General features: G+C 28.6%; 53 protein-coding genes across 53 annotated transcripts; 27 read left to right on the top strand and 26 right to left on the bottom strand.

Annotated features, from left to right (window-relative positions):
• Nucleotides 1–295: 295 nt before the first annotated feature.
• GO595_004090 (GATA zinc finger domain-containing protein 7) lies at nt 296–2,164 on the bottom strand (the record flags this gene model as incomplete). The annotated part of the gene is made up of 1 exon (XM_067917183.1): nt 296–2,164. The coding sequence occupies one exon, from the start codon at nt 2,162–2,164 to the stop codon at nt 296–298; it is 1,869 nt and encodes a 622-aa protein (XP_067775628.1).
• A 7,502-nt stretch (nt 2,165–9,666) lies between these two features.
• On the bottom strand, nt 9,667–10,803 carry GO595_004091 (SET domain containing protein; the record flags this gene model as incomplete). Its single annotated transcript, XM_067917184.1, has 1 exon — nt 9,667–10,803. The coding sequence occupies one exon, from the start codon at nt 10,801–10,803 to the stop codon at nt 9,667–9,669; it is 1,137 nt and encodes a 378-aa protein (XP_067775629.1).
• Nucleotides 10,804–11,492: 689 nt separating this feature from the next.
• Nucleotides 11,493–12,065, top strand: GO595_004092 (40S ribosomal protein S9-1; the record flags this gene model as incomplete). Its single annotated transcript, XM_067917185.1, has 1 exon — nt 11,493–12,065. One exon carries the CDS (start codon nt 11,493–11,495, stop codon nt 12,063–12,065), a length of 573 nt encoding a protein of 190 aa, XP_067775630.1.
• A 284-nt stretch (nt 12,066–12,349) lies between these two features.
• On the top strand, nt 12,350–14,809 carry GO595_004093 (subtilisin-like serine peptidase; the record flags this gene model as incomplete). Its single annotated transcript, XM_067917186.1, has 1 exon — nt 12,350–14,809. One exon carries the CDS (start codon nt 12,350–12,352, stop codon nt 14,807–14,809), a length of 2,460 nt encoding a protein of 819 aa, XP_067775631.1.
• A 276-nt stretch (nt 14,810–15,085) lies between these two features.
• On the top strand, nt 15,086–16,021 carry GO595_004094 (hydrogenosomal membrane protein 31 precursor; the record flags this gene model as incomplete). Its single annotated transcript, XM_067917187.1, has 1 exon — nt 15,086–16,021. One exon carries the CDS (start codon nt 15,086–15,088, stop codon nt 16,019–16,021), a length of 936 nt encoding a protein of 311 aa, XP_067775632.1.
• Nucleotides 16,022–21,395: 5,374 nt separating this feature from the next.
• On the bottom strand, nt 21,396–22,814 carry GO595_004095 (Katanin p60 ATPase-containing subunit A-like 2; the record flags this gene model as incomplete). Its single annotated transcript, XM_067917188.1, has 1 exon — nt 21,396–22,814. One exon carries the CDS (start codon nt 22,812–22,814, stop codon nt 21,396–21,398), a length of 1,419 nt encoding a protein of 472 aa, XP_067775633.1.
• Nucleotides 22,815–29,357: 6,543 nt separating this feature from the next.
• Nucleotides 29,358–30,083, bottom strand: GO595_004096 (14-3-3 protein; the record flags this gene model as incomplete). Its single annotated transcript, XM_067917191.1, has 1 exon — nt 29,358–30,083. The coding sequence occupies one exon, from the start codon at nt 30,081–30,083 to the stop codon at nt 29,358–29,360; it is 726 nt and encodes a 241-aa protein (XP_067775634.1).
• A 116-nt stretch (nt 30,084–30,199) lies between these two features.
• Nucleotides 30,200–31,378, top strand: GO595_004097 (uncharacterized protein; the record flags this gene model as incomplete). Its single annotated transcript, XM_067917192.1, has 1 exon — nt 30,200–31,378. The coding sequence occupies one exon, from the start codon at nt 30,200–30,202 to the stop codon at nt 31,376–31,378; it is 1,179 nt and encodes a 392-aa protein (XP_067775635.1).
• Nucleotides 31,379–31,687: 309 nt separating this feature from the next.
• On the top strand, nt 31,688–32,599 carry GO595_004098 (Ser/Thr protein phosphatase; the record flags this gene model as incomplete). The annotated part of the gene is made up of 1 exon (XM_067917193.1): nt 31,688–32,599. One exon carries the CDS (start codon nt 31,688–31,690, stop codon nt 32,597–32,599), a length of 912 nt encoding a protein of 303 aa, XP_067775636.1.
• Nucleotides 32,600–33,427: 828 nt separating this feature from the next.
• Nucleotides 33,428–34,330, top strand: GO595_004099 (CMGC family protein kinase; the record flags this gene model as incomplete). Its single annotated transcript, XM_067917194.1, has 1 exon — nt 33,428–34,330. The coding sequence occupies one exon, from the start codon at nt 33,428–33,430 to the stop codon at nt 34,328–34,330; it is 903 nt and encodes a 300-aa protein (XP_067775637.1).
• A 1,285-nt stretch (nt 34,331–35,615) lies between these two features.
• GO595_004100 (uncharacterized protein) lies at nt 35,616–36,125 on the bottom strand (the record flags this gene model as incomplete). The annotated part of the gene is made up of 1 exon (XM_067917195.1): nt 35,616–36,125. The coding sequence occupies one exon, from the start codon at nt 36,123–36,125 to the stop codon at nt 35,616–35,618; it is 510 nt and encodes a 169-aa protein (XP_067775638.1).
• Nucleotides 36,126–40,096: 3,971 nt separating this feature from the next.
• On the top strand, nt 40,097–43,207 carry GO595_004101 (dnaK protein; the record flags this gene model as incomplete). Its single annotated transcript, XM_067917196.1, has 2 exons — nt 40,097–41,738; nt 42,813–43,207. 2 exons carry the CDS (start codon nt 40,097–40,099, stop codon nt 43,205–43,207), a joined length of 2,037 nt encoding a protein of 678 aa, XP_067775639.1.
• Nucleotides 43,208–52,387: 9,180 nt separating this feature from the next.
• Nucleotides 52,388–53,440, top strand: GO595_004102 (uncharacterized protein; the record flags this gene model as incomplete). Its single annotated transcript, XM_067917197.1, has 1 exon — nt 52,388–53,440. One exon carries the CDS (start codon nt 52,388–52,390, stop codon nt 53,438–53,440), a length of 1,053 nt encoding a protein of 350 aa, XP_067775640.1.
• Nucleotides 53,441–61,529: 8,089 nt separating this feature from the next.
• GO595_004103 (ankyrin repeat protein) lies at nt 61,530–65,255 on the bottom strand (the record flags this gene model as incomplete). Its single annotated transcript, XM_067917198.1, has 1 exon — nt 61,530–65,255. One exon carries the CDS (start codon nt 65,253–65,255, stop codon nt 61,530–61,532), a length of 3,726 nt encoding a protein of 1,241 aa, XP_067775641.1.
• Nucleotides 65,256–65,442: 187 nt separating this feature from the next.
• Nucleotides 65,443–66,741, bottom strand: GO595_004104 (cell division cycle protein 48; the record flags this gene model as incomplete). Its single annotated transcript, XM_067917199.1, has 1 exon — nt 65,443–66,741. The coding sequence occupies one exon, from the start codon at nt 66,739–66,741 to the stop codon at nt 65,443–65,445; it is 1,299 nt and encodes a 432-aa protein (XP_067775642.1).
• Nucleotides 66,742–68,670: 1,929 nt separating this feature from the next.
• GO595_004105 (leucine-rich repeat domain-containing protein) lies at nt 68,671–70,233 on the top strand (the record flags this gene model as incomplete). The annotated part of the gene is made up of 1 exon (XM_067917200.1): nt 68,671–70,233. The coding sequence occupies one exon, from the start codon at nt 68,671–68,673 to the stop codon at nt 70,231–70,233; it is 1,563 nt and encodes a 520-aa protein (XP_067775643.1).
• A 4,296-nt stretch (nt 70,234–74,529) lies between these two features.
• Nucleotides 74,530–75,360, bottom strand: GO595_004106 (zinc finger protein, C2H2 type family protein; the record flags this gene model as incomplete). The annotated part of the gene is made up of 1 exon (XM_067917202.1): nt 74,530–75,360. The coding sequence occupies one exon, from the start codon at nt 75,358–75,360 to the stop codon at nt 74,530–74,532; it is 831 nt and encodes a 276-aa protein (XP_067775644.1).
• A 377-nt stretch (nt 75,361–75,737) lies between these two features.
• Nucleotides 75,738–76,859, top strand: GO595_004107 (BTB/POZ domain containing protein; the record flags this gene model as incomplete). Its single annotated transcript, XM_067917203.1, has 1 exon — nt 75,738–76,859. One exon carries the CDS (start codon nt 75,738–75,740, stop codon nt 76,857–76,859), a length of 1,122 nt encoding a protein of 373 aa, XP_067775645.1.
• Nucleotides 76,860–80,943: 4,084 nt separating this feature from the next.
• Nucleotides 80,944–81,486, top strand: GO595_004108 (actin-related protein 2/3 complex subunit 3-like; the record flags this gene model as incomplete). Its single annotated transcript, XM_067917204.1, has 1 exon — nt 80,944–81,486. The coding sequence occupies one exon, from the start codon at nt 80,944–80,946 to the stop codon at nt 81,484–81,486; it is 543 nt and encodes a 180-aa protein (XP_067775646.1).
• A 3,923-nt stretch (nt 81,487–85,409) lies between these two features.
• GO595_004109 (Clan SC, family S9, unassigned serine peptidase) lies at nt 85,410–87,338 on the bottom strand (the record flags this gene model as incomplete). Its single annotated transcript, XM_067917205.1, has 1 exon — nt 85,410–87,338. The coding sequence occupies one exon, from the start codon at nt 87,336–87,338 to the stop codon at nt 85,410–85,412; it is 1,929 nt and encodes a 642-aa protein (XP_067775647.1).
• A 2,410-nt stretch (nt 87,339–89,748) lies between these two features.
• Nucleotides 89,749–91,606, bottom strand: GO595_004110 (cytoplasmic heat shock protein 70; the record flags this gene model as incomplete). Its single annotated transcript, XM_067917206.1, has 2 exons — nt 89,749–91,314; nt 91,388–91,606. The coding sequence occupies 2 exons, from the start codon at nt 91,604–91,606 to the stop codon at nt 89,749–89,751; spliced, it is 1,785 nt and encodes a 594-aa protein (XP_067775648.1).
• A 924-nt stretch (nt 91,607–92,530) lies between these two features.
• Nucleotides 92,531–93,589, top strand: GO595_004111 (Eukaryotic translation initiation factor 3 subunit I; the record flags this gene model as incomplete). The annotated part of the gene is made up of 1 exon (XM_067917207.1): nt 92,531–93,589. The coding sequence occupies one exon, from the start codon at nt 92,531–92,533 to the stop codon at nt 93,587–93,589; it is 1,059 nt and encodes a 352-aa protein (XP_067775649.1).
• A 3,716-nt stretch (nt 93,590–97,305) lies between these two features.
• On the top strand, nt 97,306–97,533 carry GO595_004112 (ubiquitin-like protein; the record flags this gene model as incomplete). Its single annotated transcript, XM_067917208.1, has 1 exon — nt 97,306–97,533. One exon carries the CDS (start codon nt 97,306–97,308, stop codon nt 97,531–97,533), a length of 228 nt encoding a protein of 75 aa, XP_067775650.1.
• A 5,692-nt stretch (nt 97,534–103,225) lies between these two features.
• GO595_004113 (vacuolar protein sorting-associated protein 13) lies at nt 103,226–103,831 on the top strand (the record flags this gene model as incomplete). The annotated part of the gene is made up of 1 exon (XM_067917209.1): nt 103,226–103,831. The coding sequence occupies one exon, from the start codon at nt 103,226–103,228 to the stop codon at nt 103,829–103,831; it is 606 nt and encodes a 201-aa protein (XP_067775651.1).
• Nucleotides 103,832–106,663: 2,832 nt separating this feature from the next.
• On the bottom strand, nt 106,664–107,764 carry GO595_004114 (Eukaryotic translation initiation factor 3 subunit I; the record flags this gene model as incomplete). The annotated part of the gene is made up of 1 exon (XM_067917210.1): nt 106,664–107,764. The coding sequence occupies one exon, from the start codon at nt 107,762–107,764 to the stop codon at nt 106,664–106,666; it is 1,101 nt and encodes a 366-aa protein (XP_067775652.1).
• An 838-nt stretch (nt 107,765–108,602) lies between these two features.
• GO595_004115 (cytoplasmic heat shock protein 70) lies at nt 108,603–109,352 on the top strand (the record flags this gene model as incomplete). Its single annotated transcript, XM_067917211.1, has 1 exon — nt 108,603–109,352. The coding sequence occupies one exon, from the start codon at nt 108,603–108,605 to the stop codon at nt 109,350–109,352; it is 750 nt and encodes a 249-aa protein (XP_067775653.1).
• Nucleotides 109,353–109,476: 124 nt separating this feature from the next.
• On the top strand, nt 109,477–110,547 carry GO595_004116 (cytoplasmic heat shock protein 70; the record flags this gene model as incomplete). The annotated part of the gene is made up of 1 exon (XM_067917213.1): nt 109,477–110,547. The coding sequence occupies one exon, from the start codon at nt 109,477–109,479 to the stop codon at nt 110,545–110,547; it is 1,071 nt and encodes a 356-aa protein (XP_067775654.1).
• A 2,139-nt stretch (nt 110,548–112,686) lies between these two features.
• GO595_004117 (uncharacterized protein) lies at nt 112,687–114,051 on the top strand (the record flags this gene model as incomplete). Its single annotated transcript, XM_067917214.1, has 1 exon — nt 112,687–114,051. The coding sequence occupies one exon, from the start codon at nt 112,687–112,689 to the stop codon at nt 114,049–114,051; it is 1,365 nt and encodes a 454-aa protein (XP_067775655.1).
• Nucleotides 114,052–114,480: 429 nt separating this feature from the next.
• On the bottom strand, nt 114,481–115,701 carry GO595_004118 (putative beta-amylase; the record flags this gene model as incomplete). The annotated part of the gene is made up of 1 exon (XM_067917215.1): nt 114,481–115,701. The coding sequence occupies one exon, from the start codon at nt 115,699–115,701 to the stop codon at nt 114,481–114,483; it is 1,221 nt and encodes a 406-aa protein (XP_067775656.1).
• A 6,935-nt stretch (nt 115,702–122,636) lies between these two features.
• On the bottom strand, nt 122,637–124,730 carry GO595_004119 (F5/8 type C domain containing protein; the record flags this gene model as incomplete). The annotated part of the gene is made up of 1 exon (XM_067917216.1): nt 122,637–124,730. The coding sequence occupies one exon, from the start codon at nt 124,728–124,730 to the stop codon at nt 122,637–122,639; it is 2,094 nt and encodes a 697-aa protein (XP_067775657.1).
• A 10,481-nt stretch (nt 124,731–135,211) lies between these two features.
• On the top strand, nt 135,212–135,961 carry GO595_004120 (Clan CD, family C14, metacaspase-like cysteine peptidase; the record flags this gene model as incomplete). Its single annotated transcript, XM_067917217.1, has 1 exon — nt 135,212–135,961. One exon carries the CDS (start codon nt 135,212–135,214, stop codon nt 135,959–135,961), a length of 750 nt encoding a protein of 249 aa, XP_067775658.1.
• A 5,007-nt stretch (nt 135,962–140,968) lies between these two features.
• Nucleotides 140,969–141,691, bottom strand: GO595_004121 (WH2 motif family protein; the record flags this gene model as incomplete). The annotated part of the gene is made up of 1 exon (XM_067917218.1): nt 140,969–141,691. The coding sequence occupies one exon, from the start codon at nt 141,689–141,691 to the stop codon at nt 140,969–140,971; it is 723 nt and encodes a 240-aa protein (XP_067775659.1).
• Nucleotides 141,692–143,024: 1,333 nt separating this feature from the next.
• On the top strand, nt 143,025–143,612 carry GO595_004122 (E3 SUMO-protein ligase RanBP2; the record flags this gene model as incomplete). Its single annotated transcript, XM_067917219.1, has 1 exon — nt 143,025–143,612. The coding sequence occupies one exon, from the start codon at nt 143,025–143,027 to the stop codon at nt 143,610–143,612; it is 588 nt and encodes a 195-aa protein (XP_067775660.1).
• Nucleotides 143,613–143,629: 17 nt separating this feature from the next.
• Nucleotides 143,630–144,004, bottom strand: GO595_004123 (uncharacterized protein; the record flags this gene model as incomplete). Its single annotated transcript, XM_067917220.1, has 1 exon — nt 143,630–144,004. The coding sequence occupies one exon, from the start codon at nt 144,002–144,004 to the stop codon at nt 143,630–143,632; it is 375 nt and encodes a 124-aa protein (XP_067775661.1).
• A 761-nt stretch (nt 144,005–144,765) lies between these two features.
• On the top strand, nt 144,766–145,278 carry GO595_004124 (leucine-rich repeat domain-containing protein; the record flags this gene model as incomplete). Its single annotated transcript, XM_067917221.1, has 1 exon — nt 144,766–145,278. One exon carries the CDS (start codon nt 144,766–144,768, stop codon nt 145,276–145,278), a length of 513 nt encoding a protein of 170 aa, XP_067775662.1.
• Nucleotides 145,279–150,886: 5,608 nt separating this feature from the next.
• Nucleotides 150,887–151,537, top strand: GO595_004125 (40S ribosomal protein S6; the record flags this gene model as incomplete). The annotated part of the gene is made up of 1 exon (XM_067917222.1): nt 150,887–151,537. The coding sequence occupies one exon, from the start codon at nt 150,887–150,889 to the stop codon at nt 151,535–151,537; it is 651 nt and encodes a 216-aa protein (XP_067775663.1).
• Nucleotides 151,538–151,717: 180 nt separating this feature from the next.
• GO595_004126 (conserved oligomeric Golgi complex subunit 4) lies at nt 151,718–153,682 on the bottom strand (the record flags this gene model as incomplete). Its single annotated transcript, XM_067917224.1, has 1 exon — nt 151,718–153,682. The coding sequence occupies one exon, from the start codon at nt 153,680–153,682 to the stop codon at nt 151,718–151,720; it is 1,965 nt and encodes a 654-aa protein (XP_067775664.1).
• A 17,975-nt stretch (nt 153,683–171,657) lies between these two features.
• Nucleotides 171,658–172,485, bottom strand: GO595_004127 (Myb-like DNA-binding domain containing protein; the record flags this gene model as incomplete). The annotated part of the gene is made up of 1 exon (XM_067917225.1): nt 171,658–172,485. One exon carries the CDS (start codon nt 172,483–172,485, stop codon nt 171,658–171,660), a length of 828 nt encoding a protein of 275 aa, XP_067775665.1.
• A 2,203-nt stretch (nt 172,486–174,688) lies between these two features.
• On the bottom strand, nt 174,689–176,263 carry GO595_004128 (radial spoke head protein 4-like A; the record flags this gene model as incomplete). The annotated part of the gene is made up of 1 exon (XM_067917226.1): nt 174,689–176,263. The coding sequence occupies one exon, from the start codon at nt 176,261–176,263 to the stop codon at nt 174,689–174,691; it is 1,575 nt and encodes a 524-aa protein (XP_067775666.1).
• Nucleotides 176,264–176,362: 99 nt separating this feature from the next.
• Nucleotides 176,363–176,806, top strand: GO595_004129 (Sm-like ribonucleoprotein; the record flags this gene model as incomplete). Its single annotated transcript, XM_067917227.1, has 1 exon — nt 176,363–176,806. The coding sequence occupies one exon, from the start codon at nt 176,363–176,365 to the stop codon at nt 176,804–176,806; it is 444 nt and encodes a 147-aa protein (XP_067775667.1).
• Nucleotides 176,807–176,987: 181 nt separating this feature from the next.
• GO595_004130 (DJ-1 family protein) lies at nt 176,988–177,551 on the bottom strand (the record flags this gene model as incomplete). The annotated part of the gene is made up of 1 exon (XM_067917228.1): nt 176,988–177,551. One exon carries the CDS (start codon nt 177,549–177,551, stop codon nt 176,988–176,990), a length of 564 nt encoding a protein of 187 aa, XP_067775668.1.
• A 2,178-nt stretch (nt 177,552–179,729) lies between these two features.
• On the bottom strand, nt 179,730–180,086 carry GO595_004131 (tctex1 domain-containing protein 2; the record flags this gene model as incomplete). The annotated part of the gene is made up of 1 exon (XM_067917229.1): nt 179,730–180,086. The coding sequence occupies one exon, from the start codon at nt 180,084–180,086 to the stop codon at nt 179,730–179,732; it is 357 nt and encodes a 118-aa protein (XP_067775669.1).
• Nucleotides 180,087–180,460: 374 nt separating this feature from the next.
• Nucleotides 180,461–181,069, top strand: GO595_004132 (Tetraspanin family protein; the record flags this gene model as incomplete). The annotated part of the gene is made up of 1 exon (XM_067917230.1): nt 180,461–181,069. The coding sequence occupies one exon, from the start codon at nt 180,461–180,463 to the stop codon at nt 181,067–181,069; it is 609 nt and encodes a 202-aa protein (XP_067775670.1).
• Nucleotides 181,070–182,560: 1,491 nt separating this feature from the next.
• GO595_004133 (heat shock 70 kDa protein) lies at nt 182,561–184,129 on the bottom strand (the record flags this gene model as incomplete). Its single annotated transcript, XM_067917231.1, has 1 exon — nt 182,561–184,129. The coding sequence occupies one exon, from the start codon at nt 184,127–184,129 to the stop codon at nt 182,561–182,563; it is 1,569 nt and encodes a 522-aa protein (XP_067775671.1).
• Nucleotides 184,130–184,910: 781 nt separating this feature from the next.
• Nucleotides 184,911–185,633, top strand: GO595_004134 (14-3-3 protein; the record flags this gene model as incomplete). The annotated part of the gene is made up of 1 exon (XM_067917232.1): nt 184,911–185,633. The coding sequence occupies one exon, from the start codon at nt 184,911–184,913 to the stop codon at nt 185,631–185,633; it is 723 nt and encodes a 240-aa protein (XP_067775672.1).
• Nucleotides 185,634–189,141: 3,508 nt separating this feature from the next.
• Nucleotides 189,142–190,356, top strand: GO595_004135 (AP-3 complex subunit mu-2; the record flags this gene model as incomplete). Its single annotated transcript, XM_067917233.1, has 1 exon — nt 189,142–190,356. One exon carries the CDS (start codon nt 189,142–189,144, stop codon nt 190,354–190,356), a length of 1,215 nt encoding a protein of 404 aa, XP_067775673.1.
• A 736-nt stretch (nt 190,357–191,092) lies between these two features.
• Nucleotides 191,093–193,576, bottom strand: GO595_004136 (Carbohydrate binding domain-containing protein; the record flags this gene model as incomplete). Its single annotated transcript, XM_067917235.1, has 1 exon — nt 191,093–193,576. One exon carries the CDS (start codon nt 193,574–193,576, stop codon nt 191,093–191,095), a length of 2,484 nt encoding a protein of 827 aa, XP_067775674.1.
• Nucleotides 193,577–193,970: 394 nt separating this feature from the next.
• Nucleotides 193,971–194,864, top strand: GO595_004137 (Clan SC, family S33, methylesterase-like serine peptidase; the record flags this gene model as incomplete). Its single annotated transcript, XM_067917236.1, has 1 exon — nt 193,971–194,864. One exon carries the CDS (start codon nt 193,971–193,973, stop codon nt 194,862–194,864), a length of 894 nt encoding a protein of 297 aa, XP_067775675.1.
• Nucleotides 194,865–195,087: 223 nt separating this feature from the next.
• On the bottom strand, nt 195,088–195,363 carry GO595_004138 (uncharacterized protein; the record flags this gene model as incomplete). The annotated part of the gene is made up of 1 exon (XM_067917237.1): nt 195,088–195,363. One exon carries the CDS (start codon nt 195,361–195,363, stop codon nt 195,088–195,090), a length of 276 nt encoding a protein of 91 aa, XP_067775676.1.
• Nucleotides 195,364–197,093: 1,730 nt separating this feature from the next.
• GO595_004139 (uncharacterized protein) lies at nt 197,094–201,413 on the bottom strand (the record flags this gene model as incomplete). The annotated part of the gene is made up of 2 exons (XM_067917238.1): nt 197,094–197,920; nt 199,103–201,413. The coding sequence occupies 2 exons, from the start codon at nt 201,411–201,413 to the stop codon at nt 197,094–197,096; spliced, it is 3,138 nt and encodes a 1,045-aa protein (XP_067775677.1).
• Nucleotides 201,414–204,407: 2,994 nt separating this feature from the next.
• Nucleotides 204,408–205,616, bottom strand: GO595_004140 (Ser/Thr protein phosphatase; the record flags this gene model as incomplete). The annotated part of the gene is made up of 1 exon (XM_067917239.1): nt 204,408–205,616. One exon carries the CDS (start codon nt 205,614–205,616, stop codon nt 204,408–204,410), a length of 1,209 nt encoding a protein of 402 aa, XP_067775678.1.
• An 8,245-nt stretch (nt 205,617–213,861) lies between these two features.
• GO595_004141 (uncharacterized protein) lies at nt 213,862–214,278 on the top strand (the record flags this gene model as incomplete). The annotated part of the gene is made up of 1 exon (XM_067917240.1): nt 213,862–214,278. One exon carries the CDS (start codon nt 213,862–213,864, stop codon nt 214,276–214,278), a length of 417 nt encoding a protein of 138 aa, XP_067775679.1.
• Nucleotides 214,279–223,630: 9,352 nt separating this feature from the next.
• On the bottom strand, nt 223,631–225,673 carry GO595_004142 (progesterone-induced-blocking factor 1; the record flags this gene model as incomplete). Its single annotated transcript, XM_067917241.1, has 1 exon — nt 223,631–225,673. One exon carries the CDS (start codon nt 225,671–225,673, stop codon nt 223,631–223,633), a length of 2,043 nt encoding a protein of 680 aa, XP_067775680.1.
• Nucleotides 225,674–227,997: the final 2,324 nt, after the last annotated feature.

A 227,997-nucleotide genomic window follows, 5' to 3' on the forward strand; every position in this document is an offset into this window, starting at 1 on the left:
GCTTGTTTTCCGTTTGCTAACTTTGGTTTTGAATTTGATTCACATAAAAAAAATCATTTCAAAACGGGCGTTTCATTTAATTATAAAGATGTTGACATTATATTAAGTACCAAAGACATTTCTTTGTTCCGTCTCTCTGCCTCTGTTTCACTGGGAGACAACACTTTCACATCTGGCATTCAGTACGATAGAAACGGTTCACAAAAGCCACTTTTTGAGTTCTCAGCTTTACTCACGAACCCAAACTGAATTAAACATATGTCGGAAACATGTTTTAGTAAAACTATTTAATTCATTAAATGTTTACACGATTATCTTCCATGAAATCATCCGCAAATGGGTCATCTAAAATATGATTCATTTTTGTTGCAGTGTAATCATTAGTTGTTTCCATTTCTATTCCATATTCAACGTCAACACTTTCAGCCTTTTCTGTTTGCTTTAATTTATTTCTTTGATGACGAATATATAAACCAACAACTAAACATATGATCACAATAACTACAACTATACATACGACTACGATTACTATTGTAGTTGTATTATTATTATTTTCATATGTATTGTCGTCTATTGGCATAATCATATAATATTGTGAATATATTGGATAATACGTTGGATATTTGACAATTGTATATTGATAAACAATGAGTAATGTGTTGGTATATGAATAAGTTGAATTATAATTCATTAATGTAAATGTATCAGATAATATCTTTGTCATACTATGAGTCTCTTCAAATGCAATAGAATATGTTAAAGTTATGGAATAAGTATATTGTTCATTAAACTTTAATGATTCTGTGAATGAATTCGATTTAGTAAATGAATTTGAACCTGAAAATGAATTTGAATTTGAAAATGTGTTCGACTTAGTAAATGAATTTGATCTAGTAAATGTATCCGAATATGTGTTTGATCCTGTGAATGTGTTTGACAATGTAAATGTGTTAGAAAATGAATTCGATTGTGTGAACGTGTTTGACAATGTAAATGTATTAGAAAATGAATTCGATTCAGTGAATGTATTTGACTGCGTAAATGTATTTGAATTTGAAAATGAATTTGAATTTGAAAATGTATTTGATTGTGTAAAAATATATGAATTTGAAAATGTATTAGATTGCGTAAATGTATTTGAATTTGAAAATGTGTTTGATTGTGTATATGTATTAGATTGTGTAAAAGTGTTTGATTGTGTAAATATATTTGATTCAGTAAATGTATTCGAAAATGTATTGGATGATGTAAATGTATTCGAAAAAGTATTTGACTGAGTAAAAGTTAAAGTTATTAAATCCATAGTAATATCACAATCATATATATATCCAGAATCTAAAGAAGCAATTTGAATTACTTCATCTACAGATTGTCCATTTCGAACAACAGATAACGTAATTCCATTTATTAATGTTTGTGGAAATAATATCATTTTACATGCAATGGTTTGAGAAGCTGTATTAGCTGTGCAAATATTTGTAATGTCCCAATCATTAACTATAGCTGCATCTGAATTAGCAGCCGCTCTTCCATCAGTGTAATAATTTCCATCATGTTTTATGCCATTAATATATAAAGTATACTCTGAAAGAGTCTGTGATGTAATTTGTGTTGTGCCAAAATGAATTGTTAAATACAAACGAGCCATTTTTCTAGAAAGTGATACAGTTACTGTATCAGTATTGGATCGAATAGTGCTTGATTGACCAAACATGAAATCCAAAGCTTTCATTGTTACTTCGCCATTTTGCTTACGTGTGTCAGTTATTAATGCATTCGGGTAGAAGCAAGTTATGGTAAAATATGTTCCTCCAGAAGCAGACACTGATCCTCCTGAAAACATACCTTGTTTAAACAACCCACTTGAAGAAGATGTGGTCCATACAAAATTAGTCATGGACATACCATCGCCTACAAGATCTACTCGCATTTGATCATTTGCTTCCCATGAACTGTCTGTTGCAAGAAGTTTTCTTAAATGATTATTTGTGTTTTCATGTTCATTACTTAACTTATAAAATGCATTGCTGAGCTTAGATGATTTGATACTGTTACTACCAAGTTCTAACCAGCTTACATCAAATCGTGCAGTTAAACCTTGGATTTGTGACCTTTGATAAGATGATTGAGAATGTGCTGGTGCTAAAAACAGAAGAATCAACATTTTGATTTGGGTTAAGATTTGGAAAAAGTTATTTGTGACAAATAATACAAAAGCTGTTGATAAATTTTGAGTTCAGAATTGAAATTTACATGAGGGACCATGCAGCTTTCTTTGAATTAAATTTGACCGAACTTATGACATTGGTCACACATTCCTAAATAATCACAGATTTTTGAAAAATGTTTGAAACGGTTTGAGTTGAAAATACACGTGAAAAAACATAATTGAAAAAGCTATTTACAACAATTCAATTTTGTCCTGTTTGCAATTTTTTTGTGAGTTTGGTTCCAATTTGAATCATGACTTTTCTGCAGGTTTTGCGGTTTTATCGTTTTTTATCGATTCAAAAAAAAGTAAAGTTTTCTATTTATCAATGCATTGAATTCAATTCAAAATCAATTAATGAATTGATTTCGTTATAAAAAATAACGCCAAAAAGATAACCAAAGCAATATAATATGATCAAATGATATCAGCTTAATTTGTTAATGGTTCGACTATAAATTATTTCAATAAAAACGGTGAATATATTGGACCAATATATCAATTATCTTTATTTTAATTTAACAATGTATCATAATTATATTATTAATATAATATCAATCTGAATAAGAACTAGAATCATCAAAAATTGGTGCAGTAAAACTTGATTTTAAGTTTTTGTTACGTGATATTGGAGTTGGTCTCCTACCAATTACTTTTGAACTTCTCGATCCAAAACTATGAATATCACTGCTTTCATTCGTTTGTTTACGATTTGAAGATACAGAAAGTTTATCAATTTCATCTTTTTCATTTATAGAATGATTACTTTGTTTATTGGAAATTGAAAACATGTCCTTTGACTTTGTGGATTTGATTTTCTTTGCTGAATTATTCGAATCATCAGATGAATCCAAAAAAGTAATTTTAGAATTAGTAGCACTTGTTTGTTTTGCTTGAGAGTTTGTTGGATGTTTATTTGATTTGGATACAGACGTTTCATGTTTTGATACTTCAGAGATTCCTTCGAAATTAAGATCAATTGAATAAGAAGAAAGCTCATTTTTGGTTTTGGATTTTGAGTTAATTTCTTTATGTTTTTCTGTGTTCTTGCGTTCAGAATTGTCATCGATTCCAAAATCAATTACTATGGAACTTGATTTCGTATTTTTGGTGTTTTTCATTGATTTAGATTTATGAGATGATATTTCCGAAATATCATCGAATTTTTTATTCGCAAATGAACTACTTGAAAGAATATTATTATCTTTCTTTGATTTTGATGAATTACTTTGATGAGAAATTTTGCTTTTGCTTTTATCACTTTCGAAACTGTCATCTAAATCAATGATATCAACTGATTTCATATTAATAGATTTCTTTGATTTTGATGAATTACTTTGATGAGAAATTTTGCTTTTGCTTTTATCACTTTCGAAACTATCATTTAATTCAGCATTTGATCTCATGTTTTTCTTAGATTTATTTGAAATACTTTGATGAGAAACTTTACTTTTATTTTTAATGCTATCAAAAGAGTCATCTAAATCGATAATATCAACTGATTTCATATTCTTCGATTTCGATGATTTACTTTGATGAGAAATTTTGCTTTTCTTACTTTCAAATGAGTCATCTAAATCAATGATATCGACAGAGTTCGTTTTCATAGATTTCTTTGATTTAGATGAATTACTTTGTTGAGAAATAACACTTTTATTTTTAACACTATCATAAGAGTCATCCAAATCAATGATATCAACTGATTGTATATTTTTAGATTTCGATGATTTACTTTGATGAGAAATTTTGCTTTTGTTTTTATCACTTTCGAAACTATCATCTAAATCAATGATATCAACTGATTTCATGTTAATAGATTTCTTTGCTTGAGATGAATTACTTTGATGAGATATTTTGCTTTTGTCTTTATCACTTCCGAAAGAGTCATCTAAATCAATTATATCAATTTTTGAACTTTTATTTGTTTTCTTTGATTTAGATGAATTACTTTGACTTAAATTATCTGTTTTATGTTTAGATCGATCTGAATTAATCTTCAAATCAGAATCCATAAATGAGCTACTTGAAAGTAATTCCAAATCTTTGTTTTTGTTTGATTTGGAAGAATTACTTTGATGTAAGTTTGTAACTTTGCTTTGAATATTTTCAAATGTATCATCTAAATCAAGATCAACTTCTGAACTCATTATTTTGTTTGATTTATTTGACTTCGATGAGTTACTTTGCTGTGAAATTTTGTTTTTATTTTTACCACTTCCGAAACTATCATCTAATTCAATAATATCAACGTCTGAACTCAAATCTTTATTAGATTTCTTTGATTGAGAATGGCTATGTTGAGATGTTCCTTTTTTACTTTTATTGTTATCAAAAGAGTTATCCAAATCAATAATATCAACATCTGAACTCAAATCTTTATTAGATTTCTTTGATTGAGAATGGCTATGTTGAGATGTTCCTTTTTTACTTTTATTGTTATCAAAAGAGTTATCCAAATCAATAATATCAACATCTGAACTCATTCTTTTGTTTGATTTCTTTGATTTAGATGAATTACCTTGTTGAGAGATTTTGTTTGTATTTTTACCACTTTCAGAATTATCATCTATGTTTATGCTTTTATTAAATTTCTTTGATTTAGATGAGTTACTTTGACTTAAATTATCTATTTGATGCTTAGATTTTTCGGGAATAATCTCTAAATCTGAATCCATAAATGAACTGCTTGAAAGTAATTCCAAATCTTTGCTTTTATTTGTTTTTGAGGAACTATTTTGGGATAAGAAGATATCATTATTACTTGAAAGTGATTCATCAGAAATCAAGTCAATAAAAGAAGAATTATTTTTATTTTTAATTTTGTTTGAATTTGACTTTTGAGATTTTTCATTAATATTTGAGTTTTTTGATTTTGATGAATTTTTTTCTAAATTTTGAAATGAGCTATTTGATTTATTTTGATTTAAATTATGTTTTGATGATTGCGGAGTATTATGATCACTTAAATTATTATTATTTTTAGATTTAGATGAATTATCTTGTTTTCTTGAATAACTACTTTGACTTAAAATACTAAATTCATCAGAACTTGATTTTGAATTTTTAATTTGTGCTTTTTCATTTGATTTTTTAGAATTACTAGAAATGCTTATATCTTCAAATCCTTCTGTAGATAATAAGTTACTACTTCCTGATTTAGAATATTTACTTGTCTTTTTGAATTTGTTTTCAGAAGTTTTTGAAAAGCTTTTTGAAGATGAAGTATTTTCTGATAAATAAACAGCATATTTTTCATTAGATTTTGTTTTCCCTGTTACATTTGATGTAAGAATTGAAGATGAATTCTCGGATAAAAGAGAAATAGAATTTTTATTAAGCAATTGATTAATTGTTACTTTTTTATTTAGAGAATCTAATATCTCAAGAATTATTGGATAAAATAATGGACTTGCTTCTTCTTTTTGGAAAGGAAGAACTTTTAATATTTTAATAAACTCATCAAAATGTTTAAGAATAACTTTTTTGATGAATTTTGTTGATGATTTATGTTTCATTTTTGGAATTTGGATTTCAATTGATTGTATCATTTGTAACACATCATTTGTTCTTTTATTAAATTCTTCATTAGATAAAAAGTTTATTGTAGTTTCTAAAACTTCTTCAAGAATTAAAGATTGCTCAGTATTATTAAGACAAAAATTCATTAAAATTGATTTCAATAGAAAAATCCAAATAAATTCATTTAATTCACCTCTGTCTATATAAATAAAAATTTTCAAAATAATTTGTAGAAGAGACATTGAATAAATATTCATTTTGTTGAAGTTTTTTGTCGTTTTCCCCATTTTTCCATTGATACATGAATCAAATGATTCTTTAGCCCATTGCGGATCAATAAGTGATATAAATCTTCCGAGAAGTTCTGGCCATTTATATGTTTTTTTGGTATAAAGAAATTGACAAATTTTGGAACGTATATATAAAGATAAAAAATTATAATTAAAAAGAAAAGAAAAAAGTTGTTGTGCTTCAGATTGAGTTAATGTTGGAATTGAAAGAAATATGTCTATTAATGAAAGATCATTTTGACTAATTAGTGGATGATCATCTATTGCATTAAATAGGTATTTAGCTCTTGCTTCATCGGAAATTTTTTCCGTTTCGAATTTGGAAAATTTCAAAGTGCCATAACCGTCAATTTGAATTGGTGAATTGAAATTGAATACGTTAAATTCAATGGGTTGGAAAACAATTGTTTGTGAATCATTAACTAATGTAAGTATTCTATCATTTGATAACTGTACATTATACTTAACATCTTTTCCTTTTGTTGTGATGGTTGCATGACATTTTTGTAATGGATATTCGATTTTTTGATTATTGAATAGTGATTTGTTTTCATTTAATGATGATGGATCAATTGCATATGCTAATTGCCACATGAAATCACGCTTTTTTATTCCTGTCTTTTTAGCTTTTTGAAGTTGTTCTTTAAAATTTAATAATAATTTTTCAAAATTTTTGGATTTTGTATTAATTACTTTACCTGCATTTATAATCGATTCTTCTTCATCAGGAATTTTTATTATTATGTCATTGAGAAATTCTTTTGGGCATTCAAAAGATATAGGAATATCTTTTTTGATTAAATTCTTGTCTTCATTTGATGAAATTGATTTGGTGTTCGTTATATTTACATCAGTTTGTGTTTCTTTATTTATATATTTATGTAAAATGTTTAATGAGGTTTCTTCCATTTTTGGGTTTATTTATAACGTCTTATTTTCGGTAACTTTTTCTGGCTAATGTAAAATTTTCAATTCCAAATGTCGACAAAGGAAAAGTTTCAAGCTCTGAACAAAAAGTATGAACGGAAGAGCTTAAAATATAGTTTTAGTTCTCCTCAACTTGTTGATACGCTTCCTCGATTTACAAGAGAAATTCATTTACAATATCTATCAAATCTTCTTTTTCTCAATTTAACACAATATCAAAGTTCATTAAAGCAAATCCCAGAAGACAGAGTTGTTGCTCCAATAATTATTCAATTAAAAGATGAAAACTTTAATAACATGCTTGTAAATAATATCAAAGAAATCTTTTTCACATTTGGAACTGACGAAAGCTGTATAACATTTTCAAACATTGATAATTTCTTTACCAACTATGAAGATTATTACAATTATTTCCTTCATGTAGGTTTTTGTAATATTTTTTGTGGGTTTTCCACAGATGAATATAACGAACTAGCCGAACAATTTCTTATTTCTTATTATCCTGCTGATAGGAATCATGTACATTCCTTAGGTTTATTTTCATCATTTTTATATCAATGCATTCCATTCCAACAAAGCTTCCACGACGCATTTCTGTCGCGTATATTACAACGTACATTTTGTAGTGATCATGCAGATGCACGCGAACTCATCAAAGTTGTAAAGGAATCATTTCAGCATTCAATTTCCACTTTTTCAGTGCACCACTTAAACGTTCTCCAATTTTTATTCGACAAAAACAAACAACAATTTCGTAAAGTAATTTTAGAAGGCTTAATTATTCCAATCATTCAATTGTGGATGTTTTCACCACATTTATCATCCAACATCATTATATCACATCCATTTCCTAAAGCACCAGAAGCAAGTTCCAGCAGAAAGAAAACGAATTTTTATCAATATAATGAAATCACTTATTTATCATTATTAATTGAAGGCTTAATTAAAATGACAGAAGAAGAATTCAACGACTTATTTGTTGAACCATTACTTAAAGAAATTCAAAAAACTGAATCGAAACGTTACGTTACATTTTCTCGGCATTTATATTTAGGCGAAATGCAAACGCTATTAACAAATTCTGATATCTTTATCATAAATGAGCTTTCTAAAACGCATAACAAACTTAAAGATGTACCATTATTAATGCAAGAGCCAAAACTTCGAGAGTTCAATGATTCGATGGTTGCGTATTGTTTTCATATGCCGAATCAAACGTTTTTGTTACCTGAAGTAAAGAAACAAAACAATTTATATGAAAACGTTGAGCTGAATCGAAAATGGGAAAAGATTCGATTTGAAAGTCTTCGCATTGGAATTGATCCAATTTCCACATTAAAGAATGAGAAAGACGAAAAGTTGATCGAATATGCGTATGAATATGAAATTGAAGAATTGCGCATTGTGAAACGAATCCAAAATTACATTTGCGACAACATGAACGTCATTACTAAAATTAAAGAAAACATAAACGAGATAAAACGTGTTCAAGAAATGAACTGTTTACAAGTCGCGCTACATTTCCCCGTTAAATTCGAGATGAGGAAGAAGAAAACTGTTTGGGAATCGTTTGCGATTCATTTTAACAATTTAATTGTCGATTACATTACACGAGTTGGACTAACGATTTTACAGAATAAGATTTTCCCCATCAATCAAAAGCATTCAAATGATATTAAAATCCCAGAAATAGAATTCAAAAAACAAATCTTAGAGGCCGCCAGCAAAAAGAATGTCATCGATTTGTTCATTTCGATTGTTAACGATTTCCTTAACAAGTTTAACGTCAAATTAAACAAAAAAGAAATTGAAAGCATAAAAGTCACTTTTGAACGCATTCAAATCTTTGGGCAAGGTTACGTTTTGTATACGGCAACCGTCATCCCATACAATTCAAAAATAAACCAGTCAATTCCGGAGGTTAAATATGACCCAAAGCTAAACTTGGACGAATTTAAAGAAGCGTTAATAATCCCATTAAGATTAATCATGTGGGCATGCGATAAGATGCAATTGGTAAAAGAAAAGAATTTGTACTTGGGTCAATACTTATTAAGTTTCGTGCTGATCTCAAATATTATCGAAAAAATTGCTGAAACTTTGGAATTAAGGCCAAAGGATATATTGGCGGCGATCTTACATAAATTGGAATTAAAGAAAAATGAGGTGTCAAATATATTTTATTTGCTCGTCGAAAGAGCAAAGAAATTCATATCAGAATATGGGGGCTTGTTGGGAATACCAAAGACAATAACAATTCCAATAGATAAATTGTACAACTGTTTTCAGTAAATAAGTTCTAATTATATTATTTTTGTTTAATTAATAAAATGTCTGAATTTGATGAATTGTCACTATTCAACAATTGTTGAATTAAAAATTGATTCTATTTTCAACAAATATTATACTTTAACATTGATATCAATTCCTTTTTGTTTAAGAAATAATTAAACTATTTCTGTTTCACCATTTTTAGATGTAATCGTAAGAGCTGTACGATATATATTGATTGATTTTTAAATATTATTTTGAAATCCAACATTATGTTTTAATACATGATCATATCAAATATATGTAATGAAAATATTAAAAAATAAAAAATAAAATATTATATTTTTTAAATTTATCTTATTTACTGATTTTTGTTTCATATTAATTATTAACAAATTTGTAGTCATCTTCCTGTTAACAAAAAAGAAATTATATTTCTAACAAATATTTTTATTCATTTTCATTTTCATTTACGCTTTCTTCGCTTTCTGATAGTAGTGATGGATCAAATTCACCGCCGCCGAATGTGAAATGCATTTGCACTGGCATTACATTCCTTAAGAAGTTATCGTAAAGTTTTGCGACTGGAATTTCTTTCGATTTTTCTTCTTCTTTTTTCAACTTTTTATTATTTGCATTTTTCGTATTTTTTGCGTTCTTTTTCGGAACTTCGTTTTCTTTAGGCTCGGGCGAGTTAGCGACTCTCTTAGTCCGTCCTCTTTGCTTTTGCGCTTTGTTTTCAGTTTCGTTTTCTTTTGACTTTTTCACTTTTTCTTTTTTCGTTTGATTTGGATTTTTCACTTTTTCTTTTTCACGTGTTTCTGCTTCATTTTCCGTTTTCCTTTTTCTAGATTTTTCTGTTTCTTGTGCTTTTGTTTCTTTCTTTTGTTTTTCCGACGTTTTCTTTTTATCCTTTTCTTTGTTATTCGGTTCAACGGATTCGGACTTCTTTTTACTGTTATGCGCGTTTTTCCCCGTTTTTTTAGTTTGCGGAGTTTGTTGTTCATTTCTTTCGGAATGTTCTTCTTCCTCTTGATCATCTATGTCGCTGATCATTAAGTAATCTTGAAGTAAGTCTTGATCCATTTTAATGCTCGGACAAAGTTGGTGGATGGAGCTAAAAAGAAGTCGTGCTTCTTTTGGCCGTTGGATTACGTCATGCGGCTCTTTCTTTCGTTGCTTTTGTCGACCGGATTTTTTAACGAATTCGTAATTATTGATATATTTGCGACAATTAGAAGAGCCGCAATTACAAGGAATAGCATCAGATTTGTTACAGGGAGGAAGTTTATAGTCAATACAAAGTTCTTCGGAAGGACGAATATATTGTCTCGAATAAAGATATACTGCTTGCCTCCCGGAAATATTGACAATCTTTAAAATACAATTGGGATTGCAACTATGATTGACATATCGAGCAAGACTTCCCGAACCTGTTGGGTCAAAATAGTTTTTTTCATCAATCTTGTAGCTTTTCGTGCCTGGACTGTTGGTGATTTTCCCATGAAATTCTATTATTGGTTCACCATTATTAAAGGGAGCTGCTGAGAAAATCCCCCATTGATGTATTTTACTTTTGTTAAACATGACTTTTTCACTGCCTGGAGAGGGAAAATTGAAATTTTGTCTTTCACCTTGAGTACGTATCTTGTAATTTACAAAAGATGTGTTGCCTTGCATATCAGCAAAAATTCTGGAATAATAAGCAGCAGAAGAAAAAATAAACTGTTCATTAGATTTTTGGGTCTGTAGCTTATTGTCATGTCCCGAGCTTTGCGTTTTTGTTTTATCTTTTTTCATTTACAAGTACGAATTTAAATTGAAATAAGCCATTATGGGAAATTCAATATATAACTGGTCAATGGGGAAAATATAAAAAAAACAATAATTAGAACATATCTATAATATTTAAACATTATAAATTTTCATTAATAAATTCAGATGCATTTGTACGTGTGGTTATCTTAGAATTTTATCAAAATGATCGAAATTTTGTATATTTCAATAAGATAAAAATGATGAAAAACCTCAATAAACATCATTACAAGCAAACTTTGATCAAAGTTTAACCAAATTGTAAAATCAGCAATTTACAAAAGATATTTAATATCAAAAAATGTTTCATCAACAATTTTACACAGTATTTTTAAGCTCAACACAAAGTTATATCACTACACGTAGTAATAGCATACAACTTAAAGTATACATTTAGAAAAGCATCGCATGAAAATAACGAACGTTATGATCTAAGCGGTTATGGTCGGCCTTTCCAGCTAATGACAAGCCACAATTTTGGCCGTACTTTCAAGAAGCCTATGCGTCCTTACGAAAAGGAACGCATCCACCGTGAACTTAAGGTTGTCGGTGAATATGGTTTAAAGAACAAACGTGAACTTTGGAGGGTAAATTACACTCTTGCCAAGATCCGTAAGGCTGCTCGTAACCTTCTCATGCTTCCAGAAAATGACACAAAGCGTATCTTCGAAGGTGCTGCTCTCCTTCGTCGTCTTACACGTCTCGGTGTTCTTGATGAAACAAAGCAAAAACTCGATTATGTACTTTCACTTACACCAAATGATCTTCTTGATCGCCGTCTCCAAACTCAAGTTCATAAAGCAGCTCTTGCTAAGTCAATCCATCATGCTCGCACACTCATCAACCACCGTCATATCGCAGTTGAAAATCAACTTGTCAACCAACCACAATTCCTCGTTTGGAAGGAATCTGAGCGTAACATTCGTTATGCTGATAACTCTGTTATGACAACTGAAAAGGCCGGACGTAAGAGGAGAATGAGGGCTAAGGATGCCGCAAAGAAACAAGGAAAGGGTGATGATTTCTCTGAGTAAAAAGCTTATCAACTCATAGAAGTGAGTTTTTGGTTACCTAGGCTAATTAATTTAACGGCTCCTAAGTATCGGCACACAACTTTTTGAATGTATTGTTATCGTTCCATTTTTGCTCACTTTTTCAGTTACTTATGATCGTATATTTTGACTTTATCACTTTTTGATAACCATCAGCTGCTGACAAAAGTGAGGTGTGATTTTATTTGGAGGTTTATAACACCATATTCAAAAAGTAAATAATTTTTTTGAGAATTTTACAATTTTTGAACGGTTTGCTTAAACGAATGGTGTTTTTCGTTCTGGCGTTTTCTTTCGTAACTTATCAATATAATCTCAATATCAAGAAATTATGCGAAGAAATACCTTTTGTTCCTTCAAACAAAGTTTTAAATGAAGTTGACTCGCGATGGTGTTATCTCACCATCATTGATAAATCTTTTTTCAATGATAATATAATAAAGTTTGAGTCAAACCAACAAGTTTCCAAAGATACTTATATATCATTTTTGTCATCAACTCAAATTTCATCGATCCAATCTTCGAAAAAAGCCATCGTTTATTCTATTCCAAAGGATCTCAAAGCTAAATCAGATATTTATACTCTCAGATATTCCAGTAAGCTCTTTGTTATTGCAGATCCATCATTTTCAAGAACTAATTTTAAAATCTTCCAAACACTTCGACCGGATACATTTATTGTCGATACTACTAACAGCCAAACTATTGATGAACTTCTTGATTCGAATCTTGTTCTTTCAGTCGGAATAGTTCCAGAAATCGAATTACAAAATAATTATGGCGTTGGCTTTGTCCAAACAGGATCATTCGAAACCACAACAAAAGGCTCTGTTCAGTTTATTCCCAGACCACTACATGACAAAGGTATTACTGGTGAAGGCCAAACAATAACAATTATTGACAGTGGCCTAAATGTTCATTCAAAATATTTTGTTGATGAAAACGTGGAAGTTCCTTTTGATAACATTTCACAGTTACACCGTAAAATCAAAAGTTATTATGTATCAGGTGATCGAGAAGATGGAAGTGGTCACGGAACGCATTGCGCTGGAACAGCCGCAGGCAAAGCCATTGGAGTTGAAGGAGGCGATCCGTATGATGGCGCTGCTCCTGATGCAAAAATCTCATTTTACGATATTGGAATCAATAAGTCGATCAAGATACCATCTGCTCTTTACACGGATATAATCAAGAACATGACTGACAATAACTCTTATTTGAGCTCAAATTCGTATTCAATTAGCCCGATATCAAGTAGCACAAATGTTTTTCGAAATCGTTTCGACGAAAATTTATATAACAACAATGGGTTCTTGTTTGTGTTTGCCGCAGGAAATCACCCATTCTTGAACGACGTAAGGCCGCCAGGTAATGGAAAGAATGTATTAACGGTCGGCGCGATGAAAGCCATTAAGAACATGAATCGCTCTATAGCTACATTCTCAGGAAGAGGGCCAACAACATTCGGTCAAGTCAAGCCAGAAGTTGTTGTACCTGGACAATATGTATTAAGTGCAAGTCATACAAATAATACTTCTGTAAGACAATTGTCTGGCACATCTATGGCAACCCCACTTGTAGCAGGTACAATGGTCTTATTAAGGCAATATTTAATTCAACATTTTAATAACAAGAAACCTTCCGGTCCTTTATTGAGAGCATTAGCAATTGCATCTGCTGATAAAGAAGACCCTGAGACACCTAACCCAACTTGGGGTTTTGGATCTCTAAATATGGCTAACATAGTCGAAGGAGTTGGAAGCATTTCAAATTCAGTACTTTACGATGAAATTTCCACTTTTTCAGATAACGAATCCGTTTATTCTGTTGAAGTTAAAAAAGGAAGTGATTTAAGAATTGTAATTTCTTATAATGACATACCATTAGCTCCTGAATCAGAAATATCATTATCTCATGACATAGATCTATTTGTTGTTGGGCCAGATTCAAAAATTTATCATCCATTATTTGGCGATAGTGAAGATTGTTTCTCAACCAATGAAAGAATATATATTCGTAACAATAACATAGTTGAAGGCAAATACTTTATTTATCTTAAAAGTACCAAATGTATATCAGTAACATGTGAATCATATCTATCATTAGTTGTTGTCGGACAAGTTTCAAACCTTACTAAAGTTAACAACCAAATTGATTGGTCAAAACTTTGCACAGCTAACAACACTTTAGACACTAAAAATGGTTGTATCTGCAAAGAAGAATTTGCTGGTCTGTTTTGCCAACATAATATCATAACACTAACACCTAATATTGCGTATAATTTCACATTTTCACCATACCAAACCAAATTCTTTAGGATATCAATTGCCAATAAAAAATCATTCACATTCAATCTGACTCAAGTTGGAGCTGTAACAAAAGAAATTAACGCATCTCTGATATACAGTTTAGAAGGCGGTCAAACGGAAATTACAAAATATTTAAATAATTCAATAGCGATAATAAATGAACAAACAAGATTTTTCGATGGTGCTTCATATGTTTATGTAAACTTTACATGCTTGTCTCAAACAACAGCAAATGCTAAAATTGTAGCAACTGTTGAAGAAAGTTCGAACAACAAATGGATCACAATTGGATTAATTATCGGAAGTGCTTTGTTGGCAATAGCAGGAATCATATTGGCTGTATTATTTGTAAGACTGAAAAAGAAGAAGGAAAATGATGTAAGTACAAACAACGGATTCACGGAATTCAAAAATTAATAAATTTGTTAAACCCGATTACTACTGGAATTCAACTTGTGAAACTGAGTGTGGTTTAATTCGGATTCTCACGTGTATAAAATCCCAACATAATTTTACGCTCAAATTATTGTTGCTAGCGCTTCAGAAATTTTTCGGTTGTCAACGGCTTTTCTAACAATTTTCAGTTCGTAATGACGGTTAATTTTTGACGTTGTGAATCATCGTTTTATTTTTTGATTGTATTTTAAGTGGTTTACAATTTGGCGGCTAAAAGTCGATGAGATAATTCACTCTATGGAAGCAGACCAAATTCTTGTTGCTACATCCCCAGCACCAAAGGTTGAACTTGGAAAAATCGAAAAACTTTCTGTTGGATTCATCGCTGGAACACTGTCAAGAACAATAACATCTCCTCTTGATGTTGTGAAAATGCTTATGCAAGTTTCTTCAAAGGGAGGAAATGTAAAAGACATCCTCGCTAAACTTTGGCAAGAAGATGGAATTGCTGGGTTCTGGAGAGGAAATACTGCAGCTTGCATTCGCCTTGGACCACAATCTGCAATTAAATTCTATGCCTTTGAAGAAATCGAAAAGAGGTTAGGCAAAGGAAAGCCACTCACAGGAATCCAAAGAACAGTTGCTGGAGCAGCAGCAGGAACTATCAGTCAAGTTCTTACATATCCACTTGATGTTGCCCGTACCCGTATTACTGTTGATCCTAAGAAGTACAACGGTATCTTCAGTACCCTTGCCACAATTGTAAAGGAAGAAGGAGTCACATCACTTTATTCAGGTATCTTACCAACAATCATGGGTGTTATCCCATACGAAGGTGCACAATTCTATGCCTACGGTGGTCTCAAGAACTTGTACTCCACCAAAATAGCACCAGGAAAGCCAATCAGCCCATTCACAAATTGCCTCATCGGTGCAACAGCTGGAATGTTCTCACAAACATTCTCATATCCATTCGATGTTGTTCGCAAGCGTTTAATGCTCCGTGATGCTAACAATAAGCCAATCTATAATGGAACTATTGATGCATTCGCAAAGATTCTTAAAGAAGAAGGTCCACTTGGACTCTACCGTGGAGTTGGTCTTAACCTTGTTAAGGTTGTTCCATTTGCTGCTCTTCAATTTACGCTTGTTGATGAGGTAAGAAAGACCCTATATCGCTTTGAGCAACGAAGAGAAGCCCAAAAGGCACCTCAAAAGAAGCCAAGAAAATAAAGAGCACATCAAGTTATGTTTTTTTATACGAATTCATTTTTAAGCAAAAAGTCTTTTTTGATTACTATTAGTGTGCATATTTTATCAAACATTAACATTTTTTTCTATCAATGATGTTGTGCAAATGTTGACTCACTCCTGTGAAAAAATTATAGAAGAGATATATTTTTGTTTTTCATTTTATGATTCTTCTTACCACTACTTGTGCCAGATGCACTCATTATTTTAATGAGAGATGAAAATGATTCTTTGATGTTAACGTTAACTATTACTTTTCCAGATGTTTCAAAAAATGCGATGCAAGCTGTTTCCCTTCGAACTGGCTGACTTGACGGGCGCCCTTAAGATCACATTTTTTCCCACAAAGAACAATTGGGACTTTACTTCTTTGTTTTTCTCTGGTAATCTTTCGAATGAAAAATTTTCAGATTGTCGGAAATTTAAATTATAATATTCTAAAATACTTCATGTGGAAATTTAAATTTTCTAGCAAATAATCGACTTTCAAGATAATAACAACTTGATTTTTTGTTTCTTAAAAAACACTAAAATATATTTATAACAATTTTTATTCAGCAAGTTCCATTTTTCTTTCTTTCATCTATTAATTCGGTACATTTATTTAAAAAGTCAAAATATTTTTCTTCATTTTCATTTGATTCCGCTAATTCTAACGCGTCTTCAGTAAGTAATTCATATTCGATCAAAACCATTTGGAACTCCTTATTTTTCACATGGTTAAACACGGTAATAAACAAATTTAAAATTGCAAATTTTTCTTTAATTTCCAAATTTTCGTTATACAAGTTAAAAACGAATGCGAAAAAATGATTTTCAATATAGTACGCAAGTATATCATTTGATTTTACCAAATTCATTAAGACATTACAAATCGGCGCACAATAAATTTCTGCATTTTCATGAATTTTTTGCTCAACGATTTTAATTATATTAAACGAATAAAAAAACTCAAATTTTTGTTTTGTATAAAAAGTTAATAAAAACAAAAAATCAAAAATATATAAATTTGTTTCATGAAAATTTGTGTTTTTAAAGACAAGGAACTCTATTAAATATGAAATATATTTACGTTTCGTTAATAAACAATTAGTTAATATAATGTTTCGTTTTTCTAATGACTCGATTAATGAAATAAGTGATTCATTAACTACTTGGATACAGTGCGATTCTAATGTAGTAAACATATGATCAATAAATAGACTATGAACATCCGAAAGATTTAACGAAAAACAAAATTTCATAAGAATTAAAATTCGAATTGTTAACTTATGATAAATATAAAGATAAGAATTAATGGGAATTGAATCAAGCGTGTAAAAGCCATCGGTTTCAAATGTTCGAATGTTTTGTTGTGTTGTTTGAAAATGTTCAACTATTGAATAATATATGGAATCAATAAAATTAATGTTTTGAATTCCATGTTCAAAAGCGATGATGACTGTCTTATAGAGCTTGGATATAAGCTGTGGAGAATCTGCTGATTGAATCGCATGTGTAAGATAATCAAAAAAATTATCGTTAAAAACTTTTTGGAGCATTAAAGAATTAGAATTTGCTGTGTAGCTCACAATCTTAAGGATTGGGATACAGAATTGTAATTGATATTTCATTAAAAAAGATAAAATTGACTCGTTGAAAATAAAATTAATTGTTTGAAAGTTGAAACAATCTACATCAAGCAACTGGATGAGTTCATGAATTCCATTAGGAATGTTCTCCTCATTTTGAAAAGATTGTCGAATTGAGCTAAAATGTTCGAGTAATTCCTTTGCTTGATTTTCATCGAGTTCAACACTTGCTTGGGAATGTTTTAGCATCTCAAGTCTATATTGACTTTTTTGCTTGTTTCCTTTTTTATAATTGGAATTTATTATGTTTTTGGGCTTATTAACGTTCTCTCTTCTGTTCAGGCAAAAATTTAAATTTCAAGTAAAAAAATCATAAATGGTAAAAAATCATACAGGTATAACTTAAATTTCACTATTTTTTTTATGAGATGGTGTAATCTCAAAATCAACAAGTAATTTTTTTCGAATCTTTAACAATTTATTATTTTACGAATATATATCTTAAATAATGCATTACAAAATAGATTAGTACAAACTGCATGGTAAATATGTTTATTATTTTTTCATACTTGTAATTTAAATTTTTGTTTTTTGTTTGATCCTCAATCATTATTATAAATAATCTAGCATAGAGCATTACAAAATTATGGAAGTAATTTTTACAAAATGAAAAATTTTTTTGATTGAAAACCATTTTCTTTGTTAAGCATCATCTTGTTCTGCAATTTCTTGCGTTTTATTTTTAATTCTATTACGGATTAATATTGTAGCTACTGTTATTGCGACGACAGCTGCAATGCCACCACAAACTGCACCTACAATTATCCATTTATTGAAATTATTATTTTCTTTTTCAATTAATTCGTTTGATACATTTGAAGATTCATTTGTAAAATCAAATGTATTTGTTTGTGTATATGAATTTGTTTGTGTTTTTGTATTTTGTTCAGTATGTGTAATCGTATTCGAAAATGTATTTGTTTGTATTTGGGATTTTGATTCACTTATCGTGTTTGAAATAGTTTTTGTATTTATTGGTGAATTTGTTTTTGTATTTGATATCGTTTGTGTTTTTACGATTGGAATACATCCGTCAGCACCTTCTGTCGAAGCAGTGAGTGCACCAAAACTTGTTCCTTTATAACTTGAATCAGTCATAACATGTCTTGCAGCTATATCATAAAATGCACTTTGATCAATGTTTGGCTCTGATTCACCATAAAAATAAATACATTTAAGTTTGTGACAATGATTAAATGAGTTTTGGCCAATGTTTCTTATTCCTGTTCCAAGAATAAGTTTTTCCAACTTTGTACAATTTATAAATGCATATACTCCAATTGTTTCTACTGAATTTGGTATTGTTAATTCAGTAATTGAACAAAAGCTAAACGAAGTTCCAATTGTTTTTATCCCTTCATCAAGAACAATTGTAGTTAGTTGAATACATGATATAAACGAAGCTCCTATTGTTTTAACTGTTCCTGTAATTCTTACATAATTAAGCGCAGGCCATTCTTGAAATGATTTATCTGGGATTTCTTGGATGCCTTGTCCAATGATTAAAACTTTTGTTGTGTCTTTATATTTTTGAATTTCTTGATTTGTAAAATCACCTAGTTGATTTATAGTTAGAGTTTCATCTTTTGCTGCATACTGAAATGAATTTTTTACAAATATAATTAAAATTAACAAGTTTAACATCATCTTCGTAAGAATGTGATATGTAAAAAATGAAGAGTTCTTATTAAATATATAAATTTTTTCTTCAGCGTCAAAGGGAATTTTCCTAATATGAATGTCCTTAATGTCAATCAAATTATTTACAGTTTGATATACAACAAATTGAATCAATGCTTAGAACATGTTATAACTCATAGAAAAAATAATCTAACCACATTGTTTAAAAAATAACCATTAGCGGCTTTTTGTCCAGATTTCACACACAAAAAGGTTTAAACCCGTTGTGAAAAAATCATAAAAATCGATGAATAATTATATAGTAAGATAAATTAGTAGTAACACGAATTTTATTTTGAGTTAACTTATCATAAAATCAGAAATAAAATATAAGTAAAACAAAATGCTATCAAACGACTTTATAAAATCACAATTGACGAAGAATGAATATTTTTGATATCCAAAAATGAAATAAATTATATTTAAATAAATTTTTTATTACTCATGTTCAGGAATATTTCTTAAATAAAATCATATTACGTAACAAGTAATATAAATTACTATACAGATTTTTAAACCAAAGGTTTATCTTCATTATATTCATCCGATGCGTGTTCTTGCGTCGGATTTTGTTTTTTCTTCCTTTTATATATGACAACTCCAACTACAACCGCAATAACAATTACTACAACACCACAGCAAACAGATATAATAATTATTAACGTGTTATCATTTTCTGTATTATCTTTAATCAACTCATTAGATACAGAATTAAGTGAATTTGTAATAACATTTGTTGGCGTATAAATATTTGATTCGATATATGTTGAATGAGAAAATGTATTTGGAGTAAATGTATCAGGTGTTAATGTGTTTGATTCTATTGTGCTTGGTTTTGTATTTGATTGCGTAAATGTTACAACTGAAATGCATTCATTTATAACACTTCCGACTGATACATTTAAATGACCAAATTTTGTACCTTTATAAAATGAATATGTCATAACTATTGCAGTAACATTAAAAAATGCATAGTCCCCAAATGTTGGCTCATTTTCACCATAGAAATAAATACATACAAGGTTACTGCATCGATCAAATGCTTGTTGTTCAATGTTCTTTATTCCAGAACCAAGAATTAACGTTTCTAACTTAGAAGAAAAAAATGAAAAAAATCCAATTGTTTCAACAGAATTCGGAATTCTTAAATTCCTAACCGAACATAATGCAAATGATGAGCCTATTGTTTTTATGTTTTCACCAAGAAAAATGGTTTCTAAGTTTCCGCACAGATAAAAACAATTGTCACCTATAATTTTAACTGAATTACTAAAATTAATTTGAGAAAGTAAAGGCCAATAAGAGAATGTTCCATCTTGAACCATTTCAATGCCATCGCCAATAATTAAGGATGTCGTGTTATTTTGATACACATTGATATTTTGAAAATCATTTGTATCATTTATGAAAAGCGTTCCATTATCATAACTTATTGCATTCGATTTAATAAGAAATGTACAAATAAAGTAAATCGAATAAGATAATACAAAGTGTTTCATGAAGGAGTTAAAAAAAAGAATATGAAATGGTGAAGAGAACGAAAGAACAGAAATCAAGACTTTTTCTTCAGCGTCAACCGTGTTTTTTTCTGTTGTTTACGATTTAAATCCATAGAAAAAACATGCCAACAAATCACTTCAATTCACATTCTTAGCGTCAGATTCACAACGCTGCGCGATTCATAACAAATTGTATTCTCAAAATAAACAGTTTGAATAAAATTCGATGCGCCCATTTCCTAAAGATGTTTTTTATTATGATATCTTACATTGGGCTATTTCCTATAAATATTTTTATGTTAATAGTTCGTTAAACATTTATCTATCAATGTTATGAGAAATAATTTAAAATCTAAAATTACAAAAACATTGATTTAATTTAATGTATATACATAACCATGTTTTTAGTAAAGAACGCATAACCATATTTTTATTAGTCTTTTATTCCAATTTTCATAATATGTTGGAGTAATAGTTTTTATTATTACATTTCTAAAAACGGAATCTCAATAGAATATAATTTAAATAAACAAACAATTTTATATTTTATACAACACCGAATCTTTTTTGCCATTCCTCATACTTCTTGACATCGTACATATCGCTTGCGCCAGTTCTTTCCAAAGCTATTTCCAAATCCTTCTTCTCTATCAGTCCGAGTTTCATATCATTTATATTTACTTCGTCCAAGTAATCATCACCGTATTCACTTTGTAACTTTTCCATCAATCTTCTTAATGGTTCCATAGCAGCTTCTTTACAAACTAATCGAATATCGCTGCCGCTATAACCATTTGTTTTCTTCGCGAGCTCATTAAAATCAATATCGTCTTTAATAATTCCGCCACTTAAAAACGATTTGAACATTTGCTCACGTTCAAATTCATTTGGTAATGGAACTAAAACTCTTTTTTCAAGTCTTCTCAACAATGCAGGATCTAAATCAAAAGGGAAATTGGATGCAGCTAATACAAAAACTAACGCATCGCTTTGAAATAGTCCGTCCATTTGTATCAAAAACTCAGTTTTCATACGACGTGATGCTTCGTGCTCATCACTTGATGAACGCTTAGACATCACAGCATCAATCTCATCAATAAAGATAGTGGATGGCGCATGATAACGCGCAAGTTCAAATAATACTCGAATGAGTTTCTCAGAGTCACCTCGCCACTTAGAGATGATTGATGAAATGGAAATGTTAAAAAAAGTGGTCCCTTCACCAGCAACAGCTTTAGCAAGCATGGTCTTGCCGGTCCCTGGAGGGCCATGGAGAAGCACACCACGCCATGGCGTTAAAAGTTTATTAGATGAAAAAAGTTGTGGAAATTTAAGTGGAAGAACAACAGCCTCACGAAGTACACGTTTGGTGTCTTGTAAGCCAATGATGTCATTCCATTTGACACCAGTACTATCAAGAAAAATATCTCGAGCGATAATACTCGTTAAGTCACCATACTCAGATCGAAGTTGGATTGGAATTGGTTTAAGAAGTTTAACTTCGGTAGAAATATCAGGCGTTCGTTTGGTGTTGGTAACATCGGAAGAAGTTGGGTTGTTGGTAGGTGATTGAAGATCTTCAAGATTTTGATCAGATTTGGTTTTGACTTTAGTCGGTCGAATATATTGTGGTCGCTCTTTGGATTTATCACCAAGAGGTGGAAGATTGGGTTTTTTGATGTTGGGAGGCGTTGATGATTTTTTTGAAAGTTTAGATATTTTAGGCTTTTGACCATATTTTAATTCTTGGAAAGATTCAAAATCTGTTAGTATTTGTAGTAAATTTATGTTATCACATAGTTCATATTTATCTGTGGTGATTCCTGATTCTTGAGAGATTTTTTCAGCTGAATCAATGTATCCAAGAGAAATCATATGCTGTATACAAAGAACAATTGAATCACGAATTTTCCTTTTTTTTTCGGCTTCATCAGAATCTTTTGATTGCTGCCTTACTCTCCTCATTTCCAAAGTCGACATCGCATATTATTCAATAGTTTATCAAAAAAGTAAAAACAATTTCACTTCGCAAGCATTTTACACCTTGAAGATAATATCTTTTAATGTAGCAACATTAAAGAACTACCTAAAAATATATTTGAATTTTTTGTTTTAAAATATTTTGTAAATTGATGATAATTAAATTTTGATTAATCAAAATTTAGAATAAAAAATATTTCCAACTAATTATAAATGTTTATTCTAACAAAGTCAATTTTGGTTCCTTATATGGTTCAATTAACCAAACAATTTTTTTTCTTTTTGGCGTTTGCTTAGATGTTTTATAGAAGAAGTATCTCATCTGCGTTATGAAGAGCATTATTATTCCCGTTTCCATAGTTAACACTCTCCAAAAACACCAAAATCGAAATGCTAATGCAATCACATTCATTATGAACAAAACGAAAACAGCCAAAAGAGTCATATTCATAAAGGATGTTATTTTAAACAGTCTATACCGCTGCGAATTTTCGTGCGATTTCTTCCAAAGTTTTTTGATATTTAAATATGTATTTCGGACTTTGAGCACAATGATGAGCAAAGCTAAAAATGAAAAGTTTAAAAATGATGGATAGTAATTAGAAAGAGCATTAGACCCAAAAAATATAAATGGACAAATTGAATATATTAATATGTCAATTATTCGAAGATGTTCAGAATACGTACTAAGCCCGGAGAATGAAAGGCCTATGGTAGTAAATAGTAACGAATAGAAAACTACTGAGAAAACTAATGGAATTGAGACATCGAAAAATGAATTTTGTATATATATTTGAGATTCGAGTAATAGGGAAATACATTTAAATAACGGGAGAAATGTCATGACGCGATGGATCCAGACATGAAATTGTGGATAAAAATGGGAATTAATTAGCCATAATATGAATATGATGAAATACAAAAATGCTATAAAGATAAGAAGTGGAAATACACCAAACTCACGATAATCACCTTTGGAATCTGGATTTGAATATTGAAGGGAAACAGTGATTTCTTGATGATTTCGATCACAATCAATTATATAAGTAGAATATACATTATGAGCTTTAATTGTACCATTCCATTTGTATCTCGGAATTATTTTGTTCTTACATATCTTCCGAGCCGATATTTTAAATGAAGATTTTTCAATTAAGTAGAGAATATTCCCCATATTTTCCCCTATAATTTGAGCACTGTAAGTTCCACCTGTTTCAAACCCGTATGATGGAAGATGAGTTATATATGAATTTGCAGGAATTTTAATATTGTAATTATTATGTTTTTGTCTGTATTCGCAAAAGAACAACCACTCAGCGGGGTCAAATATATTGGTATTTGTCCACTTGTGAAATTCAGCAACGAGAAAAAGTATATTCAAGATTCAGTTTTATGGAGACTTAAAACGATCATTTTCCACACATTTCAAAAATCACAATTTTGCAATAAAATTCTTAATTTGCGAAATAAAACTCTCAATTTTTGAAAAATTCAACTATGAAAATTACGGTTATTAATTCAAATAAAATCTCAACGATGAGAATTTGTGATGGTAATGCTAAAGCTGACAATACTTATTTGCTGTAATCTTTTTCTTATAAAGAAGAAATATAAATAACTATTGGACATAAAACATATATATTTGATAGATTGTGCCAATATGTTTGTTTTGTTCTAAAAACAATGTGGAAATTGGTGTATTTACACACGATTTTTAATAATTTGCAAAACAATTTTCTGCTAATTGTCAAATGATATAAAGTTAAAGTGAAGTCATCATAAAGAACAATGTTTTAAATTTTTTGAAAGGATCATTTTTGATCAAACTTCAAAAACATTCACTCATTTAGTCTGTGTCAATAAGGTTTTTTCACTATAAAAAATATAAGTTCAAATAAAAATGAATTATTACATTATAATAATTTATTTACTAAATCTATTTTTAGTAAAAATTCACAAAATCAAATTCTGAAACCATTAAACTGTATTTATTCGAATTATTTAAATAGATGTTTTTTTGTTTGTCTTGATATCAATGTTAAAAGGTATCTAAATTGAATTCATTTTTCCTGAAACAAAACAGTTATTTAAATACATTACAAAAAAGTTGAAACATGCTTTTTCTATCGGTGCATTTTGATAAGTTTACGCTTGTCACTTTCCAATTGTTATTGATATTTCATTCATTAACATTTCCAATATAATTTTTGCTTGATTTTTAATTTTATCTCTATCATCATTTATTAAATTTATAATTTTTGGTGTGATATTATATAAATGCCATGAGTTACATTGTTTTTGATTTCCAATAGTTTTTTTTGGTACTTTAGCCGAAGTCAAAAACTTTAAAATTTCGAAAAGTTTTTCTTCGTCTTTAATATAAATATTCAACAATTCCATAATTTTATCCAAAACCATTTCGAAGCAATTCTTATACACGAAATCATTAAATTTCTCAGAGAAAGGATCACAATAAATGTTCCAAATCTCCATTAAAACTTTTGAATTTTGGAAACATTTATTTATAAAAACATTTAAATTTTCGACTTTTAAATTTGGCAAAAAAGAAATTATTTTCATTGCGATATTATCATCCAAATTTTTATTTTTCACATAAATATCCATAAAACAATCGAAAATAACATCGAAATTATCGACAAAATCATAATTAATAAAACTTTGTATTAACGAAGTTGTTTCAGCACAACTAAAAATTGGTTTCGTTAACACCAAAAAATGAATTTTATCCACATAATCGAAGTTATAAATTTGATTTAAACATTTTGTAACATATTCTTTCACGCATTTTATCTCACAATTAATTATTATCTCAATTAATCCCTTATAAATCAACTCAGTAAACTCAATATTTAAAGGGAACAAATCCATTAAACCATTTAAAGTTTTTTGTGTTGAAAAATTAATATAAATATTACATGGAAGATATATACAAACCTTAGAAATGATCAAAATCCAAACGTTTAAATCGTCGACATCCAAATAATTTTTTTGTGTCAATAAAATTCGAGGCAAAATTCGACCGAAAGAAGTTAATACTAAAGATTTAGGAGGTTCATTGATTATGAAGTTTATAATAATTCTTGAAAATGAATTCAACAAATATTTATGTATTTGTTTTGTATATAAGTTCATATTGGAGAAAAGTTCTTCATAAAAAGTAAATGAATTAATATTAATGTCTTGATTCGTACAATTCTTTAAGAACAATTCTTGTTTATCAATTAACAAATACCAAAACGACGAATTAAAATTCGAAATATTTTCGAAGTAATTATAAAACGATGTAATACAATGACATATTTCTAATATTGCTAAGTTTTGTACGTCCCAAGTTTTATTATTAATTTCATTCATTGTCGTTAAATATTGGATGAAACAATTATTAATTAAATCGTTTTTGATTTCATTTGATAGTTGAGAAATATGTGAATTAATTAAAGTGAAAAATGTTCGAATTGCACAAGTCGAAACATCATTTCTTAAATCATTAAATAATATAATAATTTTATTCGAAATTAATTTCCAATTATTAAACTTATTAATTATTTCAAATGGTATATTCCATAATAATCCTAAAGAAGATAATGAAATATTTATATCGTTTAATTGTGACGCGTATTCGAATATTAAATTTATTAAATTACCAGTACATTCTTCATTTAATACTTGTATATAATCATTACAAATCGATGTAATAATGATGAAAACTTCAGATAAAACTGATTGTGTAATATGTTGGAAATTTTCGATTTTTAATGAATTTAATATTAAGTTCCAATTATTTACTTTTAATGATTTTGTATTACTTTGGATTAAATATTTGATTTGCCCAATTGTAATTTTGATGATTTCTTCATTAACATCATTTAGTTTTAATATTTCACAAAAGATTTCTAATATTTCTTTATACGTTTGTTCGGAATTATATTTATTCGTTGATATTTCAATGATCATTTTGTTGATTATTCGTTGGAATTCTTTTTCATTGATTTTGGTAATGATAAATTCTTTGATTATTGGAATGATTTGATTAATTCGTTGATTATTATTTTCTATAATTGGTAATATAAATGAAACACAAAAATTATTTCCTTTTATTAACTCATTACAAAATTCATATAATTCATTGTCATTAAGTCTTTGTGTAAATGTAATATCAATTCGTATGGAATCAATTGTAGAAAATATTGAAAAAAGTTCTAAATAAAAACTTTTAAATATTTTTGGTGTTATATTTAATAAATGTTGTAAAAGTTTAATTGCATAATTTTTCTTTTGTTTGTAATTATATAAATCAAGTTCTTTGGTACATATTTCAAATAAATATTTAATTAAATATTCTTTACCACTTTTGGTTTCATATTTAATAAATAATAATAAAAGAAGTTCATAAATGTTAAATGTGGTTTGAATAGAGTCATCATCCGAATATTTAATCGCTTTTATTAAGATAAATACTAATTTCTTCCAGATACGATGAAGAAATTTGGAGCGTGGTAAAATAGAAATTGTATTTATTGATGAAAATCGTCTCGACTTTTTGTTAGGTTTATCTTTTTGTGACAAATTTTCTGACGATAGAGAATTTGAATGGTTTATGTAAAATTCCTTGTTTTGTTTATTGTTTGTTTTGATGATTTTTGGTGTTTGTGTTTTGTTTAATAATTTTTCGGTGCTTTTCATTTCATTATCTAATGATAATATGATTTGGAAACAGATTTCAATTGGAACAGTTTGGAAAAATCGTTCTTTTTCATATATAGTTTGGATGTTTTTTGTCGATATTTTTATTGATTGAAATTTTTGATTGTTTATAGTAATTACTCTTAAGCTTTCAATAAAAGTATCAATTAAAATACCTTTTCGATCACATGAATCAAGAAAAGAAGTTAAGAAAAAATTATTTTTAAAAAACAATTCATAAAAAAACATCAATGATTGGTGTTGTGAAGAGGTTCCGTTTAAATTACAAAGAAAATATGAAAAAATGGAAATTGATGTGTCTGGAAATATGTCACAATAATAAACTAAAAAGGAAATAAGGAAGTTAACTTCGGAAATATCAATAATTGGAATAACAACTGAGTTTTCAATGATTTCTAATAATGATGGCTCATTTAAAATAATGGAATGATGCGATATGGCTAGGTTTTCCCACAGTTTAAAGAGTGTGTCTTTTGGAATATTTGGAATATCAAGCCAAATTAATGGTTTCGATAATATTATGGATGAAATATCATAAAAAATGGCATAAACAACAGCAAAAAGAGGTTTGCTAAATTTATGCTTACATATTTGTATGAGATTTTCAATTTCATTATCAGATATTTGTGGATTTTCAGTGTGGATAAAATTAATAAACAATGAGATCATTTGTAAAGAGGATGCATATGACGTTGAAGAAACAATTTGACTTGGTCTAATTATTAAAGAAATTGACATTGAAAATAATAATTGAAGAATCTTAATATCTGTAATATAAACTGGCAGCAAAGTAGCATAAAATTGCAGTAACTTTAAAACTTGCTCTGTTTCTGCATTATTTGAATAAATTTGAATTCCATGTAATAATTTTTGGATTGATAAAGAAGGGAAAAATTTTGATAATATTAAAACACAAACTTTATTCACAAGGCTTGATGCTTGCTTTGAATATTTTTTATTTTCAAGAATCATTGATATTGCTTTGATCAAATTTGAATCATCTGATACATCCTGTTTTTTAGAAGATAAAACTTCTTGGATAATACTTTTTGCTTTTTCTGAAATATTTAGATGAGAAAATTTTGCAATTTCATTAAGTAATTGCACGAAATTTTCTTTTTCCATCTTAAAAATTGTAAAGCTTTCAAAAATATGTTTTTTTGCCTCAAAAACAGGGGTGCCCCAAAATTAATTACGCTTACGAATCGAAGCTGTCCAATCATAGAAAGTATGATTTAACTAGCTCAAACCAAAAATAATTTCATCAACAGATTCTAAATCTTGCATAAACTTGGGTAAAGAATAATTTTTAATCAATGTTTTTGTTTTAGCGTTACTTGTCTTATTGTTCATTAATGAGTTTTATAATTTTATCCAGAATATTAATATGGCGCCATTTTTGACGGTTGTGGTAACCGTTTTTTATCATAATGCTAAATTAAACATAAATACCATTTATTTTAAGCCTAGAAGATTGCTGAAACTCTGTTTTTGAGATTGACTATATATGTATAATATATATTTAAATTGGTTAGGTTCGCAAAAAAATATCTTCAAATTGATAAGCTTTTAACTTGAGATGAATTCACTGAGAATATCTTAAAATTCTCCCACAAAAGTATGTTGAGTTTTTTTTTATTAAAGTTTTAACCTTTGACAATTAATGTCAAAAAAATATTTTTCCATCAAACTAAGAAAAACAATTCTTTACTAAAAGATATTTATTTTAGCTAATATATATTAAAAATATTTACATATTATTTTAAAACTATTTTCTTCATTCAAAACACTTTTCTTTTAAAATCATTTATCTTCTTCATTTAATTCTGACCAAATAGAAAGGTTTTGCTTCATGAGCCCTAATGTTGCCATTGCTTCTTTTTGTTCTATTTCGTTAAGATTTTGGAGAATTTGTTCGGAGTTATTAACTTCATTCTCTAACATTTCAGTTGCTGCTTCATAATTTTTACGGATCTCATATTTAAAAACAGCAGCATTTAAAACAAGTGTTAAACGAACAAGATCAAAGAATGGTAAATTGGAATCGCTGACATTGAATGCTTCACTATATGCTTCTTCACCCATATTAGCAGCAGAAACAGATTCTGTTTCATCAGAATACTCTGCAACATATCTGTAAAAGTCTCCTTTTAACTTTAAGAAATATACTGACATTTGAGGATCTTGCGCATTTGGTAAAAGAATATTGTCGATAAGACCAATAGCTTCTTTACATAGAGGGATTAACCTGTCACACATTTCCTCTTTTTTCTTAAGAAGAAATGAAGCCATTTCTGTGTGATTCATCTCTTGTTCAATTTCATAATATGAATTAATAATACCTAAAGAGCTTCTTAAATTATCGATAATTTGTTTATAAACAACTTGGAAATAGCCTCTAGTTTTAATATCTAAAACAGGATTTAAATTAATAAGTTCTTTAATAGATTCAATAGCACTTGAGTTTCTTCCTTGGGAAAGATACATTGAAGAGAAGAACATTAAATCTTCTTGCTGTTGATCTATCATTGCGAATAAAATGATTTTTGATGGCTGGAAAGTCGTTTATATTTTCCGTTAATAAAGAAGCCGTTTATTAAATTCCTATCGGAATATTAAACGGTTTCGCAACTTTTTTTAACTGGATGAATGAAGAAACTAAAAAGGACATAATTGAAACAAAACTCTCAGATCGGTTAATTGGTGTACAGGAAAATAACATTAAACCAGTTCAGCTCCCTGATGGAAAAGAAATTTTTTTAAGAAGAATTGAAGATCCACCAGTAGATTTAGAGCAAAGTTCATCTGATTACTCCGAAGAAGAGGAAGAAGAAGTTAATGAGATAAGCAATATTACTGAAAATCCTGTTGAAGGAATCCCGCCTGATATTATTGCTGATGATGAAATTACTAATGATTTACAAAAATTTAATACACAGGATACTCCTTTTGATATGGAGACAGAGCAGCCACAAGAAGAATTGGATTTATTTGAAAAAAACGATATTTTAGATCAAGATTCATCTCAAAATTCATCACAAATGAAATCTCCATTACCTAACTATCATCTTAGTCCTCGGAGTTTATCATGTCCTACAAAAGGGTTTGTTCCACCAAATTTGCCCTCATCTCACTCGACACAGAAATCGCCTCTATCGGCGGATGAAAAAATGACACCTTTCTCAACAAACCGTCACAAACCTCCCGGTAAAACCGTTAACCGTCAGTTTTGTTCTGGTTTCATTATTCTTATTATTGCTATTTTTATTGGTATCTTTTCCTTTACCAAACTCAAACAAAACACTGAAATATTTGTTGACACGAATAATTTTGAAGAACTTGAATCACAACTTATTTTCCAATTAAATGATTGCATTTCACCAATAGAAAGCATCCCAATTACATCTGAGTTTAATGATGACTTCATTAAATATATTGCATTTGATTCTAATCACGTACAGATTTCGAATTCTTCTTTTGTCATTTCCCAACCGAGCAGGACACTTTTTTGTAAAGTAGTCGATTTTTGTGATTTGCATTCAGATCTTTGTGGCTTAACAATTGTTTGGCTGATTGTGTTTTTCCTTTATATTTATTATTTATTTGCGAATTATCAAACAAATAAAATTTATCCAATAATTGTAAATCTTCTGAAAAGTAAAGATGGTCAAATGTCTTACATTGATGACGTAAGAAGAAATGTTGAATCACAAGGAAATAATGTATCATGGACATGGGGATTCATCAAAAGAAAAGTTGAGAAAAATGGAAACATAAAAACAGTTCGAATGGCGGGCGAACGACCTTTTTGGTCATTAAAGTAATGTGAATTTATTACTTGATTTATGATATATATATATTTGTAAATAAAAATTGGTCATGTTATTAAATGTGCAAACTTTTAAAATCACAAAGACTGTTTCAAGGAAATGTAAAAGATATAATAAGCTGTTAAGTTTCCAATGACATGTTTTTATAACTAATAATATATCATACATAGTAACATTTATTTAATTTTCTTTGTCGAATCAGTGCGGTTCTGAATTCAAATTCAATGCATTTTGAATGACATGACACTTTTCCCAAAAGTGAGTAAAACAACAAATATAACGGCTAACACGTGCTCGAGCAAGATGGACGATTCAAAGCTAGACGTAATCATGCGGAATATTATATCAACAGGAGTTATCAAAATGGATGCAGAGGAAGCCATCTTACTATGTAAAACTGTTAGTACAATCTTATTGAATGAACCAACAGTACTTGATTTAAGCCCACCAATAAATATTTGCGGTGATATTCATGGTCAGCTCTATGACCTAATAGCAGTTTTCCAATCAGGTGGTTTTGATCCATCTGTCAAATACTTATTCTTAGGTGATTATGTTGATAGAGGACCTAACAGTGTTGAAGTCATATGCTTACTCTTTGCTATGAAAGTGCGTTTCCCATCCAACATATTTTTATTGAGGGGTAATCATGAAAGCCCTGAGATGACAGAATACTTTGGATTTGCTAATGAATGTTGCACCAAATTAAGCAACGAAGCTTTATCATATTTTTACGGAGCCTTTTGTTGTCTTCCAATATCAGCCATCATTGGTGGTAAGATATTTTGCGTTCATGGAGGGTTATCACCCGATCTTCAATCAATAGACCAGATCCAAGCAATCAAACGGCCAACTCCAATACCTGAAGAAGGTCTCCTTGCAGATCTTCTCTGGTCCGATCCATCAAGATATGTTACTGAATGGGGTCCAAATGAACGAGGCTCAACATATACATTTGGACCTAGCGTCGTGCAGTCGTTCTTAGAGAAGAATGGCTTCATTATGCTCATCAGAGGCCACCAAATGGCGCAAAAAGGAGTTGATTTCCCATTCGCACCGTTAAAAACCGTCGCGACCGTTTTCACTGCATCATGTTATGCTGGACAAAATACAAATAAAGCAGCATATATGTCCTTCGACCAAGCGCTTAACTTCAATATCTTCGTGTTGCATCAAAGCGCTGATATTAATGAAGAAGAAGCCGAAAATGAATAAGGAAAAGTTTTTTGAATAAATCTTTATTTTGCTCAACGCAATGACAGCGAGTTTTTATGTTGTTTCGTTTGATAATTTGGTTTTTTGATCAAAAACTTCTGAACTTGTCCAAGCATTTATGAATATTATGACAGCAAAAGTGACAAAATCAAAATGTTTCTTTCATTTTACCCAAAAGATATATTATATTTCTTATAATCAAAACATTTTATAGTCTTATGTGGAATGAAATCATAAATGTCATAATTAATTATCCAATATAAAGCAATTCTTAAACATTTTTTCTTTCTCAACCGAAGCAAAAACATTATTAATCTTCTAATATTTTGTGTTAAATAGGTTTGGCTTGTTTTTCATAGTAAGGGTAAAACAAGTAACTCTAATTTTTCATCAAAAACACGAATTCGCAACATAACAACCGTTGAAGAAATTTTATCAACAGTGTTTTAGAGAGGAATTTTATCCACCCTCTGAATTTTTCAAAGGACTTTTTCATTGTCAAATTGGAATATTGAGGCGAAAATAATCAGCTAAGGAACGAAAGAGTTAACCAAAATGAGCACAAGGATAGACGCACTCAAAGAATACACCATTATTTCCAAGATAGGTGAAGGAAACTTCAGTTCTGTATACCATGTACAACACAAAGTTACTCAAACACCTTATGCTCTAAAAGTATTTAAAAGAAAATTCCAAAAAATTGAAGAAATTGAACAAATCGAAGAGATAAATATCATGCGTAGGATCAAAGATTCTAAAAATGTTATAAAGCTACACGAAGTAATATTTGAACCAAAAAAGTTTCGGCTGTCATTGGTAATCGATTTAATGGATAAAGATGCCTTTGCTTATATGAGGGAAATTCGTGGACCGTTTCCAGTTAATCATGCTCTTTTACTTGTATATCAACTCTTGACTGCTTTAGATGATATTCATTCCAAAAACATAATACACCGAGATGTCAAACCAGAAAATTGTTTTATTAACCCACGTAAAATGGAGCTTAAGCTTGGTGATTTTGGGTCTTCTAAAGATCTTTCTTCCAATACTCCATTAACTGAATATATATGTACACGTTGGTATCGTCCACCCGAGCTTCTTCTTTCCTGTGGCACCTATGGTCCTGGCATCGACATATGGGCAGTTGGCTGTATTCTTTATGAATTCTTAACGGGCTTTCCATTATTTGCAGGAAAAACTACAATTGACCAAATAAATCGAATTCACCGAATCCTCGGGACACCATCGCATACTGTACTTGCCGAAATGTGCCCACCTGATAAACTTCATACATTTGAATTTGTCCAATATCCACCACAAAAGCTTTCACGGCTTTTACCGAAAGTCAGCCCATCCATAATTGACCTCCTTTCCAAACTTCTTGCATATCGGCCAAAAGATCGTATCACTGCAAAAGCATCTCTTTCACATCCCGCGTTCAAAGAAGGCCAAAAGCCGAACTTCTTTAGGCATCCGAACTTAAGCACTTCATCTGCGCCTGGAATAGATTATATTGCAATTGCAAATGCGATTAAGCAAGACGATCAGTTAAGCCCGAAAATTAAAGATGACGCTACTGTGGTTAAGAAGGATATAACAAAAAGGGCAAACTCTGTCGTTGTAGTACCAAGACCTCCAGGCGGATTCGAAATTCCGAAATCGCAAAAAAAGAAAGTTGTTATTTCAACACCTCCATCATTTTCAATGCAGAAAAACGAAGAATTTTTCTGAATAAATATGTTTTTGATTGAATAAATTTGATGTTTTAAATTACAAAAATTATTTCATAATAAAAACAAAAAATCAATTGTGAAAGTTTATTCATTCTTGAAGTCATTCGGCAATTTTAATTATAATTGTCAAATAGATTTCATAAGTTGATATAAAACTGACATGTTTGACGGTTGAAAAAATTATTGAAAAGTTTACTTAGCTGATGGTAGGTTGTAAAAAATGAATGTAATTTAGCATTGCGCATAAACTTTAGGGAAAATCATAAAGTCCTAAGTATATAGTGTGATTGAAATAAAATATTTATTTAATATTGTCTTTTTCTGATTAAATATTCTTTCACTTGAATTACTGTAGGTGGACTCAAATAGGCAACATTGAGTAGGCCATTTTCAATCTTGATATCTGGCTGATTATCTAAAATAATTTTTGTTAAATCATGAACTTCATTCTCTGTGCAATCGGCCAACTCTTTTTCTAGGTTAATATAATCATTAGAATCTAGGAAATAAATTTGAGGCTTTTGTTCAATTGGTTTTATGTGTGAAAATTTCTTGATTTTATCAGTTTGTTTTGAAAAAGCACCACATAACTTGTTTCTAAGTTCTCCCATCATTCTACCCCATTCTACATTTGATAAAAAATATTTTTTTTTCTGTTTTTCGATAATTTTTCGAATTTCATTTGAAGCTATTTCATAAAAACCTTGATACTGTTCCATAATAGAAATTTTTTGCTCCATTTCATTAAGTATATCACTTATTTTTATATAATGATTATTTTCAATTCTTGTACGAATAGCATTAAAAGTATAATAATCGCTAGGATCATCCGGATTTTCATTGAACGAAGATGAAATTGGGTGAGAAGATACAGCTTTTATAAATTTAATTGCCTTTTTTTGTGTTTCTTTGTTCATTTCCCATCAATTTTTTAACGGATTCAGCTTAATTGGTCATATTTTATACTTGCCATTTTACTACTACTGAATTTATATGAACAATGTTTTGACCAAATAATGATTCAATTTAAGTTAGCATGTTTGCAATGTTTCTATCTTGAAATTGATTATAATAAACAAAAAATTAAATCACGGAAATATCTTACTAAAACATTATGTTAAATTCAAAAATCAGGTTGGAGGTGAAATAATTTTTATTTGGTGATCCGAAATGTAATTCGAAATTTAACAAAATGGTTACATGGTATGAAAAAAGTAACAAGAGATGGCTTTTGCATGTGCTGCATATTTGAAATTAAAAAATAGCAATAATTAAAATTGTTGTTAAAATATGTCAATCAATGGATCGTAGTCTGATCTGCTCTGTGGAATAGTTGGAGGTTTGTTAATATTACCATTGCTTGAAGAATTTCCTGTTGAATTTCTTTGTGGGAAATCAACCAATTCCCAAAGATCAGTTGACTCTCTGTTTGTTCTTGTTATCTTGAATTGCTTTTTAGCACGAGGCATTGGGTTTTTTAATGAAAGAATGCTCGGGTCTTCACCGGAGCTGCTGTTTCCATAAAGATATGACTCTGTTGGGTTTACACTTTCACATCCTTTTGGTTGAACGGAAATTGTGAAGACCTTTCTAGTTCTTGAAGGTATAGGATTTCTGATTTCAGACGATGGAAGCTTTGGAGGCTGAGCTTGAACACCTGCTGGGTCTATGGAGTGACGTGAGACAACGAATCTATTCTTCTGAAAGGACTGACTTCGTGGTTTGACGAGGCTGTCCATCTTGTGCTGGAGTGGTCCTCTCAATTCTCGACAATTTTTCTTTTTTGTGAGCATCGGTTTGGTTTTATTTGGTTTATTCACTTAAATTAACGGTTTCCATCTAAATGACGTTCTCAATAAAATTTAATCGTTTTGACCTGAAAAAAAACAGTTTTATAAAAAAATTTGAGGGAGACGTTAGGGAAAATTTTATCATACTTTTTGAATTAAAAAAACCTAAGAATAACCGTAAGTCCTTGAGGCATTTAAAGCGATTCTTTCACATTCTGATCAAAGGAATTGCTATACTCATTAAAAATGAAAGTACGCTTTGTGCTTTTTACATATAAAGTTTAATATAAAATTTTTTGTTAAGAAGTAAATCATGAAAAAATACAACATTATAAATATCGCCAAATTCATACAATAAGTAATGGACGATATGCCTTCTCATATGTCTTGAGAGGTATACCTTTCAAACGTATAAATGTTAATACATTTTCTCAACTTATTATTTGCTAATCCCAAATTTGAAATTTGCAGTGTCTTATTTGCACTTTAAAGAATAGGCAAATTAAATTTAAATATTTTTCAATCATTGTCAAATACTATTTCAAATTAAAAATTTAAGTAACTACCCCTACAAATAAATATTTATGCATAATCATTTGCTGTTGGTTTAAAAGATACTTTCCTTTCATTTTGATGAAGAAACATTGTGGAATTAATTCCGCAAATTGGGAAACAGTTTATTGAAATTTCAATAAAAACAGTTTTATTCGTAGAAAAAGTTCGAGATGGCCGTTAATTATCAGTCAATTTGTTTTTTGGAGATCTTCGTTTTGGGATGTTTCATTTCTCTGATTTTTATCAGAGTTTCTTCGTTCCCACTGCCTTAACATAAGTTGCCACCTGTTTCTGATATTGTTGTCCGATCTATTTACAAAAAATTTTGATATTTTATTCCACCTTGGACCAAACTCTGAATACTTTTGCACAAGCAACTTGTCTTCTTCGAGAGTCCAAGGATCATTTCGAAGAACAGGATCAAGATAATTTTTCCATCTTTCTCTACATTGGCGAAGATTACGAGTTCCCATCAAATTTGAAATTAATTTCCATGAGGATGTTCCATGAGCTTGAACCAATTCTCTGAGTTTTTGATCTTCTTCTGGAGTAAACTTGCATTTTACGTTTTTTCCAAGTGACTCATTGGCGTCATGTGTTTGTTGTGCAATTTGCTGTTTTTGCGTTTCATTGACTAAAATTTGTGGGTTAATTGGTTGGGGCACATTGCAAATGAATGAAAACATGAATTTGTAAAATCTATGTGAAAACAATCGAAAACGGTTTTTATGGTTTCCATGCAAATTTGAATACGTTATCTGTCAAGTTGAGTCAGAAAATTTTTTTATTTAGTTTTTATAAAAAATAGAAGATATATATCTTTCACGTTTAAAATCAAGAAATTGGTTCAACATAACAGATTTTTTAATGTATAAGTAATATGTTTAACAATTACTCAATATTTTATTAAATGTAATTGGAATCATTTGCTTAAAAAATTACATATTACATTTTTGTGATATACGAAATATCAAACTCTCAAATCAATTATATTAATCGAAATTGAATAAATAAATCTTTATGCACCAATGCATGTGATTTGGCTTAAAGGTTTTTTAAAATTTAAAAAATTTAATTTGTATTTTTTATTTATTTTTTATATGAAGCTTTTTCGATTTATCTTTTATAAAATGCACAACATTAACTGTGGAACTATCGACAGCATGACACATTTTCCCAAATGCTTTGGAAATTGCATGAGTTGAATGCAAGTGACTTACTTTATCAGTGCATTTGGAAGAAACATTGTCTGCAAACTTAAATGCTTTTGTGAAACCTTTTTTGATTGATTTTTTCATGTTTTTATCATTTTTATTTTGTGATATATTTTCCGTATCACTTGCTTCACTTGTATTTATTGAGTCTGTACTTTGATCACTTTGATTCTGTGAATCATCAAACGAAATTAAATTTGTTTCGTCTTGTTGATTTTCGCTTGCTTGAAAAGGATTCATGTCATCATAATTAATGAACCCATATGGGTTAGAATAATCTGTTTCTTGTAATGACATCAAAACAAAATATGAAGTTATCTCACCGATTTTTTCGCTGTTTGAAAACTTCACCGAATTACCGTTAATTTAAAGGCCGGTATCAATAGAAAAAGTGGAACATTGAATAGGGTGCCCTATTTTGGACGATAGACTTCTGAATGAATATGATCACGTTGGTGATGATGAAAAGAACTAAGCATGACAAGAAACTTCCACCATTTATTTGCAAAGCTTGTTGAATACGCCGCTGGCTATTACTCATATAAATGGGTAGATGTACTTGATGCAGAAATATTTACGAAATTCAAAAAAGAAGGGATACTAAATGGGGAATTGGGTAATGAGTTCAGGGGGGTTTGTCAAAGGCTAGTGAACCAGTGAATGTACTGTTTAGAGATCCATCGCCTCCAAAAGCACTTTATCTGCTTAGTTAGCACCAACACTGCTTCTAAGCAGATTAAAGTAAATAAAATTTATATGTGATAACGTGTTTGAATAAGATAATTATTAATGTTTAATGAGGAAATGCTTAATTTGTTTAGGTGTGGGTGGTATTTGGGTGACAACTAGTAATGGGTTTACATAGATTATAAAAGATTATTGGGAAAATGAGTTGTATTCTTTCTGAGAAGTTATTGTTTTCATTTAAGTTGTCACTTTTGATAGGAAAAAGTGCAAATTTTTGGTTTTTTATTAATGTTGAATGACATTACAAATATTTACAACAAATTACTAACTCCACTTGAACATATCGTGTTTGATTTAACTGAAGAAAATTTTGATTTTTCAATAGTGAATATTTGTCATTTGTTAATTTCTTGGCTTTCATTTCTTGAAAATTATTTAAACATTTCAACATTGGAAATAAAAAAACATAATATGTCAATTAAACATGCATATAACTAAAATTGAATTTCTTTTTCAAAAGATATAAATCATGAAAAACTTCTTATAAAAGCATATGATTCACAACCTTTAATGCAACAACAAATACGAGAAATCTAGCAGACCATTATATCATATCCAAAATCCAATTCATTTCCAACTTTGACCAAGTAAATTTACTTATCTCGATATAAAATATTTTATTATTGATTCATCGAATTATTTTTTGCTAAAGATATTCAAAAAAATGAACAACATATTGAATATATATTAAAAGAAACTAATGATTCGACATATAAACAAATTGCCATGAAAATAATTTCGAATTATAACACATTTTCTGTTCATCCAATTCGATCAATGATAAATTAACAATACAAGAAGAAAAGGATATATTTGTCGGTCAATGTGAAATATGCGTGAAAATTTGTTTAAATGGTCCAATGGAATTACTGAAGGATTTCTTCTTAAATTACAAAATTATATTTCAACTGATAATTTTGATATTCCAAAACATTTTGATTGCCTTTTTACTTCATTGATATCTTCGATCTCTTTTATTTATAGATATGAATTCTTAAATAGAAAGGTTTCCATTATTAATACATTCATTGATATGTTACCAATGTTAAAAAAATAATTTGGAATATTTCGATATTTTAATCGACGAATATAACAAAGATAAAGATGATGAAGAAATAGTAATAAAATAGCCTCTAAACTTCAAATAATTTCATATATGAATTTGTTAAATAATTTGTTTTTAGTTGTTTGACATATTATTAATCATTTAAAATTTTAAGTAAATTTTTTGAGAACTATTTATGTGACCATAATGATATTTTTTTAAACATCTTTACTTTAAGTATAAAAGTTGCAGTAAAGACTTTGTATCTATGTTGTAAGCTTGCAAATTTAGCTCCATTGCAAAAGTGTCATAGAAAACGATAAGATTTTCTACGGAAATTAATTCGTTTTTTGGAGGGTTTTAAATCAACAAAAAGTTATGTACAATGGCATTTTTTGAAACCAATTTTCCTCATGACGAGGGTAATACCAACTTTAGGGATTGATCTTGGAAACAAAAGAATTGTAGGTAGCATACTTTCAGAAATAAATACAAATATAGGAGTTAGAGCCGCAATTATGACAGATTCAATGTCGTGCCGATTTACTCCTTCATTTGTTTCTTTTACACCAACGGTTCGATACTCTGGCGACACAGCTGCTTCTAACAATTTGGTACCTAATGTAATAACTATTTATGATTTAAATAAATTAGTTGGGTTAAAGTTCAATAGTAATGAACGTATTGAATTGCAAAAGCAGTTTGTATTTGATCTTTGCGAGCTAGATGATAAATTTACAGGTATTGTTATTAATAATGGGAAAAAAGAATTCCAAATCAAACCTGAACAATGCATTGCTTACTTACTCAAAACAATTTTTTCTTATGTCCAATACCAAGAAGATTCATTTTCAACAACGAACTTTACACGTTGTGTAATCACTGTTCCACCTTGGTTTAATATTCAACAAAGACAAGCAATTTTTGATGCTGCCTCAATTGCTGGCGTTGACTGCATATGTACAATTAACTCCACAACAGCAGCTGCAGTTAAGTATGCAGTTGATAATTATTCTAAATTTAAAGATAATAATATATATGTCATTTTTATTGACATTGGTGACACATCTATGAATGTTGCAGTTGTATCTATTTGTTATACTAAACTAAAAGGGAAAAAGCCAATTAATGTTCAAGTTTTGAGTTCAATAAGCGATAGACGTTTTGGAGGCTCGAATGTAACAAAAATAGTTCAACAACTTTTCGTAAATAAAATTAAAGAGAAATATCCAAGAATCCAACTATCCAAAATACATTTATTAAATATTTATTATGCTGCAAACACAGCTAAAGAAAAGTTATATATTAACAAAAAAATCAAAATGAACATAAACGTTGGATGTAAAGAATTGCCCAATGGATTCGAATTTGACTTTGAAAGTTCCGAATTCGAAAAAAGTATTGAGGAACTTGCCAAACAAATCAAGGATCCTATTCTCGAAGCATATCAAGATGCTCATATAAAGAGATATAATGATTTGGTGATTATCGGCGGCGGATCTCGCGTTAACCCATTTTTACGCAATATTTCTCGCTTATTTCAATCACAAGAAGTTAAGCCAAATCCTATTCAAGACGAATATATTGCACAAGGAACAGCTTATGTAGCAGGTGTATTAGAACCAAACTCTTATTTAAACAAACGAGTACAAATTGATGACATATATCAACAAAATCAATATGGCGATAATAATAAGATAGACATATATGCAGAATATGGAAACTTTACAAAGGTTTTGTTTACAAGAAATTCCAAAATTCCAAATGAAAAAACAATTAATGTTCCACCAAAAACAAAAAACTTAGATATTAAAACAAAACAAATGAAAATTGGAGAAATTAAAACAAATGGATCAAATAATATTCGTATTGGAATGAATCTTTCACAATTAATTGAAGTCATGCAACAAAATGGTATAACTTATACGCCAAATATTGGGATAAAAGAAATTCAAAAATTTAAAGAAAAAGAAAAAGAAATGCAAAAAAGAGATGATGATTATCAATACCTTGAAGAGCTACAAAATACATTACAAGCAAATATTTATACAGCACGTAGACTTAAAGATTTTTTAGATCCACAGGAATTAGAAAATATTGTAAATGAAAATAATTCAAAAAATATTGATATTTCAGAACAAATAACAAATATTAAAAATTTAATAGAACATGCAAATTCTAGAAAAAAAGTTTATGGTTATATGAATCAATTTAAAACAAAAAATAATGAAGCTTTAAAATTAGTGAAACAATCAAATACAAACGAATCAAATTTTTTATACCAAAGTTTCATAAATAAATATGAAGTGTTATCTAAATGGTTCGAACAAGAGAAACATTATGAAGATCCACAAATTCAAGAATGGGAAAACAATAATATTGTAAAATGTGCTGGAAACTTACTAAATGAAATAGATAATGTAATTCAAACAGCTAAAAATGAATTAAATGAAAAAACAGAAAATATTAAGAAAGAAAATCAAAGTACAGAAAAATTACCTCAAAAAAAATTAAAAACGTTTATTGGTAATTTAGTGAATGAATATATGAAGAAAGAAAAAACAGAATTAAAACAATACATAAACGAAGAAATAACAAGAAATCAAAATAGTTTCATTAAAGAAACCCAGAAATTAAATGAATTATATGAAAATATAAAAAATGAAAAGCAAGAAATATCAAAAATAAAACAAAAAATAATTGACGAAGTAACAAAACAATATCAAACATCTTTCCAATATCAAATTACAAAATCAAATAAATTAGATGAAAATGAATTAAATGAATTAAAGCAGAGCATAATTAAGAATGTATCAGAACAAATGCAAAATAATTTAAGTGAAGAAATAAATGAACTTAATACATTAAAGGAAAATGTAAAAAGCAAAATTAAAGAAATAGCTCAACTAAAAGATAACTTATCGAAGCTAATACAATATGAAATTAACAAAGCAAAAGATGATTTAAAGGAATATACTGAATCAAATTTAAAGCAATTAAAAATATATTTTGATCATGATCTTGTAGAAGCGCAAAAAAAATCCTCAGATATATCAGATGAACAATTAATAACTATAATAGATGAACGATTAGCAAATATAATAGATGAAAGATTGGCAACTATAATAGATGAACGATTAACGAATATGATGGATGAAATATTAACAAATAAATTAAATGAGAAACTAAAGGAAATGATGCATTCAATATTATCAAGCTTAATGCAAAACTTTGATAAAATTGTAACAACACCACTAACAAAATCATCATCAACACCACTTGCGAAACCTTCATCAACCGAGCAAACACCAATGAAACGGACGAATTCATCAATAACACCACTATCAAAATCATTATCAGAGCAGTCATCAATACCACCATCATCGCCACATCAGCGACAAAAGACATTCCAACCAAAACAATCACCACCATCATCATCACGAACACAAAGAACAGGAAATCAGACAAAATCCCAACAAACAAATAGATTTGTGTATGGTAATTTTAAGGGATACTTGAAATAAAAGTAAAGAAGACCTTCATGATCTCATCTCTTTGTTGAAACCAAAAAATTGTCAATAAAAATATCATAACTATATTAGTATGGGCTTTTTTCTAAACACTTTCATAGACATATCAAATTCGGAAATATAGAAAAAATGTGTCCAAAACGATATTAACAATGAATAATAATAAGCTCAAAGCATTGAGTGTTCAGTTAAGCCTAATATAAGATTGAACCTCAGTCTGGTTTCTGTGTTTGCTGTGTGCTCCTGTTGGTGTGAGGAGGATTATCTATCGTTATTGTTTGAATAATTTACTTAGGCCCGACCAATCACAAAAAGTTGATACATTGGCGGTTTATAACCGTTGAAGAAATGGTTAGTGAACATGGAGCTTCAGCAATTTGAAGCTCTTTTACAAGGGACCATAAGTGAGTCAAATGAAGACCGGAATGCAGCAGAATCTATTATAATCCAAATGAAATTGCAAAACTATAATTTATTCATCTCAACTCTTTTTACTTTTTGTTTAAATAATCAAAATCCAATTACATTACGTATTGCGGTAATCCTTCTTTATCGAGAGACCCAAGCAAGTAATTTATTAATCGAAGATCAAGAGTTATTTACAATTTTCTGGACCAATTTCACCAATTTATTTCAACAAATTCTCTTGTTGAATATAAATGATGAAATATTGCTCAACATTTTCCAGCAAATATTTGTTGTTATTTCAACAATTCATCCAGAAGTACATCCAATTGATTTTTTACTTCAACAATTGCAACAATTTCCGCAAACTAACATAAGTTTTATAGTTGACACAATATCAAACATCATAATGAGTTCAGATCAAAGCATTTATCCCATTCATGAAATTTTAATACTTCTTCAAATGGAAAACATATTCTACAACACGAAATTCCATTTATTAATTTCGATAATACCATATCAACAAAACATCGAAATATTACACAACATATTTACAAATTTACTTCATTCGATACCCACTGAATCCATTTCGTTTGTTTTAAAAGAATTAATCGAAAACTTTAATAAAATAATTCGATTTATAGCATTACATATTAATGAACTCTTTGAATTCATTACATTAATTATTGGAAATGAAGAATTTATATATTTGTCATTAATATTACTAACAGTTTTAGGTAAAAACTTTAAAGATGATGAAGAATTAATATATTCGATCGTATTAATATTTTTCCGTCTAATTTCACAACAAAACAAATTCAGTGAATTCGCATTACAATGTTTTTCAGTAATATGTAATAAAACGTCATCAGATATAATCATTAACACAATAAAAAGAATTTATTCAATTGATCAAACAAACATTTCGACGTTTTTACTAATGACTTCTGTATTTAATGGCGAAATTACATTTGTTTTAATAAATCATATTAAAGAAATCACCGAAAACATTATCGTTTATATAAATAATGATAATGCTCAAGTTCGTTATAGTGCAATTAAAGCGATTTCACATTTATGTAATGTGTTATCACCATTTATACAAGACGAATGTTTTTATGTAATATTTCCAATTATATTTAATAATATTATTCATGAAACTAATGAACAAATACAAATCGAATTATTAAAATGTTTAATTCATTTGTTTAATAAATATAATATAAAAGAAGAAAACGAAATATTTCAACAATTATATAATGTAATAATTCATATTTTATTAAATACAAATTCGGAAATTATTCGTTTGTTATCATTAAAATTATTAAAGAAATTCATTAAATCAATGAAATTATTATTTATAAAATTCGTTCCTTCTTTAATGTCAACAATTTCACAGTTCTTAAACACAAATATTTATTTATCGATGATACAAATTGCTGAAATTTGTTGTAAAGAATTTAAGGAAATTTTAGTTAATAATAAAGAAATGTTTTTACCATTTTTAGAAGTTTCGATTTCGAAACGAAATTTCTCAAATGAAAATGATTTAATCATTTGTAATAAATGTATTATTACATTTATAAAATATTTTGGAAAATTAATTTCCAATTTATTAACACCTTTTATAACACATTTAATAAAAACTTCTTTTAATGATATCGAAATCACAAAATTTAATCAAAACGATGGAATTATAACAATTCCAAGTTTTGAACAAATTCCTTCAAAGGATAACAATTTTGTATATTTCGGTAATGTTTTAAGTATAAATGAAATTAAATATAATATAATTTTACTTAAAATAATATTTGAGTCAATTCAAGAAAATTATTTCGTGTTCATTGAGGATACTATTAAATTATGTCATTATTGGATAACTTCGATTTATTATTTCGATGGGATTGCTTTGAATTGTTGGGATTTTTTGGATATAATAATCAAAAGTATAAACGATCCGAATTTAATGAAATTTTTAACTAATGAAATAATATTTTGCTTTATTAATTCATTTTGTTTTTTGGATATAAATAACTCCGATAAAATTTGTAGCGTTTTATTACATGCTTTAATATTAGGAAAAGATTTTATTGAAGAAAATGTTTTGGTGAAATTAATGGAATTATTTGTTGAATTTATTAAACAAAAATGTGATTTAAAGAATAAAATTCATGAATTTATATTCGAAAAATTGTTTTTTATATATTGTTTTAAGAATTTTAATAATTTTTCGATTCCGATTTTTCAAAATAATATTCTATCTTTAGTCGTTATAATGATTGATCAAAAATATTTGCAAATTTTTCCTTTTACAATTTTGCCTTATTATTACATATATTCAAATGATTTTTCGACATTTGAAATATTATTAAATTCTCTTTTGGATTCGATTACGAATAATTTCGAGCAAATTAATGCCGTCTATGCTATAAAAGCAATTTGTTTCATATGTGAAAAAATTAATATAAATCAAAACGTTTTAAATGTGATTTTGGATAAAATTGTTAACGTTTTGTTACATAAAAATGACTTCGAAAATGATTCTTTGATATTTTTCGATTTATCTTTATATGCTTTCGTGAGAATAATCAAAAAATACGCTTTGTTATCAGAAAATAATATAAAATTATTATTCGACTCTTTACCTTTTTCGTCAGCTTCAAATGAATGTTTATTAGTGATGAATTTTATTGTTGAATTAATTAAAAATAAATACAAGGAATTAACCGCATGTATCGGGAATGTAAAGCTCTTAAAAATTCTATTGTTCCACATCAATACAAAGTTCGTATCGAATGACGATAATATCGTTTTGATTGAATTTGTGAAGGCACTTTTAAAAAGTTTCCCGGAAATACAAAATCAATTGACCCAACAAGAAAAAATCAAAATCGGTAGTTTAAACCTAAATTAATAATTAGTAAATGTATTTGGATCAATTACACAACCGCAGACCAAACCTCCAAATCCTCTCAATCGATTTTTAAAGGGTAAATTTAGAACGATAGGAAACGATCCCGCTTTTTCAAAGAAATTATCATTCTTTCAATTTGATTTTCAATAAAAATATAATTGACACGTGTTTTAAATGAAAATAGAAAATGGAAAACGGTTTGACAAAATATAATCCGATTAAAAAACATTTAAAAAGTGATATATGTCATAATAATTTATTGAATACTTTATGATATCAACTTTTTGAATAAGTTGTTTTACACAAGTGTGCTTGTTTGTGATGTATGGCTACCATTCTAACTTTTAAGATACATATGCATAAATCAAGCTATATTTTGAATACTTAAAAGATCAAGAAAAATATGGTTGACAATAATGAAAAACAAATCATGAATAAAAATTGGAACATGAATAAACAAATCATGAAAAAAAATTGGAATATGAATTAAAACAAATCATGAAAAAAAATTGGAATATGAATTAAAACAAATCATGAAAAAAAATGAAATATGAATAAAAAATGAAATATGAATAAAAAATGTAATATGAATAATAATTGGAATATGAATTAAAACAAATCATTAAAAAAATTAAAATATGAATAAAAAATGAAATATGAATAAAAACAAAGAATAAATAAACAATAAAGCACAATTAAAACGAAATATAAATAAAAGTAAAGCATGCTTCATCAAAAAATAAAACTCATAATAACAATAAAAATTATAAAAAAAAATCTAAATAAAAATTGATTTTTTATTCATATTGAATATCTTTAAGTGCTATTACAAAAGCATTCCACAAATTTTCTTTGTTTTGTCTTCTCCAAATAAATCTAAATAAATGCCCTTTAATATATTTTTGATTTTTATGAACTGAACACAGTCTACACTTGATACCATTCCATGTTGCCTCAATGGTATTGGTATGTATTCCTTCATCTAATTTAAATCCTTCGGAATGGTTCACTTGTTTGAGTGTGTAATTACAATTTAGATTTTTGTTTGAATATTCGATTGCTGGCATGTATGCACTCCAACAATCTGTATATATTATTGATCCTTTTTCTACATTAAAAAAAATTATATTAGATAAGGTTTCAATGTTTCTACTGTTTACCTTTTGTGCGAAAAGTTTCTTATCTGGAGTTCTCTCAACTCCTCCCACTACCCATGATCCTTCTACTGGATGTCCTCTATGGTGCTTTCATCTATTTCGACGATAATGTTTTCACCACCAATTTTCTGTGAATTATCCTTTATTTGAAATGAAATTAATCGATCAAACTCATGATAATAATTACAAATTGTTGTAAAATAATGTCCTATTTGATTCTGTACAGAAGTTACATTGATTTTATTTATCCAATTATATAAAAGACGCATTATTTCGTTAATTGGCAAATGACAATTGTAAAGAAAAGTATTATTTGTAATAAAATATGTTTTTCGACATCTAGGATTTGTACATCTAAAAATTTTGAAATGCCTGGTGCAAGTGCCTTTGCAAAAATCGCATGTATATGTAACAGGTAAAACATTGTAAAATTGAAGATATCTTCATCATGATTGCAATTTCTTCATTTTCAAAAATTTTACAAATTTCATCATAAAAGGGAATGGATTTTTGCCTTGATTGATGTTGTTGTGGTTGTTCTTGTGTATAATCATGCCGTCCTTCCATTGTTTTTTAAGTTTTATCCAAAAATATACACATTCTCATAAAGTATTCAATAAATTATTATGACATATATCACTTTTTAAATGTTTTTTAATCGGATTATATTTTGTCAAACCGTTTTCCATTTTCTATTTTCATTTAAAACACGTGTCAATTATATTTTTATTGAAAATCAAATTGAAAGAATGATAATTTCTTTGAAAAAGCGGGATCGTTTCCTATCGTTCTAAATTTACCCTTTAAAAATCGATTGAGAGGATTTGGAGGTTTGGTCTGCGGTTGTGTAATTGATCCTAAATCTCTTTAGCATTAATATCAATTCCTTCTTGTTCAAGAAGTAATTTAACTATTTCTGTATAACCTTTTGAAGATGCTTTCATAAGTGCTGTATCAAATAATTTAAATAATTTCCAAAAAATACTTTGAAATATAAAATTATTAAAATAAATTTCAAATAAAACAAATAAATATTTTTAGCATTAATATCAATTCCTTCTTGTTCAAGAAGTAATTTAACTATTTCTGTATGACCATTTGAAGATGCTATGATAAGGACTGTATCAAATATTTAAAATAATTTCCGAAAATTATTTTGAAATAGAAAATCATTGAAATAAATATTAAACAAAATAAAATAAAGTTTTTTTCATTAACATCAATTTTTTCTTGTTTAAGAAGTAATTTAACTATTTCAGTGTGATCATTTTTAGATGCATTCATTAATGCTGACCAATAATATTTAAAAAAATATTAAAAATTATTTTTAAACAAAAAATTACTAAAACAATTTTTAAACGCACCAAAAAAAATATTCTTCTCACTGATATCAATTCCTTCTTGTTCAAGAAGTAATTTAACTATTTCTGTATTGCCATATTTAGATGCTAAAATAAGTGCTGTATCAAATAACATGAAAAATTTCCAAATATTATTTTGAAACAGAAAATTATTTAGACAAGTATTAAACAAAATATATAAATATCTTTAACATGAATATCAATTCCATTTATTTTAATAAGTATTTCAACCATTTCATTGAAACCATATTTACATGCAAGCAAAAATGATGTACAATATAACATGAGCAAATTCCAATTGTTAATATGAAATATCAATTTGCAAAAATAAACTTTAAATGAAACAATTAAAACATTCTTCGTGCTGACATCGATTTCATTTTGTTCCAAAATATATTTAACAAGTTCAATGTTTCTTGTTTCTGATGAAATAAGTAATATATTATTTGGAAGGCGTGGATATTCTTTATGAAAGTATTTGACAAGATATAAATTTCCATTTCGTGTTGCTTCATTAATAATATCATCGTTGATTTTCATTCCATTTTCCAGTAAAAATGTAAAAATCTCATAATTATGATATAAAAATACATTCTTTTCCTAAATCAGTTAAGTTTTTAAACCTTTTATTATTATTTTCATATAAATATTTAAATATATCATTTTTATGGAATTTAATTGCTATTTTAATTGATCCTTGAAATGATATATGATTTTGCTTACATAAATGAATAATTTCTTCATTTCCTCCTGCTACAGAAAAATTTGCCTGTGTCTTTTAAATCTGCGCCATTTACAAGTAAATATTTAAAACATTTAATTGATCCGAAAAATGCTGCATAATCAATTAATCTAACAATTTTATAATTTTCATTTATAATTGAACATCTTTCATAAAGTGATTTTGGAATTATTTGATTAAAATTAAAATCATTTTGTGATGATATTTCTTGGAGTTTTTCTATTTCATCATTTCGAATTATTTTTGATATTTCATTTGGATTATGTCCTTCTTTAATTAATTGTTTATGAAGTTCCCAATCATTCTTTGATAGTTCTTCATAATTATCTAGGATTTGATCCTTAAAATCGGAATATTTAAGTTTTTTTATTTCTCTTTTTGACATATAATGTGCAAAATATGGATTCTTTACGGTTTGAATGAAGTTTGGTTGAATAAAATTATGTTCAACCAAATTTTCAAGAAGATAAAATGATTCTTGTGTATTCTTTTTAATAAGAATATCTGTGAATATTTCGAAAAAGCTTGGGTTGACTTTTTTACTCGCTTCAAGTGCTTCAATTTCCTTTAAAAAATTTAAACACATATCAAAATCATAAATATTTGTAGCACACAAAGTATATAAAATTTGAGAAATAATTATGTTGCAAGATATTGGATGAATATTATCAAAATTGTTAATTATTGAATTTGTTGATTTCATAAGATTTTTTCCATTCAAATCAAAAAACATCTTCTCGATTAATGTGAGTGTTTCCCATTCACTTTGAATTTGATTTTTCATTTTTTTTGGTGCTTTTAACAGGGATTTGCTCAGGATTTGTACTGAACGATATGTATTGAATTCGTGTCACTTTTCAAATTGGGTGTAAATAATGATGTTTGGTACCCTCAACTTTCCACTGTGAAGAATTTCTAATGTAATTCTTGTTGAGACGTTGATTACGCTACTCATATTATGCATAAAAATTTTCGATAAATCTACCGATTTTGTAGTAAACAATTATAGAAATCGAAAATCACTCCAGAAATGTATCCAATTCATGAAGCAAGTTTATACCTGAGCAATTCTACTTCTTTAACCTTTCCCCCACTAATTTGGTAAAAATTTTAACAATCGTATTTCCAATCACATGAATTTCTTTAGAAACAAGAACCTCAAGAAAAAGAACGATATTAATATCATGATTTCCTAACCCCTTTTGAATAAAAATTTGTTATAAAAATCATTTTCCCAATAATATTAAACTGGTGATAATCATCAAGAAATCTTGAAAATAAGGAATAAAATTACTTTTATTTCGAATGATTCATTGAATTGAATTGGTTTTTAAAAACAAAAAACAAAAAAAAAAAAAAAAATAAAAAAAATGAAAAGTCATTTATTCAAATGTTTTTATTGCTTGCTTCCCGTAGCAACAATACATAACACATGTATTTTATGTTTTATTTTTAATTAGTGTATATAAAAAAATATATTTTTGTTTTATGAAATTAAAATTTAATTTCTAAATAGTAGATCTTATTCAAGTATGTAATAATGCATGTGCTTTGGAAACAAGGTTATCTGACTTCGGAACAATAAAGAAATTTTGAAGTATTAATCAGTGTATTGATTTTTTAATTATATTTTTTTTAATAGGACTTTTTAAGAACTGATTTAACTAATTATCATAGAGTATTTTATAATTGTTCTAAAATATATTTGATAATTCCCATGTGATATTTTAAAATCTCAATTTTTTTTATATTTTAATAGGTGTCAGAGATGTAAGTCAAACCCTGTGTGGTATAATAAAATATCATAATGTTTAATATTTGTTTTTCATCATCCAATCCATATTTTTTCATATCACATTTCGTATGAATGAGACTGGACTGGCACAATCAATGCAGCCAACCATGTCTTCAGATTTATTTTCTCAAGCAAAATGTAACAAACATTGGATACGAAATTGCTTTAAATTGTTTCCATCTACACCAAGCTTTTTGAACAAAAATAAAATTACATATGTTTTTGAAGTTTCACCAATAAAAGCAAAGCCACCATTAGAAAGTCCTAACAAAAATTCCAAAGTTCCAAGGTGTATTAAATGTCATGCATTTCCTTCTCATTTTTGTGACTTTTCAGCAAATCATTGGGAATGTGGTGTTTGTAAAACTAAAAATGCAATCAAACCACAAACGTTTTTACCACAAAGCGAAATATATGACATAATTCTCAGTCAAAATGAAAAGCCTTTATATTTATTTATTTTTCATAATCAATTTTTTTTCATCAATGAAACCAGTAAAACTATACTTGGGAGCTTACTTGATGATTGGTCACATTCTGTTGACGCTGATGTATCACTTATTAAAATTGGACCAAAAATCACATACTATGATTTACAAAAACCTCGCTCTTTCACATATTTTGACATCAACTACCCACCTCTAATCATATGCAACTCAAAAGAAGCGCATTTTTTACCTTCCTTTGCATCAATGAATTCATCAGATAAATCTACAATAACCGGTTCGGACTTTTTCAACCATCTTTCTGCACTTCTAAAGAATCTCAAGCACGCGCACATATGTCTCTGCGCATTCTCGATGGATTTACAGAGCCCGTTCGAGCTCGACGCGTCTTTAAAAGAAGTTCTTGCATCAAAAAGAGTTTCCATACATTTGTTTACTTCGAAAAACGCAGACTGTAGTAGCTTTGCAAAGTACTGTGATAGGGTTCATCTTTTTGAGCTTGGATCAAATGATCTTGTTGCGCCAGAGTTGTATCAATTCCTTAAATCTGATTCACTGTTTGGAGCAAGAGTAAAAGTTTTGACTCCTAACTGCTTTGAGGTTCTGCAGTTGAGCTCTAGAAGAAATATAACGGGCCCTGAGACATTGTTGACTATGCTTGATGGTCAATCTTCGATATTTGTTGATGCAAAAATGACTAGACCAAGTAATTCACAATCACTCGTGTTTCAGATCGTTGTAACTGGAATAAGGTCTGACGGCAAGAAAATACTTCGAGTTTTAGGATTTGAAGCAAGATCAACATCTAATGTTGAGAGCTTTGATGGTGTTTTATATGGTTGTTATTTGGCTAGACAGTGTGCTGTTGATTCGTATTATATTAGTTATGAAGAATCTTATAGAGAGCATCGAGAAAGATGCATTCAACTCGTTTCAGCGTGGTCATCCGACGGTTATTACAAACGGTCGATTTTACCACTTTTCCGAGATGTTCCACTTTTTATGTATTCCATTCAAATTTCAGACATGTACAAAAGTTCTGCCACGGCTATTGAAAAAGTGGCTACTGTACTCAATTTGATGAATTCAACAGTTGATATAATGAGAAGAATTTTATACCCAATTTTATTGTTACCACCTCTTTCATTTCCTCATAGGTTGCAACGTTCATCAATCGGAGCTTTTAAGTTTATAGTTTTTATTCGTGATTTTGATGGAATTGCAGTTATACTTGATGACCTAAATCATGATGAGGAAATTCAAGAGATCTCAGATAAGTATGAAGTTCCAATAACGAAATGTTCGAATGGAGAAATATTAACAAATTTTTTTATTGAAGAACAAAATCCGACTTTTGCAAGGTTTACAGAAAAGCTCGAAGTTGAAGTTAATGGAAAGCGATTTTGATATTGTTTTTGTTTGTGTTTGTATAAATAAAATATTCTAAATTTGTTGTTTTTGATTATAAAAGAAATGTTAAATTATACAATATTTTCTTGAATTTGAATACAAAATAAAGAACTTAATTGAATGTTGTTTAAAAAAGTCAAATCTATTGATTGTATTTTACTTGAAATAAATTTGTTTGTAATTATTATTTCTTGAATTAAAATATGGATTTTGTTATAAACATTTCTTGGATACTAAAATATTAGAAATAATTTTTAAATGTTATTTTTAAACTTTAAATTATTTATATAAATTTCAAATAAAACAAATTGATATTTTTATCATTAATTTCGATTCCTTTTTGTTCAAGAAGTAAATTAACTATTTCTGTGTGACCTTCTTTTGTTGCATAATAAAGTGCTGTTTGAAATAATTTTTATAATTTCCAAATATTATTTTCGGATATAAAATTAATATAACAAATCCAAAGTTGAACATATAAACATTTTTAGCATTAATATCTATACCTTTTTTTTCGAGAAGTAATTTAACGATATCGATATGATTATTTTCTGCTGCAATAATAAGAGCAGTCCAATGTCATATAAATAAATTCCAAAAATTATTTATAAACAGCAAATTTAAAAAATAAACTCTAATTAAACCAATGAAATTCCTTTAGAATTTACATCAATATCTTTTTGTTGAAGAAGTAATTTCACAATATCTGTATGTCCGTTTTCAGATGCATAAATTAAAGCAGTTTCAAATAACAAAAAAGAAATCCAAATATTATTTTGAAATAAAGAATACAAAGATTAATCTTTAACTAATATAAATAAATAGCCTTTATATTTACATCGATTCCTTCTTGTTCAAGAAGTAATTTAACAGCCTGAACCTTTCCATTTAAAGATGCAATCATAAGTGCTGTTTGAAATACTTTGAAAAAATTCCATATATTATTATAAAACATAAAAATATCAAAATATAAATTATTACATGCATTAACATCAAATCCTTTTTTACTTATAAAATATTTAACAAGTTCAATATTTCCTGAATATGTTGTTGCAATTAAAATATTTTTCGGATATTGATTTGTTTTAAGAAAATGTTTTATAAGTAATAAATTACCATTTTCAGCTGTTGTATATATAATAGAGTCAAATATTTTCACTTCTTTTTCTTCTAAATATGATAAAATTTCATATGAATCATATAAAACACATTTTTCTACTGAATCATTTAATTCTTTTGATTCAATATATGAATTTTCATATAGATATTTAAAGATATCATTTTGATGATATTCAATTGCTATTTTATATGCGTTTCTAAATGGTAAATGATTTTGTTCACATAAATGAATAATTTCAATGTTTCCACCTGCAATTGCATATAAACTTGTTTTGGTAACTAAAACAGAACCATTCATAAGTAAAAATTTAAAACATTTAATCGCAGAAAAAAATGCTGCATAATCAATTAATGTAACATAATTGTTGTTAATAAGTGAACATCTTTCATAGAGCGATGGTTCAATTCTTTGATTAAAATCAAAATTTGGTTGTGATGATATTTCTTGAAGTTTTTCAATTTCATCATTTCGAATTATTTTTAAAAGTGTATTTGGATTAACTCCTTCTTTTAATAATTTTTTATGAAGTTTCCAATCGTCTTTCGAAAGTTCGTCATAATTTTGAATAAATTCATTATGAAAATTATAATATTGATATCGATTCCGGTCTTCTTCCATGTAATGTGCAAAATGTAATAATTTATATTTAATGATTTCGGGATCAATCAAATTGTTTTCAGCCATTTGTGCTAAAAGATAATATGATTCTTGAGTATTTTTACTAAAAATAGATTTACTAAATAAATTAAATATTTCATTTTTGTTTGAGTTTTCATATTTTTGATTAATTAACTTAAGAAAATCAAAACAAATGTTAGAATCTTTTCGTCTTGAAACAAAAGATGAATAAACAAGTCTACAAACAATATATTTATATGAATATGAATACTTATTATCAAACAAATTAATTACTGATTGAACCGTTTCTTGAACATTATTATTGTCTAAATTTAAGATAATTTGCTCTAAACGCATTAACGTTATGAGATATTCTTTGTTTGTATGGAGATTATCAGCATTGCTTGCTGAAGAAATCATTTTGAGCAAAAGTTAAAGTAATGAAAGAAGATGTCACTTTTACGGTTAGGAAATTATTATGAAAATAATATGATACAGCACATTCGTTCTTTCTATAATGGTCTTATTGAAATATTTAAAATACTTCTTGAACAAAAAGGAATTGATATTAATGCTAAAGATTTTTGTTTATTTTGTTTAATGTTTATTTTCCAAAAGTAACAAAAATAGTTGCATTGTTTCTTGAACAAGAATGGGGTAATTTGATATCAATGCTTAGAATTTCTGTGTTTTATCTAAAATTAGGCAGAATGGCCAAAGCGATTTTTATTGCTTTGTAAAAAAAAATATCAAAGCTTAAAAAAATGCTAATAATAAAATCGTACATGTTATATTTACGATTTAATTTGTGATCATTTGGTTTGTCTGTATCATTAACAGTACTGATAGCTTTCTGATGTTGGAACATCAGTATTTACTTAAATCATACTTGCATCTTATACAAACTTAATGAAAAATGAATAAATAAACAGTTTATTAATATTGAATTGAAAGTAATTGTTTGATTTTTTTTTCTAATTCTGGATTTTTACAATTTTGTAAGAACAGAGCCAATCTGAGTTTTACTTCATTCCAAGAATTCGGTCTCATTCTTAGAATACTTTTCATCAGACTTGCTACTCTAATGCTTGATGGGTTTAAGCCCACAAACTTATAAATCATTTTCTCCAACATTATTAATACCTTATCATAAGTTTCATGCGTACAACTCAACAAAGCTTTCCCTAAATCATTATTTTCATTTCTTATATAAAACTCAGTTATATAAAAAATAACATTAAAAGCCTTATCCACGTCAACAGTTCTAGCTTCAGGGTCAGCTAGAGAGCATATTATCAAAGAAGTATTTATGAAATTTATATCAATTTGTACAACGTATTCAATGAACCTTTCGTATAAACAATTCAAAAAATTCAATAAAACCGAAGTTGCTTTTTGATAATGTGACAGCTCGAGGAAGTTCACTTTGTTTGTGTACTGTAAAAAAACCGCAAATAAATTTTTCAAAATTGGGTCGTCGTAAACTTCCAATGCGCCTATATAAGAATCGTTATTCATTAACATTAATTCCATTAATTGCATGACATAAGTAATATCTTTAAAAGAGCTATGAATAGTTTCAGGTAAAGTTGGTATTAATTTTAATAAAGATTCAGCAATTGTTTTAAACAATTTTAATCCTTTTGCAGAATGTGGTTCATATCTAATTCTCGATTCAGTATTCGAAGAGATTTCGATCAAAAGTTTTAAATATGAATGAATTAAGTTGTTAAAATTTAAGACAATCCCTTCAAGAACATTTAATTTAGGGAAAATCCATTCCATTAGAAACTGATAATGAAAAGAAGTCGTTGCGCCCATAAACAAGCCTCGAATATCAAGTAATATCAAATATCCTTGGACTTGATCAGGCATGTTCATAAATTTAACGATTCGTTGATCGATTTCATCGAAGACATACTTAAAACGTAATGGCGTTTCATCTTGAATTATTAATTGGAAAATGATTTTAAAGAACATTAAGCGACTATATTTATTTGAAGGGTTTGCCAAAAATGTTAATTGTTGAATATTATTTATATCCAATAACTCTTGTGTTAAAAATTGCCGTGTTAGATTGGAATAAAAGGAATTCTTTTGTTGGTTATTAATTGAATAATATATTGTTGATATCGCAGATGATATTAATTGACTATTATTCGGAAAGATTTTGATTGTGACTAAAAGTCGTTCGTATAACATTATAAGAACATCATCAATAGTTTTGAACTCTGTGTTTAGTTCGATTTCTTTAGGAATTGTCGAGTTAACTATCGATATGTGAATTAATGAAGACTTTTGTAATTGATCAATTAAATATATTACAACTCGTTCTATTAACTCACAATTAACGCCAGATATGTTTATATCTTTCGTGGACTTAAACAAATTAAATAATAACATACAACAAAAAGATTGAACTTCTTCGATTTGTAACTTAATACAAATCGGTGATGCAACTATTAATGATAATAAACTTAAATTCATTTCATATATTTTAATTGTCGGTGTTGTTACGAAATTCGATAAAAATTGATTAAATAGTTCAAAGATATAATCATAAAATTTGTTCTTAAGTATTCTTCCAACATGAGTAAACTCTTGTATTAATGGATTAAAATGTGAAAAATCGGAGAATAATAATTCATAAGCAAATTCATTATTTTCATTATTGATGAGTTGTAATAATAAATTTAAATATTGTTGACATGTTTCACTTATGAATTGCAAGAAATCATTAAGAAACGCATTATTCTCATCAATACATATTATAAAATCAACAATTTTCCCCCAAATCTTTAATATGTTCACAATTGATTCTGTCGAATGTACTATGAAATCGACATTTAATACTTGCGTTGATAATTGATGAAGACATTTAATATAAAGTGGAAATGAATTAAGTTGTTTTATGGTATCAAAATCTAAGGAAACATTAAAGCGAACAAGAATATTTAATAAAAAATGTACATTTGTATATTTGTCATTTTCATTTAAATGTATTTGAGACTCAATAACTTCACATACACAACAAATAATAGTGTCGAAATATACAAGTTGATCTTCGGGCATAGTAGTCCGAGATTTGGTGGTAATCGATATGATACGAAATATTAACTCAAGTGTTTGACGTTGGATTTCTTCGTTGGTCCAAATTTTATAGATTTCAAAACATAGTCGGATCACATCAATGAAATTAATACAATGCCATGCTTCAGGTAAAGAAATTGAGAGTTTTTCGATGTCAGTGGACATTTTATGTTGTGTTGAAAATATTTCAAATGAAAGACATGAGGTGGTAAATATTAATGTATTTTTCATGAGATAAAAAAAATCAGGAGATGGAGTGTTGTAAATGCGACTCATGGCTTGAATGGCATATTGGAAACTTTCTAACATTGTTGTTTCTTTGAAATTATCTAATTGATATGTTTCAAGATTATGGATAACTGTCATTTTTTCGACAAAATACCCACATAATATGAACGCAGCTGTACAATGTTTTATGTTGCCCTGGAAAAGCTTCTTTAAATTTTCAAAAAATTGATGAAAATCTGATGATACATGCCACCCATATTTTATAATAGTAGCATACATGGAACAAAATGCTGTGGGAATTATGTCGCTGGAAAAAAATTTGTCTATCTGATTATATATCATTTCAAGACACCAATTTGATAGATTTAAAAAATGCTCAACATTCCATGTCGGATAAAGGATTCCTATGAGTTTTTCTAATGAAACTATTGCAAAGTGTATAAAATATGGACTGAATTGAGTACTTTCAATGACTTTTTGAGCAATTGGGAAATAGTTTACATCTTTTTGCCAAGCTTCAATAATAGGTTGTATATCTTGAGATTGTCCTTCTTTATAGTATTTCTGTATTATGATATCAATTTGCATTAGTTGGTTTTCATCAATCATAATTTTGCCGCCTATAAAAAAGTGCACTTTTACGTTGGCAAGGAATAAAATGAGAAAAGTAATAAAAAAACACATGTGAATCAAATATCTTTATGCCTTTGAAATGCAAAAAGGATTATATCTATAGAGATACACTCGTTAATCAAAATTCCTCCTATATCAAAACATTATTATTCAAAATAATTTTGTTTTAAAAACATATGTTTTCGAAAATTTTGGAATTTTACTTCCAACCTCCTTCCAATTTCCAATAGTCATCCATGAATTGACACCCTACACGACATGATACATTACTCAAACTATCAGAATCACCGCATATGCAGCTTTTAATTCCCTTTTTTTGATCATAACGCAGACAAGTATAAGCGCACGTAAAGTAATATGACCAAAAACCATAATTCTGATAACAATTATTATAGCATTTATATTCTACATCAAGCCTAGTTAGTTTGTCGTCATTATCCAAAAGAGGAGGTGATATTATTTTCTTATTTATAACTTTAGGTGCAACTTGAAGGCATCCAGCAAAGCATGCTTTTGTTTCATTGGATGTTTTGAACTTATGTGAGCAGAAACTGGCGCATTTGGCTCTTTTTGGAACCATTTTCTTGATACATAAAAACAGAACGACAAGCAGCATTTGATTTTTTGTTCACAGAATTTTTTTGTGTGAAAATTGTTTTAATATTTTGTGATAAACTTAAGCTCGAAGTGGGCAGAAATCCTTAGTTTGAACTAGCGAAATGATTTTGATTGAATTATTCTGAGTCGATTCAATGGGTGTATAGCTTCAATAATGTTATAATTGAGGAAGAACAAATATTTTGACTCTAAAAGGCTCGCTCTGGTTTTGCAAATAGATATTTGAAACTAATGTAATTAAAATTCATTTTATTATGGCAAATATTAAATTTTATTATGAAGAAACAAATGTTATAATTTCTCAAAAAATAACAAATTTCTATTTTATTATACAAAAATTATTGGATTTTATCCATCACCAACGAAGCTATTTCCGATATTTCGTTGTTGTCAGACAGTTGGTACCTTACAATTTCGTCTTGATAATCCGCAATCACATTTTTTATTTGGTTTAAAACATTTTCCTGAAACGGCAAAAACAGTAATTCGCAAACGCAACGTAAACACTTTTGACCAATTTGTGTATCTTCGATGTAATGTAACAACAAAAACAAGAAATCGATTTTAAATTCATTTATATTCCTAAAGTAATTAATAACAATTTGCGCGCATTGTTTCCCAATCAGATATGAAACGTTTTGAATATTAATTGAAGTAAAAATGAAATCGAAAATTTGCGAAGAAAATTTTTGGAATTTTTCGAAATTTTCGTTAAATATCTTTAAACATTTTCTTTGTAATTTAATATCATTAAACTTTAACATAAGTTTTAAAACTGTTAATATATATATCTTCTCATCTAAATTAACGTGTTTCGCAATGTTTAATATTTTGTTTGCAATTTTTGGATCATTTAATGTGACCGTTTCAGTAAATATGTATTCAATGATAAATGGACTTATTCCTTTGTAGTTTTGGACTGGAATTTTGCTGAAAATCGGAAGAATTTCATTGACAATTTCGAAATTATTTGTTTGCAATAATTGAAGAATTATATTCGAACATATAATCGTATGTTCTTCGGGGAGATTGGGTGGTGAAATTAAACACGCTGCGATAAATCGTGCTGTTGATAATGATATATTAAGAAAATTAAAAATATTGTTTTGTAATATATATTGTCGAACATCAACACGTTTGGAGATAATTGAACTAAAGATATTAATGATATGTGGGGAATATTTAGGCCCATTTGCAACTAATAGATTGAGAAAAAAATTGATTACTTCTATATTTGAAAATCTATGAACTGGAAAAAATTTGGAACTTGAGCAAATAGAAAAGGATTTTAAAGAATAAATTCGAATTTCAGGTGTTTCACCTTCTGAAATTTGTTGGAAAAAATATGGATATGGATAAATTTGACAAAATTCATTAAATAATTTTGAATTAGATTTAATTGATTTTGTTCGTTCACATATTAGACGTAACTTTATTGCTTTTTTTGATGGATCTGAATTTAAATCTTGAAGAGTCGATTTGCATTGCTTAAGATATGCTTTTTGAGCTTTAATTTTTGTTAAGTACATTGGGTTTATAGAAGAAGAAGAATTTGGCTTTTGAGGTAAAATAAATTTTTTATTTATTATTTCATGTTCTCTTCTTTGCATTAGAATGTCATTTTTTATTTGTGAACAAATAAAATGACAACTGTTGTAAGCAACTTTTTCTATATAAAACGATTAAAAAGATTTTTTGCTTCATCTTTAATAAATGCATAAAATTACAAATAGTTTTCCTTAATCTAAAAGATATTTATCGGCTCAATTTATTATTTAATCAAAGAAGGTTCACATCAGACAAAATGTCGGTGTCTTGACCTTGTGGTGGACAATGTGTTTGGAACCAAAAGCTTACTAATGGCTCTGTACCGCCCATTGGGTTTGGTATTGTTTCTATTGGTGTTCCTAATTGTTCCAATTTTTCCAATATTTTCTTCTTTGCTTCTTCTTTATCTGCGCAATGAACCATGAACAATTTTGAGTGCACGCAATGAGTTTCTTTACCAGCCCAAGAAACGTAACAAATTTCCTTACCATTTACAGTTGACATTTCTGATTCATCGATTTTTGAAAGTTTTGCCACGTTATTTTTCCACTGAGTTTTTTCGAAGTCTGCAGTTGAGTTCTTAGGAGGTTCAATTTTTAATACGAATTGACCTATTGGCGTCCATATTTGGAACGTATCAGGCCCCAAACTTTTTGAGAAGTCCCACAAAATTTCAGAGGAGTGACATGAAAACTTGATTTTGAATAGTTCTTCGTTTTTCTGTAAACCAAACAAAGCTATCTTACTGAACAGAAAAATTCCAATTTTCTGTGACTTCATAAACGACTTCAAACTTTTTCCGAACGTTGTATAATATTGCACGTTAATTTTTCCTGATTGAATTTGGTTTGTTTTCAGACCCCATTCATAAGATTCGGAGACTTTTGTACCTTCCGGAGGTAATTGTGGTGATTTCTTTTCGAATAATCCATGATAAAGCAACACATCATTTGGATTATATTGACTCATCTTATCGTTAACCGTTGATTTCAATGTTATTGTTTTCAGTTTTTCTCTACTTTCCGCAATTAACATTCTTTCGTTTGAAGCTCTTCCTAAGTTATTATATTTTAGATGCGCTCGTTGTAATTGTGCTATATCCGGATGGTCGGGAGGTGTAGCCTTAATTATCGCTCTAATTAATTCATGATATCTCGTGAATTGTTGTACAGGTACAATCAAAGTGTCGGCCAAGTTATAGTTATTAAATCCAACGCTTTCAGTTAATATTTGCGCTAGCTCTGGAATTTGTTGTATTTCGCTTAACGCCGTATGATATACAGTTGGTATATTTAATAATGGGATAAATGCATCGACAAAATACATAAAGAAGTTACCAAACTCTGCAGATGGTTTCATATTATGTGATATCTTTCGAAGGCGATCTACAAACAATGATAACAATCGATGCATTTTCGAGACTTCATCCATATAAAAGCGAATTGTTAAATCTTCGTTCGGCCGATTAAATCGATTCTTAAACTTCAATATCGCAGCCATTGTATCCACGGCATTAATTTGCGTCTGTAAAAATTCGTCGACTGCTGATGCTCTTTTTTCTGGTTGCTTTATCAAGTCGAGCATTTCAGGCGTTCCATTCTCTTCAGCATATACACGTATGATAGGTCCTATGATGAATGATGAGCCTTCATCGATTAATATCTTCGCTAACTCATTGTTCTTTAATGCTATAGCATGATGTAATGGTGTTAATTCTTCTGTGTCTTGACTAGAAGGATCAGCGCCGAATAATAATAAGTTTTGGACATAGCCTACAATAGAATCCTTATTTTCACAATTGTCCATTACATATGTAATTAATGGTGTTCCTTTCATGTTTTTAACATTCGGCGATAAGTTCTTTTGTGCAAACTCTTGAAATGTTTCATCAGTAATAGGACCATCGAATATTTTAAGTTGCCATTTCTTGTTCATTGCAAAAGCACTCTTTAAATCAGATAAATGTTTCGATGCAACTTCTAATGGTATTCTTTCATCATTATTTTGTTGTTGTATCATTTCATTGATATCATTTTCACTTAGAATTGGTTCATTAACATTTTCTAATCCTAATAATATACTTAACGCATCTTTGTTATTATTTTCGGCAGCGAAATGTAATATATTATTACCTGAATTATCAAGTTGTTTAATATTTGCACCTTTTTCAACTAAATATTTATAATTGTTCTCAAAGTTGTTTGATAAATCATGCATTAACTTATGTAATGGTGTTTCTCCTTGATTATTAATAATGTTAACATCAATTTTCATCACTTCAATTGCATATTTAATACATTCTAAATTACCTAAATAAGCAGCTCGATGTAAAAATGTATTACCTTTAGTATCTATTTGAGTTTTAATTGTTTGATTTGATGTAAATAATACTTTTAATATGTCCATCGACTTATTAATTGTATAAAATATTAATGGTAATCCTTGATGCATTATTAATGGATTTACATTTAATTGTAATGGATTTGTAGAACTTAATAATGATATAACTATATCTGGTTGATCATTCTTAACAGCTGTGATGATTGCATCATCTGCTTCAAGTTCTGTTAACGCGCCATTATTTAATAAAACTTCAACAAATTTCGATTTCCCGGTTTCAATTCCATACATTATTAATGACTTTTCATGTTCATCAACAGATTTAGCTGGTAAACCTTTCGATATTAATATTTTTGTTACTTCTGCTAATGTTGAATCATTTTCTATCGATAATAATGCTTTAATTATTTGATCAAAAGGTCCATCAATATTTGGCGCTGCTAAAACGATCTCATTAATAGTTGTGATATCTTTGGATAATATTGAACATAATATTAAATTTCGTCCTTTCTTATCTAAGTATGAGAAATTCGGTGCAAACTTCTTCTTAAATTCAAGAATTGCTACTGCATTACCTTTTAACGCTGCTAAATGATATGCATTTGTTAAATTGGATTTAGACTTTGTCGATGGAAAATTGGGATCTGCGCCTTGTTTAAGTAATGCAGAAATTGCAGTCGGATCTTTAAAGTATTCAACTGCATACATTAATGGAGAATATGAAAAACAATCAATGATATCGACTTTCTTGGAATTAAGTGATAAAATACCTTGCGCATTACCTTCCATGGCAAACTTATGTAACTCACATGGAGTAAAACATTCGCCTGTGGACTGCCAATTACTTTCTTTCGTAATGCTTTCGATGATCGGAGGAAGTTTTTTGTTGTTTTGGACTTTTGGAATGTTGGCGCCTTTAATATACAATAGAACTGCGGACTTTTCTTTGGTGGCACATTCGATTGGTGTAGAGCCGGATTTGTTGGGAAGATTTATGTCAACTTTAAGATCTAATAATGCCCGAAGAAACTTTTTGGATTTACTTTGGGCAGCATAATGTATAAGAGCATTGCCATCTTCATTGAGTTCGTTGAGTTTGGCTTCAGGAACACTTCGAATGATTGTTTTGAAACATTCTATGGAATTATTATCGATACATAAACAAGCATTGCTGGTAAAATTGGACTTAAGATAACGCATACCAGTGGGTGTGCTAAGAAAGACTTCAAGACCATCTTTAAAATCACTTTTACAAGCAAGTTGAAAAGGATTAACACCATGCTCATCTTCATTGGTCATAGAAGCACCAGCAGCTACAAGCGCTCGAATGGCTTTGATATTTCGTTTGGAAACTGCAATATGAAGTGGTGTATGTTGGTTTGCATCTGGTGAATTTACATAAACAAAGCATCTAAGTATTGTGTCCCAATATTCAAATTGTAGATTTCCCGCTAGAATATGAAGAAGTGTTTGCTTTTGATCATCAAGACAAAAATCAAGACCAAAGCCTTGTCCAAAATTGTTGTTAACATACTGTTCAAGATGATCAAGATCTGAGTTTAAACAAATTTCTACCATTGCATGAACATTTGCTTCAACGAAAGAGTGCTGTGACATTTTAATATTTTAAAAAGTGACTTGAAAACGGTTATATTGAGTTGTTTATAATTGAAAAGTGACAATATATCCTAAAAAAATATGTTTTTAATCGGGAATAAAAAAAATTATTAGAAGCTAAACAATAACGGTGTAATAAGAAAAAATAAATCAAACAGCATTTATAAACAAATTATAATTTTTGGAATTATGCAAATGGATTTTTCCATCCACGTTGCATAAATTGACTATGTTCGCCTGTTTCTTGCCTTCCACTATTAGCAAAAGGATTAGGTTTTCTCTGTTCTTCAGGTTCTTCTCCATATGTATTTCTTGCAAATGGGTTCTTAATCTTTTGTGGTGATTGATTTCCTTCAATAAAGGCATTGATTGTGTCTACTTGATCATTAAATGATTCACGTCTTGGAATGTTACGCTCAATGAAGTGATTTAGATTAAGTTTTGTTGTAGTAGAAAACGCAATTAAGTTGTTTGGAACATCACTAACAACTAAAGGATTCATCGGATTGATCATTTTTGCAATTGCATTCATACAAAATTTTTCAACATCAGATCTTGTAAAACCTTCAGTATAATTTGCAGCCAAAGAACTAATATCAAGAGAAGGATTACTTAAACCTCGAGTGTTGAGACGTATTATTTCTTCTTTCTCTGTGATTGTTACATCGTCAAGATCAATTTCATAACCAAATCGACCAATACGAATTAATGAATTATCAATGCTACCTTTCGAAGATGAAGAAGCTATGATTGAGAATTTTGGATTCTTCATTGCTTTATCTAACAATGAGATAAATTGTGCAGTTCTTTCTCTTTCTTCAGAGTACTTACATTTACTAATATCATTTGCAATATAGTCAATATCATCGAAAACTAGAAGACATTTATTTTGAGAATAAGCAAATTCAAAAACTTTTCTAATTTGTGCTATCGCATTTTTGGAGTGCCCCAAATTTTTACAATAAACGTATCTCGTGGGAACGTTTAAAATTTTAGCAACCGCCGATAAAAAAGCGGTTTTTCCATTTCCTTTCTTACTATAAACTATTAAGCCACTAGATGTATCAATATCAAGGATATCATATAACTGAGGTCTATTCATTGGAAGCCAAACAGCATTTCGAACAAGCTCAATAATAGTTTTTTCAAATGCAATATCTGAAAAACTATATGGAATAATTGGATAATCAGTTACCACATACTTTGTTTTGTCAAAAAATACTTTTGTGTCCCCTGTTGTAATACATCTTTCTTTTGGTAAACATTGCGTGATTTGAAAAAATCGAGGAATTTCATCAATTAGAAGCATGAAAATAGAACACCTTGAAACTGTTCGTGCAGTAGATGTGAAATATTGTGAAACTCGAGAAGAATAATTTACATCTTTATCATTAAATAAAGGCGCAATATTTAATGCACTACATTGACTTTCACTTTCATATGATAAGATTGGAACCGATTCTCCTATATTTGCATTTAATGACATTTGAACAGTTCGTGGAATTTTCACTTCAGATTGAGGACATCCAGAATCTTCAAACACATGGACAAATGCTATGTTGCCAGAAGTGCTTTTAATTAAGGCAGTGTTTGATTCTGATATTTTTAATTTTTTTATCATTATAGGATTAAGAAGAACAGCAAAATTTAATGGTAATGAAACAACTGAAACATCAAATAAATAGGCTTTTTGTTGTTTGCTTTTCTCTGGTTTTGATGAAGACATTTAAAATTTATTGCAGATAATTAACGGCCGCTCGTTTGGCACTTTTGAGCCATTCCACTTTTTGTAAGAGAGTTAACCGACATTAAAAATGAATTCGACAGATAATTGGGACAAAGAATTTGTATGCAAAAATGTATTACCTGGGTTTGGATGTAATATTCCGGAAAGCATTTTTTTAGGTATCCTTTTTTATGGTGGATCTTTAGTCAGCATTATCTTTTTAATAATGAATATCAAAAATTCCAAATCTAAAAAATCTATAATTGACCAAACTTCAGTATTCTGGGTATTTTTAGCTATTTTTCAGTTATACAGAGGAACTATAGCACTTGTTCCTTTCCATTGGGAACCAAGAACTTTCAAAATATTTTTTGTTGCTTTAGACCGCATATTATTATTCACTTCTATGTGCCTTGTAATTCTTATTCTTTTTGATTTATTATTTACATATCGTAGCCCAGGAACTCGTTCAACAAAATTCTTCAGATATCTTTTCATACTTTTTCTTGTTACATTTGTAGCCCTTGGCATTTTCCTTAGCTTTTATGATCTCCATGACTCTGTTGACCCTGATATCTCACTTTCTCTTTGGGGTGCATGCACAGATTTAATCATTGCAATTTTCTTTACTCTACCTGCTTTTTCACTTCTTGAAGCCGTAACTTATCCGATGGTTCAGCCTGAGGACGTCTGTTGTGTTAATTTCTGTAAAGTTGGAATCATCGCATTTGTTGTCATATTTCTGCTTAGAATGCTCTACAATGGCACGCAATACTTTAGCATCAATCCCCTGCAAAATTATGTCTCGAGTCAGCTTGAAAAAAGTGGCGAAATGCCAAATGCAAATGCAAGGATTATATCATTTTTCTATTATTTCTTGTTTGATTTTGTCCCTTCATTACTCGGACAGATATCTGTGTACTTGTTTAAAAAACATGATATCATGTTCAATGAAAATCCATACTATACAAGACAGAGTGATTGAAATGCGGTAAATACAAATATGATTTTTAATAAAAGTAACTAATAAGATACCTTTTGTTTTCGGAATGAAATATATCATTTATAAATGTGCGCAACTCATTAACTCAAACATGAATGGTAAGAACATTTCTTTCCTTCTAATTAGAAAAATATCAAATATAGAAAATATTTTGAACACATTATCTCATTTTTTATAAATGAAATATTTGTATACAATTTATATTCATGAATTGGCCAATTTAAAGCTTTAAACGGTTTCCCAACGATAAAGCTAAATGAATAAAAAATCATCGTTATTTTATAACCATAAAAACTGGAAGGTTGATGTTCCGAAAAATTTTTGTAATGACGTTATGTTTTTCTGATGAAGACAGTTCCCGTTATTGAATTCATCAGTGATAACGTATTTTAATATGAAATCAATTGAATTTATTAACCACAAAAACGTTTGAAAAAATATTTTTTAATAAACTCAAAAAGTGCTTTGTGACCAGCATGTTTGTGTGCTTCTGTTTCCTTGTTATATCCAAACTAAATGATACTGAATTGACAATTGAATATGACGGGACCAATACTGTTAGTTTCAAAGATGTGTTATATAAAGGAATAAAAAGATCCGAAATAACAAAAATTATTATATCAGATAATTTTAAATCAATAGCAGAAGATGCTTTTCAATCATGCACTAGCCTACAATCGATTGAAATGACAGATTCTATTGAAAGTATTGGAAATAAATGCTTTTTCGACTTAAATGCCCTTCAATCAATTAAAATTTCTTCACAAATCAAAGAAATACCTATTTCCGCCTTTGAAAACTGTTACGCCCTGAGCTCAATTACATTGCCTGATAGTCTTGAAATTATCAATTCTTTTGCATTCAGAAATTGCATATCACTAACCGAGATTGATATACCAGAAAAAGTGCATAATATTTATGCAAACGCTTTTTCTGGATGTACAGGCATTAAACGTATTGGAAACAAAAGTCCAAACTTTAAATTAATCAAATCAATTTTATATCAAAATAATTCCCTCTGGATTTCGCCTAAAGTGATAAGCGAACCAATTGAAATTGATGAAGATACTGAAGTCATAGCTCAGTACTCATTTTCGTCATCTAATATTACAACAATACACATTCCGTCGAAAGTTAGAATTATTGACACCTACGCGTTCGCGCTTACCACTCTTTCAAATATTGCCTTTTCTGAAGGATCTGATTTGACAATAAATCCATATGCTTTTACTAGATCTAGACTCACAGAATTTCATATTCCTAGAAGGATAATTACACTCATGGATGGTTTCTTAGTTCAAGGCAATGAATTGTATAGATTTGTTGTTGATGAACAAAGTATTCATTATTCGGAAATAAATGGTACAATTTACAGTAAGAACAAAACCCATCTCGTCCGTTGCCCTCCTGGTTACAGAGATAACAAATTTTTAGTTCCAGCTAGTATTTCATCGATTGCGCAATATGCGTTTGGAGCGTGTATAAATATTCGAACCATTGAATTTGAAAATAGCATCATCACAGAAATCCCTGGTTATTGTTTTGCCTTCTGTTATTCCCTTAGAGATTTCGATATTCCTTTTTCTGTCAATACGCTTCGTAATTGTTCTTTTATGAATTGCACCTCCTTAACGTATCTCCGAATTCACTACAACATAACCGACATTTTGGGTAACCCCGTTATAGGGTGCACCAATTTAACCGATATTGATGTTGATGAAAACAGCACAAGTTTTAATTATAATTCTGATTTTGGATATGTTTTAGACAAAAGCAATACGACTGTATACTTTGGTTGTCCAGTGTGTGATGCTGCAAGCTTTGGTTTATCAGTTAAGAAAGTTATGCCATTTGCATTTTATAGGTATGAACAATTATCCATTGTTTTCCTTAATGATGATGCTGAATACATTGGCGATTATGCTTTTTATGCTCCCAATGTTAATTATGTTATTTTTTGTGGGGATAGTATTGGTGAAATTGGGGAAAACGCATTTGGAAATCATGAAATTTTTGTACGACAAAATAACTTCGTCTTGAGTTATGGGAATTATACAACATCGAGAAGCATGGACACTAAATGTATAAATGTGTTAAGCTCTGTGTTTACTCCACGTCTCTCTGCTCTACAAACGGGACTTAATGTGGTTCTCGTTTATAGCATAGCTGTTGGCGCTGGGATACTGGCAACAACAATTTTCTACTGTTTCTGGGTAAAAAATGGCTGTAAAGCGAAATGCTTAAATTAATTTGAATAAATAAACGCGCAAATATTTTAACAAAATCATTTATAAGAAGTGGACGTGTCACTTAATTTCTCATGAATTTTTTGGTCAGATTTGAAGACATTATACGCACATGTGAGCCTCACGAAGTTTACATGTAGGAATAAAAGTTTGTGTGTAAAAGCTTTCTGATTTTTATTCAGTATGTTAAAGAAGATGTAGGTACACAATCATTTCAATTAAGGTAATTATTTAAATCTTCAGCTAAACAATTCCTCAAGCTATTCCTTCCAAAAATCAAAATCTAATTTTTGATGATAATTCGATAGAAACTCAATTAGCAACATTAATTATCCATACTACAAATGAGATCTTGCTCCTCTTGGTTAGAGTAATTTTTGGCATTTTTCAAATTATGAATATGAATCATCCAAATTTGGCACACTCCAACATATGCTTGTTCAAATCCTTCTTTTTCTTGACATTGCTAATGTTCAAATACCCGAATTTGACATCAATCATTTTATTACATCCATATCTAATATTCTCTAATATTATCTCAATCTCACCAACAAAAATCTTTTTCATCTTCAACAAAATCTCCTTGAGCCATCACTTCTATTATTTCAAATTCTTAACACTATTTAACAAACAACATTTTAAAGAAAAAAAAATTATATGTATAGTAATCAGTAAAAAAAAAAAAAAATGTTTTATTTTTGTTTAATAAATTATTAATAGAAATTCAAGAACAAAAACGATTTATAATGTTTTCTGCAATCATAGATGCTGTCATAAATAATAAGAATAATTTCCAAATGTTATTTTGAACCATCAAAATATTATGATATATATTGATTAAAAAATTTGAATATTTTTAGCATTAATATCAATTTCTTCTTGTTCTTGAAGAAATTTAATTACTTCATCATGAAACCCATAAGACGCTTTCATAAGAGCTGTCCAAAATATGTAAAATAATTTCCAAATGTTGTCTTGAAATATAAAATTGTTAAAATAAATTTCAATTAAAACCTACAAATATCTTTAGCATTAATATCAATTCCTTGATTAAGAAGTAATTTAACAATTTCAATATGACCATTTCTAGATGCTTCAATAAATGCTGTTGAAAATGATTTAAATAATTTCCATGTGTTATTTACAAATGTTAGTTTTTTATAACAAACATTAAAAAAAATTAACAAATATCTTTAGCATTAACATCAATTTTTTCTTGTTCAAGAAGTAATTTAACTATTTCAGTGTCACCTCTTTCAGATGCATAAATAAGTGCTGTCATAAATAATTTGAATAATTTCCAAATGTTATTTTGAAACAACAAATGATAAAAATAAAAATTAAATTAGGTAAATAAATAGTTTTTGCATTAATATCTATTCCATGCTCGAGAAGTAATTTAAATATTTCCATATTACTTTTTCTGTATGCTTCTATAGAATTTGGCATAAATTTATCTGATAGACCAATTGAATACATAAGTGCTGTATTAAATAAGTATAATAATTTCCAAATACTAGAATGAAATTTCAATTTTTCACAATAAATATTAAATAAAATAAATAAATATCTTTAGCATTAACATCAATTCCTTTTATTTCAAGCAGTAATTTAAAAAATTCATTTTTATATTTTTCAATTGAATACATAAGAGCTGTAACAAATAAATCAAATAATTCCCAAAAATTATTTTAAAATTATAAAAACATAAAATTAGCATTAAACTAAATTATTAAATATTTTTAGCATTTATATCAATTCCTTTTTGTTTTAGAAGTAATTTAAGAAACATAGGGTTATGTTTTTCTATTGAATACATAAGTGCTGTATTAAATAAGTTGAATATTTTCCAAATATTATTTTAAAATAATAAAAATTTAAAATAAATATTAAAATAAATTATTAAATATTTTTAGCATTAATATCAGTTCCTTCTTGCTCGAGAAGTAATTGAAATATCTCCAAATTACTTTTTTTAACTGCATATAGAAGTGCTGTGTCAAATAAATAAAACAATTTCCAAATATTATATTAAAATTTTAAGTATTTAAAATAAATTTCGAATAAAGTTATTAAATATTTTTAACGTTAATATCAAATTTTTTTTGTTTGAGAAAATATTCAACAAGTTCAATGTTTCCTGATCCCGATGCATAAACTATAATATCTTTTGGAAGCTGGTTTTCCTTGAAAAAATAATTAATAAAAACAATATTTCCTGTTTTGCTGCTTTATTGATGATATCATCATTAATTTTCATTCCTTGTTTGAGCAAAAACGTAAAAACTTCATAATTATGATGTAAAATACATTTTATCCCTAATTTCTCCAAATTATAATTTTCTACAATTTTATTTTCAAAAAGATAGTTAAAGACATCATTTCGATGAAATTTTATTGAAGTTTCATATACATCTTCAAATGTAGAATGATTTTGTTGACATAAATGAATGATTTCTTTGTTTCCACCTGCAATTGCATATTTTAATGTATTTCGTACTTTAGCACCATTCATAAGTAAATATTTGAAAGTTTTAACAGATCCAAAAAATGCAGCATAATCTATTAATGAAACAAAATTGTTAATAAATGTACATCTTTCATAAAGTGATGGTTCAATTTCTTGGTTAAAATTAAAATTATTTATTGATGCTATTTCTTGAAGTTTTTCTGTTTCGTCATTTCGAATTATTTGCGCAATTTCATTTGGATTAACTCCATCTTCAAATAGTTGCTTATGAAGTTTCCAATCATTTTTCCTTAGCTCATCAATGTTTTCAAAGAGTAGTAAAGTTGGGATATCATGCCAGCAATATCTACTCAATTCATTGATTTCTTCATCAGACATTAAATATGGAAAATATGCATTCTTTATATTATAAACATTTTTAGAATCAATAAAACCACGATTAACCATCTTTCTAAGCAGATAATATGATTCATCGGATGCTACATCGAGAAGAAAATTTGTAAACACATTAAAAATCGTTGATTTTCTTTTGGTATTTTTTTCAAATGTTGCTATTTCATTAATGAAATTTAAATATACATCACAATAATCAATTTTTATCAAAAAAGAGGAATAAATTATTTGGCAAACAAGCAAATAAAAAGATATTGTATAATTCTCATCAAATTTATTAACTAATAAATGTGCTGATTGCAATACATCTTCTTTGTTCATATTGAAAATTATTTGTTTAATCGATAAAATTGTTGTTAATTCGTTTTCATTGTCTTGATTTATATTTTTCATTGATTTTATTGGAAAATGAAACGGTTAAAATACGTTAAATCGGTTTACACTTTTCAAGATTAAGCTTTTGTAAACTTGGGCACTGTTTTCACTTCCATGTGTTTGCAATACATTGTTTTTTAGAATCATGGGTGGCAATGAAATTCCAAATAACAAATCATATGGAGAAATCTGACCGTTAGCTAATTATAAAGTTGACTCAGCTGAAGGTTATACGTTACCTTCGTTGATTTTAAAGATAATCCTTTCCAATGACTGCAAAAGTTGTATAGTCAAAAAATAAAAAACAAATGAGAAAAGAAAACAAGTTATATATGAAGTGCTGTTTCAAATTATTAAAACATATTTTAAATTATTAAAACATATTCCAAATTATTAAAATGAATAGTTTTTGCATTAACATCAATTCCTTCTTTATCTAAAAGTAATTTTACTATTTCTATATTATTATTTTTAACTGCTATATGAAGTGCTGTTTCAAATTATTAAAACATATTCTAAATTATTAAAACATATTCCAAATTATCTTTCTAAGTCTCTCTAAATAGAGCATAATATCTCAACTACCAAATAACAGATTCTTTTATCGAAATGGTTATCCTTCAACTAAGTTAAGATTATTAGAAACATCTAAACAAGGTCAATCAATTAGATTCTTCATTGACGGAAAGCATTCGAATATTTAGGTGAAGCTGATGGATGTATTTATAACTGGATAAAATTAATAGGTTATCATGCAGTTAACTGTTAAATAATATGATTGAAAGATATGAAAAGAAAATGTAATAGACAGATTTTTCAACTTTTTAACCCAAAGTGAAACCGATTATCTATCATAAAAAAGGGATCCCATATATGAATATTTACTTATGAATAATTCAAATCGTGTTCAATGAAGCAAAGAAACCAAAAAATTAAAATGAATGATTATGCATGAAATTTACTTATTTGACATATTACATAATTTACAAAAAATATTTTTAAATAAAAAAAAAAAATTAATTTTAAAATGTATTTATGCAAATAAGAATAATTTTAATGTTTTATGTTGCGTTACCACGGTGAATATCTGAGAATGGATGATATGTTTTCGATACCAGCCTTCTCTCTCTCTTGGATATGTATTTCTGGTGGTAGTATTCTCTCTTTCTGAGGATTGGATCGTTTTGTTCGGTGATTGATTCACGCGGTTTCTTGGGACCTTCGATTGGAAGTCTTCTGCCCTTCATAATCTCTTCAACCGGACGAATGTTTTGTTTGTAATATCGTTGATATTTCTTATGGCCAATAATTTTTCCATTTGGCAAATGCATTTCATCATTTTCATCAATGTAGTAGTTGCATTCACAAATGCCAGTTTCTGGTGCATAGTAGTCTTCTAATTCCTCGTCAAAAGAAATTGCACAATGTGATTTGCCGCGCATATGATCACGAACGGCAGAAAGTGACTTAAATTGACGAGAACAATAGACACAACAATTACCAACGCCAACTTTCTCACCAAGATATTCCATAAGCCCTTTTCTGTCTTTAAGTTTTTCTGGATATGGGAACCTAAATCCATGTGAACTCATATGCTCAAGAGCAATATCTTCGTTTTCAAATGTTTGACCGCAAAATAGACATTCAGTAGCAGGAATATCACGACATTGAGACTCATCAAATTCTCCATCATCTTCTTCCTCTTCGACAATTTCTTTATGTTTGTGTTCAGCGGCTTCTTTTTTAGCGTTTTCTTCTGCTTGTTCTGCTTTTTTGGCTAAAAATTGTTCAAGAGTTAATATTGGTTGATGATTTGAAAAAAGAACAAGATTAGTTTTATGAAATTCGCTTCTATAATGTTCGGAAAGTTCAGCGCGGGTATTAAAACGCATATGGCACGTGTTACAAGGGAGTCCGCTCATTAAAATTTTTGGAATCTGTGGTCGAGTTCCACTTTTTCAAAAGTTTCAAATTTGGAAACCGTTAACTTTGGAATCATTAAAACATGTTTTTGAACTTTGTTTTTTTTTGGCTTCTATACTTAAAAAATAGCTGATTACCTTATGACATGACACATTTTCTCATAGCTCTTTCTTGTTATTTATATTTTGAAAAAATCAATGATTTAATAATTTGAAATTAACTTATTATTTAAACGTGTCTATTTCTTATCAAATTAATATTAAATTGGTGTTTAGTTTAGTTAGATTTTCCCTTTTGTTTGGAAAGAATTTTTCTGATTTTTTATTTGGCCGTATAACGGATCAAAATGCTTGAGCACCAATTCCACGTTCCGATTACTTTTGATTTTAATAAAAGTGATCTATTTACTGATTGTACACTAAACTTCGGAAAAGAGTCTCTTCGTTCTCATCGAATTCTTTTAACTGGATGTTCAAAGAAATTTTCCGAATTTTTTTCTTCAGATGAAATAACCACAGCCGATCTTTCTCAGTACTCTATAGAATCTTTTCGCACCTTCTTGGTATTTCTTTATACCGGAAATATATCCTTAAACTATCAAAATCTCCAAGGAATTGTCAAAATTGCATGCGATTTTGACATTAATTCATTAATAACTACGTGTTCTGAATTTATTGATCAAATATGTACAACTCGTTCATGTCTTCAACTTCTAACCGAAATCAAATTTGCACTTTCTAAATTTCCAAATTTTCTCAAATATGCTGCTACTCTTATCGAAAAGCTTTCTACAGAAACTGATTTCAGTTTTATGACTCCGAAAGAATTCAAACTTTTAATATCATATTCCAGATTTTCCAATAATTATACGCGTGATGACATTATTAAGCGATATCTAACAGCTACTAATCTTACTTCTGTTAATATTGATGACTATACCACATTACAAAGTGATTCTGATGATTCACTCCAACGCACATCATATTCTGCAGTTGCAATATGTTCACCACCAAATGATGGCCTTACACAACTACTTCGAAATCAGATCAAAGTTTATTCCTCTGGCATGTTTAATGGAAGAGATCCAACATCTATCGTTCAAAGTCAACCTAAGCAACATTGGTTTACTGAAAGCGATGGTAACGCATGGGTTTTAATTGACTTTGAACCACTTTATGTGCAACCTACTGATTATGCGATCTGGTCGCATGGCGGTTATTCGACGTTAAGGAACTTCACCTTCCAAGCATCAAACGATAGGAAAAATTGGGTTGTTTTATCTGTGCATAGGGATGAGAAAGCTATAAAAGAACCATTTTCTACTTGTACATGGCCAGTAAATACAAATGGATTCTTCAGATACTTCAGAATTGTCCAAACTGGAAATAATTGGTCTGGGAATAGATGGATGTATCTGATGAAGTTGGAAATTTGGGGTGTTGCATGTACAATACAAAAGGATGATTGATTAATTTCAATTGTCTGAATTTGATGATTATTAAATTAAATAAGAAATTTTAATGTGTTAAAATCCTGTTTTTAGAAATAAGTAATTTATCTGCTTTGTTCAAATTGAATAAAATTATGATTATTCTATATTAGGAATCTTTAAATCTCTTTTCTTAAGAAATAATAAATTATGAAAATTTACTTTTTTTTTTTAATATAGAAAGAAGTTATCAAAGAAGTTTTCGAAGATTTCAGATATTTTAAACGTGGAGAATAATAAATTTTAATTTGCTGACAAATTTATGTTCACTTTTATATTTTATCATAATTTTTTTTTTTTTAAACGAAGCTTAGTGTTTTTAAACACCTAAACATGATGGAAACCGGAAATAAGAGTTCTCTATTGCACTCTTATTAATAGCTCTAATTTTTAACAGAGATTCAAAAATGGGTTTATTTTTATATGAAAAATGTTTATTCCATCGGAGAAATTTAATTCCAATTTATAAATTGAATAGATTATAAAAATAAATGAGCAATGGATAACTTTTCGAAAAGTTTACAAATTCTGTGAAAAAAATAGTCAAAATTTTAGCGTTTTTTTAAAGTTGTATTCCAAAAATTACACATGGGGAAAATTTAAGCTCAATTTAGGAAACAAAATCAAATGCAATTAAATTAAGAGATCGGAAATTCATCAAAAAGGCGACCATAATTAATATATATAAGAGAAGAAACTTAATTAAAATATGAGATTATATGGGGTGCCCTGTTATATTCAGAATCATGACACTTTTCAGTTCACATTCGCATTGGTTAACGAGGTTTCCCTTGCTGTTCAAGCAGTACTTTCTAGCACCAACGAAGAAGAAAGAAAGAATGCTGATACATGGTTATGTAATTGGGAAAGAAACCCAGAATCAATAGGGACAGCAATTGAAATCATCGAAACTTCATTTGACCAAAATGTTCTCTTTTTTGGTGGAAAATGCATTGAATTTCTTTTGACACATTTTCATGACAAATTTAATGAAATGACAATTGAACAAGTATTTAGGTCATTACAAAGAAGAATTAATAATTCTTTTGCACCTGGGCTTTCCGAAATGTGTACTTATAAGTTTCTAGATTGCATAACCATAATAGCCACTATTTTTCCAAATTATATTGACACATTTCAAGAGTTTCCACTAAATCTTTTACCACATTTCTTCAAAAACTTACTTGAGAATTTTCCAAATGGAAGCCAGCAGTTCATAGAAAAGATTAAATCATTTTTCAATAACATATTTTTCATCCTCGAAAAAGCAGACATATCCATAGATTGGATTCTTTTGCTTGTTTGGGCAATAAAAATTATATACTTTGATTCATATGTACATTTTTATCCGTTTATGCCCAAAATTGAAATGATTCCATATAACTCAGATTATTATCCAGCTTTCATAGATCTGCTTACCACGATCACAGGAGATGAAAATTACACCGAAGATCAAGGAAACATCGCATTTATCCAACGAATATTTGAAATTGGTATTGGAATTTGTGATATTCTTACTCATCCACCTTATGATGATGTTTCCATTCAACTTGCCTCATACATATGGAGCGAAATTATTGATTATGATTCACAATTTTTGTCTAATTGTGTATCATCATTTTCACTTGTAGCTTTTGAACATTTTTGTGCTTCTCTCCCATCATTTGCTGAACTTCCTCATGAGTTAATTGAACTATTTTTATTAACAGGTGAACAATTTAATAACCTATCTCAAGAACCTTCATTTATCCATTTTTTGCCATTTGTTCCACGATTCTTGGACTTTATGATTATGCAAATAGATCAACACGTCGACATTTATTGCGTAAATCGAGTTGCCAAAGGCTTCTATGCATTCAGTGATATTCCACTGTATTTGAATACTTTACTCGACTTTTTCGGTGCAAAAATCCAGCAAGGGATAACACCAGGGTTAATATATGCTATTACCTCATCATCTCCATTAGTTCATACCAAATTTCTCCCAACCTTGTCAGAGGCTTTAGTTAAATCACCATTATCTCCGATTGCTTTACATTTTATTCGGATATGTTGTGAGCATCTTCCACAGGAAGTCAACTCTCAAGCTATTATCTTGATCTATAATGAATTTGGAAATAATTTAAATTCGCCATCCGCCATTTTTTATGCTAAAACAATTAAATCCTTAATCAAACATTTTTATAACCCATTTTTAGAGAACGAAGAAAGCCTTATCTTACCACTACTTAATTGGCTTCAAAACTCACCTCCTGAATTAGTCATTCCGATCAATCAGATCTTATTAAATCTCATTTATCGAGTACCAGTAGAACAATCGGAAGCATATCATATTCCGCAAATAGTAGAAGCCATAGTTAATTCCTACACCAATTTATTTACCCAATTATTCCAAACATCAGATTCCAATTATTTTATCTATTTGAACAAGTTTGCCAAATGTTCCCAATCGATGTCAAAGTTAGAATACTGGGGTCCCAACAATGTAGCCTGTAATACATTTAAGATTATTTATCAACAAATCTTCACACTGATGTCATCGTTATGGAACAATCCACAACAAGAAGTAGTTGTTGAGTCATTTTGTGATTTTTTGCTTCAATGTATGGAATCTAAGATCATCACCAATCAAATTGACGTTATCCAATTCATAATAATTACGATACGACAAACCCCAGTCAAATTGCATTTTGATTTATTAAAGAAGCTAACCAACTATTTACCTATTGATGACATAATGATTTTTTTACAAAACATAAATCAGGTTAATGATGAACAAGTTATATATTATGGCCTCTGTTTCATCAAAGATTTGTTAGACATCAAATGGAGTTTGTTCTTTCTATACTTCAAGATCGATTACATATTACAATTTCTAAGTCTTAATGACCAAAGAATTATATACATAATTATATATATGATAGATTATATGTTAGAAAACGCTTCGCAAGTAGTCATTGAGTCTTTGAACATTGTAATGGTTTCGTTGTTGGGCGGAATATTTACAAATTTCGACGACGGTAATATACATTACGCATTAAATTTCATTATTAAGTTGGTACAGAACGGAGTGTGCCAGCCAAATAATGTGCTGCAGACGGTGTTGGACAATATGAAGCTGTCGCAGCATGAAGTGAACGAACTACAAAACGTACTGCTGATGCAGCGCTTGAATGAAAACGCTCTGTTTATGGTGGTAAAAAGAATTATAATAAATCGAAAGGAAACTTAAGAAATAAATAAATAAATAAAAAATTATTATCATGAAACGTGTTTTGGATTTTGGAATTCGGCGTTTGCTTCTGTTTAGAGAACATTGTTTAAGTGATCAAATTAAAGTGTATAATGTTTCGAATATAAATAAAGTTAAATAACAAAGATTTATGTTTATTTGACTGACTTTTTGTTGAAAAATGTAATTTGTTGATAAATAATATCAATAACAGAATTAATATGAACTCAGTTGAGTACTTGATATCACAGTTCAATTTAGTAAAAATTTAAAATTTAATGTTTATACATCGTATTATTTTTTTTAAACATAATCCTAAAAATGAACCTGAAATAAATAGTAATATTTGAAACATAAACAAAATATCATAAAAGTACCTCAGCGAATTATGAAAGTAGTTGAGTATAATAGAAAGAATTTTTAAAATTCTGTGATGGATAATTTTATTTGTTCATTTTTTTTAAGTTGTATAATACTTCATTATAATAATTGGATGAATTTAAAAATTACAAAAAGTTCTTATGGACACATCAAGATCTAAGTAACTTCATCATAAGATTCATTTAAAAGCAAAAATCAAAAAATAAGGCAATTTATTAACCCTTTGATAGCATTCAATTACAATATTCTCAAACATTAATTTTCATATATATTAACGAAATCATAAATTATTAAAAATTGTTTTGTGCTACTTTTTTTATTTTAGTGATTACTGTATATTGAAAATTCAGAATGATATAACTTTTTTGTTTACTTTACGTTTCGCCCGTTTGTGGACAATTCTGTTTGGTAAGCTGAAAATTTGATTCAAAACCAAAAAAGTGACATTAAATGTCCAAGCTTCCTACTGAACCAGCTGCAGACTCAAAGAACTCTGTTTTCATAAACACTGGTGCCCCAGTTATTGCTGGCATTCCAATTCTTCCAATCCGTGACACTTCCAAGAGACAAACAACACCAGCTTTTGATATTGTTGATGAAGCACTTTACCACTTCCGTACAAACATTTTCATGCGTGATTTCAAGATCAAGAATGATGCTGATCGTCTTCTTATTTACATTACTTTCTTTGCAATGAAATGCCTCAAATTCTTCGCAAAGAATCCAAAGGATAAGGCTAAGTGCCAAAAGGAAATTCAATCCTGGAGCATGAATGCATTCCCAATTCCAGGAGAAGGTGGATTCATTCTTGCATCTCTTGTTACAGCACCAAAGAGCAATGCTGAAAAGGCAGACCTTCTTGCTTTCTTTAAGACTGTTCGTAACGAAACAGCTAACCGTCTTTTGGACATCGTTTTCAAAGATGGAACAGCCGATAAATGGTGGATTTGCTTTGCTCCTCGTAAGTTCATGGATAAGGAAATGGCCAATTAAGTCAACTAAAAAGAGCATTGGTTTTTATTCTCATTTTTATTTTTTATTTTTTTTGGTGAACAAAAAATTGAACAAAAAAATTGTCACTTTTCCGTTTTTTTGAATTTGAATGTTTGGATATGAAACAACACAAAACTTCATAAATTTTTCTAATAATATGTTTGGTACAGAAGATGTGATAATACCACTTTCACAGTATTCTTCAATTTTGTCGGTGGATCCAGAAAAAAATAAATTTCAAAAATTTCATCCAAAAGATGAAGAGTTTGATTTGTTTAACTTTAGCATGATCGAAAGCAATTCGCATTCAATACATAGTGAACCAACTAAATGTGTTATTGTAAATTTGGCTCATCTTGATCAATTTCCTCAACCATCATCTGATTATTCAGCTTCATTCCCTTGTATATATACATGGTCAGACATAAATCATGCATTTCCTTCAGAATTTCAACAAACTATTAATCATTATTTTAAAAATTTATATTCATTTTTTGGTGCATCACTTAATTTGCAAATCATAACTTCACCATCAAGAGAAAAATTAGAATCACTAACAGCAGTGAAAGCAAACTTTCCAACTTCCAGACTTTTATTTCATTATATTGGATATGGATTTCCAACAATTCAACCCAATTGTATCTGGTGCAGTGAAAAACGAAGCACCAACTTTGAGAGCTTTGATTTAAAGGATTTATTCATTCGTATTTCAACTCCTTCATTATATATTTTTGATTGTTCTAATGCAGGAGTTGTCCTTCAAACTTTTACACAACTAACAAATGAACTAAAACAACAACAACCTAATCATAACTGGGATGATTGGCTTTGTATGTGTGGAACTAGTGAAGGCGAATTTCTTCCGAATGATCCACATTTACCAAAAGATTTTTTAACATCAACAATCTTAACGCCGATCAAAACCGCCGTTGTATGTCACATTTTACAATATTTTAGATTATCACTTGTTGGTGATCAATTTCCAATAGATTCACCATATTCTAATTTATGGAACTTAAAAACTCCTCTTGGTAGTAGACTATCATTATCACTTGAAGCTATTACAGATTCAATCGCAGGGAACGCCCTTCCAGAAGAAAAATATAACAAGATATTCCGATCTGAAAGGTTTTCATCTATTCTTTTTCGTCATTTTCTTTTAGCTCAATATCTTCTTAATCCATATCGTGCTCATCCAGTTTCACACCCATCACTTCCAGACTTAAGTCATCATCCTCTCTGGAAGCAATGGTCTATCATCCTTGATAGTGCCATTTGTTCGATTACATCATCATCATCTTTATCCAATTCAATAAACATCTTTCAGCGAAATGCCACATCATTCAAAGTCTTCCTTCAAAATGACCATTTTGATCTAATACAATCATACCATTTCACATTTCTTTACCATATGATTTTTTCAGAATCATCAAATGAAAGGCCAATTCTTCTCCTTGCCGAATACGCAGCCAATAAGCAATGCTGCTCATCAAAGATGTTATCTAATTCTTCTGTTTTCTATTCATTATTTCTAAAACTTTTATCTAAAGATAACAAATCAGAACTTTTCCAACCACTTTGTTATCTAATCCTTAAACTCCTTTACATTCATCCATATTTTGCAGGTGAAATAAGTCAATGTTCGAATTGCATTAATTTTTTATCAAATATTTTTTGTAATGATCTAAATGAAAATTTAAAAATAATGTGTTTTGCAATTATTGCAAATATAGTAATATCACATAATCAAATTCAACAACGTTGTATATCCCAACCATTTATAGACAAATATTGCGAAGTTTTAAAGACTTCTTCTGATTACGAAACAATTTTATGGGTTTTGATGATTATTAAACGTACATTTAGCACTTTTTCGCCGTCGTTGACCGTTTACAAAAATAACGGTCTCCACGTCATAATATCAAAATTTTTGTTTGATAAAAATCCATTAATACGATCAGCTTCAATATCAACATTAATAACATTTATTCAACCATATGAATCAAAGATTAATAGTCAATTAATAATGTTAGTTTTACCCTTGATTCAAGATGCATCATATTTGGTCCGATTTCAATTATTATTATTCATCAAAAAAATTTTAATGTCATTTAACTTTGGAAATAATTTTGAGCTTAAAGAAGATAATAATTATAATACATATTCATCTTTTGTAACAAATGTTTATCATATTAATGAAATAAATATTAAAAATTTATTTGAAGCAATTGATGAATTATGTAAAGACAAAAAATTTGTTAATAATTCGTATGTATATTCTTATCTCATATTAAACATATTATCAAGTGATCCGCATCCAATTATTAAATCGATTTCGAATAATTTGATGAATTTCATTAATAACAAAAAAAATTGTTTTGTGTCATTTAATGTGTTTGGTAAAGAACAAATGGAAATTAATAACCTTGATCAATGCCAAATAATTCATAGAATTGCACTAAGATCACTTCTAGAAAAAGGACAATGGCAATCAAAGGAATTTATGGAAAATAATTTACAAAACAAAAAAATCAAAAAATTTAAAACTTCTGAAATTAACCGCTTTTCGGAATTCAAATTTTCAGAAGAGCCGATAAAGTTTGTCACTTTTGCGAAAGATTCAATTTTTGTTGCAACAAATTCCAAATTATGTTATATGAAAGAAGATAAAAATATTATAAGTTTTGATTTGAAAAATGCTATAAAATCTGGTTTTATAATCAATGGAAAAATTATTGTTTATTGTACAAATGAAATTGTTCATGTTTTAAATCCAAAAAATAAAAACGATTCAATGATATTTAAACCAATTATAGGTAAAATAAATGCGTTATATATTGGCCATTGGAAAAAACAAAAAATTTATACAATTGTAAATAATTCGATTATTTCAAAATGGAATTTAAAACATGAAAAATTAATTAATGAATTTATTACAGACTCTAAAATCAAAAGCTTTGAATCAGTTGATAATGATTTGTTTTTATTATTAGAAAATGGTAATTTAATTTGTTACAATTTACAAAATAATTCAATGAAAAACGTTTTAAACGATCAGAAAATTGAATGTTTTACACTCGGTGTAAATAATTCAATTTTATTTGTGAAGAATTCTGTGATTTACGTGTATCGGGATAATGAAATTAAAATTTTATATAAGTCCAAAAATAAAATCAAAAATATTATTGCACATAAAATTTTGAAAATGTTATTTGTTTTTTTAGATGTTGATAATGAAACACATTTGTTCGCTATAGAAAGTAACTGCCTTAAGTCGTTGTGGTGTTCTAAAAATGTTTCCACTGCTTCATTTCATGATAAATTACCTTTAGCGCTAATTGCAGACGAATTTGGTAAAGTGATGCAAATTAATATGGATAAAGAAAAGTGATTTGTTTGTATATAAAAATTATTATACGTTTTATTTTTATGTGTTAATGGGTTTGTTGTTTGCATTGTTTATTTCATTATTACTTTGAAGTATTTCCCAATTAAATGAAAAGAGAAGTAGTTGTGGCATTACTTCCAATGACACTTTTATCGCCAGCTGTTATGAATGAAGATCTCAATCAATTGATTATATAAATAAAAACTATCATGAAATTTTCATAAATAATAAGTTTTTATTGATAACTTCCAAAATATAAACTTAAGCGAACAAATTTATTAAAACAAATTTGATTAATTTCGAATGAATAATTTTTCTTTTCATTGTTTTCTTCTCGGGGGAAAAGTTTTTTATCGTCTTACATTTTTGAAAAGTTTATTAAAATTAGATTGGTCGATACAAGCTAAAATGTTTATGAACTGTAGGGGCATCCCATTTTGTGATCGTTTACTAAAATCGCAACATAACAAAAAAAATAATGCCGTAAACTTTATTAAACAGACAAAAAAACATATGAAAAAACAATTTTGTTATCTCAATTGAGTATATTCTTTTGTTGTGGTATCAATGGTGGCGGTTTCAGTTGACTAAGAGGAGACTTTGAGAATGACATTAATGGAAGAGGCACTGGCATCAGCGTGACATTTGACAGAAGGGAATTATCACCCATTGTAATTGCTTCAGGCGTTTGCATTCCGCCCGCTTCTTTAGTTTGATGCTGTTTTGAATGGTTTACTTTTTTTGATGCGCGTTGATGCTTTGAATGAATTTGCGTTTCCTCGATACCAATGCGCGTTTCAGAAGTTTGCGCTTCTTTAGGTGATTGCTGATCTGATTCTGAATTATGCTCTTCAGGAGGAGGAGCTAAAATTTTTTCATTTGGAATTTGATTGTGCTCAATTTCAGACTTCGAATTTGACGAAGAAGTTGCTTCTTGAGTCGCTGTGTGATCCAATGGTTCATTTGGTTTGGGAATAGGGATTTGGATTTCTTCTGTCGATGAAAAGTTTGCTTCTGATTTGTTTTGATTTTCTTCTGCTGAAAGTTCTGTTTGTGATTCTTCGATATCATTTGGCGTCAGAGGCGATGTTTCATTGGTTTGATTTGTTTCTTCTTCTTCTGCTTCCTTTGGCACAAGAGGCGATACGCTCAAATCATTCGAATTATTGTTCTGATTTGTGCTTTCTATTGTTTCAGGAGGAACAAGACGCGAATCAGTTTCGTTTGGAACTAAAGGTGATAAATCATCTGATTGATCATTTTGTTGTGATGTATCATTTTCTCTTGGAACTGATCCTTCTTCAGTTTTGCTTTCATTGCACTGAATAGGTTGTGGTGAACTATCGTGAACCAGATTCATATTAATCATTGATGCTCGGGAATTATGTCTCTTTCTCCTTCTCTTTATTATAGTCTTGGACCTTGTTGCCTTTGGACTCCTCACTGAGTGTGAGTGTGTCCTCTTCTTTTTGGAATGAGGCGGAGGCGTTGGTGGAATTTCAGAAGCTTCGTTCGGATTTTCGGGGTGGCCCGAATTTTGATGTTGTTCGATTTGGTACTGACGAAGAATCGTGTTATCGTTGACCTCAGGAGCAAGTTGAACCATTGCGTCAAATGAAGAAAAGTGGAATGTGCTTTGTTGGAGTTTGCGACATTCTGAAATTACCACATTATCTGATGGAATTCCAAGTTGCTCAAAAGCAAAAAGAACGCCAAGTGTAATCCACGCAGATCTACGTCGACTATTATGTCCTCCAGGAAGTTGCATTATATATTTGAATTTACTATTATAGCTTGAATACAATGCCTTACATTGTTCATATGGGATAAATTGATCATTTTCTGCATGTCCAAATACTACCGGAACTTGGTTGGGGCTTTTAGAGGCAATAAGAGGTGAAACCTCATCAATATTGAAATTAGCAACAGATACAACTTTCTTTCGGAGATACCAAATAGCCATAGAAACAAAGACTGAAGGAAATTTCATTGATGTGGCAATAGCTGTGCACATATCTTGAATAGATGTAAAAGAAGAGTCTGATACTTTTCCTAGAACAAGCGGATTTTGAACTAGAAGAGCTGTAGATGCTCCCATCGAACGCCCCCAAAGAACGAATGGACCTAACTTAAAAGTCTTGTTTAAAACGTCGATAAGAAATTCTGTATCTTGTTGTTCATAATAGCCAAGCGAAACATATTCTCCATCACTACAACCGCATCCAGCAAAATCAAAACAAAAAACAAAAATTCCATATGGACAAAAATTAGGAACTAGAAATTGGCCTTCGAGTTGAGATGAAGCATTTCCATGAAGATATATAATACAGGGACCTCCATTTAAGGGAGAGAATTTTGCTGAGTGATAAATTGATCCGACTAATTTTTGTCCACGTAAATTTGTAAAAGTAACAGGATGTCGAAGAAAATTTGAACCGCCTTCAACTGTAAGGCAAAGAGACATTTCGGTATAATCGTATTTTGCTCTGGGAGGTCGAATTAATGCGTTGAGCGCTCTTTGCGCCATTTTATTACAGTTCCAACAGAACTATAAAAAAGTGCGCTGGTTATTGCAATTGAAAATGACAGACTCTGAAAAAGTGGATGGTGTGGGTGAATCCGTTTATTTTTAAGCGATATTCATCTACAAAAAAAAACATTCTGCAAAGTACCAATAAATTTTAGTTGAAATATTTTTAATTTCTTATCCAAAAACATTTATTAATGTATTTTATAAGTTTTTGTTATCATTTGAATATGTGAAGAAAAAAAGAACTTATTTTCTCTCTCATCCCTATAAAGAAATTTATTTTTAATCATAAAGATATGCAGTTTTAGACAATTTGAATAATTTCCAAATATTATATTGAAATACTAAATAAAATCTTTGAATATTTATTTTATTTTGTTTAAGAAGCAATTTAACAAATACTAAGTATTGTTAACATTAACTTTCTTCATGATGATGTTTCGTTAAACATCCTTTTGAATTTGTTTTACTTTATTTAAAAAATATTTTGTAAGAAAAATATTATCAACACGGATTGATAAATGGATAAGTGAATCACTAATTTTCATACCTTCGCCAATTAGAAATGATAAAATTTCATAGTTATGATAATAAACACATTCCTTTCCCAATTCTTCTAAATATATTTTATGAATCTTTTTTTCATAAACATAATGAAAGATGTCGTTGCGATGAAATCTAATTGCTATTTCATAAGATCCATATGGAAGTGATGAATTACTTTGTTCACATAAATGAAAAATTTCAAGATTCCCACCTGCAATTGCATAATTACCTGTAATATATAAATTAGCATTATTTAATAATAAATATTTAAAACATTTTATTGAGCCAAAAAATGCTGAATAATCAATCAATGATACATATTCTTCATTAATAAATGAACATCTTTCATAAATTGAGGGTTCAATTATTTGATTGAAATTAAAATTATTTTGTGATGATATTTCTTGGAGTTTTTCGATTTCATCATTTCGAATAATTTTAGCAATTTCATTTGGATTAACTCCTTCTTTAATTAATTGTTTATGAAGTGCCCAATCATTCTTTGATAGTTCACCATAATTTTTGATGATTGGTTTTATAATATTGAAATATTTTTCATCTCTTATTTCTTCATCTGATATATATTGAACAAAATATGGAACTTTTGGCGTTTTACATATTTTTGGATTGAATAAATTTTGTTCAATCATTTTTTCAAGAAGATAATATGATTCTTGTGCTTTTTCTTGATAGAAGAATCTCTATAAAAACTTCAAAAATATCGGATTCGCTTTGATGAAATTTTTCATAAGCTTCAATTTCTTTCAATAAACTTAGTTATGTATTTAATTTATTATTTTGTATTATAAATGATAAATATATAATTTGACTAATAATTTTATTAAAAAAGAATGATTGTTTAATATTTATCTTATCAATTAAAGATTCTATAGATTGTGAAATATTTTCACTATTTAGATTAAAAATTATCTCTTCAATTTTTTGGAGTGTTTCCCACTCATTCTGTGGTTCATTAGATTCCATTTTATTTTTATAAATAATATTTTGTTGTTAAAATTTACTAAAAAGTGCACTTCATGTGGGTTTAAGGGGTTCTGAATCGTAAAATATTTTTTTCTGTTCATTTTAATCATTATATTACTGAATTTCATTAATAAAATATGAAATCCAATAAATCGATTGATAAAATAATTCCTCGTGAACTTGAAAACATAATCTTCTGGTTAAATGAAGCAAATCTCGAGAATCAGGTACAAGCAAAGATTGATTGATTTATTTGATAAAAAAATTCCATATTCTTTTGAGTTACTTGTTTGCAAATTAATATATTCCGCTTTTTAAATCTAGAGAAGAACCAAAGATTTAATATAAAAAATAATTAATAGAAATAAACCATGTGCGCTTTAAAATTTTAATTTTTTTACATATTTATTTTATTTCAAAAGGATGGAAATTCCTATTGGTTGCATTTCTAAAAAATTTCAATTTGTTTCAAAAACAATATGCTAATGTCTTCACGCATATTTTGTTGAATTATTAGGTTTCAAATAAATGGCATAATTTTAATTATACTTAAGCTTTATCAAAATATGAAAGGTTAAAATGATAATGATATTTTTGTAAAGTAACAAATAATATAACGAATTAATATTTTAAGTTAAAGTTTATCACAATTTCCATGATATGCTTTTAATACATCAGAGATAATTTTTCAATTCCAAATTATTAAATACTGTGTAACATTTTCATAAAACAATTGCAATGCTAAAATTTAAAATGAATATTTATTAAAATAAACATAGAAAATTATTCATTGTATTACATTTTATTCATTCATTTAATCAACTTCTTCAACACGTGGTCCTGATGAATGTCCACTATTTGCTGATGATCCACTTCCTCCTTGCATGTTCGCGCCTGGCATTCCGCCTTGTGCGCCCCCTGCTGCATGTTGATAAGCTGATTGCATAATTGGCATCAGTTTGCCTTCAAGTTCCTTCTGCTTAGCTTCGATTGTAGCGACATCTGCGTCTTGGTTAGACTCGATCCATGCGAGCGTGTCATTGATTTCCTTGTTGATTGTGTCCTTATCTGATTGTGACAATGCGTTAGCGAACTGTTCTTGATTTAATGAGTTGCGTACGCCGAAGCAGTATCCTTCGAGTGCATTCTTAGCTTCCACCTTCTTACGTACTTCTTCATCTTGTGCTTTGTACTTCTCTGCGTCTGCAACCATTTTGTCGATATCTGCTTGTGAAAGACGTCCTTTCTCATTCTTAATCGTAATCTTCTTCACGTTACCTGTCGACTTATCTTGTGCCGAAACATTCATAATACCATCAGCGTTAACATCGAATGTAACTTCAATCTGTGGTACGCCGCGTGGTGCTGGCGGAATACCTGTTAAATCAAATGTGCCAAGTAAGTTGTTGTCGCATGTTCGAGAACGTTCTCCTTCATAAACTTTGATTGTAACTGCTGGTTGGTTATCTGAGAACGTCGTGAAGACATTTGACTTCTTCGCTGGAATTGTCGTGTTACGTGGAATCAGAACTGTCATCATTCCGCCAGCTGTTTCGATACCTAATGAAAGTGGTGCAACATCTAACAATAAAATATCTTTCACTGTATCTGATGTATCACCTTTGATAATTGCTGCTTGCACTGCTGCGCCATATGCAACTGCTTCATCTGGATCAACACCACGGCATGGCTGCTTACCATTGAAGAAGTCTTGTAACAATTGTTGAACACGTGGAATACGTGACGAACCTCCAACTAAAACTATATCGGTGACATCTGACTTCGACATGTTCGCATCCCTTAATACTTGTGCAACTGGTGTCATCGTCGATCTAAATAATTCATCATTTAAGTTCTCAAACATTGCACGTGAAATGTTATCCATGAAATCATGGCCTTCATATAATGAATCACAAACAATGGATGCGGATGTGGCTGTGGATAATGTTCGCTTAGCTCGTTCGCATGCTGTTCGTAATGTACGTAATGCACGTGGCGATTGTCTTAAATCACATTTGAATTTCTTTTGGAATCGATCTGCAAAGTAATTAACCATACGATTATCAAAGTCTTCTCCGCCAAGATGTGTATCGCCTGCTGTGGCACGAACTTCAAACATACCGCCATCAATATCAAGTAATGAAACATCAAATGTACCGCCACCAAGATCAAAGATAAGAACATGACGCTCTTTATCGGATTTCTCATTAAGACCAAATGCAATTGCAGCCGCTGTTGGCTCATTAATAATACGTAATACATTTAATCCGGCAATAACACCGGCATCTTTTGTGGCTTGACGTTGACCATCATTGAAATATGCTGGAACTGTAATAACTGCATCTTTGACTTTTTTCTGTAAGTTGACTTTCTGCAATCTCTTTCATTTTACCTAATACCATAGCTGAGATTTCTTCCGGATAAAATTGTTTCGTTTCGCCTTTCCATTGAACTTGAATCCTTGGACGATCTGATTCACCACGAACAACTTTAAATGGCCAATGTTGCATATCTTTTTGGACAACTGGATCACTAAACTTACGTCCTATCATACGTTTGGCATCAAATACTGTGTTTGTTGGATTCATGGCTGCTTGGTTCTTTGCGGCATCACCAACAAGTCGTTCATCTTCTGTAAATGCAACATAAGACGGTGTTGTACGATTACCCATATCATTCGCTATAATATCAACACGATTGTGTCTGAAAAACACCAACACAACTGTATGTTGTGCCTAAATCAATACCTATAGCTGACATAATAAAAAAATGATGTTATAAAGGAATATTTTGGTTGAGCATTTATCAATTCAATTTAAATATTCGACCATTTAAAGTATTGAAATTAAACAGTTATTGAAATTGACGATTATTTTTGTTACAAAAAGTGTTAACGAATAAATGAATCGATATGATGAAACAATGAAGCAATCTGAACTTGATGATTTTATTAAAAGTCTTGGTGTTGATAGATTTACACACAAAGATGTTACAAGGTGTTATTCAATATATATGAAAAATAATTTTTTTGAAAATTTTGATAAAATCAAAAATTCAAATAACAACAAATGGACAGATATTGAAATTAATACACTTAAAGAAGGAGTTTTTGAATTAGGTGATAATAATTTTAAAGAAATTTTAAAAAAATATTCTGAAGTATTTGGACCACGAGGAAGAACTTCAAAAGATTTAAAGACAAAATGGGATGAAATCAAAAATATTTACTAAAAGCATTGAGTTTTGATGATATTAAATTTAATTGAAAAAAAATCGGAAATTTAAATTTTTAACAAATCTCTCAACTTATTAAGAACATTTGTTATTAAATGAAAAAGGAACAAAATATTGAATTTTTTTCAATCTTTTTGAATAATTTTATTTCTTAAAGTTTAAATGACAGATATTTTCTTTTGTTATCACAAAGTATTATATAGTACTTGTATAAATTTAATAAATATATAATGAATAAATGTTTCATTAAAATCTCTTTTTTTTTTTTTTTACGAAAAATAAGAACCGTTATTGATCCACCACTTTTCCATAAAGTAAGCAATACATTTTCTAAGTAAAGTAGCGAAAAGATTGGCCAAAATATGAATCCAATCAGCGAATTCCGTGGTCCTATTACAAGTGCCACTATTTTTCAACCAAGTGATAAAGCATGTAATCGATGTGTTATTAATAAAGAAGGAGATCTTTTATTTGTAGCATCAGCCAACGTTGTTTATGGTTATAATCTTATGACAGAAGTATGTTTCAAACGATATGAAGGACATGATGGTGTTATTGAAGACATTGATATTAATGAAACATCCACACGATTAATTTCAGTTGGAGCAGACCAACGAGTTTTAATTCATTCTATTGAAACGGGGAATGTAATTCTTGAAATGGATAGTAAGACACTTCTTCAATGTTGTTGTTTTGCGCCAGGTAAAATTAATCAAGCAGTTATTGTATCTTCAAGTCAAATGAAACAAGTACCAACACTTCGTTTATTTCATCTTAAGACACAAACAGATGCAGCTCATCCATTTGATGAGAAATTTAAACATGAATTTAGTGATGGAGTTAATAGTGTTGTTTGGCCCAACGACAACACTATCATTGTAGGCGATGTCAAAGGGCGATTAATGTTATTTAGCAAGAAAGATTCCACTGAATTTAAATTAATTCGTACAGTTGATGCACATCGCGGAAGTATTAATTCCATCTCAGTTTCGTTTGACAAGAAGTTTATTTCCACCGCATCAGCGGACACCACCGCGTGCACATGGACATTAGAATTAGAGAAAGTTGGTATGTTTCCACATTCATTTTTAGTTTCTTCTACATCATTTTCACCGAATGGCAAACACATTGTTCTTGCATCGTCAGCAGATAAGAAGAACGTTGCGACGACAAACTTCGGAAGCACAGACTTTACTATTAACTTCTTCCACATTGTTTTCCAAGAAGAATTTGCATCGATTAAAGTTCATAAGTCACCAGTTAACGATGTTAAGTTTACACCCGACGGAATGACAGTCGTCACCACGAGTCAGGAGGGGACAGTTATGGTTATCCGACTTGGCGAAGACTATCAACGAATGGTCGAAACACATGATGAAGAACTTGAAAAAATTAAACAAGAAATTAATAATAAAAAATGAATAAATATTCAGTAAAATTCTTTGCTTTTTGTTTTGTTTGAAGTTGATTTATTATTTTTATATCATTTCATTGGTGATCACTCACTGGCTGTTGTGGAAGATGACCTCTTATATAACTTATAATAATATAGTGCATTCTCAACATAGAAACAGTTGTCTTTGGAAGATGATGGTCCAAAATGAAAATTGAATTCATAAACTATTGAACCAATTGAATGAACGTCGTTAACTTAAAAGCGATTTCGAAAACATCGAACAGACAATAGATTTCTCTTCCTCATCAATAGTTGATATATACGTTTTCTTGGATTTTCTTTATTTTAAGGATAGCGCATGACGGTGATAAAAAATTAATAGAAATCAAAAATGTTTTTTAATTTTTTGCAACAAATTAAATGTTTATTATTCAGCTATCGATTCGAATTTTAACAATATAACATCAATACATTCGAAAGATAAAATCAGTGGTTTACTCCTTTCACATTTTTGTTCAAACTTTTTGATTCTTTACACAGAAATTTAAAATTATTTTATTCCATAAACATAATGATTTTAATGTTTTCTGTTTTAAGTTTCATAAGAAAATATTTTCTAGCTAAATTTTAATATAAGTGAACTTCATATAAAAGGAAAAATGAATATTAAATTTATATTAATTCCATTTGTTTACTTTTTTTTACATTCGATGCAAACTTTTAATGAAGAAACATTCACATTAACTATAATTGATTCAAGTGAATTTACAAATGATCATCAAAGCAATACAAAGCATCTTGTCATTTCAAATGGAATAACTGAAATTCCAGAGAAAGCTTTTTTTCAATGGATGTCATTGACTACTGCTTTGATTGCTGACTCAGTCACTATAATTGAATCATATGCATTTCAATATTGTTATAGTTTAGAAGAAGTTTCATTTGGAGAAGGTATAACAAATATTGGATCATATGCATTTGGATATTGTACTTCACTAAAAAATTTAACAATTAAATGTCTTACAACAGTTGAGTCAAATGTATTCATTGGTTGTGCTGGTCTTGAAACTGTAACTTTTGATGAAGGTGTTCAAGCGATTGGATCGATGATGTTTCAAAATTGTGGCAAACTTAAATATGTTACAATTCCAAGTACAGTTTCTTCAATATCAACAAATCCATTTATATACTGCAGTAGTAACTTCAATTGAATCACATGCATTTTCTTCATGCACTAATTTGTTAACAATTTCATTTGGAAATAATGTAAATATAATAAATACTTACATGCATTCTCTAACTGTGCATTTGCAAGTTTCACAATTCCAAACTCTGTTACTGATATTCAAGCAGCGGCTTTTTCTTATTGTACTCAACTAGAAACAGTTGTCATCGGATAAAGGCTGTCCACTCAAATGCATTTTTTTTTATGGCAAAACATCTTTAATATTAGAAGGTGACCCTTTTAATGGTGCCACAATATCAACTGTTATGGTAAGTGAAACATATCAAAATGAAACATTTGGTAAATTAAATATAACCAAAGAAACATTAGATGAATGTCTACCTCCAACATTAACATTTACCAAATCAAATACGTTTTCTAAATCAAATGTATTCACACAAAGTAATTCATTCACTAAATCAAATGCTTTCACACAATCAAATACATTTTCAAAATCGAATGCCTTCACTAGATCAAATTCATTAAATCAAATACATTTACTAAATCAAATTCATTTACCAAATCAAATACATTTTCAAAATCGAATGGCTTCACTAGATCAAATGCATTCACACAATCAAGTACATTTACTAATTCTAATTCATTTATACAATCAAATATGTTTATTAAATCTAATTCATTTCCGCAAACGAAAATTTATATAAGTTCAAATTCATTTCTTTTACCCGTTACGCAAACGATTTCGGTATTTAATATGACTACAACATATTCATTTACCATTTCACGACTTGATTCGACATTTACATATTCCATTACAGCATTTATTTATTATGAATATATTAATATTTTTTATTCATCTTATTATGAATTTTATAATAATTTTTATACATTAACGAATATTAACAATAATTCTAATGAAAGTCAACAAATATCAATGAAAGTTCTGATTTGTATTATTTGTTTTTCAGTTTTTATAATTCTAATTGTTATTGGAATAATAATTTTCATGATGAAACGGAAACGTGCGAAATCGACGAAATCAACGCCAAGTGTGACGACGAAACAAGAAAACGAAGGGAACGAAGGAACGGAAATCATCAACAACGAACTTCACGAGTACGCAATGAATGAATATGATCAATGGATTTCATTTTATATAACTTGAAACTATTTGTTGATTTTTATTTCTCTTTAGGAGAAATAATTTATATTGACAATATAATAAACTAATAATCATGGTTATTTAGTAATATTAAAAGTGATAATATTACAAATTTTTCACATTGTTTATCATAAATTATGTAAAAACACTGCAAACACAATAATAAAATAAAATATTGACTGTGAATACAATGCTTCAACATTTTGTTTTAAAAACAATAAACAGTAAGCGATTTAGAGTAACATTTCCATATATATTTGATTATTTCATTGTTTTAAGAATAGCAATAGCTTCTTCTTCATTGTTATTCGTATATGATAAGACTTGAATTATTTCAAAAATATTTAATATTCCATAAAATTCATTTTGAATTTTATCACTGATTTGAATATCATTTGTATCTATTGATTTTTCCATTTTTTTAAAATTCATTCTAATGAGTATATCAGCAGCTTTATTAAGATCATGATTTGTTTTTTTGAGAGCTTTTTTACAATCTTCATCAGTTGCATCTTCAATAACAAATTTTAATCTTTTAATCTGTTCTTTTTCATTATACCATAAGTTACATCTTATTTGCTTATTTTTTGTTAGTTTTTGTATTTTTTCTTGATATTTTGTTGAGATCATTAAATAAAAAAATGATAAATAAAAAATGCTTTCAAAGCATCGATCGTGATATATAATTATTGAATACATATTTTGACAGTTAAATTGAATTTATAAATTTTGCCGAACTGAGTGTTTTTATTTGAATCAACTGTTTATGATCATATTCAATTCAATGTATTATGCTAATGAAAATATCAATAATTTGTGCCATATGTATACATAGTTTTACTAAACATACATTTTAAATAATAATGGAATATTTCTTAATTGTTTGAGTTTAGTTTTATAAATCCTATTTATTAAATCACAAATATACATTCAGGCTTACTTAACACTATTATCAACTTAATTTAATATACTGAAAGAAACACAGAAAGCATTAGCTTATATGTTATTACTTATATTTTACTGCAGTATGAAGGAACAGGGAAATGTCGAGATTCTGATCAGTATTACCACATGTACATGTACCTACTTCATCGATTCGAGAAGTCGAATGCGTCAAAATATTGTATAGTTATTATTAACGTTTTCCATCGTGTTTTTAACTCTGACAAATAATTATTAAACTTTCGTCGTATAGGTGTTTTTCCACAAACATAGAAAAATTCGATACTTTACGAATCAGTTCAATGTCTTCAATCAAAAAGCCAAAATTAACAACTCATAACCGCTTAACATGTCACATCTAAACTAAAAGTGCTTTTTCACACGGCTCTGTCAGAATTTTCACAAGTCGGACGCCGTTTGAAATTTGCAGTTGGTCACATCATTTATTAGCATGCAAATCACCGTCCTCAGCCCAACTGGTCGTTCCATCAGCATCACAGTTGAACCCAATAACACAATCCGTGAAATCAAGCAAATCCTCCAAACTCACTTAGCTATTGATCCTTCTCAAGTTAACCTTTTATTCCATGGACAGATGCTTCGTAACGAAGAAACAGCTGAATCAGCTCAAATTGAACCAGGATCAACAATCAGCATTGCTATTAACCTTACTGCATAAACAAAACGAATAATTTTTTTTTATCTTTTTTCTCAAGAAGAATTTCTTAAATAAAGACTTAAACCCATCACGCTCCTAAGCTTTTTTGCAATTCTTTTCGCACATAGATGCTCTTTCTTTCGCCAGCTAAGTTTGCCACTTTCTGTGCAATAAGTGACCGTTAAAAATGATTGTTATAAAAATTTTGATCAACCAGTAAATGAAGTATATTCCAATTAAAAAAAACAACGAATATAACCACAAAATGATTTTCAGTGAGAAAATTATAAAAGAAAATTAATTAATATTAAATTATCAAAACGTATCTTTCAATTCCCATGTAACTTGATATTCTATTACCAAAAATGTGATAAATGTACATACATTTTGAATAGCATTCGTTCTGATAAGAAAAAATTTAGGCGATATTTAGATTTGTAAGAATCTTATCATGTATCAAGGTGGCATTCCTCTGATAATTGTTTTTATTAGTAAAGAGCCCCCTTTGGTGTATGTGTCAATCCGAATGGAAAGTCACATACGGAGGTGTTCGAAACAATGAAAGAAATAAAATTTATGAATTGAAATTTGAATAAATAAAACCGTTTTACAAAAAATTGGAATTTTTTTTCTGATGAAAAGAATTATCCAGAACTTTATTAATGCTGCACTTTCTGCACACATGACAAGCGTTGATAAAAAATCAGTAGGAATGCAGATATTTAAAAATAAGCTTACAATATCTGATCTTCAATTATACAAATTTGCATTATACCAACATGGATTCCCAATCAAAGTAAAACATGGGCTTCTCAAGAACATCGAACTTAGGATTCCATGGAGTTCTTTACAAACTGAACCAGTTCAAGTTATTGTATCGAAATGTTATATGATAATTGAATTGCCAGGAAGTGATCCTGCTGATTTCATTAGTGATGCAGATATATATAATATTCGAGAGCATCAATTATCATCACATGAGTTATTTAAAAAACGCTTTTTTAAATTATTAAAAGCAGTTCCACGCCAAACCATAGAACTTGTAACAAAAAGAGTTCTTTACAGTCTGCATCTTATCGTTGAGAAGGTTCACATAGTTTTTGAGTTTCCAGAAAATGATAAAATATGTCATAAACTCGGAATCATGATTGACAAAATCGAAACCAGTACAATCAATGCGAAGGAAGGTGTTCCCCCTGAGTATGACAAAGATCTACGAATCGAGAATCTTTTAATGTATTTTGATCCCAATCAACCAAATATTACATTTCAAGACAACGAAACGTTTTTACAATATTTTGACACCACTCTTATGAAAGAAAAACATGATTTCATATTTAATGAAGAATTAATTACGGCCACAATCCACAACAAGAAAGACATCGAAGGCGTTGATTTAGATCTTTTACTTGATACACCCGAAATATCACTTAACCAAATGCATATTCCGATCATATTAAATGGTATTAAGAACATAAATAAATTTGTTAATTATATGAAATATGGCAAAAACAAAAATCCGAATTGGAATTATATCCATGAAATGGCCATAAAGAAAACTACACCACTTTTAAAGCAATTTTTGGAAAAGACTACTTATGCATATAAATATTTAAAGAATTGGAAAGACAAAGATACAAGAAACAACGAAATCATTGAACTTGATCATATACTTGATTATCGGACGATTATCTATTTAAGATATTTATCAGAAGAAAGGATGAAACACAAAGGAAAAATCAGTCAAAAAGAGATAAATTATTATATATCAATTGATCCATTAATTTTAATTGGTTCAGTTGTTAATAAGTTTAATATTAATTTCGAAATTGATGTATTAACATGTAAATGTTTAAATGCATTAACTAACTTCTCATGGAAGTTTGCAATATATAAACCATTTTTAAAAAGAACTAAAGAATTAATAACAGTCGGAATCCATGCATTCGATATGGATGTTAGAGAAGATGGAATTCAATTTTGTGTTTGTAAAGGCCTTTGCACAGGTTTAAACACATTAAAAATCGATATTAATACTATTGATAATATAATTAATATTACAAGTGATCCAACTTCATTTTATTTTGACGTTCCAAGGATTTTAAAGATTATTTCTGTTATCGATTTTAAAATATTTAAATATTTTTCAAATTTAAGAATTTCGATACCTAAGAAAACATTTTTAATTAATGCTAATTTAGATCAAACTTTATTTTTAATAACTTTTACTCAAAATAATATAATTTCTTTTGAATGTGATAACTTTAAAATTATAAATTTGTTAAAAGTTATTGTTAGTTCATTTAAATTATCATTTGAATCACCAAAAATTCATAATGTTATAGAGAAAACAAATATTGAAATAGATATTGAAGATGAAAATATAAAAATTAACTTAAAACAATTAAATATTAATTTCCTTAAAGAAGAAATGAACACAATTTTAGAAATAATTAATATCGTTAAACCTTATTCAAGAATTTTTAAAGGAATTAATATAAGTAATAATAAAAACAACAAATTTAAATGTATTAATTTTGATTTAAATCAATTAAAATTTACAACAGATATATTTAATAAAGAAATTATTATTAATAAAATTAATTTTATGAATGATTTTAATATAAAACAATTACAATTTTCATTTGAGAAATTATTTATTGATAATTTTCTAACATTAAATAATTTTAGTTTTATTAAAAATGATAATATAAATCAACAAAACATATTAATAAATGAAATATTAATATCTTTACAAAACAATTTAACAAAAACAATTCCAAAATTACCAAAAATTGATTCGGAAATTTTAACGAAAATAATTTTTGGAATTGAAAATAATTTTACTATTAATATACAAAAAATCGATTTTAATTATTATTCTAAATTTCATATTCCAATCAATAATTTTTGTTTTGATTTAACATATAAAGATAAAAATATGAAACAATCGAATCTTAATTTAGAATTTTCATTATTATATTATGTTACACCATTATATTATACATCGATTATAAATAATACAACATTAACATCATATTTAACATATACTAAAAAAGAATTTAATATTGATGTTAACATTTCACCACAAATTTCATTGGTACTTAATCCAAATATACTTAAGAAAGTTGATTATTCGAATTATTTTTGGATTGTTAATGAAGTTAATTATCCATTAATAGTTAATATTGATTCTAAAGAATTAAATGTTCCAATATTAAGTTCATCATTTATTACACATTTTCCTGAGAATTCATTAATATCATTAAAGATATTTGATGAAATATTAACAATTGATTTATTATTATTTAAAGATGAATATCCAATTCCATTTAAATTTAATAATGATAAATCGATTATTTTAGTACAATTAAAACCAAATTCATTAATATTTTCATCAATTCTTTCGATTACTAATAAAACTCCTTATTTATTAAAATTATTTGATACAATCGATATTGAAACAGAAGATACATATTATTTTCCACCTGATTTATCAATGACTAAAAAAATCGTTTTAGGAATTGAAGGAGAAATTGAAAGTTGTGAAATTAAATTACAAAATAATTCATCGAAACAAATTAAAATTCGAAATCATTATTTAATATTACAACAATATCGTGATAAATTTACATTTGTAAGTCAAATAATAATTTCTACTCCAATTATAATACAATCATTTTTCCCTTATACATTACATTTAGAATTTCAACAATTTGTAATTGATTTAAATAAAGATCAACAAAAACATATTGATAATTTTGATAGTAAAACTACTAAAATTACATTTAAAATATCGGATAAATATATAATTAAAGAATCAGAAGTTACAATTAACTTTACTAAAAAATTTTGTACTTTATCAGTAACTAATAAAAATGATGATCCAATGAATTATATAAAATGTGAAATATTAACAGAAAATTTAGTTTCAACAATTCGAATTTCACCTCCAATTTTAATGTATAATCAAATTGGGATTCCAATTGGTATGCAATTAGAAGATGATGTTGATCTTTTACCTAATGATCTTGAATCTAAAAGTTTAGAATTATTTAAACCATTAAAAGAATTACCTAAATTATCCGAAATGTATCCATTTCCTTATTTAGGATTTGATCAAGATGAATTTTCAGTATATATTACATGTCCAATATCAAAAAAATTCACTAATCGGAAATGTGGTGTCTCACCAATTGATTCGAATGAATTGATATTAATTCCTATATCACAAAGTAATGACAATGTAATGCCAGTCTTATTTGTAGTTAAACATAAAATTAATTCATTTCCTAACACAGTATTAATATATTTTAAACCCTATGCTATAATATATAATGATTTAGATGATGATATATTTATTAATGGTTATTCATTACAAACGAAATCTTATGTAATTATTAAATCAATTGATCCAGAATTAAATGCTAATATAACAATTAATGAATTTATTATTATGATTAATATTGAAAACATTTCAACATTTGAAATAATTCATCCGAAAACTTATGAATTATATCGATTTGAAATAAGTTATAAAGATAAAACTAAAGTTATTTCGATTAAGAATTTATATCAAGAAAAAATGTATGTCTTTATTAATGATACATCGAACACTTATACTTTTCAACAAAAGAATCATTCAGAACTTATAATCGAATCATTACCTTATTCATCAATTTATTTTAATATTCCAGATTCAAGAGATGAATGTGTCATTGAAATTAAAGATAAAAATGATAATAAAAATATTTTTTGTTTACAAATTGATATATTTCAAGAACATGTTTATTCCGATGAGAATTTAATATATCAATCAGTATATATATTACCTAATGAAAAGTATGCAATACATTTACAAGAAACAAGTGATCATTCTAATCAACAAATATCTTATAAATTATTAATAAGAATTCCTTTAATAACAATAAAGATATATGAACGTAATAATTTGGAATTACTTGCAATTATTATTAATGAAATTTCATTTGGATTTTATACACAAAACCAAAAGAAACGATTTGAAACATCAATTAAATTTATCCAAATCGATGATATGAATCCAACGTCATCAATTCCAGTTGTGTTTCAATCGATTATTAATGACAACTCGACATTTCTGAATTTTATCTTACAAATGTTCGATAAAACTAATCATATTGAATATATTATTGGAAGTATTTCACCGATTAAATCGAACATTGACTTATCATTAGTTGCGGAATTATTTATAATATTTCAAGAAATTTTTGACATTAATAATATCTTTCAAGATAAAGATAATAATTCATCAATAATTATATATTTACAAGTATTAAAATTATTACAAAGTAATTTAAATATTTCATTTTATCCAAACACTTCAAGACGTAGTTTTGTTACATATCAATTACCACATTTTATATATGTAATTCCACCATTTGAAGAAATTAATTTAGATTTAAAGTCACTTGAAGCACAACAATTAAAATGTACACCGAAACAATTATTAAACATTATCATTGATCATTATATTACTACAATATCAACGCAATGGTTACGTGTAATTGGGTCAGTTGCAATTATTGGTAATCCTCAACGACTTATTAATAATTTTACGAATGTATATCATCAAAACAAAAGTTTAATCTCAGTACCTAAAGAACTTGTTGGCGGAACTATTAATTCATTATTAGGCTCAAGTGCATCCACATTAAAAATGGTTTCAGGTTTAATGAAACAAATTACATCTGATAATAATAACATTAATGATAACCAAACAGCTTCAGGCGCAATTTCATGGGGCATTAAATCATTTGCTTCAGGTTTAGCGAACGCTGCTGCAGGTATAATTAAGAAGCCTATAATTCGTGGTAAAGAAGAAGGAATTATCGGAGTGATGAAAGGTACAGGCGAAGGAATGTTGGGCTTATTCACGAATTCTTTAAGCGGAGCTTTGGATTTAAGCGCTGGAATGATAAATGGAGTGAGAAGAGGAATTTTCGGGAACGAGAAAATGAAAAGAATCGAAGAGCCAATGAAAATTAGAGGAAATTTGGACGATTTATTGTTCTTCGAAGTTGTGAATAATGATAAAATTATAGAAGTGCATGAACAAAATATTATTTGGAATAAGAAAATTATTCAAATTAGAAACGTTTTGAATGTTGAAGTCGATAATGAAAATAAGAAAATTATTTTAGTTGAAGTAATGGAAAGAAAAAATAAAATAATCAAAATCGAATTGGAATTCGTTGAGGAAGTAGAAGCAAGAAAGTTTTGTAACGCAATAAGACGTCAAAAGTTTGTAATGGATTTTGATGAAAATCTTACAAAATAAATATGTGTTTATTCTATTTTTCGATTTTGGGAATTGTTTAACAAAGAAATAAATGAAATCGTTCAGCATTTTGAATATAAGTGCGATTAACTCGAATTAAAAAGATTAAGTAGAGATTTTGGCAGCAGAAATCCTTTGAGCGTCAAAATGGACATTTCATGAAAATATGATCTCAGTTTTAAGGTAATTTTTGTTTCAACAAAAGTTAATATATATACAAAGTCAGTGAATAAAACGTATATAATAATTTATATATATATATATATATTAGATCAAATCCATTGATCATATTCATTCATTGCGTACTTGTGAAGTTCGTTGTTGATGATTTCCGTTCCTTCGTTCCCTTCGTTTTCTTGTTTCGTCGTCACACTTGGCGTTGATTTCGTCGATTTCGCACGTTTCCGTTTCATCATGAAAATTATTATTCCAATAACAATTAGAATTATAAAAACTGAAAAACAAATAATACAAATCAGAACTTTCATTGATATTTGTTGACTTTCATTAGAATTATTGTTAATATTCGTTAATGTATAAAAATTATTATAAAATTCATAATAAGATGAATAAAAAATATTAATATATTCATAATAAATAAATGCTGTAATGGAATATGTAAATGTCGAATCAAGTCGTGAAATGGTAAATGAATATGTTGTAGTCATATTAAATACCGAAATCGTTTGCGTAACGGGTAAAAGAAATGAATTTGAACTTATATAAATTTTCGTTTGCGGAAATGAATTAGATTTAATAAACATATTTGATTGTATAAATGAATTAGAATTAGTAAATGTACTTGATTGTGTGAATGCATTTGATCTAGTGAAGCCATTCGATTTTGAAAATGTATTTGATTGTGTGAAAGCATTTGATTTAGTGAATGAATTACTTTGTGTGAATACATTTGATTTAGAAAATGTATTTGATTTGGTAAATGTATTTGATTGTGTGAAAGCATTTGATTTAGTGAATGAATTACTTTGTGTGAATACATTTGATTTAGAAAATGTATTTGATTTGGTAAATGTTAATGTTGGAGGTAGACATTCATCTAATGTTTCTTTGGTTATATTTAATTTACCAAATGTTTCATTTTGATATGTTTCACTTACCATAACAATTATCTCATTATTATCAAAAGAATGACTTCGAAGTCATGTTGGAGATGTTTCTCCATAGAAATATATGCATTTGAGTGAACAGCCAGAAAATGTGTATTCACCGATAATTTTCACATTTTCTCCGATGACAACTGTTTCTAGTTGAGTACAATAAGAAAAAGCCGATGTTTGAATATCAGTAACAGAGTTTGGAATTGTGAAACTTGTGAATGCACAGTTAGAGAATGCACTATCTTTTATTATATTTACATTATTTCCAAATGAAATTGTTAACAAATTAGTGCATGAATCAAATCCATGTGATTCAATTGAAGTTACTGAATTTGGAACTTTGAATGTTTCACTGGAATTTCCATTTGGATAGACAATGAGTTTTGTAATTTCTTTATCATACAAAACCCCATCATTTTCATAATTGGAGAAATGTGAACTTTCATTGGAAACTTTTATAAATTGAAGATTGCTGCAACGAAGAAATGGATTTGTTGATATTGAAGAAACTGTACTTGGAATTGTAACATATTTAAGTTTGCCGCAATTTTGAAACATCAGCGATCCAATCGCTTGAACACCTTCATCGAAAGTTACAGTTTCAAGACCAGCACAACCAATGAATACATTTGACTCAACTGTTGTAAGACATTTAATTGTTAAATTTTTTAGTGAAGTACAATATCCAAATGCATATGATCCAATATTTGTTATGCCTTCTCCAAATGAAACTTCTTCTAAACTATAACAATATTGAAATGCATATGATTCAATTATAGTGACTGAGTCAGCAATCAAAGCAGTAGTCAATGACATCCATTGAAAAAAAGCTTTCTCTGGAATTTCAGTTATTCCATTTGAAATGACAAGATGCTTTGTATTGCTTTGATGATCATTTGTAAATTCACTTGAATCAATTATAGTTAATATGAATGTTTCTTCATTAAATGTTTGCATCGAATGTAAAAAAAAGTAAACAAATGGAATTAATATAAATTTAATATTCATTTTTCCTTTTATATGAAGTTCACTTATATTAAAATTTAGCTAGAAAATATTTTCTTATGAAACTTAAAACAGAAAACATTAAAATCATTATGTTTATGGAATAAAATAATTTTAAATTTCTGTGTAAAGAATCAAAAAGTTTGAACAAAAATGTGAAAGGAGTAAAACCACTGATTTTATCTTTCGAATGTATTGATGTTATATTGTTAAAATTCGAATCGATAGCTGAATAATAAACATTTAATTTGTTGCAAAAAATAGGATTATTTTTAATCTTTGAAGAAAAATTAAAAAAACCATGTAAAAAAGTATTACTGTGATCATGATTTTTTTGAAAAATGATATTTTTGTCGAGTTGATATTCATAAATGTAAAAAACATTTTTGATTTCTATTAATTTTTTATCACCGTCATGCGCTATCCTTAAAATAAAGAAAATCCAAGAAAACGTATATATCAACTATTGATGAGGAAGAGAAATCTATTGTCTATTCGATGTTTTCGAAATCGCTTTTAAGTTAACGACGTTCATTCAATTGGTTCAATAGTTTATGAATTCAATTTTCATTTTGGACCATCATCTTCCAAAGACAACTGTTTCTATGTTGAGAATGCACTATATTATTATAAGTTATATAAGAGGTCATCTTCCACAACAGCCAGTGAGTGATCACCAATGAAATGATATAAAAATAATAAATCAACTTCAAACAAAACAAAAAGCAAAGAATTTTATTGAATATTTATTCATTTTTTTATTATTAATTTCTTGTTTAATTTTTTCAAGTTCTTCATCATGTGTTTCGACCATTCGTTGATAGTCTTCGCCAAGTCGGATAACCATAACTGTCCCCTCCTGACTCGTGGTGACGACTGTCATTCCGTCGGGTGTAAACTTAACATCGTTAACTGGTGACTTATGAACTTTAATCGATGCAAATTCTTCTTGGAAAACAATGTGGAAGAAGTTAATAGTAAAGTCTGTGCTTCCGAAGTTTGTCGTCGCAACATTCTTCTTATCTGCTGACGATGCAAGAACAATGTGTTTGCCATTCGGTGAAAATGATGTAGAAGAAACTAAAAATGAATGTGGAAACATACCAACTTTCTCTAATTCTAATGTCCATGTGCACGCGGTGGTGTCCGCTGATGCGGTGGAAATAAACTTCTTGTCAAACGAAACTGAGATGGAATTAATACTTCCGCGATGTGCATCAACTGTACGAATTAATTTAAATTCAGTGGAATCTTTCTTGCTAAATAACATTAATCGCCCTTTGACATCGACAACAATGATAGTGTTGTCGTTGGGCCAAACAACACTATTAACTCCATCACTAAATTCATGTTTAAATTTCTCATCAAATGGATGAGCTGCATCTGTTTGTGTCTTAAGATGAAATAAACGAAGTGTTGGTACTTGTTTCATTTGACTTGAAGACAACATAACTGCTTGATTAATTTTACCTGGCGCAAAACAACAACATTGAAGAAGTGTCTTACTATCCATTTCAAGAATTACATTCCCCGTTTCAATAGAATGAATTAAAACTCGTTGGTCTGCTCCAACTGAAATTAATCGTGTGGATGTTTCATTAATATCAATGTCTTCAATAACACCATCATGTCCTTCATATCGTTTGAAACATACTTCTGTCATAAGATTATAACCATAAACAACGTTGGCTGATGCTACAAATAAAAGATCTCCTTCTTTATTAATAACACATCGATTACATGCTTTATCACTTGGTTGAAAAATAGTGGCACTTGTAATAGGACCACGGAATTCGCTGATTGGATTCATATTTTGGCCAATCTTTTCGCTACTTTACTTAGAAAATGTATTGCTTACTTTATGGAAAAGTGGTGGATCAATAACGGTTCTTATTTTTCGTTATTTTAAAAAAAAAGAGATTTTAATGAAACATTTATTCATTATATATTTATTAAATTTATACAAGTACTATATAATACTTTGTGATAACAAAAGAAAATATCTGTCATTTAAACTTTAAGAAATAAAATTATTCAAAAAGATTGAAAAAAATTCAATATTTTGTTCCTTTTTCATTTAATAACAAATGTTCTTAATAAGTTGAGAGATTTGTTAAAAATTTAAATTTCCGATTTTTTTTTTTTTTTTTTTAATATCATCAAAACTCAATGCTTTTAGTAAATATTTTTGATTTCATCCCATTTTGTCTTTAAATCTTTTGAAGTTCTTCCTCGTGGTCCAAATACTTCAGAATATTTTTTTAAAATTTCTTTAAAATTATTATCACCTAATTCAAAAACTCCTTCTTTAAGTGTATTAATTTCAATATCTGTCCATTTGTTGTTATTTGAATTTTTGATTTTATCAAAATTTTCAAAAAAAATTATTTTTTCATATATATTGAATAACACCTTGTAACATCTTTGTGTGTAAATCTATCAACACCAAGACTTTTAATAAAATCATCAAGTTCAGATTGCTTCATTGTTTCATCATATCGATTCATTTATTCGTTAACACTTTTTGTAACAAAAATAATCGTCAATTTCAATAACTGTTTAATTTCAATACTTTAAATGGTCGAATATTTAAATTGAATTGATAAATGCTCAACCAAAATATTCCTTTATAACATCATTTTTTTATTATGTCAGCTATAGGTATTGATTTAGGCACAACATACAGTTGTGTTGGTGTTTTCAGACACAATCGTGTTGATATTATAGCGAATGATATGGGTAATCGTACAACACCGTCTTATGTTGCATTTACAGAAGATGAACGACTTGTTGGTGATGCCGCAAAGAACCAAGCAGCCATGAATCCAACAAACACAGTATTTGATGCCAAACGTATGATAGGACGTAAGTTTAGTGATCCAGTTGTCCAAAAAGATATGCAACATTGGCCATTTAAAGTTGTTCGTGGTGAATCAGATCGTCCAAGGATTCAAGTTCAATGGAAAGGCGAAACGAAACAATTTTATCCGGAAGAAATCTCAGCTATGGTATTAGGTAAAATGAAAGAGATTGCAGAAAGTCAACTTACAGAAAAAGTCAAAGATGCAGTTATTACAGTTCCAGCATATTTCAATGATGGTCAACGTCAAGCCACAAAAGATGCCGGTGTTATTGCCGGATTAAATGTATTACGTATTATTAATGAGCCAACAGCGGCTGCAATTGCATTTGGTCTTAATGAGAAATCCGATAAAGAGCGTCATGTTCTTATCTTTGATCTTGGTGGCGGTACATTTGATGTTTCATTACTTGATATTGATGGCGGTATGTTTGAAGTTCGTGCCACAGCAGGCGATACACATCTTGGCGGAGAAGACTTTGATAATCGTATGGTTAATTACTTTGCAGATCGATTCCAAAAAGAAATTCAAATGTGATTTAAGACAATCGCCACGTGCATTACGTACATTACGAACAGCATGCGAACGAGCTAAGCGAACATTATCCACAGCCACATCCGCATCCATTGTTTGTGATTCATTATATGAAGGCCATGATTTCATGGATAACATTTCACGTGCAATGTTTGAGAACTTAAATGATGAATTATTTAGATCGACGATGACACCAGTTGCACAAGTATTAAGGGATGCGAACATGTCGAAGTCAGATGTCACCGATATAGTTTTAGTTGGAGGTTCGTCACGTATTCCACGTGTTCAACAATTGTTACAAGACTTCTTCAATGGTAAGCAGCCATGCCGTGGTGTTGATCCAGATGAAGCAGTTGCATATGGCGCAGCAGTACAAGCAGCAATTATCAAAGGTGATACATCAGATACAGTGAAAGATATTTTATTGTTAGATGTTGCACCACTTTCATTAGGTATCGAGACAGCTGGCGGAATGATGACAGTTCTGATTCCACGTAACACGACAATTCCAGCGAAGAAGTCAAATGTCTTCACGACGTTCTCAGATAACCAACCGGCAGTTACAATCAAAGTTTATGAAGGAGAACGTTCTCGAACATGCGACAACAACTTACTTGGCACATTTGATTTAACAGGTATTCCGCCAGCACCACGCGGCGTACCACAGATTGAAGTTACATTCGATGTTAACGCTGATGGTATTATGAATGTTTCGGCACAAGATAAGTCGACAGGTAACGTGAAGAAGATTACGATTAAGAATGAGAAAGGACGTCTTTCACAAGCAGATATCGACAAAATGGTTGCAGACGCAGAGAAGTACAAAGCACAAGATGAAGAAGTACGTAAGAAGGTGGAAGCTAAGAATGCACTCGAAGGATACTGCTTCGGCGTACGCAACTCATTAAATCAAGAACAGTTCGCTAACGCATTGTCACAATCAGATAAGGACACAATCAACAAGGAAATCAATGACACGCTCGCATGGATCGAGTCTAACCAAGACGCAGATGTCGCTACAATCGAAGCTAAGCAGAAGGAACTTGAAGGCAAACTGATGCCAATTATGCAATCAGCTTATCAACATGCAGCAGGGGGCGCACAAGGCGGAATGCCAGGCGCGAACATGCAAGGAGGAAGTGGATCATCAGCAAATAGTGGACATTCATCAGGACCACGTGTTGAAGAAGTTGATTAAATGAATGAATAAAATGTAATACAATGAATAATTTTATATGTTTATTTTAATAAATATTCATTTTAAATTTTAGTATTGCAATTGTTTTATGAAAATGTTACACAGTATTTAATAATTTGGAATTGAAAAATTATCTCTGATGTATTAAAAGCATATCATGGAAATTATGATAAACTTTAACTTAAAATATTAATTCGTTATATTATTTGTTACTTTACAAAAATATCATTATCATTTTAACCTTTCATATTTTGATAAAGCTTAAGTATAATTAAAATTATGCCATTTATTTGAAACCTAATAATTCAACAAAATATGCGTGAAGACATTAGCATATTGTTTTTGAAACAAATTGAAATTTTTTAGAAATGCAACCAATAGGAATTTCCATCCTTTTGAAATAAAATAAATATGTAAAAAAATTAAAATTTTAAAGCGCACATGGTTTATTTCTATTAATTATTTTTATATTAAATCTTTGGTTCTTCTCTAGATTTAAAAGCGGAATATATTAATTTGCAAACAAGTAACTCAAAAGAATATGGAATTTTTTTATCAAATAAATCAATCAATCTTTGCTTGTACCTGATTCTCGAGATTTGCTTCATTTAACCAGAAGATTATGTTTTCAAGTTCACGAGGAATTATTTTATCAATCGATTTATTGGATTTCATATTTTATTAATGAAATTCAGTAATATAATGATTAAAATGAACAGAAAAAAATATTTTACGATTCAGAACCCCCCAAACCCACATGAAGTGCACTTTTTAGTAAATTTTAACAACAAAATATTATTTATAAAAATAAAATGGAATCTAATGAACCACAGAATGAGTGGGAAACACTCCAAAAAATTGAAGAGATAATTTTTAATCTAAATAGTGAAAATATTTCATAATCTATAGAATCTTTAATTGATAAGATAAATATTAAACAATCATTCTTTTTAATAAAATTATTAGTCAAATTATATATTTATCATTTATAATACAAAATAATAAATTAAATACATAACTAAGTTTATTGAAAGAAATTGAAGCTTATGAAAAATTTCATCAAAGCGAATCCGATATTTTTGAAGTTTTTATAGAGATTCTTCTATCAAGAAAAGCACAAGAATCATATTATCTTCTTGAAAAAATGATTGAACAAAATTTATTCAATCCAAAAATATGTAAAACGCCAAAAGTTCCATATTTTGTTCAATATATATCAGATGAAGAAATAAGAGATGAAAAATATTTCAATATTATAAAACCAATCATCAAAAATTATGGTGGACTATCAAAGAATGATGGGCACTTCATAAACTATTAATTAAAGAAGGAGTTAATCCAAATGAAATTGCTAAAATTATTCGAGATGATGAAATCGAAAAACTTCAAGAAATATCATCACAAAATAATTTTAATTTCAATCAAATAATTGAACCCTCAATTTATGAAAGATGTTCATTTATTAATGAAGAATATGTATCATTGATTGATTATTCAGCATTTTTTGGCTCAATAAAATGTTTTAAATATTTATTATTAAATAATTCTAATTTATATAGTACAGGTAATTATGCAATTGCAGGTGGGAATCTCGAAATTTTTCATTTATGTGAACAAAGTAATTCATCACTTCCATATGGATCTTATGAAATAGCAATTAGATTTCATCGCAACGACATCTTTCATTATATTTATGAAAAAAAGATTCATAAAATATATTTAGAAGAATTGGGAAAGGAATGTGTTTATTATCATAACTATGAAATTTTATCATTTCTAATTGGCGAAGGTATGAAAATTAGTGATTCACTTATCCATTTATCAATCCGTGTTGATAATATTTTTCTTACAAAATATTTTTTAAATAAAGTAAAACAAATTCAAAAGGATGCTTAACGAAACATCATCATGAAGAAAGTGAATGTTAACAATACTTAGTATTTGTTAAATTGCTTCTTAAACAAAATAAAATAAATATTTAAAGATTTTATTTAGTATTTCAATATAATATTTGGAAATTATTCAAATTGTCTAAATACAACACCAGAAAGAAACTTTTTAAATAGTTTACCTGAAATATATTTCTATAAGAATTGATCGTTTAACAGCTTTTTCGAAATATTTTAATCGTCTAACTTGATGAAGGCTCCCATTGTTTTCCAAGACAAAGCGGAGTCACTTCACAAGCTGGTAACAATTACCATTGATATAGTCATTATCCTTTCTATTGTTCTTAATATTTTAATATTTTTCAGATCAAAGGTTAAAATATCGAATAATATAATTCCAAAAAATAAATATTCTCAAGTTGACAATCGTTTGCCACCTGAACCTTCACCATTTCCATATACACAACAAGAACTTGATGAAGCAATCAAAGGGTTGCATCTTCCAACATGGTCTCGATCATACGTTCCATGTACCTCACCAAAGAGCGAAGTTACATGCCCTCAAATCATAGAAGCTTGGCGTACCATTAAGCGTTGGATAACATACATGGATAATACCACAATTGAAAATAGAGAATATATCAAGATCAATCATGTAACAAATGGTGTAGGTAATCGAATTAGCATGGATATTACTATGTTTTTACTATCTCTTATGACAAATCGTACGATGGTTATTCAAGGTAATTTTGTTCAACAAGGTCATATTGTAAGTCAAAGTGGTAATGCATATAAATATCGCAAGCACATTTATGACATGAACAATACATTTTCACAAATCCTTTCCAAACGTCCACAAAAAGAGATCGACACATTTTCAGGCTGGTATAGTTCCGATTTCTATTCACAGGGTGGCAAAACCCTTTGTCTTAACCTTCTTATCTTCTCCTCGATGATATATGTTCAACATCAACTTTCTGCATTTGCATATTCACATTTCGGCATGCACGCCATTTATTTTCTAAGTAATTTTCTCATTGAAATTCCAAATGAGAACTTGGAATACATCTTAAAACTCTTTAAAACTGTTCCCAAAAACGTTCGAATTTTCGGAATACATTTGCGATTTCATATGCCCGGACATTATTTCACATATGGAATTCAGCCGAACATGAAAGCGTTAGTTCCATTTCTTCTGGACAAAATGAATAATAAACCAACAATGTTCGCGTTCACATCGGATAGTAAAGATATGGAAAAAGAGTTTCTTAAAGTTTTCGGTAATTATACGATTTTGACGGACTCTGTGAAGAGGCCCGATTTCGATCACGCGTCTGCTTTGGTCGACATATTGTTCATGACGGCGACAAATGAATGTTTGGGAACTTTTCGGTCGTCGTTCTCGTTTAACGCAATTTCGAAAATGTGTAAAAGAGGATATTACATCGAAAAATATTCGGCGCAAATATTCCAAATGTCAAACTCACAAGTGGGTGCAATATCAATGCAATACCACGCGTGGGATAGACACGACTGGCAAACGTCAAGAAGATTTGTTTTGGCAGTACAAAGCGAAAAATGTTTGAGACTTTTCTTTAACTATTTCATTTTATAGATTAAATTTTATTCTTTTGTAAAATAATAAATTATTTTTGTAATTATTTTAAAATATGAAAATTATGCATTAGATCTAAAAAATATATTAAGTTATTTCCCTAAAATTACATGAAAAATTGATGAAAACAAAATTTCTATGTTTAATCATTATTTTTTTAAATGAAGTCGTACTTTAATTATTCCAAACGAAATACTGTATTTTTATTTTTTTAATACTCAAGTTCTATTAATTTAGATTAGCAAGTGATTTCTGATAAATATTGATGAACTGTTTTTCCAATTTAACAAATTATTATTTTGTTTTTCTGGTCATATATTACTTTATTTCATATTAAGTAATTTTTCCAAAGTTTTTAAATTAATAACACTGAAAAAAGTTTCAATTAATTAATTAATAAATGAGATAAAATTATAAGTTTTTGTTTATCTAAGCATTGTTCATTTGGTTCACAAAGTTCTTGAAGTCGTTAAAGTTATTGTTCATCAAAGTATCACCAAGTCTCAAGTAAGTGAAAGTTGATAATCCTTGGTAAACCCAAGATTTGATTTGGTTGTATGCAGTCCAATCATATCTTTCAAGAGCGTTTTCACCTTCAAACTTAAGTCCAGCATTCTTAGTATCTCTTAAGATTTGTGAAACAAGTGCTGGTGGGTTACTTCCTGCGTTGTAATCTTCACCAGTCATTTCAAGGCATGTGAAGCAAACTTCGATGTTATATTGTTTGAACATATTAATGATTGTTTGATAACCATCATAATCCCAAATGTTATAATAACCTGCAGTGAGTTCAGCACAGTGACAGGCTGATGTATAGTGCCAATGAATACCAGAAATCTTGCAAGAAAGTCGAAGGTTATTGCCAAAGATTTCACGTGCATCCTTTAAAACGTTTGCACCATGTTCAACAAGAAGATTAGCATACCATTTGTTAAAGAATTTTCCATATTCAATGTTCCAACCATTGCTCCAATATGATGAACCTCCTGGACGAACATTATAATCACCTGTATCTGTTGGTGGTGAATCCCATTCTGGATGACCTGCAGCAGCTGCGGCTTGTTTGAACTTATTCTTCATCATTGGATCATAGCATTGATATGCACCACATCCTGAATATGACCATCTGTCAAGTTGATATGATGGATAACGAAGTTCACCACATGGTCCTGCACCAACTTCGATTTCGACAATTGTTCCATCGTTAATTAAATCAATGAATTCATCTCTGAATGCGACCATGAAGTCATGATACATTTGAAGTGGCGTTCTGTTATTAATTGTGATATCATCATAAGCAAATGAAATATATTCAGAGTCAGTCTTACCAAGAACATCAACGAAATATGGTTGAACTGAACCTTGGAAAACAAAATCTGGAATTGGGATATTGCATGAATCACCAACATTACCACCACAACGATGGAATGACATAACTGGAATAATTTTGAGTCCTTTGTTCTTCATCATATTGAATACTGTTCTATAACCTGAGAACTTGTAATTCTTTTGTGTTTGTTCACAAAGACCCCACCAAACATCGATCATAATACCTCTAACACCTGCGCCTTGAAGTTGCCCGAACCAATATTCATATTTTCCTGAGTCAAGAAGGTTTTGATATGAATCAAACATTACAAGTGGTGCCATGACGAAAACGTCACACCCTGAGAATGCACTAGCGAATAATAATGCAAACATAATTGACAATGAAGTGAGTTCTTCCTTCTACCTCCTGTGAGGTGAATTCAATGGAAAGCAGGTAGATTTTCAATGCATTCAAATTTGTAAACACAACTTTTAAGTGAAGCCGGTTTTCACATACAATTTTTCTTTACACCTCCAAAAGCAACAGCCAAGTAGAAGGCTTCATCGAAGTCATACATACAAACGCACATATGTATAATATTCTTTAATGTTCATATTTTGAAAAAATCCAAAACAAAAATTTAACTTTTTCTAATCATTTGAGTATCACCAGAAGATTTAAACGAAATAACAAAAAACAAATGAAATTTCAATACATTTTATTTTTTAAGTCGAATAGACTCAACGTTAAACAAATCCTTTCTGTAGCTCTCCGAAATTTTGAATTCTTTTTCTGACAACAAATCCTTTATATCCTTCGTCACCACCACTGTACCCAGCGGCGCATCCAACACAACATCTTCTGCCAAATCTATAGCATTACCTACAATTCTGTACAGAGGTATTTCCTGGTTCAATTCAATGTTACACATTAATTCTCCTTTCGCGATACCAATTCTTGGCTGAATACTCAAGTTGAAAGTGGAATTTGGACTTTCGAAATGTTCAATTAATTCTTCGCAAAACATAATGACTTCTTTAGCTTTATCATATAAGTCGTCATCTGATTTATTATTCTCAAATAAGTCAGTACAAGCAATGATATTTGTACCATTTGCTTTAATTGTCCTAATGAATTGGAAACTCTTTTCGATCTCTTCAAATGCATCATAAATTTTTGTTAAAGAAGAAATCAAATTTTTCGGTAACATTGAAAACACATTATTTTCAGCGCCTACAAGTTCAACGAATATAACAATTGATGAATCAGATTTATAAGTTAAACTTTTTTCTTGTTGATTTGAAAAGTTAATATTTTCTATCATTTCTTTCGGTAATAAAGCATTCATAAGTTGTTTACATTTCTCTTTAACATCATGTATCATTTGTTTTTGTGTAGTTTCAGTCTCTAAACTTTCAATTAATAAAGTAATTGAAGATAATTTATTCGTGTTTTCATCTAATAAAGGAATTAATGAAACTTTCACAAATATTGTTGAACCATTTTCTTTCATACAATATAATTGTAATGTTTGATCTGCTTCTCTGTTTTCTGCTTGGATTTCATTAATACATGAATAAAATCGTGCTGAAAAGATTCGTTGTTTCGAATCTGTTTCAAATGAATTTGGTGTAGGGATAAACCAATTTAAAGAACGCCCTAAGATTTGATCTGGTAATAATCCAGTTAAATGTTGAAAAGATGAATTAACATTTTGTATTATTAAATTGGAATCAACAGTTATTATTGCAAATGAAGTAGAATTAAGTATCGATTCACTTGGTGTCATTACTTTAGTTTCATTAGTATTTTCTAAGATAAAGTCCATAAATGTTTTATTATTAACTATTGATAATGGAGGTAAAAATAACATTAATTGTTTAAAGAAGTTAAATGATACTGAATAAACATGAATATATGTTAATTCATATATTAATAAAATTATTGTAACTATTGCTAAACCACCAACAAGTCCATAAACTCCATAAAGTTCTCTCATTGAATAACTATAAGTGATTTGATATATTGTATTTTGGAAATTACGTAAATCATCAAAAAGATATAAATCGATTAAATAAAGTATAGTAGAGAATGAAGAAGTACGAAATGTTGTACCTGTAAGAAATTCCTTAAATTTTTTCATTAATATATTCATTTTTGTATTCATACTAACACATTGTAAATATTTGGAATATGTTAAATTTTGATGAATATCACATTCATCATTTAAATAGTAACTTGAATCATCATTAAGGCCAACAATTCTTTGTAAAATTTCTAAGTTATAATCATTTAATTCATTAAGTATACTTGAATAATCAAGTGGATCACTTTGGAATAATATACGATATGAAGTTCTATCAATGATAGATCTTAATAATGTAGAAAGTAATGTAATAATTCGAACAGAACAAAGTTCAGCCATCGAACTTATATCTTGTAAATATCTAATAATATTTCTAGTAGATATAATTAAGAATACAAACAAAAACACTAATAATATTATTGCTACTGATGTAATAACTATAAGTCCGATATCAATTGTATCTTTCTTTTGTGATGAATGTGAGAAATTTAATGTTAATTTACCTTTAGTTTTAAGATAAATAGGATTAAATGATTCTTGAATATCTTCATCTTTTACATTTTCTAATATCTTCAAGATTTTACTTGTATCTTTTTTAATACTTGTAAAGAATGGTAAACCCAATAAAATAAAAGCAATTAATACTATAAATCCTAAAACAAGTGGTAATATTATAATTAATTGTGACATATATGAACCTTCTTCATCAATTTGTTGTTTTAATACTTCTGACAATTCAATAAATCGATTTGAAAATCGTGGAGTGTTTACAATAAATGGTTGAATATACTTTAACATCCCAGTAGGGTTTATATATATTAATGAAAACCTTGAAAGTAAATCATTTAAAACTGATGTTGCATAATGAATATAACTTCTAAGACTTGAAGGGAAACCTGAAAAAGTATTAAATTCTGTAACATGGACATAAGAATTTGAAATATTCCCTAAAACATTTATTTGTTGTGAATATGCTTCAGCATTACTATATATAGTTCTTAATTCTTCATCTGTTTTTTCTTTTATTTCTTTATATATATCATTTCCTGTTAAAACAGTTGTATCAAAATAAGAAGTGGAAAAATTCTCTAAATTTTGTTGTTCTTCAGTACTTGGAAATATATCATTAATCATTTGTTGTTTATCATATAATCCTTGAACCATTAAAATATCAACGGAACCTACAACAGATATATATTGTAAAGAAGTTGAAATATTTGTAATGATTGGATTAATTCTAAAGTATTGTAATAAAGGACTTGTACAATATGAACATAAGTAAATAATTATTAATGCTAAAGCAATTAATAAAATAAATTGTGAAATTCCAATAATTCTTGAATTAGTTAAAGAATGGAATTTATAATTATCTAATGAGTTTTGTATTGTTAATCTTAATTTACTATGATTAAATAATGTTGTTGATAATTCATCATATTTCTTATTTAATCCATCTTGAAATGTTTCATACGAATCAACAGCATTTAAACTTTGTTCTGACTTTAATTCTGTTTCTGTGTTAGTGAAATAACCTTTTTGATTAAGGATTCCTAATTTAATATAATCTGGAAACAAATTTACAAATAAATGATATGAATGATCAACTGATTTCCTTTTACCTAATTCCATATCAGTACAAATTTTAGCAATTTTAATTGCCGAATTATAATCTCCCATTCCTTCGATTAAAAATTTACAATAAGATTCATATATTTTTTGTGAATTTGGATATTTCTCAATGGTATCTAAAAACACAGAATTTGTTTCATTTGATAAATCTGCTAATGATTTAAATGATGCCATTGTTACTGCCTTAGATTTAGATACTTCATTCCAAAATCCACGAATTGTAGCTATTACTTTATTCGAATGTTTTTCTAATGAAGTTAATTGTTTATTACCTTCAATAGATATTGTACTTTGTCTTAAGATATGAATTCGATGAACTTGATATATTAAATAACCTTGGAATATATTTAATTTAGGTAAATTCGATACTAATGATAAACATAAACTTAACATTTGTTGTTGACCAGGAAACAAAGATAAAATTTGTAATATATCTATTAGAATTTGTGGATGTGAATAATAATCAATAAGATATCTTATAAATGAAAAATCAATGAATAATTTACAATGATATTTAATACCTAATCTTAAAAGCATTTTCGCATGATCAATGTTTTTAAATGTTAATGTATCAAAATATATATACTTTTCTTTATCATTTCTTGGTTCTTCATTATTCAATATTTTTAAATTTTTATCTTTTCTAATTTTAAATGTAATTATATTAATAATCAATGATATAATAATAATACCTGCACCAATAGCTGCAACAACTTCATTATATGTAATAGGGAAGAAATTTATTAATTTAAGTATTGATATTATACAATTATACATATAAAATAGTATTAATGATGATGATATTACCGTATAACCATAATAAAAATGTGGGAAATATAAATAATATCGATAAACAACCATAAATAATAAAAAAATAAATATGACAAATAAATACATTAACCAATCTGCAAATACTTCAACTGCTGTTCCTGTAATTGCACCTAAAAATAATATAAATGACAAAATCAAATTAGGTCGTGGATCCCATCCATATGAAATACAATCAACTAAATATGGAGTTAATGTAAACATATATGAGGAAAAAATAAAGACACTAAAAAATGACAAAAACATAAGTATTGAAACTATGAATAAAACAATGTTTTTAAGACTTGCATCTGTTGTTAGAGCAACAAATGCTTTCCCAGAATATACTGCGGTTGGACATATAAGAACATTAACTATTATCATAGAAAATGTTTGCCATATTGCAACTTGAAATTTTAAAAACGTCTTTTTGGCTTTGTGATAGATAACCATAAAAATGATAAATAATAACATTAAAGCATATATGATTACTAACACAAGAAATTGTGTGAAACAGCCATCAAATGTTTGATATGTCATGCCAAAATCTGCAAACTTAAGTAAAATATAAAATGCTGGATGGAAAGTATCAGAATTAATTTTCTTTGATAAAAGCATTGATGAAACAACTGAGAGCTGGATAAATTGAACTATAAAATGAAGTATAACTATTACGCTTGGTATTTTACTGTGAGTTGAACATTCTTCATATAATGGATATAAAAAATCTTCTGTAGTGAGCTTGAGCTTCCAGCTCTCAGATTCTGTGGTTGTAATGTCGTCAATACCAGATTGGCCTTTAGTCTTTTGAGAAGTTGACAATACAGTTGTTGTTACTGACGCCATTATTTGGCACAGAATTGAATGAGTTATTTTTAATTATTCAATGGAGTTGTCAAATATTTAACTTTTAGAAAATATGTAACGTGTTTTCGTTTAAAAAGTGGAATAACCTCCGAAAATTCTTGGCGGGTTTCTTTGGCCCGAAATCTTTCACAGTATTTCTGTATATAAACTTCAGAAAAAATCAATATTACTTTTTTTTGAATGGAGAAATTGCCCTCGTTATTTGTCGGGTTTTTGTGTGATTTATTGATCCAAAAAGTGGGGAAATCGTGAAAATTTAGTTAACAGTCATCGTTTTAGTTACAGTCAACTTTTGCAAAAAAAAAAAATTACAAACAGTTTTTATTGGCTTAGTTCTTCAATTAAAGTGTTGACCCGAAGTGAAATTATAGGATCCATGTCATCACATATGCACATAAGGCTTTCGATAGAAAGATAATTCTTTATTGCTTCAACGATTTCATTAGAATTGGAGTTCATTAGCTTTAATAGTAAAGAAACTAATGCGTAAGCATCATCTGATGTCTGTAAGCTTTCAGAGAATAAGCAAATTTCTTCAATGAATTCATTAACTAAAAATTCGCTTATCTCGGCAATTCCATAAAAGGACACAAGGTTTGATATCAATTTTATGATGAGCATTTTGATTTCGTATGATGGGCCAATTGAAAAATTATGATAAATAATTGCCAAAACATTTTTATCTCTAAAGTAATCAAATATGCCAACAATTCCATCTGCTACTGCTACTTGAGTTAACGAAATCAAAAAGTTTAGTAAATGTTTTTGGATAATAATCGAATCACAATTTAGAAAATCAAATGCTTTATGAATATCAATTTTTGATAACTCATTAAAACCTGAGTCGAGTAAAACTACAAATATTTGGAAAATTAATGAAATTGTGGATATATCATTTGAAGAATTTAATAGAAAATTAAAATGTGGAAATATATTAAAAGTATTTAACATGTCATAAGAAAACTCTGAATTCTTTGTAAGATTTAATATAATTTGAAGAGACAGATTGTTTTCTTTGGGATAATTTTGGAAAACTGTTTGAAGAAACTGGAAGAAATAAGGAAAATGTGAACTGCCTAAACAATATAGATTAGAATATTTATATAAAATTTTAGAAATAATATGGATATTGTGAGGTTTAATTTGAGGAATAAGAATTTGAGATGGAATTAATCCAAGAATTTGTGATCGTATGGACTTCTTGCATGAAAGGCGTGCAAATAATTTAAGTAAAATTGGAATATTTAAAAGAATTAATTGATAATTTGATTCTATACCATGTATAAAAATCATGGGATCTATCCGATTATCATAGGTTAGAAGTATCAACGAATTTATTAACAACATGTTATTGCCAAAAAAATTGATTAAAGAAAATAATAATGTTATGGTTTTTACAGATTCATCGGAAATTAAAAAATGATACCTTGAGTGAAATTTATAAAATTCTTCTATTTTTTGCATTGGGATTATGGAAGAATCAGGAGACATTAAAAAAGCATTAAATTGTAAATAATCAAAAAAACAATTTTCGCTTTGAAATCCTAATTCCCTTCTCTCTGTTTCTTCTAAGTTGTCTTTAATATCATTTCTAAAAGTATCAATTGTTTTCTTTTTGGTTAACTTCTTATACATTTGAAGATTTCACTTAGTTTAATGAGGACCTCATGCTGCAGCAAAGTTTGTTTAGGCAAAATATTAAAGATAAGGAAAAACCAAATGTATTCTCATTACTTAATTTCATAATAACAAAAGATTGTAAAATCATTAAATTAATTTTTTTAATTATCAAAACAAAAACACAGAAATAACACATTTCTATTAAAAGACACAACTTAATCCCTAATAAAAATCTTTTATTATTTAAACTTGTGTAATTGAGGAAAGTCAAATCCTTATTTTACCATAAATTTCAATTCCCGACAACATAAAAGTATTTAAATCAGAACTATTAGGCTCTGTCATCTTAATTCTCAGTTGTGTAAAAGGTTGTGATGATTGCTTTCTAACAGAGAATAAATACTCCGTAAAGGGGTGCCCCATTTCTGAGCGGTTAGTCCTTGAATCTATAACCGTCCACGTTATCCCATCGGTGGACCCCTCAAGGTCCCAGCTGACGGGGTACCCCGGACCTTGGGCGGTTTTCAGTTTGTAGGTCGTTACAAAAACTTCCATTTGGTTAAAGTCAAGCATCACCCATGGCATCGAAGAGCTGTAGGAAGAACCCCACACTGAAAAGCTCTTACTCCATTCAGGGTTAAGGAGATTTGATGGGTCTGCTGCAGTTGTTAGTTGAACTTGGTTATTAAGAGCAGGATTAGTAGAAAATTTCTTATACAAAAGATTAAACAAACCACACCATTCTCTTCCCTGCTGATATACAGTGGTATCCTTATCTTTTAAGCGTGTGTTTCCATAAAATTCGATGGTTTGTAAAACAAGAGAATATGTATTATGCCAATTAGGACCTGTTTGAACAAGTCGAATATATTTGTATTCTGTATTGTTGTCAACATGCCAGGTATTAGATTTGCCACACCCATGTAAAGCGTCTGTTTTTTCGACACGATGAAGATCAACCCAATTAACTTCATCATCTGAGCCTTGGATACACCATTGACGAATGTGAGGAGCATCATCATGAAATACTGTTTGAAGTGTATAAGAGCGAAGTGTGAATGGGTGCTTTTCAAGATTGAATTGAATCCACATATTTTCCATCGGAGGCGAAGCATAATATTCAGACTCGCTTGACTGTGGGTCAAGGATAAGCGGAAGATTTGTTGTCCCTGTAACTTTTACAATATCTGATGCAGGTTTTCCAAATACTTGTTTAATATAAGAAAATATACCATAACTACTCTTTGTTGGGATATATGGGCAATCGTGAAATCCATGATCAGCCTTTTTTTCGTTTTGAGCTGGAAGAAATGCATTTTTAAGAGCTAATCTAAGATCGTTAATATTTGATGAAGGTTTTGAAATCATTGAGCGAAGCATTTTCGCATCAAGCTTTTCGGAAAACTTTATAAGGAAAGGTTTAAGCTTCGACTGCGCATCTTCATCTTTTTTGACGAAATCTAAAAACCAACTTGATAATTCGGAATGTAAATTTTTCAATTCTTCTGAATTGAGAACTTTAAGAACAATTTCAATGGGTATCGTTTTGAAAGCTGGATATTCAATGCACTCATTGAATTTTTGGATGATGAAGTTAACGTGCTTTGATGTGTCGAGATTGTGGTTGTATAGCTCTCTACAAAAATAAAATACTGTTTCAATGTCAGTAAAGTCATTGATTACTTGAAGGCAAGCTTCTTTGAGTTGATCCATTTCAAGATCTCTTGCACAAAGATATAAAAAGATTGCATTCCCTGTATTGATCTGAATTGAGTGACCATTTAGAGCTTTGGCAATTAGCTCAAAAGGACCGCTTTCTGTAAGAGGAGAAACATATGAATTTTTATGAGAAGAATTAATTAATTGGTTCCGGATTTTGGTAGAAAATTCTGCTGCTAAATAGGAATTAACTTTGATAACGTGGTCAAGAAATTGTATTTCAAAGTCAAGAAAATTATTTTCAATTTGATGATCATACTTAAATTTACTTGGCAAGTATCTAAGGTGAGATACGTCAGTATCGTCATCTGTAAAAACAAGCGTTTCAAGGTCATATGTTGGAGATTGACAAATAAAATCAGAAGAATTTTTAAATTGCTCCATTACACTAACCTTTGCATCTTTGTTTACAAAAGTAACAAGTGCCATTCCTGGTTTGTTGTATTTCACTGGGTGGAAGATTTTGATTGAATCAAATTTCTTTCCAAAAAGAAGTTTAAGGGTATTTTGTGTAACACCTGGGCCTGGAAATGCAATAAAAAGAGACTTTGATATTGTTTCGTTGATTTCATCTGGTGCTGCTTCAAATTTAAGAACATATCCATCTAAAATAATAGGATCTTCATCTCTGAGACACGCCATACCACTACCCCTTGAAGAAAATTTAACAAGCCCGTACCCTGATGAATATTGTTGTTCTGTATGATTTTCGCCTAAATAATAATGATAAAATATTTTAATATTTTCAATTTCTCCATATCTTAAAAGTTCATTTTTTATTTCGCTTAAAGTTGAACTTGGTGGTATGTGTGAAATGTAGATTTCCATTTACAACAAAAGAAGGAATTGGTAATAAACCGTTTAATTTTTGGGGTGCACCAAATATGAGATGGCAAAAAAGTTAACCGTTTTTTTATTTGGAGTTCTTCCATTATTTTAAACAATAAGAACTTAAAGTTGAACGCAATTTATTATATTGGTGTCAAATAATAATAATATTTGATCTTATTATTCAAAATGCGTTTATTCGAAATCACAATATCAGACAATTTTATAAAATTTAAACATTTATTCATGAATATTTCTATGCAAATAATCTATATAACGCTAGTTGTCTTCTATTAATGTTATAATTTCGTGTTCTTGGGGAAAAGACAAGATGAATCTATTTGGATGAAACAAGCAATTTGTCACTGTCCTAATTCTTTTTATCGTGAACAATTGCGTGACGCTTTTTATTTCTTGTTTTGTTCCGTTATTTAAATCGACAGCAAAAATTCCATTTTCATGACCGATTGCAACTGATGCAGAAGAACTATGTACCGCAAAAGACAAAGCTTGTGTTGGTGTCTGTGCTAGTTGGTATTTTCTTAGAGAGTTTGTTGATCTAATATCAAATAGTCCAACTGAGCAATCAGTAAAACTCAAAGCGAATTCGGTTGGAGACCTATCGATAGTACCAACATCGAATGCATGTGTTTGTATTCCGAATTGTATTATACTATCACAACCAATTCGAGTATCATAAAATTCAAGAATGTCACTACAAACAACAATGACGTCTCTTACTTTTGGAATCGCATGGATATACTTGATCTGTCCATAACTTGACTTAAATTCTCCAATTTTCTTTTCTTTTTGTAAGTCATAAATTAAGACATTTGAGCCATTTGAATTCGTATAAAGTCTTCTTTGGCATTCATCGCATTCGAAACTAAACTGACTTGAGCAAGCCTTAAAACAGCTAGCCAGATTAAAAGCTCTGTTGCTGAATTGTAAAGCATACAAATAACCGTCGGTATTTGAAGCAAAAACCAACGGAAAACCGTAATTTGTAATGTATTGAACGTGTGTGATTGGGGTACCCGACAACCGCCTTGAAAACGGTTTTTGCTGGGCACCCCAAACGCAATATGATATGTCACCGTTTTTAGTTCCGAAAATGAATTGATTTTCACCAGAATTCGAGAAATTCGATGTTATTTGTGAATCGCATGAAATTATTGGCCCTTTAATTAATTTTGAATATGACGCCATTAGTTTTTTATTATTATTATTATTATTTGTTAAAGAAATATTAAATTCGATTGGCTGTACTTCGATAATTCGTTTTTCAGGTGATTTAACAATATCATAAATTGGGTTTGAAAGCGTTGATATCATCCAATCATAAACATATGAAATGTTTTTCGATTTATCGATTGCTAATTGTTTATGCACTTGAGGATAAGGATCGAATTTCAAGAATTCATAAAGTTGTTCGATTTCTTTACACATTTTAAACTTAGATAAAGTTAATATTAACTGTAATCTAACTGATGGGTTTGGATCATCTTTTAATAATGAAATTGATTTTAATATTTTTTGATCTTCATCTTTACCAATGAATTCACAAATCGTATAAAGAGCTGTAATTCGAACTTCTGGATAATCATCATTTAATAAGTCAATAATATCATTCAACAATTCGCTTAAGTTTTGTACTCCTTTAGAAAGTGTATAAACAAATAATAAAGACCAAAGTCTTACATCCGAATATTTGTTTTTAAATAACGGCCTAATGAATTCAATCCAATTGTGTTGAAACTGACGGATTATCTCAATTTTGCATATGCAAAAAGTGGAAATAATTAACGGAAATAACGGTTTCTCTGTTTTGAATAACGGAAACAAAATTTCATTTAAAATGTGATAATTTAGAAATGGTATATTGGTAAAAGAAAGGATTTTTATGATGCAAAATAATAAATTGTTATTTTGTAGGTTCGATTTAGTAAGTAATATTTGAAATAATAATTCTAAAATTGGGAAACATAAAACTTGTTGAATTGAATCAGGAGATTTATCAATATATTTCGCTAATAGTTCAAATGTTTTATCTTTTAATGAATCATATTTTAAGCATTCGGATATACAAGCTAATAAACAAGGAAACTGAAAATCTTTTGTCGTAGCATTCATTAGGTTTTGAAGTGTCTTTAAAAAATCATCCAAATAAGAAACATATGATGTTTGTTGTAAGTTTGATGAATTAATTTGAAGCATTGCTGCATCTAAACGAAGATCAAATGAATCCCATAAATGATGTTTCCTTAAATCAGGTAATATTGGAAACGATAATGGTGTAACTCCAAAAAAACCCATTAACCGAGATGATAAATAGAAATTACAAACTAACTGAGAAACCGTTGGATCGGTCCGAAAAGTCCGCACAAAAAGTTCGCGCGGAAACACATCAAACGCCATCGCTTCGATAAGGAGGTGAAGTGACTTCAAAATTTCATCAAAAATGTCGGGCGAAACGGAGCTAAAGAAATCAGGAGAAAAAGGATGAAGAGGTCCATCCTTAAAACAGAAGTAATGATTAGAATGAATTAGAAGGGCTGTCTGTGCTGGTGATGTCATACATGACGTAAAAAGTGCATATGGAAGCCCTGGTGAACGTGGAAGATTTTCATTAGGACCGCATGAAAAGAAGGCAAAAAGATCAATTTCGTTACCAAGATCACATGAATCTTTTATGAATTTGGAATATGTGGGAAGAAGACACCCTGCTTTGTTGCAGTCAATAATATGGATCCAACAACTGGAACTTGAGGTTAGTATTGTTTCAATAGGAAAGAATGAAATGGATTTTTTATCATTAGAAAATATAGGAAGATGAGTGGGTGAAGTTTGAATAGGATTAGTGGAAACATAATGAAAAATACTCCTAAGTTTTGGTCCGTTTTTGGTAAATTTTGGTATTGAAAAACTTTCAATTGATGAATTAATTTCAGTGAGAGTTGGATTAATTATTGCATTTATTTTAGCATCTGGTCTTAAGTCATGGTAAAGAGAACGAAGAGAAGCTACTGTTTCTTGTGAAGAATTCCCATTTGATTTGATCCAATTCATCCCAAGAGAAATCGATTGAGACTGGTGTTGGGTAAGTGCAACAATTAATCCAACTTTTGTGAGACTTGGAAATGGAAAACGAATTGGTTCAGGCGAAAAATTACATTGCTCTGTAATAGATAATGACGAATGGAGCCAATCCGCAAATAAAGGTGTGGCTGAATTTGGAGGCAACTGTTCATTTATCCTTTCTTCAATTAATTTAATTGAGGAATTGCCACCCTTGTTCATTCAAAAGAAAAACATTTTAAACCCCCCCTAAAAAATCAAACGGTTTTAATAAAACTGTTTCAATTTTGGAACTCTTTGAACGATATGATTTAAAAAAAATCAATTTTATAACATAATGGTTTTTGATAAAATGGGGAAATTTCTATTTGAAAATCAAACATTCGTTTATCGCGAAATGTACATTATGCTCGGGGTGATCGTGTTTTTTTTAAAAATTATAGCAAGCATGAATTTTCTCCATTTTAATGAATTTTTAATCAAAAAATTATTCTTTTTGGTGAATTACAAGGGATTTCAAATGAAGAAGCACAAACCAATGGATTGGAATTAAATTTAAATATAAATGATCAAATAAAAATAATTTCTTCATCAAATCATTCAATTCATATTGTTTTAGAAAATGGTTCTGTATATTCGGAAAGGGAACTTAAGATTACAAATCTTTTACAAGATATATATTCTGATTATTATCTTTATTGAATAACTAAAAAATGTTATTTGTCAAACACATAAGAAGTTGATTTTGTTAAATTTAACCTTTAGTTATGTTTTAAAGAACTTTGAATTTTCTTTAATTTTTAAGAGCTATATTACTGTAAAACTTATAAATTTTCCTGAAGAGTTGTAGTTTTTTTCTTTCGGGATTTAATAACGAAAATTGTTACTAAAACACCAATTAAAACAAGTAAAGCAGGGACAGTTACACCAACTACGATTGCCGCGGTATTTGATTTGGATTTTGATTCTGCTGAGCTAGATAGTATGTTTGATTGTGTATATGTGATTGGAGTAGATGATGTAACTGGAGTTGCAGATGAACTTGTCTGCATGTTTGATTGTGTATTTGAATTTGTTGTCGTAAATGTACTTTATAAAAGCATATTAATCTCTTACTTATATTCATATAAACTTTAATATTATTGATGTGAGTTATTTTATTCGTTGATAATGAACATACTAATAATTTTTTAATTATTAAATATATTTATTATAAAAAATAAATAAAAATATTTATTTTGATCTAAAAAGTTAAAGCCAAAATGAAAAGCTCTAAATTTCTGAATAGCTATGTGATGTATAATATTTCCATAATATATATATGAAGTTGTTTGAAATTAATAAATTTAATAGACTTGTCTAATAAACATAAAAAAATAAAAATATTGGGATATACAATGATGACCGTTAGTATTATTTCACCTCACAATTCTACATAAATGGGGAAAACAATTTTTGTTTGCGTTGGTTCAACACATTTTGATGCTTTAATCTCAAAAATTGATAGTAAAGAATTTCTTGAAATTAGTAAGTCTTTAGGTTATGATAAAATTATTGCACAAGTCGGTTGTTACGAAAAAGAAGTTAAATATCTTGACCAATATTTTTCATATGCAAGTCCAGAAGAATTTCATAAATATTTAGAAACATCAGATTTTATTATTGGACATGCAGGAGCAGGTACGATCTTAGAAGTTCTTCAACTTGATAAAGCACTTTTAGTTGTAATGAATGAAGAATTGATGGAAAATCATCAGCTTGAATTAGCGACAGAATGTCATCAAAAAGGATTATTACAAATATCGAATGTTGAAAATTTTCTCGAAACTTTTCGAAAAGTTGGAAAAATTCAAGCACAAAAGATAGAATTTGATGGCACAGAATTTGTTTCAGCAATTAATGAACATTTCCATTTTAATATTGTAAAATAAAAAATATATAAAGATTTATTTAAAAAAAAATTTATTTTTCTTCTTCTTCAACTTGATCAATTGCAAGAATATGAGGGAATCGAACAACTGCAGTCCCAAGTTTTCGAGGTTTGAAATTTTCTGTTTTAGTTAAAGGAATCGTTTCAAAACATTCTCCTATAACAAGATTCCCAAATTGATCATAACCATTAAGAATACCTCGAATTTCTCGTCCTCCTTGCATTTCAATAACTATCTTTTTATGAATATATTCATCAAGTGGCCAACAAAGAAGAATTTTCTCCATTTGGCGTTTTCATGTCACATGTCTGCTCCAAATTTATAATGAATTTGAATCAAAAAATGATTCTTTTTGGTGAATTACAAGGGATTTTAAATGAAGAAGCACAAACCAATGGATTAGAATTAAATTTAAATATAAATAATCAAATAAAAATAATTTCTTCATCAAATCATTCAATTCATATTGTTTTAGAAAATGGTTCTGTATATTCGGAAAGGGAACTTAAGATTACAAATCTTTTACAAGATATATATTCTGATTATTATCTTTATTGAATAACTAAAAAAATGTTATTTGTCAAACACATAAGAAGTTGATTTTGTTAAATTTAACCTTTAGTTATGTTTTAAAGAACTTTGGATTTTCTTTAATTTTTAAGAGCTATATTACTGTAAAACTTATAAATTTTCCTGAAGAGTTGTAGTTTTTTTCTTTCGGGGTTTAATAACGAAAATTGTTACTAAAACACCAATTAAAACAAGTAAAGCAGGGACAGTTACACCAACTACGATTGCCGTGGTATTTGATTTGGATTTTGATTCTGCTGAACTAGATAGTATGTTTGATTGTGTATATGTGATTGGAGTAGATGATGTAACTGGAGTTGCAGATGAACTTGTCTGTATGTTTGATTGTATATTTGAATTTGTTGTCGTAAATCTATTTGGTTTTGTAAATGTATTGGATTGTGTAAATGTACTTGTTGGCCATGCACCGCAACCTTCAATTGTAGTTCCAATTGATAAATTAAAGTCACCAAATTTCGTCGAATTATAAGAACCGATAATCATTACAGTTTTTGCAGGACATCCATCAAATGCAGTTTCATTTACATTAGGTTCTTTGTTGCCATAAAAATAAATGCATGAAAGAGAAGAACAATTCCAAAATGCCCCAAATCCGATTGAAGATACCTTTTCTCCTAAAATAAGTCTTGATAAATTATAACAAAAAGCAAATGCTTCTTTGTCAATCAAAGTTACTGAATTTGGAATTTCAACGCTTTTAAGGGAACTACAATAAGCAAATGCATATTGGCCAATTTTAGATAACTTTTCTCCAAAAAGAATTTCTTTTAGTTTTATGCATTCATAAAATGCATGTGCTTGAATTGTGATTATTGAATTTGGTAATTTAATTTTTTCAAGTGAAGAACATTTATTAAAAGTAGATACATTAATTGTAATTATACTTTCTCCTAAACTGACACTAACTAATTTGGTACATTCTGAAAATGCTTGTTTTTCTATTATAGAAACTGAATTTGATAATTTAATTTTTTCAAGTGATGAACAATTAGCAAATGCCCTCATCTCAATTTTTTTGAGACTTTCTCCAAATGTAATTTCTTTTAATTTTATGCACCTTAAAAAAGCGCCGTAAGAAATTGTATTAATTTTTTTACCAAAAATAACATTTGATAAATTGAAACACTCGTAAAATGCTACGCGATTAATTATAGTTACTGAATTCCCGATTTTAGCCGAAGTTAGATTCTCCCATCCTTTAAATGTTCCGTTTGGTATTGATGTAATTCCATCAGCAATTATTAAAATTGATGTTCTTTCTGCATATTGTCTTGCATTTTTAAAATCAGTTTCATTCTCTATTGTAAGTGTTTTTGTTGCATTATCGAATTTGATCTCTAAAGTTGGAACGATAAGAATAGAAAATAAAAGAGTAAACATTCGTATTGCTCTAATAAAAATGAAATGGAAATTTTAACACAAAAACCAGTTGAAAAAAAAAAAAAAAAAAACATAACAAATAAGTTATGAATGAGTTAATAAATGTTTGTTTGTCTGTCTTCGACTTATTTAATAAACGGAGGACACTATAGAGTATTTCCTGCTCTTGGTGATGTTCCTTCAGAAATTTTATAATTTTTTTTCTAATATATACACTTAAAATATCAAAAAAATTTTTATTAAGTTTCTATTACATCGATGGAATATTAAAATGTATGTTCAGATCAAAATGTTTAAATTTTAAATCAAATTTATCTGATAACTTTTCTTGTAATCATTTTCTTTTTTTTCGAAACAATTTTCCAACAAACTTCAGATAAGGGTAAATCTAATAATATAGTTTATATTACTCAAACGCATGATTTATCTAGAAATATTGGAAATTGTGTTGTAAGTAATTATTATTTCACATTTTATATATCTATGAAAATGGCGATGAATGAAGTAAATATTTAAATTTCGTTAATATTCTTTAAAATGAATTGCATTTTTATAATTATTTTTGCTTATATAATCTTTTCATGTTTTCATATGTGTGTTATGAAAAAAAGAAATACCAATTTCCTATTTATTCTCACTAAAAGGATATAAATTAGAAAGTTATATTAGTATCATTTGAATAAATATTGTTTTGAAATTTTGTGGAAAGTAATTATTGAATAAACCATCACTAATATATATATATATATACGATTATTTGGATTTTTGTTGTTAATTAAGTGATCAATTAACTCATCATTTTTGTAGTGTTATAGTAAAATCCAAAAGATGGAATTATAAGATTGCAAAAATCCAATTACTATAATTTCAATGAAAACTCTTTTGTTACCATATTAAATTCTAAAAATATAGCAAGCACGTATGCAAAAAAATCGAAACACAATTGGAACAATGGCATTTGGACTTTGTTCTAATTTATCAGTACTTATTCTTTGTGAAAATTTAGCTTCAATTGGATTTAAACATTTTGTAATTGCACTTCTCTTATATGTGTTTATTATTGCGGTAACACAGAACCTAATATTGATAACACAGCATTCGATTGTTGTTTTGTAGGATGTGTGATGACATTAAACATATATATAATTCGTCAAAATTTGGTAAACTTAACGTTTCTGTTGGATCAAATATAAGTAATTGTACTCTATTTCCAACAAACTCATATACAAAATCAAGTACATTAACAAATTCAAATACAACAACAATAACAAAATCAAATATATATACACAATCAACCACAATTACACTTCTTGAAAATTATTTTGGCATAACGAAAATTTCCAAAAATATAGATGTTCAATTTCACTCTTTAATCGCAAGTCTAGATCTTTCAATCAATGCTGCATCAAGTCCTCAAATGTATGATTAAGATGTGTATTCAGCTGGGCCAAAGTAATCCAAACGCAGAAATCGATTCATTATTTTCATTCAACTCAAGAAACACACTGATAAAAAACTTCTGCCAATATGCGAAAACCAACTAAAAAAGGCCACACTTCAGAAGTATTATTTGTTTCCTTATAATTCTTTAGTGATTGATGCTGGGATGAATCATGGCGTTTCTTATTTAATAGCAATAATTTCAAACCCTATAGCATTAGATTTAAAACCACTAATAATTTCAGCAAATAAGAATTTTATTGGGAACTTACAGAACTATAAATGCGTTGTTATTAATATTATTGATCAATTAAAATCATACAACGTTGCGATTGGATCGATCACTGCGGACAACCTACCAGTACAAAAATCAGCCATTGATCCAGAATCACTAAATTCATTTCATTTCACATCAATGCATGAGAACAATTATCCAATTATTTTTTTCCCATGTATTGCACATACAATAGCATTAGGTATCAAAGACACATTTCAATCGGACAATTTGTCAATGATTCAAGATTATATTTCGAGATTTTCGAAAATTTTTCGATCCAAACCAATCAGTTCAACAATGCGAGAAGTATGTCCCGGATTTTGTCTAACAAGATGGTTTAATACATTTGAGATTTGTGAATGGTGAATTCGTAAGATTGGTAAAATCAAACAAATATTAAATGATACAAATCTGTTCAATAGTGATGATGATTTAAGCTTCATCAAGTTCATGCTCATAGATGTAATTTCAAATACAAATCTTTTATTATTACCTCTCATTAAACTAATAAAAACAATTGAAGGAGATCATTTCCCTGCGTCAAACATTTATCCACTTATTCTCTGTTTGCCTGATTCGTATTATGAAATCAATAATTATAATGATACGACATTCGATTATGATCATATTCATTATAATAAAATTATCAGAAGATTGCAAACGACAGGAGATTATCAATTAATTAAACTTTCATTCTCTCTCACTTTACAAGGAAGAGAATATGCAAAAGAAGTCGAAGTTGCCCAAAGGGATGTGGATACGAGTAATTTAAATCAAAAACTTAAACTTGAACAAAACGACAAGATGCTACTTAATAGCATAAAACAATTTAATGAGCAATTAGAAGAAGATTATAATCAAATTGAAATTGACGAGAATTTAGTATATGATGAAATGATAACCGGAGGTGAAATTGAACCTATTTAAGTACAAGAGGAAGAAGAGGCCGATAGGGAAGAATTTGATTATTTTGCTGTACTAGATGGAAACCTCGAAAATTCAAACGTTGAAGCAGATGTTTCATTACAAAGTTTGTTGGAGCGAATGACGAAGATTTGTCACATGCATAATTATTCAGATTGAGATATCGAAAAAGTTTCATGCAAGTTTATTGATTGGTTCACATTGAGTGACAATCAGCTTCCATTTTATCCAAGCAGTAAGACTTCGTCTTATGGATATTTTAGTGTATTGTATACAATTGAAGATTGGAGACCATTCGCAAGAATCAGACAGCAGATCTTATTGATACAATCCACTGAAGCCGCAGCAGAACGAGCATTTTCGAGGCTTCAAAAAATTCGATCAGATCTTATTACAAAAACGAAAAAAGCCATAGAAGAAGAAGCAATTTTTTTTTCTAGTTTCTAAAAATGTTTTTTTTTTTTTTTAGGCTTTAATCATCTTCACTGGCAGAGTTATTCAAAAAAACCTTTTATTTAAACGTATTCCATAACCGCTTCTATCGTTTCTCCCAAGCAAGAACTTTTTCTGTATTCAAAAATACTGCACTTTTCCGAAAATCCAAAACCCTTTTTGAACGTTTAAAAAGCAGTTAATTGAGGTATAATACGTTAGACATATTATATTCGAGGAAAATGTCTGATCCAGTCACACGTCTTCGAACATATGGTCGAGATCTTGGTAGCATTCCTATTTCACGTCTACCGACTGAGTTTGATAAAGCATGTTTTATTTGTGTTAATACATACCAATCATACCGCCTTAATCTTGGTACTGGGCCATTAAATGATGCCGTTTCATTGGCTAAATGCGTGAAGAACTTTGGGTTTCATATTTACTTCTTGCACAATCCTCATTCAAGAAATTTTTTAAAATATCTTGATCATTTCTTTCAATTCACAACAGATCACTTAGTTTTCTTCTATGTTGGGCATGGCACAACGGTTAGAGATCTTGATGGAGATGAAGATGATGGGAATGATGAAGCTTTTGTCTTTGATGATGGAAATATTGTTGATGATGAGTTAATTGATCACTTAATTAACAACAAAAATCCAAATAATCGTATAACGCTTATTACAGATGCATGTCATTCTGGTTCAATCTGGGATATTCAAGGAGGTGATGTAAATGGGCGAGAACTTCCCGACAAAATCATCTCAATTTCAGCAGCAAACGATCGACAAACAGCAAAACAAACAGTTATCGAACGTCAGGATCAGGGCGTCTTCACATATAACTTGACAAAGACCATCAAAAGCAACCCAACAATCACACCGAAAGAGCTCAAGACAGCAATGACTAAGAGTCTTCGTAAGTATGCACAGACATTCACAGTAGCTACCACATCTAATGAGCTCCTTGATATGCCATTATTCGAATAACTAAATAATAACTAAATAAATTTTATTATTATTATATTTAATGAATATGCTTTATGATTTAATGATTTTAAAAATGATTTTTTATATAAATGGAATTAATATTGAAATCGATTTCAATTTTGATATAATTTCTTAAAAATCATTAATTATTTTAGTATCACTAATATATATATATATATATATATATATTAGTGATGGTTTATTCAATAATTATTTTCCAAAAAAATTTCAAAACAATATTTATTCAAATGATACTAATATAACTTTCTAATTTATATCCTTTTAGTGAGAATAAATAGGAAATTGGTATTTCTTTTTTTCATAACACACATATGAAAACATGAAAAGATTATATAAGCAAAATAATTATAAAAATGCAATTCATTTTAAAGAATATTAACGAAATTTAAATATTTACTTCATTCATCGCCATTTTCATAGATATATAAAATGTGAAATAATAATTACTTACAACACAATTTCCAATATTTCTAGATAAATCATGCGTTTGAGTAATATAAACTATATTATTAGATTTACCCTTATCTGAAGTTTGTTGGAAAATTGTTTCGAAAAAAAAGAAAATGATTACAAGAAAAGTTATCAGATAAATTTGATTTAAAATTTAAACATTTTGATCTGAACATACATTTTAATATTCCATCGATGTAATAGAAACTTAATAAAAATTTTTTTTTGATATTTTAAGTGTATATATTAGAAAAAAAATTATAAAATTTCTGAAGGAACATCACCAAGAGCAGGAAATACTCTATAGTGTCCTCCGTTTATTAAATAAGTCGAAGACAGACAAACAAACATTTATTAACTCATTCATAACTTATTTGTTATGTTTTTTTGTTTTTGTTTATCAACTGGTTTTTGTGTTAAAATTTCCACTTCATTTTTATTAGAGCAATACGAATGTTTACTCTTTTATTTTCTATTCTTATCGTTCCAACTTTAGAGATCAAATTCGATAATGCAACAAAAACACTTACAATAGAGAATGAAACTGATTTTGAAGATGCATTATCTTATAAAGAAAAAACATTAATTTTAATAATTGCTGATGGAATTACATCAATACCAAGCGAACCATTTAACAGGTGGGCGAATCTGACTTCGGTTACAATCGGGAATTCAGTAACTATAATTAATCGCGTAGCATTTTACGAGTGTTCCAATTTATCAAATGTTACTTTTGGTGAAAAAATTAGTACAATTTCTGATAGTGCATTTTACAAGTGCATAAAATTAAAAGAAATTACATTTGGAGAAAGTCTCAAAAAAATTGAGATAAAGGCATTTGCTCGATGTTCATCACTTGAAAAAATTAAATTATCAAATTCAGTTTCTATAATAGAAAAACAAGCATTTTCAGAATGTACCAAATTAGTTAATGTTAGTTTAGGAGAAAGTATAATTACAATTAATGTATCTACTTTTAATAAATGTTCTTCACTTGAAAAAATTAAATTACCAAATTCAATAATCACAATTCAAGCACATGCATTTTATGAATGCATAAAACTAAAAGAAATTCTTTTTGGAGAAAAGTTATCTAAAATTGGCCAATATGCATTTGCTTCTTGTAATTCCCTTAAAAGCGTTGAAATTCCAAATTCAGTAACTTTGATTGATAATGTATCATTTGCTTTTTGTCATAATTTATCAACACTTTTTTTGGGAGAAAAGGTATCTTCAATCGGATCTGGGGCATTTTGGAATTGTTCTTCTCTTTCATGCATTTATTTTTATGGCAACAAAGAGCCTAATGTAAATGAAACTGCATTTGAAGGATGTCCTGCAAAAATTGTAATGATTATCGGTTCTTATAATTCGACGAAATTTGGTAAACTTAATGTATCAATTGGAACTACAATTGAAGGTTGTGGTGCATGGCCAACAAGTACATTTACACAATCCAATACATTTACAAAACAAAATATCTTTACGCCAGCAAACATGCCATCTGACTCATCAAAATCAAAATCCAATTCAAATAACACAACAATCATAGTTGGCATAATTGTCCCTGCTTTACTAGTTTTAATTGGTGTTTTAGTAACCATTTACGTTATTAAATCCCGAAAGAAAGAAACTACAACTCTTCAGGAAAATTTATAAGTTTTACAGTAATGTAGCTCTTAAAAATCAAACAAAACTCAAAGTTCTTTATAAATAAAGAAGAGTTGTTTAAACAAAATTAATTCCACTTTTTCTCTAAATTGAAAAAATTATTTTAAACATATAAATTATATTTGCATATATGCATATGTTTAACTTTATAAAATTTTTTGTATTTTCATGATGAATACTTATTGAATTAAAATAATATCATATTTAAATTGATTTTTGTCTTTATAAAACATCTGCATAAAAAAAATATTAAAAAAATATATGCTAGATGACCGTTTTTGTATTGTAACGTACACAAATTTAAAGGAAATTTTTTAAAAATTATTATATCTTCATAAAAAATACGTCTACTGTCATTATATGTTAAAATCTGAAATGTATCAAATACATTACATATAACTTTAAAATTAAAAAGAAATTTATAAGAGGAAAAGTTGGTTGACAGTGTCTTTTACAAATGCAAAAGTACATGGTGATACTAAACTCTTTCAATTGGGGGCAATTGTGCCATGTGGCAATATGTTATATATTATTTTTGAGTTTCAAGAAAAATTTAACGGCCAATCTCGTGATATACACAAATAATCATATATACACATCATAATATACCAAATAATTTTTGTAATATTTTTTTGAATTTCTCTATTTTTAGCAATGCCTCGAAAATTAATTTCATTTTTGTGATTGAAAATTAATTATTTACGTTATTTCCTTCATTATTAACGTGAAAAAATATTAATACAATAAAGGAATAAAAAAGATCAATTTTATTAATAAAATAATATATTTATATGATACATAATATTTAATATTAATTCGCGATATATATTATTATATTTATATTTATTCAGAATTTTATGGATCATATGTAGAGATATTTGAATTTTTTGTTTATGGTGTCAGTTTTTCATATAGCTTGTCAAGATGACTACCTCATTTTCAAAGCCCTTGCAACGATCATTTTTCATATCACAATTCCTTCAGAAATTAAAAAGTGGTACCACTTTTTAAACAAGAATATCATCACAAATTTCAAAAAAATAGAAATAATATTTATGCTCATGTGGTGGCATAAATGACTTTCAAAAATCAAACGAAACATTAATTTTATTTTGCTTTAAGAGAAGAATGCAAAAAAAGTTTTATATGAAAACAAACTTTTTATGAGTACGATAATAACCGCTCCGATAGACTTTTTTGTAGCCACTTTTTAAAAAATGTGTTTCGATTTTTTTGCAACGTGCTTGCTATATTTTTAGAATTTTATATGGCAATGAAAGAGTTTAGATGATACTGGAATAATTGAAAAATAAACATGGAATTTTTAGAAAATGATGATCCTTCAAAATTAATATGAAATGTGATGTGAAAATTTCTGTTAAATGGTTTCGCAACCATTTCCATTTTAATATTGTAAAATAAAAAATATATAAAGATTTATTTAAAAAAATTTATTTTTCTTCTTCTTCTTCAACTTGATCAATTGCAAGAATATGAGGGAATCGAACAACTGCAGTCCCAAGTTTTCGAGGTTTGAAATTTTCTGTTTTAGTTAAACGAATCGTTTCAAAACATTCTCCTATAACAAGATTCCCAAATTGATCATAACCATTAAGAATACCTCGAATTTCTCGTCCTCCTTGCATTTCAATAACTATCTTTTTATGAATATATTCATCAAGTGGCCAACAAAGAAGAATTTTTCTCCATTTGGCGTTTTCATGTCACATGTCTGCTCCAAATTTATAATGAATTTGAATCAAAAAATGATTCTTTTTGGTGAATTACAAGGAATTTCAAATGAAGAAGCACAAACCAATGGATTAGAATTAAATTTAAATATAAATAATCAAATAAAAATAATTTCTTCATCAAATCATTCAATTCATATTGTTTTAGAAAATGGTTCTGCATATTCACTAGGGAGCAATAAACATGGAGATCTTGGTATTGGTTCAATTGAGTTTGCAAAAGAATTTTATCGAGTAAAAACAGACATGTTTTTCACAAGCGTTAGTTGTGGTGAAATATTTACAGTTTGGACTGACAAATCAAATAACATATATATTTCCGGTAAATCATTTGGTGACCAGCCAACACTATTTCCATTTGAACATGTAACAGCAATTTCTGCATTTGGTAATACGCTATCATTTGCTAATAACAAAAACATTTTTTTGTGGCCAAATTTTATTGACTGCAAAGATCCAATTACAATACCACTTCCTTCTCCTGCAACAGATATTTCATGTGGAGAAGGATTTGCTGTTGTTTTATGTAATAACATTGCATTTAAAGTTGATTCAACATCTTCAATGATTCCATTGGTAAATATTCGATCACAACGTGTGATTAATGTCATTAAAGTTGTTTCATCTTTAGATTATATTATAACTTTAGATGAAAACAATGATTGTTGGGCATATGGGAATATTTGTTCTCATCAACGTAATATAAAAACAACGCCAATTGCTAATGATATAATTAATGTCTTTGCTATGCCGACGTTTTGTATATTTGTTAATTCTAATGGATTTGTTTATGGTTTTGGTGATAATTCATACGGAAAAATTGGAGATGGAACTAAAAAAAATCGATATATTCTAACAGAAACAAATCTGCAAAATGTTAGAAAAGCTGTTGGTGGTTTGAGTTTTTGTGTGTTCTTGTGTGATAATTTTGATTCTTCTTTGCTTTCAATGAAAGAAGAAGATTTCACTGCGGAAAATTTAAATTGTTCATATGAAAAATCTGAAGATATTTTTCAGTAAGGATGTTCTTTTTGATTTAATAAAAATGTTTGTAAAAAGTAAATAAATATTATGTAGGTATTTTAGTTATTTCTTCCGAGGCTGAATGAATTATTTAAAATCCTTCATCGGAGCTTTCATCACTTTCTTCATAAGATGATGAAGAATCTCTAATAACAATCGATGCAAATATTTCAGCTTCACCTGTCATTGCATATTGTTTCTTTTCTTTGATTGGTGTTCCTCCTATGGATCTTCGAACTCCTGTGGATTTTAGCTTAGATTTGTCCATATTTCGGATTTCTGAAAGGAAGTCAGCCCTATTTAATTGATTCGTTGGATTTTTAGGACTTTGAGAGGGATGAAGTAAAGAAGTTGATGGAGGAGGGGGAGGTGGTGGTGGAGGAGGAGGAAGAATAGAACTTGGTTGCTCGGATTCTGTATTGATAGTTGATTGTTCAGATTCAAATGTGTTTTCAGAATCTGAAATATAATTAGATTGATCAAATTCTATGATTCCATTCTGTTGCAACCCTACAAGTTCTATCAAATCACTGGCAATTTCTGTTTCTAATTTCTGTATATTTGTTTGAGCTTGAATTATTTCTTTTGTAATGGCATCACCATCATCTTCAACACTTTCTTTTGCAAGTTTCGATTTCCTTCTCCTTCTTGTTGTTGTTGCTGCTGTCTGTTTTATTTTTTTTGATTCATCTTTTTTGGAAAATAATCTACCAAAAAATCCCTTTTTTTCAGATTTATCACTAACATTGGGTGGAATATTTTCTAAGCTTGTTGAGCCTTTTGGAACAAGCGGCTTACTTTTATTTCTTCTCATACACCCAAATGTTTGAATATCCTAAACGTACAGAAATTAACGTACATAATTAAACGTCTGTTTCTGTATCGTTATTTTTTTTAGAGTTGGACTAAATATAGAAAATTTTTCTTAATCAATTCTTTCATTATTTAAAATATTTGATAACTATCTTCCATGCTCTTTCATATGACTATTAGTAGAATGAAATATGCTTTATGAATAAGCTTTATTTTTTTCTGCAGAAAAACTTAATGTTTCATTTATTTTTTTATTAATAATATTTTGTTCAATTAAATGAACAACTCAAATTTGAGTATTGCTTATTGGCGCACTTCTACAATATCCAGGTAAATATGCAAGTGCAAGTGGAAATCATTCATTAATGTGAGCAAGCTCATTCATTATTTGAAAATGCTTATAAAGCAGCAATTCTGTTTCATTAAAATGATATCTTTTGATATCTTTATAAAGATAATATTGTAATAATAGGGGAATTATGAAAGAAATACATTTTATATAAGGATTAATAATAATCATTTTAGATTTGATTGAAGAAGGAATGGAAATTTGTAATGATTATTGATGAATCAGCAAAAATTGGTAACTTATTTCTAGTCAAGTGTTTTTTCTAAAAAATAATGAAATTACTCAAAATTTATTAATTTTTGTTTTAGAAATTGGAAATCCTAAACTCAAGTATATTTGGAATATTAATGATAAAGATAAAATATATATCCTAAATTAAACATTAGTGCAAAACATATTAAGTTTATTCTTCACATTAATCTGATTTATTTAGAAATACATTGCAAAATAATATTTTTTGATCCTATGTGATGATGTTGTAACTCTGTATCGTTAAGTTGGCCAACTTTCAATTGAATGCATTAGATTTTGCCACAAAATTTGTGCAACAAACTCACTTCACCTTGGAAATGGCATTTTTTACATGGCAAGAGGAGGAATTTTTTCTAGCCAAAAGTTTTTTATAGACAAAGTCACAAGAAAACCCTTAGCTTAAAGTATTAGAATAAATTTTCTCTTATTGTATTGAGTTTTTATGGTTATAATATTCCAAATATGTTGCGAGATTTATTTGAAAATATAAATGGATCATACATTTTCCTGGAATAATGTTTGTAAAAAGCAAAAAAAAACAATTAAATTTCATGATATGAATATTCAAAAATTCATAAATTTTCCAATTTTTTGATGGGATTTCGCAAATGTGAATTCACAATCTTTGCTCGCATCAAACCAGCTCTTTTTTGATATTGTATCGGCAATCTGGTCAATTATTCAAATAAATTTGATCGTTTGGGTGACGGTTATTCATGGTCATTTATATTTAATGTCAGACAAAGATCCAGCAACTCCAGATACAGCCGCAAAAACAAAAGCAACACCTAATGTAACATTAAACTTAACAGTAACTGTTGCAGCAACACCAGCAGCAACTTCTGCTCAAGATGATGCAAATGCAGTTGATGATAGCCATAAGGAAGCTCCATCAACAGCTGTTGAACAAGAAGATCCAGATGCTGGCGAAGATAAGCTTTTTGGAGATAAGGCAATTCTCTACCGCTTTGATGCAACAAGCAAAGAATGGAAGGAACGTGGTGTTGGATTCATCAAGATTCTTAAGAGCAAGGAAACCGGAAGATGCCGTATTTTAATGAGACGCAATCAAACATTCCGTGTATGCGCAAACCATTACATTCTTCCACAGATGGAACTTAAGCCACATGCAGGCAGTGAACGCGCTTTAATTTGGACTGCTACTGATTTTGCCGATGGTACTGAATCGCATGATGTTCTTTCTGTCCGTTTCAAGACAGCCGAGATCACTCAAGAATTTAAGAAACAATTCGAAGAAGCTCAAAAGATCAATAAGGAACAAATTGACAAAATGGAAAAGGCAGAAGAAAAAAAGGAGTAAATAATTCAATTTAACATTTACAATTGAAACTGAAGTTTTCGCTTGTTTGGCCTAACATCGTCTTTCGCCTTTGGTTCCTCGATTTTCGGCGGCTGGCGATGCGCAGTGTTCGGTTTGAAGTTTTGGAGAAGTTGAAATATCTTGGAACCAGTCGAATTCCTGATGAGCTCTTGTCGCTTCTGTGGTTTGGCTGGAGCAGAAACTTTCGGTTCATCTGTTTTGATTTCTTCGTTTTCTATAACGCGTGGTTGATATGTGAGTTTCCAATGTTGATTAACATCTTCGTTAAAAGCATTGATTTCTTCTGTTTCTTGCTCGAAAATGTTCTTCTGTGGATGGTCACCAAATAATATGGTGTTGGATGAAATTAAAAAAGCTGATTCTTCTCTCATAACAGACCTTGTGTCACTTTTGTCATGTCTGCAAAGCTTCGGAATAACAAAATAAATTAAAACATTAAGAAAATATATAATAGAATTTTTTTTCTCACAAATTTTTTATAAAGGTAATTACATATTAGTATATTTTAAGTTTTTACTGATATCTCAAATCATGAACTACATCAAAAAATCAATGATGTTTGTAACAAGCACAAAGCTTTTGGATTTTGTATTAAAAATGTTGATAAAGATTTAATTGATCACTTCATCACCAACAAAAATTAGAACAGTTAGTCTAGTGCTAACACTTGTTATGCACACTTTCATGCAGCTTAATTTGGGGTATTCAATGTGGTAAATAAACGCAAACTTCCCGTCAAAATTACTGATATCAGTAAATGGTCCATAGACAACAAACAAATAGTCATAGATCGTCAAGATCAGAGTGTCTTCACGTACAATATTTTGAAACAATTTCAATATAAAAATAAATGGAATTGATCAAATTAAATAAGTTATTAATTATGAGAATCGATTTCAATTTTAATAATTTATTTTTGTTTATTAAAAATTTTTTGTTTGTCCTTAGTTAATCAAAGTATGAATTTTAGAGCATTCATTATGTTATTCAATTTTTCTACCGTAAGATTTTTGTGGCTATTAATAGAAAGAAGACAAACATTTATTCATTGATTATAATATTGTGCAATTCATTAATTTTTGTGTCTGGTTTTTTGTCTTCACATTACCATTTCATTAATATTCTAATCAGAATGATTGCTCTACTCCTTTGTAACCTTATTATTCCTACTTTCGAAATTTTCGATAATAGTACAAAAAATCTTAGAATACAAACTGAAGAAGATTTTCAAACCTCAACAGAATTTAAAGATGAAACATTACATTTAATAATTGAAGATGAAATTGCATCAATACCATCTAAAGCATTTGAAGGATGGGAGAAAATATCATGCGTTAATATTGGAAATTCAGTCACTTCAATTGGAGAATCTGCTTTTAAAGAATGTTTCAACTTAATCAATGTTACCTTTGGCAATAATGTAAACACAATTGAGAGAGGTGCATTTTATAGGTGTTATCAATTATCAGAAGCTATTTTTGGTGATAATCTTGCGACAATTGGTCATCATTCATTTGCTGAATGTTCATCACTTAAAACTGTTAAGTTATCAGCAACTGTTTCTTCAATTGAAGAAAAAGCATTTTCTGAGTGCAAAAAATTAACAAACATCAACTTAGGTGAAAATCTTAAAAAAAATCCCTAGAAAATCATTTGAAAAATCTTCATCACTTGAAAATATCATATTACCAAATTCAGTAACCTTGATTGAAGACTATGCATTTTTTGAATGTTCTAAATTAACATATGTTACTGTTGGAGAAAACTTAGTTAATATTAAGGAACATGCATTTTCTTCTTGTGAATCACTTTTAAGATTTCCATTCCCAAATTCACTTTCTGAAATTGGATCTTATTCATTTTCTGAATGTAAGAAATTAACAGATGTTATCTTTGGAGAAAGTTTAACATCAATTGGCGATCATGCATTTTCAGATTGTTCATCAATCCAAAGCATTCAATTGCCAAACTCGTTAACAACAATTAAAGATTATACATTTTCTCATTGTACTCAAATTACAAACATTATTTTAGGAAACGAAGTTACTTCACTTGGTTCAGGTTCATTTGCTTTTTGTGATTCTATTATCAAAATCCAAATTCCAAATTCAGTAACTTCTATTGGAGCAATGGCATTCTGATATTGTTCCAAATTATCAGTGCTTCTTCTTGGTTGTAATGTTGATTCAATCGGACAGCAAGCATTTTGTGATTGTACTTCTCTTACATGTGTTTATTACTATGGTAACAATGCACCTATTATTGACCAGAATGCATTTGATAATTGTCCTATTCAATCTGTAATGACATTAGATTCATATGATTCATCAAAATTTGGTAACTTTGATGTATCGAAAGGGACAACAATTCAAGAATGTAATCCATGGCCATCAAATACATTTACACAACCATATTTACCTTCAGCTTTAAATTTAAATGGGCTTGCTAGCTCAGACAAAAATTCTATTGCATCAACTAATTCATTCTCTCAATCAAATTCCTCTAAGTCAATTCCAAAAACTGCAGTAATTGCTCTTAGCGCAGGTGCTGCTTGCTTGGTAGTTGTAATCATTGTCATAATCACAATTTTCGTGATTAGATACAAAAACTTCCAAAATATAAGTAATTTTAAAGCATAAAATAAACCTAATTAACGCTTAAATATTTTTGAATTTTGATGTAATGAAATTTAAATGGACTAATTTTACTAATAATTAATGTCCTACCTACTATTATCATCATAATATTCTTTTGAAAATAATTCCTATCTTTAAATAGTTAATGTTTTTAATAAAAATTGAGTAAAACATTCTCAATATTAAAAAAAATATTCGTTTCTTTTGATTATTTAAAATAAATTATTTACCATTCTATTATAAATATCTAAATAGGTTCTTATGAAACACCTAAGAAAAAATTTTATCTATTAATATTTTTAAAAAAATAAAAATTAGTTTTATATTTTTATAAATTTTTTTAATTGACTTACCCAATTTTATTTTGATTACTTATTAATTCATATTTATTATTATTTTTTAAAAAAAAATTTTTATCTTATGCATGAAGGGTCTCATGAAATATTAAAATAAAATTAATTTTATTATTTTTATGTGCATTCATGAATTGAACACATAACTAACAATCTTTTACCTAATAAATTTTTTTAATATAAAGGTTTTGTATTACCATATATTGTGAAGACAAATAAATATATTATCTATGTAAAATATTGGGTTTAGTTTGTGTCTGGTTTTTGTGTTATAATTTTAAGTTTTTTATTATTTTGTTCCAATTTATCTAAAGTTACCATCGGTGACAATGTTAGCACAATATCATATGGTGCATTTGAAAGATGTTATAAATTATTAGATGTTATCTTGGGATATAATATAACTACAATTGGTCATCATTCATTTGCAAATTGTTCATCACTTAAATTTCTTAAAATCCCAGATTTAGTTTTGATAATCGAAGAATATGCATTTTCTTATTGTTATAAATTAGCCACAGTTCTTTTTGGAGAAAAGCTAACTGAAATCAGTTCAGGTTCATTTATGGAATGCATGCAAAAGAATAAAATTATCAAATACGATTACTCAGATTGAAAACCATTCATTTTATAGATGTTATTATTTGACAGAAGTTATTTTTGGAGAAAAACTTACTAAAATATATCCATATGCATTTTTTAGATGCATGTCACTTGTAAATATTAGGCTTCCAAATTCAGTCTTCAATTGATAGATTGGCATTTGGATTTTGTACTAATTTATCAGCGCTAATTATTGGTTCTAATGTAGATTCAATTGGACATCAAGAATTTTGTAATTGACATTCCCTTATGTGTATTTATTATTATGGTAACAAAGAACCTAAGATTGATAAAACAACATTTGATAATTGTTCTGCTCAATATGTAATGACATTAGATTCATATAATTCAACAAAATTTGATAAATTTAATTTATCGAAAGGGACAACAATTGATGATTGCAAACCATGGCCAACAAATACATTTACACAATCAAATACATTTTTTATTTCAAATACATTTTCTATCACACATACATATACTATATCAAACACATATACTCACTCAAATACATATACAAAAATAAACACTATTTCTAAATCGCATACAAGTTCTATTAAACCATCTAATGCATTTTCTCAATCAAACATCATATCTAACTTAGTACCATCCAAATCGACAGCAAAAACCACATCAATTGCAGTTGGTTTAGGTGTTTCTTCTCAATTAATTGTGATTGTTGTTTTAGTAGTCATTTTTGTTATTAGGTACCGAAGAAAAAAGAATTCTAGTATTCAATAATATTACAAGTATTCAATAATATTTCTCATGCGTTTGAGTAATATAAACTATATTATTAGATTTACCCTTATCTGAAGTTTGTTGGAAAATTGTTTCGAAAAAAAAGAAAATGATTACAAGAAAAGTTATCAGATAAATTTGATTTAAAATTTAAACATTTTGATCTGAACATACATTTTAATATTCCATCGATGTAATAGAAACTTAATAAAAATTTTTTTGATATTTTAAGTGTATATATTAGAAAAAAAATTATAAAATTTCTGAAGGAACATCACCAAGAGCAGGAAATACTCTATAGTGTCCTCCGTTTATTAAATAAGTCGAAGACAGACAAACAAACATTTATTAACTCATTCATAACTTATTTGTTATGTTTTTTTGTTTTTGTTTATCAACTGGTTTTTGTGTTAAAATTTCCATTTCATTTTTATTAGAGCAATACGAATGTTTACTCTTTTATTTTCTATTCTTATCGTTCCAACTTTAGAGATCAAATTCGATAATGCAACAAAAACACTTACAATAGAGAATGAAACTGATTTTAAAAATGCAAGACAATATGCAGAAAGAACATCAATTTTAATAATTGCTGATGGAATTACATCAATACCAAACGGAACATTTAAAGGATGGGAGAATCTGACTTCGGCTAAAATCGGGAATTCAGTAACTATAATTAATCGCGTAGCATTTTACGAGTGTTTCAATTTATCAAATGTTATTTTTGGTGAAAAAATTAATACAATTTCTTACGGCGCTTTTTTAAGGTGCATAAAATTAAAAGAAATTACATTTGGAGAAAGTCTCAAAAAAATTGAGATGTATTCATTTGCTAATTGTTCATCACTTGAAAAAATTAAATTATCAAATTCAGTTTCTATAATAGAAAAACAAGCATTTTCAGAATGTACCAAATTAGTTAATGTCAGTTTAGGAGAAAGTATAATTACAATTAATGTATCTACTTTTAATAAATGTTCTTCACTTGAAAAAATTAAATTACCAAATTCAATAATCACAATTCAAGCACATGCATTTTATGAATGCATAAAACTAAAAGAAATTCTTTTTGGAGAAAAGTTATCTAAAATTGGCCAATATGCATTTGCTTATTGTAGTTCCCTTAAAAGCGTTGAAATTCCAAATTCAGTAACTTTGATTGACAAAGAAGCATTTGCTTTTTGTTATAATTTATCAAGACTTATTTTAGGAGAAAAGGTATCTTCAATCGGATTTGGGGCATTTTGGAATTGTTCTTCTCTTTCATGCATTTATTTTTATGGCAACAAAGAACCTAATGTAAATGAAACTGCATTTGATGGATGTCCTGCAAAAACTGTAATGATTATCGGTTCTTATAATTCGACGAAATTTGGTGACTTTAATTTATCAATTGGAACTACAATTGAAGGTTGCGGTGCATGGCCAACAAGTACATTTACACAATCCAATACATTTACAAAACCAAATAGATTTACGACAACAAATTCAAATACACAATCAAACATACTATCTAGTTCAGCAGAATCAAAATCCAAATCAAATACCACGGCAATCGTAGTTGGTGTAACTGTCCCTGCTTTACTTGTTTTAATTGGTGTTTTAGTAACAATTTTCGTTATTAAATCCCGAAAGAAAGAAACTACAACTCTTCAGGAAAATTTATAAGTTTTACAGTAATATAGCTCTTAAAAATTAAAGAAAATCCAAAGTTCTTTAAAACATAACTAAAGGTTAAATTTAACAAAATCAACTTCTTATGTGTTTGACAAATAACATTTTTTAGTTATTCAATAAAGATAATAATCAGAATATATATCTTGTAAAAGATTTGTAATCTTAAGTTCCCTTTCCGAATATACAGAACCATTTTCTAAAACAATATGAATTGAATGATTTGATGAAGAAATTATTTTTATTTGATTATTTATATTTAAATTTAATTCTAATCCATTGGTTTGTGCTTCTTCATTTGAAATTCCTTGTAATTCACCAAAAAGAATCATTTTTTGATTCAAATTCATTATAAATTTGGAGCAGACATGTGACATGAAAACGCCAAATGGAGAAAATTCTTCTTTGTTGGCCACTTGATGAATATATTCATAAAAAGATAGTTATTGAAATGCAAGGAGGACGAGAAATTCGAGGTATTCTTAATGGTTATGATCAATTTGGGAATCTTGTTATAGGAGAATGTTTTGAAACGATTCCTTTAACTAAAACAGAAAATTTCAAACCTCGAAAACTTGGGACTGCAGTTGTTCGATTCCCTCATATTCTTGCAATTGATCAAGTTGAAGAAGAAGAAGAAAAATAAATTTTTTTTTAAATAAATCTTTATATATTTTTTATTTTACAATATTAAAATGGAAATGTTCATTAATTGCTGAAACAAATTCTGTGCCATCAAATTCTATCTTTTGTGCTTGAATTTTTTCCAACTTTTCGAAAAGTTTCGAGAAAGAAATTTTTCAACATATCGATATTTTTAATATTCCTTTTTGATGACATTCTGTCGCTAATTCAAGCTGGTGATTTTCCATCAATTCTTCATTCATTACAACTAAAAAGTGCTTTATCAAGTTGAAGAACTTCTAAGATCGTACCTGCTCCTGCATGTCCAATAATAAAATCTGATGTTTCTAAATATTTATGAAATTCTTCTGGACTTGCATATGAAAAATATTGGTCAAGATATTTAACTTCTTTTTCGTAACAACCGACTTGTGCAATAATTTTATCATAACCTAAAGACTTACTAATTTCAAGAAATTCTTTACTATCAATTTTTGAGATTAAAGCATCAAAATGTGTTGAACCAACGCAAACAAAAATTGTTTTCCCCATTTATGTAGAATTGTGAGGTGAAATAATACTAACGGTCATCAACGGTTTTGGTCTGGCCTTTGCTCAAATGAGGCTTACCCTCGCTTATCCTGATCATGGCACACAAATTTGCATTGATGTAGAAGATCCAGTTGCCCTCAACAGTCTTTACGATCACCGTCTTGGACAAGATATTGATGGTTCCATTCTTGGCCAACAATTTGCTGGTTATCTTTTCCGTCTTGGAGGTGGCTTTGATAAACAAGGTTTCCCAATGAAACAAGGTGTTCTTACCCCACGTCGTGTTCGTCTTCTTCTTCGCGCTGGTACATCATGCTATCGTCCACGTAAAGATGGTGAACGTAAAAGGAAGACAGTTCGTGGCTGTGTCATTTCTTCCGAAATTTCCGCTCTTCACCTCATTGTTCTTAAGAAGGGTGATGCTGAAATTGAAGGACTTACAGATAAAGTAGTTCCTCGTCGTTATGGTCCAAAGCGTGCAACAAGGATTAGGGCCATCTTCGGCGCTGATAAGAAGGCTGATGTTACCAAACTTGTTCTTCGTCGTGAAGTTAAGCCAGGTAAATTCACACAACCAAAGATCCAACGCCTTATTACACCACGTCGTCTTGCTCGCAAGGCCAAGTTTTTGAAGGAAAAGAAGGCACGCAGGGAAGCAGCCGCCAAGAAGGCTGAAGCTTATAAGGCATTACTCGAACAAAGAGGTTTGAAGCACTAAAAAATTAATTTTAGCCCTCAATATTCTTTTACTTTACAGTGAAAGCTTAAATTCGTTTCATTTTCGATCTAAAACATGAGAAATTTGAAATTTCAACTTAGTACCGATAGCATCGACTTTTTATGTTCAATGGATTATAATTTTCACAATTTTATAAACAATTTCGATAGAAATAATTTATTACATTTTGTTGTCAGTTGACTGCCAGTCCACTCTTAATCTTGTAATGCGTATAATTATACTTTGTTCAATAGACAGCTTATTTTTTTCGTTATTTTTGAAGTTTAATTCATCCGGTGATTGCATTGTTAACACTTTTGTAATATCAATAACTCTTTCGAATGCTGATGGGCAGAAGAAGAATGTTTCCAACCAATTCACGATTCTTCTCATTAAAACAGCGCCATTTGCATCGAATTTCTTCGACATTATTACTGTTTCCAATCTTTTTGTAAAATAAGGCGCTAAAGACTTCAACAGTAATTCATAATTACTTTTGTTCAACAAATCCTTATATCCATTAAATATTTTCCCGAATCCGGCCTTAAAATCTTCTTGCAATTGTATTTCCATTTCAACGGAAACGTCGTTTGCCATTTGAGCTCTAAGAAATACGTCGCAAAGTTTTTCTGTTTGTGGACGTAAATTTCTTATTAAAGCGTCAAATTGTATTTCAAGATCAGCTTCGAGTTGTTTTCCGCAATTTTTAAGGTCATTTAAGCCCGATGAAATTGCAGCAAGATCATCATCAGTGAAATGTTTAGATACAGTCGTCTCAATCATAGAAGATAATTTCGATATATACATTTTAACTCCATCCATTGTGTTCATTAATATACAATTACGACTTTGATTACCGCCAAGTTTAGATGTAGTTGTTTTAATAATTGGCATTAATTGATCACGAATAGCTAATGAGATAACATTAAAAATGGTACATGTAGTCGAAGCAGAGTCTGTAATAACAGAACGATTAAGTGTACGATGTAGAATGAAAAATAAATCATCAATAGCATTAACAACAGATTCTGTATTAGACATTGATTGAATAATTGCTAAAAGTTCTTTGGTGACACTTCGTAAATAATATTGCGTGAATAATGCATATTGAACAAGTAGAAATTGAATCGATCGTGTAAATTTAGTATGTTGTGGTGTACCTGAATTTGATGTTGAAAATTTGAATTTATAATTTTTGAAAAAATCTGTTTTAATACCAAATTTGATTTTGGTCTTAATGAAATTATCAAAAAGAGCAAATTGATGTGCAAAAATGGAAATTTCATCATTAACTAAATCTAATATTGCTGGTTTGATTTCTTTAGATTCGGAACATTTCATTTCTAAATCATGAAGATTACGATAATCAGAATAATTAGAAATAATTTCTTCAATTTTATCATCACAGCGATCTAAAAGAAGTCGTATGAAAACAGCAAATTGTCCAGGATCAGATAAAATTGGTATCGAGGTAAGAATATGAGACGATATGCAATCAAGAAATTTAACGTACACCTCAACGTGGGGTGCCCTGTTTTCATCGTTGTTCGACGTTGGCTTGATGGATTGGATGAGATTGATGCGAATGTCTCGTGTTTCTTCAAGAATCTGTTTGTGTTGTAAATCGGCAAGTTGATTGATACCTTCAACTTGTGCACCGCATTTGTTGTAATATTGAAAGATCTCCGTTGGATTTTCTTCAAGTTTTTCATTGAGAATAAGTAGAGTAGCTTTTCGAGCTGAATCAATTTTAGCAGAATCTGTTGGAGATAGTAGGTGATGCGGGATTTGAAGTAAGCGGTGAATGTGATCACAACATTGAATAATGTCTTTTTTGGAAATATAATTGTCAATTGTTCCAAGACACTCAGTTAGATCTGCTAAATTTTTAACATATGATGCGGTCTGAGTACACCTAGAAATTGCAGTATCCACTTCTTCTATTCTATCTGAAAGATCACTTGCTAATATAAAAACAGAATTTATTTGCTTGGATGAACTTGAGAATATCCTCGGAATTTCTAACAAAGAAGATAATGCAGAGTTTAATTCTTTTTTGAATGTGTTGATTGATTCTGTTTGCTGATGCTCATTTGAAGCAATAAAAGATTGAAGTGCTTCTTCTTGTTGCTTGTATGAATTCATTCGTGAGATTAATTGTTGTTTTTGACTTTCAAGATTCATTTCCTTTGTTGGTTTGGAATTTAAACGGTTTCAAATATCGATAGGGGGGGTCAGGATTATGAAGGTTCAAATCTTGCTATGTTATTTAGGTTAAGGATGCCATATGTAGAAGATTACAAAAACATTATCGTTATGAAATTTCATTTGTTCAATCTTTCTAAATGTGATTTCGACCATACTTTTTTCGGAATATAAAAATACTTCATTAAAAAATTACAAAGAACTTTCAAAGAATGATTGGGAACTTCATAAGAAGTTAATTAGAGAAGGAACCAATCCGAATGAAATAGCAAAAATAATTCGAAATGATGAAATAGAAAAACTTCAAGAAATATCATCACAAACAAATTTCGATTTTAATCAGATTATACCTAAATCCATATATGAAAGATTTTCACTTATTAATAGTGAATATATAAATGATTTATTAATTTAAGTAAAAAAAGGTGTTACATTAATTGATTATGCAGCATTTTTTGGATCTGTTAAATGTTTTAGATATTTACTTGTGAATGGAGCTAAAATAAATAACTCAGGTAAATATGCAGTTGCAGGTGGAAATGAAGAAATTATACATTTATGTGAACAAAATAATTCATCATTTGAAGATGCTTTTACAACAGCTATTATGTTTCATCAAAATGATATTTTTAAATATTTTTATGAAAGCAACATTATTAAAATTCTTAATTTTGAATTTTTCGGAGAGAAATGTATTGCTATTTAGAAATTTTGAAATTTTTTCATTTTTGATTGAAAAAGGAATGAAAATCAATAATAGCATTATTTATGAAACAATAAAAACTGGTAACATATATTTTGTTAAGTATTTACTCAAAAATAGTCAAATTCCAGAAAATGTTTTAATATGTTCTGTAGAATCAAAAAATATTGAACTTATAAAATATATTTTAGAAGAAAAAGAAATTGATACAGATTCCAATCTAAATGGGGTTATCCAATCCAAATGGGTTTAACCGTTTTTTCCCCACCATTTTTTAATGAAATCAAACTCATCTAAAACCATAAAAGAGTTATCAAAACCAATTCCCACTGGAGATTTAATGAAAGGATTACTCAAATTTTATTCTCCAAGAACTTCAAGACATATTATCAGAGTACTCGCAGGATTCAATTATAAAATGCGTTACCAGCAAATTGGATATTTGAAAATGACAATCGAGCTAGATGATCTTAGGCCTGTGACATGTATAAAGCTAGGTGACATTTGTAAATATAACAGATTATTACAAAAGCACAAAAGAAATTTAGTAAACAAAGAAATCCAATAGGTAATAAGAAAAAATTAACTGATGAACAAGAAGAAACAGTAATTCAGCATATTTGTGATAAGTGCAATGACCACATGCCTCTCTCTCCAAAAGAAATTCTAGATTTTTGTTCGAAACAACTCAAAATAGAATTAACGAATGGGTGGCTTAAAAAATTTATAAAGCGACATTCTAATCGAATTCAGAGGGCTGTTTCATACCCCCAAGAAGATAAGCGTTTATTAATAACAAAAGAACAATGTTATTATTATCTATACATCTTAAAAAATGAAGTGAATGGAAAATTCGCCGAATTAGTATTTAATGTTGATGAAATGGGTTCATCTGAATGGATAAACAAAAAAACCCAAAATGTCATTGTGCCATGTCATGGTGAAGCCGTACGTATTACTCACAAAGTTAAAAGATCTACAAAATTACAAACAATGTTAGGATGCATTTCAGCTGCAGGTGATGTATTAACACCTGTTTTGATCCATTCAAGGAAAACAGTAGTCAATGAATTATATGCAAAAGGTTTAAGGGAAGGAACCGACGTTATTCTGAGGTATTCAGAATCTGGGTATATTAATTCGTTAATCTTTGAGGAATGGATTGAACATTTTTTGTCACTTTTGTGAATGACACAAGAAATTCCTTCAATTTACAGAATGAAGAGGCAATTTTATTTCTTGATAAATGTAGTTCGCATCTATCAGATAAGGTGAAAACAATATTGGGTCTGAACAAAATTAAAATGATCACGTTCCCGCCACATGCCTCCCATATTTTTCAAATGCTTGATTTAGTCACTTTTGGCGTTTTAAAGCATATTAAACCAAGTATCACTTCACCATTCCCAAAAAATTCGCAAGCACACAATATATATAAATATTTAAAAACGTTCGAGATTGCTACAATCTCTTCTAACAATAGATCTGCATTTTTGAATGCAGGTTTTATTTTTGATACTTCTACACATCCCTATAATTTCCCTGGAGCAAGAAGTAGAGAGTTTTGATTCATAAATAAACAATTTTTCTAATTTTAAAGATAATATTTTAATATAAAATTATATATCTATTTGCATTGTAAATATATCTATAACTTTTAAAAAATATTGCTTATTAATGAAGATATTTTTGTTTTATTTTGAGTTTCCACCACTTTTTCATGAAAACTATTTAACCCATTTAGATTAAAATCTGTATTAATACCAAAGATATAATTTAATTTAATAATTTCATATTTCAAAATAATATTTGGAAATTATTTAAATTATTTAGAACTACACTTATTTATGTAACAAATAATTATTATATATAAATAATTAAATTACTTCTTGATCAAAAAGGTATAGATGTTAATAACAAAGATATTTATTCGTTTTATTTAATATTTTTTCTAAGTATTTTAATTTTTAATATATAATTTGTAAATTATGTATAATATTTGAAACAGCACTTATGTATGCAACTGAAAAATGTCACACAAAAATTATTAAAATATCTGTTAAACAAAAATGAATTTATGTTAATGCTAAATATATTTATTTATTTATTTTGGTTAATGTTTACTTCAACAATTTTTAATTTTATAATATCAAATGGAAATTATTTCAAATATATGATACAGCTTTTTTTATTGGTTCTTGTTTTGGAGATGCTGAAATTGTTTAATTAATAACTAGAGTGGTTCCGACTAATTATTCTCACAAAAAAATGGGAAATAAAGTTAAGAATTTAACTTAACGTTCATTCTTGTGACTCTGGAGAGCGATCAGGAAAATATTTCATAAATGAATTGAAATCATCATCAAAGTCGCTGTTTAAATCGGTGAGTTTTTTTCTTCTTTTTTTGTCCAAGCACAAAATTTTCTTCCAGATTGATCCATTTCTTGTCTTCCTCGTATATTAAATTGAGAAGATGGATTCAACGTCATGTCTTTTGTGCTGCATATAGTATCATTATTATTATTTTGTTTTTTTCCAGAAATTTCCCTAATTTCATTCATGATGGATTCAAAAAGTGGATCTTTCACATTGAAATATATAACCTTACAATTGAATTCAATAAACCATTTTTTCGATATTATAGTGGGAGACACGTCGATTGAATTTTTTTTTCTCATAAAGCTATTTTTCGAAATGTTTACATATATTTTCACAACTTTACATTTCTATCAAATGTTCAAAGAATATGTCTCATTCAAATCAAAATGGTTTTATTGAAAATCATTGAAAAAGTTATTCTGGATCTCCATAAAGTCTAAAAATCGTTCGATCTGGGGTGGCATTTACAATTCTCAGCCTCTTTTAAATACTCATGACAAGTCCGTTTATCGTCTGCCATTGGAGGGCCTTCCAAACATCCTTTACAATTCTTACCAAACCATCAATGGTTTTGGGCTGAAGTGCTTCTACTCTGGTTTCCATAATTGCGCAGACTATTACAATAATGTTCAAGTCTGAGCTATATGGAGGCCAATCTTTCGAAATATTTATCTCCAATTCATTTAAAACGCACATTGTTTCTTTGGAAATAAGAGGACGAGCATTGTCCTGCATGCGTGTCCATTCGCCGATCCCGTACGTTTTATCTGTATCTTCAATTAAATTAGAACCGAAAATTATTTGTTCAATATAATTCTCTGAGTTCAGTGTTCCTTCAATGATTACCAAGTCCGTTTTAAATTGATATCCAATGCCACCCCATATCATAATTTTTGATGAATGCGATTTTTGATTCGATAAGACTTCATTGGTTATCTGAGTTTTGTCAACCCAAACCCAGCGTTTATTTCGTCCCAAAATAAACCACGATTCATCAGTAAACACAGTTTTCAAAAAATTTGTATTATTTACAATATGAAATTTTGTAAATTCATATCTATTCTGAGCTGCAGCTGTGATATATACGGATCGAATTGGTAATCTTTAAATTAGACCATTTTCCCTTCTATGCCTATTCACAGTTCTACCTGAAATTTTCAATCCAAAAAATTCATATAATTCATGAGCTAATTTTTCACCAGATATATGAGGATCTTCAATTGTTCTGCAGTGAATGTACACCGAATAAACATCTTTGATTTTTTTCTCATAAATTCTTTGCGTTGGCATTAGATTTGATAATGTATCATATATAGTATTTTTGGAAATATCTAAAACTTTTTGATTCAGGTTTATATTCCCACCCAGCGTAATGTAAACGTGTCTGATGTATGCGTATCTTTGCGCAATAGGAATAGATTTTATAAAACTTTTCATTTGACAAATGCCGTTTATTAATTTGTTTCATACAAACAGTGATTTTGTGAGGTTCAACCGCAATGTCTTCCACTATATTATTTGAGTCTATCTGGTCGGACGGTGAAGCCGCTTAATATTATAAAAACGAATAAGAAGAAAAATTAACTAAGTCAATTGCGATGATTCAACATTTCTTCTAATGGTAGCATATCCAGTTGATGATACAAGTCTTGAATTTCTTATTGATACTCATTTTTTATCATTAATTATTTGAAAATACTTATATATAAAGTCATTTAGAGAAATTTCATCAGTAATTGTTTCATTTATTGTATGAAATAATGTTTTCATTTTTTCAGAAATCAGATTTTGATCTAATTCAAGAATTGTCGCAGCTTCCTTGATGTATTTAGAAATTTCAAAATGTAGAATTTCTTCATCTTTATTAAGAAATGCGAAACTATATGAAATTCTTTTCGATATTTTTATGTCTTTATTTGGTATATATATATTTTCTTATGCATAAAATTGGTTGCACTATGATTATAATGACACAACCTCCTAACTTGGCCAAAAAAATGCTCAAGCCAATGAGTACCGAAGGTACCAAGATGAATATCTTTGTTTTGACAAATAATATTACTTAAAGAATATACAAGTGACATCACTTTATCAATAATATTTATATCGTATATACACATGCGAGGGTTTTTTCCTTCTGACATTGTGTGTGTCTGTTTTCGATCTCGTATTTTTATATTATAAGTTTCTTTATAAAGATACATTAATACCCAACATAATGATAAGCATTCAATCCTTTGAGTTCTTCTTAAATTTCTATCCATAACAAACTTAATAAGTAATGTTGCAGGAATAAGTGATATTAATACTAATTTGTTCGTTTTAAATGCTCTGAAAATGTTATTATCAGAAAATAACATTATTGGTTGCATATCATCCATCTTTTTACTATGACTACCATCCAAAATAAATTCTGGAATACCAACATCAATATAATCTTATATGTTAATAATCAAATCTTTATCAGGTAAAACACAAATATAACTTCCGCATACGATTCTATACCTTATGCATTTTACAAGATGGAGCATATCTTCAAAAACAAGAGACATGTTTAAATTATCTATTAAATTGGGTAAAGAACAATAAATAATAAAATTTTGAAATCGATCACAAATAGATTTAACATACTTTAAATAATAAGTATCTCCGTCAAATGATATGCCAACAACATTTATACTCAAGTCACCAAGCAAAATTGCAATTATTTCTAATTGAAATATAATTTCATTGTCAGATGTACCATTTTCTTCTGATTTTATACATATTGGGAAACCATCATTTCTGGAAGATATTGGACATATATAATTAACAAAATAATCATTAATAATACCTTGTCTGTTTTTATTTATAAATGATATTAATGCATCTGAAGATGATCTCAAATGATCAGCTATATCTCTGTCAATATAATATTCATCTATTAAACCTTCAATAAATCCGTCTTTATGTATGATAACATTTGGTTATATACCAGCTGCATCAACTGCTAGCATTATATCAAGATTATTTTGGGAATAATTTTCATCTAAAAACATTTTCAGAAGATGGTCTATATGTTGAATACTCCCATCAAACACTTTATTTGTAATATTCAACTTTTTAAATACTTCATTTTTTCAACGTTGGATTGTTCTCCAACAAGGGAATCCCAAATTGCACTCCATTGACATCCATAACGACTGCCCCATATTAGACATACAAATGTAATCAGGTATAGCTTATTTGTTATATCTCTTTGTTGGAAAAGAATCGACATGCATTTTTTAAAAAGCAATTATTTTCTATAGTATGCAAAAGCTCAGTTTTGGAATGTAATAACTGAATATCTTTTTTAATTTTTCGTTTTCTTTCCATAATTGCTTGTATTTGGATGAATGTGAATTTAATGATTTTCTTAAATTTTTAACCTCTTCTTGAAAACGTAAAACTTGGCATCGCAGTTGAGCATCAATTGCATCTTGAGAATCATTCGTTCTTTGTTTAAAACCCCTAGTACATGTTGGTTTCACCCAGCAACTTTGTTTTAACGTACAAAATAAACATTAGAAATTCTCATCGTGCATTGAAATATACAAACAACATTTTTGCAAAACGTTACGATGGAATTTCAAAAATATCGAATTTTCGTGAATTAACTGATATACAGAGAGTTTATTTTTGAAATTACTATGAATTTTGTTCATAGGAAATTATTGTCGCCCCTTCTTGCGAGTTTCAGATATTTACATCTACTTTTGACAGAAATGTGATCGTTATTGATTGAAATAATAAAAAGTGACCATGGGAAAAAATATTGAAAAATTTGATTATGAGATTTGTCGAAAGATTTAATAAATGTATAAATGCCAAATAGTTCAATTGGTAAAGAATCATGCATTTTTGTCTGACATAATGATTGATGGTAAATTGTATTCATTGCGAAAATTATTTTCGAATTGATTGATATCTGGTGTATATTGATTTAAATGGTTTAAAAACCATAATCTACTTCTTTTTGATAAGTGTAAATAATCTTAATAAAATAATATCGATGAATTATTTTTATCATTTAAAACTTGTTCTCTCAAAAAGTACCGATAAGAATCATCACCATCAGAAGCATATGCAATTATACTGAAATTAGTATGATTCTCAATAATAATTTTTAATTCATCTAATTTTTTTAATAATGTTTGTATTGGCTTTACTACAATTTGAAGGAATCACATGAATTATAATACAAGGATTTGAATGGTTAATTGGCTGAAGTTGAAAAACAAAAGCAGAATTAATAGAATTTTTGGAGTTATTTATAATAAATTGTTCAAATTTTTAATAAGAGTTTCGAATTGTATTAAGTTCCTCTTGGGTAACATTAAAAATTTTTAACATACCTGAAACTATCCCATTTTGTAATTTTTTGAAGATTTTGTTACACTAACAGCATCAAAAGCAATAATGGCTTTTTCTTTTGGCATAGAATTATTATATCTAAATTTCTTCTCATTAAATTTTCGATAGATCAAGATAATTTATAGTGAGCTCAAAATCGGTTAACAGTTCAATTTTTCAATCAATAAATGTACAAGGCTATCATGTCTATGCAGATTCAAGATCGCTATAATTTTTTAAGAAAACTATGCATCGAACAGTTTAATGGGAACATTTATAAAACTGCCTCATATGTAGGATGTACATATAATACTGTGAAAACAGCTTTAAATTTCATCCAACATCCTCCTCTTTATATTGCAAAATCTGGACCAGAACCAATCATCAAAAAGCACCATGAAATATTTATTGAGGTCCAAACATTAAATAATCATTATATTACGAATGAACAACTTGCTGATTTATTGGTTGAAACTTTTCCTGACATCAAACACTGTTCAGCTAATACTGTTGGTTCAGCTAGGAAGAAACTGAAAATAAAATATGCGCCACCTAGATCTGTAGTTAAGTTAAGCGATCATGTTAAAATTGCAAGGGTTAATTGGTGTCAATTTCATATTCAGAACGGAACAACTTTTCATAACGTAGTGTTTTCTGATGAAAGTTGGTTTGAATTAGATCGAAACCGTAGATGGTAATGGCGGCATGTAGATGACTATTCTCCAATGGTATGTGCAGAAAAAGTAGCACACCCAAAAAAGGTAATGATTTGGGGTGCCCCTGGTTTAAATTTTAAATCAAAACTGGTCTTCATTGAAGGGCCTGTCAGTTCAGATATATACTTCGAACAAATTAAAATAGGGAGTGGTCTTCTTCCGGATGCAGATAATAAACATGTTTTTTTCTACCAACGATTATTTTTCATACAAAAAGTTTATAACCGTAAATATTTGAATAATAAATTACGGTTTTAAACCGTCGTGCAAAATAATACTTTTTTTCGAAATTCAGCATAAGAAATCCATAAATATTTCAAACTAATAAAATATAAAATATGTAAATTCTCATATAAAATTTTTAAAAGAAAAAAAAGGGTGAGTTTCTAGAGTCTTGATGATCTTTCGGCATGTAAATTTTCATAATAAATGTACTTTTTCTCAAAATCAATAATATTTATTTTAGAAAAAACCTAATAGCATACTTAGCAATATTATTGTGCATATCAATATGTATAAATCATCAAAAAATTATGAAATAATTTTTCGATCAAATTTCGAAATATTTAATTTATATATATAAAAGTCATATACTCGAATAATCCGAATCTAGACGAATAATTTTTACTATAAAATTTTTTTAATATTTTAAGTGTATATACTTGAAAAAGTAATTACAAATTTTCTGAAGGGACATCTCCGAGAGTCTGTTCTGTTGCAATTAATTTGTTTTTTTGGGTATACAAGTTGTTTCAGTGGCATTTTTTTCCTTTAGATGGCATTTCTTCAAGTTATGTTCTCTTTATTATTCGGAGTGATCTCATGTATTCCATTTAATTATCTTTATTATGGAGAAGAAGAAGGTTCAATAGAAATTTCATATGAAGCAGAAATCCGTGAATATTCTAAAAAGTATAAGGATATAGAACTTTACCAGAAAATGTGTAGCGATTCATTAGAAATTCTTTCAGCGTGTACATGTGAATTCAAACCTAAAGCAAGTGGTTCACTTTTTCTTTCAGATTATATTGGCAATTATGATATTATGTATATTGGCTGTAGGCCTACAACAGTTGAACTATCCAACCTCAATAACAAACTTTTGGGATTTGATTTTCCAAAGTGACAAAGTATAAATATATTGTGTAATACAAGTTCTGATGTTTCACAATCACTACCATATATAATGTTTTTTGATACGAGGGTAAGATTTGTTAATCACATTAAATTTAATACAGTATATATTGGGGATACAAATTTAGATCTCAAAGCCAATGTTACAGGAGAAGTTACCATAAACAATTTCATAACTGATGAAACAAGCTTATTCGAAAATCCACAAATCCATGCAACAAATAAAATTTATTTTAATTCGAAAACTAAATCTATTAGATTTAATCAAAACAATCTTTCTGTTGATGATGTTCAAATTCCAAGTGAAACTTCTTTAATGATTTCACCATATATTTATCAGCCAACAGTCATTAACATGATTCTTTCGGAGGGAGCAATGCAAACTAAATCATTAACAATTTATTTTGATGATGCATCCAATATGTATTATTTTGAAATTGTTCCAGATTTTTGGTATTTGAGTTTTTATTATCAAAATGGCTACGAAAGAAATGCAACAATTGGATTTAATTTCACTGGAGAATGGGAAAATATCAGTGACTTTAGCTTGAAGCTTCTTGCGTCTGATAAAAATAGACAATTCATTGATACATCTGGAATTCCAAGTAACATTAAATATACAATTGAGGATGATCCAATGTTCCATATAACACCAGACGGTGGCGATGAAAGTGAAATTACTGGAGGTGAAGAAAGTGAAAGCGGTGAACCAAGCCATGGAATAAGAGTGAAAAGTTTGGCATCATTCACAATCATTAGTTTCATTCTAATAACATTACTTAATGTTATTTGAAATTGATCAATTGAATAAAATTGATTTAATTAAGGAAAAACTACATGTAGTTTTATGTTAAAGCATTATATAGTTAAAATTTGTCAACGATTATTTTTGTTCGCCCGAAGGGCTCAAGTGATTAAATATTTGGCTCTTTTCTTTCTTCCTCTTTTTCAATTGTCATTGTTTGAGCCATAGTTTTAATGTATTAAAGATAAGGGATAATTATCATCAATTTTGTTGATTATAACATTTGAAGATTGAATAACATTCTCTTTATCCAAATTAAATATTATCCTGTAGATAGAGAGTAATGTTTCTAATTCTTCAGATTTTTTATTCTCTTCTTCATCGATTTGCATGTTTATTAAGAAAATAAAATAAAATAAAATAAAAAAAAAAAGGAATACCACTTTTGAATAAAATATTATTCAAATTGACAATATTAAATAAATTCAAAAAATACATTAGAATATGGTAAAATAAACATTCGAATCCCTTTTATATAAAAAACCTAAAACAACTGTAGGAATTTATCGGAATGTATGTCGACCGTTAATATTCGTTTTTGAGGTTGGCAACAAATGAAAAACATAAAATTCAGCTCCCTCCAACCAAATGAAGAACAAGCAGGAGCAGAAATGCAATTTGTAGAAATAGGAAGTGATTCTGAAATTATGTCATCTGCATATGAGCCACGTTATAAAATTATTGCTTTAGGCTCCGTTAATGGATATGTTTTTATGTATGATGAACATGGATACAGTATCAACTCCACAGTCACAACAGGTTCTCCAATTTGTTCAATTATACCTTGTCCAAATACTTCTTCTTTTGTTTCTTTTTATTCGCCTTATTTATTTAAAAATCACCCACACCAAAAAATCGCTGAGTTTCGTGATAAGTATTCAAAATCTCAATTTCCAAACTATTCACAAATCACACATTGGGTTATAGAAAATCAAAACATTAAAATTCGGACAGAAAACATCAAACAAAACATTACCTCTGCAGCGCTTTCACCATTCAATCCATTATATTTACTTTTTTCAACAAATGATGGGTCAATCTTTGGCTTTTCTATTGAAGATATGTCTGTTACTGAACTTTATATTGATGCATTCAAGCCGAATTTAATCACGTGTCTTCAATCCATCAATATATATTGTTATTATGTCTGTCATGAAAATGGAATTGAAATATTAAATCTTCAAAACTGTCAAATTAGTAAATATTCCGATGAAAAAGTTCTTTCTATTGATATTCACGGCGATTATTCATCTGTTATTACTGAAGAAGGTTTATCTAAGCTACTAAAAAAAGGCAAAGAAGAAACAACATTTAAAACGCCATCAGATTCGAAATGTATTTATTCATCATATATTGATGATAATAATCAATGGATTAATGTGTTTCGATATGATGACTTCGATCAAATATATATTAACAATAAGCTTTATAAGGAATTAACTAATGATTTTATAGTTCCGAATCTTCTTATCGATTATTCGGAATATTTTGATAAAATTGGTGCTCAATCACTTGTTTTTGCTACTACTAATGGTTCATTAATATTTTTAAATGATGAAAATCGTAATCGTGATACATTCATCCCTATAATTGAACAAAACTTTGTTCCTTATCTCGACGGTAATAATTTATTCATTGTCGAACATAATAATATAACTAATGGATGTGATTTTTATGTTTTTCGTGAGTTTACTTATTTTAAAAAGGTATCATTCCAATGTACTTTTCCTCTTGCTTTTAAGAATTCCAATTTTTTGTGTCTTAAAAATAATAATTTGATTCTTTTCGATCCAATTGATGATGATGAGACATCACTTTTTAATCTTCCTGGTGAAATATTTTGTACACATTCATCACGTGATCATCTTTATATTGTTTTAACTAATAATAAAATGTTTGTTATTGATCTTCATTCTCGTAGTTTTTCGTTCGAATATGTCGATAGTCCTGGGATTAATAGTGATACTATTTCTTGGTGTGTTATTTCTAAAGTTAATGTTGACCAAAGAATTTTTGCTCAAATAACTCATGATAACACATTAAAAATTGGTGATAAATCCATCAAGAAATTTCTTGTTAAAAAATCGAAACTTCTTTTTATGGATATCATTGGAATCGATGGGAAAATATCTACAAATGATAAAGATAATTATTTACTTATTGTTTCGAGTACTTCAATAAAGACTATCGAACCAATTAGTATGAAACTTCTTATTAAAATGAAGTTTAAAGAAGCACCAATAGATGCAACTGTTACTGATTGGGGTTCTCTTTTATTGTTATATACAAATCGTATCGAAATTTTATATTTACCGAATGTTAAACATGAAATTCATAGTTTCCTTCCAATAACAGATCAAAACGCTGTTATAAAACTTATACCTTATGTCGGAGCAGTTGTTATGTCGAATGGTAAAGTAACTGTTTATGCAAAAGATATTGTGAAGCATAAACTTTCACCAGATAATCCGCCAATTGTTTTGGATACGAAAAGAAAACGTGATAAACTTTTGGGAACTCCGACAAAGAAAACTATTGTTGACATAGGAAAAGCATTTCATCATCAAAGAATAACTAAAGACATCAATGATACTGCAAATATGTTACAAGAACTTTTAATAAACGCGCATAAAATAACTGAGAAATTGAACGAAATGGAAAATAAATCATTGCAAATAATTGAAAAAAGTAGAAAATTCTATGAGGAATCAAAGAAATTTAGAAAAAGAGAAAAGAAGTAATATCTTGTTTTTTCATTTGAATGTAAAAATAAACATGAAATATTTTTATGTGTTTTTTATGGGTGAATCAGATGTGTTTTGCAATGCAATTATTGCAATGAAAATCAAATTATTAATGTGAATTTATGGAAAAATGTCATTTACAAAAATACACTTGGCTCTAAATATAAAAAATAAATATTTTCATTTTGATGATCAATTCAATCCATTTCAAGAAGTACGATTCCTGTATGATACATACAATTAAAGATGCTATCATAAATGCAGTTTCAAATAATTTCCAATTTTTTTGAATATCTAATTATATAAAAATTAAAATTAATTAAAATAAATAACGTGTAAAATAATATTTGGAATTTAGTCAAATTACATCAAACAGCACTAATGATCGCAGCTAAAAACGGTTACACTAAAAGAGTTCAATTTCTTCTTCAAAATAAAGATGTTGCTATTAATATTAAAAATATTTGTTTATTTTATGAAAAGTCTGTTTTATTAATTTTCAATTTTTTGGTGATATATAGAAATTATTTGATTTATTTTGAACTGCATTAATTGTAGCATCTCATTTTGGATATTTAGATATAGCGAAATCACTTCTCGCGCAAAAAGATATTGATGTCAATTCAAGATCTGTTAATTAAATATGTTTGTATTCTGTTATAATAATTTAGAGTTTAAAAATAAATTTTAGAAAATGTTCATTTTATTTCGAACAGCTCTTATGGAAGTCTGTGAAAATAATCACACAGAAATTGTTAAATTACTTCTTGAACATAAAGATATTGATATCAATGTGAAAAATATTTATTTGTTATATTTATTATTTATTTCAATAATTTGAGATTATTTAATATAATATGGAATTTTATTGAAGAATTTGACGCCGCTCTAAAGTTGTCTGTGGGTGCTATTGTGCTTCAGAGATTCTTGTACAATTTTATATAAAATGAAAAGTAGGCTTCCAAAAAAATATATGTTGACAAAATTACAGTGATTACACTTTTTAAAATAATTATTAATATGATGTGTACCTTTTAAAATATGATTTTTTTTATAAATTATTATTTTTTTGCTTCAAAATTCTTATTTCTATGTTTTTGACATTTCATCTGTTTTAATTTAATGATTTACTTATGCACTTTTTTCCTTTCTCACCCTTGAGTTGACTGGATATATTAAAAAAATTACGCCAGCACTTTGCGCTGGCCATTTTTTCCCTATTTTATGTCAACCGGCGAGATCCCACATACTAATATGATTCCCTTTTTTATTAATTTTTTTTCTTTCTACTTTATTCTTGTATTAAAATAAAATTTTCTTTTATTTATGAATTTTTATACTTTTTATTTAATAGTAATACATTTTTTATAAATCTATGTTATCTTTGAGCTAATGACAAAATAATAATGATAAACATATATATATATATATAGTCTTAATATTTCTTCCAATATTATTTATTATATCTCTCACTTAATTAGGCATATTATAAATAGTTATAATATTTACGTTTTATAAGTTAATAATATTATTTTATTAATTATTGTTTTTTCTAAGTTAATGAAGATAAACATGTAAATTCATCATTATATATATATATATAAAAGCTAGTCAGGTGGGAGAGACACTTTTTGAGATCCACTTCGACCTTAGTTAATTTTTTCAAATGAATCAAAATCAAACAGCAACAACAAACCAGAAATCACAATACGAATGGGAAACATTTACAGCGCTCGAAAACATAATCTTTGGTTTGAATATAGACAATTTTGCTCAATCATCAAATTTTATTATCAGCAAGTTTTGTAAAGAATATCCAATATCTTATGATATCATCATATGCCAAATGATATATACATCTTTTCTGATTAATAGTAATAATTTTGATATATATTTGAGATTGTTACAAGAAATTGAAAAGTATGAAGAAAATAATAAAATTAACACAAAAATAATAAATTTATTTTCTCAATTTCTACTTAAAGAAAACACACAAGAATCATTTCATTTACTTAATTACATGATTAATTATAATTTACTTGAATCAAAAATCATCCAAAATATAAATAAACCATTTTTTGTTCATATTAATCAAGATAAATTTTATGAATATAAATATTTATTTGATAAAGAAAATATTTCTTATGAAGAACTTTCAAAGAATGATTTTGCACTTCATAAGCAATTAGTTAAAGAAGGAGTTAATCCGGATGAAATAGCAAAAATAATTCGAAATGATGAAATAGAAAAACTTCAAGAAATATCATCACAAACAAATTTTGATTTTAATCAAACAATTCGAAAATCACTTTATGAACGATGTGATTTTGTTAATAAAATAAATGTTTCATTAATTGATTATGCAGCATTTTTTTCTTCAAACAAATGTTTTAAATATTTACTTATGAATTCTACAAAAGTAAATAACACAGGTAAATATGCAGTTGCAGGTGGAAATTTAGAAATCATTCATTTATGTGAACAAAATCATTCATCATTTGAAAATGCATATGAAACAGCAATTGTGTTTCATCGAAATGAAATTTTTAAATATCTTTATGAAAATAAAATTGAAAAAATTGATAATTTAGAAAAATTAGGAACGAAATGCATTTATTATCATAATTATGAAATTTTTACATTTTTGGAAGAAAAAGGAATGAGAATTGATAATAGTATTATTATTGAATCAGCAAAAATTGGAAATTTATTTTTAACAAAATATTTTCTTAAAAAATATCAAATTCCCAATGAGTTAATCGTATTTTCTGTAGAATCAGGAAATATTGAATTTGTTAGATATTTATTTAGTAAAAAACATATTAACATAAATGCTCAAAATATTTATTTGTTTTATTTGATATTTATTCCAATAATTTTATATTTTTAAATAATATTTGAAACTTATTTATTGTATTTGAAACTGCACTTATTAAAGCATCTATAAAAGGCTATCTCGAAATTGTTGAATTACTTCTTGAACAAAAAGGAATTAATATTAATGCTAAAAATATTTATATGTTTTATTTAGAATTTATTTTAATAATTTTATATTTCAAAATAATATTTGGAAATTATTTAAATCATTTGATACAGCGCTTATTTTGGCATCTTTAAATGGATATACAGAAATAGTTAAATTACTTCTTGAACAAGAAGGAATTGATATTAATGCTAAAGATATTTATTTGTTTTATTTAAAATTTATTTTAATAATTTTGGATTTCAAAATAATATTTGGAAATTATTTAAATAATTTTATACAGCACTTCATATAGCAGTTAGAAATAATAATATAGAAATAGTTAAATTACTAATTGAACAAAAAAGAATTTATGTCAATTCTAAAGATATTTATTTGTTTTATTTGATATTTATTTTAATATTTTAATATTTAAAAATAATATTTGGAAATTATTCATATTATTTAAAACAGCACTTATTTTATCATTGGAAAAAGGTCATATTGAAATAGTTAAATTACTTCTTGAACAAGAAGGAATTGAAATTAATGCTAAAGATACTTATTTGTTTTATTTGAAATTTATATTCCAAAATAATATTTGGAAATTATTTAAATTATTTAATACAGCACTTATTTGGGCATCTTATTATGGTCATACAGAAATCGTTAAATTACTTCTTGAACAAGAAGGAATTGATATTAATGCTAAAAATATTTATTTGTTTTATTTAATATTTATTTTAATAATTTAATATTTCAAAATAATATTTGGAAATTAATTAAATTATTTTGGACAGCACTTATGTATGCATCTTCAAAAGGTCATACAGAAATAGTTGAATTACTTCTTGAACAAGAAGAAATTGATATTAATGCTAAAAACAAATGATGATATTTCATGGGGAAATGTCAATGTGGAGGACATTTGAATAAACCTTATCAATAGATATAAATTTTTTTTTTGCATAATCAATTGCATATGAAGCTTCCGTTTTTTTTTTTTTTTAAAGGAAGGTTTATCAATGTTTCCTATATTTAGTTTTAAATATTTTTTTTTCGGACATACAATGCATTAAATAATTTCTCATCTGTTTGATTCACATTAATTTTCATGAGTCATCATCTCAAGAAAATAATCTTGTTCATGTGATTGAACTTCTAAAATCATTGAAAAAAAACTTTGTGTTTTTTACTTTGAATTCGGTTGTTATCTTCAAATTCTTTCATTATTTAATGAAACTTATGTGTAGGAATGATATCACATTCATTTAAACCTGCAACAAATGTTGAATAAATTTTTTGACTAATGTCCAAAATTTTTTAGATCATTTCATCCATTAGGGCAACATTAAACAAAACAATAATTTATTTGCCAAGATATACCCTGATAAATATACCTTAACATCGTTACTACAAAAATGGAGCCATTTTCGATTTTTTTAATATGTTACAGAAACACAATTAAAATGATAACAAAATCACAGAAACATATTTTTTGAATATGATTTTATTGAAGAATTTAAAATAATCTGATTAGATAAAAAGATTTTTTGAAATCTTTGGATTTTCAACGTTAGAGTTTACACTGCTTATTAAAGCCGATTAATTTTGTCAGAAAATGATAAATATTCATCGAGATTTTATCATGTCAATTTTTGAATGAATTTCAAAAATTCAGCAAGTGTGATTTCGACCAAATAAAAATATCAATATCTCAATATTAATCTTATTTCATCATATTAATTTTTATGCTTCATATATAATACATATTAAAAGCATTTTTTTAGTTTGAAAAATTTGATAATAATATGAGAAACCTGTTTTTGCATCGGGCCAGATAAGAAGAACATTCGCAGACATTTATGCATTGAAAACAACCAAGAAAATAATTCAAAAAGTAGTTAATTGAATGGTCCTATCGGAAAGAGATTTTGGCTGACATTCCGAATACAACAGCTTTTTCACAGGATTATCATCAAGTCATAAATTTAACCTTATGAAAAAACGTCGGTTTGATTATTCACACAGAAAAGTTGTTGAATAAAATACAGAAAAACCCATGGTTTAGTGAGACGTTATCTCCTTGATTATCGAATTAATTAAGGAATTGAAATGGACCTCGGTTAGGAAATACTGGGAATCCACTATCAATCGAATCTAGAATACTAGAAATTGGTGGAAGTGCTGGTCTTGAAGGAGATTGGCTAATATATCCTGTCTGAAATAAAGGCATCATTGATTGTATTTCTGTTCTTAATATAGATGAAGGTGCTGACATTGTTGCTGAGATTTGGTGCCTTTCTTGTGCTAAATTCATACTCATATTCTTTTCTTTCATCATCTGACGATAATGGTAGCGGCATTGTGCATCACTCCTATTTCCAAGCTCTGCAGATATCTTTGTCCATGCACGATCACCATATTTGTCGATAAGTTGAAGTAAATTTTGTTCTTCTTCTGGTGACCATAAGACTTTAGATATTCTTGGATCGAGTCCACGGAACCACCTTTGTGAGCACTGAGCTCTTGTTCTTCCGTTTCCTACAAATGCGGAGACTGGCGACCAATTATCTAAGCCATACTTGTTAATTGCGCACAGCAAACGCTGATCTTCATATTCATTCCATGGATGAGTTTTCTTTCTGGTTCCATTCATCATATTTATTTGGGAATTTGTTTCTGTCGGTGAAATTGGGGAGGAAGACACATTAAGAATAGCTGAGATTCGATCGAGGGCTCTTTTTGACACAGAATAAAGCTGGAAAACGGCAGTTGCTTCATCTAATGTAATTTCATTATCAATATATTTGTGAAGAGTTGATTTCAAATGATCCATAATTTCGGGGGATATTTTGTTTAATGAGTCCACCAGGTAGCTATCAGCAATAGCAAAAAGTGGTCGAAATTGTGTTTCAGAAGTCATAAAATAAAATAAGTGCGCTTCAGACTTTTTCAAAAAATTACTCAAAATTCTATTTGCCTGATATATCGTTTTTGATTCAAAAAAAAAATTCAGAAAACAACAATTATTCTAAGTAAATCTCAGAAATAACTCAAACAACGCTGGTTCTGGTCTAAAATGTTATGAAACTAAAGTGACATTGTTGAAAAGTGATAAAAAACAAAAATATTTTCAAATAATTTTATTTCTTTTACTTGTCGATGTTAATTGGAAAGTTTTTTATTTACAATGGCATAATGTCTTTTTTATTCACATTCAGTATGACAAGAAATTTTAAATAATGAGATAGGTTGGTATTCAAATGAATGACAAAAGTCCAAATGGTTATTTGTTGATATCAAAGATAAACGATGGAAATTCTCCGATACTGATCAAAAGATGGAGGAATTTTACACAATTTTTATATAAAGATTTTACGGTTTTTGTTGAACGTCGACCGTTTCCACAGTTACGAGGGCGAACATTTTGGATTCTAAAAAAGTGAAAATAAAATGTTTAACGTTAAATATTTAACGTTTTTTCCTGAAGTGCCTGCATGAACAATTCTCATCAAGAATACCTACAATTTTTGAGAAAAAAGCAGCAGGATGTTCTTCGTGTTGATAGGTTTAGTAAAAACTCAAATAGTGTAGCAAATTCCGATTGTGTTATGAATGATTTTCCAACAATTCTCTCTAACTTTTTTCAATTTCCCAAGGATAATATTCAAAATTTAGCAGAAACATTAACTAATTTTTCGTGCACACATACGTTTTGTTTTTACAATTCTGATAAATTTTTAAAGATTATTTTTGATTTAATTAAAACCGAAGACTGTTCAACTCCAGCAGTTCAAGCAATCAGTTCTCTTATTTATTCACAATCACCATTTGTTCCATTGCTTTTAAAAGATTATCGTTTTCTTGATTTTATTTTCGAAAATATATCCCATAATCTGTATTTGCTAAAATGTTTACAACGTCTTATTGCTATCAATGACATATCACTTAACAAAATGATATGTAATGAACAATTTTTTTCAGTAATTTCAAATCTTATGCCTAATCCAATAGTCATTGATACAATTTCTTTCATAATTCAATACAGTGAAAACAATTTTGAAACATATGGCTTTTCATATGGTCGAAATGTTTTGCTTCAATTTAATTCAGATGAAAATTTTCTATCAGTTTTCAAATTATTTAATGTAATTCTTTCACGGCCGAACATTAACTCATTAATTTTTGATGATTCTGAACTTCTTTATCAAACACTTTCTCTTCTTTCATCAAAGATTATATCAGGTGAAACGATTCGACAAATTCTTTATTTCTTCCGTAAACTTTCAACGTTAAATTTTCTTCCAACTTCGACGTTAATCGATGGAGGACTTTATTCCGTTCTTTCCGAACTTTCTTTAACTAGTAATGAATATATATGTGAAATTTTATCTATTTTGTCTAATATTGCTTCTTTTGGTCATATGGAAGTAAATGAGATATGTGAATATGGTTTTGTTGAGTTAATTAATGAGTGTATAGAGAATGGATATTTTAAAGAAAGAATCGAAGCGATTTCTCTTGCTTCAAATATTTTGTATAAAGGAGATTGTGAACATATAAAATTGGTTATGAATGAAATTGTGTTCAATTCCTTCTGTGAATGTTTGACGAGTGATCAATATGAAATGAAATTACTAATTCTCGATAGTATATTGTACGCATTGAATACGGAAAAAGAATGTGAATCAAGAGAATTACATGATTTCTTAATCAATAGCCAATATATCGGAATCATAGAGGAATTAACATATAAAGATGAACAAGCAGTAGCTGAAATTGCTGATAAAATAATAGATCATTATAAATAAAATGTCTGTATTTTTGTTATTAATTTATATTTTCTGTTTATATATATAAAACAATTCTTCATGAAAAGAATCCTTTTTCTTAAACATGGCATTCAAAGAATGGCAAATAGATAATAATATAACTCTGTGTCCCAAGATAATAAAGACACAAGTGCTCCATTGGATTAATCATTATTTTCAGAATATTGAACACACCAAATATATTAATAAGAGATCGCAAAATATTTAATTATTCCTTCAAACGAAAAATTCATTAAATTTTGATCAAATCATATAAAAACAAATTCATTTTCATATCAATAAAATATTTATTATTTATGCAACTGATTCGTCATACGCAGATCCTTCATAAGTATACGTTTCTGAAGTACCGTCATATACAGCGCTACTTGTGATTTCTTCGTTATCTCCTTTATCATTTTCTTCATTATTTTGTTTTGTTTCGTTTTCATTTTCTTTTTCATTTTCCTCATTTTCATTTTCTTCTTCATTATTCCCATTTTCGTTTTCTTTTTCGTTCTTTTCTTCTTCTTCTTTGTTCTCTTTCTTCTTCTCGATAATCGGCGGCCACTCTTCAGCTTCAGTTGCTTTCATTCCCCAACCGAAGTAAACATTTATTACTCTTTCGCCATTATAATTACTCACGACATTTAATCCAGGCCAAGTGTTTGATCTCAGCCAAAATATTTTATCATTATTAACTCGAATACTCCAACTTGGAATATTGCCATTAATTGGTTCATCTTCAACAATAGAACGAAGTATTGGAGGTCCGACTTCAATGTCATTTAACATCTCTTCTTCGTTTTCATTTTTCTCTTCTTCTTCATTTATCGGATGATAATAATCAACGCGGCCTTGTGGTAACAAAAAAGCTGTTCGATGTACAAAGTCTTCCATTCCTTTAAGCGCTTTAAATTCATGCTCTTCGTTTAAGACAATGGGCGCATTGGAATAAAGTGGTAAATCTTCTTCAGGTTCTTCTTCAGAGATATATTGCCCTTTCGGTGATATGGTACATGAATGATAAACTCGCGCTATAAAGGAACGAAGCAGTTCTTTCTCAGTGCCTTTGAAACGATTCGGCGGGGAATTAACTTCTGCATTAAGATCGCCAGTAAACATTTGTTTGATACATCGTGAGGATGAAATTTGAATAGGCTCAATGTCTGGTAAAAGTGTCCATTTCCCACCTAACGTGTTACATACAAAGTAGTTGTATGTGTTTGGACCAGTTTCTTCTTCAATTGGAATCGTATCTGGATTATTATTTGTATCTTCTTCTTCATTGGTTTCTGGATGTGGACGTGACCCTTCATGAAACTCAACTTCAACAATGTAATAATCACGCTCTACACCATTGACTTTGCCCCAAAATCGTGCTGTCGATATTGGATGTGATCGAATTAGTTTTTGAATAGAAAGCTGTAAAAGAATAGTTTCATGAGTTGTAAGCCCAAGTCCAACTTCATGAAGAAACTTCATGTCAGAAATGACATTAGGAACTTCTCCTTCATTAGGTTCCTCTTCTTCTTCCTCATGGTTTTCTGGTGTTTCACCCTCTAGTTGTTCATTAATTTCTTCTTCCTCTTCAACTTCAGCTGTAAGTCGTTCTTTTGGAAAAAGTTGTGTTTGAATTCTTGATTTTGCTTTAGATATTGCTACAAAATCAGGACAACCTTGTTGGTGAAGATTAAGAAGTGGATTTTCTTCGGTTTGTCGTTCTTCTTTAAGAATGTATGAAAAAGGTTCAAAGTAATCAATTGGTCGGTCTGATCCAAAATCAGCTATTTTTAATAGGGTTTCACTTACTTGCTCAATAACTGAAATTTGATCTCCTTCATTTGGTGTAGATAAGTAATCAAGAGATCCTTCTGTATCTTCACACATAGGAAGTAACGAATTCCACTTTTTGAATGTGTGTTCGTTATTCTTGAAAAGTGACAGAAATCCAATCAGCCGTTTAAAAGCCACTTTTCCTAGTTATATATGCTGGCACCACATGGATCAAAGCTTGGAAAATTTGTTAATCACAGAGTAAGCATATCTATCAATGACAAACGTCGCTTTATTGGACAACTTCTCGGATTTGATATTCATTCAAATATCGTATTAAAAGATTGCGAAGAATACAGACAATTGAAAAATAGAAAACCAGGAGGACCAAGAGAAATTAAAAGAAATATAGGCCTTATGATTCTTAGAGGAGATTCTGTTGTTCATGTGGATGTAATTGGTCCACCACCACCAACGGGAAACAAAATTGCTACATCAACTTCTTCAACAACACACCAACCAGGTGTACCTCATGATAAAAACGCTTCTGCTCAAAAATCAACAAATATGCCAAAGCCAGCCCAAACTACTGGAATTGTAAATTCATCCATGAAAGCAGCGCCTTCGGTTTTGCCACCGTCTGCATTACCACAATAAATTATTATAAATTTTTTGGACATTAATTTTATTCCATACATTTATATTCTTTAATATTACTCTTGTTAAAAGTGAACGAAAAATTTTATTGTTGAATGAGAACATATAATTGTTCATTTTTTGAAACTTCAAATTAATATTTAATATGCAAAATTAAAGTAAAAAAATTGCAGTTTAATATTTACTGCAAGAGTGTTCCATTCTTAATTGATTCAGCCTTTTCTTTTCCACAAAGAGCTTCAACAATTGCAATAGCAAAATACATTGATGTTCCTGGTCCACGTGATGTAATTATGTTTCCATCAACACAAACCTTGTCTTCAACTTTAGTGCCGCCGTGTTCATTGATCTTATCATCAAAACCTGGATATCCACATGCATGCTTTCCACGAATGATATTGCAAGCTTCAGAAAGGACAACACCAGGTGAAGCGCAAATTGCTGCTACGATCTTTCCAGCTTTGAAGTGATTTTTGACTGCTTCGACAACTTTTGGATCAGCAGCAAGATTTGTTGCACCTGGAAGACCACCTGGCATAATGATTGCATCAAATAATGAGTTGGAAATCTCGTTAAACTTTTTGTCACAGTGGAATGTGATATCAAGAGCACTTGTAACATAAAGAGTTGGTGATCCAACAGCAGCAACAATTACTTCAACACCAGCTCTCCTAAGCATGTCAATTGGTGCAGAAGCCTCGATTGGTTCGAATCCTGGTGCAAGCAAAACAACAGCTTTTGGCATCGAAAAAATGAAATCTGCAAACGCTGATAAAACCGTCACATTAAACTCAATTTTACCCTTAAGGGATATTAAATAAATGTAAAAGTTTACAAAAGCAAAAATTGTATGATTTTTAAGCGATAACCGTTGTTTCTGAACTGAATTTTTCCTTTTCATTGACATCAATTGAAATTTAACTACTTCTATTTGACTCTCCAATAAGGTATACATAAGTGATATGAAAAATATTCGAAATAATATCCAAATTTTATTTTAAATTTCAAAAAATTTAAAATAATTCATAAGAAAATAAATATGGTTTTCATTGCCATCATTTCCTTCTTGTCTAACAAGTATTTTAGCAATTTCCATGTGGTTCTTTTTAGATGCCAAAACAAGTACTTTAATTGATATAATTAATTATTTCATTATCATTTGAAAATTTTAATTATCGAAGTAACCATTAACCAAAGCATAATACACTTTCAAATGATGAATGATTTCTTCATTTCCATTTGCATATTTACCAGTAATTTAAATAATTAGCGCCATTTATAAATTTATAAAATATTTTAAACATTTTATCCATGAAAAAAAAAGCAGAGTAATCGATGACTGTATTATAATCATTAATAAATCAAAGTTCAGATCATTTTATGATGAAATTTCTTGAGTTTTTTCCTTTTCATCATTTCGAAATAAAATATTTTTGCAGTTTCACTTGGATTACTTAATCCTTCTTTAGCATATTGCTTAAGTGATTCCAAAAAATATTCGAAAGAACTTTATGCAATTTATTTATGGTTTTAGTGTTATCTGTTTCAACATTTCCCTTGGGATTATGTCACTGAAATGATTGATTTTGTATTTTGAAAAATACCTTAAAAAATATAATGATTCTTCTTTATTTTTTATGATTTTTGGATCAATCATTGAGTTTTTAATCATTTTTTCCAAGATAACATGATTCTTTTTATAAAAACCCAATATCAAGCTCAAAATAAATTCATTAAAGAAAAATTGTTATCTTATTTATTCATAAACTTATTGTCGTTACGTTTTTTCATTTTATTTTCAATTAGATGTTATTCAACCTAGAAAACTAAAGCAAAACTCATAACAACCATTAAAATAGAACTTAAAGAAATGACAGAAGTTTTGAATCCTATGCTATTTGTTGATTCTGTAATTTCTTCGGTTTCACTCTCTGTTTCAGGTTGTGGAGTGTTTGTTTCTGGCTCAGGTTGTGGAGTGTTTGTTTCGGGTTCAGGTGTGCCTTCAGGTTTTATCAAATAGAATGGTTCAAAAATATTAATATTTTCTGGAATTGAAGAAGTATCTACCAAATCTTTAAATTCATCACTTATGCATATTTTTAGTTCATAATTTTGAACATTTCTCCAATTTCCTGTTAAATTAATATGAATTCCAAAGTTTTCAATTTTAGATTTAAGAGTAGTAAATAAACTAGGGAAAGTAGGAGATAACAGCGTATAAGATGTGAACATTGGATCATCAAAATATAATACTAAGTTTTTAGGTTGTGTAACATTGCATGATATTTCGATATTTTTTGGAGATAAGTAATATATTTTTTTCAATATATTCGATTTCCCATACATCTGTCATGATTTCAGAAGAATCGAATCCATAAAAATCCAGATCTTGCTTGCACTCGTAGTTAAACCAACTAACAGGAACAACATCCCAAAAAATAAGATGAAACGTTAATTGAATATATTCAAAATATTTTCTGCTAGGTTTGTGTGCCAAGTTATCAAATTTACTTAATTTTTTCAATACCCCTTTGAGAGATAATTTTTTTCATAATTTTGGGTTTCATTATCGTTAGAATATAATTTTTTAATATGTATTGTGCCATTATAATTTAATTTTATATCTATGGCGAGTTTTAAAAATAAGTTTGAAGTTCATGTTTCATTCTTCAAAGGAGCAATATATTTAATTCGACATGATTAATTTTGATTATATTTATTCTACATGTAATTTGTTTTTTCTGCTTTCTGCAAAACATTGAAATAAATCTCCAAAAAATATATGAGGTATAACAAAACTCAAATTTTTTTTAGAATCATTTAATTGAAAATATTTTTATTATATCATAACGCTTTTGTGCAATTTTAAAAAATGGGAATATGACCTTAAACAATGAAATCTGTAAATTTTAATTACTTGTCATCAATATGAATACATAGCATAAGCAATCCCGACAGCAAATATTGAATCGTTCGAAAACGTTTCTCTTGCAAAGTTGTCTGTGTCATTATCCCAAAAGCCTCGAAATCCCATAGCAATTCCTTGTCCTTTTTGTTCTCCAAGCAAAACTTGAACAATTAATTTGTATTGAGGTGGTAACACTTCTTTAAGCTTAGCCTTTATTGCTTCCACAATTTCTCTCGTTGTTTGAGATGCTGATTCAGGAGAATAAGTCTGTTTTGATAAACTTTCAACAAGCTGAGCCTTAATAATTTCTTGTGCCTGCAAAACTTTAAATTTATTTTCGAAAGCAGGTTTTGCCTGTTCCTGAGTTTCCATCCGAAATAACGATCAAATTACATTGAATATTTCCCAAAAAGTTCTATCGTATTTTCTTAGTAACGAATGTTTACTACGCAAAAATTTAAGACAAAATATTCTTTAGAAAACTTTGGGCATTTGTCAAAACCGACTGATCGTTTGTGACCGGAGGTTTTAAACCCCGAAAAATGATCTGGACTCTAAACACAAATTTTCCAATAATATCATCGAATCTCAAAAAATAATTTATATAAACATGCATAAAATAATATGTTTGCTTATATTTTTTAATTATTTATTCATAAATCCATCATTAAATGTAATATTTGAGTTTTAAGTAAAAATGCACCGATAATTACTTTTTGAGATCGTGATGGGGGTTGTTCATTTAAATGGGTTGTTCTTGTAAGAAATTTATCCGTGGATTCGGTTTCACAATCCTTACATTAATTACAATTGGTTCCACAATTGCTCTCTTTGCAGCTTGCTTGTACTTCATTAAGACAAAATTAGATGATATTTCACAAACCTTATTAATTGTCGTTATTGTAGCCTTATGTATCTCAATTCTTGTTTTCATATTCGGCATTTATGCATCAGTCAAAGGCAAAAAATGCGCAAGATCTTTGCTCGCAATAATTTACATATTTTATGCTTTGATAGTTGGCGCAATGGCTATATTTGTTCTTGCTTGCAAGGGCGTTCTCTATGATGCGGTTAAATCACAGTTCGACAGTGGTAACCAAGATTTCATTAACATTATTCAGGCTGGCTTTAACTGTAAATCATGGGACAATGCAACCGTTGGAAACACCTCATGCAAGAGTGCAATTGAAACATTCTACAATAGCACAATCCTTATCATTGGAATTTGCTTAGGTGTTGTATTCTTCATATTGCTTGTTGGTATAATATTTGTGTTCAAGTATGTTTGCTGTGGCAAAGATGATAAAAGCGATGATAACAACCAAATTTCAACACCACTTACATATGGATGGTAAATTCCAACAAAATTACATCAATAAACCGTTTAATAAAAAATTTTCTAGTGACTAATGAAATCTAGGTGTGGTCACATTAGGTTCAACAACAATTTGGTGCTCATAGGAGCTCATTTGAAGCCATCGAGAAAATCAGATTGGAACCGTCAAAAATTCTTTTCTATTGGAAAATCATTAAATCAATGTTCTCTAAATTGGACCTCTACTTGAAGAAACATTAAGCAAGGTTTTACAAGGAGGAATCACGATGACGACATGGAGTGAATACGACACTTTACATAATCCAAATATTCACTAGTTTATTTGGATTGTTTGTGTAATGCCACTTTTTATATAACATTTTTAATCGTTTATTCCTTTTTTATTTCAAAGTGTGACTTTTTGAGAAGAAAAGGCCGTCGAATTCAATTTTGGATGCTTGAAAGTCAAGCTTGACAAAAAAATTGTTTTACACAATAAATTTATTAATTTTAAATCAAAAATAAGTGTGTTATATGCCAGGCCACCAAAGGCCATTCTATTTGATTATTACATAAAGATTAATTTTTTGATTGATTAATTATGATTTGTAAGATTTTATATCATCATCTCACATTTAGCCATATTTTTAAAGTGAATATCTTTTCATATGTTTCAAAGATAATGTTTGCTCCACCTGTCCTTCAAAAATTAAAATGTAAAAGTATATATGAACAGCTTCACAAGTGGCACTTTTGAATTGGAAATGTTTTTCACATAACATAAACCGATTTCCATTTCGATTTTCTGCGAATGTCTAACAACAAGCGCGTCGTAATAAAGACCATTGACATGTCTGATGAGATGAAGAATGAAGTTATTAGTATCGCCACTCAGGCTGTAAGACGTTTTAGACTTCAAAAAGATATGGCCGAATTCATAAAGAATGAATTAGATAAGAAGTTTGAACCAACCTGGCACGTCGTTGTTGGAAGATCGTTTGGAACATCTGTTACTTATGAATCAAAAAATTTCATTTACTTTGAAATTGGTCAACAGACTTTTCAAATTTGGAAATGTTCTTAAAACAACCACTCCTAAAAGGCATCCTATATTTTTGCTTTTTTATTTCAGTGGAAAATGAAAAGTCTCTTTCAATGAAATTTCGGATAAAATTGATTTTGGCATTATAAGTTCCAAAATTATTCACGTAAAGGAGCAACAATGTGAAAGTATAAGTGCCTTTGCTAAAACATTAGATAAGTTTTTTTGTCTTTTTTTAAAATCGAAAAAATTATTTACAAACTCGTCAAACTATTCTATTTTTACAAATATTTAGCTTCACTACACCATTTGATGAACAAGCTTTCCTTCTGCTTCCAAAATCAAGCAAAAAAAAATTTAACAAATTTCCAAAAATCGAAGAAAAATTGCACTAAACAAAACAAGCTACAGATGCTCCTGTAAGCTAAAGTATGATTTATTAGTATAAGTTTGTACAACACATCATTGTCCAATTGGACAATTAAGATCTCAATTGAAAAGCTTTTCCGATTTTATGGTTGTTTTAGATTTTTGTCCGCTTGGGTCGGTTGTAACAACAGTAATTGTTCCATTTTCATCAACTTCAAATCTTGCCTCAATCATAACTTTTTCTCCTTCGGTTGCATTAACGTCAACTATGAACTCTCCAATATATTCATTTTTGTTTGTGTCTTGGTTCTCACCTATATAAATTTTGTAGCGTAATCGTGTTTGGTTTATAGCCATTGCTCTATATCTAAATGGCTTAGAATTTGCAGGCAATTCTTGTCCTTTTCTAAATATGAAATTCATTTTTGATTTCCCTGTTTTGACTCCAATTGAATGTTTCAACTGATTAGTTGGCTCTTTGACAAATGGTACATCATCATCATCATTATTCTTTGGTTTCTCTTCAAAGAGATCTTTTGCTCGCATTACTGCACCAAAAACAATTGCTTGTTCAGGATCTATACCGTTCGAAATAACTTTTCCTTTGAAGGTGTTTCCTAAGATTTCACCTACCTTTGGAATCTTCGAAGTGCCGCCAGCTAGAAGAACAACATCAATATCTTCTGACTTGAGGCATGCTTCTGTAAGAGCATCGTAAACAGGTTCCAATATTTTATCAAAAAGTGACGAGTTCAACTTTTCGAATTCTCTCCTTTTTATTTTTTGTTTCAAATCCAGATTATTGATTATTTGAGCTTTAGCCAGTATCGCATCTTGCTTATTTGATAGGATCTTTTTAGTTTTTTCGCATTCAGAATTTAACAAGAACATTGATCGATAATTTTGATGAAGATCTATATTTCTTTTATCGTTGAAAATATTTGCAATGTATTCAGATAGGTTATTATCAAAATCTTCACCTCCAATATCCTTGCGTACTGAAGATAAAATTTCGAAATCGAGATCACCATCTGAAAGTTGTAAAAGAGAAGCTTTAAGAGCATTTCCACCAAAGTCAAAGACAAGGGCAACACTTCCGGTTTTATATTTTTCTTTAATTTTATATGCAATGGCTACAGCAATTGGATCATACACAAAATTCACAGCATTTAAACCTACTTTTTGTGCCGCGCTTCTAGTGATGCCTATTCTACGATAATCATAACGCCAATCGGCTGGTACAGCTATCATAACATTCTCGATATTTGTGCTTAGATATTCGTCTGCCATTTTTTTTAAGCGTTTTAGAATAAGGGAAGTAATGTCTTCTGGTGAGAAATACTGATTCTTATTTTGGAACTTAACTTCAATAAATGGTTCTCCATTTATAGAACTGATAACTTTGAATGGCCATTTCTTCATTCTCTCTTGAAAAACAGGATCATCAAACTTTCGTCCAAGCATAAATTTGGAATCATAAATAGCGTTTCCTGGATTATCTTTCGATAGATCTTTTGCTATTTCTCCTTCAACTATTTCATCATCAGTAAAAAAGACATATGATGGAATCGCATAATCATCACTGTTTCCTTTCAATATTTCAGGTCCAGAACCTTTATAGATTGCAACAGAAGAGTATTTCTCACCAAAATCAATTCCAATAAAATAGTTGGTTTTCTTCTTTTCCATTTTTTTTAATACCAAAAAATGCCAAACTTTGAACAGCATTCAAATAACCGAATTTAACTTTTGTTCAAATAAACGGTCAAAAGAAAAATCAGAATGACGATTAAAGTCTAGTGAATTTCAAATTTATGCAACGGTTATTTTTGGTCACACCATCCGATCGATGATACTCAAAAAGTTTTATCAGTAACCCAATATAAACTATTGAACGTCTGAACTTTTTGATAAATCTCATATGATATACATAAAGGGATATTTGATATGAAAAAGTACCCCCAACGCAAACGGTCTCTAATTTAATGATCTCAAAACTCGAAAAAGCTCTTAAGTGGAGATGTGTAAACGATATTTTTATGATCATGTGTGTCTTCAATTTTTTTTACTGTGATTGTTTTATTTTATTGCTTCATTTGCAAAGTGGATATCTGCTCTAAAAGTGACATATCTCCTATTCCTATCGTTTGTAGCACCCTGCCCATTTTGTTCTATTTCCAATGAAAAACACTGATACAAACCAACATTTGGTATGACTATAAAAAAGAGAATGAAATTTAAATTATAATTCTAAATTTTTTTGAATTATTTGGACCACTATTAAACTCGTAAAATATAACACCAATAATTTTATAGATGGAATCTCTAAATTGTCCTTCGATTCTCCCAACGATGACAATTTTACTATAGAAAAAGTTCCATTTATAACACCTTTTTCAAGCCATAACCGCCTTATGATGAGCCACGGATTTTTTTATCAAAAAGTGGGATGCTGACATTTCACTTTTAAATGTCCTCCGAACGTGAAGTTACCCTCTTTATGGCCCAAATCCTCGATCAAACTGAACGCCACCAGGAAATGGTCGATGCTATGAAGACCGTCATCAACCTTGATCCCAACTTAAACGCCGATGAACGTAATCTCCTTTCTGTTGCCTACAAGAACATTGTTGGATCCCGCCGTAATGGTCTCCGTATGATTGCTGCTATCATTGATCATGAAGAAAGCCGTGGAAACACTGCACGTGTTGAGCAACTTCAAGCATACAAGAAGACAATCCTCGAAGAACTTGAGAAGTACTGCAGTGAAGTTATTGCCCTTGTTGACCAAAAGCTCCTTCCAGCTGCCAACACACCAGAAGCACGTGTTTTCTACGAAAAGCTTAAGGCCGACTATTACCGTTATGTTTGCGAATCCAAGCCAGAAGCTGAAAAGGAAGAACCAGCTAACAAGGCTAAGGAATGCTACGAAAACGCCCTTGAAATCGCTAAGAATGAAATCCCACCATCAAGGCCAACATCACTTGGACTTATTCTTAACTACTCCGTTTTCCTTTACGAAATCATTGGCCAAAAGCAAGTTGCTATTGAACTTGCCCAAAAGACCTACAACGAATGCAGCCAAATTGTTGATGACAATACTGATAACTCATACTCTGAAGCAACAATGATTCTCCAACTCCTTCGTGATAATGTTTCACTATGGACACAAGAAGACACACCACAAGAGTAAACAATTAATTAACCCAACAAAATTTTTTATATCGGTTTTTATGAAAATTTGAAGCAAAATCCATCTTTTCTCTAACAAAAAGTTCTATCATAATATATTCAATTACAAACGGTTACGAACAAATTCAAAACGGTTTTAAATAAAGACGTTAAGGTGCTTCTTGAAAGAATTGCAATATATCCCACTTAATTCAGATGAAAGGAGCTGTAAATGTTCGGCATATCTTTCTTTCTGATATTTTTTACCAATTTGATCATTTCAAAGTTATTCAAACATAGAATAATTTTTCAGACACCATAACCTCTTTTTAAAATGTTTTTGAATTAAAATAAAGTCACAATTTATATGCACATAATTTGTAGTATTTTTTAATATAATATCAAAACACTGTTTAGATATTCATATTTTTCATGATAGCATACTAATTTAAGTTTGTAACAAATTAATTTATAGCGAAAATAAATTTTTTTTCACAAACACCAAGTAAAAATGCATTCAATTATTATTCAAAAACAACAACTTAAAAAGTATATTTAAACTTAATATTTATTATTTATTGGGTAAAAATTACTTAAAGAAATAATTTGTTATTATCTTCAATGAAATCATCTGCGAATGGGTCTTCATCTATGTTACTCAAGGAAACAATTCCCGAATAATGATTTACTTCGTCTTTGTTTTCTAATTCCACTTCTGATTCTGTACTATTTTCTTTATTCTTTTGTTTAAAGCGAATAATAATTATGGTAATAACAACTATAACGATAATTACTGCAACTACAATTCCAATGATAATAAATATATTATTTGTTTTATTTTCATTTTTTGATTGACCGTTATCAATCCGTGCAAACCGTAACTACGTCAGATTCCGAATGCATATAGCTCATCTGATATATGGTGATTTCTCATAATTTTTCAAATATATCAAATATAAACAAAATTTTATATTTTTAAAATCTAATTCAAAGTAAAGCCAATGATGTAAAAAGTTATTTTTATTTTATTTCAGAAAGTCAAATAACACTTTTTGATGGAGGCTGAGAATTGACTTTATTTCACTTCGCAAACATCGTTCGAATAAACAAATAAATTCTTTTTGCTGATATATATTTCGAATGAAGTGAATTCACTTCACTTTAATTTGTGTTGTTTACATAGATTTTATACATCAAACTTTGATGCTTTAATTAAATGTCATTTTCTGCTCTCGGAAAGTGAATGGGCATTTTATCACCCGCATTTATTAGATGGAAAAACAGCTGTTTTTACGTCCAAATTCTTTTTTCCATCTTCTGCATCTTGAGCAGTAGGCTTTGCTGATATGTACTTTGGTAACATGTGCACAAAAACCACCGCCAGGTAACATGGATACTTCTCTTGCCTTACCCCATAATGCTACCATTGGCTGAATCACAGATTGTATTGTTGTCATACCATCTATAGCTTGCGATGCAACTATAGAATCTATAGTTTGCGATGCAACTTGTACGAGACTATCACCAGTAGATAACACAATACATTTGTGACGTTCAGTAAGAACTTTCGCTGATATTAAAGAGTAACGCGTTTGTAGTTTTGCTGCAATTCACCAGTTGGCACAACATAAATCGTTGGATGACGACAGAGCAGTTAACTGCTGCACATTTTCCCGTTCTTTCGATGTCAATGAACGCCACTCACCAAATGGACCGAATGGAACTGAACATAAGCACAATGTCCATAATTCGCAGCGAAATTTTCTCCTCATATCGAACCAGAGTCGACACGAAATGTCTTCCAGTGATTTCCTTTCACAGCTGCGAATAACTTTTTCGAAATGCGTTTGTTGCTCATTTAACGGCTTCGCTCTGAATAAAGTTCAGAATTTCGGATTTCAGCTCTTCGAATTCGCATTCGATTTGCTTTATTTCCTTCTTAAAGTTCTCCTTCACCTCCAACGAACTTCCGAACAGGTCCAACAGTTCCTTCATTTGGTCCTCGATGCTCTTTACTGTGTATGAGAAATGCTGGTAATTATTCTTCAGATGTCTGGTGAAGTTTATAGACTTTGTAATCAGTTCTTCCATTAGAGTCTTCTTGCGACATAACTCTTCTTTCATTTCGATGTTTTTGATATATATTTCGTTAATTTCCAAAAATTTCTGCTTTGTTTTCATTAAGTTTTCGTTTAATTTTACGTTTTCGTTCGATAGTTCAGTAATTTCATCGTTATAACTTTGGATCATTTGGTCTAATAACATTTGATTCTTTTGCGAATTCGAATACGAATCATTGACAATACTTAAAACGTCATTTAACGAATCGTTTCCAATGTTTTCGTTTTTCGGTATTATAACAGATTTTGGTTTTGGGCAAATTTTTGATAAAATCGAAACATTTAATTCGTTATGGATAACTGACAACACCAAAACATTTAAATTCGGAATGAAACTTTTGATGAATTTGTTTGTTTTCGTTTTACTTTTTGTAATTATCGAATGCAAAATGGAGAAATTTGATTTTATATCCAAAAAAATTATTTTTTTGTTTGCGCTTCGACTCGTTACTAATAAAGTTTTGTCTTTTGGTATCAGTCCGAATTCGATTTCATCGCTTTTTATCTCTTTTTGATTCCCTTTATATTGTTTATCATTTGTTACGTCGAATAATTCATCGTTTGCGATTTTAAATATGGAAAATAAACTGTTTGGGAAATAATTTATAAAGGAATTGGCGTAATCATTGTTGTTGTCATCATATAAAATATATAAATTTTTGTCTGTTTCATTGGATATCATTTGGAATATGTTATTATCAGATTGTTCATAGATTTTGGTGAATGTAAATATGTGCTGTAGCTGGTATTTACTTGTGATTGGTGATTCACTCATTGAAATTTTGTTATCTGTGATTGTGAAATTTGGAGTGTCTTTAGTTTGAAGAAATAAATACGAATTGAACTTTATTGGCGCATTCTTATTTGGATCGAATAAGTCAAATGGCTCAACCTTTGGTGTGCTTCGTATTGGATTTGCATTTATTCGAAATTTGCTGTTTTCCATTATGAAATCATTTAGAACATCAAAGTGCACATCAAAGTTTGAATTGACTTGTTTTCTTTTAAAATCATAACAATTATTAAATGCTTAGCTTCTTAAGTGTTATAATAACTAAAAATAAATAAACATGATTACATAAAAGATTATGGATAATTTCATTTCAATTTTTAGAAAAAGAAATTTTTTTATTCACTTTTCGATGACATTATTGAATATTTTACAAAATAAAGTAAACAAAACATAACTCAAGAAAAATGTAGATATTTTAATATTAATCTTATTTAATGATTTAAACAATTTTTATTCATTTACAAAATACAAATCAGAAAAAATTTTTATGTAGTATCATTTTATTAGACAGAAGTTTTTTTTAAGAACATAGAAAAAAAAATTAAATGTAAAGTCAAGAAAAATCAAATGTAAACAACACCAACGGTTAAAACGATAAAGCATCGGTTAAAGTTCCAATGATCTCTGCTGTTTTTTTGGTCAACAAAGAAGGCGTCATTCTCATCGAAAAACAGTACCGTGAAAAAATCAAAAGAAGTGATATAGATGCTGCTTGCATAGCAATTAAGGATCATACAAAAGTTGTTCCTGGAATAATCCAAAATGGTGATTTATCAATTTTACTTCTTCCAAGAGGCGACATTTGGATTGTCGGCGTTTGCGAAGGTGATGAATTTGCTTTATTTGGCGTTTCAGTACTTCAATACATTGGAAAACTTCTTCAAACACAACTGAAGAATGGTGTTACTGAATTCTCAGTCAAGGATGAATATCCTGAGGTTTATCGAATCCTTGACTTTGCTGTTGATTTTGGTTATCCACTTTTCGATGAAGGGAATTTGATTCATACTTTATTAACGAGACAAACCTCTGATTATTCCAAAGGAGAGAGGCTTCAAATTGATCTTGATAAACCATGGCGTGAATGTAACGTCAAGAGAACTACAAATGAAATATTAATTGATGTAATTGAAACAATCGATGTTTCCGTCTCTGAACATGGACGTATGGATTTCTGTCACATCAGAGGAACCATTGATGCTACAAGCAGACTTTCAGGAACACCAACATGCAAATTGTATTTAAAGTCAAATACACATTATGAAGATGTTTCTTTCCATCGTTGCGTAGAAAACAATTATTCTGATTCTAAAACCATCACATTCATTCCACCCAACAACCAATTTACTCTTATGAAATATCGTGTTACTGCAACCCAAGTAAATCTTCCAATTTTCATCATACCAAAGTTCACTTGGAGCAGAGGAAGTGTTTCCTTTGAAATTATTCTTAGGCCAGATAAGAATCTTCCAAAAGTAATTAACAATCTCGAGGTAAGCTTCGACCTTCCAGATGGCGTCACAGTTCCTTCGTTCGCTCCGCAGATTGGTCGTGCTTCATATGATAGCGCTACAAGAGAAGCTACTTGGACAATTGGAGCATTTCATGGAAAGGATCAAATAACCCTCACTGGTAGCGCTTCTACACAAACAGGCTTCGATCTTGCCGGCCGCTTCCCAATTGTGCAGGCTAAGTTCAATACAGTTGGTATTGCACCATCTGGATTCACTGTGGACAGACTTGAAGTTGAAGGAGTTACTTATAAGTCTTTCAAGGGTTTGAAGTACGTTGCAAATGCTGGTAATTATGAATTTAGAACAGGGCTATGCTGAGTAAACAAAGATCTCAAATAACCGCGCGCTTTTTCACTTTTTCAATAATTTATTTTGAATCCAGAAAAACAAATGGAAGAAATAAAGCAAAAGGAAACACCCATCTTAAATAAAGCGCAACAAAAAAATTCGGACAGAACATCAAAAGCTAATATAGAAACAACTTCTTCATATTATGATTATTCTGATGAAATAGAATTAATGAACCCAGTAAAGAAGCTTGGGAAAAGTAATCATACAATGAATACTTCAAAATTTTCTCCCACTAAAAAAGAAAAGTATCAATATCTTTCTCAATTAATTGAAGAAAATCAAAAGCTTCAAGAAGAAATCCTTGAATTAAAACAAAAACAATTATCCCCACGAAAAAGCCCAAACATACGAACAGCAAAGTGTACATGTAAACAAACGCCAAGACAAGAAAAATCTTCACATTGCATCACGCCAAAAATAGCTAAAATACCAAAAACTGTTCAAACAGATCCAGTGTACCACAAAAGCAACAACGGGAAATACCTAAATATCTTAGAATTAATTGATAATCTTCTTGAAGAAAACAAACAACTAAAAAATCAAATCACAATTTGAACTTTCTTACTTTCCAATTCTTCATGAAGAATTAACATATTTGTACGTTATAACATTAATCTTTTCTATGTATATTTTAATAAAAATTCATATAATACTTTCTCATTCATTCTATATTTAATATTTTCCTAAACTAACAATAATTTATTTATATATCAGGTTCGTCTTCACTTCCTATGTCCTTTCTTGTCTTCCTATAAACAAAGAACCCAACAACGCCGCCAACAATTAAGACTACTACCACAACCACAACAATCACTGCAATTTCCCAACTTTTCATTCCGCTGTTTCCTTCATTATCATTGTCGTCATCGTCATCAACACCCGAAGGATTATCCTCTTTAACATCAGAAGTATTATCTTCTTCAATTTCCGAAGTATTTTCTATTTCTTGATCATCATAAAACAGGACATAACCTTGTGCACTAATTGTCATTCCATTATAAACAAAATTTTCGGCACCGAAGTTAACGATAATATTTAAACCATTTTCGAATTTTGTTTGTTGCACTTTCATATCTTCCGTCAGATAGACATGATCAGTCATTTCGTGGTAACCACTTTCGTATGCGCCTTTAAAAGTCATATTATATGTTTCCACGAATTTGTTTTTGTTATTATTCCAAAACGATTGATCCAAAACGAACATTGACGGCAATCCGTACAAAACATTAAACAAATTCTTTTTATCCCAAATCGAAGTAACCTTTGAATTATGATCATTCCAATGCCAATAAGATATAACGCAATCATGATAAACCAATTCGAATAAAGGAATTCTCACGTTTTCATTGACGGTGTTTTCTAATATATAATCCAATGCTTGATCATAATGTTCCCATAATTGATTTAATGGTGGTCTAAATCGAACAGGCGTCAAAATTCCTTCGAAATAATCACAATAAGGTATAGCTACATCTCTTCCATCTTCAGTACCAATAATTATCTTCTCTTCGTCATGAAAATATTTTAATAATTCTACACGTGCATCTTTTGATTCGATTTTTGTCATTAAATGATTTGCATGATAACATTCACGATATTCTGTAGCCATTGTAGTATCTATAAAACGACATTGATAATTAACATCATTTGTTTTTTCTTCATTTAAGCGTTGCTTCGCATAAGGTATTGCTTGTTTATCACATAAAACTGGTAAAGGGATTTGTTGATTAGGATTTGATAAATTCGTTGTTGTCCAAGAACTTTTATAATCACCATTTTCATCAATTAATAAATCGTTTGGATAAGCGCCTGGTAATGAATGCCCTAAATCACTTACATAACCTTTTTCTAACCATTCAGGATCATATTGATCTTGATAATTATCATATCGACTTGTTATTATATCTTTCATGTTCTCATTTATCCAATTGACTTCATTATCAATCGTTGATGATGATAATATTTTTTGGATCCCTAGCGATTGCATTTCATGATAAATATCTTTGTTTTTAAGACTAAGATCCCAATAACCTGTTAACCAAACATTTACTGATCCAATTAACTTATCAATGTTTGGGTTTTCTTTTACTTTCTCTTTAAACGTTTTTAATAATCCTTTCGATTTAGCAACTTCGCGATAACGCTTTGCGATTTGTACATGATTACCTTGTATAAAGATATAACGAATTTGTCTTTTGTATGAAAATTTCCCTTTGACTAATGAGAAATAATGCCAAAGTGAATATGTATTAGTTAATGAATATGTCGATGTTCGTGACTCTCCATCATAAGGTGTATCATATAATATTATCATTGATGATTTATCATCTGTAAGTCCGATAAATGGCATCGATAATTCCCACATCCCAAACCACAGTCCATTAATTGAACCAATGTCAGTTTTAATTGTTCCTTGATTTGAAGGATACGAAAATCCTTCGCCATATGGGATTATAAACTTATCGCCGATTTTACTTATAAATGCATATGGATATTTTGGGATTTCTTTGGTTGAACTTTCATCGCAATTTATCGTATATGTTAATGTGTCATCATTTAATGTGAAATTTATATAATAAAGTTCTCCCTCCTTAAATAAAGTAAATAAATACGTGCTGGTTGATATGGTGTTGCCTACAATTACAGTGTATTCTTCTTCTGGTAGAACTTGTGTCCATTCGCGTGATGTGATTTTATCTAAAACTGTAATATTTAAATTATCAAAATTAACTTTAAGCTTAGTGTTCTCTAAAACAACATTTGTGGTTTCGGGTAAATCATAATGATCGAGAATTTGATAATTCATACTGCGAAATTTAAGTTGTGACCCGTAAAAAACTATACTAGGTGAAAAACTAACAGTGTCTTTTGGGATAACACAATATGTTGTGAGTTGTTGGACTGTTAAATCACCTAAGGTATATTTAAGACCAACTACCCAACCATTAACATTACCATCTGATTTCCATGGTGCAACTCCTGCAGAAATATATCCGTTATTATCTGAAATGGTTTCTACAGTAATTAATATTGAATCACCTGGATTACATTCAATCTTTTCTGATGTATAAGCAACTTCATGACCGCTTGGGAATGTAAACCAGCCTTCACTATCTTTGGTAAGTGTTGTTCCATAACCAGTAATAAATGTATCAAAAGAGCGCACTAAAATTAGGAGAAAAAACATTGAACCCCGAGCGTAAAACGATTATTTTGCACGAAAATTTTGAATTCACACTGTTCAAAAATTTCGGTTTGATGTTACTTTGAATAGGAGGAAAAATGTGGTTATGATAATTCATAAGTTTATATAATTTTGATATGACACATTGAACGTTTTAAATAGTTTATACAGTAATTTTCGATTCGGATCAATGTTCGAAATTTATGCTTGAACATAAAGTTTATTATTTTCCCAAATTTCATGATATTATAAAGTTAGACAATTGCTTTTATTGATGATCCGATAACTTTCGTGTGCTCATTTTCAGATTATAAAGCCACCCCAAAAGTAACTGAACGATTGAACTTTTTCTTAAAATCACACAGTATGTCAATTTTTTAACATATAATTATTGGAAATGCATACGAAGCAAGAAGATTTTACTCCTTGGCAAACGTACTGGGATTCCAAGGAAATGATAGACACTCCTCGAGGAAAATTTAATGTGTACTCAACAAATGTTGAATCAGACTTTGTTTTACTTTGCGTTCATGGAGCTGGTCATAGCGGACTTTCGTTTAGTTTAATTGCACCACTTCTTCACGACACATGCAAAATTGTTTCGCCTGATTTAAAATGTCATGGTGAAACTCCTGGTGATTCTTCAAAAGATTTATCATTAGATAATTTAGTTGAAGATATAATTGAAATTGGTAAACCATATAAAGAACAAGGCAAAAAGCTTTTGCTTCTAGGTCATTCTCTTGGAGGATCCATTGCAACAAAAGCATCATATACTTTAAAGCCAATCGGTCTTTTTGTTATCGACACCATTGAAGGGACGGCTCTCACTGCCATGCCAGGCATGCAACGTATATTAAATTCACGACCTAAATCCTTCAAGACCGTAAATGATGCAATCCGATATTTCTCCATGTCGGGTGAAATGGCCAATCCTAAGAGCGCTGCTGTCTCTGGTGCCGGCCGCGTGCGTAAATGTGAGGATGGGAAGTATCGATGGATCACAGATCTTATGCCATCAGAACCATATTGGGTTGGGTGGTTCAAAGGCTTTGCTGAAAGCTTCATCAAAGCGCCTACGTACAAAGTCCTTATCCTTCCTAACATAAATAACATGGATAAAGCATTCATCATCGGACATATGTCGGGAAAATTCCAACTTGAAATAGTAAACGGAACACATCATTGCCTTCACGAGGATAACCCGGAGCACGTGAAGGATATAATTTGTAAGTTCATCGAAAGAATGAATATACCGGTGCCCGTCTGGAAGATTGATACTAAAGAATGAATTTGTACACATTAATAAAATGATTAAATTTAAAATTAAAATATTTATTCTGTGAAGGATAATAAGAACTGTAAATTAAGTGTTTCATTTGGAATGATCAGAGAATCAGAATTTCTCACAATATTTAGAATGTAAAGAAAGGTTACTATTTGCAAATTATATAATTAGTATGTGTTACATAAGGAAAAAACAAAAAAGAAACAAAATTAACCAATGGAGCTGTTTACCAAAGGTATGATGGAATTTCAAGTCCATGATGATGTGGAGGTGGATGATGAGGTGGTTGTGGACCTGGACCAGGTGGATGATGTGGAGGTGGAGGACCAGGTAAGCGATGATGATGTGGAGGTGGATGATGAGGTGGTTGTGGACCTGGACCAGGTGGATGATGTGGAGGTGGTGGACCAGGCAAACAATGATGATGTGGAGGTGGATGATGAGGTGGCTGTGGGCCAGGGCCAGGTGGATGATGTGGAGGTGGAGGATCAGGGAAGAACATTGTAAAAAATGAAGTGATCTTTTTTTCCTTCTCTGACATCTCAATTATTCGATGTGCATTCAATATTCAAATGCATTTGAATGAATTCAAAAAGTTTATCAACCTATCAATTGTCGATATTTCAATGCTTCGACTGTTTGTTCTTACAATACAACAAAGATAGTAATTATCGGAACTAACATCCGGTCATCTACAAACGAATTCCGATGTGAGTCAATTCTACATTTAAACCAAATGGTTCATGGATTACTAGGTATAATATAATGTTTACTTTCTCTTCAGATCTTAATGACTATGTATTTTTTTTTATAAAAAATTATTATTATGCTCATAATATTATGCTAGATATGTTAATAGGAATAATAATAGCAAATGGATACATAAGGAATTAAATAGTCTCGATACAAAAAAGTATTATATATAAATAAAAGTATTATTGTTTAAATTGATTAATATGCGCATCCATCAAATACTTGAACAACTCTCGCTCAATAGGTAAATTGAAATATTTCATGAGAAATGATAATGATCAATTTGATTAATGATCACTCTTAATGTATAATAATGATATCATCTGAGTGTTTTATAGGTGTTATTACAGAAAATGTTAAAAAATTAAAATAAGCCAATGGAGCTGTTTACCAAAGGTATGATGGAATTTCAAGTCCATGATGATGTGGAGGTGGATGATGAGGTGGCTGTGGGCCAGGGCCAGGTGGATGATGTGGAGGTGGAGGATCAGGGAAGAACATTGTAAAAAATGAAGTGATCTTTTTTTCCTTCTCTGACATCTCAATTATTTCTATTCTGTCTCAGAAAAGTTTTTGACGATAATTGAATTCAATTACCTGTTTTGTTCTCAATTATATGATGATACAGTTATCATCGGAACAGTAATGCTGGATGTATTATACTGATAATACACATATAAATATTATGAAATGTAAGTACATAATATACGATATTATGTTTTATTTGTTTTTTATAATTTACTGTATCAATTTAAATTGAATAAATATTAGAGTATTACAAAAAAAGTTTTAACTTGAATTTCTACTAGCACTTCCAAATCCATGATTGAATGGTATATATAAATAAATCCTCAACGAATATTAGAAGTATGATAATATCGAACAAAAAAATTGAATCTTCATTTTATCATCCAATATACATGACCCACCTATACACAGCACATCGTTAGTATATGTCACACATTGTTACAAAAATGAGCTAAATTATAGTGTGAACAACCGAAAATAGTAAGCTTTTTTCTGAATCAGATATAACCAAATTATCAGATTTTTACAATGGCAACCACAACAGGGTGATGTTTAATACTAATATTCAAATTTTTTTGAATTGTGCAACTTACCTTATCAATGAATGATGATCGGCGGGAAAAATTATACATTCAAATTTTCTGTACTTTATTTATTATACATCATTCTTCCAGAATTCTGCTGGAACAAATAATATATAAGCAATTTTTTTGAATAAGAACCATAAAAATGATTACATGTAAAACTATTTTACTTGATTAAAACATATTTTTGCAAATGGATAAAATTTGATTTCAAGATTAAACTCAAAAAATAAAATATTTTCATTTACATAGAAATTGCTTATGTTCTTGAAACGTAGTTATAAATATTTTTATTATCTTTTAAAAATTATTATAAAATTATTCTATATATTATTTTACTTATCTAAAACACGCATATATTTTATATTTAATTTTTACCATTTAACATTTCCAATGTTTTCCCATCCAATTTTTCATTCACATCCTTTTTTCCAAACTCATTTTTGAATTTGTTTCCTATTTCGCCCAAAAATTTCGACACAATTTTCAATACTTTATTTTTCATTTCCATTTGCATCGAATTTTTTACAATTAATTCATCAATGACATTAACAACCTCAATAACCTCATCAAAGTCCGAATTCTTTGATGTCATTTCTATACAATTCTCAAAGTATCTCAAAACATTTTTATATATTCCATCATTCACATTATCACAATCACAAAAAATCCGAACAATCACATTAAAAGATATAACTCTAAAGTCATCGATTAGTTTGATGACAATAGCATTAAGTACTTGAACAAGAACTTGTTCATTAGGCTGTGTTTGAGACATTGAATTGCAAGTAACAATATCGAAAATGACTTGTTCAACGTACTCATTACGCATTTTATTATGTGCTTCACTTTCGCCGAGAATTGTCAGCATGCAAAACGCGGCATATTTGCATACGCGAGTTGGCAATGGAGTAAGCGAAAGTTGTATATGAAGAGTTCGGATGAGTGCCACTAAGAGAGTATCGATGTGCGGCTTAAAAACATTAATGTCATTCTTAAGTTGATTCGAAATTAATTTTAGTGGCTGAAGAAGCAAATGGATATCGTTATTTAGAAGATCACTAATCCATTTGTACATTTGGATTTGTGGCGACTCAATAATTTGGTCAATAATTGGATTCATTTTAGATTTCGATTTTGTGGATTTAGGTTGAAGTGGTGTTAATACTTGATTTTGTTGTGGTGGTGAAGGCGCTGGTATATTAGAAGATTGTCTTCTATTTGAAGGATTAGCTAAAGGAGGAAGTGCTTTTGAATTTTTATTTTGAGGTGAGGAGTACTTTTCGAGTAACGCATTGAATTTTGTGCATACATCAAAAAGTGCCTTGTTCTTTTGTTTATCGTCTGAGGCAAAAACCGTTAATTTATTTGTTATTTTTTTCAATTCGTCAAAATGCTTTGAAACTTCAACGCTTGGCATAATTTTAGTTAACATTTCATACGTCGAAATTATTATATAAATCGAATTTGTTTTCGACAAAATTTTTGTTAAAACAGTTAATAAATCATTAGGAATTGAAACTTTAATAAATTGTAAACAAATTTGTTTCCATTCATCTTTATTTCTACCAGAACATTCGAAAATTGTTGGTAATATTATACATAATTCGAAATCAGATAAATTTCTTTTTTTGTTTTGTAATTCATTTAGTATCGTATTCAAGAACATAATCATTAAATTAAATTCTTCTTTAGTTTTAAATTGTAATATTTGAAAAGAACACCAAAAAAATATCAAATCCAAAACAAAATAAAAATGTAAAAAGTCACTTTTCGATAAATCAGTGAATTTTTCGTAATTTTTTGAAATTATTTTCATATCATTTGAAATTAATTCATTTGAATTATTAAAGTAAATATCCAAATTCTTCTTAAGTATTTCTTTAAATGTATCGATTTTCACCTCCGAATTTATAATATTTAACGATATAAACGGATCAATATTTTCTTCTCTTTTATCTTTTTCACTTTGTTGTGGTATCACTTTTAAGAATGTATCATTTTTTATAAACAAAGAAAGTCTCGAAAGTAACAAATTCTTTTGTGCAGGCGGAAATTGTTCTGCTTCTTTTTGTATTGTTTCTTTTGCGCCATTTAATAACATAAATTTTTCTATTAATGATTTCCCTGATTCTTTATACGTATCTGATTTATCAATTAAGAAATTGATTATTAACGAAGTGAATTTTGTTATATTCATTTCGAACTTCAAATTATTTAATAAATTTATTGCTGCTTTCTTTCCATCGATGTTCAATTTACTAAACGCTTGAATTAATACATCGGATACAAATGTCGGATGAATCGAATCTAATTGTATTAATACATTTATTGTCGCTGAAGGAATACCTTTTTGCGTGAAATTTAATAGCAAACATGTGTCGACTAAGAAATCATTTGATATGTTTAATATTTCTTCTTTTTTAATGAGCTTAAAACATAATCCAATTAAATGCGTAATAGATAATACAATTGATGCATTAGAATCTTTAAACCATTGACGAAGCTTCTGAAATAATTCGGTAAATTCTGTCGATGATACTGTCGATGGACCAATCTTCTCGAGTTGTTTGTTTAATATGACTTCGATTTCATCGAGCGCTTTACGTACTTCAAAATTCGATGTCGTTTTTGTTAATGGTATAATTAATCGATTTGGAATTAATGATTTACTATCGTTCATTATGTTGTTGTTTATAAATGGCTTTTGTGGTGTCATTGGCCTGTTTCGTGCAATTGGTATCTCGGAACGTATTCGAGATGTTTTACTTTCTGTAGTTTGTTGAATTGTTATTTTTGATGGCGAATTTTTCCTTATTGCTTTAGTTTTATTGTTATTACTATTTTCATTGTTGTTGTTAAGTATATCTAAACAATCATTAGATATCTTACGTATGACTGAATCATTATGCCCTGAAAGGATTTTGATTTGTGATATTAATTCATTGACGTTTAATGACGTGTCAAGTTTTTTGTATTTGGTTAAATAATGTTGGAAATATAATGAGATATGTAATGGTAACGCAGGATTTTTGGCTGTGATTTGTGTATATAATATTTGGAATACATTTTGCGGTGAATTAATTTCTGTTAACAAGTCAAGAATTTCAAAAATTAATAATTCGAATTTCTTTTCTGTTATATTATCTAAAGAGAATTGCGTTGCATATGTTATAGTTTCATTATTAATTGATTCTTTATCATATTTTATAAAGTATATAAGTAATTGCATAAGTTTCGTCATGACTTTTGGTGTAAATAATTTCCCAGTAAAATATGAACATAACCAAATAATTATTACATAATTTTGTATTGGATTTTGTTCAAATTGCTTCTTTAATGAATCTAAGCCTTTTGTAACAGATGCCCATTGTCCTGATATTAATAATTGATATGTATTAGGATCAATCCAGTTTTCAAATAATGTCTTTGTATTTAAGATTGTAGTATGTCTTCTAATATTTCTTCGATTAATATCAGGTGATCTAGCTCGAGCTGTCACTTTTGGCCTATCGTCTTGAGGGGGTTCGTTTGAGTTGTTAACGGTCGCTTCCGCCTTCAAATTGAATTTTGAAAGTGTATTCGAAGCTAATTCTCGAATTGATGAATTAGGATCTGAAGTTAAAGTGTTAAGTGCATCAATTATTGGCTGAGAAATCGGCGTGACTTGGCAACGATTTATAAATAAAATACTTTCTTCTTTTAAACGTATTGATGTCGAATTCATCATTTTTAATAAATGTTCAACAAATGGTGGTTCATATGGTGATGCAACAACATTAAGTGCAACAGAATCAAATGCACTTTGTAATATCTTTTGGCGACTTTGACGCTTTTGTGATAATGCATTAATGATTGGTGTAATGTATTCTCGTAATTTCCGCATAAGTTGATTCTTGAAGACGATAGCGAGTTTTTCAATGATTTGAATGGCGACCGTTTCGCATTGAACGTTTTTCTCTGTTGTTGCTGGAACAAGAAAGTTATGCTCAATGAATTGAAGTTGTGAATTCTCATTGATTGACGAAAGGAGTTCTTCATAGCCGGATTTACGATCTTTCCAATTAGGGTTATTTAAAAGATCAACCCAACGTGGCTTGAAATCTGTTTTAGGACGAGGTGAAAGAGTTTTGGGAGTGGAAGCTGTGTCTAGGTCAGAACCAGAAACTAATTTCGCAGATGCAATGACAGAAGAAACTTCATTTCGTATTTGTGGATCATCACAGTTCTGTAGAGGTTTGATGCTGTCAATAATATATGATATATATTCAGAGTCTTTGGATGTAAGAGTGGCTAGATGAGAAACAATTATTGAAAATACAATTTTGATGAACTCATCGGATTTGGATTCAATGTCAGTAAATAATTGTTCAACAATAGTTTGACGCTCTTTTTGAAGACATTGGATCATGAAATTTTTTGAAACATCAGATGTTTGAGGATTTGTAAGTAAGCCTTTTTGAAGTATAGTGTTAGAAATTTTAACTATGATGGCTGTCGGTGGTGAAAATTTTAAATATTTTTCACATATTAATAATGCAGTTCTTTGACAATTTGAATTTTCATCAGCTAAATAATTTGGTAATTCTGCCGATAGCTGATCTAAAAGTTCTGGGGATGGATCAGACATTAGTTGAAGAATATCTTCATATGCTTTGAGACGTGTTTTCCAATCGTCATTTTCCATCAAAAAAATAGACGTTTAAAAGAAGAACGTTTATTAATTTTATCATTGCAATAGTGTAATTCCACAGCTTAAATTTCAATTTCAATCCTATAAGAGGATGCTGAATAAACGATTATTTAATGCATCAAATAAGTATTGATTATCTGATTAATTATAAAACAATCTTTGATAATTTTTTAAAGTTTTTATCTCTCAATTAATATATTTTGAGTGTGTATGTATAAGAGAAAACAGTATACATGATAATACTATTTGATATTGCGCTTATAAATGAATATTTGAAAACCAGAAAACGTTTATTTTTTACGGTTTTTTTATAAACGTTCTCATCACATCCCGCTTTTTTAATTCGTATTTCAATGTTGAGAAATTTATCAATCACACAAGCATTTATAGGTAATTTTTATATCTCAACATATGCTTTCAAATATTATCTAAAATATGAAAAATTTTATATTTACAAATCATGTACAACCTTTTAAATAGATTTTTTGTAAGTCATCTTATTTGGCTTAATAGTTTCTTAAAAATTTACTTTTTTAACAAAGGCTACTTAATTTTTAATGATTCATATTTTCATAAGTTACATAACTTTTATTCTAATAAAAGTTTTATTTATCAAAAATTACTTATTTATTTCAAGCAATTGAACAAATATTTTTCTTCTTTCTTTTCATTTTTGTTCCTAATTTTTATCTCTTTACTAAATAATTTAAATTTATATTCTTTTATATTTTCTTTGATTTTTATATTTTTGATCAAAGTAATTTATTTTTCATCAATATTTATACCAAAAAATCACCTGATAAAAGAAAAAACAAATATTAAATTTATTTTAATGATATTTGTTTTCTTTTTTTCTTGTGCGATACAAACATTTAATGAAGAAACTTTCACATTAACTATAACAGATTCAAGTGAATTTACAAATGATTATCAAAGTAATACAAAGTATCTTGTCATTTCAAATGGAATAACTGAAATTCCAGAGAAAGCTTTTTTTCAATGGATGTCATTGACTACTGCTTCGATTGCTGACTCAGTCACTATAATTGAATCTAATGCATTTCAATATTGTGTTAGTTTAGAAGAAGTTTCATTTGGAGAAGGCATAACAAATCTTGGATCATATGCATTTCAATATTGTACTTCACTAAAAAATTTAACAATTAAAAGTCCTCTTACAACAGTTGAGTCAAATGTATTCAATGGTTGTACTGGTCTTGAAACTGTAACTTTTGATGAAGGTGTTCAAGCAATTGGATCGCTGATGTTTCAAAATTGCGTTATGCTTAAATATGTTACAATTTCAAGTACAGTTTCAATATCAATAAATCCATTCATTTACTGTAGCAGTCTTCAATTCATAAAAGTTTCCAATGAAAATTCGCATCTCTCTAATTATGAAAATGATGGGGTTTTATATGATAAAGAAATTACAAAACTTATTGTTTATCCAATTGGAAATAACAGTGAAACATTCAAAACTGCTGATTCAGTAACTTCAATAGAATCAAATGCATTTTTCATGCACTGATTTATTATCAATTTCATTTGGAAGTAATGTAAATATTATAAAAGATTCGGCATTCTCAAACTGTGCATTTACAAGTTTTATAATTCCAAACTCTGTTACAGATATTCAAACGGCGGTTTTTTCATATTGTACATAATTAGAAACAATTATCATTGGAGAAAATGTGAAATATACATCGGAGATTATGCGTTTTCAGGTTGTACTTCATTGAAATGTATTTATTTTTATGGCGAAACTTCTCCAATTGTTAAAGGCATATGCTTTAGTGATATATTTGCAACACTTGTTATGGTAAATAAATCATAACAAAATGAAACATTTGGAGAGTTAAACATAACCAAAGAAATAATTGATGAATGTATACCTGCAACACTAACAAAGTAATTCATTTTCTAATTCAAATACATATACGAAGTCAAATACATATTCTAAATCAAATATATTTGCACAAAGTTATTCAAGCACATATTTCTCATCTAAAATATTTACTGATCCATTTACATCTTACATAAATTTCACATATTCATTTTTTGTTACACATATTTTATCATACACAAAGTCATTAAGTATTTATGCTTCATATTTAAATTCATTTATTATTACGAAAATCAATTCAACGTATGTATATATTCTAACGTCAGTTATATATTATGATTACACAGTTATAATTTATACAAAATATTTCACATTTTAATTTTGTTTATTAAAATAACGAAACATTTAATGAAGATAATACATATATTTATATTAGTGTTGGAGTTTTGATTGCAGTAATTATTAATGTTTCATTACTTGTTATAATAATAATTCGTATTAGAAACAATCGGAATAAAAGTGAAGAAGAACCGAATTATTATGAAGAAAACGAAAATGAAACAAATAATTTTTCAATTGAATATTCGGGAAACAGTATTGATGAAGATCCATTTGCAAAGGATTTCAAAGAAGACAATTTAAATGTTCATATATAAATCAAAAAGTTTTTAGTAAATAAAAGTATAAAATTAGGTTAATCGTTTTTATAAAATATTTTTTAAGAAATATTCTAAAAAATTTCATATTAACAAAAACATATAAAAAATTTTAATATTCATTTTAAAGCTTCCAAGAATAATAATAATGTGCATAATATAAATTTTTTTGTTTACCATCTAGATGATTTATCATGAGTTTGATTAAAATGTTAACAGATTTAATATACAATAAATAAATTTCATTTAAATTCTTTTTATTTGAAACAGAGAATTTCAAATCATAATGTGGGAAACAAAGAAAAGATTAAGTAAATTTAATATTATATAATATTTCTCTTGCTAATTTAGCACAAACAAATCTAAATAACTATAAATATTTTTATTGTTTCGCATATTAAAATCGAATCTCATTGAACACTTTTGTACAATATCCAAACAGAAGTAAAAACACTTTTATTAATACTTAAACAAAAACTATATCATTCACGCCTTCATTTTCATTTCGCATGACTTCGATCTATTTAAAGGCGGCAACTTTGTCTTTGGTGGGGGCGAAGGTGTATTTGTTCTTTGAACGCTAAACATTTTATCAGATTTTGATAATTTGTTCACTGGTTCAGAAGGCCTTGGAACATGCAATTTCGTCTTCGTGTTTCTCTTCGATTGAAGCTCAAAGAGCTTAACGTTCAACGACAATGCGTTGTTTGCCATCATCTCCTGCTCCTCGACAGGCTGGCATCTTTTGGTGTTAGCCTCTGAGCGAGGGATTTGTTCGAGGGGAGGAAGGGAGAACAGCTGAAGTTGCAAGGTTGGCTTGACAAAGATTAAGCCACATCGATTTCCGAGAGAATCAGCATAATTACTACAAGAAAAAACAGTATGAAGTAAATCACCACCAAATTTGGTGACACCTGGTTGGACACATTGATGGGCTCGGATGATTTTTGTCATATTGAGATTATTGAGAAAATCAGTAAGGGCTTTAACACCAAACTGAACACCTAGACCACGACTAGAAATGTTGTAGCCTTGCGTGTCATAGCTTGGATCGCTCCAGACAAAATCACAGACATATTCAACATCATATTCTGACAATGGACGCTTAATTTTCTCAATTTGGCTTAGGCTGGTAAGTGATGGTGATATGCCACCATGAACACAGAATATTTCATTGTTTATAATGGCAACAAGTGGGAGATATTGGAATGTATCATTAAAAACCTCAAATAATGCTTTTGATTTGTACTGATTTTTGACTTCATCTAAAAATCCATATGATGTATTCATTGAATAGAACTCGTGATTTCCACGTAAGACATAAACATAATTTGGATACTTACACATTAGAGCAAATAAAAGAGTTACAACTTCAACACTATACTCTCCTCTATCTACATAATCTCCAAGAAATAAAAGTCTTGATCGTGGAGGAGGAAGAGCATGGACCAAAATTCTAATTAAATCAAAAATGTTTCCATGGATATCTCCAATTACATATATTGGCGCCTGAACATGCATTACAATTGGAGTTTCTACGAGTTGTTCTTTTGCTTGTTCACAAAGTTTTGTAATTAAGTCTGCATCAAAAGTTGGAATAGGAATCGAACGTCCTATCTCGCCGCATTGAGAAATGTCAATGTCCAATATATGTTGGTAAGCAATTAATACTTGTTCAGCTGGTTTAAGAATCATTTGCTTCCAACTTAAAGTTCTTTAGACATATACACACAGAAATTTTGTGTAATCAATTGAAAGGAAATTTTCAATTATTTCCATATTTTCAATAAACAAAATAATCATTTGGCGGTTCCAGCGTTTTGAATAGATAATCAAAAAGTTGCACCGGAAATGGGAATAAAAAGCGATGGTTTTGAAAAGGCAATTCAAGACGCAGTAAGCACTGGAAACACATCGGAAATTGAAGCCATTTTTGCTCAACTTACAAAGTTATTAAAAGTGAAAAATTTTGATTTAAATAATAGTAATTTCATTCCTTCTTTATTACAAGCAATAATAAAACATGTTTTACCAGTGTGCCACCAAAACCTTAAGTTAAAACACTTAACGGAATTATTTCTGAATCATTTATCATCTTTATTAATTGCTTTTTCTCCAAAATCATTATTTGAAACATACCAAAAGTTAACCAATGATTCTTACTTTGAAACCAGCTCTCTTTCTATACTTTTTAATTTTTTTGTTAATTGTTTATTAACTATTCCACCAAATGAACGGTCCGAATACATTGAAAACTTCTATTGTATGCTTATTAGTTCACACCCAGAGTTACACGAAAGTCTTAGTGATGATATATGGATTTTATTTCGAGATGAATTATCAATTAATTCCATAATTTCAATCATAGAATTTTTAGTTGACTCACCGTTATCACATGCAGTTGTTTTAATGTGTTGTAAAGACTCCAAAGTCTTATTTCCGGTTGTTGTCAAGAAATCTAATCTTAAATTCCTCAAACAATTTCTTTCAATATATCCAAAAACTGAATTTTTTAATTTTGATATTGTATATATTCGTTTAATTGAGGCATTAAATTCATCTGATTCCAATCAAATTTCACTTTCGATTGAAATCATCAATTTAAATGTCAAACGAAATGAAACAAATTTATTTAATATCCAAGAAAACAAATTCAAAGAATTATTTGACATAATTACTAAACTTTGGACAACAAATTCGATAACTATTTCACATAAATCCGAAATTATTGACTTAATAGTTACATTAAATCATTATAATATCATAGAATTAAATGAATTAGAACGATTTTTAATATTTGACGTAACATTTCCATCGATAATTCAAGTCTCAATTATCAAGTTATGTTCGGTTTTTATTAACAACAATAAAATTCCGAACAATTTTTTCGAATATATAACGCAAATTGCAATAGAAAAAGAACCGACGAAATATTTATCATTAATCAAATGTTTAATTAATTGTTTTAATAACTTATACTTAATGAATGAAATTAAAACGCAACAAATTTTATCATTGATATTAAATCCATTACCGAATTATTTTGTCGAACAAATACAAATAATAAAATTATTAAAAAGTATTAACTATAAATTATATAATATTAAGAACTTACCGATAAAAATTGAGAAAATAATTTTATCTTTTATAAAGGATAATCCTCATGAATCAATTCTTGAAGAAATTTCTTTGTTAATTAATGAGTTTAATATTAATATATCAATTTCGAAACTTGATTGGTTTAAGAACTCGAATTTTTACATAAAAATATTTAAGAATTTAAGTACAAAATTTATTATTGAACTTTTGGATTATAATTTAATTTCTTATTCTTCTTTCCCTATTGCATTAAAATTATTAACTAAATCAAATGATGTTTTATTATATTCCGAAGAAATTTTTAATAAAATTTTACCAATAATTTTTAAATCAATAAAAATTTTAGGTTTCGATATTACGAATTCAATGATAAGTTTGAAATCATTTAAACGATTAAAAGATTGGAAAAATTATAAATTAAAATTAGAGAAATTATTATTAATTGTAGATAATGAATTTAAGAAATCGATTTTCGGAAAAATTATTAATTCATATTTAAAGTTATTAACAAAAATTATCATAAAAATTAATTTAAATGAAGATAATATAATTGGAATCATACAAATTATTAATTATTTCGGTTCTGTTTTTACTAATTCTTGTTGTAAATTATTAATCGAATTAATAAAAATTAAAAATAATAATTTAATTATCGAAAACATTTTGAACTTCTTTAAATTAGCATTCCAATATAAATATTCATTAATAATATGTAAAACAGCAATTTCAATAATACCGAAAAACAATTTATTTATCATAAAAAATTATTTCGAAGTTGCTGCGAATTTTGATCGAGAAATATTAAAAGTTTTATATGAAATGAATGAAAATAAATTAGAAACTCCTTATAAAACATTTCTTGAACTTAAAGATGATAAAAATTATTTTGATTTATGTATTAACAAATTTAATTTTAATGAATGGATAATAAATGAAAATGATTTCGATTTTATTTCTACATTAAAAGATATTAATATTACTCAAAATGAACTTGATGAAATACATCGAAAAGTTATTAATTTATATCCAAAATCATTTAATAATATTCGAAATGATTTAGAAACGAAAAATAATTTTAAATATATAATATCTAATGAAATAAAATTAAATCCACAAAATGAAATAACATTTAAAGAAGAAAAAGAAATTAAAAATAAAACGGAAAACTCAAAAATTAAAATTCCTTTTAATCCTTATAATAATGAAACAACTGAATTTGAACTTTTTACTTTTTTATGGTTTTCTAATCGTTTGTTATGTAATGATAAATGGAAAGAAATCGAAGAATATGTATTAGCGAAATATCAAAACACTCGATTAGTTTCATCATTTTTTTCATATGGAAATCGAATGAGTTTAAATATTAATCTCAAAAAATGGTCGAAACGAATAATCATTAAACGAAATGATTTCTATTCGTTAATAACGACGTCGATTTATTTCTCATATATTCGACAAGATTATAATACATTAGATAAGAATATAATAAATTTAATTGATAAATGTTTTGTGGAATTAAGTATTGAGCCGAATGAAATTAGTTTAATTAAAGCATTAACAACTGAAAAAGGAATTCGTAAATTGTTAATTGAAATGATAATAAAAATCGATATAAAACGATTTAATGAATTTGTTCCTTATTATGATAATATTGAAGAAACATTAAATGCATTTGGGAATAAAATGAATGAAATTTTGTTTCCTGAATATATTAAAAGTATAACAACGAAATGTTTTAATATGTTAACTATTAATGAAAACATTAATTTTAAATATCCATTAAATATTAATATATTTAATTCATTATATCCAATAAATATTTCATATCCGACCATAAATAATTTTGAATTAAACGTTAATGAAAATTTAATTAATTTCTTACAAAAGAATTTCATTGAAAGTTATTTCATATTTTATATATTAAATCAATATGATATAACACGTGAAAATTATATGAAAATTTTAAACCAAATTCCCGATTTTCATCCATTATATCCATATATTAATATAACAAAGTTTAATAATGATGAAAAGAAAAATTATCCGAAAATTTATCAAAAAAATAAAAAAGTTTTCGATAATATAAAATGTTATCCTCCTTCTTATTCACGTGAGTTAAATATTATATTATCAACAAAATATTCGAATCATATTAATGATAAAAATAAAATTTTAATAAATGTTTCGCCTGTGTTTAATGAGCTACTTCAACCTCATTTCGATAAATTAAATCCGAATCTTTATGATAAAAGATTTCCGATTTTCGAAGAAAATATTTTTCGTTTTTATAATAACGAAAATATTCAAATTTTCATGCAAATGATTAACGTTGTGTTTAATTGTAAGTTTTCAAGTTATAATATAATTTTGGATTTTTTGAATTTCGGTAATAAACTTAAGTATAACATATTAAATTCTTTGGATTTCGATGTGGCATCGATGGAAATTTTGCAGAAAATTGTGTATATCATTAACGAAAGTGATCATTACTTATTCGATGTGATTAAAATTGGTAAAATTTTGTTGGAAAAATTGGATAAAAATGATTTGATTCCAATTTTATTATCGAAACAAATGTTCGAGAATAATAATAACATTGTAACATCTTTCGTTTTGGTGAAAATGCTATTAAAAGAATTAAAAATTGACGAAAACGCAAAACATAATTATGAAATAACGAAGTTTATGATAAGAAATAATTTGAAAGAGGAAAAATTGATCGAAATTTTCGAAAATGAAAATGTGGAAAATGCTTTTGCTGACGTTTTGAAATGGAACCAAAATTATAAATAAAATTATTCTTTCTTTCGAAATTATCTTTTTTTTTAATCAAACAAATTTGAAACTGAAATCTTTTACATCTGTTTAAACAAATTGTTAATATTATTTAGAATGATTTTGATCTAATCGTATTTAAAATATTTTATTCAGATATGAAATAATTTTCACACATGAATAAATATCAAAAAATAATTTTACAAATTGATTAGAACAGAAACACATTATTTAAAAAATTATATTTAAATTTTATTATAAATAATATAAATTAGTATTTATCCTTCATAGACATTTTCTGATTCACATAGTGTTAATAACTGTCCAATTATTTCGTATGTGTTTTCGGGTAATTCAGTGTTCTCAGCCGCCACACTATTTAATTCTTCAGCTCCGTTAATTTTCGCTAAAATAATTTTCACTGTTTCTAAATCATTTTCCCTTGCAGCTCTTTCACAAATTACATTTAAAAACTCAATGATTTGAACAATTAATTCCTTATTATCCAAATTAAGCATATTGAATAGTATATCGAAAAGTGACTCTTGGCAAAATACCAAAGATTGCGGTGGCGTCATTCGATAAAATAACGCCATTAAACAATCAAGTGCCATTGATTTAGTAGCAAAAGAAGCATCTTTTTGCAATTGTACCAATTTATTATAGACATCATTTTCTAAAAGTTCATCAAAAATTTCTTCGGAAGCAAATGAAATTATTTGATTTAGACTTGACGCAATTTGATTAAATGAACCTGCGTATTGACATAAATAAGGTGATTCAAGAATTTGTGGTATAAAATTTGGGACATCTGGTATATGAAGTTTGTATAATTCCGCAATAACTGATATCGCTAAAATTCGTTCTCTTTTAAGTTCTCTTCCACAAAAAAATATGTTTAATAATTTTGTGATATTATTCGATTCAACAAGATGTACTTTAAATCGGTCATTGAATTGTTCTGATTGTAGACATGTTAAAATTCCATGGAGTGAAAATATTTGTGCGTGGCTTTTATGAATTCGTTCTGGAAATCGTTGAACGATTATCACTTGGAAAATTCGGAATAAAATATCGGCGATTTCTTCAGTTAGTGGTGTAAAATATGTTATGTAGTCCGAAAATTGGGCTATGGATTCACTGTTTACTGTGTCAAGAATAGAAATTTCATAAAAAAATATTTGAGTAACAGAAAAATTTTGGAAAAAAACAGACCGTATGGGTTCATAACAAAGTATAAGCATAGAAAAATTGTCAAATATGGGAACAGTAAATGCACTGTCTTTGGTTTCCATTAAACGAAAGATACAATCAAAATAATTGGAGTTGAGAATTTCTTCTGTTAAATCAGGAAATGCACGAGGGAAATATGATAAACATGTAAGAGCTTCTTTTATAACTTCTTTGGGTGCGTCTGAAACTAATATATCGAGGAGTTGATAATGAATTGGAAATTGGCTAAAGATTTCAGAATTCATTCTTTCTTTCCGTGAGATAAAATCTGAAAAATTTCTTAAGTTCTCGAGTGTAGGTTCATTAGAAGTTAAATTAATAATTTCAAATAATTGATTAATTTCATCTTCTTTAATTGTATCTGCAGCAATAGATTTTATTGGTGGCTTATCATCCAAAAATTCGACTTCAAATAAGTCTCTAATATCAATTTTTTTCATTATTTTTGTTTTGTTATCCTTGTCTTTGTTGAAAAGTATAATATTTATTATATATTGAGATAAATTTTTATATTCAGAAAGGGTGATTGGTCTAGTGGAATGATTCTCGCTTTGGGTGCGAGAGGTCTCGGGTTCGATTCCCGAATCGCCCCATATTTTTTTTCAAAATATATGTGAGTTTCTGACAATAGATGTGAATTTTTTTTGAATGGTTGGTTTTGCTCATATGAGAAGCCTACCGAATCATATAAATTATTGATATTTAGAATTTCTTCACATTTTTTGAGATTCAAATCTCGGTGAACGCAATTAATTAAAAATTTTATAAATATCATATGGATGGAAAAGAAAAAAAAATAAAAGATTAATGAATAATAAATAAAACATTATAATTATTTGAATTCACATATTTGTTGATAGAATAATGATAAAATAATATCATTAATTTAGAATGTACATTTCAGCATAAGGATATCTTTAATAAATGTAGTGGTAGAAAAAAAGCGCACTTTTTGACACTCCACTTTTGATATGTTTACATTAAAAGTGAATTACTCGAGATGACCGTTAAAAGGTCTTAACGTTTTCTGTACAGCACTTTTAGATATCCAGTTTTGAATCGTTTACGAAAAGTGCTAATATCATATTTTTGAAGCATATTAAGATTTTTTATACATAAACTAGTTTCAAAAAATGGAAAGCACGATAGCGAACGATAGAAATCAGATGGAAAGCTGGTCGTTGTTAGGACTCTATCTAGAAGATCGAATAAAAGCCAATATTGCTCAAAAAACATACCCTGGAGTAATGCCTGATGAAAATAAAAATTAAGCGATAATAAGAATCAGAAGTTTCGGATTTACATATCGCGATATTGAACATTGTCTAAATACATCACAAATACATATTACATTAGTACTTAAAGAATATCAGCTAAGCGGAGAAGTTTTATGTAAAAAGATATAAAGACTTCTAAAAATTGATAATAATGATAAAGCAAAAATTGATGAAATAACCATCTCATCACCAAGGTCAACTTGCAAGCGAGTTTCACAACAAATAAGCAGTCCAGAATAATCAATCAAAAAATCAACTATTGCAAAAATCAGACATGAATTACATTTTTTTTTCGAACCACTTAAAAGGAGACCTCAAATGACTCAAGCATGCTTGGATAGAAGTTTTACTTTTGCTTATTCTATGTTACAAAACGATGAAAAACATGAAAAAATTGTGTTTAGTGATGAGTGTAAAATCCAATTTTGTCCAGATAATTCATATTTATGGAAAAAACATGGCAGTACAAATGAAAATATTTATGTGAATGAAACAAAACAGCCAACAAAATCATGATTTTCGGTGCAATTGGTATAAATTATAAGTCAGAGTTTGTTGTCTCTCCAGTGAAAATTGATGCTGAGCAGTATAGTCATAATGTTCAACTACTTGGAATCTTGAACAGAAAAGATGAATATTATTATTATTATTTTATGCAAGACAATGCTCCTTATCATGTGGCAAAAGAAACAATGTTATGGTTACAAAAAACGAATCAACTTACTTGGTATCTGGCCTGCAAACAGTCCAGACTTGAATCCAATAGAAGTAGTATGGGCAATGCTTAAAGAATGGTTAATTAAACAATCAGAACCACAAAAGATCGATGAAATGATATATTTATGCCGTCATTGGTGGAATAATATACTTACAATGGAACAGGTAAATGCTTTAACTAGACAATTTAATTCAAGACTTAAGTATTGTATTTTAAATGGAGGAATGTGCATAAATGAATATTCAGGAGAAATACTTTCCCTTTTAATGGGCCCATACTACAATGTGATAATGAGCTTCAAATTATTGATGATGCACGACTTTTTTTGAAATTTGATCCAAGCATCAATGATCCTGAAAGATTCGACCCTAATGCTAGAGCAGTTCTAGATCTGAGAAACAAGCAAAGAGCAGCAATCCGTAAATGGACAGATGAAGAGGACAAATTGCTATGCCAATTTGTTCTAGAGAATGGAAAAAAATGGTCTAAAGTACCACAGATTTTTGGAAATACCCGAACATCTGGACAATGTAAATATCGCTACATAATTTTAAAGAACAATGGCAAATTGCTTACACTATTGAATAACTGAATAAACAGTAAAAACAGATTTTCTCGTAAAAAAGGAAAGCAAATGACTAGTTCATGAAGAAAAAAATTGTGAAGTACCTCTATACTCAATCGAAAAATTAAATAATTGTGGTATATCGTGCTTTCCTTTTATTGGAAATAGTTTATACGTTCAAAAATTTTTATTAAAAATCGAATGAATTAATAGAAATCGAAACAATTGAATATTTGATAAATTTAAATCCAATATTTGTCAGGTTTACTTTTAATGAGCTTCAGCATTGAAGGGTTCAAGTACGATATCTGTACCAAAGGCGTAAAGGCGGTGATGATGAAATACCACATCGGAAGGGATAGGGTACATGAGATCTGTGAAATGTTCGAAATCCAAATCCGAAATTGTGGTCGTCCATCTCCTCCTGTAACTCAAGAAGAACTCGCCTATATAATGGCATATAAGCAGGAAGCTAATGTTGGTTACCAAGCAATGGCAAATGTAGCCAAGAGAGATCCATTTGCACCAAAGTCTCTTACAACATGGAAATGCAAATCCATATATGAACAATTTAGCTTGTTCCAATTTAATCGCCCAGAAAAAAAGAAAGAGCACCTCAATAGATTTGTAGCAAAGTATGTCAATCAAGCTTGGCATACTGACCTAAATTACCTGGAGCTTCTCCCATAAGAAAACTATAAGCAATTATATTTAATTGCGTTTATTGATGACAGAAGCAGGCTGATTATTCATTATCAGATACTTGAGCAAAAGACAAGTATTTTGGCAATGAACGCCCTCTCTGCTGTCCTGCAAAAAAAAGGAGTTCTCAAAACCATTATAATGGATAATGGGACCGAATTTCGTGAACCTTTCGAGGAGCTACTGCAAAGGAGTAATGTGGAAATCCACAAGACTCACCCGTACACTCCCGAAAAAAATGGGAAGATTGAGAGATGGTGGGAAACCATCGAAAGAAGAAAGACCAGGCCTCTTCGTGGTACTGGATAGTCAACCAGTATAATACCATGTTGGAGCAATCATCACTGAAGCAGCTCACTGGAACTGGAAAAACTCCATCAGAAGCATTTGCATTGATGCCAATGTACTCTGGTCGATCTGATGCAGAGTTCATCTACAGTCAATAAACATAGACTGAGATTTTTTTAAAAAGCAAACTTCTTTTGTTATGCTCGACCACAACCGTAATAAACACTCAAACTTTCACCACACAGGCCCGACGGTTTTGATCGGCGTGCATCGAAAAACGAAGTTTTTCGATGCACGCCGATCAAAACTAATTACCTCCAAATACAAACCCTACTGTCACTTTTGTTGTTGCATAAACCGATCAAAAAGTGGAGTGTCAAAAAGTGTGCCCTTTTTCTACCATCAGAGAATATTTTCAATAAACAAGAAAAGTGACAATACTTCAAATTAATAAAATAATAATGAATGTTATGTTATAGAACAGTGTTCTGCAGCACAGTAAATTGATAGAATCTTTTGATTGGTTTATATCGAATATTATCATGATAAAAGCCAAATTTCCACAATATGTCATTTTGATAACGTCGATATTCAATGAAGTTTTTGTGAAAATTTTTTAATTGGCGCTAAAATCATTTTTTTTGGATTGTTGACAATGATAGCTGATCATTTCAGTCAGCAAACAATTGTTACACATTCATTACGTGGAGATAATAAATATACCAACATTATAATTCAAGATGACAATTTTTGATAATCGAATATATTCAGAACAAATTTAGATAAATTTTTTATTCATTACTTTTTTCTAGTATTAGGTTTCAATATTATCTGAAAAAATATCTCCATAAAAAAAATAAATTACTCCATCATTTATCCCTAATACTCCTCCTTTTCTTATGTCACATGTTTGTGAATTATGACCCCGTGAGCCACAAACTTTACATTTATTTTTATTTTTTGTACCGGAATAATTGTTATATTGCCGAATGTAATAATTATAAATCGAACAGTTTTCTGCTTTGTGTTCTTCACTTTTACATATTCTGCATGATGGGAAATCCTCACTTATAACTTCTGGTTCGTTTTGACTTTTCTTTTTTCTTCCTTTCTTCCGTGGAACCGCCATTTCAGGTTCATTCGATGCATTTACTGATAATGATTTTATGGATAGAAGTCTTGACATCTAAAAAACGATGTCATTATAGTCAGAATCAGAAGCAAGCGAGCCAATTCTGGCAGATTGCTTTCCGTAATATGCGATCTTGCAATATCTACTTTGATTCTCAAGACTAATATCAATTTCATTTTGATTTTTTTCAATTATTTGTCGTTCTATTTTTATATAAAACAAAAGTCATAAAATAATAAAGAAAATTGGTTAAAAAAAATTTTACCTTGGGTAAAATTTTGCCTGTAGAAAGGACAGACATGTGATATGAACGAAAATGAGCCAAAGTAAATTTTATACTATATAAAAGCTTCACTAATCTTATTATGAATCAATTTTAACATATCTTGAAATTCAAAACATCAATAAATTACATCACTTTTATTAGATTTTGTTTTATTATTTATTAATTATAATATATTATTTTTTTGATAGAAACTCACTTACTACTACAATAGGGTTCTAAAAATGAAAATAATATCGCTCTTCTTCTATTTAATAATCAGCCCTCATCATAGTCATTTTTGCAAATAGTAAATCATCATTTGATCGATTTCTTTTATTATTATATATAAGTCGTTGCGTTGAGAGTGTGCGTTCACAGGCTGCTTCACTACAACCTGATGCTTCAAGTCTTAGGGCTATATCAGCAAGAATTTCTAAATATGGATTAGTTCTCCAAGATAACCAATCTTAATAGTCACTTTTCAAAATTGTTAAATCATCAAGTGGTTGTGAAACAAATTCATGAAGAACTTGATCTATTTTCGTAATTACATTCAAATCAGTCGTATAATTTTTTGATAGATTTTTTATGAATTGAAATGATAATATGAAAAAATAATATTTTAATGCTTCATCAACACCTTTTTTGTGTTTATCAATTTCTTCGTCTGTTTCAAATTCTTTTTCTAAAAGTTCTTGTTCTAATATTTTATCAACTCCTTCTTGCAATATTTCATCAATAGCTTTATTGTTTAAAACTAAATATTAGTTAATCTTTGATCCAACTATCCAACTTTCAATAAATCGGTGTTGAGGTTTATCATCAATTTTATTTAATAAACGTTTATAATAGTCATTGTGTCCACGAGGTGTTAATATATATGCAGTTAAAAATAAATTTTTAATTGGAGAGTTAATTGTATATTCCCCAATACAATTTTTTATTGCACTTGCATATTTGTTGTTATCGATTGAGAGCCTTTCTAATTCGAACATGGCACTTTCAATCTTCGGGTATGCATCAGTTTTGTTTTAGGATCCTCAAATATAAGTGTAAGTTTTTTTAAAATTTGTAGAACCCTATGTAAATTTTTAAATTCATCAGGTGTTATTGTAAATCTTGAAATAGTAGATTTGTTATGAATAATAATATCAACAATAACTATTGATTATTTGAAAAATTATGTAAATATCCTAGAAAATTGGCCCGCGATGTCGCCTGACCTCAACCCTATCGAGAATCTATGGAGTATCATTAAGGCGAAAGAATATGAATTGATTCCGCAAACAAAGTAGGAACTAATTGAATATATCTTTGCTGTATGGAGTTCAATTTCTGAAGAAGTTATAAATCACCTTATTGACTCCATGGAAAAGCGTATGAAGGAAGTTATGATGAATTTCGGTGGACCAACAAACTTCTGAATTTTCTGAATAAGAGTCAAACTTCTTTGACCAAATTTTATTCCCAAATGTCAGATATTTATAATTTAAAACAATCGTAATTAAGTCAATTATTTTTGAATTATTTCTATCGTATGAAAATAATTTTTGGTAACACTTTATATACGACAATTACATGAATATGCCATCAATATATCCGAAATGTTTTGAGTTCATCAATATTTTCGATAGATTTGAAAAGAATATGATATCAATTTTTAATATAATCATGTAAAATAAATGATATTTCATTATTCATCAAATAATTTCTAAAAACTTTAATATTGACAAATATTCCGAGGGGCAGGGAAATCAACATCATTACATAGAATGTTGGAAAAATAATTTGCAAATTAAATTCGTATAGATATTTATTCAATAGGATTGAACTTTTTGCTAAAATACAAAAATAAAATAAAGATACATCAAATAAATTCAATGATCGAGAATCGTTTCAATCAGAAAAAAACGTATCGATAGTCCCAAGATATTTCAAGGATGTGACTTACACAGAAACTATATCATTGATTATGAATCATTAATTAGGTCAAATAGATACATCATTAAGTTATTACGAAAATTATCACATCATTCATTTTTTCAATAAATTCATAAATTCAAGGAAATCAAGATCTCATATAATTATTCGTAATAAATATCAAATCACGTTTCTATGATATAATATCAAAATTTTTAACGAAGCAAGAATCATTTAATTTGGCTGTTTACACATCACAATGATAGAAACAAATAACGTATCTTTTCGAGGAAATAGTAAAATTTTAATAATATTTATCATCATTCGAATTCGCTCCTATCATATTTTATCGTTGCTGCTATCGTTTGATATAAATCATGCAAAAGTCGATTTTGTCACTTTTTGGAATGAAAGAATAGATTTATCTCGTGCTAATTATGATATTATTCTTAGATTTATATTAATCATAGATGTAACTATGTATATATATTATATATTCATGATATTAATATAGTGGGATGATTGCTATATACGATGGGTGGAAATCGCAAGTCGAGTTTAATATATATAGTATTATTAACTGGATTCATTTCCAACGATAGAATCGAATGAATGAAAAATCATCTGATTTATATTCAAGAACTGAAGCAATAAACCAAGAAAGTTAAATCACAAATACATATAATTAAAGATTTAAAAATACAAAACCTATTATATGCATACTAAAAAATTAAACAAAATAGACAAAAATGCAAAAAATGATTACGTGAATCACAGATGTTTGAAAGAGAGAGATAAAATGAGATAGTAATTATTAAATGAGATATGAAATTATGTGTGTATATTGAAAGTCTAAATGTGATGGATAAAATGATAAAATATATATATTAATAAATTAGGTGTACTAAATCACAAATGAGAAAGACCAAATGATTTAATGAGCTGCACTGAAAGTTGAGATTAAAAACGAGAATATATGACACCCCGGGTAAACCAACAATTATTGATTCAATATTTGTATATGAATATAATCAGAACAATTTTATATCACATTTCTGAAATTACCAAGGAATTCCCCGCCTTTTTTACACAATTTTGTTGCTACTGAAATTTCAGGTTTGTCTGTAGCGAAAAACAATTCCTCAAATTTTAATGAAGATCTAAAAGGCTAATTGTTTTCGCCATGATCAGCACATTCAAAAAGTGAAATTTGATTAGAAAAAAATTTATTATATGAAAAAGTTATGTTCAAACGGTTATGAATGTAGTTTGCTATTTTGATGGAAAAAATCAAATACAAAGTTACATCTCTTATTAATGAGTGTAATAAAATTAAAAAAAACAACTTTCCCATTCAACGGGTATATTAGTATAACAGAATTTGTTTCAAATGTTTCAAGAGAATCTAAATTACTTTATTCTGCAGCTCAAACAAGTTGCTGTAACAGAAGATATGTATTCGAATGTACATTTCATTTATTGATCCTGATGACCATTCTCAAATCGTTTCATATGACTTTTTTTCAGATGAAACAGAAAATTTGTTTAAATTATTATTGAATGATATTAAACAATTTACACAAAAAAAAAATTTGTTTAATTGTTATGGATAGATATATGGCCCAATTCAATGCAGCTCATAATATCTTTCCTGAGACAATTATTGGATTTTGCTTAGTACACATCCAAAGAAATCTTGAATTGCTCCACGACAACAAATTAATAATGGATATATTTTTTCATATTAAAATAATATACAATCTTGTAAAAGCTTTATAGAATATTTGACAAATAAAATGAATAACATGGAAAATTCACCTGAAAAAGAACTTCTAAGTGAATTAATTAATTATAGACAACATCGGTTGCCATTGGATATGGCTTTAAAAAGCATTCCTATAACTTATTTGAATACTGGAAAAATTGAATGTATTTTTTCGAAATTTGAATCGAATTATATATTGAATAACATTAACAAAATCGATTAAAATATTAAATAATCTATCCAATTTATTAATAATTTAATCCATTTTTTTTTAATAAACAATGTTATTGATAATAAATTCATAATTAGACCTAATAAGGAAAATGATAAAGTCGGACTTTTATATAAAATAGTAATAACAGATGAATATTTAAAAAACAGTATATATCCTCAAAATTATAATGACATTTGTTGTTGGTGTATTCGCAGAATACATAATCCTTAATATGCAATACCATGTAGGCATATTTCAAATAATAATAGAATAAAATTTAAAGAAGTACCATCAAGATATATTAGAGAAGAATCAGAAAAAATAAAAGGAAACTTAAAAATTATTAATAACAATGTTAAGGCTAAAAATAATTATGGTACAATAATGGCAAAAATTGCACCATACGCTGCAATTGCACATAAATATAATGATATCAAATATGCTTTTTGAAAAATTCTTTCAAGAAGCAGAACAAATTAAAATCATGCCTAATGAAGAATTGCTTTTAACAATAGCTCAAAAAGGACGTGCAAACACGAATATATCGAAAAACGTTCCATTTGGTAAGAAACAATTAAAGGGTGAAAAATATAGATGTAGCTATTGTGGCAATTATGATCATTATATTAAAAAATGTCCATTGCTTAAGAAAAAAAATTAATCGATTACTTTTTTAAATAATAGAATTGTTATGTAATTACATGTAATAAATTCATAAAGTGTGAAAATGTGATCTAATTGATTCAATAAGTGTGAAGATGTAATGTAATTGTGTTGTTTCGAATTTAGTTAATTAGTTAATAAACAACAAATTAATATATAAAGAGGCGCTAAATTGACTTTTTGTGCAGGAAATTTGTTTTTGATTAAATTTGAATTCAAAAAGCGGTTTCATGACGAAAACAATTAGCTGATTTAAAATTTCATTTGAATTGAGTATTGTACGATACAATTCATAAACGGTCATCTAAGCTAAGACTGGACGTACCAATTAACCACATCTAAACCAGTATATACGAGTATTGTTAAAGAAATGTTTAAAATATTTTTTTATTAGTCTCGCTCACTCGTTTCCGAACGAATTCTGATCTGGATCTGTAACCGCAAAGTCTATTCAAAAAGTCATTTTTTCTCCTATGTCCTTAGAGCCTCCAATAATGAATAAATTGTTTCAAGAATTATCCTATTCATAGAACAAATCAATTATCAAAAATTTCAAAGACAGATTTTTGAATTTTTGCTCTGGTAAAGATATTGAAAATATAGTATAACTTAAAAACAGAATGAAAACTAAAGAAAAATTATATAAATTATTATTAACTATTATTAGTTCTATATATTTATTGAATTTAAACTTCTATTTTTATTTATTGAACCCAAAATAGCATTTTAGAGATTGCTGTGAAAAAAATGAGATAACAAATAATTTTAGTGAATATAGTACATATGCTTATTGATTTATATTTCTTTAAATTTATTTCAGTAAAAAATAAAAAAAATTGATTTTCTGATTTGAAGCAACTGTTTATTTGGTTGACAGCTACCATTTTTGAATGAAGATATTATGAAATATATTTCACTAAGTCCGTTGCCGTGTTTGAATGCGTTCTGAAAAGTATTTCACAGTGTTTGTTTAATCTATGGCGTGCGCACGTTTATAATCCTAAACCGCTTTCTGAAGGGTGTTTTCGTTGGCCAGTGGGGGATTTTTACTTGTTAGGGACTGTACATTGATTTTTAACTCTGATGCAAACAACGGCATTCAAATAAATGCATATGCATATTCGGACCTATTCTTAATTAATGTTAGATGGTTCTTTTAAATAAATAAATATCATCCGAATTCTTCAAAATCGAAAAGGGTGATTGGTCTAGTGGAATGATTCTCGCTTTGGGTGCGAGAGGTCTCGGGTTCGATTCCCGAATCGCCCCAACTTTTTGCATTTTTTTTGGCTTAGTTTCACATTTCAATGGTTTAGAAAGATCTTATGCTCACAACCAATTACAAATGCAAAAAAATTTCATCATTTTCCAAAAGGAATAAAGATATTATCGAACCTGATACAATGCTAAATTCAAATCCATTAATTTTGTCACAATCTTTTTCTGAAATCATGAATAATTATAAAATAAATAACTTTGAAAAATTTTGTCAAAAACTTGAAGAACTCAAAGAAAATCTTTCCAAAATACAAGAATTTGATTTTCCTCAAGAAAAAAATAATATCAATTTTTTGCATTTTTTAATATCAATTTTATCTGATTGTAATTCACCTAATATTACAAGATGCGCTTTTGATTTAATTCAAGCGCTTCTCTCTTTCAACGGTATCATTGGTTCTTATTTTCTTCAAACTCCAATTATTGAATCTGTAATTGCACATTTACGAATGGATGAATTTCCTTTTAAAGCCAATGCATTTTCTGTTTTACGAAGTATTGTTTCATGTAATTCCAAACCACTTATACCAAATGCTCCAGATGATGAATCAGTTCAACGAGTATTCAATATAATTACATTTCAAGAGCTCAAAGACATTGCGTTTAGTATCGAATGTCATGACGAACTTCTTTTATTCCTTTATAATTGCACAAAGTTTGAACCAAGTGTCGATGTTGAAATCGAAATTCTTGAATATATTAACAAAATTTATGAAAAAGATGATAAAAAGTTAGAGTTCTTAATGATATGGATACTTAAACAACTTACAGATTTTCGTAATCAATTTCCGTTAGATATGTTTTATCAAACAGACCTTCCTATTTTTATTAATGACATGCTTTTTTTCGAAAAGAAATATATTTATCCTGCGTTATCAACGATTATTAATTTATGTCAAATGAATGGAACTCAAAAATTAGTATTTGATATTGGCCGAATAGGGAACCTAGCTTTTTCCGAAGAAGACATACCTTATAGCACTGTAGTTCTCGCATTTGATTCAATAACGGAATTAATGAAAAGGGAAAAATCAGTTTTTGACTGGTTTACGGAAAATTCGGTTTGGGAAAAGTGCATAACCGATTTTGACATGGCACCTTTTGTTATAAAGCCCTCAATTTCGAATCTTATTTCAAATTACATCACAATGTGTAAACTCGATACATTAATAGAGATGGTTAAAAAAGGTCTTATTATAATGCTTAGTAATACAATTGAAATTGATTTACAAAGTTTGGCCAAACCTGCAATTATTGCAATGAAAGCTTTAGCTGATCAGTTTTCGGACCATGGAGATGAAGGATATTTCGAGAACATAGCTGCGGAGCAATTCCAAAGTTTTGATTTCTTATGTAGTCTGATAGATAATTCAGATAATTTTGAGATTGCTAAACTAGCTGCAGATCTCCAATCAATACTTTTGAACTTGCCAAATGGATTATTTAGAAGCCAAATAGATATTTGAATAAATTAAAAATATTTTTCTTATAAAACCAAAAATAAAATCCTATTTAAAGAAAATAACTACAAAATGATTTTAATGTTATTAATAATTGAGATTCCCCATTTTGTACAAAATGTGAAAGTTCAGAAGATTTATAATAATTATTTTAGAATTCAACAAGATGATTATGATGAATCCAAACTTTTAAAGTTAGGTTTTAATGAACATAGCTACAGAAATGATTTCCATAGTTTAATATTAAACAAAGCGTCAAATAAATCATAAGCAATTCTCAAACGAATTACATAACAAAAATAATTATTCAAAGCAAAATTACATAATAAAAACAATGTTTATTAAATACAATATTCTATTTATATCGTGTTATAATAAATGGCGCTGGATCGCCAGGATGAAATTCTGATTCGCAAAAGAAACAACCTGTTGATTTTCTCGTAGCTTCAATTTCATTATTCTTTTTAGCAACGAAATTTACATTATTCATTAAACTTTCATTCTCTTTATTAAGTTGTTGATTCATTTCTGCCATTGTTTGTACTTTCTTTCGAAGCTCATTAATTTCTTGTTGTTTTTCATTCATCATCTGAACAAATACTTGTTGTGGTTGACTTGAATTCATTAATTGCTGCTTTAAGTTATTAAGTTCATCTTCTTTTTCAGTAATTTTTTGTTGCAATTTTGAACATTCTTCTTTTAATTGATTATTCGACTTTGTAAGTTGCATAACTCTTTTTGCAAGCATTACACTTTGTTTAATACGTCTATTTGCATCAGATGGAACAGCAAGCGGACCAAAATCATTAAGTTGTAAAGTTTCGATTGCTATATCAAGTTCACTTTCTAGTTTATCATACATTACAACTTTTTCGGATAAACTTTTGATTTGTTGATCTCTAATTTTAATTTCATTTTCTAATTTATACATTTCTTGTTTAACAATATCAAACTTAGCAGATAATGCATCTCTTTCATCAGTAATGTCTTCATGATTCATTTTAAGTTCTTCATAAACAAGTTTTATTCTTTCCAATTCATATGATTTAATTTTGTTATCACTTGAAAGATGTGTTAATTCAGCTTCATGTGAAAGTTGTAATGTTTGATATTCTGCTTGTAACTTAGACTTTTCTTCTTCTGTTCTTCTAATATCTAATCTAAGTTGTTTATTCTCTTCAATGACATTATTATATGACTTTGTAAGAACATTTATCTCGCGTTCTCTCATTTGTTCAGTAACTTTTTGTATGTATTCGACATCATTTCGACTTCTTTGTGATAATTGTTCAACTTCTGATTTTAACATTGTGCCCATTTCATTCCGTCTCTCTTCTGATGTTTGAATAAATCGATGAAAAAACTCATCACGCGTTTTCTTTAATTCCGATATTTCATGATATTGTTGTGACAAAATTGCTTCTTGACGATTTGTTAAGGTTTGTAATGATTGAAGTTGCGCATTTAAAGATGTGACTTCTGTTTTATAATGATTTATATTACTTTCAAGCTCCTTGCATTTTCGATTTAATTCTTCTTTTTGAAGATTGGATTCTTCAAGTCGTGCAAGTGTAACTTGATATGAACCGCGTAATCCTGCACGTTCATTTTCTAGTTTAATGATTTTTTCAGCTTGACCTTTTGGTGTTAATTCAACTGGCTTTGGTGATATTTTTTTGGTTAAAGAGGCAAGTCTTGATTCAAGCGATATCCGTAATTCGCGTTCCGATAAAAGCTCGGTTTGTAAACTATTCAATTCGTTTTGGAGATCTTGATTTGTAGTTTCAAATTTGTTGTTGACTTCTTCTAATTGTTGGATGTTATTCGGTGGCTTTTGTTGATACTCATAAAGTTGAATTGATAGGAATTGTTGAAGAGTTAAATTAGAAGGTGGACTTGTGATTAATGATTCATATTCTTGTTTTGTTAAATTAGGAAGCTTATCAAATGTGAGATTTTCACGGTACTCATTGTTTAGTAGTTTGAGTCTTTTGATTTCTTTGGATGCATTTGCCTCGATTAATTCTTTTTCCTTGTTAAAATCTTTTGTTAACTTGCTAATTCTTTCTTCAAATTTCTCTTTTAAAAACTTAATTGATTGGTTTGTATCTCTTAACTTTTTATATAGAGAATCTAATTGTTGATTATGTCGTCTTCTAATTGCTTCAATTACTAAATCTCTCTGATTAATTTGATGTTCAAAAGAGCTTATGTTACTACTTGAAATTCCTGTAAGAGAACTAATTTTTAAATTGGAGTCTGTATCTGAATGATTTGATGATACACTTGATGCTTCTGAAATCGTCTCTAAATTAATTAATGATGAAGAAAACTTGGAAAGGCCCAGTTGTTGTACAATGTTTTTGATAGCTTCATTGCTATTTGAATCATTATCCATCGATTAATGAATTCTTTATTTATATTTTAACGTCCAATAGTACGTACTATTCACTTTTATTACGGTTTGAAATTACGATACATCAACAAATGAACAGTTGATGGTATTCAAAAACCATAATTACATAGATCAGCAGCTGATGGTGTCAGTTAATTTATACAAAATATTTAAAATATTGAAAAACAAATCCTTGCTTATTAAATTGTAATTAATTTTCATTGATATGAGGAAAAAAAAATGTTGTATTCTTCAGAGATGACATCAAACTTATACTTTTTTTAGGTTATATATGCATGAATTAAGTTATATATTAAATATGAAAGGGCTTAAGGAAAATCTGAAGGAAAATGAAATATAAAGTATACGAATTCTTTTAAAAGATACTTTAAAAAACAAGTATTCCCGGAGGACAATAGTACTTGAATTAATTTTTAAATATATCAAAATGATCCAAAATAAAAGATGATAAATTATTTCCATATGAAATTTTATCTAAAGCTATTCATGAAAAAATTTTGGATAATTATGATATTGTAATTTTATGATAGCTTGTACGCCTTATTTTATATTTTTTAAATTTCTAAAATAAATGATATTGTTTTTTTGAATAATGAGAATTTCCAAAATTTAACAAAATCCAGAATATGATTTTGAAAAATTTAAATAAAAAAGATATAAAAGCAAAACTCATAATTTATCAAAGTTTGGATTTATTTTTTGCCGAAGAATATATAATTTTTTCTCAATCAGTCTTATTTCATCATTTCCCAAATAATTTCTGAATTTTTAATTTCTTAATAGATTAAGATATTATTCTTAGTTTTTTATTAATTATAGATGCAACTATGTATTTATATATTATATATCCATTATATCAAGATCGTATGATGATCTCCATATACGATTATAATCCGATTATAAGTTACTGATATCATTATACATGTTCAAGCGGTTTAAAGTCAAATTTGAATGAGTAAATGAATAAAAATCACTCAATCTGCTCGTATCGTTATCAAAAACAATTTCAGAATAAAGCTTGCTCAAGAAACTGTTGTATTGACTCATATTCGGAGAAATAGATAAATTAACAACATTACGAATAATGTCAAATAAGTTGAAAAATGTAATATATTCAAAATTTGAAAGCACATGAGTAATATGAGATAAAAGGAATTGATAAACAAATCTCAAGTCAATATTTTAAAGATCATTTGCAAATTAAATTTGTATAGATATTCATTCAATAAAAATGAACTTTTTGCTAAAATACAAAAATTAAGAAAAAAAAAAAAAAAAAAAATCGAGGAAAGGGTAAAATTTTGATAATATTTACCATCATTCAAATTCGCTCCTATCGTCACTTATCGTTGTTGCTATCGTTTGATATAAACCATGCAAAAGTCGATTTTTATAGCTTTTTGGAATGAAAGAATAAATTTATCTCGTGCTAGTCATGATATAATTCTTAGATTTATATTAATTATATCTGTAACTATGTATAGATATTATATATCCATGATATCAAGATTATAGGATGATCACTATATACGAATTGCTGAAATCGAAACTCAATTTTATATATATGTATTAATAGATTAAAGAGATTGTATCATTAAAATATTTCAAAAATGGAAGATTTTATTGGTACATCATTCGGTATTTTTGTTTATTCGACCTGGAAAATTATATTTTAGTAACTCAGCATTATTTAGAAAATGACTCTGCACAACATATACACGCCGAAAAGTATGGTTATTGACAGTATTTTATGCAAAAATTACTTGAAATCATGAATTTATTTTTAAAAATAACTTTTGATAATGAAAATTTATTGTACAAAAGTTATTTTTTATTATTACCAAATTTTCGAAAACTTTTTTTTTTGACAAAGATGTTTTCACATTTTTGCGTCACTTCTTATATCATTGTGCGCATTCAAAGATGTTATCAAGGAATTTTATAGATCTATTGTTATATGGCAGCTTCAATTCTTAGAAATTGGATTATATATATAACTGTATTTATTATGATTAAGAAACTGAATATTATTCCGTGTATCAAGGAGATCGCCAAGGCATCAATTCCTAATCCTTGGAATTTCTTATATAGATATTTATCATTTCCTACGTCAGAAGCATTCGCGAGAATTATTAATGTGATTCCGATTCCCATTTGAATGATATTCAACACACCATTCATATGGATTCCTTTAATATATACTTCCTCTAATGAGATTTTATCAATTGGGAAAATAAAGAAAAATATATTAATGAAAAGAATTATTATTGAAATGGCTTCAATAAAAATCGTAAGTTTATACAAAT

The sequence above is a fragment of the Histomonas meleagridis genome, assembly GCF_020186115.1.
Source record: "Histomonas meleagridis strain 2922-C6/04-10x chromosome Unknown contig_25, whole genome shotgun sequence".
Lineage (NCBI taxonomy): Eukaryota > Parabasalia > Tritrichomonadida > Dientamoebidae > Histomonas > Histomonas meleagridis.